This window comes from Pongo abelii, chromosome 20 (assembly GCF_028885655.2).
Source record: "Pongo abelii isolate AG06213 chromosome 20, NHGRI_mPonAbe1-v2.0_pri, whole genome shotgun sequence".
NCBI lineage: Eukaryota > Metazoa > Chordata > Mammalia > Primates > Hominidae > Pongo > Pongo abelii.
Genome location: NC_072005.2, coordinates 20,789,207 through 21,076,313, shown reverse-complemented (window position 1 = coordinate 21,076,313; position 287,107 = coordinate 20,789,207). Strand labels below are relative to the sequence as shown.

The window sequence follows — 287,107 nt, the reverse complement described above, 5'->3', positions numbered from 1 at the left end:
GAGAGCAGTGGTTCTCCCAGCACGCAGCTGGAGATCTGAGAATGGGCTGACTGCCTCCTTAAGTGGGTCCCTGACCCCTGACCCCCGAGCAGCCTAACTGGGAGGCACCCCCCAGCAGGGGCAGACTGACACCTCACATGGCCGGCCAGGTACTCCAACGGACCTGCAGCTGAGGGTCCTGTCTGTTAGAAGGAAAACTAACAGAAAGGACATCCACACCAAAAACCCATCTGTACATCACCATCATCAAAGACCAAACGTAGATAAAACCACAAAGATGGGGAAAAAACAGAGCAGAAAAACTGGAAACTCTAAAAACCAGAGTACCTCTCCTCCTCCAAAGGAACGCAGTTCCTCACCAGCAACGGAACAAAGCTGGACAGAGAATGACTTTGATGAGCTGAGAGAAGAAGGCTTCAGACGATCAAATTACTCCGAGCTACAGGAGGATATTCAAACCAAAGGCAAAGAAGTTGAAAACTTTGAAAAAAATTTAGAAGAATGTATAACTAGAATAACCAATACAGAGAAGTGCTTAAAGGAGCTGATGGAGCTGAAAACCAAGGCTCGAGAATTACGTGAAGAATGCAGAAGCCTCAGGAGTCGATGCAATCAAATGGAAGAAAGCGTATCAGCCCTGGAAGATGAAATGAATGAAATGAAGCGAGAAGGGAAGTTTAGAGAAAAAAGAATAAAAAGAAGCAAGCAAAGCCTCCAAGAAATGTGGGACTATGTGAAAAGACCAAATCTACGTCTGATTGGTGTACCTGAAAGTGACGGGGAGAATGGAAACAAGTTGGAAAACACTCTGCAGGATATTATCCAGGAGAACTTCTCCAATCTAGCAAGGCAGGCCAACATTCAGATTCAGGAAATACAGAGAACGCCACAAAGATACTCCTCGAGAAGAGCAACTCCAAGACACATAATTGTCAGATTCACCAAAGTTGAAATGAAGGAAAAAATGTTAAGGGCAGCCAGAGAGAAAGGTCGGGTTACCATCAAAGGGAAGCCCATCAGACTAACAACGGATCTCTCGGCAGAAACCCTACAAGCCAGAAGAGAGTGGGGGCCAATATTCAACATTCTTAAAGAAAAGAATTTTCAACCCAGAATTGCATATCCTGCCAAACTAAGCTTCATAAGTGAAGGAGAAATAAAATACTTTATAGACAAGCAAATGCTGAGAGATTTTGTCACCACCAGGCCCACCCTAAAAGAGCTCCTGAAGGAAGGACTAAACATGGAAAGGCACAACCGGTACCAGCCACTGCAAAATCATACCAAAATGTAAAGACCATCGAGACAAGGAAGAGACTGCATCAACTAACGAGCAAAATAACCAGCTAACATCATAATGACAGGATCAGATTCACATATAACAATATTAACTTTAAATGTAAATGGACTAAATACTCCAATTAAAAGACACAGACTGGCAAATTGGATAAAGAGTCAAGACCCATCAGTGTGCTGTATTCAGGAAACCCATCTCACGTGCAGAGACACACATAGGCTCAGAATAAAAGGATGGAGGAAGATCCACCAAGCAAATGGAAAACAAAAAAAGGCAGAGGTTGCAATCCTAGTCTCTGATAAAACAGACTTTAAACCAACAAAGATCAAAAGAGACAAAGAAGGCCATTACATAATGGTAAAGGGATTAATTCAACAAGAAGAGCTAACTATCCTAAATATATATGCACCCAATACAGGAGCACCCAGATTCATAAAGCAAGTCCTGAGTGACCTACAAAGAGACTTAGACTCCTACACATTAATAATGGGAGACTTTAACACCCCACTGTCAACATTAGACAGATCAACGAGACAGAAAGTCAACAAGGATACCCAGGAATTGAACTCAGCTCTGCACCAAGTGGACCTAATAGACATCTACAGAACTCTCCACCCCAAATCAACAGAATATACATTTTTTTCAGCACCACACCACACCTATTCCAAAATTGACCACATACTTGGAAGTAAAGCTCTCCTCAATAAATGTAAAAGAACAGAAATTATAACAAACTATCTCTCAGATCACAGTGCAATCAAGCTAGAACTCAGGATTAAGAATCTCACTCAAAACTGCTCAACTATGTGGAAACTGAACAACCTGCTCCTGAATGACTACTGGGTACATAACAAAATGAAGGCAGAAATAAAGATGTTCTTTGAAACCAACGAGAACCAAGACATAACATACCAGAATCTCTGGGATGCATTCAAAGCAGTGTGTAGAGGGAAATTTATAGCACTAAATGCCCACAAGAGAAAGCAGGAAAGATCCAAAATTGACACCCTAACATCACAATTAAAAGAACTAGAAAAGCAAGAGCAAACACATTCAAAAGCTAGCAGAAGGCAAGAAATAACTAAAATCAGAACAGAACTGAAGGAAATAGAGACACAAAAAACCCTTCAAAAAATTAATGAATCCAGGAGCTGGTTTTTTGAAAGGATCAACAAAATTGATAGACTGCTAGCAAGATTAATAAAGAAAAAAAGAGAGAAGAATCAAATAGATGCAATAAAAAATGATAAAGGGGATATCACCACCGATCCCACAGAAATACAAACTACCATCAGAGAATATTACAAACACCTCTACGCAAATAAACTAGAAAATCTAGAAGAAATGGATAAATTCCTCAACACATACACCCTCCCAAGACTAAACCAGGAAGAAGTTGAATCTCTGAATAGACCAATAACAGGAGCTGAAATTGTGGCAATAATCAATAACTTACCAACCAAAAAAAGTCCAGGACCAGATGGGTTCACAGCTGAATTCTACCAGAGGTACAAGGAGGAGCTGGTACCATTCCTTCTGAAACTATTCCAATCAATAGAAAAAGAGGGAATCCTCCCTAACTCATTTTATGAGGCCAGCATCATCCTGATACCAAAGCCTGGCAGAGACACAACAAAAAAAGAGAATTTTAGACCAATATCCTTGAGGAACATTGATGCAAAAATCCTCAATAAAATACTGGCAAACAGAATCCAGCAGCACATCAAAAAGCTTATCCACCATGTTCAAGTGGGCTTCATCCCTGGGATGCAAGCCTGGTTCAATATGCACAAATCAATAAATGTAATCCAGCATATAAACAGAACCAAAGACAAAAACCACATGATTATCTCAATAGATGCAGTAAAGGCCTTTGACAAAATTCAACAACCCTTCATGCTAAAAACTCTCAATAAATTAGGTATTGATGGGACGTATCTCAAAATAATAAGAGCTATTTATGACAAACCCACAGCCAATATCATACTGAATGGGCAGAAACTGGAAGCATTCCCTTTGAAAACTGGCACAAGACAGGGATGCCCTCTCTCACCACTTCTATTCAACATAGTGTTGGAAGTTCTGGCCAGGGCAATTAGGCAAGAGAAGGAAATCAAGGGTATTCAATTAGGAAAAGAGGAAGTCAAATTGTCCCTGTTTGCAGATGACATGATTGTATATCTAGAAAACTCCATTGTCTCAGCCCAAAATCTTCTTAAGCTGATAAGCAACTTCAGCAAAGTCTCAGGATACAAAATCAATGTACAAAAATCACAAGCATTCTTATACATCAATAACAGACAAACAGAGAGCCAAATCATGAGTGAACTCCCATTCACAATTGCTTCAAAGAGAATAAAATACCTAGGAATCCAACTTACAAGGGATGTGAAAGACCTCTTCAAGGAGAACTACAAACCACTGCTCAAGGAAATAAAAGAGGATACAAACAAATGGAAGAGCATTCCATGCTCATGAGTAGGAAGAATCAATATCATGAAAATGGCCATCCTTCCCAAGGTAATTTACAGATTCAATGCCATCCCCATCAAGTTACCAATGACTTTCTTCACAGAATTGGAAAAAACTACTTTAAAGTTCATATGGAACCAAAAAAGAGCCCGCATTGCCAAGTCAATCCTAAGCCAAAAGAACAAAGCTGGAGGCATCACACTACCTGACTTCAAACTATACTACAAGGCTACAGTAACCAAAACAGCATGGTACTGGTACCAAAACAGAGATATAGATCAATGGAACAGAACAGAGCCCTCAGAAATAATGCCACATATCTACAACCATCTGATCTTTGACAAACCTGACAAAAACAAGAAATGGGGAAAGGATTCCCTATTTAATAAATGGTGCTGGGAAAACTGGCTAGCCATATGTAGAAAGCTGAAACTGGATCCCTTCCTTACACCTTATACAAAAATCAATTCAAGATGGATTAAAGACTTAAATGTTAGACCTAAAACCATAAAAACCCTAGAAGAAAACCTAGGCATTACCATTCAGGACATAGGCATGGGCAAGGACTTCATGTCTAAAACACCAAAAGCAATGGCAACAAAAGCCGAAATTGACAAATGGGATCTAATTAAACTAAAGAGCTTCTGCACAGCAAAGGAAACTACCATCAGAGTGAACAGGCAACCTACAAAATGGGAGAAAATTTTTGCAACCTACTCATCTGACAAAGCGCTAATATCCAGAATCTACAATGAACTCCAACAAATTTACAAGAAAAAAACAAACAACCCCATCAAAAAGTGGGCGAAGGACATGAACAGACACTTCTCAAAAGAAAACATTTATGCAGCCAAAAAACACATGAAAAAATGCTCACCATCACTGGCCATCAGAGAAATGCAAATCAAAACCACAATGAGATACCATCCCACACCAGTTAGAATGGCAATCATTAAAAAGTCAGGAAACAACAGGTGCTGGAGAGGATGTGGAGAAATAGGAACACTTTTACACTGTTGGTGGGACTGTAAACTAGTTCAACCCTTGTGGAAGTCAGTGTGGCGATTCCTCAGGGATCTAGAACTAGAAATTCCATTTGACCCAGCCATCCCATTACTGGGTATATACCCAAAGGACTATAAATCATGCTGCTATAAAGACACATGCACACGTATGTTTATTGCAGCATTATTCACAATAGCAAAGACTTGGAACCAACCCAAATGTCCAACAACGATAGACTGGATTAAGAAAATGTGGCACATATACACCATGGAATACTATGCAGCCATAAAAAATGATGAGTTCATGTCCTTTGTAGGGACATGGATGAAATTGGAAATCATCATTCTCAGTAAACTATCGCAAGAACAAAAAACCAAACACCACATATTCTCACTCATAGGTGGGAATTGAACAATGAGAACACATGGACACAGGAAGGGGAACATCACACTTCAGGGACTGTTGTGGTGTGGGGGGAGGGGTTGGGATAGCATTGGGAGATATACCTAATGATAGATGACGAGTTGGTGGGTGCAGCGCACCAGCATGGCACATGTATACATATGTAACTTACCTGCACGTTGCGCACATGTACCATAGAGCCTAAAGTATAATAATAATAATAATAATAATAATAATAATAAAGAAAAAAAAATGTGAAAAAAAAAAAAAAGAAGAAGTTTTTAAGAGCCAGATGCTTGAACCTGTGGGCATCTGTTTGGGAAAAGTCAGTCAGAGTAAAGTTATCTTGAGACATTAACTCTTTTACTTCCCAAGGCCATCCGTCTCCCATGTTAGTCCCTCCACAAACATAACATAAGGAAACGCCTAGACTGCTGGCAATGTTTTCAGCCAGCTGAGCAAATAGGTTTTTGCCTAAAGGAGGAGGCTCTGGTAACTTCTGGTTTATATGCTCAAAGAATGACTTAAAGACTCAGAATTGCTGCTGGGCTGACTGCTTGGTTTGAGTCCTCTTTAGAATATACAAAGTTATTTTAGCTTTTTGACCATAGCTTTGTAATGCAATGGAGTAACCTGTAGTCCATATAGGTAGATCTGGCTTTAAGATAGTAAGGCTTACAGGATTGCAAGTGCTTGTCTTACGATCCAGTTTTGCTGGTACTTTGATGAGCAATATTGGCTTTGACCTCGGTGATGATCAGTCAGTGATCATCAGTCAGTGCATTGTACAGTTCCAGCAAGCTATTGCTAGGGCCTTGGAAGGACAAAGAGAGGGTGCACACACAATTTTATACTGGCAGTTTGTATAGTACTCTGTAGGACCAGAGATTGTGAGATAGTTTGGGTTCATAGATGTTAACTGACAAATATCAAAGTATATGCATATAGCTCCAGGAAGAGAGGCTTGGGTTTGACCTATAAGACTTCTTTCCTTTGACTCAGTATGAATCTCCAACCAAGTCCCAGGTAAAGAATTAGGGTCATAGCATATATAAGGCTGACCATTTCTTGGATCACAAATTGAATAGGTGGTCTGATTATAAGTACAATTTCCTAAGCAAGTCCCTGTACACTCATTAGTATGGTACAATAGGGTTCTAGTTATACTGTTCCCTAATCAAGTAGTATGTGTACAGTGGAGACACCCTTCTATAGGTGTTTCTTCTAGAATGGTTAAGAGGAGTAACAACAACAAAACAATGTACAGCATATTCATATCCAGCAAGGGCAAAAGATGTCCTCACCTGGGAAAAAGGTTGAGCACAGGGACAGAAAAACAGTAAAACAGTTAGTATACAGGAAAACTACTAGTCCTAAGATTTCTAACTGCATTTACTTGCTTGATGAGTCCTCAAGCTTTGGCCGTGCATAGACTAGTCAGCTTCCGGTGTGTGACTAGAGCAGGGCTTGTTGTTTCCTTAAGCTTCAGCCATGCATAAACTGGTCAGCCTCCAGAGTGACCAGAGCAGGGCTGTCGTCCTCAGCAGCAGCTTGGTCTCGCCTCAGGATCAGCCACGTTGGATGATCTGGGTCCTGCTGGCTGGTTCACTTGTCCTGAGCTGCCGGTTTTAGCCGACTGTGGTGGATACAAGACTCAACACCTGAAACTTTAACAGCGGTGGGAGTGGAGAAGATTACAGTAGGGGGCCCATCCTATATGAGTCCTAGAGAAATTAGATTCTACTTTTTAACCTAAACAGGGTCACCAGATTTAAAGTGGCATCAGGCTTATAGGCATTTTCATGTACCTAATTATAAACACTTTGTATGGCTATTCCTAAAACCTGCATTTCTTCTTAAGGTTAATTCCCCTAGTTACTGGAGGGCACCTTTAATTTGACCTACGATTTGGAGGTAGCCGACTGAACACAATCTTATTGGGCAAATACCCAATTTGTTTAGTGGGAGTGCACCTGACTCGGAGGAGGATCATATGCAAACACCTGATTCTATCTCAAATGAATTTCCTGGCAATATTTCTTCAGTAGCTATTTGAGTGTCTGGTTCATGTGTTCCACCTTTTCCTGAAATTTGCAGCTAATAGGCTGTATGTAACTTACATTTTATTTTTAACAGTCTTGTTAAATCTTGCACCATTTCAGCTAGAAATGCCAGTCCATTGTCTGACTTCAAAGTTAGAGACAGTCCAAACCTGGGGATAATGCCTTTAACTTCTAATGTGACTATGGGCTCCTGGAAGCCTAGTGAGAAGGTGCCCGATCTGTCTTAGTCTTTACATCCTTCAGCTCCTGGCAGCCCAATCAGATCAGTATTTGGTTCCTCGAAGGTGCGGCAGGCCTTGACCGATGGCCTCTTTGTCTCGCTGCCTTGGCCATTTCCCTCATTGCCTTCTGAACATTAATCTTTCCAGGGTCCTTTCTTTTTGCATCTCACACATTAATCACTTTCTAGCCTTGTCCGACTCTTGAATTTCTGCCTAACTTGCCTTCTTCCATGTCTGCGTCCACGTCCAAGTCCTCTCACATTACTAATCTCTCTTTCCATAAGATGTGTTGCCAACAGATTGGCCTTTTTCTTAAGCTTTCAATTTACTTTTCTTTTTCCTTCCTGAGTTCTCCTGCTCCTGCGGCCAGCGGTGGGTCTGGGCAAGAGTACGGGCCCTACCGACATGCTCTGCTGTCTGTCTCTCCTGTTTCTTTCTGATTTCCCTTTTACTTTCTTCTTTCCCTTCTCACATTCTTTCTCCTTACCTTCTCCTTTGCTCTTCTCCCAGTGCCAGTCCCCACCCTCCTCTCTTTACAAATAGAGCCAGGCTGGGGAGAGGGACTTAACCCTTGGAATGCCTAGCTGCCACACTTGTTGCTTTTGCATATTGTTCCCTGGTCACAGTTAACATACACCTTGCCCACTTTTATAGATTGGGTGGTATTCATGCGTGCAGCTTCCACTTGCTGTCACCCTGGGCTTGCCTTACAAATGCTGTGTTCACCATAGGCTGATTTGCAGCAACCTCAGTGTTAAATGAGGTGTAAAGGCAGAATGCTTCACACAGTCTCTTATAAAACTAACTTGGGCTCTTGTCAGCTCCTTGAAGCACTTCTGAAATCTTTCTTATATTAATTGCTTTTCTTCCACCAGCTCTTAGCCCCTGCAGAAGTGCCTCTCAGTGCCTCTGCAAACGCTGAAGCTGAGTTGCATCCTCCGTGTCCCAGTTGGGGTCTTGGTCTGGGAACTGACCCTGAGCACATGCCTGAGCATTCACTACATCTGTTGTTGCATGGGCTTCTAGCCAGCGGAGAGCCAGCTATGTCATCCTCTGGCACTCTTTAATGTTAAACAACATTAGGAAAAGCTGCCTGCAATCTGGCCAGGTTGTAATGTGTGTCAGAAAGAGGGATTGCATCAGATCTATAAGAACTTGAGGCTTCTCCATGTTGGACAGTGTGTGGTGTTTTCAGTTTAGCAGATCATTAATTGAAAAGGGCTGATAGATGTAAGTTCATTGCCCCCCTGTGGATGTGGCCCTGGTCATCATAACAGATAGGTCCTATCTTCTCCCTGAGAGGCAATTGCACAGCTTGAGCATGGCCAGATCTGAAATGGCCCACTTGACTGTCTTGACTTCCTTCCCTAGCATCTAGAGGGCCTGATCCTCCCCTTTGAGGTAAGACCTGGGGCATGTTAGCTCCTGAATCTTGTTCCTGGGGAGCTGTTGGCCTCGGTAAAGGGGGGTAGGCTGGGACATAGGGAGGAAGAATTTCTGTTTCCTGCAAAAATGGCTTCTCTTGCTTTCACTGGGACTCCCCGTTTAATGCTGTATCTGCCAGTGAAGCTGCTCTTACTTTCACTTTTGGCTTTTTTTGCAATAAGCCATTAAACAGGGCTGGATCTATGCTGGTTTTGTCTATATTATATTTAACCACGAGTCAATATAAAAGAATTTCATCTGGGTACACTGGCAGTCCTCCAACCCCTGTCACCACCCTAAATACATGGCCAATTGTTCCCTGTCTATAGTTCCTTTGGTCCATCATCCAACACCAAAAGAGGGCCATTCTAATTCACAGAAAGTTCTCAAACTCTGAGGGGGTTAACTTAACTCTATAATCTATAATCTTAACTCTGTAATCTTAATCTTAACTCTATAACCCCTACAAAACCTTTCTTAAGGTTCCATAACATGCACGCCAAGTTTTGATGTTTTGATGAATTTCCTCCTATTCCTCCCTTTACGACGCAGCACATTCACTCTTGCACACTCACTCTTGCACACTCACTCTTCCTCTCATTTTAGCCGACTACACTGTTTCTTACTACAGGAGTTTTCAGAGGCTGCTTGGCTTTGGAGAAGTCTTTATTCCCACTATAACTCTGAGCTGTAGGGCAGCTTCTATTAGCTGTATGCAGATTGCCACTAGTCTTAGTCAACCCCACACTTGCTTGGAGCACACAGTCCACGCTGAGATCTGTGACTCCCCCCTTCACAACTGATGAGCCTAATTAGTCCCCTCCATTCACACACTTTCACACATTTTCAGTTCCCATGTTCATAACTGGGGTGGTGAGCCACTCCCACCCCCTCTAGTTTCACAGTTGGTGTGGTGAACCAATCTTGCTGCCCCTAGTTCCCAGTTGGTGTGGTGAGCCTCTTTCACCACCTCCAGTTTCCTAGCCAACTTAGCGAGCCACTTTCGTGTCCTGTGTCAGCGGGGTGTGAGTTTCATCCGAATCGATGAGGCACTCCCATTGCCCTGAGCCCCTCTGGGTCTGATTATTTGGCACACCCCAGGAGGTGATCAGGCTCCCCTTCTGTCCAAGGGACAGGTCCTGCCTTGGGCCCCCAAAACCTTACCATGCTTCCTGAAGCACGCTGTTTCTGAAATTGTCCTGTAGCTCCTCTTTAGGTTCTATTGCACTGCTGGGTAGGGGGCACTGGGTAACAAGAGAGCTGATCTCCCCTCCGGGCTGAAGTTCTCCCAGTGGCACCTGGGGTCACAGGTTTCCCAAGGCCCACGCTCCAGTCCCCAGAGGCAAAGGAGATAGTAAGCCTGCCCTGTCTGGTCCCTTCATGGTCACCAAAAATGTTGTGGTAAATTGAGGAATGAAGAAACCAATACGGAGTACAGAACGGCTTGTTTATTTTAGTTATGCACTGGCTCAGAGGATTCACATCCAAAAGCTGAGCATTGAACAAAGACAGAGTGGGGTTTTTAGAAGCAGCATTACAGAAGCAAAAGAATAGCAGTTAATCATACAGTGACAGGTCACGTAATCTATAGCATAATATAACTTGTGACCTAGCCGGTGGCCTTGTAGCTGCATTAGAAGAAAAACAAGAACTGGCTAAATACAGACATCTGTAAAGCATAATCTTGCTTAAGAAGCCTGGGAAAAGGGTAACAGTAAAAGAACCTATCTTTCTCTTTATTTTTTCCTTCAACCTTGCTCTGGAAGGGAGGTGGATGTCTGGAGCCCGTTCCTTTGGCCTTGGCTATTCAGACAGTGTTATCTTCTAATTGTCCTTGAAGTGAGCTGCTAGGCAGAGGCAAACTTGTTCTTTTCTTTTTAACTCTTGCCTTGCCACATTCTAGGCCTTAGCTTTTACTTTTCTTGGGGTGAATAAATTGCAGTACTTATTATTTTTAAACTTCTGCCTCACTTTAAGCCAAATAACAGTGTTTGATACGTGAGCTGCACCCAAACAAGTGCTCTTCATGATCATTGTTAAAGCAGCAATAGCAACACGTGCTTTCCTGGGACCCGCTGGCCTGTTTTCCACTGATATAAAGTGGAGAAGGGATTGAAAGAGCAAAGGAGGGTGATATAAATTGAATATCTATATGAAATACAATTTTAAATGAAAAATAGCATTTGATGTTGTACAACTATAAGTGAGACTATTAGTGTGAGATCATATTTTTACTTGTATTGACAAAATAACCATTCACAGTATTCTTATTTAGAATAATATTCCATTTCTCCTGTATATTTGCTAGTGTTTGATCAAATATTTTGGGAACTCAATAGAAATTAACAAAATGAATCTTTATTTTACCACAAGAGTTATTGATGCATATGCTTGTTTTTCTTAAAATCATTAGCTTTTTATGAAAGATTTATACTTTATTTTCAGTATGTTGTTTATTGCTTAGAAGTGGCTGCCTGCCAGAAAACTGCTATTCTCAGCTATACCCACATTGACTAATAGTGAGTGGAAGTGAAGTGGGTAAAAAGCAAATGTGTCTTCTCTGTATCTTTTTTCACCCTTTGGCTGGAGAACAGAGGGATGCAGAAGATGAAAGAATTGAAGAAGCTCCCTTAACCAGACCAAAAACCCAGTAGGGGGATTTTTTTTTCTCTTATTATTGTATTCTCTGCTTCTATGAGTTTAAATTTTTTTTCTTTTTTTGGAGATGGAGTCTCACTCTGTTGACCAGGCTGGAGTGCAGTGGCCTGATCTTGGCTCACTGTTACCTCCAACTCCTGGGTTCAAGCAATTCTCTTGCCTCAGCCTCCTGAGTAGCTCGGATTACAGGTGCATACCACCACACCTGGCTAATTTTTGTATTTTTAGTAGAGACAGGGTTTCACCATGTTGGTCAGGCTGGTCTCAAACACCTGACCTTGTGATTTGCCCACTTTGGCCTCCCAAAGTGCTGAGATTACATGCGTGAGCCACTGTGCCTGGCGACTTTAAATTTTTTTCACACTTTACATAGATGTTGGATTATGTGGGACGGGCACAGTGGCTCATGCCTGTAATCCCACTAGTTTGGGGGGCTGAAGTGGGTGGACCACTTGAGGTCAGGAGTTTGAGATCAGCTTGGCCAATATGGCAAAACCCTGTCTCTACTAAAAGTATAAAAATTAACTGGGCATGGTGGTGGGCACCTGTAATCACAGGTACTGGGGAGGCTGAGGCAGGAAAATCGCTTGAACCCAGGTGACGGAGGTTGCAGTGAGCCAAGATGGTGCCTCTGTACCATTTCCAGCCTGGGCAACAAGAGGGAAACTCCATCTCTTTTCTGTGTTGGCTTATTTTACTTAGCATATCATTCAGGTTCATGAATGTTGTTGCAAATAACAAGACTTTCTTATTTTTAAGGGCTGAATAAAATTGCATTGTGTATATACACCACATTTTCTTTCTCCATTTACCTATTGATGCACATTTAGGTTGATTCCATACCTTAGCTATTGTGAGTAATCCACTTCCTTCCTTCTCTTTTGTTAATTTTTTTATTTTGTTTTGTTTGAGAAGGAGTCTCATTCTGTCACTCAAGCTGGAGTGCAGTGCAGCGATCTTGGCTCACTGCAACATCTACCTCCCGGGTTCAAGTGATTCTAGTGCCTCAACCTCCCAAGTAGCTGAGATTACAGGTGTGCACCACAACACTTGACTAATTTTTGTATTTTTAGTAGAGGCAGGCTTTCACCATGTTGACCAGGCTGATTTGTTTGTATATTTCTTTCTTCCTTTCCTTTTTTATTTCTAGAAGCATTTTAATTTTAAAATGTAAATTATGAAAGTTAAAAACCTCCATTTCTCTGTCTTTGATTACTATTATGGCTGATGAAAAAATAAGTTTTATTGAAATTTCCTGGATAAACGTTATTACTTCATTATTAACATAGTGAGATAATATAGAAATAAAAATGAACATTTGTTAGTAAAACAGCAATTATCTAGCTCCTGGTAGTCATTTAATCTCTCACCTAGTCTTCAGAACTTCTATCAAGACAAGAACCCTATTTTTTTCCAGTAGTGCGTGATGCAAAATCAGTCTTATCTTTTTGTCTTTGTGGCAGGAGTCGGGTATTTATGGTAATAAAAAAGAAGTCTAGATCTGTTTTTAGTAGACAGATGGTGATGATGGAAGCAAATATAATGGTACATGGTACTTGGCTACATTTCAAATGGGTGATAGTGAACGTTCACTGAAGTGCAATAGGTGGCTCTTATATTCCAGGTCAAATCTTTGTGAGGAAAGCTCAGCCCACTTGTGTCAAGCATTTCTGGCAGTTCCTAGATACATGAAAAAAACCTCACTGTGCTTGTTTAATGAGACCAGAATTAAAAACACCCAGGTGCCAGGTTATTAAAAACATTTTTACACTTATGGAAAAAAATGTGATGTGGCATGTGGCTTGGTTTGAATAAATCTTCACTGAGCTAAGTAGCTGATTGGATTTACCTAACCTGTAGGAAAAGAAAATGGAAATCACCTCTGAACAACTTTATTTTATAGGCTTCTTTCTGTACATAGAGATATAAATTTAAAATATGTGGCTAGATAAACATATACACACAAATTGAGTCACATGGGTATGTCTACATAATGTTTATTTGTGCATAGGTCCTGCAAAAAAAAAGCCTCAGAAATAAAGTAGGTCAGATGACATCTCCATATTCTACCCCTGAAGCCGAGGTAAATTAAATAAGCAAATTAGCAGAACCCGGGTGATTCCAATCAGCCAATTTGCATAGCCCAGGTGATTCCAACCACCCAAGTAGCTCAGCTCAGGGCAAACAAATCCTACAATTATTTGAATAGTGACTGGGCTTTATTAAGACAGGCCCCAAATGGTGGATGTGAACAGAACACGCACACTCTGAGGAGACATGCAGGGCGCTGAAATACTAACCTGGACAGAAGTGTTACATGGCTTTATTTTCAGCTTATTTCTGTGGCCTTGCCCTTAAAGTTAAAGCTTTGTTGATATTTACATAAACAACATTATATGGCTATGTTCCATTCTGACATGTTATTTAGCAAGAGAAAAAAAAGTAATTCTACATCAGCATCTTTAGTGCATGTTAGAAGATTAAAAATGTCTTTTGGGGAACGTGTTTTGTATACATAAATATTTAGATAGAAATATTTATAGAATTCTCTATGTGTTTGTCTTCTTATGTATATTTATATCTAGATGTATCAATCTTTGTATTGATATGCATTACTATGAATAGTAAGATAAAAAGTAACTTCCCCCCAGGCACGGTGGTTCACGCCTATAATCCCAGCATTTTGGGAGGTGGAGGAGGGCAGATCACCTGCGGTCAGGAGATCGAGACCAGCCTGGCCAACATGGTGAAACCTCGTCTCTACTAAAAATACAAAAATTAGCCAGGCAGGGTGGTGGGTGAAGGAACCCCAGTTACTTCGGGGGCTGAGGCAAGAAAATCACTTGTACCTGGGAGGCAGAGGTTGCAGTGAGCTGAGATTGCACCACTGCACTCCAGCCTGGGTGACACAGTGAGACTCCATCTCAAGAAACCAAAACAAAAATGAAACAAAAAAAGTAACTTCCATACATGTATAAGTTTTTCTGCCCTATAAACAATATCACAAATATTATACAAATAAAAATATGTTCTAACATACATCCTGCCGCATTTAACATATATGAAAAAAGCATTTTTTGTTGTTTCTTGCTTCTGGGAGATAATGCACTAAGGGGCCAGGTGCAATGGCTTGCGTCTGTAATCCCAGCACTTTGGGAGGCTAAGGCAGGTGGATCACCTGAAATCAAGAGTTAGAGACCAGCCTGACCACCATGGTGAAACCCCATCTCTATTAAAAATACAAAATTAGCCAGGCATGGTGGCGCATGCCTGTAATCCCAGCTACTCAGGAGGCTGAGACAGGAGAATCACTTGAACCCGGGAGGCGGAGGTTGTGGTGAGCCAAGATCATGTGACTACACTCCAGCCTGGGCCAAACGAGGGAAACTCCATCTCAAAAAAAAAAAAAAAAAAAAATTGCACTAAGGCAATGGAAGTCTTTCATTGCCATGTCAATGTTGATCCTTCTGTTTCTGTTATACATGGGGCCAAAGTTGAACTAGGCTCAGTCCAAAATTTCTCATCAAAATTTGAGAATGTTTATTTTTTCTTATTAAGACTTTCATCAAGACAGGGGCTCTTGTTTATTTCCACGAGTGTGCAGTGTGAAAGTACACTCTTGCCCTTTTGTCTTTGTGGCTAAAATAGGGTCTCTATGATAATGGAGAGAAAGCCTAGGTTTCTTATTAGAAGATAGATTGTTATACTGAAAGCAAATATAATTGTACATGTTACCTGGCTGCATTTAATGATGACACTGCACTGAAGCACCAAAGGTGGTTCTTATTAGTGGTCAGGCCAGAGCTCATTGTGAAAAAAATTGGGCCTACTGGCATGCCTGAAGATTCCTAGCTGGATGGACAGAACCACATGGGCTATTTTGATTAGACTCTGAATTTAAAACACCTTGGTGCCCAGTAATGAGGACATTTTCACATTTAGCACAACGTGATTTGGTGGTGGATTGGATTTGATAAAACTTCACTGAGCTAATGGCTGATTGGATTTACCTGGCCTGAATGGATAATAAAGTAAAAATCACCTCTAACATACTTTTCTTTGGCAGTCTTTTTTATACATATAGATATATATATGATAGGTAGCTAGATAAATATATACACGGAAAATGGGTAACACAGGTATGCCAATGTAATTTCTATTATTGCCTATGTCCTGTAGAGAAGCCTGAGAATAAGCAGGTCAGAGGTCGTTTTCCTTCCCAACTTCTGCAGCCCAGATGAGTTTAATGAGCCACTTAGATCAGCTTAGATGGATATAAGTCAATTAGCTAAATTGGGAAAGTGAAGGCATCCAGGCAGGACCGAAATGGCAATGTATCACATGAGCATACAATGAGAAAGGAAGCAGGGCCCTGAAATGCTAAGCTGGAACTAGAGTCTTAAATGGCTTTACCAAAAACTTACTTCCCAGGCCATGCACCTAAACATGAAGCTTTGTTGATGTTTAAACATAACATTGTATGGCTGTGTTCCAGTCTGAGATGGTATGGATCCATACAGGTGAGAGTAAGTTTATATCTGCATCCTCAGTGTAGGCTGGGGAATTTAAAATGTTTGTTGATTAATATGTTTTGTATACATAAATATCTACATAGGCAAACTCATAGAATTCTATATGTGTGTGTTTATCTGTCTACCCATGTATATCTATATATAGATCTATCACTTTCTCCATATGCATACAGAATAAAGATATAAGAGGTCAAAGGATAAATGGGTGTTTGTACTTACAGCAAGGTAAAGAAAAACTTCAATAAACGCAAAATCTTATTTGCCCTTTAAATTTTATCCGCAAGAGCACACAAATGGTGATATGCTCTGACCTGTATCTTGCTGCATTTAATGCTTTCAAAGAAAGAATTGCTTTTTGTTGCTCACATCTGTTAGCAAAAATGCACTAAGGCCGTGAGATTCATTTATTGTCAAGTCAAAAATGGCATTTTTAATTCTGGTGAACGTGAAAACATGGATAAACTAGCCTCAGCTTGAAGGCCTTAATACAAATTTTCAAATGAGAAAAATTCTTTTTAAAGCTTCCCTCAAATTTAGGGCTTTTATTTTCAAATACATGACATAGAAATAGAATCTTTTTTTGTTTGTTTTCCCAGATGGAGCTGGGTGTGGTGGTGGGTGCCTGTAATCCCAGATACTGGGGAGGCTGACGCAGGAGAATCACTTGAACCTCGGAGGCGGGGGTTGTGGTGAGCAGGGATGGAGCCATTGCACTCCAACCTGGGTGACAGAGTGAGACTCTGTCAAAAAAACAAAACAAAACAAAAAAACTCACAAATGAAAAGTAAATCAGATGTCCCTATTCATGCTCCTCAAGATAGATGAATACAATTTCATCAGGCAAATTTAATAAGCCAATGAGCTCAAGCTAGGTGTTTTCAAATAGCCAATTAGCTGAGCCCAGGTGATTCCCATTAGCCAAATAGCTCAGCCCAAGTGATTCCATTTACCCAATCAGCTCAGCCTAGGCAATTCCAATCAGTAAATTTGCTCAGCCAAGGTGATTACATTTTGCTAATTGACTCAACCCAGGTGATTCCAATCAGTAAATTAGCCCAGGTGATTTCAAACAGCCAGTTAGTTCAGCCTTAACAATTTCAATCAGTCAATGAGCTCAGCACTGGTGAATCTAATTTGCCAATTAACTCAGGCTCGGTGATTCTAAACAGAAAGCTCAGCTCATGTGATTTTAATCAGGAAATCAGCTAGATTCTAGAGAATCCAATCAGCCAGTTAGTTGAACCTTGTGATTCTAATCAGTCAATTAGCTCAGTTCCAAGTATCTAATTAACCAATCAGCTCATGTTAGTTGATTCCAATAAGGCAATTAGTTCTGCCCAGGTGGATCAAATCAGCCAATAATCTAGTGACTGTAGATTCATTAAGTCAGAATGGTGGATGTAAAAAGCACTTTTCTACACTGCGAAGAAAAGCAGGGCCCAGACATACTAATCTGGTCATAAAGCATTACAATGCTGTATTGTCAGCTTATTTCCAAGACCTTGCCTTTGAAAGTGAAGTATTGTTTATGTTTCTGTAAACATCATTGTATATGGCTATGTTCCATTTGGGGTTCCCACTGTGCCATAAAGTAGACTAGTAAGTCTACATCTGCATTCTTAGTATATACTAAAGTTTAAAAATGTAATTTGTGGAACATCTTGTATATTAATAAACATTTACATAATTGTATTTATATAATTCTGTACGTTCATGTTTATCTGTCTACCTATGTCCAGATGTATCCATCTTTGTATCTATATTCATAAAAAATAAAGATGTAGAAGGTGAAAATGTTGATATTATTGACATCAGTAGTAATGTACAAAGATAATTCCATAGAGGTATAAAATTTTCTGCCCTATGAAATATACCTAGAATACTACTCAAATGGATGTATACTATTACCTAAATCCATCGGCAGTTAACTTATATAAAGTAAGCATTGTTATTTTGGTTTTTTGATTATTTTTTAAGATGGAGTCTCACCCTGTAGCCAGGCTGGAGAGCAGTGGCACAAGGATCTCGGCTCATTGCAACCTCTGCCTCCCAGGTTCAAGCAACCCTCCTGCCTCAGCCTCCCGAGTAGCTGGGACTAAAGGCGCCTGCCACTACGCCCGGCTAATTTTTGTACTTTTAGTAGAGACGGGGTATTACCACGTTGACCACACTGGTCTGGAACCCCTGACCTCAGGTGATCAGCCCACCTCGGCCTTCCAAAGTGCTGGGGTTACAAGCGTGAACCACCGCGCCTGGCCGGAAACTTTCTTCTGTAGATTTAGAAACAGATATAAGCCATGTATGTAGGAAAACACATATAAAAACTAAGGATTATATACATAAGTCTAATTAATGTCTATTTGTGAGTATGTCTTGAAAAAAAGCCCCAAAAGAAAAGTATGTAAGAGGTCATTACCTTACTCATTCTCTTCAAGACACAGTCAATGAACTCAGCCCATGTGATTCTAGTCAGCCAGTTAGCTCAGCCCAGGTGATTCCAATCATCCAATTAAATGAGCCCAAGTGATACCAATTAGTCAATTATATCAGTAAAGGTGAATCCAATTAGCCAATTAGATTAGCCCAAGGTGATTCCAATTCACCAATTAAATGAGCACAAGTGATACCAGTTAGCCAATTACATCAGTAAAGATGAATCTAATTAGCCAATTAGATTAGCCCAAGTTGATTCCAATCAGCCAATTTTCATAGCCTAGATAGATCCAGTCAAACCATTATCTAAATAGTGACTACAGGCTTATCAAAGCAGGCCCAAACTAGTGGGTGTGAAGAGCACATACATACATTGAGAAGAAATGCAGGGCCCTGAAGTGCAAACCTGAACAGCATGAATAACATGGCTTTGCTGTCAGCTTATTTCTGAGGCCTACGCTACTGAAGGTGAAGGGTTTTGTTCATGTTTATGAAAACAATATTGTATGGCTATGCTCCATTCTGAAATGCTACTGAGCAAAAGAGATTGAAAGTTATTATATGTCTGTATAATTTGTATACGACAAGTGATTAAAAATGGTCTATTGGGGAACATTTTTTGTATACATAAATATTTTCCTAGACATACTCATATAGTCCTGTATGTAAGTTTTAAAAATCTGTTTACCTGGTCAGCTGCAGTGGCTCATGCCTGTAATCCCAGCACTTTGGGAGGCTGAGGCGGATGGATCATGAGGTCAGGAGTTCGAGACCAGCCTGGCCAATATGGTGAAACCCCGTCTCTACTAAAAATACAAAAATTAGCTGGGCGTAGTGGTGCATCCCTGTAGTCCCAGCAGGAGAATCGCTTGAACCCAGGAGGCAGAGGTTGCAGTGAACTGAGATTGTACCACTGCACTCCAGTGTGGGCAACAGAGCAAGACTCCATCCCCCTCCACCCAAGAAAAGTAACTTCTATATATGTATAAATATATTTGCCCTGTAAACTAGATCTAGAAGAGTACGCTATAGAGGTATGCACTGACACATCCTGCTGCATTTAACATATACGAAGGAAGCATTGGTCTTTATTGCTCACTTCTGGAAAATGAACATGCACTAACCAATGGAAGTCATTCACTGCCATGTCAAGGTTGATCCATCCCTTCATGTTGGACATATGGCCAGAGATCAACCAGCCCCAGTCCTAAGGTTCTCATCTAAATTGTAAAATGTTTATTTTTTTTCTCATCAGGGCTTTCTTGAAGACATGGGATCTAGTTGATTTTTATGAGTATGTAATGTAAAAGTACAATTTGGTATTTTCGTCTTTGTGACTGAAGTAGTGTCTTTATGGTAATGGGAAGAAAGTCTAGCACTCTTTCTCGAAGATAGCCAACCATGCTGAAAGCAAATGTGACTGTACATGGTAGCAGGCTGCATTTCAACCAGATCATAGTGAACATTCACGAAAGTGGCAATGGTGGCTTTTATTGGCCAGTTCAAAACTTCTTCCTGAGTAAGGATAGTCTTAGTGATGTCAGGCATTCCTGCTTTTTCAACTGGATGAACAGAAGCCCACTAGGCTGATTTATTGAGATTCAGAAATAAAAAGACCTGGGGGCCAGGTAAGAAGGACATTTTCACATTTAAGAAGGAAAAAAGTGTGGCAAAGTTTTGGCTTGGATTTTATAAATCTTCACTGTGCTAATCGGCTGATTGGATTTATGTAGCCTGGAAGTAGAGAAAATAGAAATGACCTTTTACCAAGTTTACTTCAGTGCCTTTTTTCCTGTAAATATAAACATGGATATAAGATAGGTTGATAGATAAACATATACACAAAGAATGAGTCACATATGTATGTATAGGTAAAGGTTATTTGTGCATATGTCCCATTTAGGACAAATGTCATCTTCATTTCTACCCCTGCATCCCAGATAAATTAAATAAGCAAATTAGCTCAGCCTGTGTGATTGCAAAAATCCAATTAGGTCAGCTCAGGTAAATATAACCAACTGATTAGCTAAACTGTAAAAGTATAGACATCAAGGCAGGCTCAAAATAATGGAAGTGAGTAACACAGGCATACTCTGAGAAGAAAAGTAAGGACCTAAAATGCTACACTGGACATAATGCCTTACATCCCACTACCAAAATATTTATTCACAGGCCATGCTCATAAACATGAAGTTTGTTCATATTTATACATAACACTTTATAGCTGTGTTCCAGTCTGAGATGGTATAAAGCCATATAGGTGAAAAGTAAGTCTTCATCTATGTCCTCAGGTTAGGCTGGAAAATTAGAAATGTCTATTGATGAATATCTTTTGTACGCATAAATATTTACATATACAAACTAATATAATCCTGTATGTGTGTGTTTATGTACTTACATATATCTATATCCAGATCTATCTATAATTCTGTTAATATTCATACAGAATAAAGATGTAGCAAGTCAAAGTATAAGTGAGCAGTGGCTCATGCCCATAATCCCAGTACTTTGGGAGGCCAAGGTGGGTGGATGGCGAGGTCAAAAGATCAAGACCATCCTAGCCAACATGACGAAATTTCATCTCTACTAAAAACACAAAAATCAGCTGGGCATGGTGGTGCGTGCCTGTACTCTTAGCTACTCAGGAGGCTGAGGCAGGAGAATCACTTGAACGCAGAAGGTGGAGGTTGCAGTGAGCCCAGATTAAGCCATTGCACTCCAGACTGGTGACAGAGCAAGACTCCATCAAAAAAAAAAAAAAAGGAATAAAGGGCATCCAAATTGGTAAAGAGGAAGTCAAACTGTCACTGCTTGTTGATGATATAATTGTATACCTAGAAAACCCTAAAGACTTATTCAAAAAGCTCCTAGATTTGAGAAATAAATTTAATAAAGTTTCAGGATACAAAATCAATGTACACAAATCAATATCACTGCTATACACAAAGTGACAGAACTGAGAATCAAGTCAAGAACTCAAACCCTTTACACCAGCTGCAGAAAAAATACACTTAGGAATATACTTAACCAAAGAGGTGAAAGACCTCTACAAGGAGTACTACAAAACAATGCTGAAAGAAATCAAAGATGATACAAACAAATGGAAACACATCCCATGCTCATGGATTAGTAGAGTCAATATTGTGAAAATGATCATAGTGCCAGAAGCAATCTACAAATTCATGCCATTCTCATCAAAATACCACCATCATTCCTCACAGAATTAGAAAAAACAATCCTAAAATTCATATAGAAAAATAAAAGATCCCGCATAGCCAAAACAAGACTAAGCAAAAAGAACAAATCTGGAGACATCACATTATCTGATTTCAAACTATACTAGAAGACTATAGTTACCAAAGCAGCATGGTACTGGTATAAATATAGGCAAATAGACCAATGGAATAGAATAGTGAATAAAGAAATAAAGCCAAATACTTTCAGCCAACTGATCTTCTACAAACTAAACAAAAACATGAAGTAGGGAAAAGACACCCTATTCAACAAATGCTGCTGAGATAATTAGCAAGCCACATGTAGAAGAATAAAACTGGATCTTCATTGCTCACTTTATACAAAAATCAACCCAAGGTGGATCAAAGACTTAAATGGAAAACTTGAAACTATAGAAGATAACATAGCAAAAACTCTTCTGAATTAAAGGTAGAACTTCCATTTGATCCAGCAATCCCACTACTGGGTATCTACACAGAGAAAAATAAGTCATTGTATGAAAAAGACACTTGCACATGCATGTTTACAACAGCAGAATTTCCCATTGCAAAATTGCTATGAGGATGTATGCTAAGCTATGAGGATGTAAAGGCTTAAGAATTATATAATGGGTGGGGTGGGGTGGCTCACGCCTATAATCCCACCACTTTGGGAGGCTGAGGCAGGTGGATCACCGAGGTCGGGAGTTCGAGACTAGCATGAGCAACATGGAGAAACCCCATCTCTACTAAAAATACAAAGTTAGCCGGGCATGGTGGCACATGCCTGTAATCCCAGCTGCTTGGGAGGCTGAGGCAAGATAATCGCTTGAACCTGGGAAGCGGAGGTTGCAGTGAGGCAAGATCGCACCATTGCACTCCAGCCTGGGCAGCAAGAGCAAGAGCAAAACTGCGTCTCAAAAAAAAAAAAAAAATTATATAATGGACTCTAGAGACTTGGGGGAAAGAACGGTACGGGGAAAAGGGATAAAAGACTACACATTGGTGCCAGGCCCTGTGGCTCACGCCTGTAATCCCAGCACTTTAGGAGGCCGAGGCAGGCAGGTCATGAGGTCAGGAGATCGAGACCATCCTTGCTAACACGATGAAACCCCATCTGTACTAAAAATACAAAAAAAAAAAAAAAAAATTAGCCGGGCGTGGTGGCGCGCACCTGTAGTCCCAGCTACTCAGGAGGCTGAGGCAGGAGAATGGCGTGAACCCTGGAGGCGGAGCTTGCAGTGAGCCAAGATCGCGCCACTGCACTCCAGCCTGGGAGACAGAGCGAGACCCTGTCTCAAAAAATAAAAATAAAAAAAAGACTACACACTGGGTACTGTGTACACTGCTTGGGATATGGGTGCCCTAAAATCTCTGCAATCACCCGTAAAAAACTTTTTCATGCAATCAGACACCACCTGCAGCCACAAAGCTGTTGAGATGATAATAAAAACAAACCGCCTCCCCTGAAGTCCCATAAGATTAAGTTTATATGCTTTGGCATTTAATTTTTTAAAAAGGGTCTCTGTCATCCAGGATGGAGTGAAGTAGCTTCATCACGGCTCATTGCACTCTCGATCTCCTGGGCTCAGGCAATTCTCCTACCTCAGCCTCCTGGGTAGCTGGTACTACAGGTGCAGGTAACGATGCCGAGCTAATTTTGTAGTTTTGTAGACATGGTGTTTTGCCATGTTGCCCAGGCTTGCCTCCAATTCCTGGGCTTAAGCAGTCTTTGTGTTTTGGCCTTTCAAAATGCTGGGATTACAAGTGTCAGCCACTATACCAGACCAGAATCTTATTTTTATATGATAGAGAAAAGCTAACATATTTAGATCTGCTAGTTAACAGAGAATTTGAAAAAACATCGTCTATTAAAAATATAAAATGGTTTTTGTCTACAAATACTGATATCAAACAGTTCAAAATTACTTACGAGAGATTTCACTAAAAATTAGGTTTTAAAGAGTTCATGTAATTAATATATATAATTAAAACTACTGGATCTAAGAAAAACAATTTTGCATAGAGAGTGTGCAAACAAAAGCAAAAATATGCTTTCAATGAAGAAAGTTAAAAATATTTTGTCTAGTTTGAAATTACTTACAGATTGTCTCAAATTGAGAAAATAAAAAGAACGTAGAAAAAATAAAGTGAGAAAATTTAAAAAGTAATTAAAAGAAAGCCGGGCGCGGTGGTTCATGCCTATAATCCCAGTATTTTGGGAGGCCAAGGTGGGCGGATCACCTGAGGTCGGGATCTGGAGACCAGCCTGACTAACATGGAGAAACCCCGTCTCTACTAAAAATACAAAATTAGCCGGACATGGTGGCACATTCCTGTAATCCCAGCTACTCGGGAGGCTGAGGCAGGAGAATATCTTGAACTTGGGAGGCAGAGGTTGCAGTGAGCCAAGATCGCGCCATTGCACTCCAGCCTGGGCAACAAGAGGGAAACTCCCTATCAAAAAAAAAAAAAAGTAATTAAAAGAGATTATAAACTATGTATGGAAATCTAGAGTGGTCAAAATGATATATTTGTTGGATTTATTTATAAAGTTTTGTGAAAATTAGCTTTTAATTTTTTTTATTTTTAAATTTTTGTTTTTATTTTTTGAGATGGAGTCTTGCTGTGTCACCCAGGCTGGAGTGCAGTGGCGCAATCTCGCTTGAACCCGTGAGGCAGAGGTTGCGGTGAGCCAAGATCACGCCATTTCCAGCCCAGGCAACAAGAGAGAAACTCCGTCTCAAAAACAAAACAAAACAAAAAGCAAAAACAAAAACAAATAAAAAAACCTGCGAGCCCAGACAAGATAAAAATTAATTGACTATTACAAAAGTACTCTGCCACATTTTTAAAGTTACATCAGCCAGTACGGAAATGTTTTATATATGCTTTTAAAATAAACTCTGTGGTCCAAGTCAAATTACTTATGATAACCTCTCAGGTGTCAGTGCTGTGCACCTAAATTGGGGAAAGTAACCTAGTATTTAAGAAGACATAAACTTAATGTTAAGTGTGGACTCATGGGGAATATAGGCAGCCACTTGATTTTTCCTGAGTTATTTTTTTTTAATTAAAGTAATTTTTTTTTTTTGAGATAGAGTTTCACTCTTGTCACCCAGGCTGGAGTGCAATGGCATGATCTCAGCTCACTCCAACCTTCACCTCCCAGGTTCAAGCCATTCCCCTGCATCAGCCTCCCAAGTAGCTGGGATGACAGGTGGCCACGACCATGCCAGACTAATTTCTGTAATTTTAGTAGAAATGGGTTTCACCATGTTGGCCAAACTGATCTCGAACTCCTGACCTCATGATGCACCTTCTTTGATCTCCCAAAGTGCTGGGATTACAGGCATGAGCCACCGCATACGGTTCCTATTCCTGAGTTCTTGAAGTTTCCATTATTAAAAACTCCTCATTTCACTACTCATCACAGAAAAGATAAAGTAATCTACATTAAATATAAATTGAATGTGTATGTGCGTGTGTGTGTGTGTGTGTCTGTGTGGTGACTGTTCTAAATTACTATACTAGTTTAAGACTGATTTTTTTTTGTCAAACTTATAATTCTCAGAAGATAATTAAAAGTTTATGTATGTTTCTGCTACCTCATGGGCCATTTAAACATTTACACACAAATTGTCTTTTTTTTTTTTTTTTTTGAGACAGAGTCTCACTCCGTGGCCCAGACTGGAGTGCAGTGGCAAGATCTCAGCTTACTGCAAACTTGGCCTCCCAGGTTCAAGCGATTCTTCTAACTCAGTCTCCCGAGTAGCTGGGACTACAGCACGTGCCATCATGCCCAGCTAATTTTTGTATTTTCAGTAGAGACGGGGTTTCACCATATTGGCCAGGCTGGTCTCGAACTCCTGACCTCATGATCCATCTGCCTCGGCCTCCCAAAGTGCTGGGATTACAGACGTGAGCACGGGACAGAAAATTGCACACCTGGCAATTGTCATTTTTAATGCATGTTTTCTGGTAGTATAAAAGCTTTCTGATGCAAGAAGTTTGATGTTATAACGGTAGCTAAAAGGATACTAAGACTTTTTTTTCCTCATGAAAGCTTTTTGAAAAGGTCTCCAATTACAAAGATACTTATTTCACTAGAAAAATTGTAAAACTGTTAAATAAGATACTACAGATACAATAGTACTGAGCAAAGCTAACTAAATTCACTAGATTACTTTTGTAACTGCAATTGATGATAGATGCACTTAGAGTGGAAAAAATGTGTTGACCTTTATAAAAAGTCATTGGAAGACTTTTTTTTTTATGAAAGTTGTGTTAAATAAAAGAATGTATCTAGTTTACTTACTGAATAAACAGAGAAGTATCTGTGCAGTTGCTAGTGTTTGTAGTTGCACATGGAGAAATACATCGAGTATTACAGAGATTCAGTTGTAGGAAATTAATGAACAGACTGCTTGGTTGAAATGAGTAGACCATTTAACTAGCTAATTATTTGATCCATTGGTTGGTTCATGGGGTCCTTGGTTAAAAAGCATACTTCAGGCCTGGCATGGTGTCTCATGCCTGTAATGCCAGCACTTTGGGAAGCCAAGGCAGGTGGATCAACTGAGGTCATAAATTGGAGACCAGCTTGGCCAACATGGTGAAATATTGTCTCTAAGAAAAACACAAAAATTAGCCAGGTGTGGTGACACATGCCTGTAATCCCAGCTACTTGGGTGGCTGAGGCAGGAGAATCACCTGAACCCAGGAGGCAGAGGTTGCAGTGAGCCAAGACGGCACCATTGCACTCCAGCCTGAGTGACAAGACTGAGACTTCATCTCAAAAAAAAAAAAAAAGCATACTTGTAACTCTTGATATTATTTTCCTGATAGTCAAAATAATAGTCTCCTTACTGCACTCTATTCTCTCAAAAGTTATAACTCTTTTCATGCAGTCATCTCTAGAATGTCACGTGGTCTCTTTTTAACTTGAATGATGAAAACATGAAAATGTATTTGACCATGAGAATACCATAACCTATGAATGACCTCATAAGAACGGAAACCAAAAATAATGGAAACTGAGAGTGATGCTAAGACCCTGAGTTTTGGTGACACTGTGACCCATGTGAAAACTTAATCAAAAGGGGGAAATTTTTTAAATAAAATTATTGGAGGCCATCATTCTAGACTGAGCTTGTTCACTAGGCCCAAACAGACCAAACCAAACCAAAATGCAGTCATTCATGCTAAATGTGACATAGTCAAACGAAAATTTAAAGAAATAGGTAGATTCTGAAACTGGCCAGGTCTTGTTTTCCTTTGGCAAACAGCAGATTTCAAACAAGGAGGTCTCCCCTACTGTAATCCTTTTAAAAAGTAATAACCTGAAGTACTTTTTTTCACTTTACAAAACCCACAGTTCTGCTATTTTACAGCAGAATTTGAGACTAAATAAGTACATTTGTAATGGTGACAAAGTAATATCAATGTCTAAAGTTTTGGTTTATTTCTTGAAATTGAGGCGATAACAAAAAGGGAGATATTGTTAAATTAATTAAAGCCTAAAGCTGACCCCTTTTGTTTAATTTTGGTTAATAGGATTTTCTGTACATAGTAAACTAAAACATAGCTGAATATGTAAATAGATTATAACTTATTCTTGTACCAACTACTACGTTTTTGCCAATAAAAGAACATCAACTGGTCAAACTATATTCAAATAAGGCAAATCCCGAGCTGTAATAAATCTGGCTGTTTCTTTACCTCACTTCTATTTTCTGTATGTCACTTTGCTTTTTCTGTACATAAATCTTTTTTTTCCACGTGGCTGTGCTGGAGTCTCTCTGAGGCTACTCAGGACCACAGGCTGCTTAATTTGCAAATTATTCTTTGCTCAATTAAACTATGTTAAACTTAATTTCTCTGAAGTTTTTTTCTTTTAAAAGTTTTCAAATGTTTTGTATGATAAAAAAATAAGTGATGTGTTTTTGGGCTTTGATTATCTAAAATAAGTTATGTTTCCCAAGTTATTCAATATCAGCTATGTCAGCTATTTTTTCCAAGTTATTCTATGTTCTTTCAAAATGCTTTTGCAATTCCTTTTTTGTTTTTGTTTTGTTTTGCTTGAGACAGAGTCTCACTCTATCACTCAGACTGGAGTGCAGTGGTATAATCAATCATGGCTCAATGCAACCTCCGCCTTCCAGGCTTAAACAATCCTCCCACCCTAGACACCCAAGCATCATCATGCCTTGTTAACTTTTTAAATTTGTTTTATATTGAGACAGGATTTTACTATGTTGCCCAGGCTGCACTTGAACTCCTGAGCTTAAGTGATTCTCCCATCTCAGCCTCGCAAAGTGTTAGGATTACAGATGTGAACCACCATTGTGCTTCAGTAATTTCTTGAGATTATTCCCAACAATAAACAGTACTGTATGGGCACAAATCTAAAAGCAATCTGGCTTCTATTTTTGAAGTGTCACTCTCCAGGATTTTAAGAGTCTAGGACAGCTACTTGAATAGTGTGATCCATGGAGGTACATAGGCTTTGGAGTCAGACAGAGTTGATCCAGAGTCCCAGCCCAGCCACTTAGTAGCTGTGGGTGTTTGGAAAATTTCTTGATGTGGAAGAGTTCTGTGGGCCACATATGCAGAAAAAGCAGAATGGGCTGGGTGCAGTGGCTCACGCCTGTAACCCCAGAACTTTGGGAAGCTGAGGCGGGTGGATCATGAGGTCAAGAGATCGAGACCATCCTGGCCAACATAGTGAAACCCCATCTCTACTAATAATACAAAAATTAGCTGGGTGTGGTGGCACGGGCCTGGAATCCCAGCTATTCAAGAGGCTGAGGCACAAAAATAGCTTGAACCTGGGGGGCGGAGGTTGCAGTGAGCCAAAATAGCCCCACTGCACTCCAGCCTAGTGACACAGCAAGACTCCCTCTCAAAATAAACAAACAAACAAACAACAGCAGAATGATACCGATTGCAAATACAGTAGCAATTTTTCATCCCTCCTGTATTCATGTCCATTGTCAGGTGCTTTTACAGCCATTCCCATCAAGATCCAGAATCTATTTTCCAAACACTTGCTCTGGCAGTCCTTACTTGCTCAGGGCAGTAGAAACCTGGGAACATGACAATGTGTTACTTTGGGGCCAAGGTTCAAACCGTTTTGACTACTTCTGTTTTTCTTTTCTTTTCTGTCTCTGTTTTTTCTCTTTTTTTGAGAAGGAGTCTTTCTCTGTCACCAAGGCTGGAGTGTAGTGGTGTGATCTTGGCTCACTGCAACCTCCATCTCCCAGGTTCAAGCAATTCTCCTGACTCAGCCTCCTGAGTAGCTGGGACTACAGGCATGTGTCACCACACCCAGCTAATTTTTGTATTTTCAGTAGAGACAGGGTTTCACCGGGTTGGCCAGGCTGGTCTCAAATTTCTGACCTAAGGTGATCCGCCTGCCTTGGCCTACTAAAGTTCTGGGATTACAGGCATGAGCCACCATGCTGGGCCTGCTTCTGTTTTTCTTTCAGAATGCTGCTGTCTTCATGAAACAAGCCCATATTAGCCAGCTGGAGGATAAGATACCATGGGGAGGAGAAGCAAGGTGCCCCTGTTGACAGCCCCAGAAGCAGAAGCTCACTCCTAGAAGCACAGCTGCCTTCCTAGTCAATGAGCAGCTCATGATACATGTCTGAAGGAGCTCAGCTGAGAACAGAAGAATGGCCTTACTGAGCCCAGCCTAAATGGCTGAGCAGTTCAATTATGAGCTAATCAGTTTTGGATGGTTTGTTATGCTGCCATAGCTAACTAATATGTGCACCCAGTGCAGATAGAATTCCAAGATTTAATGACAGGTTGATTACTAGTTACCTTCTAACGCTGAGCACTATAAAAGTACTGATATTTTTCCCTATTTAAAGTTATATGTCTTGTAAGATAATGTTGAGAAATGCAGAAGTATTGCTGGGTGTGGTGGCTCATGCCTGTAATCCCAGCACTTTGGGAGGCCGAGGCGGGGTGGATCACCTGAGATCGGGAGTTTGAGAGCAGCCTGACCAACATGGAGAAACCTTATCTCTACTAAAAATACAAAAAAATTATCCGGGCCTGATTTCACATATCTGTAATCCCAGCTACTCCTCAGGAGGCTAAAGTAGGAGAATCTCTTGATCCCAGGAGGCGGAGGTTGCTGTGAGCTGAGATCATGCCATTGCACTCCAGCCTGGGTAACAAGAGCAAAACTCCATCTCAAAAAGTAAATAAATAAATAAATAAATAAATAAATAAAATAAATGCAGAAATACATGTGGACATGTGGACATGTATGCATATGATTGGTGCTTATATTCACTCAGTTTCCCACACCACAGGAGAAAACAGATAACCACAGCCTGACCATTAGGGTCAAGGCCAAATAGCAAAATAAGTTTGCCTTTAATCTATTTTCTTCCTATGTAAATATTAAAGGTCCAGACTGTGAACGGATCTGAAGACATAGAGTTTTCTTTTTCTGTGGCCCCATCATCCCTTGTTCACTGTCTGTTCTCTGAAAGAAACGTGGGCAACAGGTGGTAAGCAGTGGTTTACCTGTGGTTATTTCATTCCTGCTGCCCTCAGGTGTGGTGTTGATTGAGGTCTTCGGCTCACTCTTTATTTTTATTTTTTAGTCAGGTCGTTTGTTTTATTGTTGTTTGAAAATTATTTCTATATTTTGGATAACAATCTTTATCAGATGTATCTTTTGCAAACATTATCTTCCATACTGTGTCTTTCTTTTCATTCTCTTTACAGTGTCTTTCACAGAGCAAAAATGCTTAATTTTGGTAAATTTGACATCAATATTTTGCTTTCAGAAAATGAACTGGTGGTATTTTATCTAAATTATAATTGCTAAATCCAGGGTCATCTAGATTTTCTCCTAATTACATTCTAGGAATTTCATAGTGTTGCATTTTAAATTTAGGTCTGTGATCCATTTGTGTTAGTTTTGGTGAGGATGTAATGTTTGTGATTCATGCTTTTGTATGTGGATGTCCCATTGTTTTAGCATCATTTGTTGAAAGGATTCTCTTGGATGCATTGTATTGCCTTTAGTCTTTTGTCAAAGATTCATTCAGTATATTAATATGGGCTTACCTCTGGGCTCTGCATTCATTCCATCAACTGATTTGTCTGTTCTTTTACCAATATCACACTCTCTTGATTACTGTAGCTTTATATTTAATCTTGAAGCTGAGTAGTGTCTCAATCATCCAATTTTATTATTCTCCTACAATATTGTGTTGGCTATTCTAGGTCTTTTGCCTTTACATATAAACTTATCCTAGGTTTTTGCCTCTACATATAAACTTTAGAATCACTTTGTCAATAGCCCCAAAAGAAGTTCATGGAATTTTGTTTAAGGTTGTAGTGCATCACAGATCAAGCTAGGAAGGACTGACATCTTGATAGTATGTAGTATTTGCATTCATGATCATGGTGTATCTTTCCACTATTTTCTTCTTCTGATTTGTTTTATTAGATAAAAGTATTTCTTTTTTTTTTTTTTTTTTTTTTTTTTTAAGGACAGAGCCTCACTCCATCCCCCAGGCTGGAGTTCAGTGATGCAATCTTGGCTCACTGCAACCTACACCTCCCGGGTTCAAGTGATGCTTCTGCCTCAGCCTCCCAAGAAGCTGGGACTACAGGCATGTGCCACCATGCCAGGCTAATTTTTGTATTTTTAGTAGAGGTGGTATTTCACCATGTTTATTGGTACTTACACCATGTTATTTCTCCTGCCTCAGCCTCCTGAGTGGCTGGGATTACAGCTGAACCCGGGAGGAGGAGGTTGCAGTGAGGTGAGATCACACCACTACACTCCAGCCTGGGTGACAGAGTGAGACTCTGTCTCAAACACAAACAAACAAACAAAAGTTTCAGTGTAGGCACAAAACATCTGTTAATTTACACTATAGCACATCTTCTTAAGATTAGTTTTATTTGTTATAACAAAGAATCTTTATTTCTTTCAAGTTCATTTTTATAAACAAGATCTTTGTCACTCAGGCTGGAGTGCAGCGGTGTGATTATAGCTCACTCTAGCCTCACTTCAGATCTGTTCACAGTCTGGACCTTTAATATTTACATAGGAAGAACTCAGGTGATCTTCCTGCCTTGGCCTGCTGAGTAGGAAGGACTATAGTTGCATGTCAATATGCCCTATTAATTTTTTTTTTTTATAGAGACAAAGTCTCTCTATGTTGCCCAGCCTAATCTCAAACTCCTGGCCTCAAGTGATACTCTTGTCATGGACTCCCAAAGTCCTGGGATTATTGGCATGCCTTGCTTATCTTCTCCAAAAGTTTTTTTCTAAAAAAAAGAAAAAGAAAAAGTATACCATCTTCTGTTTGTTGCATATTAGAATATAGGTTATATGGAGTATCCTACTTTGAAGCAGCCCATTCCAGAGTCTACACAAAGTTGTTCTTCCTGAACTGCTTTAAGACAATTATCTCATGTGGGACAAGGGCATGGGGGAGTCCCCCAGAAAATTTACCAACTGAAAATAACTACTGAAACAATAAGTACCTATTCCCAAACAGAGCAAGAGTGTCTGTTGCAGATGGTCAACTTTTGCAGACAGTAGTAACATCTATGTTCACCAAGAGACATACATAGAACAGGTTACAACTTGTATTGAGTCAGGAGAGACTCATCCATCAGACCATAGCCAAAGACAATCAAATATTAAACCTCTTCCCTGCACACGTGAAAACATCAGATGTGCAAAAATAAAACACTGGGAGACAAGGACTGCACTGCATATTTGGGGGCTTTAGTCTCCAGTGTGACACACTGAGCTCACATCTCCTATTTCACTACTGCTGCATCTGTCATACACTACATTTCATATATATTTCATACTATTTTTGAATTTTATATTCCATTGGTCTCTAAATCTGTTCATGAATCAAAACTACATTATTTAACTTTTAAATTCCTTATAACACATCATAGATGTCACTTCACTTTTCTTTTTTCTTTTTACTTTTTTTTGAGACACACTTTTTGCTCTTTTTGGCCAGGCTGGAGTGCAATGGTGAGATCTCGGCTTACTGCAAACTCCACCTCCCGGGTTCAAGCGATTCTCCTACCTCAGCCTCGCAAGTAGCTGGGATTACAGGCATGCACCACCACACCCGGCTAATGTTTTGTATTTTCAGTAGAGGTGGGATTTCACCACGTTGGTCAGCTGGTATCCAACTCCAGACCATCGGTAATCCACCCACCTCAGCCTCTCAAAGTGCTGGAATTACAGTTGTGAGCCACTGCACCCAGCCCACTTTTCTTTTTATGCTTTTTATGAATATCTTTATTCATGTATTCTTCTTTGCAGCAAAATTTCTATTTTCAGAACACAATAAGATGATGTCTCTGTTGCATTCAAACTCAATTTTTAAACTGATTAAAAGATCATTGATCCAATACTGTTGAATCTTCCTTTTCAAACATGTATTGCCACTACTTTTACTTGTACAAATCTGTTATTCATATTTTTCAGAAATACTTTATGCTAAATCCTTACTAATTTTTTAAAAATACAATTTTCTAGGCCTGGCACAGTTGCTCATGCCTGTAATCCCAGCACTTTAGGAGGCCGAGGTGGGTGGATCACAAGGTCAGGAGTTCGAGACAAACCTGGCCAATATGGTGAAACCCCGTCTCTACTAAACATACAAAAATTAGCTGGGTGTGGTGGCACGCATCTGTAGTCCCAGCTACACAGGAGGCTGAGGCAGAATAATTGCTTGAACCTGGGAGGCAAAGGTTGCAGTGAGCTGAGATTGCACCACTGCACTCCAGCCTGGGCAACAGAGTGAGACTCCATCTCAAAAAAAAAAAAAAAATATATATATATATATATATATATATGTATACACCTATATATATCTTAAGTATAGATATATAAATATATGTATATATCTTAAGTATATATTATATATATATCTTAAGTATATATATAAAAATATATATAAACTTTTCTGTAGAGTTCTGGTAATGTCTTTATTTATATCTGTGGACATGAAACATGACATTCTATTGGTTTCAATTATTTGACTAATTTGTTAGTGGATTTCCAAATGCTAAATCTCACTTCCATTTCTGGCATAAAGTACACTGGATCATAATATAATTATATGTTTTAGTATGCTGACACAATGGCTACTAATATTTAAAATTTTTACATTATATTTATATGTTCTATATGTCTGTAATATTTTATATGTGTCTGTTTAAGCAGAGTTCTCGTATCCCTCTTATGAACACTTACACATTAGCGGGAAGATTGATTGACTACATTAAAACTCTTGAACAGTCTAGATAGCATCAATTTATCAACTATTTAATAAGTAGAACTTATCTCTCAAGTATATAAAGTTGGTGTTTTTCTGTGTGAGAATAACTCTTTGAGATACATCTCTGTAAGTTGCACATATTTGCCCCATTTATGTTTATATGTTTATGTTTATATCAATATTTAAATTCAAAGTTATTTATTTGCACTGTAACCTTTCACATATTCTATTCAAGCTTTTTTTGTTTGTTTGTTTTTGTTTTTGTTTTTTGTTGAGATGGAGTTTCGCTCTTGTTGCTGAGGCTAGAGTGCGCTCACTGTATCTGCCTCCTGGGTTCAAGCGATTCTCCTGCCTCAGCCTCCCAAGTAACTGGGATTACAGGCATCCACCACCACGCCCAGCTAATTGTTTGTGTTTTTCATAGAGATGGGGTTTCTCCATGTTGGTCAGGCTGTTCTCGAACCCCCGACCTCAAGTGATTCGTCTGCCTCGGCCTCCCAAAGTGCTAGGATTACAAGTGTGAGCCACCGTGCCTGGCCTCCAGCTTTTTATATAATCATGTTTCCTGATTAAATATTCAAGAATAGTTTGCTCAGGAATTTGAAGATTCACAAAAAATTTGCTTTTTAGCAGAGGATCATCTTAAGGAAGCACAGAACCCAGAAAGACACACTGACTTCACTGTCTGTTCTTCGTATATCAGACTCAGCATTTTCTGCTCTCTCCATGTGAGCCTCTTTCTTTCTTCAGAAATCATAGAAGAGAAAAGCCTGTTCCAAACTCCTTCATTTCTCTGGGAACACTAGAGAGCTGTAATAGTTTTTCTTGTTTGTTTCTGTTTTGAGATGGAGTCCCACTCTGTCACCCAGGCTGGAGTGCAGTGGCATGATCTCGGCTCATTGCAACCTCCACCTTCCAGGTTCAAGCTATGCTCCTGCCTCTGCCTCCCAAGTAGCTGAGATTACAGGCATGCACCATCACACCTGACTAATTTTTGTGTTTTCAGTAGCGGTGGTGTTTCGCCATGTTGGCCAGGTTGGTCTCAAACTCCTGACCTCAGGTGACCTGCCCACTTCGGTTTCCCAAAGTGTTGAAATTATAGGAGGGTGCCACCACACCTGGCAAAGAGCTGTAATTCTTATTGGTAAATTGTAACTGGAGCAAATTTTTCAAAATACCTCTATTTTTTTTTCAAATTCAACAGCTCATTTTCCTTTATTCAGCTATTAATAATTGAGATCTATTCATACTGACTTAAAACACGTAAATTATTTTTTTTCCACATAAAAACTGGGGAGTTAGGCATACCTGCGCCAGTATGGCAGCTTCAGGAAGGCTTTAGGGATGTCTCTGCTCCATCACCCCTGACATTTGTTTCCCATTCTTCATGGTCCAAGATGAGAGCTGAAGATCCAGAACATCTATTAACATGCATATTTTAGAAAAGCAAGAAAGCTATTTTTTAAATTGTTGTTGTTTTGTATACTCAATTTCTGAATCTTATTTTATTTGTGCTGTTTTCTTCCAACTTCTATTTTAGGATCAAGGGTGCATGTGCAGGTTTGTGAAATGGGTAAATTGCATGTCACTGGGGTTTGGTGTACACATTATTTCATCAGCCAGATAGTGAGCATGGTACTTGATAGGTAGATATAGATATAGATATAGATATATAAATATATGTAGATATATATATAAATATATATAGATATAGATATATAAATATATGTAGATATATATAAATATATAGATATAGATATATAAATATATATAAATAGATATAGATATATAAATATATATATAAATATATATAAATATATATAGATATAGATATATATAGATATAGGTATATATAAATATATAGATATAGATATATAAATATATATAGATATAGATACATACAAATATATAGATATACATATAGATAGATATAAATATGTAGAGAGAGATATATATTCTTTTTTTAGACGGAGTTTTGCTCTTGTTGCCCAGGCTGAGGTGCAGTGGCCTGATCTTGGCTCACTGCAACCTCTGCATCCCAGTTTCAAGCGATTTTCCTGCCATAGCCTCTGGAGTAGCTGGGATTATAAGTGCATGCCACCATGCCTGGCTAATTTTTGTATTTTTAATAGAGACCAGGTTTCACCATATTAACCAGGATTGTCTTGAACTCCTGACATTGTGATCCGCCTGCCTCAGGCTCCCAAAGTACTGGGAATACAGGCGTGAGCCACCACAGCTGGCCCAATTTTTGTATTTTTAGTAGAGACAAGGTTTTTGCATGGTAGCCAGGCTGGTCTTGAACTCCTGACCTCAGATGATCCACCTACCTCAGCCTCCCAAAGTGCTGGGATTACAAGCATGAGCCACAGTGCCCAGCCTCAAGTTCCTTTTCTTAATAGCCATTCCATTATGTCTCCTGCTTGGTTAAGTTGAAAAAATCTTCTGTTTTAATTCCAAGAGGAAACCATTTTTGCATTCGATAAATTCCACTTAAGATGATGCTAAATCAGAACATTAATATTCTTCTTGAATCTTTGAGTCATTATAGATATTTGCCAATAAATTATGCAATCATATTTAAATTTTAAAATTTCATATTGCAACTTTAAATAAATATGTACAAACATTCTTTAAAAAAACTAACAAGAGATACAGAAATGTTTTTAAAATATGTGGATTTAAAAAATATATATATCTGATGTTGAGACAGCATAATAATTAAAAGCATCTTTAACTCCTGAAACTGCCTCCTACAAGGAGGTGATTTTGGAAATGTCATTTATTCTATTTTTGTCTATGCTCTCTTCACCTGTAAAATCAGAATAATAAACCACTTAATAGAGTTGTTGTAAAAATTATATGTAATACACAAATATAGTAGTTTTATAATGCTATATATATAAAGTTATCACACTATATAGTTATAATAATAAAGCAAAGCCAATGGCATCTTTCATATTAAAGGTTTTTGCAAGAAAAGCCAATGGAATCTTTCATATTAAAGTTTCATATTTGATTCAAGTGTATTTCAATGAAATAATATAGACGAAAATTAAATTACTAAAATGGAAAATGCCTGACAACATGTGAGCTAGATGTCAACTACTGGAATTTATTTTAAAAAGCACAGGCTAAATGCAAATAATTTATATATATGTGTGTGTGTGTTTATGAATTTATGTGTGTGTGTGTATATATATGTATATATAGAGATAATAGAAAAAATCTTAGTGAAAGAAAAGTAGAATTTAAAAACAAAATTATAAGTTGAAAACAGTGGTATGTGAACAATAATCCTTTTTAGTTGCCACAGTAAAACAGACCTTATGTGTCTATGCAGAATATTCTCACTCCGAATAAAAATATTAGTAACTGGAAAATAATGAATGGCCTCCAGGAATGTGGAAATAGGAATGATCTTCTTTTCTCAGAAAACAGTTGGATTATTGGGGAATTTATTTTTTTGCCACTTTGTTATACCAGGTGGCTATTAAAATCCACAGATTTGATTCTCAAGCACCTGGCTATAGACAACACCTTGGTCATATTCTCCAAAGCAGCTTCACAGACAATGACTTCTTTTCATTTCAAGCATTTCCTCAGTGATATTGCATGCAAACATGTTTTCTATGTTCACAGAGTGGGCAGAGGTGTGTACATTACCACCACCTGCCTCTAGAGTGTCTTCCAGCCATCATTATCAGCCCCGTGAACTCCAGGTGGGCACAGTTGAAACTACAAGCTCCCAAATACATTGGGTCCTCCAACATCTTGTCCTAGATTGGAAATACACTGATAAATACCATTTTTTATATGCACGTGATTGGCAAATTGGACAGCAAAAACAATACAAAGAAAAAAGTTTTAAGATACTGTTCTTCATTGGATAATAACAGAATTACCAGATTACTATGTACAACATTATCATCATTCCATGGTGTTTGTGTGTTAGACACAGTCATGTTCCCTCTTCAAATAGCTTATCCAGTTTCCCCATTCTCTATTCTATAATTCCAAGTATTCCTTACCTCACCTGTGCCCCAACTTACCTAACTATGCCTAGACATGCGTGAACTTCCTACAACCCCAGTCCCAATCTGCATTCTTTTCCTTATTAGGGAATAGGTTGTTTTCTATTTCCCCACAATGGACCTCCGTTCTCTCTTACCTCCCTTAAGTGATTGCCTTCTCTAAAAAGTTTGAAATATTTAACCAATCAGGACTAGTTTAGACTGTGCGGTCCAAATCTAAGCAATAGGGGAAAGACACAGGTAGAAGCTGCATTAGAGATAATAAAAACTCCTGTTTCCTTTGTTCTATGTGCCCTTGTCATTGCTTAATTTATGAGGTGAGCTCTTCTATAGAAGTAAATTTGCCTTGCTGAGTGCTATTTCTTGTGCAGCACCAAAAATCTATTTCTAACATGTGTTTGAGACTCATAATCTGGACCAGTGGCTCCAAGATTTTTATTCTGTACAAGTGGCCAATGAGCAGATGAAAAGATGCACAACATCTTAATTCATTAGAAAGATACAAGTCAAAACCACAATAATATATCACTTCATACATACTGGTACAGATATATTTCAGAAGACAGATCAGTGTGGGTGAAGATGTGGGGAAATTGAAACCTTCATACAGTGCTGGTGGAATGGCAAAATTAGGCAGCAGTTTTGGAAAACATTTTGGCAGTTCCTCCTAAGGTTAACATAGAGTTACTACATGTCTTAGAAATTCCACTTCTGAGTATATACTCAACTGAAATCAAAATAGCTCCACACAAAAACATGTGTATGTATGTCCATAGAAACATTATTTGTTATGGCCAAAAAGTGAGAGCAGTGCAAATGCCTATCCATGGAGGACTAGATAGACAAATGTGATGTAGTATATGAGGTAATAGTATTCAGCCAGAAAAAGGAATGATGTACTAATATGGGACACAACATGGATACATATTAAAGACACTATGCTTGATGGAAAAAGCTATACAAAAAGGGTCATGTATTTTATGAATCCATTTGTATAAAATTCCCAAAACAGGCAAATCCTTTCAAACAGAAAGTGGATTAATGGTTGCCAGAGGCTGGTGGGGAAAATTGAAAGTGGCTGCTTGATGGGTGTGGGGTTTCTTTTTTGGGTAATCATACTGTTCTAAAATTACCTAGTGCTAATGATTGTAAAGCATTGTGAATACACAAAAAGATACTGAAGTGTAAACCTGAAAATAATTAATATATTGAATTTGATGTTATGTGAATTTTATCTTGATAAACACAATTTTACAAACAAACTTCAAGCCACTGTTGCCAATTGATAAAGACTAGATAATATGCTCTAAATGCAGCAGAAAAACACAGAAACACTAAGTTAACTGAAAGGAAAATTGAAAATAAAATGAAAACAGAGTCCACAAAGTTCTACTGAAGCTTTAGTCACCTAGATATTCAAATAAAAACACCTGGGTTCAACTGTGTAACCCTCTGTCATGGAAGTTTGGATGCTTTTGGTAAATAAATTCATTGGGCATATCAGTGTCACATAAAAAGTGCTTAAAACATAATTTTAAAAAATTATAAATTCGTGACACTCATAAAGATGGGAGCACATATTAAAATATTTATTTAACATCTGAGGAATCAGCCAATATGATAACCAGTACAAAAAAGAGTCAAATGGTCAGGTGCAGTGGCTCACGCCTGTAATCCCAAAATTTTGGGAGGCCAAGGTGGGCAGATCATGAGGTCAGGAGTTCGAGACCACCCTGACCAATATGGTGAAACCTGGTCTTTACTAAAAATACAAAAATTAGCCAGGCGTGGTGGTGGGCACCTGTTCTCCCAGCTACTCAGGAGGCTGAGGCAGAAGAATCACTTGAACCCAGGAGGTGGAGGTTGCAGTGAGCTGAGATCGTGCCACCGTACTCCAACCTGGGTAACAAAGGGAGACTCCATCTCAAAAAAAAAAAAAAAATCAAATGTACAGCAAAAGCAATATAAATTGGAAATAATTAAATAAATATGTTAATGGAGGGAGACTAGTATTATTGTACTGTGAGAAAAGAAACAGTTGACACTCTACTGGACAAGACATTGTGAATGTCTTTCAGTGAGCTAAACCTTACAAAAAGTTGTAAAAGCACTCAAAGAGAGTACTGGCTAGAGTATCTGCAGTGGTGTCCTCTAGACAGGGCAAAATATTCTATTGATGACACATTTTTGTCTACAACAAAAAGTCAACTGAATAGCTACAGTTTCTTTAAAAAGAGGGTTCAGTCATTAGAGTGACCAGATTCTAATCATGGGCATTTCTAGGCCCGGGTTTGATCATGGCCAAGTTGACACCAGTGGCATTTAAAAGTCTTGGTGAGCCGGGTGCAGTGGCTCACGCCTGTATCCCCAGCACTTTGGGAGGCAGGCGAATCACCTGAGGTTGAGGGTCCTAGGCCAGCCTGACCAACATGGTGAAAACTTGTCTCAACTAAAAATACAAAAATTAGCTGAGTGTGGTGGCGCACGCCTGTAATCCCAGCTACCCAGCTACTCAGGAGACTGAGCCAGGAGAATCGCTTGAACCCAGGAGGCAGAGGTTGGAGTGAGCTCAGCTGGTGCCACATCACTCCAGCCTGGGCGACAGAGTGAGATTCTGTCTAAAAAAAAAAAAAGCAGAGCGCGGTGGCTTACGCCTGTAACCTTAGCAGGTTGGGAGGCCGAGGCCGGCAGATCACCTGAGGTTGGGAGTTCAAGACCAGCCTACCCAGCTACTTGGGCGGCTGAGGCAGGAGAATCGCTTGAACCCAGGAGGCGGATGTTGAGGTGAGCCGAGATCGCACCATTGCACTCCAGCCTGGGCAACAAAGAGCGAAACTCGGTCACACACAAAAAAAGAGAATCCAGGTGCAGTGGCTCATGCCTGTAATCCGAACACTTTGGGAGCCCGAGGCAGGCAGATCACCAGGTCAGGATATCGAGACCAGCCTGGCCAACATGGTGAAACCCCGTCTATACTAAAAATACAAAAAAATTAGCTGAGAGTGGCGGCACACACCTGTAGTCCGAGCTACTCGGGAGGCTTAGGCAGGAGAATCGCTAGAACCTGGGAGGTGGAGGTTGCAGTGAGCCAACATAGCGCCACTGCACTCCAGCCTGGGCAACAGAGTGAGACTTCAGAAGGTTCAGTTATAGCCACAGAAAGTTCAGTTATATTACCATCTATATTACATGTGATTATATATGTGTGTATTATATATACATATATTATATATATTATATAAAATGTATATATGTCTTTTTTTATTCAAACAGTAGTTAATGGTTTTTAAATATTCAGAATCAAAATTATTTATAAATATATTTTATTACAAACACAATTATTCATCTTATTCATAACCAAAACACCTGATCTGTCTAATAAGCACATATTTCACAGAGCTATATAGAGTTATCAATGGCTAAATACATTTCATAGGGAAAAGTATACTCTATAGAAATGCTGCCTTAATTGAAGAACTCAAAGCCCCAAGTGTTATAAGCACTTTTATGGCTGCACTAAGTTAAAAATAAGTGTTCCATCAAGTGTTGGGTCAATCTAACTCCTTCCACCTGAGTATCAACATTTGAAGTTTTCACCTATTCACCAAAGGCTCAAGGGGCACCCTCTGGTATCTCTGGCCTTTTCATAGGGAGAGGTAAGAAGCTGCCGAGCTCATTTGAAGTTCAGAGTCAGATGGTTTGTTCTAGAAGTTCCAGGTTACCATGTACCAGCCATGTGATTCTGTATATTCATTTATTATAAGCAGCAGTCTCCGCCTGTTTAAAATCAGGATGATGAGTTTCTCTATCTTTGGGTTATCCCAAATAAGAAGTCAATTTGAGCTTAAGTTTAAGCTTAATGCGATGCTTGGTGCCACAAGGCATGACACAGGATGCTAAATTGGGCACTTGTATTTTACAAAACTATAAAACTTTGAGTTTCTTTCCTCTCCTGCATTTTCCCATGTATTTGGTTTAATCTCTAAATCTGTTGAAGTTGAATAGATGTGTAGACAGGCATTGAGATTAGTAATCTCATTTACAAAAGCATCAAAAAGAATAAAATACATAGAAATAAATTTATTCAAAGAGGTAAAAGATCTATTCCCTAAAAACTCTAAAACATTAATTAAATAAATTGAAGGCACTAAAAAATTGAAAAATACACCATGCTTATGAATGGAAAGAATTAATATTGTGAAAATGTCCATACTACCCAAAGTGATCTACAGATTTAATGCAATCCTTATAAAAATTCCAATTATAGTTTTCTCAGAATTTAAAAAGTAATTATCAAATCTTTATCAATTCATGAAAGACCAAGAATAACCTAAGCAATATTGAAGAAAAACAACAAAGCTATAGGCATCACACTACCTGGTCTCTGAATATATTACAAAGCTACAGTAAGGCCAGGTGCAGTGGCTCACACCTGTGATCCTGGCACTATGGGAGGCCAAGGTGGGTTGCTTGAGCCCAGGAGTTCTAGATCAGCCTGAGCAACATAACAAAACACCATCTCTACAAAAAAATTAAAAAATTAGCAGAGTGTAATGGCACAAACCCAGAGTCTCTGCTACTTGAGATGCTGAGGTGGGAGGATCCTTAGATCCTGTGAGATTGAGGCTGCAGTGAGCCACGATAAAGCCACTGCACTCCACCCTGGGCAACAGAGTGAAATCTGTCTCAAAAGAAAGCTACAGAAAGCAAATAGCATGGTACTGAATAAAAATAAACACACACTAATGAAGCAAAATAGTAAGTCAGAAATAAATGTATCTACTTCATTTCTGGTAATGAAGGAACAACATTTTCACCAGTAGAGTTCACCTTTCAGTGTTCTATCAATAAATATTTATCAGTAGATTTTTTTAATCAAACTTCACGCATTCTGTAGAAGGCCAAATGAGGCCAGTCAGATGAATGTGAACATGAAATTTTTGTGAATTTTTAGTTAGTGAGAATCATTTATTAAATACTTACCTTATATTTCTGTAGTTGAATTTTTTGCAATTGGTCTAGTGGTGAGCACAGGCAATAAGAAACAGATAAATAAATAAATAAATGTATAATGAGAAATTAAATCAGTGGCCTGAAGAAAAAGTAGATTGCTGTTTAAAACAATAAAGAAAGAATGCTCACTGATCTTTTATTTTTAATCTGTTATGAAGAGTCAATCAATATTTCTCTCTCAGAAGGCACCAAAAAAAAAGGTGGCCAGGAGACAGGACTAACTTGTATCTCCCACTTGGATGGACAGAACAGCATGTGGAGACTCTCATCATGAACTTTTGCTCCAAGAACATACCAGGAAAACCAAAAGAATGCACACTCTTTGAAAGAAGTGGCTTGCCACTGCAACCTCTGCAAGACTACTGAAAAATAGCAAGTGCCAAAAGTGTAAGAGATGGAACATTCACCTCTAAACACACATACTCAAAACCTGAAAATCCAGATCACCAGAGAAGGATTTAGCCTTACCTAGGGCTGAAATGAACTTAGAGAATCAAGCAAAATATGAAAGCAGAAGAAGCAGTGGGAATAGCCCAATAGGCACTCTTGGTCCTCAGGGAAGCCATTTCTGACTTTATCACACAGGGGCCTTGGGACAGGCTGCCAGTGGAATTAGGGAAGGGCCACAGGGAGAAGGAAACTTCCAGCTAAATTCTGTAAGAATTTTGACCTAGTGTCAATATTCCTTGGCAAAATCAGCATGGGGACAGTGAATGGGAAGAACAGATATGGGCACAGAAGCCATGGCAGGTGGTGAGGGGGTGGGGCCTGAAAGCCCAAGTTGCTTTCTCAATGGGGAGGCTTATAGCCTGGGGCAAGATCTCAGTACTGCTCACCTCCTGGATATAAACTTGGTGCTGTTGGTGGGGTAGGGTGTGAGTGAAACTGGCCTTTCTGGCTTCATGGGAGCTGAGTGAGGCCTGTCACTGCTGGCTTTCCTTCACTTCCATCCTGACCTGTATCATACAGCAGAGGCAGCCATAATCTCCCTGGAAACATAACTCCATTGGCCTGAGAACCATACTCCCAAACCCACAGCATCTGCAGCAAGCCCCACCCAAGGAGGGTCTGAGCTCAGACATGTCCAACACTGCCCTCACCTGATGGCCTTACTCTACCCACCCAGGTAGCTGAGGACAAAAGACATACTCTCTTGGGAGCTCTATGTTCCCACCCATTGCCTGAGAAACCTGAATACTTATCCAGGTGACCTGATGGCAAGCTTGCATCCCCCCCATACTACGACAGCTGATGCTGTATTGAAAATCCCACCTCCAGGTTGGAGGTCAACCAACTCAAGCCATTACGGCAACTCATCAAAGAACAACCCCAGCCAGGTGGTGTGGCTCACACCTGTAATCCCAGCATTTTGGGAGGCTGAGGCAGGCGGATCACCTGAGGTCAGGACTTCCAGACCCCCCCAACCAACATAGAGAAACTGCATCCAGTTTCTACTAAAAATGCAAAATTAGACAGGCCTGGTCTTGCATGCCTGTAATCTCAGCTTCTTGGGAGGCTGAGGCAGGAGAATCCGTTGAACCTGGGAGGCAGAGGTTGTGGTGAGCCGAGATCACACCATTGCACTCCAGCCTGGGCAACAAGAGCAAAACTCTGTCTCAAAAAACAAACAAACAAACAAAAAATACCCACTCCAATAAAGGAGAAAACAACAGCTAATTCCATCACCTGTAACATCCTGGCTAACCAGAAGTCCTCCTCAGTCTTTCCCTGTAGCAACTTCACTGCTAGAACAACCAGCATTCAAAGAAAAAAAAACAAAACAAAACTGTGCACTAAACAGAACTACAACCAACGACCCTCACAAAGTCCAATTTACTCCCCTGCTGCTTCTACCAGAGCAGGTGGTAGAATCCATGACTGAGAAACCTGAAGACAGATCACATCAGAGGACTCTTTGCAGACACTCCCCAGTACCAGCCCAGAGCCCAGTAGCTCCACTGGGTGGTTAAACCCAGAAGAGCAATAACAATCCCTGCACTCTGGCTCTCAAGTAGCCCCATCCCAAGGGAAAAGGGGAGACCATCACATCAAGGGATCACCCCATGAAACAAAAGAATCTGAACAGCACCCCTTGAGCCTCAGATCTTTCCTCTGACATAGAAAACCCAAACGAGAAGGAACCAAAAAAACAATCTGGTAACATAACAAAGCAAAGATTTTTTAACACCTTTGAAAGACCACATTAGCTCCCTAGCAATGGACGCAAATCAAGAAGAAATCTCTGAATTGCCAGAAAAAGAATTCACAAGGTCCATTATTAAGCCACTTAAAGAGACACCAGAGAAAGATAAATACTAACTGAAAGAAATTTTTTTTTTAAATACAGGATATGGACGAAAACAATTACCAGAGAAATAGATAGCATAAATAAAAAAAAATCACAACTTCTGGAAATGAAAGGCACAATTAGAGAAAGGCAAAACATAGTAGAAAATTACAAAAATAGATACAAACAAGTAAAAGAAAGAACTTCAGAGCTCAAAGACAAGGCTTTTGAATTAACCCAATCTAACAAAGACAAAAAAGAATTTAAAAAATGAACCAAACCTCCAAGAAGCTTGGAATTATGTAAACAACTTAACCTAAGAATAATTGGTGTTCCCAGGGAAGAAGTGAAACCTAAAGGTTTGGAAAACTTATTTGAGGAAGTAATTGAGGAAAACTGTCCTGGCCTTGCTAGAGATCTAGACATCCAAATACAAGAAGTTCAAAGAACACCAAGGAAATTCATCACAAGAAGATCATCACCTAGGCACACAGTCATCAGGTTATCTGAAGTCAATATAAAGGAAAGATTTTTAAGAGCTGTGAGACAAAAGCATCAGATAACCTATAAAGAAAAACATATCAGATTACCAGCAGATTTCTCAACAGAATCCCTTCAAGCTAGAAGGGATTGGCGTCCTATGTTTAGCCTCCTTAAACAAGACAAGTATCAGCCCAAATTTTGTATCCAGTGAAACTAAGCTTCATAAATGAAGGAAAGATACAGTTTTTTCCAGAAGAACAAATACTGAGAGAATTCACCACTACCAAGACACCACTATAAGAACTGATAAAAAGGGTTCTATATCTTGAAACAAAACCTCAAAATACACTGAAATAGAACCTCCTTAAGGCATAAATCTCACAAGGCCTATAAAACAATAATACAATATAAAAGGTATTTGGGAAACTACTGGCACAATGAATAGAATAGTCCTTCACACCTCAATACTAACGTTGAATGTAAATGGCCTAAATGCTCCACTTAAAACATACAGAATGGCAGAATAGATAAGAGTTTACCCACAAAATATCTGCTGTCTTCAGGAGACTCACCCGACACATAAGGACTCACATAAACTTAAAGTGTTGGAAAAAGATATTCCATGCAAATGTACCCCAAAAGCAAGCAGTAGTAGCCATTTTTACATCAGACAAAATAGGCTTTAAAGTAAAAACAGGTAAAAAATTAAGAAAAACACAAAGAGGGACATTATATCATAATAAAAGGACTAGTCAACAGGAAAATGTAACCATCCTAAATATATATGCACCTAACACTGGAGCTCCCAAATTCATAAAGCAGTTACTACGAGACCTAAGAAAGGAGATAAATGGCAACACAATAATAATGGGGAACTTCAATACTCTACTGACAGCACTAGACAAGTCATCAAGACAGAAAGTCAACAACAACAACAACAACAAAAAACACAATGGACTTAAGCTATACCCTAGAACAAATGGACTTGACAAATATTTACAGAACATTCTGCCCAACACCTGCAGAATATACATTTTATTCATCAGCACATGGAACATTCTCCAAGACAGACACATGATAGGCCACAAAACAAGTCACAATACATTTAAGACAATGAAAATTATATCAACTACTCTCTCAGACTGCAGTGGAATAAAATTCAAAATCAACTCTAAATGAACTATCAAAACCATGCAAATATATGAAAATTAAATACATTTTAGAAATTAAATACAAGGAAATTAAACAAAAAGTTAAATTTATGATCAATCTGTTTCTGAATGACCTTTGGATGAAATCAAGATTAAAATTTAAAAATTCTTTCAACTGAACATTAATAATGGCACAACTGATCAAAATGTCTGGGATACAGCAGAAGTGGTGCTGAAAAGAAAGTTCATAGCATCAAATTTCTCTGGGAAAAAGTCTGAAAGAACATAAGTTGACCATGTAAGATAACACCTCAAGGAACTAGAGAAACAAGAAAACCCAAACCCAGCAGAAGAAAAGAAATAACAAAGATCAGAGCAGAGCTAAATGAAACTGAAACAACAACAACAACAAAAAATCCAAAGTATAAATGCAATGAAAAGCTGGCTCTTAGAAAAGATACACAAAATTGATAGACCATTAACAGCATTAACCAAGAAGAGATAAGATCCAAATAAGCTCAGTTAGAAATGAAACAGAAGATACTGCAACTGATGCCACAGAAATACAAAAGATCATTCAGGGCTACTGTGAACACCTTTATGTGCATAAATTAGAAAACCTGAAGGAGATGAATAAATTCCTGAAAAGTACAACCCTCCTAGGTTTAAAAACAACAACTCTGAACAGACTAATAACAAGAAGTGAGATTGAAATAATAATTTCAAAAAATTGCCAACCAAAAAAAAATGTTCAGAACCAGATGGATTCACAGCCGAATTCCATTAGCCTTTGAAAGAAAAATTGGTGGTGGCAGGGCCAAGATGGCTGACTAGAAGCAGCATCCCATAGAAAAGAACCATAATAGTGTGTGAATCCTGCACCATAACCTGAGGTATCCAGGTCCTCTCATCCGAACTGACTAGGTGCCTGGCGTGATCCATGGAGAGGAAGAGCAGTGTGGTGTGGCAGCCCACTTGACACCCACATGGGCCTGAGGAGCCCTCGCCCTATAGCCAAGGGAGGTGGTGAGTGAGCCTGCTACCCATCCTGGGAAACTGTGCTTTTTCCATGGAACTATGCAACCCACGGATTAGAAGATTCCACTCATGAATTCCCGCCACTGGAGCCTAGGGTCCCAACCATTGGAAACAAGAGCTCAGAGTCGCAAAGAAAACAAGGAATTTCTCAGCAAGGCAAGGCAAATTTACTTCTGCAGAAGGGTGCCAGTCATGTCTCTGGCTGTTGTGAAAGCACAGCATACAAGGGAGAAAAGTCCCTAACACAGTCCCTACTTCTGTGTCCTGCCCCCATTGGCTGGAGTCAGACCGCACAATCTAAGTTAACTCGATGGCTATTTTAAATCGAGACTGTCAGGAAGGTTGTTTACAGAGCAGGTAACTAGGAGTGAGGAGGACTTCTTCCAAATAAGGAAGAGATGTGGGTTACAGATTGCAACCGGGGAGAAGAGATGTTTACGGAGCAGGTAGCTAGGAGCGGGAAGGTACAAGGAAGTTGATTTTGAGAACAAAGAACAAGGAAGTTACCCTTTGAAGAGGAACTTATTATGCCTGACACAACCCTGGAGCTGAGCAGATTATGAACAGACTCTCAGCTAGAATCTACTTAAGCCTGCCGAGTTCCCAAGGGAGGGGCGACCAGCACCACAGTTGCAGTTGGCTACTGTCTAAGCTGTTTGAGCTCCTTGAGGGAGGGACAGCAGCCAGCACTGGGACTCGAAACTGCCTAACAGGCTAAGCTCCCTGGATGGGGAAAGGGAAGCAGCCATCTCTATAGCTCCCAGCCACACTTTTCCTCTGCTAGATCCAGGGAAACTGGACAGCTTGGTCTCAAGAGGTGTCCCCCACAGCCCAACACACGGGCTGTGGCAGACTGTGGCCAGAATGTCTCTTCAGGCCTGACCCTGACCCATCCCTCCTCACTGGTCAGGGCCTCCCTCCAGGAATTCCAACATCTCCAGCCAGGGGCTCAGGGATATAACCCTGATCTCCCTGGGCCTGAGCCCCTAGGGGGAGGGGTGGCTGCAGTCTCTGTGGACCAGTAGACTTAGCCTTTCTTCCTGCTAGTTCTGAGGAATTCAAGCAGCCCAGATGAGTGGTTTCCCCCCAGCAAAACACCCCTCTCCACCAAGGAATAGTCAAAGTGCTTCATTAAATGGGTTCTGCTCCCCATGCCACCCAACTGGTGACACTTCAACAGGGGTTGTCAGACACCCTATACAGGAGCGATCCTACTGGCATCAGGTTGCTGCCTCTTGAGGTCAGAGATCACAGAGGAAGGAGCAGACTCTTCTTTGCTCTTCTCCAACCTCCTTCAGTGACGTCTCCAGGCACGGGAGTGAACCGGATGAACAGGGCCTGAAGTGAACCCCCAGAAAACTGCAGCAGCCCTACAGAAGACAGTCCTGACCATTGAAAGAAAAATAAACAGAAAGGAACAACAGCTTCAACAACAAAAAAGTACCCACAAAAACCCCATCCAAGGCCAGGCATGGTGGCTCACACCTGTAAAAAGTTTAACCTGTTTTTGTGATTGGCTATTGTCTCTCAATAACTAACGTATAGGAATAGATTGAAGTAGAAATTTCTCTGAAACAGCGCCGGATAAATGCCTAAAGGGGCTCACATAATCTGTTCTGAGACTTGGTGACCATTGTTTGTGTCCACATTCAATTGAGTTCAAATTTAATATTTAAGTTTTCCACTACATTCGGCTTCAATTGGATACTCAATTGTATTAAAATACCCTTACGGATACATGGGGAAGGCATAGTTGATATAGATTACAGATACAGGGTAAGCACAGGAGAATTAAAAGCACAATTAATAAAAATTAGACCCAACATGGCATTGCAAACAGAGTAATATTGTGAGACTTGCCAGGAATATACTCACAACATTCAGTATGCAGTAAGGTGCAAACCCCTCCTTGGGCTGCGGTAAGCATATCTAATGCCATTTGATTTTGCAACACAACAATATGCAGCTGAGCAAATTCATCTGGTAACAACATAAGTCCACTGTTACTATCATTAAGAGCTTTTTCTACAGGTAAGCTAAGTATTATAACTTGTTGGTGAAGGAGGAATGTACCAGCGGCAGGGGAGAATACTGTGATAGGGTACCACCACCGGGGAGTCCAGCGCATTTGTAACTAGCGATGTTTCTAAGCATCTAGATTACTGGAGAGGGGAACATTATCCCGGATAGTGAATGGAATTAATGTCCACCCCCCAAGTGCATCTCCCCATCCAAAGTGGGGGCATGTATCGCCACCCATAGGATCTGCATACCCAGAGGGCCCCCCAGGGGACAGCAATGGAGCTACTGTAATCATAGTGTACTAATCTCTTATTAAAATAGGAAAGAGATTGTGTTTCATTGGGCATAATGTTGTTGATTTGGAGTATGTGTTGACAAGTGACTGGAGAAACCCCAGAGTAACATTAGAGGAGCCATTTAAGGCCTCCAGACAAAGCAGAGGCTGTATGGAATCCAGCCACCAGCACAGCGGGTTTGTAGTATATACCATTCCAGGAATATTGGGCAGAATACCAAGGCTTTTGATGTAATGTGAGGGAGGAGTTCATCTTTTGTCTGACTTGGCAAAGATAGATTGTTTAGTGTGGTCCAAGGAAGTCCAGGTTGGATTGCAAGTGTTGTTGTAGTGGCCCATTGGTAACAATATAGCCATTCCGAAATGTTGTCACAGACGATTCTCCAAGGTAGCCATTTTTGGCGGCCTCCAGCAACTCGACGTATAGCCAACATTGATTGTGGTTGGCTTCAGTTGCAGCGATGGCTACCCAGTTGATGAATTTATTCTTGGCCTCAGACACAAAGACACAGGTGCTGACCATTAGTAGATAGGTTATTCCCTGTAATAACAAAAACAGAGGGGAAATGATATTGTTTTTCATCTTTAGGAAATTGTACTATGCCTTCATTTTCTGCTTTCATATCTACAAGGTCACCAGCCTTAGGGTCAGGATCTGAGGGATGCTGTACCTATATTTTGACTCCAGGATTTAAGCTACCTGTACCAGGGGATCTGAATCCCCCAGTTCTGTATGTAGACTCTGTTGGACAAAGATTTCCTCAGGGGTTAATTGTTCACAAGGTACCACTAACAATTGAGCAACGAGCATCTGTGGTTTTATAGCAAAAGAATCTGGAGTGTTATTGTATAAAATGACCTTTAACTCTCCCTGGTAATCGCTATCAATTATACCACCATACACTATAATGCCTCTCATTGCAAGGCTTGAACATGTTGTATTCCATTTATCCACATTCAAGATCACAGTTATGGTGGAAATTTTTGCCTGTTGATCTTCCTGCTGATTAAATAGTCTGTCAAGAGAAAGCAGAGATGCATGAACATCAACATGGAAAACAGGGCCAGGTGCAGCGGCTCATGCCTGTAATCCCAGCACTTTGGGAGGCAGAGTTGGGTGGATCATGAGGTCAAGAGATTGAGACCATCCTGGCCAACATGATGAAACCCTGTCTTTACTAAAAATACAAAAATTAGCTGGGCATGGTGGTGCGCACCTGTGGTCCCAGCTACTCGGGAGGCTGAGTCAGGAGAATCACTTGAACCTGGGACATGGACGTTGCAGTGAGCCCAGATCGCGCCACTGCACTCCATTCTAGCAACAGAGTGAGACTAAGTCTAAAAAAAAAAAAAAAAAAAAAAAAAAAAATTAGCTGGACGTGGCGGCCTGTGCCTGTAATCCCAGCTACTTGGTAGGCTGAGGCAGGAGAATGTCATAAACTCGGGCGGCAGAGGTTGCAGTGAGCTGAGATTGCACTGCTGCACTTCAGTTTGGTGACAGGGCTAGGAAAACAACAACAACAACAACAAACAATATGGAACACAGTGGTATGTGTTGTGCACCCGGATTCAGATACCTTACCAGTATTGTTCTCGCCAAACCTCTTTATTCCCAGTTAGCCATTTGCTTCATTGCCACTGGGGCACCCAGGTGGTAAGACCATTTGCTACTGAGCAAGAGTTGGTATACAAGTGACAAATCCCTCTGGTCTCCTCCTGAATAGCTCAGAGGATGGCTACCAGTTCAGCTAACTGAATGCTCCCACTCTTTCCTTCATCAGAAATGCTTATATTTTTAAGAGGATTATAAGCCACAGCCTTCCAGCATTGGGTCCCACCAATGTATTTGGCGGATCCATCAGTAAACCAAGCATGTTTCTGATCCCATTTGATGGGTGGTCAGGGGAGGGGGGTGTTTCCCTCTCTATCTGCAGGACTCGTTCAGTGTTTCCTGAGCTGGCAAGTTTTGTCCATCCTCATGTAAAAGTGATACCCCCTTTAGTTTTGGCTTAGGCTGGTTTTGTATGTGCCATTTCCATTTTATGATGCTACTTTCTTGGGTGTGCCCAATCTGGTGGGTTTTGGGGGAACTCATGTCTCAAGTCATAATAGGAATTTCAGGTCTCATAAAAACATCATGGTTGAAGCAGAGGTGTTCCATTTCCAGCAAAGCCCAATAGCAAGCTAACAATTGCTTCTTGAAAGAGGTATAAGCTTTTCCGGCCTCTGGCAGTTTCTGGGTCCAAATCCTGAAAAGTACCCTCTTCCCATCTTGTTTCTGCCCAAGGCTCCAATTAGCATGTTGATCTGGGACAGTTACTTGCAGTTCTACTGGCCCATCCTGTATGGGCCATAGATCCAGGGCCAGTTGCACTGCTTGTTTAGCTTGTTCAAAGGCCATGCTCTCTTTCTCTCCCCAGTAAAGTCATAGCATTTTCTAGTGGCTGCATGCAGAGGTTGTAAAATGTTACCCAAGTGGGGAATATGATGTCTCCAGAATCCAAACAAGACAATACATTAGTGGTAGGGGTTGCAAAATCTAGTATTTTAGCCTTAGCCTTTGGTAAAATGGACTATTTCTTTGCATTCCATAAAATGCCAAGGAATTTTACACTTTGTGCAGGTCCTTGAATTTTACTAGGGTTAATTTCCCATTTTTGACATAGGAACTGGGTTTTTACCTGCTCCAAGCCCCGTCTGACTAGTTCTTCAGTTTTATCCTGACTGGGCCACCTGGACAGCTGCTTTTTTTCAGCAATAGGCTGATAGCTTTGAGCTTGATCAGTCAAGACATTGACTGGCATTGGGCCAGGGCCAGTCTGGAAGTCAGATTAGCATTTTCCTTTTCCAGCTTATATTTATCTTGTAGCAACCAGCCCCTATCATGATACATTAACTTATAAGCAGTAAGCAAACACCATCCACTTTGGGAGATCCCCTCAGCATCTCCTTTGCTGACTGGAATTCCCTGCAGCCCTTCACGCACAGTCAAAGGTTTAAATTGCACTAATTTATATTCCCAATTCTCACAAAGGCCAGTTCCCCTGGACCATTCAATCACCAAGAGGGAGAACTGGGGGAGTTCCCATCCCAGGATATGGGAAGTCCCTGAGCCCTCCAGCCCTGTCCTTCTGGTCAAAAAGGGGCACACTTTTGTTTCTAAATCCTATTTGTGATGCCAAAAATGTTCTGTGAGGCAAATGTGAGAGGGGAGAAACAAAGACACACACACAATACCATTAAGGGTAAACAACTTTTATCCCACGTAAATGGCAATGCAGACATAATAAAGTAATAATATAATAAGCATATAATATAATAAGCAAATAAATACAATAAGCAGATTGATGTAATAAGCAAATTGCAATAAGAAGAGGAGATGGGAAAAGATATATATATAGATAGATAGATAGATAGATAGATAGATATATATTTTTTTTTTTTACCCTCACCAGACTATGGGGGATTCACCACCAGAGAGGGAAGCAATAGTCACAGCTCCAGAGTCAGCCACCCATCCATGCACAGACAAGGAGAGGTCTCATGAAGCTTCAGGGCAGTCTGGGACCCTAGCTCTTTTGTAAAGAGTTGTTTGGCATAAGGCCCAGTGATGACAGCCCTTCATGACTTGCCTCAAGGGACACAAAAAGGTCAACCTTTTTTTGTGATTGTCTATTGTGTTTCAACAACTAATATATAGGAATAGACTGAAATAGAGATTTCTTCGATACTGCACGGGATGAACACCTCAGGGGCTCACACAACCTGTTCTGGGACTTGGTGACAATTGTTTGTGTCCACATTCAATTGAGTTCAAATTTAATATGTAACTTTTCCTCCACAAATTCCCCTGTTTTGATGAATCGGCTCTGTCTGGGCGAAGGGTAAAATGAACCCCTTGGGCTGTTACACAACCTCCACCTCCTGGCTTCGGTCGATTCCCCTGCCTCAGCCTCCGGTGTAGCTGGGACTACAGATGTGCACCCCCACACCCCGGTAACTTTTTATATTATTAGTTATTATTATTTATATTATTAGTTATTATTAGACATGGGGTTTCACCATGTTGGCTAGGCTTGTCTTGAACTCCTGACCTCAAGTGATCCGCTCACCTTGGCCTCCCAAAGTGTTGTAATTACCAGCGTGAACTATCCATACCTGCCTCTAAATGATTTCTATCTCCTATAGCTGTTGGAAATTACTTAAAGGTTGTTTCAAATTGAAAAAATAAAAAGAATGTGGATAAAAATAAAATATAGTTTTAAAAAATTACAAGATATTACAAAATATATATGTAAATCTGGAGTGGTCAAAAATGACAAATTTGATTTATTTATAAAGTTTTATTAAAATTAGCTTTAATAGATAATACACTATTACCAAAGTAAAAGTTGATTTTCTGTTGAACAAAAAATTTATGTATTATTAATGACAGCAAAATACTTCTGTTCACCTAATACATTCAACAAGAAAGAGAGTAAACAAGAGATAAAATGTTCCCATGCTCTGGGGTGGGCCTGGCTCAGCTCGGGGAGGAAGCACTGTTTGAAAAGCCAGCTGCTTAGGCTGTCACTCTTTGTTCACTCAGCCCGGCATCTGATCATATCTTCTGTCACTCAGGGCCTGAGGAGGCGGGGCTTTAAGCATTATCCAATCAGGGACGTTGGGCTGGAAGCCGTCCAATCAGGCACGCAGCCAGAGTGAAGTGGAAGGCTTCCGTGTTTTGCGGGGCCTTTGTCTCTGACTGCAGCGGGAGCTCCAGATCTTGTCTTCACTGCTCTGTGTCCTCTGCTCCTAGAGGCCCAGCCTCTGTGGCCCTGTGTCCTGCAGGTATTGAGAGATCCACAGCTAAGACGCCCGGGAGCCCTGGAAGCCTAGAAATGGTGAGAGTGCCCGTCCGACATCCCGAGAGAGGGGGATATGCTGGTTGGAACCGGTGGAAAGTGGCTGTGGCGGGACTCAGGCCTCTGCGTAGTCAGCTCCACAATCTGCACCCTGAGTTCTCCTTGCCCAGCTCGGCCTCAGTCCCGTTCAGCCATAAGATGGCGGCTACGCTGACAGCCGGGCCCCCTGGTGTCCTGTGTCTTCCCTGCGTAGTGACTGTGCTCTGGCCTGGAGCGCTCTGTGGGCAGCTCTGCAACCGCAGCCCCCCGTCTCTCCCAGAATGTGCAGGGACCACCAGAGGGTCGTCAGGGGAGAATGCTGACCTGGGGTGCGGGTTCATGAATGGGAAAAGCTTTGGTCCGTGGGGTTCACAGTTTCTGTTTTCTGCTATTAAAAATTTATGGGGCCGGGCGCCGTCGTTCACGCCTGTAAGCCCAGCACTTTGGGAGGCCGAGGCAGGCGGATCACTTGAGGTCAGGACTTCAAGATAAGCCTGGCCCAAATGGGGAAACCCCATGTCTACTAAAAATGCAAAAATTAGCTGGGTGTGATGACAGATGTCTGTAATCCCAGCTTCTCGGGAGGCAGAAGTGAGAGAATCGCTTGAACTCCGGAGGTGGAGGTTGCAGTAAGCTGAGATCTTGCCACTGCACTCCAGCCTGGCGACAGAGGAAAACTCTGTCTTAAGAAAAAAAAAAAAAAAAGTTATGGGAGTCACTGCAAAAATATCAAATAATGTAATCAAAGAGTGAATCCAGAATTGCATAGCACCCAGCTACAGTTTGTAGTTTGTGGTCCATGGGAGTGGCTTGAAGAAAAGACATTTATAAAATGCATGATGAAGAAAACCAAATTCAATAATTGGTTAGTTTTAGTTATGCAGTTTCTTAATTTGTACAATCAAGGTAGAAATTTCCCGGTTATAGCCGGGCGGGGTGGCTCACATCTGTAATCCCAGCACTTTGGGAGGCCAAGGCTGGTGGATCACGAGGTCAGGAGTTCAAGACCAGCCTGGCCAACGGGTTGAAACCGTGTCTCTACTAAAAATACAAAAATGAGCCAGGCATGGTGGCATACGCCTGTAATCCTAGCTACTCGGAGGCCAAGGCAGAGTATTGCTTGAACCCAGGAGGCGGAGGTTACAGTCAGCCGAGATCATGCCACACTGCATGCCAGCCTGGGCGACAGAGTGAGACTCCGTCTCAAAAAAAAAAAAAAATTCCTGGTTATGTAATTACAGTTTAATTGGCAGTTTATAGTTGCTTAAGCCTGAATTTTCTTTCCCCTAATGTAGTAATTTCCCAAAAAATGCACATGAGCTTAGATTTTTTTTTTTTTGAGGTAGGAATCCAGGGACTAGAGCTTCTTCAGTCTAATTGCCTGCCATTTAGTTATTTTCACACCCCACAGCGGACTGATTTTCCCTGGTATTTTCCACGTGTCCCAAGCAAGGCCTCAAGTGTACCCCATGTTCCTCAATTAATTATTATTATTTTATTTTTATTTTTTTTGAGACGGAGTCTCGCTCTGTCCCCAGAGCTGGAGTGCAGTGTCAGATCTCGGCTCACTGCAACCTCCTCCTCTCAGGTTCAAGCATTCTTCTGCTTCAGCCTCTGGAGTAGTTGGGAGTATGGGCACGCGACACCACGCCCAGCTAATTTTTATATTTTTAGTAGAGATGGGGTTTCACTATGTTAGCCAGGAATGCTAGTTACCAAGGAAAAAAATAGGGAAAATCTCTCTTCCATTTTGGCTGTAGACAATGAATATATTTCCACAGGAAAATGTGGTAGATAATTGATGAGTTACATAGATTCGTCAACACATTAGTTCCTCTTTTTGCAGGGGAAATTTGTGACAGTGAATATCTCAGTTCTATATCCTGTTGAGTTCTGAATTAAATGCTAAATTATATGTGATGAAACATGGTACCTTCTAGAAGTGTTCCCATGTGACTAATTTTTTACTACATTATTTTATTTATTTACTTATTTTTTTGAAACAGAGTCTCGCTCTGTCAACAGGTTGGAGTGCAGTGGTGTGATCTCTGCTCACTGCAGCCTCCACCTCCTGGGTTCAAGCAATTCTCCTGCCCCCACCTCCTGAGTAGCTGGGATTACAGGCACCTGCCACCACACCCAGCTAATTTTTTTGTATTTTAAGTAGAGAGGGGGTTTCAACATGTTGGCCAAAATGGTCGTGATCTTCTGACATCGTCACCTACCTGCCTCGGCCTTCCAAAGTGTTGGGATTACAAGCATGATTTGCCGCACCCAGCCTACTTATTTTTAAGATACATAATAAAATAATACATATATTTTCTGAAAGTAGTAGATATATTTGCTTTTCTTACAGAGGTATCAAATGCAAGCACCTTAGCCAGGTGCAGTGGCTCACGCCTGTCATCTTAGCACTTTAGGAGGCTGAGGTGGGTGGATCACTTGAGGTCAGGAGTTTGAGACCAGCCTGCCCAACATGATGAAACCCCATCTCTACTAAAAATACAAAAATTAGCCGGGTGTGGTGGCATATGCCTGTATTCCCAACAACATGGGAGGCTGAGGCACAAGAAGGTCTTGAACCCGGGAGGCAGAGGTTGTGGTGAGCAAAGATCATGCCATTGAACTCCAGCCTGGGCCACAGGGTGACTCTGTCTCAAAAAAAAAAAAAAAAGTAAGCATTTCCTTCTTATGTAAACACTGTGTTTGAGTAATTTCCCTGGATTTTTCTAACACTTAGTTTCAAAAACCAAGTGAATAACTCTGACATGGAAATCAAAGCTTGAACATAGTGACTCCAAGCTAAGGCTGATATTAATCCTGCAACAGGATGTTATTAAAGACTCAGTTTTTTTCTGGGGAGCCTCCCCTGCAGATGTCCCATCCTGCTCACCCCAGCCATAAAAGGAGCCTTTATCCTGAGAGAAGCTACAGAACCCTGGAAAGCTGGGGATCCACAGGCAGATGCAGTTGAGGTTAAGATGAAAGGAAACTTAGAGGGTCTTATGATTAAGTTGTTATGTTTTGTGGCACTTTCTACACTTTGTAGAATAAAAAATATTAATTTATGTTAAAAAAATGAATTCCAAAAACAATTGCAACAGCAGAAAATACCAAGTAAGTATAAGATCTTTGTGGCTTGCAAAGATGTAGGCAGAAAAGGGCTTTCTTTTTTAGTGAGGAGCAAACAAGATTAGAAAGCAGGTGGGAAGGGAATGGCAAATGGAGAGTGAAAAAGTCATATTTTAGATCAGAGGATGTCTTACCCTGAAATCCGCATGTTCTTAGGAGGGACATAAAGTGGGGTTGTATGCTGACTCAGACTGAGGGTAACACAAAGTTCAGGAGCCTGAGGGAGGGAGATAAGCTTAAGAAGAGTTTGATTAAGGGATATTTTATTTTAGGCTAAGTGTGGTGGCTCACGCCTGTAATCCCAGCACTTTGGGAGGCTGAGACAGGCGGATCACCCGAGGTCAGGTGTTCAAGACCAGCCTGTCCAACATGGTGAAATCCTGTCTCTACTAAAATACAAAAATTATTGGGAGGCTGAGGTGGGCAGATCACCTGAGGTCGGGAGTTTGAGACCAGCCTGACCAACATGGAGAAACCCCATCTCTACTACCAAAAAAAAAAAAAAAAAACATCAGGTATGGTGGTGCATGCCTGTAATCCCAGATACTCATGAGGCTGAGGCAGGAGAATGGCTTGAACCTGGGAAATGGCTTGAAAGTTTGTGGTGAGCCAAGATCACACCAGTGCACTCTAGCCTGGGCAACAAGAGTGAAATTCCATTTCAAAAAAAAAAAAAATTAGCCAGGTGTGTTGGTGGGTGCCTATAATCCCAGCTACTTGGGAGGCTGAGGCAGGAGAATTGCTTAAACCTGGGAGGCAGAGGTTGCAGTGAGCTGAGATTGCACCACTGCACTCCAGCCTGGGTGACAAAGTGAAGAAATATTTTATTTTGAGCACTGAAGACAAATTCAGCTGTTTTTTTTAATGAGAAAAAGGAGAAAATGTGCAGTGTGTGTGTCTGCCTGTGTGATAGGTAAGAAAAGAGAGCACTAAGTCATAATGGGAAGAGTGTTTCTTTTCATAAACTGTTCCTGGAACACACAAAAGATGGAGAATTTTATTAATCACAAAGATTTTCCAGGATTATCTATGTGTTTCATCTTTCCCCATCTCTTTTATTATTTGTTCTACGCATTTCTTCCATTTGGCTTTTCCTGGGCTGCATCTTACATATTAAACTGTTAAACATCACTGCAGTGTTTTGCTGAGTTCTGTGAGTAGCTCTACCAAATTATTGAACTTCAGGGAGGTTATGGGACTCCCTAGTTTTTAAACAGTAGCTCAGAAGCATAGATAAGCCCATGGGGTTTGTGATTGGCATCTGCAGTGAGGACAGTGTTGTGGGACCGAGCCCTGAATCAGGGTCTGTGCTGACTGTGGGTGGTGTCAGCATTCAAATGTCAGACATTGAGTTGGTGTTGGAGAATTGTTTAATGTTCAACCAACTCTACAGATTTGGTGCCAGGAAAAAGATATCACAGAAGTCTGGCCTGGAATAAAACTCTAGGTGTTTCAGAATGGGAGCTCTGCTGTCTGGTACACAGGCTGTCACACTGCCCATTGTCCTGTGATTCCAGGTATTCTCCCAGGGTGACAGAGGACTGAAAACTTAAAAGAGTAGGCGCCACCCTCAGGAACTTCACCACAGCATTTTTGATCCTAGTGTTTCTTGCCAAGAACCCACAAGTCTCTACAAGTCTCCTGGCGTATCCCCACCCCCAGACACTAAATCTGCAGCAGCAACCTGTTTTCTCCACCAACCTAGCATTTTGAATCAGCTGTTCATAATCTCGTATGTCTGTATGCACACAGTAATAAATCAGAGTACAGCTGCACCGAGACAACTATCTGTAGCAAAAATCAGTCCTCTCACCTACATTGCAATCTCTCCCACCCAGGGATTTAATTTTTTCTTTTAGCTTTTATTTTTGTTTCGGGGTACATGTGGGTTTGTTTTGGTGCATGGGGGTTTTGCGTGCAGATTATTTTGTCACTGAGGTATTAAGCATAGCACCAAACAGGTATGTTTTCTGATACTCTTAGTCTTCCACCCTCCACCCTCAACTAGGCCACAGCATCTGTTCTCCTCTTTGTGTTTGTGTGTTCTTATTATTTAGCTCTTACTTATAAATAAAAACATGCATTTGGTTTTCTGTTACTGCATTATTTTCTTTTTCTTCCTTTTTTTTTTTTTTTTTGGAAATGGAGTTTCACTTTTGTTGCCCAGGCTGGAGTGCAATGGTATGATCTCGGCTCACTGCAACCTCCGTCTCCCAGTTTCAAGTGATTCTCCTGCCTCAGCCTCTTGAGTAGCTGGGATTACAGATGCATGCCACCATGCGCAGCTAATTCTGTATTTTTAGTAGAGATGGGGTTTCTCCATGTTGGGAAGGCTGTTCTCAAACTCCTGACCTCAAGTGATCAACCCACATTGGCTTCCCAAAGTGGTGGGATTACAGGCATGAGCCACTGTGCCAGACCTCTGCATTTGTTTTCTAAGAATGATGGTCTCCAGCTTCATTGATGTTATTGCAAAGGACATGATTTTTTTTTTAATGGCCACAGAGTATTCCATGATGTTTATGTACCATATTTTATTTTGACTAAATCTTTTATTTTATTTTTGGAGACATGGTCTCCCTTATTGCCCAGGCTAGAGTGCCATGGCATGATATTGGTTTACTTTAGCCTCAACCTCCCAGGCTCAAGCAATTTTCTCCTGCCTCATCCTCCCAAGTAGCTTGGACTACAGGCGGGCATTACCACACCTGACCAGTTTTTCTTTTTGTATTTTCCATGGAGACAGGATTTTGCATTGTTGCCCAGGCTGATCTCAAACTTCTAAGCTCAGGGAGTCCACCTGCCTCAGCCTCCCAAAGTGCTGGGATTACAGACATGAGCCACCGCATCTGACCATACCATATTTTCTTTACCCAGTCTACCATTGACAGGCATTTGGGGCCTGTCCTTGTCTTTGCTATTGTGAATAGTGCTGCAGTGAACATGCATGTGGATGTGTCTTTATAATATAATAATTTATATTTCTTTGGGTATATACCCAATTATGAGATCGCTGGGTCAAATGATAATTCTGTTTTCAGTTCTGTGAGGAATTGCCACACTGCTTTTTACAGTTGTTAAACTAATTTACACTCCCACCAGCAGAGTATAAGCATTCCGTTTTCTCTGCAACCTTGCCAGCATCTGTTATTTCTTGACTTTTTGAAAATAGCCATTCTGACTGGTGTGAAGTGATATCTCATTGTGGTTTTTCTTTTAATTTCTCTAGTGATTAGCGATGAGCATTTTTTTCATGTACTTCTTAGCCACATGTGGTTTTTCTTTTAATTTCTCTAGTGATTAGCGATGAGCATTTTTTTCACGTACTTCTTAGCCACATGTATATTTTCTTTTGAAAAGCATCTGTTCATCTTTTTTGCCTACTTTTTAATGAGGTCGTTTGGTTTTTTCTTTTAAACTTGTTTAAGTTTCTAATAAATTCTGGATATTAAACCTTTGTTAGAGGCAAAGTTTGCAAATATTTTCTTTCATTCTGTAGGTTGTCTTTTCCCTCTGTTAATAGTTTCCTTTGCTGTGAAGAAGCTCTTTAGTTTAAATAGGTCCCATTTGTCAATTTTTGCTTCTGTTGCAGTTGCTTTTGGTAGCTTCATCACGAATTCTTTGCCAGTTTCTGTGTCTAGAATGGTATTTTCTAGGTTTTCGTGCAGTGTTTCTTATAATTTTAAGCTTACATTTAAGTGTTTATCTTCAGTTGATTTTTGTATATGCTGTAATGAAGGGAGCTAGTTTCAATCTTCTACATAGTGCTAGGTAGTTATTCCAGCACCATTTATTAAAGAGAGAATTCTTCCCACATTTCTCTTGTCAGCTTTGTCAAAAATCTGATGGTTATAGGAGGGTGGCATTATTTCTGGGCTCTCTATTCTGTTGCATTGATCTTCAGCCTAAGTCTCTCCAGCCTGGCTTATCATTGGGCCATCAGCCCAGGGTCACTGGAAATCCCTCACAATCACCTAGGTGTCTTTGAGGCATTTGAGGATGTTCAGAGCAGAATTGTGTTAGGCTGACAAGAGTGGTTAATTCTCCTTCTGTCTCAGTGTAAGTGAAATGAGTCATCCTGTGTTTGTTCATCAACTCATACAAGAGGTGTCTTTGGTTGGTACCCAGATGAGAGTTTCTCCAGTTTCCCAGTACTTGGACGGTAAAGAAGGAAAAGATCTGGAGACCCAAATGGATAAACTAGTTGCTTCCATTTTATATGGCCATTAAAAAAAACTATGAAGCAGTCTTGGTTCCTACAATCCAGAAACTTTTAGTCTAGACTAGCAACTGGATAAATAATTGAATTATGCATCATATGGTTGGTACAATAAATAGATGTGTCCAAAATCCTGGGCTTTATTTAGGCCACTTTCTTTATATTTTTGAGACTTCTGATGTCTACATCTGAAGGCATATTTATGAACAGAAGAATTGTTATTATAGGTTTTTTTTTCTTTTTTTGAGACGGAGTCTCTGTTACCTAGGCTGGAGTGCAGTGGTATGATCTTGGCTCACTGCAACCTCTGCTGTCCTGGTTCAAGTGATTCTCCTGCTTCAGCCTCCTGAGTAGCTGGGATTACAGGTGCCAGCCATCACGCCCAGCTAATTTTTTTATATATATATATTCTTTTAATTTTTGTATATTTAGTAGAGATGGGGTTTCACCATCTGGTCAAGCTGGTCTCGAAATCCTGAGGTTGTGATCCACCCACATCATCCTCCCAAAGTGCTGGGATTATGGGCATCAGCCACCACTCCTGGCTGTATAATTTCTATTTCTTTTACCTTGCTACATGTACATATTTATTTTCTAATAAAATTACCCTAGAAAATCTGGGTGTGGTTACTCATGCCTGTAATCCCAGCACTTTGTGGGGCCGAGGCAGGTGGATCACAAGGTCAGGAGTTTGGGACCAGCCTGGCTAATATGGTGAAATGCCATCTCTACTAATAATACAAAAATTAGCCTGGCGTGGTGGCATGCACTTGTAGTTCCAGCTACTCAGGAGGCTGAGAGAGAAGAATCACTTGAGCCCTGGAGGCAGAGGCTGTAGTGAGTGGAGATGGCACCACTGCACACCAGCCTGTGTGACAGAGCAAGACTACATCTCAAAAAAAAAAAATTACCCTAGAAAACCTTAAAGGATTTGTTTAAATTGCGCATTAAAATGTAGTACAAAGTTGACAGGGCAGTGGCTAGAAAATATTAAAATTACAGAAACTCTGGGATTTAAGTTTTTTTTTTTTTTTTTTTTAGGTAAGCTTAGAAAAAACAAAACTGGTAGTACTGCAGTGACATAGAGAGCAGAATTTTACATACGATCCTCACCCTGACCCAGACCTGTTCAGATTCACCATTTTTGGAGGCCTTATTTAGGTCTGACCCTATCTTGTAGTCTTGCTTCAGGTAACTGATTAGAAGAGATCAGAATTTTGGCTGGTGAATCCTGCTGCCTTTCTAGAGCTGGTGCTCACAATTTCCTGAAACCACAAAGCAGATAAATGGGATAAATAAAGTATGTATTTTAGGGTCCTAGTTTTTAAATGTTCTATTAAAACCAGTGCTTGTGGAGACATTTATTTAGAAACTTGTTTTCTATTCCTGCAGATCCAGTAGTTGCTCCGTAAGTCACAATAAAGTAAATATAAACAGAATGAAATTTTGTCTAAACTACATTAACCTCTTTCTATATCTTTCATCTGTCTATATTTAGCTTTTATTCTGTACAATTTTAAAAAATTGATGACAGAGAAACAGAAGAAGAAATAAAAATGCTGGGCCCTTTATCTAAATCTTGAAAACTATTAAACCCTTAGTACCAGCTTCCAGGGTGTTATGAGAATTAAATCACATAATGTGTTATGCCCAGCACAGTGCTCTGTATCATATTCTTGAGCACATAGTACCTGTTTAACAGAGCATTAGTACATGTGTACATGTTGCTTTTTAAAAACAGACTTATTCAGACATCGCTGCCTTATTTCCTCTGTAAACTTTAAAGAGCCATCAAATAATATAAAACTTTAGGATGAAGATGGGTTGTCCTTGTTTGTACGAGAAGTATTTGGTTGTGACAAAAGTGCTAAGTGTAAGGGACCATGTGCTGTGCCTGCTTCTCTGACTAATGGTAATAATGAGCCAATGGGGAGCGACATCAGCATTGACAGGGGACTTGTTTTTGAAACACCCATTCATGGACCCTTTTCAAACCTGCAGAATCACATTACATAAAGTGGAGCTAAAATTACCAAGTGAATTATAAGCTCGTTAAAGCTTGAGAGGCAATGCTTAGCTTAGTGGTTATCAGCCCAGGCTTCTCATTAGGATCACATGGCCAATATGCAGAAATGTCTTGTGCCCTCCCCACAGCTTCTGTTTCTTGTCCTGGGTGGAAGCATCCATGTTGTTTTAATGAAGGGCCTCATGTGACTCTAAGGTGAGGCCAGAATCAGGCATGAAGGCTGCAAAATACATTCATGAGCGTTAAGTTCCACCTTTGCACAAAAGGGTGGCCACAGGGTCTGTTCTGTTTGGGTTTGGTAGGGACAGGTCAGTGTGGTGCATATTTCCATTACTGTAGCAGAAATGGATGGTGTCTGTGGTAGGGGAGGGCACCTGAGGACAGGAAATGAGAAACTTATATTTTCATCTTTATGGAGCAGCTCATTGTTCCTGAACCTCTTCTGTTTTAAAGGACAGAAATGGGTGTTCTTTTTCTGCCAGTTGATGTCAATGCTAGCAGGTATGCTTGTGGTATTGACACCTTTAAAGGCATATTCTCAAGATTCAGGTGTAATTTGTCCAGAGAATCTCATCTGAGAAGGAATTCCAGTGAAGGAGGAGATAGGAGAAAAAAAAAAAAAGGCTTTTCTTTAGGTAAACATGCCTCAGCTGAAAAGCTGTGTCCACTCTGCCTTCTGGAATGCCATGCATTTAGTACTTGCAAACCTTTACTTCTCTACTTGTGTTTCTCCTCCCTAAGGAGTTTGGTTTAAGTACTTCTTAAAATTCTTATAATAGTCAAAGGTGTCTGAAAAATGTTTCTTTGCTGTATCCCAGAGCCTTCTGTTCACTCTCTACATCATAAATTCTCATATTCTATTAGGGAAAACTGTGGTCCTTAGTAAAGATGGAGAACATGTAATGTTGAGGCTCCATTAGTGTGTTCCATTAGCTGTATGCCCAACAGGATTAAGAAATTGCTTATTGGCCGGGTGCAGTGGCTCACGCCTGTAATCCCAGCACTTTGGGAGGCTGAAGCAGGCAGATCCCAAGGTCAGGAGATTGAGACCATCCTGGCTAACACGGTGAAACCCCGTCTCTACTAAAAATGCAAAAACTTAGCCAGGCGTGGCAGTGGGCACCTGCACTCCCAGCTCCTCAGGAGGCTGAGGCAGCAGAATATCTTGAACCTGGGAAGCAGAGGTTGCAGTGAGCCGAGGTTGTGCCACTGCACTCCAGCCTGGGCAACAGAGTGATTTTCCATATCAAAAAAAGAAAAGAAAAGAAAAGAAATTCCTTATTTAGGTCGGGCACGATGGCTCATGCCTGTAATTCCAGCACCTTGGAAGGTCGAGGTGGGCAGATCACCTGAGGTCAGGAGATCGTGACCAGCCTGGCCAACATGGTGGAATGCTGTCTCTACTAAAAATACAAAAACTAGCCGGGCGTGGTGGCAGGCTCCTGTAATCCCAGCTACTTGGGAGGCTGAGGCAGGAGACCCACTTGAACTCGGGAAGCGGAGGTTGCAATGAGCCAAGATCATGCCATTGCACTCCAGCCTAGGGAACAAGAGTGAGACTTTGCCTCAAAAAAAAAAAAAATGCTTATTTAAATGGGATGCCATTTATTACCCAGAAAGTTCTGAAAAAACTTATTAGGACATACCTGCTCTTTAGGGTGCTAAATGAAGTCTTTAAAATTACTACTAAAAATTACAGAACATAGGAGTTATCTGTATTTTGAGGTTTGCATAAAACTAATGGTTCTTTATGATTGGATCAGATTTTTTTACTTTTTTAAAAGAGGAATATTTCAACAGTGATGCTGTGTTCTTCTATGTGCATTAGCACAACATAAAAATTTCTTCTAGTGAAGTTAATGGTTAATGATTCACTTGCTTAAATAGCTCTCTGACAGATATTTTTCACTATGTAGTTGATTATTTTTCTCTTCATTATTAAGCATCTTTATGCAGCTGATGTGAATAAACCACCACATTTAATCTGGCAGTTGTGTTAGAAATTCAAAAAAATCAGAGTTTATTCCAGATCTTCTGTAAAAAAACCCTGCATAACAAGGTCTTCAACTTATTGTATATATTTAAATTTTAAAGGTGCCTTCTAACTCAACATGTCTTTTTCATCTGAAAAATATTCACAACTCATTCCATATGATGTAAACATAGCACTCAAAAATGTACATGTTTGTGTTCATACCCTTAATTTTACACTTTACTATCTAGAAAAATACATGAACTGATGTTGTGGATCTTATGCTGTTCTTTTTTCTCAGAGAATACTTTAGAGAATATTTCTGTGTTGAAAATTATTTTATTGGATAATTTTAGTCAGTCCTATAAGTCAGAACCATTTGTCTTTACTCTCTCATTTGACCTTAAGTCAAATTAAAAATTCTGCCCATGGCCACTTGGTAAAAACGTATGTGTGTTTGTGTGTTTCAGGGGCCATTGCAATTTAGAGACGTGGCTATAGAATTCTCTCTGGAGGAGTGGCAATGCCTGGACACTGCACAGCGGAATTTATATAGGGATGTGATGTTAGAGAACTACAGACACCTGGTCTTCCTTGGTGAGAAAAACTTTAATACATAATTCATAATATACACAAAAGGTTTTATTTCTCTCTTTTGTAGAATTTTTTTAGTAATTTATTCTTTTATAAAAGAATTTCAGATCCACTTTTTCAAGAAAATCTTCAGAATTTGTTCATTTAGAAAATAATTTCTTCGGTGCCTCATGCCTGTAATCCCAGCACTTTGGGAGGCTGAGGTGGGGGGATTACCTGAGGCCAGGAGTTCAAGACCAGCCTGGCCAACATTGTGAAACCCCATTTTTACTAAAAGTACAAGAAATTAGCCGGGCATGGTGGCACATGCCTGTAATCCCAGCTAATTGGGAAGGTGAGGCAGGAGAATAGCTTGAACCCAGGAGGTGGAGGTTGCAGTGAGTCAAAATCATGCCATTGCACTCCAGCCCAGGCAACAGAGCAAGATTTTGTCTCGAGGGGGAAAAAAAAGAAAAGAAAAAAATTTCTTCAAGATGTTTCATCTTAATCCAAACTTTCCATATTTCTGAGGTGAGCTGTAATCTTCACTCCAAATTAGTGGTAATTCCAGAAATTTACTGACATAAACTATTGTAGCTACCACCTGAAAATCTAATTGCCACCAATTTTTGATTCAGTAGTACCAGGAAGGAAAATTAAGAAACCTACAAATTGAAAGTATTTTCTTTCTTTCTTTCTTTGTTTTTTTTTTTTTTTTTTGAGACAGAGTCTCACTCTGTCACCCAGGCTGGAGTGCAGTGGTTTGATCTCAGCTTACTGAAACATCCACCTCCCAGGTTCAAGCAATTCTTCTGCCTCAGCCTCCTGAGTATCTGGAACTACAGGGGCAAGTCACCATGTTTGGCTAATTTTTGTATTTTTAGTAGAGATGGGGTTTCTCCATGCTGGCCAGGCTGGTCTCTAACTCATGACCTCATGATTCACTCATCTTGGCCTCCCAAAGTGCTGGGATTACAGGCATGAGCAACTGCACCTGGCAAATTTAAAGTATTTTCTAAATATTTAGAAATTTCTGTTATAAATTTGTATTTTGGTATTAATTTACTATAATATTTTATTACATTGTCTTTGCTGAGCACATTACTAGCTTGTAATTGGAGAATATGAGCAAGATTCATGTTATTTATTTTTAATAAAACAGGTATTGTTGTCTCTAAGCCAGACCTAATCACCTGTCTGGAGCAAGGAAAAAAACCTTTGATCATGAAGAAACATGAGATGGTAGCCAACCCTTCAGGTAGGTGTGAGTGAAAATGAATACAGCAGATGACACAGATAACGGGTCCCAAAGTCAAAGAGAAAGCCAGTCCTTAAAGTGTGATTTGGGAAGCTGTGTTCCAAAGGAAATAGTTCCTGAGCAGCTATTTTTTTTTTCTTTTTTAAATTTTGCTATTATAAAGGGGTATCTAATGCTTATGCTTTTAAATTCTGTAAAAATTCTACTTTTCTTTCAGTGAGCTCCCTTCAAGTTCACGGTGAGAGCCAGAGTCCTCTTCATGGCATATAAAAGACTGCACAATATGGCTGCTTTTTCATGGTTTTGGGGACACACAAATATCTGCATGATTTTGAGAATTATTTCTCTTTTTGCATCAGGTCTGACATGTGTGAGAGTAGTAGTTTCTGTTGAATTTTTTTGTTTATTTTTCTATTTAGTCCTTTCTATTTTTATTACTATATAGTCTTAAAATATACTTTGAAATTATAAGTGTGATATCCTTCTGCTTTGTTCTTTTTTTTTTTCAAGATTGCTTTGGCTATTCAGAGTTTATTTTATTTTCATGTAAATTTTTGAATTGTATTTTCCATTTCTGTAAAAAAAAAAAAACACTGCAATTTTGACATGACGTTTATGAAATCTATAGATCACTTTGGATAATATGAAACTTTAATAATATTTATTATTTCAATCCCTAGACATAAAATATTTTAAAATTTATTTGGATCTTCTAATTTTTTCATTTTTTTATTGTAAACATTTTCTTACCTTCTTGGTTAATTTTTTTCTCAGAAATCTATTATTTAATGCTATATTAAATAAGATTTTTTCTTCCTCTATTTTATCAGATAGTTTGTTTTAAGCGTATGAAACCATACATGTACTTGTGTGTTAATTTTATATTTTGCTAATTTACTCAGTGTATTCATTAGTTTAGACAGGTTTTAATGTACTGTTTATGGTTTTTAAAATATAAGATGTATGATCAACAAACAGCAACTTTTATTTATTTTTCTTCAATTGCAATGGATTTTTTTCTTTCTTTCTTTCTTTTTTTGTTTTTTTGAGATGGGGTTTCACTCTTGTTGCCCAGGCTAAAGTGCAATGGCATGACTTCAGCTCACTGCAACCTTCGCCTCCTGGGTTCAAATGGTTCTCTTGCCTTAGCCTGCTGGGTAACTGGGATTACTGGTGCCCGCCACAACACCTAGCTAATTTTTTGTATTTTTTTGGTAGAGACTGGGTTTCACCATGTTGGCAAGGCTGGTCTCAAACTCCTGACCTCAGATGATCTGCCTGCCTCAGCCTCCCAAAGTACTGGAATTACAGGCATGAGGCAGCCCACCTGGCCCAATTGTGTGGGTTTCTATGTAGGCAGAACTGACCATAAACTGTGGCTCAGGTAACCGAAACTGAGTCATTGAACCACTTCAGGGACCCCAGTAAAGGCCAAAGTCTGCAAGCCTGCCTACATTACTATAAATGGGTGCCTTCCTCCAGGTCTCTGGAATGGCAGGACCTCTGCCAGACTGTGGCTGGGAGTTTGGGCTGGTTACAGAGTAAATTCAGAATTCTCTGTGGGACCAACTTGGGTGAAACCTATCCTGGTCTGTAGCCATGAACAGGGGTACTGTAGTTTCCCACCTGAATGAGAGCCTGCCTTCTGAATAGAACACTTCTCAACCTTAAGCTTTAACAGCATTCCACAACTCCCTCCCTGGCTCTCAAATCTCCCTTAGAGGCACTTATTTTGGAGATGGCATCTTGCTACATCTTTGATCTGGTCTTTGAGACCCAGGCTGGTCTCAAAATCCTGGCCTGAAGCAGTTTTCCAACCTTAATGTTCCATGGCGCTGTCATAACAGGTGTGAGTCATAATCCTGGTTCTCTCATAAAGGTATTTTTGTCAGGGATGGCTGACATTGTTTTGCTGTAAGGGAATATGAAAATAGGGCACTTTTAATCTTTTCATTTTACTGATGTCACTCTCCCTATATATTTTTACTTTCTATGTTCTCTTTCAGATTTGTTTGTAATTTTAGATTCAGATATTGAAGACAATATGCTAGAATTTGCATGCTGTGCCTGAAGTAAATTACATAATTAGTAGGCACCCATAGTTACTAAAGTAGTTATTTATGAATTTAAGTTTGCTGCAGGCAAAAAGGAATTATAGGATGTTCATCTACTTTTTTCAGCCTATATCTCCATAATAAAATAGTTTATTTCTTAATATTTGTTTTACATATCAGAGGGTCTAACCCCATTCTGCAAAATATATATTTCTTTATTTAACAATGTAAGGGTACTCTTTGCTTCCAGTGTTTGATTACAGCAGTTTCATTTTGTGTAAGAATACCATATATTTAAGACATTAAAAGTAACTAGTTTCTTTTAAATGCTAATTTATTTTCTTATTAGAACCTTCTATTTATAATTATACTGCATAATCTCTGAAATTCTACTGCCACACAGTGCATGCTAATGATTCAGAATACTTGCATTTCCTGAGTACACACTAACAGTTAAATATTGCAGTTATCTAGAATTTTTTTTTTTTTTTTTTTTTGAAATGGAGTCATACTCTGTCACCCAGGCTGAAGTGTAGTGGTATGATCTTGGCTCACTGCAACCTCCACTTCCTGGGTTCAGGCTATTCTAATACCTCAGTCTCCCAAGTAACTGGGATTACAGGCGTGTGTCACCATCCCCAGCTAATTTTTGTATTTTTAGTAGAGATGGGGTTTCACCACTTTGGCCAGGCTGGTCTTGAACTCCTGACCTCAGGTGATCTGCTCATCTAGGCCTCCTAAAGTGTTGAGATAACAGTCGTGAGCCACTCTGCCCAGCCTGACAATTTTTTTTTAATTATACTTCAGTGTTGCATACAAGATTTTATGAGTAAACATTTCTCTTATTGTTGTTTTGAAGTTTTGAACCCCTCCGAGGTTCAACTGATTCTTCTGCCTTGACCTCCCGAGTATCTGGGACTACAGGCATGAGCCACCACGCTCAGCTAATTTTTGTATTTTTAGCAGAGATGGGGTTTCACCATATTGGCCAATCTGGTCTGGAACTGCTGACCTCGGGATTTGCATGCTTTGGTCTCCCACAGTGCTGGGATTACAGATGTGACCCACTGCGTCTGGCCTCAGTGTAGGTTTCTTAACAGTAGTTTATTGGGTGTTTTGGTTTTACTTATGTATTATAATTTTAGACAATTTGCAATTCTTTTTGTACACTTTAAGTCAATTTAAGGTTTAATTAAGAGATAAATTATGCATGTCTATCATAATCAGATTACATATGTATGTGCATTTATCTATAAATATGACCTCAACTTTAGTTATGGCTTATATTCTTTCTTAGCTGATTTTTGATGGTAGTTTTATCTTGTCTAAGTGAGTACTTATGGAGATAGTCTTATTATCACCATGTGTTTAATGGTGAGTATATATTTGCTTTTGTGAGAGAAACACTTCTACGATTTGAAAGTAATTTTCAAAAAGATATATAATTCTGTTTTTTTTTTCAGTTTTTCTTTTAAAAAAATTGTCTTAAAAACACGTAATATAAAATTTACCACCTTAAATCTATTGAAGTGTGCATTTCAGGGCCAGGCTTGGTGGAGGCTCTTATTTGTAATCCCAGGATTTTGGGAGGCCAAGACTGGAGGATCCATGGAGCCCAACAGTTTGAGACCAGCCAGGACAACATACGGTGACACCTCTCTATAAAAAAAATCATAATAATAGCCAGGCATAGTGATGTGCAGTTGTGGCCCTAGCTACCTGGGAGATTGAAGGGAAGTCAAAATTGTACCACTACACTCCAGCTTGGGTGACAGAGTGAGACCATGTCTCAAAAAAAAAGCTGTTCATTTCAGTCATGTTAAGTATATTCACATTGTTATGCAAAAGACTTCTAGAAACTTTACATCTTGTAAAACTAAAAGTCACTGACCATTAAGTAACAACTGCTCATTTTACCCTCTTTCCAGCCCTTGACAGACAAACCTTCCACTTTCTGATTTTATGATTTTGACTACTTAAGATTTATCTCATATATGTGGAATCATACAGTATCCATAATTTTGTCACTGGATTAGTTCAGGTGACATAATATTCTCAAAGTTCATCTTAAAATTGACAAGATTGTTTTTTCTAAGGTGGAATAATACTTCATCATATGTATATGTTTTTTTTTATATGTTTATAAATCAAGAGACATCTGCATTGCTTCAGCCTTTTGGCTTTTGTGAATACTGGTACATTTTCAATTATATCTTCCAGGTCCTGTGTTGCATATTTTTTTGTTGTTGGTGTTTTCCTTTTTTTTGAGATGGAGTCTCACTCTGTTGCCCAGGCTAAAGTACAGTGGTGTGATTTTGGCTCACTGCAACCTCTGCCTTCTGGGTTTAAGCGATTCTCCTATCGCAGCCTCCCAAGTAGCTGGGATTACAGGTACACGTCACATCACCAAGCTAATCTTTTATTTTTAGTAGAAATGGTGTGTTGGCCAGGCTGGTCTCAAACACCTGACCTCAGGTTATCTGCCCACCTCAGCCTCCCAAACTGCTAGGATTACAGGCTTGAGCCACTGCACCTGGCCTGTGTTACATATTTTGGATAGAGATTTATAAATGAGGAACATTTACAACATTTTAAAATAATGGCTGTGTCTTTGTTTTCCACCAGAAATCAACATGGGTTTTATTTTTATTGCACCTAATGGGTGTAAGGTGATTTTGTCATTGTGTGTGTTTTTTTTCATTTCTCTACAAATTAATGATTTTGTGTGTTCTTCCAAATGCTTTTCCTCACTTGTATATTTTTATGTTTAAGCATTTTATTTAAAATATATTATTGTATCATTCAGGGAAATAAACAACTTTATCAGTGTTGATATTCAGTTTTCAACATCATTTTTTGAAGAGATTATTTCTATTTTGTATGCATGGCAACTTTGTGGAAGATCATATACAGAAGGGTTCATTTCTGAGTTCTCTATTCTGTTCTTTCATTTGTTTATCTTTGTGTCAGTGTCACATTGTTTATGTTACTGTAGGTTTTTTTTTTTTTTTTGAGACAGAGTCTCGCTGTGTCACCCTGGCTGCAGTGCAGTGATGCAATCTCAGCTTACTGCAAGTTCCACCTCCCAGGTTCATGCCATTCTCCTGCCTCAGCCTCTGAAGTAGCTGGGACTAAAAGCGCCTGCTATCATGCCTGGCTAATTTTTTGTATTTTTAGTAGAGATGGCGTTTCACCATGTTAGCCAGGATGGTCTACATCTCCTGACCTTGTGATCCACCCACTTCGGCCTCCAAAAGTGCTGGGATTACAGGCATGAGCCACCACACCTGGGCATGTTACTGTAGGTTTTAACTGTAGGTTGTATTGACAACTTTGAAAAATAAAATTTTTTGCACCCTGAGCAAGAATATGTTGTAGAGTGTTTCATATTCACATATTTTTGAATTTGCCAGTTTCACTTTTGCTTTTAATTCCTAGTTTCATTCAGTTTTTGTTAGAAAACACACAGTGTGTAATTTTAGTATTTTAAAAATGATTGATTGTTGTTGTTTTGAGACAAGATCTTACTGTCACCCAGGCTGCAGTGCAGTGGCATAATTGTGGCTCATTGTAGCCTCAGCCTCCTGGACTCAAGTGGTCCTTTCTCCTCAGTTTTTTGAGTATCTAGGACTGTAGATATGCACTACCATGTCTGGCTAATTGTTTGCTTGTTTGTAGTGTTAGGATCTCACTATGTTGCCCAGGCTGGTCTCAAACTTTTGGCCCCAATGGATCTCCCAAAGTGTTAGGATTATAGCCAAGAGACACAGCACACAGTCAGTATTTTTAACTTAATAAAACTTCATATGTGTCCTAACAGAATACACCAGATGCAAATAGGAATACTGTGTATTATCTTGGTTTTCACTGGAGAGTTTTGTGTGTGTCTGTGAATCCTAGGTGGTCTATAATATGGTTTGGATGCCCATGTTCTTCAAACCTCATGCTGCAATATAAATTCTCACTGTTAGATGTGGGACCTGGTGGGATATGTTTGGGTCATGGGGGTGAATTTCTCATGATCCACCCATGTGTCACTTTCCCAGAGTTCTGGGATTACAGGCATGAGCCACTGCATCTGACTGGAAATTTACTTTTAAAGGCACAATGTTATACTGGAGAGCAGGAAGAGCTCTGTTGGGTATAAGTAACAGAATTTTCTTTTTATTCTATGTGGGTCTTTGCATTGTGCTCACCTGGGGCCCTTCATACACTTAACTCACTTATAAATTTTTTACAAATGTATTTTGGGCAGTCCGCTTTTGTTACATTTATATGTCCAGGAAGAAATTACAGCTTATGATATTTTGCTATGTCATCTTGCTTATGCAGTTTGTATAATTCTATAGGTTAGATTTGTAAAGTATATTTATCTGTGTCTACCAATTGAAGTGATGTGCTTTTATTGTTTCTTTCAGTTATGTGTTCTCATTTTGCCCAAGATCTTTGGCCAGAGCAGAGCCTAAAAGATTCTTTCCAAAAAGTGACACTGAGAAGATATGAAAAATATGGACATGATAATTTACAGTTTAAAAAGGGCTGTGAAAGTGTGGATGAGTGTAAGGTGCACAAAAGAGGTTATAATGGACTTAACCAATATTTGACAACTACTCAAAGCAAAATATTTCAGTGTGATAAATATGTGAAAGTCATTCATAAATTTTCAAATTCAAACAGACATAAGATAAGACATACTGGAAAAAAACCTTTCAAATGTATAGAATGTGGCAAAGCTTTTAACCAGTCTTCAACCCTTACTACACATAAGAAAATTCATACTGGGGAGAAACCCTTCAAATGTGAAGAATGTGGCAAAGCCTTCAACTGGTCCTCACACCTTACTACACATAAGATAATTCATACTGGAGAGAAACGGTACAAATGTGAAGACTGTGGCAAAGCCTTTAGCCGGTTTTCATACCTTACTGCACATAAGATAATTCATAGCGGAGAGAAACCCTATGAATGTGAAGACTGTGGCAAAGCCTTTAAGCGCTCCTCTAACCTTACTACACATAAGATAATTCATACTGAAGAGAAACCCTACAAATGTGAAGAATGTGGCAAGGCCTTTAAGCGCTCCTCTATCCTTACAGCACATAAGATAATTCATAGTGGAGAGAAACCCTACAAATGTGAAGAATGTGGCAAAGCCTTTAAGCACCCCTCTGTCCTTACTACACATAAAAGAATTCATACTGGAGAGAAACCTTACAAATGTGAAGAATGTGGCAAAGCCTTTAAGTACTTCTCATCCCTTACTACACATAAGATAATTCATAGTGGAGAGAAACCCTACAAATGTGAAGAATGTGGCAAAGCCTTCAACTGGTCCTCACACCTTACTACACATAAGAGAATTCATACTGGAGAGAAACCCTACAAATGTGAAGAATGTGGTGAAGCCTTTAAGTACTCCTCTTCCCTTACTACACATAAGATAATTCATACTGGACAGCAACCCTTCAAATGTGAAGAATGTGGCAAGGCCTTTAAGTGCTTCTCTATCCTTACTACACATAAGAGAATTCATACTGGAGAGAAACCCTACAAATGTGAAGAATGTGGCAAAGCCTTCAACTCGTCCTCACACCTTACTGCACATAAGAGAATTCATACTGGGGAGAAACCCTACAAATGTGAACGATGTGGCAAGGCTTTTAAGCGCTCCTTTATCCTTAATAGACATAAGAGAATTCATACTGGAGAGAAACCCTACAAATGTGAAGAATGTGGCAAAGGCTTTAAGTGCTCCTCTACCCTTACTACACATAAGGTAATTCATACTGGAGAGAAACTATAAATGTGAAGAATGTGGCAAAGCTTTAAACTATCCCACTATCCTTTTTTCACATAAGAAAATTCATATTGGAGGGAAACCATACAAGTGTGATAAATGTGGCAAAGCCTTTATTTCATCCTCAAACCTTAGTAGACGTTAGATAATTCATGCAGGAAAGAAACCCAACAAATAAGAAAATGCAGCAAAGCCTTTAAGGACACCTCTGCCCTTACCAGACATAAGATAATTCATACTGGAGAGAAACCCTGTGAGTTTGATGAATGTGGGAAAGTCTTTAACCAGCTATCAACTTTTACTAAATATGAGAATTTATATGGAACATAAACCCTACAAATATAAAGAATGTGACAAATCTTTTAGGAAGTTCTGAACCCTTCTTACACATAATTCATGCTGGACAAAATTCCTACAAGTTTGAGGAATGTGGCAAAGCCTATAACAAGTTTTCAATTTTTTTTTTTCTTTTTGAGATGAAGTATCATGCTTGCCACCCAAGCTGGAGTACAATGCCATGATCTTGGCTCACTGCAACCTCTGCCTCCTGGGTTTAAGCCGTTCTCCTACCTCAGCTTCCTGAGTAGCTGGGATTACAGGTGTCCTCCAACATGCCCAGCTAATTTTATTATTTTTAGTAGAGATACGACTTCGCCATGTTTGCCAGGCTGGTCTTGAACTCCTGACCTTAGGTGATCCACCCATCTTGGCCTCTTAAAGTGCTGGGATTACAGGCATGAGCCACAACACCCGGCCACAAGTTCTCAATTCTTAAGAGACATGGTGATAATTCATGCTGAAGAGGAAATCCACAAAGCTAAAAAATGTGACATTGCTTTTACGAACATCTCCAACTTCTCTGTACATAACAATAATTATACTAGTGTGAAACCCTAGAAATATATAAAATGTGACAAAGCCTTTATATGGTTGCCACACTTAATTGTAGGTAGGATAATTCATAATGGCAAAACTACAAGTGTGAAGAATGTGGCAAAACTTTTAATCAGTTCTTATACCTTATTTCACAGGAAAGCTAGTATCTTTGAGAAAAATTGTACAAATAGAAGGAATATGGAAAACCCATTAATTCCTACTCACATCTAACTCAACATAAAAATCTTCCTTTTAATAGAAGCATTAAAATTGCAATTGCTGTCAAAAAAAACTTTCAGAAAGTATAAGCCTTTAAAGTGAAGAAGAGTATATATTGTGAAGATAAGCATTACAAATATAAAGGGAGTTATATAGTACATTTACTAGTGTCACAGATCTTATTGCACACATTTTGTACTGGAGGAAAATCCTCAAGCAGTTGCTCAAGCTTTGTTCAACATCAGGGAATTTATATTGGAGATGAGTCCTACAAACGTATTAAGTTTAGAAACACTTTTTTTTTTTCCAGAAACTATAGCTTAGAAAACGCCAGAGAGTTTATGCTAAAATACAATTTTGCAGATGCAGTAAATATGAAAAAATATTTAATTCAAAATAGATGATTGTATATAAATATCAGAGAAATTACAGTAGAATAACTAAGGCCCTGACACTTCAGACATTACACTAAATCAGAATATTGAGTATAAAAACTAATCCACAATTGCAGTTTTTAAGTAAATGATTTCTTTGTAACTTTAAAAGGAGTAGATTTTTGGAAGCATTGTAATTATGTTGAAAGTATACTTGTTTCCTTGAATAAAATTTTTTGAAAGCTGAATAATGATGTAATACAGCTTTCAAATTATGCTGTTATTTTACTTCTATTCACATGTGAGAAAGCATGTGATCAGTTGCTTCTGCATCAGAGATATTCTATTTTTTTTACATTATTTGGACATTATGACTTTTTCTATAAAATAGAATTAAAATGTAAGATGCATAATGAAAACACAAGTGGAGAGGCTCTTTGTAGTAAAATTCTATTAAGTAATGTATAAGGTAAATGTTCAGAGCAATACTTTATTATAGTGACACAAAGAAATAACAAAGTATATTAAAATAAATGAGTATATTACTTTACTACTTGTACTTTTATGTAATAAAATGCAGTACATTTTAAAACTGCTAGGGCCGGGCTTGATGGCTCATGCCTGTAATTTCAGCACTTTGGGAGGCCAAGGCGGGCAGATCACCTGAGGTCAGGAGTTTGAGACCAGCCTGACCAACATGGAGAAACCTAGTCTCTACTAAAAATACAAAAAAATTAACCAGGCATGGTGGTGCATGCCTGTAATCCCAGATACTCAGGAGGCTGAGGCAGGAGAATCACTTGAATCTGGGAGGCAGAGGTTGCAGTGAGGCGACATTGTACCATTGCACTCCAGTCTGGACAACAAGAACAAAGCTCTGTCTCAAAAAAAAAAATTGTTAGATTATTTGTGAACTTAATTTTATTTTATTTTTACCATGGTAAGACTATTGTGTGTTTAATGAACCATTATTGTGCCACTAACTGTATCCCACTTTACTCAAGGGTATAGGTACAATATTGTAGGAATATACTATTTCATACATTGTAAAATATGTAAATATATAAAATATGTAAAATATGAATACATTGTAATCACTGTCAGTGGCTTTAAACTGCAAATGAGTTAAAGAATATTGTTCCCATAGATTAAATTTTGACTCTTTATTCTTATTGAAATTTTTTATTTGTATTTGTGGGTATATAATATGTGTATATATTTACGCCTTATTGACATCTTTTGACTCAGGCCTACAATATGTAGTAATTACATTATGGTAAATAAAGTATCCATCACCTCTAGCATTTATCTTTTGTATTACCAATAGTGTAATTATATGCTTTTATTCATTTTAAAATGTACAATTGAATTGTTATTGACTACAGGATTATTTTTATGGTCATAATAATTGTACAAAAATGTAAATAAAATACGGCCAGGCACAGTGGCTCACATCTGTAATTCCAGCACTTTGGGAGGCCGAGGCAGGTGGAATGCTTGAGGTTAGGAGTTCAAGGCCAGCCTGGCCAACGTGGTGAAACCTGGTCTCTACTAAAAACACAAAAATTAGACAGGCATGGTGGCGCATGCCAGGAGGCTGAGGCAGGAGAATCGTTTGAGCCCAGGAGGCGGAGGTTGCAGTGAGCTGAGATCACACCACTGCACTCCAGCCTGGCTGACAGAGTGAGTCTCCATCTCAAAAAAAAAAAAAAAGAAAGAAAAGAAATAAAAATAAAATCCATACATTTCTGAGTCCTGAAAAATTATAAATATTTGTAATATAGTTTTCCTTGAACATGTGGTCTCTGCCTGCAAACATATAGACTTTTAGTTTTAATTTACATAGTTAAATATACACATATTACTCTGAAGATAAACCTGAGGTGTAAGAAAATTATGAATTGAGTGTTTTTGTGTGAGTATAGGTTTGTACATATTTTCAGAATAAAAGAACAATTATTGCAACAAAACAAATTATGTTAATTAGGTGATTAACAAAACTAAACACTTTTAAAATGGTGAAAGCAAATCTATACTTTCTGCTTTGTATTGAATTTATTAATATAAAATGTTCTGGCCTGTGATTCGGATTCTCCCCAGAGTCTGCCTATTAAAGCACAGGCAACTTTGTCTCCAGAAACAACTCTTTTGAGTACAATAATAAAAGCCCTCTTAAAACAGGAAAAAAAAAATCATTTTTAACACTTATTTGAATGAACATTCAAAAAAAATTGAATAATTGGATATATTTTTATTGTTCTATGTGTGTGAATGTATAAATGGTGCATAAAAAAATAATTTAAGCCAGAAAAATGGTGTTATTTGTAATGAATAAAACTAAAAAGTAATTATTATATCCAGTTAATATCTTTGTTTATGTAGATAACAAAAGCAGCAGAAAGACTTTTTTTTTTTCACAATGGAGTCTTGCTCTGTCTCCCAGGCTGCAGAGCAGTGGCATGAAAGCTCATGGCAACCTCCACCTCCTGGGTTCAAGCAATTCTCCTGCCTCAGCCTCCTAAGTAGCTGGGATTACAGGCGTGCACCACCACATCTGACTAATTTTTTATTTTTAGTAAAGAAAGGGTTTCATCATGTTGGCCAGGCTGGTTCCAAACTCCTGACCTCATGATCTGCCTGCTTCAGCCTCCCACGGTGCTGGTATTAGAAGCATGAGCCACCGTGCCCAGCGAAAGATGATTTTAAAAGTTTATTTAGGTGGGTAGGCAACATTCTAAGATAATACCCTGGATTACCAGTCTGTTGCACACCTGCTGTGTAATACTTTACTCTTGAGTGTAAAAAAATATGTATGACTGTGGTGGGAAATCACTTATGAAATTAGGTTACTCATCTGTAGACTTTGTGTTTATCAAAATGGAGATTACCCTGATTGTGCTAAACTTAATCAGAGGTGCTCTTAAGAGAAAGAGACATATCATAGAAAAACACCCCTGCTGGCCTGAAAGTAAGTGATTTCTAGATAGAACATGTTGTAAGCTGCTTATGGTGGCCACATGGCAGGAAAAATGTTTGTATATTGTCATCATTTCTGCCTCCTGCATGTTGCTTCCAGTAAGGAACATAAGAGGATCCTATGGCAGAGGGAAAAAAAAGGGAATCTCATTCATTCAAGAAATAATCACCTCTCATGCGGGATAGCTTAAGAGAAACAGGACACCGCAACAGGACCACATTAATGGGAGGCAAAGGGAAACCTGAGTGAAAGTGCTCTCTAGCATTATGGAGTAGTATTTAGTAAGCTGTACTGAATGATCAGCCTCTAGGGTACCAATAGTCTACCAACAAGGATGAACTCATTCTATTTGAATCAGCATGTCTGCACCATTCTGGTGACACAGGTTTACACTATTTATTATAGAAATGCCATGAAGACTAGTGGGTAATGTCCTAGAATTGAACTTACTTCAAAAAGTATACCTAATTGTCTGTTTTCAAATTTGAAAAACCTTAAAAACAATGAATTTATAAATAATTAACTTCTAATTATAGAGGATTCTACTATACTGTAATACAAGATTAAACTGTAAACACCTTAATATGAATAGCTTTTGAATGCATGATTAGTTATGTAGATAGTTTCTTTTAGATTCACATGACCAAAGTAACAATTAGAGAAAACATTTGAAATGGAATAAAATTAACCAAAACCACATTTTGTCAATGGCTTTGCATAATTGCCATACTTACGGAAATGGCCAGATGACTAACAAGAAACAAAGACAAGATTTAGGCTTTACTCAATGATTGTTTTTGATCTTTTGAAATCTGAAATCCTGGCTAAAGTATTCAAAGGGAGTATTTTATAGGGGCTTCCCAGGGTTTCCAAGTAAATGAAGAAAGAATTTTTTTTTTTTTAGAAGGATTCTCACTCTGTCACTCACGCTGCACTGCAATGGCACGTTCTCAGCTCACTGCAACCTCCGCCTCCCTGGTTCAAGTGATTCTTCCGCCTCAGCCTCCTGAGTAGCTGGGATAACAGGCACCCGCCATTATGCACGGATAATTTTTGTAGTTTTAGTAGACATGGGATTTCATGTTAGCCAGGCCCGTCTTGAACTCCTGACCTCAGATGATCCACCCGCCTCAGCCTCCCAGAGTGCTGGGATTACAGGCATGAGCCACTTTGCTCAGCCAGAAGAATTTTGATATGCAGGAAAATGCACATTATGTACACACATTGCTCTTCTCTGATTTGCTTCAACACTGAAAAACTGAAGATTGTAAATGTAGTCTCAATTTAGAGTTAACAAAAGATTTGTTTTTCAAAAAAGCAAATGTATAAAATTAATGGGTAACAGATGCCATTAGTTGCTAAAAAACAGTATGACTAAAGTTGGTAATTATCTAGCTATGCAAATAACAGCCCAATTAAATTAAGACTCTAATGGGTGCATGTGGAAAGCATTGATGTGCAGTGTGGTGCACCTCCACTCAGCATTTCCTTACTGTCTCTTTACAGAGATGCCAATTCCCCCTGAATTACTCAGGGTCCATACTGGTTTTAGAAATGTTTGTTCTCTGCTGCTGTAAAGAAATAGCACTTGCACATAAATTTAATTTTTCATAGCAAGGCCATTTTTACTTTTTGCAGAAAGGGTACACTTGCCAGCAGTTTTGCCACGAGTACACTGAATGAAGGAGACAGAGTCATTTATAACTTGACGTGTCCACCCTACTGCTGTGTCCGGTTTTCATTGGCTGGAATGGGACCTCACATTCTCTATTTGTCCCAATTGTTTAGCAACTTAGAACTTTTTAAAAGAGGCAAAGGCAGAGGAGAACAAAAGAAGGAGGAAGTAACTTGTGGAATGCTGAGAAAGGTAAAAACACCTTCAAATAAGGAGGAGGAACAGGCTATGACCTAATGCTTGCTTGGATTAGTATAAGCATGCCAGGGCAAATATTTAGGCTAAATTGTGGGAGCTAAGAACATAAAGTACATTGATTTTTTAATTGTGCTTAGCAGATATTTAAGAATGTTAGCACAGGTCTTTGAATAAACTTTGCTTCTAAGAGAAGTTACTATTTATTCATAATTAGACAGGTAGAAAAGTCTTTGAAGAGGAACCTCTACTTTACTTTTTATACTGGAAACTGAGAATGCTGTGTTCAGAGTGATTACTGAAAACATAGTTAATACACTTCTTCCATATGATAATAAAATGTTATAAATCTTACTCTGCCTCAGAAAAGCTTTTACTAAAAGATTATGTATAGTACTTGATTTGAGTTTATGAAAAATTTTAATATTCCAGATAATTCAGACATCAATGAAATCTCATAAAACATTTGAATAAGATAATGTCTTCTTAGTGAAGAATTTTATATTACCAGTAAATTTAGAAAAAAAAATAGAAAACCAGGCTGAATGCGGTGGCTCGTGCCTGTAATGTCAGCATTTTGGGAGGCCAAGGCGGGTGGATCACCTGAGGTCTGGAGTTCGAGACCAGCCTGACCAACATGGTGAAACCCCATCTCTACTAAAAGTACAAGAAATTAGCCAGGCATGGTGGCAGGTGCCTGTAATCCCAGCTACTGGGGAGGCTGAGGCAGAAGAGTTGTGTGAACCTTGAGGGCAGAGGTTGCAGTGAGATGAGATTGTGCCATTGTACTCCAGCCTGGGCAACAAGAGCAAAACCCCATCTCAAAAAAGAAAAAAGAAAAAAAAAAAAAACCCTAGTACCTTAAGCAAAATAACAGTGTTTGACACCTGTGTAGCAATCAAAAAAGTGCTATTCATGATCAGTTTTTGTTTTTGTTTTGTTTTTTGAGACAGAGTCTTGCTGTGTCACCCAGGCTAGAGTGCAGTGTTGTGATCTCAGATCACTGCAACCTCTGGCTTTCGGGTTTAAGCGATTCTCCTGCCTCAGCCTTCCTAGTAGCTGGGACTCCAGGTGCCCACCACCAAGCCCAGCTGATTTTGTTGTTTTGAGAGGAGTCTTACTTTGTTGCCTAGGGTGGAGTACAGTGGCATGATCCTGGTTTGTTGACTGCAACCTTGGCCTCACAGGTTCAAGAGATTCTCCTGCCTCAGCCTCCTGAGTAGCTGGGATTACAGGCACCCACCACCACACACAGCTAATTTTTTGTGTTTTTAGTAGAGATGGGGTTTCACCATGTTGCCCAGGCTGGTCTTGAACTGCTGACCTCAAGCAATCCACCAGCCTCGGCCTCCCAAAGTGCTGGGATTACAGGTGTGAGCCACCACACCCAGGAATTTTTGTATTTTTAGTAGAGACGGTGTTTCACCGTATTGGCCAGGCTGGTCGCGAACTCCTGACCTTGTGATCTACCCACCTCGGCCTCTCAAAGTGCTGGATTACAGACATGAGCCACCATGCTTGACCTGATCATTGTTAAAGTAGCAATAGCATGACATGCTTTCCTAGGACCTGCTGGCCTGTTTTTCACTGATATAAAGTGAAGAAGGCATTGAAATAGCAAAGGCAGGTGATATAAATTGAATACTTATATGAAATAAATTTTAAATAAAAATTAGCATTTGATGTTGTACAACTATAGGTGAGACTATTAGTGTGAGGTCATATTTTTACTTATATTGACAAAATAACCATTCACAATATTCTTATTTAGAACAATTTTCCTTTTCTACTGTGTTTTTGCTAGCTTTTGATCAAATATTACAGGAACTCAATAGAAATCAACAAAATTAATCTTTATTTTACTAGAAGGGTTATTGATGCATATGCTAATTTTTTTTCAGTTTTTTGTTTATTGCAGAGAAGTGGATGTCCTACCAGAAAACTGCTACTCTCATCTATATTCACATTGACTAATAGTGAATGGAAGTGAAGTGGATAAAAGGTAAATGTGTCTTCTATCTTTTTTCATCCATTGGCTGAAGAACAGGAAAATGTGGAAAATAAAAGAAAATATAACCCCTGAAAGATCATGAAGAAGCTCTCTTAACCAGACAAAAAACCTTATAGGGGATTTTTTTGTTTGTTTTATTATTGTACCGTCTGCTTCTATGAGTTTTTTTTTTTTTTTTTTTTTTACACTTTACATAGAAATAGGATTATGTGGGCTGGGCACAGGGGCTGATGCCTGTAATCTCAACACTTTGAGGGGCTGAGGTGGGTGGATCAATTGAGGTCAGGAGTTTGAGACTAGCCTGGCCAACATGAGGAAATCCCACCTCTACTAAAAACATAAAAATTTGCTGGGTGTGGTGGTACATGCCTGTAATTCCAGGTCCTGAGGAGGCTGAGGCAGGAGAATCTCTTGAACCTGGGAGGTGGAGGTTGCAGTGAGTGGAGATGGTGCCACTGCACTCCAGCTTGGGTGACAAAAGCAAAACTCCATCTCAAAAAAAAACCAGGATTTTGTTTTTTTTCTGTGCTGACTTATTTTACTTAGCATAATATCTTTCAGGTTCATGAATGTTGTTGCAAATAACAAGACTTTCTTATTTTTAAGGGCTGAATAGCATTTCATTGTGTATATATACCATATTTTCTTTCTCCACTCACCTATTGATGGACACTTAGGTTGATTTCATACCTTACCTATTGTGAGCAATCAACTTCCTTCCTTCTCTTTTATTTTGTTGTTGTTTTGTTTTGTTTTGTTTGAGATGGAGTCTCATTCTGTTACCCAAGCTGGAGTGCAGTAGTGCAATCTCAGCTCACTGCAAACTCTGCCTATCAGGTTCAAGTGATTCTCATGCCTAAGCCTCCTGAGTAGCTTAGATTACAAGTGTGCGCCACCACACCAGGCTAATTTTTGTATTTTTGGTAGAGGAAGGCTTTCACCATGTTGACCAGGCTGCTTTTCATTTGTTTATATATTTCTTTCTTCCTTTCTTTCATTTCTAGAAGTATTTTAATTTTAATATATAAATTATGACTTGTAAAAACCTTCATTTCTCTGTCTTTGCTTACTGTTATGGCTGATTAAAAAATAGGTTTTCAAAATTTCCTGGATAAAGGTTATTACTTTATTGTTAACATAACTTGAGACAATATAGAAATGAAAATAAACATTTATTAGTAAAACAGAAATTATCTAGCTACTGGTAGTCATTTGAATTAATAGAGTGTAAACTTTTTGGTTACCAAGAGGATGTACCATGCCATTCATGAGAAATTTACCCCCATGACACAAACATGTCCCAGCAGGTCCCACATCCAACATTGAGGATTTATTTTGCAGCATGAGGTCTGGAGAACATGGACATCCAAACCATATTATATACCAACTTGGCTTCACAGACACGCACAAAACTCTCCAGTCAAAACCAAGATAATACACAATATTCCCATTTGCATCTGGTGTATTCTGTTAGGACATATACCAAGTTTTATTAAATTTAAAAGTACTGACTGGGTACAGTGGCTCTCACCTATAATCCTAACACTTTGGGAAACCAAGGTAAGAGGATCCATTGGTGCCAAAAGTATGAGACCAGCCTGGGCAACATAGTGAGATCCTAACACTACAAACAAGCAAACAATTAGCCAGACATGGTAGTGCATGACTGTAGTCATAGCCACTCAGAAAAGTGAGGTGAAAGCATCACTCGAGCCCAGGAGGCTGAGGCTATAGTGAGCCAAAATTATGCCACAGCACTGCAGCCTGGTGACAGATCTTCTCTCAAAACAACAACAACAAATCACTTTAAAAACACTAAAATTATACACTGTGTGTTTTCCAACAAAAACTGAATGAAGCTAGGAATTAAAAGCAAAAGTCAAACTGGCAAATTCAAAACCATGTGAATATGAAACATACTCTTCAACATATTCTTGCTCAGGAATCAAAAAATATAATTTTTCAAAGATGTCAATACAACCTACAGTTAAAAGCTAGAGAATATAAACAATGTGATACAGAAACAAAGATAAACAGATGAAAGAACTGAATGGAGAGCTCAGAAATTAACCCTTCTGTACATGATCAAATGATCTTCTACGAAGTTGCCAGGAGCAAAAAATAGAGAGAAATAATCTCTTCAAAAAAATGATGTTGAAAACTGAATATCAGCACTGATAAAATAAAGTTGGATTATTTCCTAGAATGATACAAAAATATATTTTAAATAAAATACTTAGACATAAAAAAACTAACAAATATTTTAGAAAAACTACAGGAAAAAGACATGACATTGGTCTTGGCACCATTTTCTTAGATACAAAATTAAATACTTGAGCAGCAAATGAAATAACAGAGAAGTTTAACTACAATAGCCTTCAAAATTTCTCCATATCAAAAAACAATTCAAGAGTAATGACATCCCTTAGAAAGTAGGTGAAAACATTTGCAAATTAAATGTGAAAGAAGTTAATATTCAAAATATATAAACAACTCTTAAAACCAAACAATAAAGTTGAATAACTTGATTTAGAAATGGACAAACAAAATTTTCATTAGAAAAGTACACAAATGAGAAAAAGCATTTGAAAGGACAGACAAAATTACTAATTTGTAAAGAAATGAAAAAAAAAACCACGACAAACAAAATCACCTCATACCCATTAATATGGCCATGATAAATTTTTTTAAAAACACCAAATCTGTTGATACAACAAAAATGAAATCCATGTTGAATGTTGGTGGAAAACAAAGATGCAGCCATTATTTTTAAAAGTTATAAATGTTCCTCATTTATAAATCTATATCCAAAATATGTAACAAAGGCCAGGCACAATGGCTCAAGCCTATAATCCTAGTAATTTAGGAAGCTGAGGGGGCAGAACTCTTGAGGTCAGGAGTTTGAGACCAGCCTGGCCCCATCTCCACTAAAAATACAAAAAATTAGCTGGGTGTGGTGGTGGGTGTCTATAACCCCAGCTACTCAAAAGGCTGAAGCAGGAGAATCAGTTGAACCCAGGAGGCAGAAGTTGCAGTTAGCTGAGATCACACCACTGCACTCCAGCCTAGATGACAAAGCAACACTCCGTCTGAGGGAAAAAAAAAAAAAAAAATGCAACGCTGGACCTGGGAGGCATATTTGAAAATTCATCTTTATTATACCAGTATTCACAAAAGCCAAAAGGCTGAAGCAACCTAGATGTTCCTTGATTTATAAACATATCAAAAAATGTAACATATACATACAATGGAATATTATTCCACCTTGAACAATCTTGTTACATTTTAAGATGAACATTGAGAATATTATGTCAGTTGAATTAATCCAGTAACAAAATTATGGATACTGTTTGATTCCACTTATATGAGATATCTTAAGTAGTCAAAATCATAAAAACAAAAAAATGGAAGTTTTGTCTGTCAAAAGCTGGAGAGAGGGTAAAATGAGATATTGTTACTTAATGTTTACTGAGTTTTAGTTTTGCAATATGTAAAGTTTCTAGAAATCTTTTGCACAACAATGTGAATATACTTAACATGCCTGAAGTGAACAGCATTTTTTTTTTTTTTTTGAGACAGCGTCTCACTCTGTTACACAAGCTGGAGTGTAGTGGCACAATTTTGACTCCCCCTCTATCCCCCATGTAGCTGGGACCACAGCTGCACACCACCATACCTGGCTATTATTAAGTTTTTTTTTATAGAGAGGGGTCTCCATATATTCCCCAGGCTGGTCTCAAACTTTTCAGCTCCAGATATCCTCCTGTCTTGACCTCCCAAAATTCTGGGATTACAGATGAGAGCCACAACCACAGCTGGCCGTGAAATATACACTTCAATAAATTTAAGATGGTAAATTTTATGTTATGTGTTTTTAAAACAATGTTTTCAAGGAAAAACTGACAAAAATACAGAATTGTAAATCTTTTTAAAAATTAACTTCAAATCACAAAAGTGTTTCACAAAAAGAAAATATATATTCATCATTAAACACATCGTGAAAATAAGACTATCTCCATGACTACTCACTTAGACAAGATAAAACTACCATCAAAAATCAGCTAACAAAGAACATGAGATAAGCCATAAGTAAAATTGGGGTCATATTTATAGATAAACATGCATGTCAGGCCTCTGAGCCCAAGCTAAGCGATCATATCCCCTGTCACCTGCACATATACACCCAGATGGCCTGAAGTAACTGAAGAATCACAAAAGAAGTGAAAATGGCCTGTTCCTGCCTTAACTGATGACATTACCTTGTGAAATTCCTTCTCCTGGCTCAGAAGCTCCCCCACTGAGCACCTTGTGACCCCTGCCCCTGCCCACCAGAGAACAACCCCCTTTGACGGTAATTTTCCATTACCTACCCAAATCTTATAAAACGGCCCTACCCCTATCTCCCTTCGCTCTCTTTTCGGACTCAGCCTGCCTGCATCCAGGTAATTAAAAAGCTTTATTGTTCACACAAAGCCCATTTGGTGGTCTCTTCACATGGACACGCATGACATTTGGTGCCGAAGACCCGGGACAGGGGGACTCCTTCGGGAGGCCTGTCCCCACCCTCACTCCATGAGGAAATCCACCTACGACCTCGAGTCCTCAGACCAACCAGTCCAAGGAACGTCTCACCAATTTCAAATCGGGTAAGCAGTCTTTTCACTCTCTTCTCCAGCCTCTCTTGCTACCCTTTAATCTCCCTCTCTTGCTACCCTTCAATCTCCCTGACCTTCCAACTCCAGTTATTTTTCCTCTCTGGTATAGACAAAGGAGACACATTTTATCCGTGGACCCAAAACTCCGGAGCCAGTCTTGGACTCGGGAAGACAGTTTTCCCTCGGTGTTTAATCACTGTGGGGACACCTGCCTGATTATTCACCTGCATTTCATTGGTGTCTGATCACCACGGGGACATCTGCCTTGGTCATTCACCCACATTGCCTTGGTGGCAAGTTAATTGTGGGGATGCCTGCTTTGGATGCTCACCCACATTGCAGCCCAGGGCTGCTCACCACCCTCTTCTCCATGTCTCTACCTTTCTCTTTAAACTTACCTCTTTCACTGTGGGCAATATTCTGCACTCCATTCCTGCATCTTCTCCCTTAGCCTGTGTTCTTAAAAACTTAAAACGTCTTCAACTCTCACCTGACAAAACCAAAGCATATTATTTTCTTCTGCAACACCGCTTGGCCCCAATACAAACTCTATAATGGTTCTAAATAGCCAGAAAATGGCACTTTTGATTTCTCTATTTTACAAGACCTGGATGATTTTTGTCAAAAAAGACAAATGGTGTGAGGTGCCTGACGTCCAGGCATTCTTTTACACATTGGTCCCTCCCTACTCTCTGTTCCCAATGTGACTCATTCCAAATCCTCCTTCTTTCCCTCCCACCTGTCCCTTCAGCCCCAACCCCAAGCATCACTGAGTCCTTTGAATCTTCCTTTTCTACAGACCCATCTGTCCTCTCCTCCTCAGGCTGCTCCTTGCCAGGCCAAGCCAGGTCCCAATTCTTCATCAGCCTCCGTTCCGCCACCCTATAATCCTTTTATCACCTCCCCTCCTCACACCCGGTCTGGCTTATAGTTTCATTCCATGACTAGCCCTCCCCCACCTGCCCAACAATTTCCTCTTAAAAAGGTGGCTGGAGCTGAAGCCATAGCCAAGGCTAATACTCCTTTTTCTTTATTTGACCTTTCCCAAATCAGTTAGCATTTAGGCTTTTTCATCAAATATAGAAACTCAACCCAGTTCATGGCCCATTTGGCAACAACCCTTAGATGGTTTACCACCCTAGACCCAGAAAGGCCAGAAGGCTGTCTTATTCTCAATATGTGTTTTATTACCCAACCCACTCCCGATGTTAGAAAAAGCTCCAAAAATTAGATTCTTGCCCTCAAACACCACAACATTACTTAACCTTGCCTTCAAGGTGTACAATAATAGAGAAGACTTAAAATTACTTGCCTCTGCTGTGAGACAAAACCCAGCCACACCTCCAGCACATAAGAACTTCAAAATGCCTGAGCCACAGTGGTCAGGCCTTCCTACTGGACCACCTCCCTCACGATCTTGCTTCAAGTGCCAGAAATCTGGCCACTGGGCCAAGGAATGCCTGCAGTCTGGGATTCCTCCTAAGCCATGTCTCCTCTGTGCGGGACCCCACTGGGAATCAGACTGTCCAGCTCACCTGACAGCCACTCCTAGAGCCCCTGGAACTCTAGCCCAAGACTCTCTGACTGACTCCTTCCCAGATATTCTTGGCTTAGCGGCTGAACACTGACACTGTGCAATCACCTCAGAAGCCTCCTGGACCATCACAGATGCTTTAGGTAACTCTTACAGTGGAAAGTAAGTCCATCCCCTTCTTAATCAATACGGAGGCTACCCACCCCACATTACCTTCTTTTCAAGGGCGTGGTTCTCTTGCCTCCATAACTGTTGTGGATATTGATGGCCAGGCTTCTAAACCTCTTAAAACTCCCCAACTCTGATGCCAGCTTGGACAACATTCTTTTATGCACTCCTTTTTAGTTATCCCCACCTGCCCAGCTCCCTTATTAGGTTGAGACATTTTAACTAAATTATCTGCTTCCCTGACTATTCCTAGTCTACAGCCACACCTCATTTCCACCCTTTTCCCCAGTTCAAAGCCTCCTTCACATCCTCCCCTTTTATCTCCCCACCTTAATCCACAAGTATAGGACACCTCTACTCCCTCCTTAGTGACTGATCATGCACCCCTTACCATCCCATTAAAACCTAATCACTCTTACCCCAAAGGATTAAAGCCCATTATCACTTGCCTGTTACAGCATGGCCTTTTAAGCCTCTAAACTCTCCTTACAATTCCCCCATTTTACCTGTCCAAAACCCAGACAAGACTTACAGGTTATTTCAGGATCTGTACCTATCAACCAATTGTCTTGCCTATCCACCCTGTGGTGCCCAAACTGTATACTCTCCTAACCTCAATACCTCCCTCCACAACCCCTCCATAACCCATTATACTGTTCTGAATCTCAAACATGCTTTCTTTACTATTTCTTTGCACCCTTCATCCCAGCCTCTCTTCCCTTTCACTTGGACTGATGCTGACACCCATTAGGCTCAGCAAATTACCTGGGCTGTACTGCTACAAGGCTTCACAGACAGCTCCCATTACCTCAGTCAAGCCCAAATTTCTTCCTCATCCATTACCTATCTCGGCATAATTCTTCATGAAAACACATGTGCTGTCCCTACCAATTGTGTCCAGCTAATCTCCCAAACCCCAACCCCTTCTACGAAACAACTCCTTTCCTTCCTAGGCATGGTTAGGTACTTCCGCCTTTGGATATCTAGTTTTACCATCCTGACTAAACCATTAAATAAACTCACAAAAGCAAACCTAGCTGACCCCACAGATCCTAAATCCTTTCACCACTCCTCTTTCCATTCCTTAAAAGCAGCCCTAGAAGCTACTCCCACAGTAGCTCTCCTTAACTCATCGTAACCCTTTTCATTACATGCAGCCAAAGTACAGGGCTTTGTGGTCAAAATTCTTACACAAGAGCTGGGACTGCATTGTGTAGCCTTTCTATCCAAACAACTTGACTTTACTGTTTTAGGCCGGCCCCTACATTATTCCTGATACCACAACTGGCCCACATGACTGTATCACTCTGATCCACCTGACATTCACACCATTTCCTCATATTTCCTTCTTTCCTATTCCTCACCCTGATCACACTTGGTTTATTGATGGCAGTTCCACCAGGCCTAATTGCCACTCACCAGCAAAGGCAGGATATGGTATAGTATCTTCCATATCTATCATTGAGGCTACCACTCTGCCCCTTTGTGCTACCTCTCAGCAAGCCAAACCCATTGCCTTAACTCAGGCCGTCAATCTTGCAAAGGGACTATGCATCAATATTTATACTGACTCTAAATATGCCTTCCATATCCTGCACCACCATGCTGTTATATAGGCTGAAAAATGTTTCCTCACTATACAAGTGTCATCCATTATTAATTCCTCTTTAATAAAAACTCTTCTGAAGGCCACCTTACTTCCAAAGGAAGCTGGAGTCATTCACTGCAAGGGCCACCAAAAGGCATCAGATCCCATCGCTTAAGACAATGCTTATGCTGATAAGGTAGCTAAAAAACCAGCCATCAAAAGGCATCAGATCCCATCACTTAGGACAACGCTTAGGCTGATAAGGTAGCTAAAAACAGCTAGCATTCCGATTTCTATCCCTCATGGCAGTTTTTCTCCTTCTCATCTGGTCACTCCCACCTACTCCCCCACTGAAACTTTACCTGTCAATCTCTTCCCACACAAGGCAAATGATTCTTGGACCAAGGAAAATATCTTATTCCAGCCTCATTCCATTCCATTCCATTCTGTCATCGTTTCATAACCTCTTCCATGTAGGTTACAAGCCGCTATCCTGCCTCTTAGAACCTCTCATTTCCTTTCCATCATGGTAATCTATCCCCAAGGAAATCACTTCTCAGTGTTCCATCTACTATTCTACTACTCCTCAGGGATTATTCAAGTCCCTTCCCTTCCCTACACATCAAGCTGGGGGATTTACCCCTGCCCAGGACTGGCAAAGTGACTTTACTCACATGCCCTGAGTCAGGAAATGAAAACACCCCTTGGGCTGGGTAGACACTTTCACTGGATGGGTAGAGGCCTTCCCGACAGGGTCTGAGAAGGCTACCTTTGTTATTTCTTCCCTTCTGTCAGACATAATTCCTCAGTTTGGCCTTCCCACCTCTATACAGTCTGATAATGGACCAGCCTTTACTAGTCAAATCACCCAAGCAGTTTCTCAGGCTCTTGGTATTCATTGAAACCTCATACCCCTTACTGTCCTCAATCTTCAGGAAAGGTAAAATGGATTAATGGTCTTTTAAGAACACACCTCAGCAAGCTCAGCCTCCAACTTAACAAAAAGGACTCTGTCAAGAATAGAGCCCCGGCTTTGCCTCTGGAGACCCTTAATGCCTCTGGGACCAAACTACAATTTACCTGTAATTCTGTAGGCCCTCCCCCATCCACCACAGCTCCTCACCCTCCTGTCATTTTGGTCCCTCAACCAGTCACTTTGCCATCCACTCAGCCTACTTCTCTGTACCCTTCTTCATGCAAGGATGCCCCTGCCACTCTGGTTGCACAGGACTGGGACAATAATCACCAGTGTGCTTCTGCCTCTTCTGCTCCCCCAATGCCCCTTTCTCACACTCTCATACCAGTCTGACCTCCTCAACCTCAGTTTCCCTTATCTACACATACTTTTCCTGTCACTTCTATGCCAACTCCGTCTCATGTGACTGTTCTTGAAACTTCCATGCAACGCTTGTTATGCCAGAACAAAGAAACAAGTGGATTAGAGGTGTAGGCTTATCTGGTCGTGCTGGAACCTTCTGATGCCCAAGGGGTACAAGTGCTTCGATATGCACTGCTCAATCTTACCTTTTTAAAAGAATTCAAGGATGCCTGTATTCAGTATGGCCCTACTTCTCCATATGTTAAAATGGTATTACAGACTCTTTGTACTGAGGTCATTTTGCTTCCTTTAGACTGGGACTTTTTGACAAAAGCTGTTCTAACTGCATCTCAACATTTACAATTCTGTACCTGGTGGTCAGAGGAGGCCTGTCTGCAGGCTCAACTAAATTGGACTGATAGCATTCTAATTACTCAGGCTCAGCTCACAGGCTCCAATAATTACTCTGAAACTAGCGCTCAATTAGGCTTTGATGCTCTCACCATGGAACAAGTAACAAAGTTGTGTATGAGAGCTTGGGATAAATTATGCACCCCAGGCCAAGCTCCTGTTTCATTTACTAGTGTTAAACTGGGTCAGAATTATATCCTCTTTTTTTTGGCTAAATTACAAGATGCTGTTGAAAAATCTGTCTCTCATGAGTGTGCTCAAGGTATTCTCCTTCATATGTTAGCTTTTGAGAATCTGAACCATGAATGTAAAATTGCCATGCGTTCCATCCAACAACAAAATTTACCTGATCATGAGGTGTTGCCTGCATATGTTAAAGCTTGGGAAGGCATTGGATTGGACACCCACAAAGCTATTCTGTGGGCACAGGCCATGAAGGATGGCAATCAAACTGGCTCAACTTACTCTTTTCTTGGAGCCTGTTAAAAACTTAAAAGCAGCCAAGCCAGCTGAACAAACACAGTCAAATTCTCCTGCTACTGTTTGCCCACATTGTCATAAAGGTAAACATTGGGCAAGTACTTCTCCCTCTAAGTCTGATATAGATGGAAATCCCTTGCCACAGAACCAGGGAAATGGGAACTGGGGCCAGTCCCAGACCACAATATCAAATGCGACACCTCAGACTCAGACCAATGTGCATTTCCACTTCAAGCAGTCCCAACATAGCCTCTGGTACAAACAAATTTACCTACAGCCAACCCAGATGGGTCCCAGCCTCTTCTTCTGTCTCAGTACAATGCTTGTCTACCTCCACAGTACGGGGTGGGGTGGTCGATCTCTGTATTACCATTCCTCTAAATTTACTACCTAATTCTTTGCCTTTAATTGTCCCCACAGGGGTCACTGGCCCTTTATCTCAAGGTTCAGTGGGTCTGGTGTTATGTAGGGTATCCACCTCTGCTAAAGGTGTCATAGTTCATACTGGTCTCATTAATTCTGATTCCTCTGATGAGATTAAACTTATGGTGTCTGCCAAGGTTCCTGTTTCCATTCTGGCCAGTGAGTCAATTGCTCAATTACTTTCACTACCTAATATTGTTTAAACAAAGGAGATAAGACATGGGGCTCTGGGATGGGCTCTGGCAGTGAAAAAGCCACTTTTTGGATTAACATAACTTCTAAACAATGACCCACCTGCACCATACACCTTCAAGGAAAAAAGTTTGAAGGCCTAGTAGATAATGGGGCTGATGTTTCTATTATTTCCTCTAATTTATGGCCTTCCTCTTGACTTAAACATCCCACTAACGTGGGACTAGTAGGTGTTGGAAAAGCTGATGAAGTTCACCAGAGCACATTTATCTTGCCTTGCACTGGCCCTGATGGTCAAAAGGGTACAATTCAGCCTTATATCATGCCAGTCCCCATTAATCTTTGGGGTAGAGATTTGCTGGCACAAGGGGGAGCTGAAATTAATATTCAACATAACTCTTATAATGCTCCCAGTCAACATATAATGGAAAACTTAGGGTTTGTTCCCAGACTCAGTATCAGTCCAGAACATGAAGGAATTGCTAAACCTCTTCAAGTTACTGTAAAAGAAGACAGGGCTGGTTTAGGTTCTCCTTTTTAATGGCAGCCACTGCCATGCCTCCTAATCCTATTCCTTTACAATGAAAATCAAAAACACCTGTTTGGATTGATCAGTGGCCACTCTCTAAAAAAAAACTGAAGGCTTTAACTCAATTGGTTTCTGAACAGTTACAACTTGGAAATGTGGAATCTTTTCTTTCCCCCTGGAATTCTCCTGTGTTTCTAGTAAAAAAGAAACCAGGCAAGTGGTGGATGGTAACTGATTTAGGGTCCATTAATGCTGTAATTAAACCTATGGGAGCCATCCAACCCAGCATGCTTGCCCCTGCTTTAATACCTAAGAATTGCCTCTCATAGTTATTGATCTTAAAGTATTTTTATTGCTTTACCTAAATTGGATTGTGAAAAATTTGCCTTTACTGTACATCTATCAATAATCAGGAGCCTGTGCTCATTATCAATGGAGAGTACTTCCTCAAGGAATGCTGAATAGCCATACTATCTGCCAGCTTTATGTTGGACAGGTGCTTTCACCAGTTTGAACTCAATTTCCCCAGGCCTATATTCTTCATTATATTGATGATATATTAATTGCTGCCCCCACTGATAAAGAATTAATTGACTGTTATCAATTTTTGAGCCACCATGTCACTGAGGCTGGATTACACATCACTCAAGATAAAATTCAAGAGACCACTCCTGTTCAATATTTAGGAATGGTGGTCGATAAAGAATATATTCAACCTCAAAAAGTTCAGGTTAGGAGAGATTCTTTGAAAACCTTAAATGATTTCCAAAAACTTTTGGGTAACATTAATTATTTAAGATCTACTTTAGGCATTCCAACATATGCACTGTCTAACTTGTTTTCTACACTGTGTGGAGATGACAATCTCCACAGTCTCAGGACTTTGACCCCTGAGGCTTCACTGGAACTGTAATTCATGGAAGAAAGAATCCAAACTGCCCTGTTGTCTAGGGTACAGCCATCTCATCCTTTTCAGCTTCTGGTTTTTGCTTCATTGCACTCCCCTACTGGGCTAATTTTTCAACATAATGATTTAGTGGAGTGGTGTTTTCTTCCTCATTCTGTGTCAAAAACCTTGTCTGTTTATCTGGACCAAATAGCCAACCTAATTGGACAAGCTCGGTGTAGAACACTTAAAATTTCTGGATTTGATCCAAATTTAATTGTTGTTCCTTTAAATCAGCTCAAAGTTCAGGCTGCTTTTCAACATTCCATACTGTGGCAAATTCACTTGACTGATTTTATCTGTGTTATTGTCAATCATTATCCAAAAAACAAATTGTTTGATTTTATAAAAATGATTTATTGGGTGGTCCCTCAATTGACCAAACATCAGCCCATTCCTGAGGCCATTACAGTGTTCACTGATGGCTCCAGTAACGGAAATGCTGGTTATGTGTGTCATACAGACAAGCTTATTTCTACCCTTTACACCTCTGCTCAAAAGGCAGAATTAATTGCTGTAATTATTGCCTTACAGGATTTCCCCAAACTGTTAAATATTGTCTCTGATACTGCTTATGTTGTACATGTCACAAAAAATATAGAAATCGCTACTATCAAACATATTGATATTTCTGAATTGGCTTTTTTTTATTTTCCAGCTTACAACAGGTGGTTCTCTGATGTAGACACCCTTTCTATACTACACATATCAGATCTCATACCACTTTACTGGGACCCATGCCTGCTGGTAATCAAAATGTTGACTGGTCTCTTTTGCAAACCAAGAAGCTCAGAGTTCCAAATCTCACTCACGTCAATGCTGCTGGATTAAAAGATAAATTTGCTCTCACCTGGAAAGAGGCTTAGTTTATTATCCACTGCTGCCCTCAGTGCCAAGTTTTTGTATTTCCAAATCAGGAATCTGGCATTAATCCCAGAGGCCTAACTCCTAATGATTTATGGCAAATGCATGTGACTCATGTTAGCTCCTTTGGCAGACTTTCATATCTAATGTTTCTGTAGACACCTTTTCAGGCTTTATCTGGGCTACTTGCCAAACAGGGGAAGGCACAACCCATGTTAAAAGACATAAGTATTCTTACTTTGCAGTTACGGGGCTTCCATATCAGGTAAAAACAGACAATACCCCTGGATATGTTAGTAAGGCTTTTGATTTATTTATGCAACAATGGATAATTTCCCATATTACTGGAATCCCTTACAATCCTCAGGGACAAATTGTGGTGGAACAGGCCAATTGCACTTTAAAAACTCAATTGTCCAAACAGTCTGAGCAACAAAAGTATAATTTAACCACACCGCACTCCCAATTACATTTAGCATTGTTTACTTTAAACTTTCTAAATGTTCCTAAAGACAACTCTGACTGCAGCTGAATGCCATTATACAGGCAAAAAAATTCTCCCTAAATGAAGGCAAGCCAGTGTTATGGAAAAACTCCCAAACCAATACCTGGGACACTGGAACATTTATAACGTGGGGAAGAGGGTATGCTTGTGTTTCACCAGGAGATCATCCATCCCGTCTGGATGCCCACTAAGAGACTCAAACTTCGTGTGAATAGTGACAAAGAAAACCACAGGGAAAAGACGTCCACGTCAGAGACCGCCCTCATACCTGGTGAGATCTGTGCCAACTCCTCAAAAACTGGCATGCCAAATCAAAATTGGTCTAGTTCAATCCTCCCTAATGGCAATGGAGACCCCTCTAATTAATCCCAATTCTCCTAAACCTAAAAATCTCACCATTTCTATTAGCCTGAAAATAACATCCCTCTGTTCTTCTCTTCCTCCTTCAGCACTGGATCTTGCTTACAATAGGTTTTATTTAATAATTCTCCTCCTTATATTTTCTGTCTCATCAGTTTCCCCTAACACTGATTTACCTGCTACACAAAATTATTCTTATTGGGCTTATGTACCTTTTCTTCCACTTATTTGACCTCTTACCTGGATGGATGCTCCTGCAGAAATCTATACTAACGATAGATAGTGTGTGGATACATGGAGCTACAGATGACCATTGCCCTGCTCAACTAGGAGAAGAAAGCACTGCATTTAATGTTACTATGGGTTAAAAATACCCTCCTCTGTGCCTCGGACATGCACATGTAGATGGTTGTATCCATCTACAAACTCAAATCTGGGCTGCTTATCTTCCAGAGGGATTAGCTACAAGAGAATGGGGACATTTGGTCTCCGGCCTCTCTAATTCTCCTTGAAGACAAATGAAAGGGGGAGTAATAGGAGATACCCCAAGCTTTCAATATAAACCTGTAGGAAAACCATTCCCTAAAAATTTTGAGGGCCCATCTAAAATTTTAATTTGGGAAGATTGTGTTAACTCACATGCAGTAGTATTAAAAAATGGTGCATATGGTTTAGTAATAGGCTGGGCACCAAAGGGCTATTTAAAAAACAATTGCTCCTCCGGTGGAAGGAAATGCCTAGAGGCTATTTATTTTCTTATTGGGAGGATGAGGATCATCATTCTACTTTACATAGGAGGTTCAGCTCATTCTTTCCCTTAAAATGGGAAGATAAGGGCATTACCCCTCCGAGGCCTCATATGATATTCCCCATGCTGAGCCTAGAACACGCAGAACTTTGGAAATTGGCCATTGCCATGTTTGGACTGTGAGTATCGGAAGTGGAAACCTTTCTGTCTGTTATCCCCACTACTGACCCTTGCATCCATGACTCTGAACCCCATGATAAATCCCCTTTGAACCCTTTTCCTCTTTTTGATGCCAGTCCTCCTTTATGGGACTCCAATTGGCATTATGATAATTCTTCTTGACCCAGGCATGCCCCTCTACTTCCTCAGCATCCCTGGGCACCTCGGATTGCTTCTTTATGGCAGAGAACATTGGGTGTTGCCACTGCCTTTCCTCTCCTTCAGTTTCAATGTTCTGCTTTGTTTACCTCCAGCCTGACTATTCCTATACAAAGTTGTGTTAAGCCTCCTTACATGCTGTTAGTGGGAAATATCAAAATTTGGACAAACAATCAAACTGTCCAATGCATTAATTGACATTTATACACTTGTGTTCACTCCCATTTTGACTCCAGGAGAAGTGTAATATTGCTACGAGCTCTAGAAGGAATCTGGATTTGGCAACTTTACCCAAAACTTGGGAATCTTCCCTCTCAGTACATTTAATGAATGACGTGTTACAAAGAATTCTCAAAAAATCTAAAAGATTTGTTTTCACTTTAATCCCTGTGATCATGGGCCTATTTATAGTCACTGCACTGGCCACCACTGCCAGAGTGGTATTACACCAATCTATTTGAACGGCTCATTTTGATAATGTTTGGCAAGCCAATTCCACCCAAATGTGGAATTCTCAACAAGGCACTGATGAAAAATTAGCTAATCAAGTTAATGATTTAAGACAATCTGTTATTTAGCTTGGAGATCAGCTAGTGACTCTTGAACATTGCATGCAAATGCAGTGCAATAACAAATTTTTAAAACCACTCAAGCTCATTTATCCATTGTGCCTGAATCTGAGGCATTAGGTCACATGGCAGAAAGTCTTTCTGGACTAAACTCCACTACTTGGATTAAGTCTATTGGGACTCCACTGTAGTAAATTTTGGAATTAGGTTTCTCTGTTTAATTGGCTTGTTTTTAGTGTGCCAGACCAGTCTAAGAATCCTGCATGAAAACTGAGAGAATAAACAAGCCTTCATCACTTTTTACATAAATGTTACATTTATATAAAAAGAAAGGGAGAGATGTTGTGGGAAGTCAGGGACGCTGAACAGAGGGACCAGCTGGAGCCACAGCAGAGGAACATAAATTGTGAAGATTGCATTTTAATATGGACATTTATCACTTCCCAAATAATACTTTCATAATTTCTTATGCCTGTCTTTATTTTAATCTCTTAATCCTGTTATCTTCATAAGCTGAGGATGTATATCACCTCAGGACCAGTATGATAATTGTGTTAACTGTACAAACTGATTGTAAAATGTGTGTTTGAACAATATGCAATCAGTGCACCTTGAAAAATAACAGAATAACAGCAATTTTTAGGGAACAAGGGAAGACAACCATAAGGTCTGACTGCCTGTGGGGTTGGGCAAAAATAGCCATATTTTTCTTCTTGCAGAGAGCCTATAAAGGGGTGTGCAAGTAGGGAAAATATCACTAAATTCTTTTCTTAGCAAGGAATACTGATATTAATACTCTGGGAAAGGAATTCATTCCTGGGGGGAGGTCTATGAATGGCCACTCTGGGAATGTCTGTTCTATGCGGTTGAGATAAGGACTGAGATATGCCCTGGTCTCCTGCAGTACCCTCAGGATTACTAGGATTGGGAAACTACACCCTGGTAAATTTTTGGTCAGATGGGTTCTCTGCTCTAGAACCCTGTTTTCTGTTAAGATGTTTATCAAGACAATATGTGCACTGCTGAACGTAGACCCTTATTAGGAGTTCTGATTTTGCTCTGGTCCTGTTTCCTTAGAAGCATGTGATCTTTGTTCTGCTTTTTGCCCCTTGAAGTATGTGACCTACTCACTTTTCACACACTCCCTCCCCTTTTAAAATCCTTAACAAAAACTTGCTGATTTTAAGGTTCAGGTGGGCATCATGGTCCTACCGATATATGATGTCACCACTGGTAGCCCAGTTGTAAAATTCCTCTCTTTGTACTCTTTCTCTTTATTTCTCAGCCAGCTGACACTTATGGAAAATAGAAAGAACATACATTGAAATGTTGGGGACAGGTTCCCCTAATACATAGAACTTCAAAACAATAATAAGAGAAATATTTACTAATAAAATCTGGTATGCCACATTGATGTATCATTAAAAAAAATTAGGCAGGTGCAATGGCTCATGCCTGTAATCTCAACACTTTGGGAGGCAGAGGGGGGCAGATCACCTGAGGTCAGGAGTTTAAAAGCAGCCTGGCCAATGTGGTGAAACCCAAAATCTACTAAAGATACAAAAATTAGCCAGGTATAGTGGCACATGCCTGTAATCCCAGCTACTTGGGAGGCTGAGGCATAAGAATTGCTTGAACCCAGGAGGTGAAGGTTGCAGTGAGCCAAGATCACACTATTGCACTCCAGCCTGAGTAAGAGAGGTAACTCCTTCTCAAAAAAAAAAAAAAAAAAAAAAATTGTGTAGGTAACTGCAATATTCAACTGCTACTATGTAATCATCATATACAGGTATTTTGAATCATTGGCATGCACTGTGCAGCACTAAAATTTCAGAAAATATGCAGTATAATTACAAATAGAAGATTCTAATGAGAAACTTTTAATAAATTAGCATTTAAAAGAAACTAGGGTTGCTTTTTGTTTTAAATATATGCTATTCTTACATAAAATGAAACTGCTGTATTCCAACTTTAAAAGGAAATAATAACCTTACATTGTTAAATATAGAAAAAATATATATATATATTTTGCAGAATAGGGTTAGACCCTCTGATATGTAAAACAAATATTAGGAAATGAACTATGTTACTATTTAGATATACACAGAAAAAAGTAGATGAAAATCCTATAATTCCTTTTTGCCTGCAGCAAACTTAAATTTATAAGTAACTATTTTAGTAAACATGGGGTGCCTACTAATATCTTATTTACTTCAGGTATACCATGCAAATCCTAGCATATGTGCTAAATGACTGAATACAAAATTATAGACAAATTTGAAATAGAAAATAAAAAGTAAAAATGTAAAAGGAGAGTGACATCAGTAAGATGAAAAAATTAAAAGTGCCCTATTTTCATATTCCCTTATGGCATAAAAAGTCAGCCACCCCTGACAAAAATGCCTTTATGAGAGAAACAGGATTATCACTTACACCTGTAATGACAGCTACATGGTACATTAAGGTTGGAAAACTGGTTCAGGCCAGGATTTTGAGACCAGCCTGGGTTATCTAGCAAGACACCATCTCCAAAATAAGTGCCTCTAAGAGAGATTTGAGATCCAGGGATGCAGCTGTGAAATGCTGTTGAAGCTTAAGTTTGAGAAATGTTCTATTCAGAAGGCAGGCCCTCATTGACATGGGATTCTACAGGACCCCTGTTTTAGCTACAGACCAGGATAGGGTTCACCCAACTTGGTTCCATTGAGAATTCTAAACTTACTCTGTAACCATCCCAAACTCCTCCCAGCCACAGTCTGGCAGAGGTCCTGCTATTCCAGAGACCTGGAGGAAGGTGTCCATTTACAGTCATGCATCCAGGCATGCAGACCTTGGCCTTTACTGGGGTCACTGAGGCAGTTCAATGACTCAGTTTCAGTTACCTGAGCCACAGTTTATGGTCTTTTCTGCCTATATAGTCACCCACATGGTTACCTGAGGAAATGCTCTCTGGTACTCACTGAAAGCCACACTCATCCACATCCTGATACAAGGCCCACCATATGCAGACTGAATTGCAAAGACATGCCCTAGTGTCTGCCTTATGGAGCAAAGCTCTGAAGGATATTCAGTCTGTCCAAAAATAAAATGGGAATTATAACTACCCAAGCCCCTGTAACAAGCCAACTAAAGGTGGACCCTAATGCAGACCCAGCAGCTTGGTGACCAAGCCACAACGCCTCTTCACTACAAATTCAGATGGCATCTCATCACCCTAAGGGTCCAACAGAAGAAGATATTTACCTTCTGAAATCAGTTTATGAAAACTTGAATACGTCTTTGCTCCATCCAATTCAGACACCAGTACAAAACTATATTGTTCCCATTGTGAATGCTTCTATTTTAGTGTAACACTGGAAGTATGTGGCAGAAGAATTACTCAAAGAAATAAAAAAATCCATTAAAATTTAAGAAAACTAAAAAGTTGTTGCTTGTAGATCATACAATATTATATTTAAAAACCAATAAACAGTACATTAAATCCTATCTACACTAATAAATGCACTCAGTAAATTAGAAAAATATAAAATTAACATATAAGTATATGTACGATTTTATACACTTAAATCAAACTATCTGATAAAAATAAAGGATGAAAAAATCTTATTTATTATAGCATTAAATAATTTCTGAGAAAACGATTAACCAAGGAAGTGAAAAACCTTTACCAAAAAAAATCAGTGAAAGAAATTAGAGAAGTTCCAAATAAATTATAAAATATTTTATGTCTATGGATTGAAAGAATAAATATTATTAGAGTGCCATATTATCTAAAGTTATCTATAGATTCAATAAACTTCCTATTAAAATTGCAGTGGTGTCTTTTTCAGTAACGAAAAATACAATACTAAAATTTACATGAAACTAAAATAAACTTTGAATAGCCAAAGCAATCTTGATGAAAAGAACAGAGGAGAAGGATATCATACTTATACTTTCCAACTATATTTGAAGACTATATAGTAATAAAAACAGAACGGAATGCGCAGAATAATGAAAAAAATTCAACAGAAACTACTACTCTCACACTTTTCAAAATGCAAAAAGAGAACTTTGAGAATTGTTTTAGTTTCTCAAAATCATGCAGATATTTGTGTGTCCCCAAAACAATGTAAAAGCAGCCAGATTGTGCAGTGTCTTATATGCCATGAAGAAGACTTTGGCTTTCACTGTGAACTTGAAGGAAGCTCACTGAAAGAAAAGTAGAATCCTTAGAGAATTTGAAAGCATAAGACAGCAGATGTCCCTTTGTGAGAGAAAAATTATGAAACAATTGCCCAGAAACTATTTCCTTTGGAACACAGCTTCCCAAATCACATTTGAAGTACTGGCTTTCTCTTTCACCTTGGGATCTCTTATCTGTGATGTCTGTTGTATTCATTTTCACTTGCACCCACCTGGGTGTTTAGCAATCATCTCATGTCTCCTTATACTCAAAGGATTTTTCCTTGCTCCAGACAGATGATCAGGTCGGGCTTAGAGACAACAATACCTGTTTTATTAAAAATAAATAACATGAGGCCAGGTGTGGTGGCTTATGCCTGTAATCCCAGCACTTTGGGAGGCCAAGGTGGGTGGATCACGAGGTCAGGAGATCGAGACCATCCTGGCTAAAATGGTGAAACCTCGTCTCTAATAAAAAATAAAAAAAAAATAGCCACATGTGGTGGCAGGCACCTCTTGTCCCAGCTACTCGGGAGGCTGAGGCAGGAGAATAGCATGAATCTGGGAGGCAGAGATTGCAGTAAGCCCAGATCGCACCACTGCTCTCTACCTGGGTGACAGAGTGAGACTCCGTCTCAAAAAAATAAATAAATCAATAAATAAATAATATGAATCTTGCTCATATTCTCCAATTACAAGCTAGTAATGTGCTCAGCTGAGAGGGTGTGATAAAATATTCTAGTAAATTAATACCAAAATACTAAGTTAAAACAGAAATTTCTAAATATTTAGAAAACACTTTTTTTTTATTATTCTTATACTATGAGTTTTAGGGTACATGTACACAATGTACAGGTTTGTTACATATGTATACATGTGCCATGTTGGTGTGCCGAACCCATTAACTTGTCATTTAGCATTAGGTATATCTCCTAATGTTATCCCTCCCCCCTCCCCCCACCCCACAACAGTCCCTGGAGTGTCATGTTCCCCTTCCTGTGTCCATGTGTTCTCATTGTTCAATTCATACCTATGAGTTAGAACATGCAGTGCTTGGTTTTTTGTTCTTGTGATACTTTGCTAAGAATCATGGTTTCCAGCTTCATCCATGTAACTACAAAGGACATGAACTCATCATTTTTTATGGCTGCATAGTATTCCATGGTGTATATGTGCCACATTTTCTTAATCCAGTCCATCATTGTTGGACACTTGGGTTGGTTCCAAGTCTTTGCTATTGTGAATAGTGCCACAATAAATACATGTGTGCATATGTCTTTATAGCAGCATGATTTATAATCCTTTGGGTATATACCCAGTAATGGGATGGCTGGGTCAAATGGTATTTCTAGTTCTAGATCCCTGAGGAATTGCAAAACTGACTTCCAAAATGGTTGAACTAATTTACAGTCCCACCAACAGTGTAAAAGTGTTCCTATTTCTCCACATCCTCTCCAGCACCTGTTTTTTCCTTACTTTTTAATGATCGCCATTCTAACTGGTGTGAGATGGTATTGCATTGTGGTTTTGATTTGCATTTCTCTGATGCCCAGTGACGATAAGCATTTTTTCATGTGTTTTTTGGCTGCATAAATGTCTTCTTTTGAGAAGTGTCTGTTCATATCCTTTGCCCACTTGTTGATGGGGTTGTTTGTTTTTTCTTATAAATTTGTTTGAGTTCATTGTAGATTCTGGATATTAGCCCTTTGTCAGATGAGTAGGTTGCAAAAATTTTCTCCCATTCTGTAGGTTGCCTCCTCACTCTGATGGTGGTTTCTTTTGCTGTGCAGAAGCTCTTTAGTTTAATTAGATCCCGTTTGTCAATTTTGGCTTTTGTTGCCATTGCTTTTGGTGTTTTAGACATGAAGTCCTTGCCCATGCCTATGTCCTGAATGGTATTGCCTAGGTTTTCTTCTAGGGTTTTATGGTTTTAGGTCTAACATTTAAGTCTTTAATCCATCTTAAATAGATTTTTCTATAAGGTGTAAGGAAGGGATCCAGTTTCAGCTTTCTACATATGGCTAGCCAGTTTTCCCAGCACCATTTATTAAATAGGGAATCCTTTCCCCATTGCTTCTTTTTGACAGGTTTGTCAAAGATCAGATAGTTGTAGATATGCAGCATTATTTCTGAGGCCTCTGTTCTGTTCCATTGATCTATATCTCTGTTTTGATACCAGTACCGTGCTGTTTTGATTACTGTAACCTTGTAGTATAGTTTGAAGTCAGGCAGTATGATTTTTTTTGGCTTAGGATTGACTTGGCAATGCGGGCTCTTTTTTGGTTCCATATGAACTTTAAAGTAGTTTTTTCCAATTCTGTGAAGAAAGTCATTAGTAGTTTGATGGAGATGGCATTGAATCTATAAATTACCTTGGGCAGTATGGCCATTTTCATGATATTGATTCTTCCTACCCATGAGCATGGAATGTTCTTCCATTTGTTTGTATCCTCTTTTATTTAATTGATCAGTGGTTTGTAGTTCTCCTTGTAGAGGTCCTTCACATCCCTTGTAAGGTGGATTCCTAGGTATTTTATTCTCTTTGAAGCAATTGTGAATGGCAGTTCTCTCATGATTTGGCTGTTTGTCTGTTACCAGTGTATAAGAATGCTTCTGATTTTTACACATTAATTTTGTATCCTGAGACTTTGCTGAAGTTGCTTATCAGCTTAAGGAGATTTTGGGCTGAGACGATGGGGTTTTCTAGATATACAATCATGTCATCTGCATACAGGGACCATTGACTTCCTCTTTTCCAAATGGAATGCCCTTTATTTCCTTCTCCTGCCTGATTGCCCTGGCCAGAACATCCAACACTATGTTGAATACGAGTGGTGAGAGAGGGCATCCCTGTCTTGTGCCACTTTTCAAAGGGAATGCTTCCAGTTTTTGTCCATTCAGTAAGATATTGGTTGTGGGTTTGTCATAGATAGCTCTTATTATTTTGAGATCTGTCCCATCAATACCTAATTTATTGAGAGCTTTTGGCATGAAGCGTTTTTGAATTTTGTCAAAGGCCTTTTCTGTTTCAATTGAGATAATCATGTGGTTTTTGTCTTTGGTTCTGTCTATATGCTGGATTACGTTTATTGATTTTCGTATGTTGAACCAGACTTGCATCCCAGGGATGAAGCCAACTTGATCATGGTGGATAAGCTTTTTGATGTGTTGCTGGATTCAGTTTGCCAGTATTTTATTGAGGATTTTTGCATCAATGTTCATCAAGGATTTTGGTCTAAAATTCTCTTTTTTTGTTGTGTCTCTGCCAGGCTTTGGTATCAGGATGATGCTGGCCTCATAAAATGAGTTAGGGAGGATTCCCTCTTTTTCTATTGATTGGAATACTTTCAGAAGGAATAGTACCAGCTCCTCCTTGTACCTCTGGTAGAATTCGGCTGTGAACCCATCTGGTCCTGGACTTTTTTTGGTTGGCAAGCTATTAATTATTGCCTCAACTTCACAGCCTGTTATTGGTCTATTCAGAGATTCAACTTCTTTCTGGTTTAGTCTTGGGAGAGAGTATGTGTCGAGGAATTTATCCATTTCTTCTAGATTTTCTAGTTTATTTGAGTAGAGGTGTTTATAGTATTCTCTGATGATAGTTTGTATTTCTGTGGGATTGGTGGTGATATCCTCTTTGTCATTTTTTATTGTGTCTATTTGATTCTTCTCTTTTTTCTCTTTATTAGTCTTGCTAGTGGTCTATCAATTTTGTTGATCTTTTCAAAAAACCGGCTCCTGGATTCATTGATTTTTTGAAGGGTTTTTTTGTGTCTCTATTTCCTTCAGTTCTGCTCTGATCTTAGTTATTTCTTGCCTTCCGCTAGCTTTTGAATGTGTTTGCTCTTGCTTCTCTAGTTCTTTTAATTGTGATGTTAGGGTGTCAATTTTAGATCTTTTCTGCTTTCTCTTGTAGACATTTAGTGCTATAAATTTCCCTCATACACTGCTTTGAATGTGTCCCAGAGATTCTGGTATGTTGTGTCTTTGTTCTCATTGATTTCAAAGAACATCTTTATTTCTGCCTTCATTTCGTTATGTACCCAGTAGTCATTCAGGAGCAAGTTGTTCAGTTTCCATGTAGTTGAGCAGTTTTGAGTGAGTTTCTTAATCCTGAATTCTAGTTTGGTTGCACTGTGGTCTGAGAGACAATTTGTTACAATTTCTGTTCTTTTCCATTTGCTGAGGAGTGCTTTACTTCCAACTATGTGGTCAATTTTGGAATAGGTGTGGTGTGGTGCTAAAAAGAATGTATATTCTGTTGATTTGGGGTGGAGAGTTATGTAGATGTCTATTAGGTCCACTTGGTGCAGAGCTGAGTTCAATTCCTGGATATCCTTCTTAACTTTCTGTCTTGTTGATCTGTCTAATGTTGACAGTGGGGTGTTAAAGTCTCCCATTATTATTGTGTGGGAGTCTAAGTCTCTTTGTAGGTCACTAAGGACTTGTTTTATGAATCTGGGTGCTCCTGTATTGGGTGCATATATATTTAGGATAGTTAGCTCTTCTTGTTGAATTGATCCCTTTACCATTATGTAATGGCCTTGTCTCTTTTGATCTTTGTTGGTTTAAAGTCTGTTTTATCCGAGACTAGGATTGCAACTCCTGCCTTTTTTTGTTTTCCAATTGCTTGGTAGATCTTCCTCCATCCCTTTATTTTGAGCCTATCAGTGTCTCTGCATGTGAGATGGGTGTCCTGAATACAGCACACTGATGGATCTTGACTCTTTATCCAGTTTGCCAGTCTGTGCCTTTTAATTGGAGCATTTAGCCCATTTACATTTAAGTTATTGTTATATGTGAATTTGATCCTGTCATTATGATGTTAGCTGGTTATTTTGCTCATTAGCTGATGCAGTTTCTTCCTATCCTTGATGTTCTTTACAATTTGGTATGTTTTTGCAGTGGCTGGTACCAGTTGTTCCTTTCCATGTTTAGTGCTTCCTTCAGGAGCTCTTTTAGGACAAGCCTGGTGATGACAAAATCTGCAGCATTTGCTTACCTGTAATGTATTTTATTTCTCCTTCACTTATGAAGCTTAGTTTGGCTGGATATGAAATTCTGGGTTGAAAATTCTTTTCTTTAAGAATGTTGAATATTGGCCCCCACTCTCTTCTGGCTTGTAGAGTTTCTGCCAAGAGATCAGCTGTTAGTCTGCTGGGCTTCCCTTTGTGGGTAACCCGACCTTTCTCTCTGGCTGCCCTTAACATTTTTTCCTTCATTTCAACTTTGGTGAATCTGACAATTATGTGTCTTGGAGTTGCTCTTCTCGAGGAGTATCTTTGTGGTATTCTCTGTAATTTTCTGAATTTGAATGTTGGCCTGCCTTGCTAGATTCAGGAAGTTCTCCCTGGATAATATCCTGCAGAGTGTTTTCCATCTTGGTTCCATTCTCCCCATCACTTTCAGGTACACCAATTAGATGTAGATTTGGTCTTTTCACATAGTTTCATATTTCTTGGAGGCTTTGTATGTTTCTTTTTATTCTTTTTTCTCTAAAGTTCCCTTCACACTTCATTTCATTCATTTCATCTTCCATCACTGATACCCTTTCTTCCAGTTGATTGCATCAGTTACTGAGGCTTGTGCATTCATCACATACTTCTTGTGCTGTGGTTTTCAGCTTCATCAGGTCCTTTAAGGACTTCTCTGCATTGGTTATTCTAGTTATCCATTTGTCTAATTTTTTTTCAAAGTTTTTAACTTCTTTGCCATTTGTTCAAACTTCCTTCTTTAACTCGAAGTAGTTTGATCTTCTGAAGCTTTCCTCTGTCAACTCATCAAAGTCATTCTCCGCCTAGCTTTGTTCCATTGCTGGTGAGGGGCTGCATTCCTTTGGAGAAGGAGAGGTGCTCTGATTTTTAGAGTTTCCGGGTTTTCTGCTCTGTTTTTTCCCCATCTTCGTGGTTTTATCCACCTTTGGTCTTTGATGATGGTGATGTACAGATGGGTTTTTGGTGTGGACGTCCTTTCTGTTTGTTAGTTTTCCTTCTAATAGCCAGGACCCTCAGCTGCAGGTCTGTTGGAGTTTACTGGAGGTCCACTCCAGACCCTGTTTTCCTGGGTATCAGCAGTGGTGGCTGCAGAAGAGCAGATATTGGTGAACTGCAAATGCTGCTGCCTGATCCTTCCTCTGGAAGTTTTGTCTCAGAGGAGTACCCGGCCGTGTGAGGTGTCAGTCCATCCCTACTGGGGGACCCACTTGAAGAGGCAGTCTGCCCATTCTCAGATCTCAAGCTGCGTGCTGGGAGAACCACTATTCTCTTCAAAGCTGTCAGACAGGGACATTTAAGTCTGCAGAGGTTATTGCTGTCTTTTGTTTGTCTGTGCCCTGCCCCCAGAGGTGGAGCCTACAGAGGCTCCTTGAGCTGTGGTGGGCTCCACCCAGTTCGAGCTTCCCAGCCACTTTGTTTACCTACTGAAGCCTCAGCAATGGTTGGTGCCCATCCCCCAGCCTCGCTGCCACCTTGCAGTTTGATCTCAGACTGCTGTGCTAGCAATGAGTGAGGCCCCATGGGCACAGGACCCTCTGAGCCAAGTGCAGGATATAATCTCCTGGTGTTCCGTTTGTTAAGCCCATTGGAAGAGCACAGTATTAGGGTGGGAGTGACCTGATTTTCCAGGTGCCCTCTGTCACCCCTTTCTTTGACTAGGAAATGGAATTCCCTGACCCCCTGTGCTTCCCAGGTGAGGTGATGCCTCGCCCTGCTTTGGCTCAGACACGGTGCACTGCACTCACTGTCCTGCACTCACTGTCAGGCACTCCCCAGTGAGATGAACAGGGTACCTCAGTTGGAAATGCAAAAATCACCCATCTGCTGCATCACTCATGCTGGGAGCTGTAGACTGGAACTGCTCCTATTCGGCCATCTTGGCTCCACCTGTTATGTTCGAGACTATGTTTAGAATCTTCAAATTTTCAGTGTTGTAGCAAATCAGAGTAGAACAATGAGTGTGCATAATGTGCATTTTCCTGCCTATCAAAATCCTTCCAGCTGGGCATGGTGGCTCACACCTCTAATCCCAGCACTCTGGGAGGCTGAGGTGGGTGGATCTCCTGAGGTCAGGAGTTCAAGACGGGCCTGGCTAACATGGTGAAACCCCATCTCTACTAAAAATAAAAAAATTATCTGGGCATAATGGCAGGTGCCTGTTATCCCAGCTACTCAGGAGGCTGTGGTGGAAGAATTGCTTGAATCAGGGAGGTGGAGGCTGCAGTGAGCCAAGAATGCACCATTGCACTACAGCCTGGGTGACAGAGAGAAAATCTATCCTTCATTTACTTGGAAACCCTCTGAAGCCACCTATACAATATTTCCTTCGAATACTTTAGCCAGGATTTTAGATTTCAAAAGATCAAAAACTATCATCAAGCAAAGCCAAAATCTTTTTGTTTCTTGTTAGTCATCTGGCCATTTCCATAAATATGGCAATTAAGCCAAGCCATTGAAAAGATGTGGTTTTGGTTAATTTTATCCCGTTTCAAATATTTTCCCTAATTGTTAGTTTGGTCATGCAACTCTAAAAGAAACTATCTACAAAACTAATCATGCATTCAAAAAATTTTCATATTAAGGTGTTTACAGTTGAATCTTGTATGACAGTATAGTAGAATCCTCTATAATTAGAAGTTAAATTCATTGCTTTTAAGGTTTTCAAATGTGAAAACAATTAGGTATGCTTTTTGAAGTGAGTTCAATTCTAGGATATTACCCACTGTTCTTCATGGTATTTCTGTAATGAATAGTGTAAAACTGGGTCACCAGAAGGGTGCAGATATGCTGACTGAATTGGAATGAGTTCAGCCTTGTTGGTAGATTATCAGTATCCCAGAGGCTGATCATTCACTACAGCTTACTAAATATTGTTCCATAATGGCAGTGAGCACTTTTACACAGGTTGCCTTTTTTCTCCCATTAATGTGGTCCTGTTGTGGTCTCATTTCTCTTAAGCTATCCCATGTGAGAGTTGACTATTTCTTGCATGAATGAGAGTCCCTTTTCTTCCCTCTGTCATAAGATCTTCTTATTCTCCTTACTGGAAGCAATGTGCAGGAGGCAGGAATGATGACAATATACAAACATGTTTCCTGCCATGTAAGCTGCCACCATAAGCAGCTTACTACATGTTCCACCTAGAAGTCACCTACTTTCAGGCCAGCAGGGGTGTTTTTCTATGATGTGTCTCTTTCTCTTAAAAGCACCTCTAATTAACTGTAGCACAATCAGAATAACCTCCATTTTTATAAACACGAAGTCAACACATGAGTAACCTAATTTCATGAGTAATTTTCCACCACACTCACACATGTTTTTATACTCAAGAGGAAGGTATTACACAGCAGGTGTGAAACAGACTGGGAATCCAGAGTACTATCTTAGAACGTGGTCTACCCACCTAAATAAACTTTTAAAATTGTCTTTCACCCCATCACAGTGGCTCAGCCTGTAATACCAGCACTGTGGGAGGCTGAGGCAGACAGATCATGAGGTGAGGAGTTTGAGACCAGCCTGGCCAACATAAAGAAACCCTGTCTCTACTAAAAATACAAAAATTTGTCACACATGGTGGAGCACACCTGTAATCCCAGCTACTAAGGAAGCTGAGGCAGGAGAATTGCTTGAACCCAGGAGGTGGATGTTGCAGTGAGATGAGATCATACCACTGCACTCCAGCCTGGGTGACAGAGCAAGACTCCATCTTAAAAAAAAATGGTACTGATGCTTTTGTTATTTACATAAACAAAGATATCATCTGGACATAATAATTAACTACTATCTGGTTTTATTCAGTACAAATATTAACATCTTTTTTCTGGATTAAGTTATTTTTCCTTTATGCACCATTTTATGTATTCACACACACATAGAACAATAAAAATATATCCAGTTATTCAATTTTGGTAGAATGTTCATTAAAATAAGTGTTAAAAATGTTTTTTTTTTCTCTGTTTGAAGAGGGCTTTTATTGTTGTACTCAAGAGTGTTGTTTCTGGAGACAAAGTTGCCTTTTTGGAGGCAACTTTCTGGAGACAAAGGCAGATTTTGGGGAGCATCCAAATCACAAGCCATAATATTTTACATTAATAAATTGAATACAAATCAGAAAGTATAGATTTTCTTTCAGCATTTTCAAGGTGTTTAGTTTTGTTAGTCACCTAATTAATTTGTTTTGTTGCAATGATTGCTCTTTTCTTCTGAAAATATGTACAAACTCAAATTCCCACAAAAAAACTCACTTCATAATCTTCCTACACTTACGGTTTATCTTCAGAGTAATATGAGTATATTTAACTCTATGTAAATTAAAACTAAAAGTCTATATGCTTGCAGGCAGAGAGACCACATGTTCAAAGAAAACTATATAACAAATATTTATTAACAATTTTTCAGGACTCAGAAATGTATGGATTTTATTCCTATTTCTTTTTTCTTTTTTTTTTTTTTTTTTGAGATAGTCTCACTGTGTCACCCAGGCTGCAGTGCAGTGGTGTGATCTCGGCTTACTGCAACCTCCATCTCCCGGGTTTAAACAATTCTCCTGCCTCAGCCTCCAGGTGTGTGCCACCAGGCCTGGCTAATTTTTGTATTTTTTGTAGAGAAAGGGTTTCACCATGTTGGCCAGGCTGGCCTTGAACTCCTAACCTCAAGCATTCCACCTGCCTTGGCTTCCCTAACTGCTGGAATGACAGGCATGAGCCACCATACCTGGCCATATTGTATTTATATTTTTGTATATTTATTATGAGCATAAAAATAATCCTGTAGTGAATAACAATTTAATTGTACATTTTAAAATAAATAAAAGCATATAATTACACTGTTGGTAATACAAAGGTTAAATGCTAGTGATGGATACCTTATTTACCCTAATGTATTTACTACATATTGTAGGCCTGAGTCAAAATATGCCATATAAGGCATAAATATATACATATACTATACACCCACAAATACAAATAACAAATTTCAATAAGAAAAAACAGTAAAAATTTAATCTATGGGAACAATATTCTTTACCTCATTTGCAGTTTAAAGCCACTGGCAAAGTGATTACTAGAGATGTTATTCCACTATGTACCAAATAGTATATTGCTACTGTCTTGTAGTTACGCCGTTGAGTAAGGTGGGATAGCTTAAAGGTAGAGGCATAGTAATGCTTCATTAAATTCATAATAGTCTTACCATGTTAACAACAAATTAAATTACATTAAGTTCACACATAATCTACCTTTTTTTTTTTTTTTCAGATAGAGTCTCATTCTTGTTCCCCAGGCTGGAGTGCAATGGCACGATCTCGGCTCACCACAACCTCCATTTCCCTGGTTAAAGCAATTCTCCTGCCTCAGCCTCCTGAGTAGCTGAAATTACAGGCATGCACCAACATGATTGGCTAATTTTTTGTATTTTTAGTAGAGACAGGGTTTCTCCATGTCGATCAGGCTGGTCTTGAACTCCCAACTTCAGGTGATCCGCCTGTCTCGGCCTCCCAAAGTGCTGGGATTACAGGCATGAGCCATTGAGCCTCGCCCTAACAATTTTTAAATGTACTGCATTTTATTACATGAATCAGTAAAATAATATATTAATTTATTTTAACAGTTTTAACTATAATTATTTCTGTATGTCACTATTATGTAGAAAAGTATTGCTCTGAACATTTACCTTATTCATTACTTAATAGAGGTTTACTACAAAGAAACTCTCCATTTTTATTTTCATTATGCATGTTACATTTTAATATCCTTACGCTTTTATAGAAAAGGTCACCATGTCCAAATAATTTTTAAAAATATCTAATATCTCTGATGCAGAAGCAATTGATCACATGCTTTCACATGTGAATACAATACAGACAAAAAACAGCATAAAGTAATTTGAAATCTGTATTATATCATTATTCGGCTTTCAAAAAATTTTATTCAGGGAAACAAGTATACTTTCAGTGTAATTACAATGCTTCCAAAAATCTACCCCTTTTAAAGTTACATACAAATCATTTATCTAAAAACTGTAGTTGTGGATTAGTTTTTATACTCAACACTGTGATTTAGTGTAATGTCTGAAGTGTCAGTTCCTTAGTTATTCTACCATAAATTCTCTAATATTTATATACAATCTATTTTGAATTAAATATGTTTTTATATTTGCTGCATCTGCAAAATTGTGTTTTAGTATAAACCTCTGGTGTTTTCTAAGCTGTAGTTTCTGAAAAAAAAGTGTTTCTAAACTTATTACATTTGCAGACTCATCTCCAATATAAATTCAACATCAAGCATATGAAAAAAATGCTTATCACTAATCATTAGATAAATTAAAAGAAAAACCACAATGAGATACCACCTCACACCAGTCAGAATGGCTATTTTTAAAAAGTCAAAAAATAACAGATGCTGGCAAGGTTGCAGAGAAAAGGGAATGCTTATACTTTGCTGGTGGGAGGGTAATTAGTTTAACAACTGTAAAAAGCAGTGTGGTGATTTCTCACAGAACTAAAAACAGAATTATCATTTGACCCAGGAATCTCATAATTGGGTATATACCCAAAGAAATATATATTATTATATTATAAAGACACATCCACATGCATGTTCACTGCAGCACTATTCACAATAGCAAAGACAAGGACAGGCCCTAAATGCCTATCAATGGTAGACTGGATAAAGAAAATATGGAAAGGTCAGATGCTGTGGCTCATGCCTGTAATCCCAGCACTTTGGGAGGCCAAGGCATGTAGACTTCCTGAGCTTAGAAGTTTGAGACCAGCCTGGGCAACATGGCAAAATCCTGTCTCCACAAGAAAATTCAGAAAGAATTGGCCAGGTTGTGGTAACACGGGCTCGTAGTCCCAGCTTCTTGGGAGGATGGGGCAGAAGAGAATTGCTTGAGCCTGGAAGGTTGAGGTTAAGGTAAGCCAATATCATGCCATGGCACTCTAGCCTGGGCAATGAGTGAGACCTTGTCTCCAAAAATGAAATAAAATAGAAGATTCAGTCGAAACAAAATATGGTACATAAACATCATGGAATACACTGTGGCCATTAAAAAAAAAAATGATGTCCTTTGCAATAACATCAATGAAGCTGCAGACCATTATTTTTAGAAAACAAATTCAGATGCCTGGCACAGTGGCTCACACCTGTAATCCCAGCACTTTGGGAGGCCGAGGCAGTTTGATCACTTGAGGTCAGGAGTTCGAGACCAGCCTTCCCAACATGGAGAAATCCTGTCTGTACTAAAAATACAAAATTAGCTAGGTGTGGTGTCACAAGCCTATAATCCCAGCTACTAGGGAGGCTGAGACAGGAGAATCACTTGAAACCTGGAGGCAGAGGTTGCAGTGAGCTGAGATCACACCATTGCACTCCAGCCTGGGCAACAAGAGTGAAACTCAGCCTCCAAAAAAAAGAAAAAGTCAATAATGCAGAAACAGAAAACCAAAGGCATGTTATTATGTATAAGTAAGAGCTAAATAATAAGAACACATGAACACAAGGAGAGCAACAGACACTGAGGCCTAGTTGAGGGTAGAAGTTGGGAGGACTCAGAGGATCAGAAAACATAACTGTTTGGTGCTGTGCTTAGTAGCTCAGTGACAAAATAATCTGCACACCAAGCCCCCATGACATAATTTTACCTATAAAACAAATCCGCATGTGTACCTCGAACCAAAAATAAAAGCTAAAAGAAAAAATTAAATCCCTGGGCAGGAGAGAGTGCAATGTAGGTGAGAGGACTGATTTTTGCTACAGATAGTGGTCCCACTGCAGCTGTACCCTGATTTATTACTGTGTGCCTGCAGACATATGAGATTAAGAACAGCTGGTCCAAAATGGTCCAAAATGCTAGGCTGGTGGAGAAAACAGGTTGCTGCTGCAGATGTAGGGTCTGCGGATAGGGATATGCCAGAAGACTTGTAGATACTGTGGGTTCTTGGCAGGCAACACTAGGATCAAAAATGCCATGGCAAAGTTCCTGAGGGTGGTGCCTACTTCTGGGAGGAGGGTGGACATGTCAACGTCCAGTGTGTGTGTTTGTGAGTGGGCGGGAATCCTGTGGTGGTAGCTGTGGGAAAAGGGGGTCTGTCATCAGAACTCTCTTCTTCTAAGTTTTCCATCCTGTCACCCTAGGAGAAGACCTAGAATCACAGGACAATGGGCAGTGTGACAGCCTGTGTATGGGAAAGCAGGGCTCTCATTCCCAAACACCTAGAGTTTTATTCCAGGCCAGGCCTCTGTGATACTTTTTCTGGCACCAAATCTGTAGAGTTTGCTGAACATCAAACAATTCTCCAACACCAACTTATTGTCTAACATTTGAATTCAGACGCCACTCAGAATCAACACAGACCCTAATTCAGGGCTCGGTCCCACAACAACACTTACTGCAGATGCCAATCACAAACCCCATGTGCTTATCCATGCTTCTGAGCTACTGTTTAAAAACTGGGGAGTCCCATAGCCTCCCTGAAGTTCAATAATTTGGTAGAGCTACTCACAGAACTCAGAAAAACACTGTAGTTATGTTTACCTGTTTAATATATAAGATGCAGCCCAGGAAAAGCCAAACGGAACAAATGCATAGAACAAAGAAGAGACGGGGAAAGTTGAAACATAGATAATCCTAGAAAATATTTGTGATTAATAAAATTCTCCATCCTTTGTGTGCTCCAGGAACAGTTTATGGAAAGAAACACTTTTCCCATTATGACTTAGATAGTGCTCTCTTTTCTTACATATCACAGAGGCAGACTCACACACTGCACATTTTCTCCTGTTTGTCATCAATAAAATCAGCCGAATTTGTCTTCAGTGCTCAAAATAAAATAATTCTTCACTTTGTCACCCAGGCTAGAGTGCAGTGGTGTGATCTCACCTAACTGCAATGCCTGCCTCCCAGGTTCAAGCAATTTTTCTGCCTCAGCATTTCAAGTAGCTGGGATTACAGGTGCCCACCACCACACCTGGCTAATTTTTTTTTTTTTTTTGAGATGGAGTTTCACTCTTGTTGCCCAGGCTGGAGTGCACTGGAGTCATCTTGGCTCACCACAACCTTTACCTCTTGGATTGAATTGATTCTCCTGCCTCAGCCTCCCAAGTAGCTGGGGTTACAGGAATGTTCCACCATATCTGATGAATTTTTTTTTGTTTGTTTGTTTGTTTTTTTTAGTAGAGATGGGGTTTCTCCACGTTGGTCAGGCTGGTCTTGAATTCCTGACCTCAGGTGATCCGCCCGTCTCAGCCTCCCAATAATTTTTGTATTTTAGTAGAGACAAAATTTCACCATGTTGGCCAGGCTGGTCTTGAACACCTGACCTCAGGTGATCCAGCTGTCTCGGTCTCCCAAAGTGCTGGGATTACAGGTGTCAACTATGGGGACTGGCCTAAAATATTTCTTAATCAAACTTTACTAAAGTTTATCTCTCTCCCTCAGGCTCCTGAACTTTGAGCTACCCTCAGTCTGAGTCAACATACAACCCCACTTTATGTCCCTCCTAAAAACATGCTGATTTCAGGGTAAGACATTCTCTGAAAAAATCTGACTTTTTTACTTTTCATTTGTCATTCCCTTCCCACCTCCTTTCTAATCTTGTTTGCTCCTCCATAAAAAAAAATGCCCTTTACTTCTACATCTTTGAAAGCCATAAATATCTTATACTTAGTTGGTACTTTCTCCTGTTGCAATAATTTTTTTGATTTTTTTTTTTTTACAGAAATCTAATGTTATTTTATAAAGTGTGGAAAATGCCGCTGAACATAACAACTTTATTATCAGTAAGTCCCTTTCAGCTTTCTTTCATCTTAACCTCAACTGCATCTTCCTGTGGATCCTGAGCTTTTCAGGGCTCTGTAGCTTCTCTCAGAATAAAGGCTCCTTCTATAGCTGGGGTGAGCAGGCTGGGACATCTGTAGGGAAGGCTTCTCAGAAAAAACTAACTGGGTCTTTAATAACTTGTTGCAGACTTACTGTAAGCCTTAGCTTGAGTCACTAAGTTCAGGCTTTAATTTCCATGTCAGAATTATTCACTTGGTTTTTGAAACTAAGTATTTGAAAAATCCAGGTATATTACTCAAACACAGTGTTTACATAAGAGAAGGAAATTTTAAGGTGCTTACTTTTTTTTTTGTTTTTGTTTTTTTTGAGACGGAGTCTCACTCTGTGGCCCAGGCTGGAGTTCAATGGCATGATCTCGGCTTACCGCAACCTCTGCCTCCTGGATTCAAGACATTCTCATGCCTTAGCCTCCAAGTTGCTGGGAATACAAGCACATGCCACCACACCTGGCTAATTTTTGTATTTTTACTAAAGAAGGGGTTTCACCGTGTTGGACAGGCTGGTCTCAAACTCCTGACCTCAAGTGATCAACCCACCTCGGCCTCCCAAAGTGCTGGGATTACAGGTGTGAGCCACTGCACCTGGCTAAGGTGCTAGCATTTGCTACCTCCATAAGAAAAGCAAATATATCTACTTCTTTCAGACAATATGTGTATTATTTTATTTATCTTAAAAATAATGAAGTAGGCCGGGCGCAGTGGCTCACACCTGTAGTACCAACACTTTGGAAGGCTGAGGCGGGTAGATCACGAGGTCAGGAGATCGAGATCATTTTGGCCAGCATGTTGAAACCCCCTCTCTACTAAAAATACAAAAAAAATTAGCTGGCAGTGGTGGTGTGCGCCTGTAATCCCAGCTACTCGGGAGGCTGAGGCAGGAGAATTGCTTGAACCCAGGAGGTGGAGGTTGCAGTGAGCCGAGATCTGACACTGCACTCCAGCCTGGCGACAGAGCAAGACTCTGTCTCAAAAGAAAAAAACAAGGCTGGGCACGGTGTCTCACGTCTGTAATCCCAGCACTTGGGGAGGCCGAGGTGGGCACGATCACAAGGTCAGGGGATGGAGACCATCCTGGCTAACACGGTGAAACCCCGTCGCTACTAAAACTACAAAAAAATTAGCCGGGCATGGTGGCGGGCACCTGTAGTCCCAGCTACTCGGGAGGCTGAGGCAGGAGAATGGCGTGAACCCAGGAGGCGGAGCTTGCAGTGAGGCGAGATCACGCCACTGCACTCCAGCCTGGGCGACAGAGCGAGACTCCGTCTCAAATAATAATAATAATAATAATAATAATAATAAATTAATTGAGTAACACGGAGTACACTTGAGGCCCTGCTGGGGACACATGTGAAAAATGCCAGGAAAAATCAGTTCCCTGTGGGGTATGAAAATAATTAAGTGGCAGGCAATTAGACTGAAGAGGCTCTAGTCTCTGAATTTCTACTTCTAAAAAACAAAAATCTAAGCTCACGTGCATTTTTTGGTAAATTACTACACCAGGGGAAACAAAATTCAGGCTTAAGCAACTATAAACTGCCAATTAAGCTCTAATTACATAACCAGGAAATTTCCACCTTGATTTTACAAATTAAGAAACTACATACCTATACCTAACGAATTACTGAATTTGGTTTTCTTCATCATACATTTTATAAATGTCTTTTCTTCAAGCCCCTCCCATGAACCACAAACTACAAACTGTAGCTGGGTGCTCTACAATTCTTGAGTCACTCTTTGATTAAATTATTTGATATTTTTGCAGTGACTCCCTTTTTTTTTTTAGACAGTCTTGCTCTGTCGCCCAGGCTGGAGTGCAGTGGCAGGATCTCAGCTCACTGCAACATCCACCTCCCGGGTTCAAGAGATTCTTTCACTTCTGCCTCCCAAGAAGCTGAGACTGCAGACATTCGCCATCACATACAGCTAATTTTTGTATTTTCAGTACAGATGGGGTTTCCCCATTTTGGCCAGGTTTATCTTGAACTCCTGACCTCAAGTGCTACACCAGCCTGGGCCTCCCGAAGTGCTGAGATTGAAAGCGTGAACGACCGTGCCTGGCCCCATAAATTTTTAATAGCAGAAAACAGAAACTGTGAACCCCACAGAACAAAGCTCTTTCCATTCAAGAACCCACACCCTGAGTCAGGATTCTCTCCTGACTGACCCTCCGGTGGTCCCTGCACAATCTGGGAGAGGCGGTGCTGCGGGTGCAGAGATGCCCACAGAGCGCTCCAGGCCAGAGCACGGTCACTACGCAGGGAAGACACAGGACGCCTGGGGACCCGGCTGTCAGCCTAGCCGCCATCTTATGGCTGAACGGGACTGAGGTCGAGCTAGGCAAGGAGAATTCGGGGTGCAGATTGTGGAGCTGACTGTGTGGAGGCCTGAGTCCCGCCACAGCCACTTCCCACCGATTCCACCCAGCTCCTCCCCGTCTCTCGGGATGTCGGACCGGCATTCTTACCATTTCTAGGCTTCCAGGGGGTCCTGGCGTCTTAGCTGTGGATCTCCCAATACCTGCAGGACACAGGGCCACAGAGCCTGGGCCTCTAGGAGCAGAGGACACAGAGCAGTGAAGAAGAGACCTGGAACTCTGGCTGCTGCAAGAGACAAAGGTCCCGCCAAACACGGAAGCCCGTTCTGTTCACTCCAGCTGCGTGCCTGATTGGACGGTTTCCAGCCCGCTGTCCCTGATTGGATAATACTTAAGGCCCCGCCCCCTCAGGCCCTGAGTGACAGAAGATGTGATCAAATGCTGGGCTGAGTGAAGAGAGACAGCCTAAGCAGCAGCCTTTCCAAACAGGGCTTCCTCCCTGAGCTATGCCCACCCCAGAGCATGGGAAAATTTTATCTCCTTTTTACACTCTTTCTTGTTGAATGTATTCAAAAGGTCAACAGAAGAATTTTACTGTCATATGAATAATACATAAAATTTTTGTTCAAGAGAAAATCAACTTTTACTTTGGTAAAAGTGTATTATCTATTAAAGCTAATTTTAATAATGCCTTATAAATAAATCAAATTTGTCATTTTTGACACTCCAAATTTACATATATATTTTGTAATCCCTTGTAATTTTTTAACCATTTATATTTTATTTTTATCCACATTCTTTTTATTTTTTCAAATTTGAAATTATTTTAAGTAATTTCAAACAGTTATAGCAGATAGAACGAAATCATTTAGGGGCAGGCACAGGTGGCTCACGCTGGTAATCCCAACATTTTAAGAGGCCAAGGTGAGCGGATAACTTGAGGTCAGGAGTTCAAGCCTAGCCTGGCGATCATGGTGAAACCCCATCTCTACTAAGGGTACTTTTTGGGTTTCGGACCCAGAAACTTCCAGAGGCCGGAAAAGCTTATACCCATTTTGAGAAGTAATTGTTAGCTTCCTATTGGCTTTGCTGGAAATGGAACACCTCTGCTTCAACCATGATATCTTTATGAGGCCTGAAATTTCTATTATGACTTGGGTCATGAGTTCCCCTGAAGCCCACCAGTTACTGCACACCCAAGAAAGTAGCATCATAAAATGGAAATGGTACATACAAGACCAGGCTAAGCCAAAACCAAAGGGAGTATCGCTTTTACATGAGGATGGACAAAACTTGCCAGCTCAGGAAACCAACCAGTCCTGCAGAGGGAAGGAAACACCTCCTCCCACCCCCCCTTCCCTGCTAAATGGGGCAAATCCTTTAAAGAACTAAGCCCAGAGGATCAGAAACATGCTTGGTTTACTGATGGATCCACCAAATACACTGGTGGGACCCAGTGGTGGAAGACCGTGGCTTATAATTCTGTTAAAAACATGAGCACTTCTGATGAAGGAAGGGGTGGGAGCAGCCAGTTAGCTGAACTAGTAGCCATCTTCTGAGATATTCAGGAGGAGGCCAGAGGGATTTGTCACTTGTATACCAACTCTTGGTCAGTAGCAAATGGTCTTACCACCTGGATGCCCCAATGGCAACAAAACAAATGATTAATTGGGAATAAAGAGGTTTGGGGAAAACAATACTTGTAAGGTATCTGAATCCTGGTGCACACTACCATCATCACTGTGTTCCATGTTTTTTTTTGTTGTTTTTTGCTTTTTTTGCTTTGTATTGTTTTGTTTTTTTCTTTTTTTGAGACGGAATCTAGCCCTGTCACCAAACTGAAGTGCAATGGTGCAATCTCAGCTCACTGTAACCTCTGCCTCCCAGGTTTAAGTAATTCTCCTGCCTCAGCCTCCCAAGTAGCTGGGATTACAGGCACAGGCAGCCACACCCAGCTAATTTTGTATTTTTGCTTGTTTGTTTGTTTTTTCATAGGCAGTCTCACTCTGCCACTAGGCTGAAGTGAAGTGGCGCGATCTGGGCTCACCGCAACCTCCATGTCCTGGGTTCAAGTGATTGTTCTAACTCAGCGTCCTGAGTAGCTGGGACTACAGGTGCACACCACCATGCCCAGCTAATTATTGTATTTTTAGTACAGACGGGATTTCATCATATTGGCCAGGATGGTCTCGATCTCTTGACCTCCTGATCCATCCATCTCAGCCTCCCAAAGTGCTGAGATTACAGGCATGAGCCACTGAACCCGGCCCTGTTTTCCATGTTGACACTCATGCATCTCTGCTTTCTCTTGACAGACTATTTAGTCAGCAAGAAGATCAACAGGCAAAAATTGCCACCATAACTGCAAACTTGAATGCAAGTAAATGCATTACAACAAATTCAAGCCTTACAATGAGAGGCATTACAGTGTATGGTGGAATAATTGATAGCGATTACCAGGGAGAGTTAAAGGTCATTTTATACAATAACACTCCAGATTCTTTTGCTATAAAGCCACAGATTCTGGTTGCTCAATTGTTAGTGGTACCTTGTCAACAATTAACCCCTGAGGAAATCTCTGCCCCAACAGAGTCTACATACAGAACTGGGAAATTCAGATCCCCTAGTACAGCTAGCTTAAATCCTGGAGCCAAAATATGGGTACAGTATCCATCAGATCCCGACCCTAAGGCTGGTGACCTTGTAGCTATGAAAGCAGAAAATGAAGACATAGTACAATTTCCTAAAAATGAAAAACAATATCATTTCCCCTCTGTTTTTGTTATTACAGGGAATAATCTATCTACTAAGAGTCAGCACCTGTGTCTTTGTGTCTGAGGCCAAGAATAAATTCATCAACTGGGTAGCCGCTGCCGCGACAGAAGCGAACCGCAATCAATGAGGGCTATAAGTCGAGTTGCCAGAGGCCACCAGAAATGGTCAGACTTGCAGAATCATCCCTGACAATATTTCTGAATGGCTATGTCGTTACCAATGTGGCCACAACAACAACAACACATGCCATCCAACCTGGACTTCCTTTAATCACACTAAGCAATCTATCTTTGCCAAGTCAGACAAAAGATGAACTCCACCCTCATCTTGCATCAAAAACCTTGGTACCCTGTGCAATATTCCTGGAATGGTATATATTGAAAACCTGCTGTGCTGGTGGCTGGATTCCATACAGCCTCTGCTTTGTCTGGAGGCCTTAAATGGCTCTTCTAATGTTACTCTGGGGTTTCTCCAGACAATTGTCAACACATACTCCAAATCAACAATGTTGCACCCAATGAAACACAATCTCTTTCTTATTTTAATAAGAGATTAGTACACTATGATTATGGTAGCTCCAGTGCTGTCTCCTGGGGGCCCCTCTGGGTATGCAGATCCTATGGGTGGCAATACCTGCCCCGGCATTAGATGGGGAGATGTACTTGGCGGTGGCCATTAATTCCATTCACCATCCAGGATATTTCCCTCCCCAGTAATCTAGATGCCTACAAACATCGCTGGTTACAAATGCACTGGACTCCCTGGTGGTGGGACCCTATCACAGTATTCTCCCCTGCTGCTGGTACAATCCTGCTTAACCAACTAATTAAAAACGTACATGCCACAAAAGCTCATAATGTTAGTAGCACTGAACTTATGTTGTTATCAGATGAATATGCTCAGCTGTATACTGTTGTGTTGCAAAATCAAATGACATTAGATAAGCTTACCCGAGCCCAAAATGGGTTTGCACCTTACTGCATACTGAAATGTTTTGTGTATATCCTTGGAAATTCTCAAAATATTACTCTGCTTGCAATGACATGTTGGGTTTCATTTTTGTTAGTTGTGCTTTTAATTCTCCAGTGCTTACCCTGTGTCTGTAATCTATATCAACTATGTGTTCTCCATATGTCTGTGAGGGTATTTTAATACAATTGAGGACAAATGTAGTGGAAAAGTTAAATATTAAATTTGAACTCAATTGAACGTGGACACAAACAATGGTCACCAAGTCTCAGAACAGGTTTGTGAGCCCATTTAGGCATTCATCCAGCGCTGTCTCAGAGAAATTTATATTTCAATCTGTTTCTATATGTTAGTTATTGAAAAACAATAGCCAATCACAAAAACAAGTTAACTTTTCACAAGTGTGAGCCACCATGGCCAGCCTTGGATCGGATTTTTCTTTGTACTGTTTTGTTTTTGATGCTGTTGTTTCTTCCTGTTTGCTTGTTTTTCTTTCAATAGTCAGGTCCCTCTTCTCTAGGGCTGATGCAGTTTGCTGGGGGTTCACTTCAGGCCCTATTCATCTGGTTCACTCCTGTGCCTGGATATGTCACTCAAGAAAGTTGGAGAACAGCAGAGTGTCTGCTCCTTCCTCTTTGATCTCTGACCTCAAGAGGCAGCAACCTGATGCCAGTAGGATCACTCCTGTATAGTGTGTCTGACAACCCCTGTTGAAGGGTCACCAGTTGGGTGGCATGGGGAACAGAACCCATTTAATGAAGCACTTTGACTGTTCTTTGGTGGGGGGGGGTGTTTTGCTGAGGAGAAACTCACTCATCTGGGCTGCTCAAATTCCTCAGAACTAGCAGGAGGAAAGGCTGTCTGCTGGTCCACAGAGACTGCAGACATCCCTCCCCTCCCCCTAGGGGCTCAGGCCCAGGGAGATCAGAGTTATGTCCCTGAGCCCCTGGCTGGAGATGTTGGAGTTCCTGCAGGGAAGCCCTGGCCAGTGAGGAAGGATGGGTCAGGCTCGGGCCTAAAGAGACATTTTGGCCACAGTCTGCCACAGCCAGTGTGTTGGGCTGTGGGGGACACCTCTTGAGACCAAGCTGTCCAGTTTCCCTGGATCTAGCAGAGGAAAAGTGTGGCCAGGAGCTATAGAGATGGCTGCTTCCCTTTCCCTGCCCAGGGAGCTTAGCTTGTTAGGCAGCTTCAAGTCCCAGTGCTGGCTGCTGTGCCTCCCTCAAGGAGCTCAAACAGCTTGGACAGCAGCCAGCTGCAAATGTGGTGCTGGTTGCCCCTCCCGTGGGAACTCAGTAGGCTTAAGTAGATTCTAGCTGACAGGCTGTTCATAATCTGCTCAGCTCCAGGGTTGTGTCAGGCACAATAAGTTCCTCTTCAAAGGGTAACTTCCTTGTTGTTTGTTCTCAAAATCAACTTCTTTGTACCTTCCCACTCCTAGCTACCTGCTCTGTAAACATCTCTGCCCATTAGTCCCAATCTGTAGCCCACATCACTTCCTTATTTGGAAGAAGTCCTCCTAACTCCTAGTTACCTGCTCTATAAACAACCATCCTGCCAGTCTCTATTTAAAATAGCCATTGCATTGGCTTAGATTGTGTGGTCTCACTCCAGCCAATGGGGGCAGGACACAGAAGTAGGCACTGTGTCAGGGATAAAAGCATTTCCCTCTCTTGGACGCTGTGCTCTCACAACACCCAGAGACATGAGCAGCACCTTTCTGCAGAAGTACATTTGCCTTGCCTTGCTGAGAAATTCCTTGTGTCAGTGCTCATTTTCTTTGTGACTCTGAGCTCTTGTTTCCAACAGTTGGGACATTAGGCTCCAGTGGCATGGGTTCATGAGTGGAATCTTCTAATGCGTGGGTTGCACAGTTCCATGAAGAAATCACAGTTTCTCAGGATGGGTAGCACGCTCACCCACTGCCTCACTTGGCTGGGGGGTGGAGGCTCATCAGGCCCATGTGGGTGTCAGGTGGGCTGCGGCAACACACTGCTCTTCCTTCCTTTCCATGGGTCATGTCAGCCACTTAGTCAGTCCTGATGAGAGAACCTGGATACCTCAGGTTGTGGTGCAGTATTCACAGGCTATTATGGTTCTTTTCTATGGGATGCTGCTTCTAGTGAGCCATCTTGGCCCCACCCTCACCAATTTTTCTTCAAATGTCTAATAGAATTCAGCTGTGAATCCATCTGGTTCTGAACTTTTTTTTTTTCGGTTGGCAATTTGTTTAAATCATTATTTCAATCTTGCTTCTTATTATTAGTCTGTTCAGAGTTGTTGTTTTTTAATCTAGGAGGGTTGTACATTTCCAGGAATTTATTCATCTCCTTTAGGTTTTCTAAGTTGTACATGTAAAGGTGTTCATAGTAGCCCTGAACGATCTTTTGTATTTCTGTGGCATCAGTTGCAATATCTTCTGTTTCATTTCGAATTGAGCTTATTGGGATCTTCTCTCTTCTTGGTTAATTCTGTTAATGATCTATCAATTTTGTTTATCTTTCCTAAGAGCCAGATTTTCATTTCATTTATCTTTTGGATTTTTTGGTTGTTGTTGTTTCAATTTCATATAGTTCTGCTCTGATCTTTGTTATTTATTTTCTTCTGCTGGGTTTGGTTTTGGCTAGTTCTTGTTTCTCTAGTTCCTTGAGGTGTTATCTTACTTTGTCCACTTATGTTCTTTCAGACTTTTTGATGGAGGCAATTGATGCTATAAACTTTCCTTTTAAAACCACTTCTGCTGTATCCCAGATGTTTGATCGGTTGTGTCATCATTATTGTTCTGTTAATCTTGATTTCATCCTATGATCATTCAGAAACAGGTTGATCTTAAATTTAACTTTTCATTTCATTTCCATGCATTTATTTAATTTCTAAAATTTATTTAATTTCCATGTATTTGCATGGTTTCAATGGTTCATTTGGAGTTGATTTTCAATTTTATTCCACTGTAGTCTGAGACAGTAGTTGATACAATTTTGATTGTCTAAAATTTATTGAGACTTGTTTTGTAGCTTATCATATGTCTGTCTTGGAGAATGTTCCATGTGCTGATGAATAAAATGTATATTCTGCAGGTGTTGGGTAGAATATTCTGTAAATATTTGTCAAGTCCGTTTGTTCTAGGTTATAGTTTAAGTCCATTGTGTTTTTTTGTTGTTATTGTTGACTTTCTGTCTTGATGACTTGTCTAGTGCTATCAGTAGAGTATTGAATTTCCCCAGTATTATTGTGTTGCCATTTATCTCATTTCTTAGGTCTAGTAGTAATTGTTTTATGAATTTGGGAACTCCAGTGTTAGGTGCATATATATTTAGGATTGTGATATTTTCCTGTTGGACTAGTCCTTTTATCATTATATAATGTCCCTCTTTGTGTTTTTTACTTTTTAACTGTTTTTGCTTTAAAGTCTGTTTTGTCTGATGTAAGAATGGCTACTACTGCTTGCTTTTGGGGTGTACTTGTATGGACTACCTTTTTCCAGCCCTTTACCTTAAGTTTATGTGAGTCCTTTTATATTGGGTGAGTTTCTTGAAGACAGCAGATATTTTGTTGGTAAACTCTTATCCATTCTGCCATTCTGTATGTTTTAAGTGGAGCATTTAGGCCATTTACATTCAACATTAGTATTGAGGTGTGAAGGACTATTTTATTCTTTGTGCTAGTAGTTTCCTGAATACCTTTTATATTGTGTTATTGTTGTATAGGCCTTGTGAGATTTATGCCTTAAGGATTTTCTATTTCACTGTATTTTGAGGTTTTTGTTTCAAGATTTAGAACTCTTCTTAGCAGTTCTTATACTGGCGGCTTGGCATTGGTGAATTCTCTCAGCGTTTGTTTGTCTGAAAAAGACTATATCCTTCCTTCATTTATGAAGCTTCGTTTCAGTGGATACAAAATTTTGGCTAATATTTGTTTTGTTTAAGAAGGCTAAACATAGGACCAGAATCCCTTCTAGCTTTTAGGGTTTCTGTTGAGAAATCTGCTGGTAATCTGAAATTTTTTTTATAGGTTACCTGATGCTTTTTTCTCACAGCTCTTAAAAATCTTTCCTTTATATTGACTTCAGATAACCTGATGACTATATACCTAGGTGATGATCTTCTTGTGATGAGTTTCCTTGGTGTTCTTTGAGCTTCTTGTATTTGGATGTCTAGATCTCTATCAAGGCCAGGACATTTTTTCTCAATTATTCCCTCAAATATGTTTTCCAAACTTTTCAATTTCACTTCTCTGGGAATGTAGCCGGACAAGCTGCAGACAAAACCCCTCAGACACTGAGTTAAAGAAGGAAGGGCTTTATTCTGCTGGGAGCATCAGCAAAAGTCACATCTCAAAAACTGAGCTCCCTGAGTGGGCAACGCCTGTCCCTTTTAAGGGCTTACAACTCTAAGGGGGTCCGTGTGAGAGGGTTGTGATTGATTGAGCAAGCAGGGGTACATGACTGGGGGCTGCATGCACCGGTAATCAAAACGGAAGAGAACAGGGCAGGAATTTTCATGATGCTTTTCCAGACAATGTCTGAAATCTGCATATAACATAACCGGTTTAGGTCAGGGGTCGATCTTTAACCAGGCCCAGGGCACGGTGAAGACTGTCTGCTTGTGGATTTCATTTCTGCCTTTTAGTTTTTACTTGTTTCTTTGGAGGCAGAAATTGGGCATAAGACAATATAAGGGGTGGTCTCCTCACTTAGGAACACCAATTATTCTTAGTTTTGGCAGATTAACATAATTCCAAGCTTCTTGGAGGCCTGGTTTATTTTTTAAATTCTTTTTTATTTGTCTTTGTTAGATTGGGTTACTTCAAAGCCTTGTCTTTGAGCTCTGAAGTTCTTTCTTTTACTTGTTTGGTTCTATTATTGTAATTTTCAACTATGTTTTGCATTTCTCTAAATGTGCCTTTCATTTCCAGAAGTTGTGATTGTTTTTTATTTATGCTATCTATTTCTCTGGAGATTTTTTTAATCCATATCCTGTATTTTTAAAAAATTTATTTCAGTTAGTATTCATTTTCTGTGGTGCCTCTTTAAGTGGCTTAATAATGGACCTTATGAATTCTTTTTCTGGCAATTCAGAGATTTCTTCTTGGTTTGGATCTATTGCTATGGAGTTAGTGTAGTCTTTCAAAGGTGTTAAAAAATCCTTGCTTTTTTATGTTACCAGAATTTTTTTTTGGTTCCTTCTCATTTGGGTTGTCTATGTCAGAGGAAAGATCTGAGGCTAAAGAGCTGCTGTTCAGATTATTTTGCTTCATGGGGTGATCCTTTGATGTGATGCTCTCCCCTTTTCCCTTCAGATGGGGCTACTTGGGAGCCAGACTGCAGTGATTGTCATTGCTTCTTTGAAATGCTTGTTACCCGGTGCCATAAAGAAATAGCACTGGAACATAAATTTAATTTATTTAGTAAAGCCATTAATAATTCCTGCACAAAGAGTACACTCACTGAAGGTTTTGCCATGAGAGTACGCAGAACAGAGACAGGGTCATTTATAATGTGACATGTCCACTCTAGTGCTGTGTCCGGTTTCCATTGGCTGGAAAGGGACCTCACATTCTGTATTTGTCCTCATTGGCTAGCAACTTAGAACTTTTTAAAAGAGGCAAAGGTAGAGGGGAACAAAGGAAGGAGGAAGTAAATTGTGGAATGCTGATAAAATAAAAGCACTTTTAAATAAGGAAGAGGAACAGGCTATGAACTAATGCTTGCTTTGACCAGTATAAGCATGCCAGGGCAAATATTTAGGTTAAATTGTGGGAGCTAAGAACATAAAGTACATTGGGTTCTTTATTATGACTAGCAGATATTTAAGAATATTAGCACAGGTCTTTGAATAAGTTTTGCTTTAAATAGAAGTTACTATTTATTCCTAATTAGACAGAGAGGAAAGTCTTTGAAGAGGAAACTCTATTTTACTTTTTACAATATTTTCCCACTTTTTATTTCATAATTCCTCTTCAAACTTGTTTAATATGTTTTGACTTAATTGCTTTGTTTGTCTTTCTAAGATAAGTAATTTTTTTTTAATAGGATGGAGGATAGTTAGGAGTTAACTCTGTAAAAGTGGCAGAGACAAGTTTTTGTATAAAACTTTGAAGACAGAGAATAATATAACAGCCTATAAGAATAAATACAAATTAATTTTTTATAGTTACCTACTAGAACAATGGGAATTTGAATCTTGCATCTATATGATTTTGTGGTTTAAATGTATTTGACACTTCTCACAGGACTTTAATATCATTTATGTAAACCTGAAGATTAAAGGACTTATAATGAGTTTTCCTTGGCCTGTAGTGTTTTGTTTTTACCCCTTTAGATGGATGAAATGCCAGGGTGAAGGGGATAGCCAATTGAATTAGAACACAAGTACTGCTGCAATTATTTGGCAGAGTGTCCAGTAAAGGTCTTTCACAGTACCACCATACGTTTGCTTGGGGATGGTAAGTACGGACTGATGGGTAAGCTCTTCAAAAGACTTGAGCTCTTTGTATCCTTTTATGCTTCTAAGAACACCAAATTTTCCCCCCCATTGTGAGAGGCATGGAGTAAACTTGGCATTTAGAGGTGGAAGCTGGGTTGCTCTCAGGGGCTAATCCACAGGGTGTGGAATTTCTGGAAATAGCAAAGAAAGCTCAGTATGAAGAACTATTCCAAACCATGAGATTTTGAAAAAGAGCCACCATCCAATCCGTATCTTGTCGACAAGGAGACCATCTGAGTGGAAAGAAGTTAATCTGGGCCTCTGGCTTACTGTGCATACAAGCGTAATAATCGCTTTTATTTAAACTGCCAATGAATTATTTAATCCATTTCAGGCAGGGTTTATTCCTGAGCTCTCTATTCTGTTCTTTCGTATGTTTATCTTTGTGTCAGTGTCACATTGTTTATGTTGTGTAGCTTTTAACTGTGAGTTCTACTGACATCTTTGAAAAATGAAATTTTTTGACACCAGAGAAAGAATACGTTGAACAGTGTTTTTCATATTCACATAGTTTGAATTTGCCAGTTTGACTTTTGTTTTTAATTCCTAGTTTCATTCGGTTTTTGTTAGAAAACACACAGTGAATAATTGTAGTGTTTTTAAAGTGATTTGTTGTTGTTGTTTTCAGACCGGATCTGACTGTTACCAGACTGCAGTGCCATGGCATAATCTCACTGTAGCCTCAGCCTCCTGGGCTCAAGTTATCCCTTCACCTCACTTTTCTGAGTAGCTAGGACTACAGTCATGTGCTACCATGTCTAGCTAATTGTTTGCTTGTTTTTAGTGTTAGGATCTCACTATTCTGCACAGGCTGTTCTCATACTTTTGGCACCAATGGATCCTCTTACCTTGGTCTCCCAAAGTGTTAGGATAATAGGCAAGAGCCGCTGCACCCAGTCAGTATTTTTAAATTTAATAAAACTTGCTATGTGTCCTAACAGAATACAACAGATTCAAATAGGAATAGTATATTATCTTGGTTTTGACTGGAGAGTTTTGTATGTGTCTGTGAAGCCTAGTTGGTCTATAATATGCTTTGGATATCCATGTTGTGCAAACCTCATGCTGCAATATAAATCCTCAAAGTTGGATGTACAACATGGTGGGACATGTTTGGGACATGGTGGGACATGTTTGGATCATGGGGGCAAATTTCTCATGAATGGCTTGGTACATCCTTTTGGTAACCAAAAAGTATACATTATATTAATTCAAATGAGAGCTGGTTCATTAAAAGAACCTGGCTCCTTCACCTCACACTTTCTTTTTTAACATATAAGATGTCCAGTTACTCTTTACCCCATGATTTTAGGCTTCTTGAAATCCTCACCAGAAGCAGATGCTGGCACACACTTCTTATACAGTCTGCCAAACTGTGAGCCACCTAAACCTTTATATTTATAAATTATGCACTCTCAAGTGTTCTTCTATATGCAAAATAATTAATATAGTCCATAATGTTGTCTCAGTTTTGTTTCTTATTTGTTGTCTGAATTTTCTATTTATTACTGCAAATGGGGTCTTGATGTCTGCAATCATTATGTTGCTATGTATGTCTTGCTTCACTTTTGTCGATATTTGCTTTATATATTTTAAAGCCCTGATGTTATATACACATATACATATAGATAGAAAAATATTATAGATTCCTGCTAAATCAACTCACTTTATCATAATATAATATTAATCATTGTCTCATGGCAGTAGTTGACTTAAATCATATTGTGTCTAATATAATTATGACCACCTCACTCAATTGTGGTTACTATTTTCATGGAGTATACTTTTTTTATTCTGTTACTATCAGCCTATTTGACTCAATGCTAAAATGAGTCTCTTGTAGGCAGCATACTGAACTCTTTATAAAAATACCATTCAGGCATTCTACATCTTTTTTTTATATAATTTTATATAAGAGATTCACTCTTGTTGCCTAGACTGGAGTACAATGGTGTGATCTCAGTTCACTGCAACATCTGCCTCTTGGGTTCAAGTGATTTTTCTGCCTCAGCCTCCCGAGTAGCTGGCAGTACAGGTGCCTGCTACCTTGCCTGGCTAATTTTTTCTATTTTTAGTAAAGACGGGGTTTGACCATGATGGTCAGACTGGTCTTGACCTCCTGATCTCAGGTAGCCTGCCTGCCTCGACATCTCAAATTGCAGGGATTACAGGCATGAGCCAACACACCTGACCCTGTGTGTTTTGGAGATAGTGTCTCACTCTGCCAACCAGGCCAATTTGCTTGGTTCCCTGCTGCCCACATCTCCCAAACTCAGCTGATCCTCTCATTTCAGCCTCTCAAGTAGTTGGGTTACAAGTATGTGACATCACACCCAGCTACCTTTCTTGTATTCTTTGTCGAGACAGTATTTTCATGTTACCAATTCTGGTCTTGAACTCCTAGGATCAAGTTATCAGCCTACATTGGCCTTCCAAATCCTAAGATTACATTTCATTTTATTAAGTAGCTTAATTAGTTTATATTTAAAATGATTGCTTAAGGAAATGAAGTTGTTATTGCCAGTTATATTGTCCAAGTTTTATATGTTTCTGTAGTACATTTTTCCCATTTCCTTTTATACTCTCTTAAATTTCATTTAATTTTGTACTGGCATGCATTGATTTTTTTATTTTCTTTTGCATACTTTCTATAAATATTAACTTTATAACCATCTTGAAAACTGTAGTGGCTGGGTGCTGTGGCTCACACCTATAATCCCAGCACTTTGGGAGGTCGAGTGGGCAGATCACAAGGTCAGAAGATTGAGACCATCCTGGCTAATACGGTGAACTCCATCTCTACTAAAAATACAAAAAATTAGCCGGGCGAGGTGGCGGGTGCCTGTAGTCCCAGCTACTCAGGAGGCTGAGACAGGAGAATGGTGTGAACCCGGGAGGCAGAGCTTGCAGTGAGCTGAGGTCATGCCACTGCACTCCAGCCTGTGTGACAGAGCGAGACTGTCTCAAAAAAAAAGAAAAGAAAGAAAACTGCAGATTACATATATCTTAAGATTAAAGTCATATATTTTCATCTCATGACAACTTCAATTGAATACAAAACTATGTCTCTATATTTCCCAGTTTGTTATTGATATTAAAATTATTTTATACTGTGTATCTATTAACATATTTATGTGGATTTGCATATTGTTTTTTATATTCTATAAAACTGCCTTAAAGGTTTTACGTACCATCATTTTGTTTGTTTGTTTGGTTTTGTTTTGTTTTTGAGATTGAATCTTGCTGTATTGCTTAGGATGGAGTATATGGATGTGATCTTGGCTCACTGAAACCTCCACCTCCTAGGTTCAACAATTCTTCTGCCTCCACCTCCATAGTAGGTGGGATTACAGATGCCTGTCACCAAGCCTGGCTAATTTCTTGTATTTTTTAGTAGAGATAGGGTTTCACAATGTTGGCCAGACTGGTCTTGAACTCCTGACCTCAGGTGATCCACCTGCCTCAGCCTCTCAAAATGCTGGGCTTACAGGTGTGAGCCACAGCACCTGGCCGGTTACTTTTTATCTCACTATTCATAGTGTTTCATGTCAATACAAAGATTGACACATCTATATATAAATATACAAAGGAAGAAAAACAGTCACATAGATAATTATATAAATATTTCTATCTAAATGTTTAGGTATACAGAACACATTCCCAAAAAGAAATTTTTAATTTTTTAGCATGCACTAAAGATGCTGATGTAGAATTTGTTCTTTTTTCTTTTGCTAAATAACATGTCAGAATGGAACATAGTTATACAATGTTGTTCATGTAAATATCAACAAAGCTCTATCTTCAAGGGCAAGGCCACAGAAATAAGCTGAAAAGAAAGTCATGTAACACATCTGTCCAGGATAGTATTTCAGCATTCTTCATGTCTCCTCAGTGTGTGTATGTTCTGTTCACATCCACCATTTGGGGCCTGTCTTGACAAAGCAACAGTCATCATTTAGATAATGGATGATTGTATCCACCTGGGCTGAGCTACTTGGCTGGTTGGAATCACCTGGGCTGTGCAAATTGGCTGATTGCAATCATGCAGTTTCTGCTAATTTGCATTTTCAATTTATCTCAGCTTCAGTGGTAGAGTACGGAGATGTCATCTGACCTACTTTATTTCTGAGGTTTTTTTTAAGGGTTGTATGCAGAAATAAACATTTCATAGACATACCCATGTGACTCACTTTGTATGTATATGTTTATCTAGCCACCTATTTTATATCTATATGTACAGAAAGAAGCTTATAAAATAAACTTGATCAGAGGTTAATTCCATTTTCTTTACCTACAGATTAGCTAAATCAATCAGCTGCTGAGCTCTGAAGATTTAGTCAAACCAAGCCACACACCACATTACATTTTTTTCATAAATGTAAAAATGTCTTTAAGAACCTGGAACCTGAGTATTTTTAATTCTGGTCTCATTAAACCAGCCCAGTGAAGTTCGTTCATCTACCTAGGAACTGCCAGAAATGCTTGATGCCAGTGGACTGAGGCTTTCTCACAAAGAAGATTTGACCTGGCAAATAACAGCCACCTGTGGCACGTCAGTGAATGTTTGGTACCGCCCATTAGAAATGTGGCCAGGTACCATGTACCATTATATTTGCTTCCATCATCACCAACTGTCTTCTAAAAAGAGACCTAGAATTCCTTTTCATTACCATAAATACCCGACTTCTGCCACAAAGACAAAAAGACAAGAGTGTGATTTTACATCACACACTCTTGGAAATAAATACAGTTCTTGTCTTGATGAAAGTTCTAAAGAGAAAAAATAAGTATTCTCATATTTAGGTTAGGACCTTTGGACTGGGGCTGGTTCATCTCTCACCCTACATGCAACAATGAAAGTCAACCCTGACACGGTAGTAAATAACTCCAATGGCCTTAGTAAGTATTGATCTTCCAGAAGTGCACAACAAAGCCTAGTGCTTTCTTTGAATATATTAAGTGCAGCAGAATGTATATCAGAGCATTCCTCTATTTCTTTACTATTCTAGATATAGTATTCTATAGGGAAAATATTTTATACACGTATGAAAGGTTTTTTATTACTGTTTGTAGCAATAGCTATCAATACTTCTACATTCAACATCTTTATACTGTTTAAATATAAATACAAAGATTGTTGCAGCTTTCTACGTTTATTTATATATACTTAGATATACATATGAATATATATACACATGGTAGCTACATAAACACAAACTTATATGAATGCGTCTACATAAATATTAATGTATACATACAATATTTTCCCACTTTTGAAGTTATAGAGCATATACTAAGGACACAGATGTAGAATTAATTGCCTTCTGTTTTGCTCAATAGCATTTCAGAATAAAACATAGCCATACAATGTTCCTTATATAAACATAAAGCTTCAGCTTCAGGTTTCAGGCCTTGTAAATAAGCTCACAGTAGAGCTGTGTGATATATACTGTCCAGGTTAACATATAGGGCCCTGCATTTCTTCTTAGTGTGCATGGGCTATTTACGTTTTCCATTTTGGGCATGCCTTAATGAATCTGTAGCTGCCATTTAGATAATTGGCTGATTGGGATCACCTGGACTGAGCTAATTGGCTAATTGAATTCACCTGGACTGATCAATTGGCTGATTGGAATCACCTGGGCTAATTCACTATTTAAATCACCAGGTTGAGCTAATTCACTTATTGAAATCACCTGGGCTGAGTTAATCAGTGGTTTAAAATCACCTGTGCTAAACTAATTGGCTTATAAGATTCACATCAGCCAAGCTAACTGGCTGATTAGTATCACCTGGAATAAGCTAGCTGGCTGTTAGAAATCACCTGGGCTAATCAGCTGGGCTAAATTAATTTGCTGATTGGATTCTCCTGGGTTGTGCTAATTGGCTGCTTGGACTCTCCTGAGGTAAGCTAATTAGCTGATTTAAATGATCTGTGTTAAGTTAATTGATTCAGAAAAGTTGAACACTCAGCCGGGCCAGTGGCTCATGCTTGTAATCCCAGCACTTTGGGAGGCTGAGGCAGGTGCATCACTTGATGTCAGAAGTTCAAGACCAGCCTGGTCACCGTGGTGAAACCCCATCTCTACTAAAAATACAAAAATTATCCAAGCTTGGTTGTGGGCACCTGTAATACCAGGTACTGGGGAGGCTTAGGCAGCAGAATTGCTTGAGCCTGGGAGGTGGAGGTCGCAGTGAGCCAAGATCATGCCATTGCACTCCAGCCTGGGCAAGAGTGAAACTCTGTCTCAAAAAAAGAAAAAAAAAAAATATATATATATATATACATATATTATATATATACTGTAAGTGGATAACTTGAAGTATTTTAGAGATGTTAAGAATCTAAAATTATTTTTATTTTTAGTTTTTATAAATGTTTCTTAAGTATTTTTAATTTCTAAAAACCTTTTAAATAAATGTTGTCAGTTTAATTTTTCTGAAGAATTTAAATAGAGTCAAATTATACATATCAAAAAATCTACTTTTCTGGAAGTAGATCAGCTTAATTTTCAAAATAAATGTGTTAAACTTCACAAAACTTTATGTTGACCAATTTGATCAGTAGCCTCTCTCATACAACTGGCAGGGATGACATAAAGATGTAGCATTCATGTTGGGTGAGAGATTAAAAGACTACCAGTAGCTAGATAATTTCTGTTTTACTAACAAATGTTGATTTTCATTTCTATATTGCCTCAAGTTATGTTAATAATGAAGGAATAACCTTTATCCAGGAAATTTCAAAAACCTTATTTTATTTTTTATTTTTATTTTTTGAGACAGAGTCTTGATCTGTCGCCCAGGCTGGAGTGCAGTGGCACTATCTCAGCTCACTGCAAGCTCCGACTCATGGGTTCATGCCATTCCCCTGACTCAGCCTCCCAAATAGCTGGGACTACATGCACCCACCACCATACCCGGCTAATTTTTTGTATTTTTAGTAGAGATGGGGTTTCACCGTGTTAGCCAGGATAGTCTCAATCTCCTGTCCTCATGATCCACCTACCTCAGCCTCCCATAGTGCTGGGATTACAGATGTGAGCCACCACACCTGGCCAAAAACTTATTTTTTAATCAGCCATAGTAGTAAGCAAAGACAGAGAAATGAAAGTTTTTACCGGTCATAATTTATATTTTAAAATTAAAATACTTCTACAAATAAAGAAGAAAAGGAAGAAAGAAATATACAAGCAAATAAATGGCAGCCTGGTCAACATGGTGAAAACCTGCCTTTACTAAAAATACAAAAATTAGCCTGGTGTGGTGGTGCACACCTGTAATCTCAGCTACTTGGGAGGCTGAGGCTTTAGAATCACTTGAACCTGAGAGGCAGAGTTTGTGGTGAGCTGAGATCACTCAACTGCTCTCCAGCCTGGGTGACAGAATGAGACTCCATCTCAAACAAAACAAAACAAAACAAAACAAAAAGAGAAGGAAGGAAGTTGATTACTCACAATAGCTAAGGTATGAAATCAACCTACGTGTCCATCAATAGGTGAATGGCAAAACAAAAAAACAAAAAAACAAAAAAAACCATGGTATATGTACACAGTGAAATGCTATTCATCCCTTAAAAATAAAGTCTTGTTATTTGCAACAACATTCATGAAACTGAAAGATATTACGCTAAGTAAAATAAGTCAGCACAGAAAAAAATGAGAAAACATAACCCTGTTTTGTTTTGTTTTGTTTTGAGATGGAGTTTTGCTCTTGTCACCCAGGCTAGAGTGCAGTGGCACCATCTCCATTCACTGCAACCTCCACCTCCCAGGTTCAAGTGATTCTCCTGCCTAAGTCTTCTCAGTACCTGGGATTACAGACATGTGCCACAACGCACAGCAAATTTTTATAATTTTACTAAAGATGGGGTTTCCCCATGTTGGCCAAGGTAGTCTCAAAACTCCTGACCCCAACTGATCCACCCACCTCGGCCTCTCAAAGTTTTGAGATTACAGGCATGAGCCACTGTGTCTGGCCCACATAATTCTATTTCTATGTAAAGTGTAAAAAATAAAAATTAAACTCATAGAAGCAGACAGTACAATAATGAAACAAAAAAAAAATCCCATATTTTACCACTTCATTTCCATGCACTATTAGTCAATGTGAGTAGATATGAGAATAGGAGTTTTCTGGCAGAACAGCCACCTCTCTGCAATAAACAACAAACTGAAAAAAAAGGAGTAGCATGTGCATCAATAATGCTTCTAGTAAAATAAAGATTCATTTTGTTGATTTCTATTGAGTGCCTGTAACATTTGATCAAAAGCTAGCAAATACACAGCAGAAAAGGAAAATTGTTTAAACAAGAATATTATGAATGGTTATGTTGTCAATATGAGTAAAAATATGGCTGCACACTAATAATCTCACCTATAGTTGTACAACATCAAACGCTAATTTTTATTTAAAATTTTATTTCATACAAGTATTCAAATTATATCACCTGCCTTTGCTATTTCAATGCCTTCTTCACTTTATATCCATGAAACACAGGCCAGCAGGTCCTAGGAAAGCACCTGGTGCTATTGTTACTTTAACTATGATCAGGTCAAGCATGGTGGCTCATGCCTGTAATCCCAGCATTTTGGGAGGCCAAGGCCAGTGGGTTGCTTGAGGTCAGCAGTTCAAGACCAGCCTGGGCAACATGGTGTAACCCGGACTCTACTAAAAACACAAAAAAGTAGCTGGATGTGATGATGGGTGCCTGTAATTCCAACTACACAGGAGGCTGAGGGAGGAGAATTGCTTCAATCTGGGAGGCCAAGGTTGCAGTGAACCCGGATCATGCCACTGCACTCCAGCTTAGGCAACAGAGTGAGACTCCTCTCAAAACAAAACAAAAAAATTAGCTGAACATGGTGACAAGTGCCTGTAGTCCCAGCTACTAGGGAGGCTGAGGCAAATGAATCACTTAAACCCAAAACCCAGAGGTTTCAGTGAGCCAAGGTCACACCACTTAACTCCAGCCTGGGCGACACAGTGAGACTCTGTCTCAAAACAAACAAACAAACAAAAACAAAAAAACAAAAAGAAAGTGATCATGAATAGGATTTGTTTTGTTGCTATTCATGTGTCAGACACCGTTATTTGGCTTAAAGTACTGGTTTTTAATGTTTTTCTTTTTCTTTTTTTTGAGACAGAGTTTTGCTCTTGTTACCCAGGCTGGAGTGCAATGGCATGGTCTCAACTCACTGTAACCTTTGCTCCCAAGATTCATGCAACTCTTCTGCATCAGCCTAGCCAGTAACTGGGATTACAGGTGCCTGCCACCACGCCCAGCTAATTTTTTGTATTTTTAGTAGAGATGATGTTTCACCATGTTGGCCAGGCAGGTCCTGAACCCCAGACCTCAGGTGATCCACCTGCCTCAGCCTCTCAAAGTGGTGCAATTACAGGTGTGAGCCACTGCATTCAGCCTGGTTTTCCTTTTTCTCTAAATTTACCAATAACAAAATTCTTCACTAAGAAGACTTTATCTTATTAAAATATTTTATAGGATTTTATTGACATTTTATGGTCTGAATTATCTGGAATATTGAAATTTTCCATGAACTCAAATTTAGTACTATAGATAATATTTTAGTAAAACCTTTTCTGAGGCAGAGTAAGATTTATAACATTTTATTATCACATGGAAGAAGTATATTAACCATGTTTTCAGTAATCACTCTGAACACAGCATTCTCAGTTTCCAGTGTAAGAAGTAAAGTAGAGGTTCCTCTTCAAAGACTTTCCTGTCTCATTAGAAATAAATAGTAACTTCTCTTACAAGCAAAGTTTATTCAAAGACCTGTACTAACATTCTTAAATATCTGCTAGCCATCATAAAAAAAAAATCAATGTATTTTATGTTCTTAGCTCCCACAATTTAGCCTAAATATTTGCCCTGGCATGCTTATAATAATCCAAGCAAGCATTAGGTCATAGCCTGTTCCTCCTCCTTATTGGAAGGTATTTTTACCTTTCTCTGCATCCCACAAGTTACTTCCTCCTTCCTTTGTTCTCCTCTTCTTTTGCCTCTTTTAAAAAATTCTAAGTTGCTAAACAATCAGGACAAATATAGAATGTGAGGTCCCATTCCAGCCAATGACAACTGGACACAGCTGGACACAGCCAAATCATGAGTGAACTCCCATTCACAACTCCCATTCACAATTGCTTCAAAGAGAATAAAATACCTAGGAATCCAACTTACAAGGGATGTGAAGGACCTCTTCAAGGAGAACTACAAACCACTGCTCAAGGAAATAAAAGAGGATACAAACAAATGGAAGAACATTCCATGCTCATGGGTAGGAAGAATCAATATCATGAAAATGGCCATCCTTCCCAAGGTAATTTACAGATTCAATGCCATCCCCATCAAGTTACCAATGACTTTCTTCACAGAATTGGAAAAAACTACTTTAAAGTTCATATGGAACCAAAAAAGAGCCCGCATCGCCAAGTCAATCCTAAGCCAAAAGAACAAAGCTGGAGGCATCACGCTACCTGACTTCAAACTATACTACAAGGCTACAGTAACCAAAACAGCATGGTACTGGTACCAAAACAGAGATATAGATCAATGGAACAGAACAGAGCCCTCAGAAATAACGCCACATATCTACAACTATCTGATCTTTGACAAACCTGACAAAAACAAGAAATGGGGAAAGGATTCCCTATTTAATAAATGGTGCTGGGAAAACTGGCTAGCCATATGTAGAAAGCTGAAACTGGATCCCTTCCTTACACCTTATACAAAAATTAATTCAAGATGGATTAAAGACTTAAATGTTAGACCTAAAACCATAAAAACCCTAGAAGAAAACCTAGGCAATACCATTCAGGACATAGGCATGGGCAAGGACTTCATGTCTAAAACTCCAAAAGCAATGGCAACAAAAGCCAAAATTGACAAACGGGATCTAATTAAACTAAAGAGCTTCTGCACAGCAAAGGAAACTACCATCAGAGTGAACAGGCAACCTACAAAATGGGAGAAAATTTTTGCAACCTACTCATCTGACAAAGGGCTAATATCCAGAATCTACAATGAACTCCAACAAATTTACAAGAAAAAAACAAACAACCCCATCAAAAAGTGGGCAAAGGACATGAACAGACACTTCTCAAAAGAAGACATTTATGCAGCCAAAAAACACATGAAAAAATGCTCACCATCACTGGCCATCAGAGAAATGCAAATCAAAACCACAATGAGATACCATCTCACACCAGTTAGAATGGCAATCATTAAAAAGTCAGGAAACAACGGGTGCTGGAGAGGATGTGGAGAAATAGGAACACTTTTACACTGTTGGTGGGACTGTAAACTAGTTCAACCCTTGTGGAAGTCAGTGTGGCGATTCCTCAGGGATCTAGAACTAGAAATTCCATTCGACCCAGCCATCCCATTACTGGGTATATACCCAAAGGACTATAAATCATGCTGCTATAAAGACACATGCACACGTATGTTTATTGCCGCATTATTCACAATAGCAAAGACTTGGAACCAACCCAAATGTCCAACAATGATAGACTGGATTAAGAAAATGTGGCACATATACACCATGGAATACTATGCAGCCATAAAAAATGATGAGTTCACGTCCTTTGTAGGGACATGGATGAAATTGGAAATCATCATTCTCAGTAAAGTATCGCAAGAACAAAAAACCAAACACCGCATATTCTCACTCATAGGTGGGAATTGAACAATGAGAACACATGGACACAGGAAGGGGAACATCACACTTCGGGGACTGTTGTGGGGTGGGGGGAGGGGGGAGGGATAGCATTGGGAGATATACCTAATGCTAGATGACGAGTTGGTGGGTGCAGCGCACCAGCATGGCACATGTATACATATGTAACTTACCTGCACGTTGCGCACATGTACCATAGAGCCTAAAGTATAATAATAATAATAATAATAATAATAATAATAATAATAATAAAAAGAAAAAAATCAAAAAAAAAAAAAAGAAAGCATAAAAAAAAAAGAAAATTCTAAAGTGCTATATTAATGTTATTCTTTGCATGAGAAAATTCAAGATATTACTATTACTATTAGCCACAGTGTATCACAGGCCAGTTGTGCAATCCACTCTTAATCAATGTTAAAATGTTTGAAGATGTTCACAGGGGTATCTACAAGGTTTATTTGTAATGTTAATTATAGAAATCTGCTTGTTATTGCTAGAGAATAACTAGATGTCAATTGTAGTATATTATTATTTGGAAATTGGTAAACCTTAAAATTTTCCAGGAATATAAATTTCAAAGGTAAAAAAAAAAAAAAAAAAAAAATTGTAGAGTTAATTACTTCTGCTACTGCTACAGCTTATATACATATCTATAATTGTACTAATCACACTGCATTGTAATTATTTGTGTATCTCATTTATGACCTATGCTTGACAGGAAAGCCTGAAGATAGGATCTATGTTTTATTCATGTGTGCATTTGTGTAATAAAGTCAACAAATTTAAAAAAAAAAAAAAAATTCTAAGTTGCTAAACAATCAGGACAAATATAGAATGTGAGGTCCCATTCCAGCCAATGACAACTGGACACAGCTGTAGGCTGGACACATCAAGTTATAAATGGCTCCATCTCCTTTGTTCGGTGTACTCTCATGGCAAAACTGCTGGTGAGTGTACCCTTTCTACAAAAAGTAAAAATGGCCTTGCTAAGAAAAATTAAATTTATGTTCCAGTGCTATTTCTTTACAGCACCAGAGAACAAGCATTTCTAAAACCAGTATGGACCCTGAGTGATTTAGGGGGAATTTGTACCTCTGTACAGAAGCAGAAGAAAATGCAGAGTGGAGGTGCACCACACTGCATGTCAATGCTCTTCACTTGCACCTATTAGGGTCTTAATCTAATTGGGCTGTTACTTGCATAGCTACTTACTAAACTTGGTCATACCATTTCTTAGCAGCTAATGGCATCTGTTACCCATTAATTTTATACATTAGCTTTTTTGAAAAACAAATATTTTGTTAATTCACTCTAAATTGAGACTACATTTACAACCTTCAGTTTTTCAGTGCTGAAGCAAATCAGAGAAGAGCATGTGTGTACATAATGTGCATTTTCCTGCTTACCAATTCTTCTGGCTGGGCAAAGTGGCTCACACCTGTAAACCCAGCACTCTGGGAGGCTGAGGTGGGTGGATCACTGGAGGTCAGGAGTTCAAGACAAGCCTGGCTAACATGGGGAAACCCCATCTCTAGTAAAAATACAAAAATTATCCGGGCATAGTGGCAACTGCCTGTTATTCCAGCTACTCGGGAGGCTAAGATGGAAGAATCATTTGAACCAAGGAGGCAGAGGATGCAGTGAGCTGAGAACGTGCCATTGCAAGGCAGCCTGGGTGAGAGTGAAAATCCATCTCAAAATAAATAAATAAATAAATAAAATTCTTTCTTCATTTACTTAGAACCCTGGGAAGCCCCTATAAAATACTCCCTTTGAATACTTTAGCCAGGATTTCAGATTTCCAAAGTTCAAAAACAATCATTAAGCAAAACCAAAATCTGGTTTTTTTTCTTGTTAGTCATCTGGCCATTTCCATAAGTATAGCAATTATGCCAAGCCATTGAAAAGATGTGGTTTTGGTTAATTTTATCCCATTTCGAATGTTTTCTCTAATTGTTACTTACATCATATGAATCTAAAAGAAACTACATAACTAATCATACATTCAAAAACTATTCATATTTAAGGTGTTTACTGTTTAATCTTGTATTACAGTACAGTAGAATCCTCTATAATTAGAAGTTAATTATTTATAAATTGTTTTTGAGGTTTTTCAAATTTGGAAACAGACAATTAGGTAGGCTTTTTGAAGTAAGTTCAACCCTAGGACATTACCCTCTGGTCTTCATGGTATTTCTGTAATGAATAGTGTAAATCTGGGTCACCAGAATGGTGCAGACATGCTGATTGAATTTTGCTGGGTTCAGACTTGTTGGTAGACTATCAGTATCCCAGAGGCTGATCATTCACTATAGCATACTAAATGTTGTTCCGTAATGCCAGAGAGCACTTTTACCCACGCTACCCTTTTCTTCCCTTTAATGTGGTCCTGTTGTGGTCTCCTGTTTCTCTTAAGCTATCCCAGATGAGAGGTGATAATTTCTTGCATTAATGAGATTCCCTTTTTTTCCCTCTGCCATAGGATCCTCTTATTGTCCTTACTGGAAGCAACATGCAAAAGGCAGGAATGATGATAATATACAAAAATGTTTCCTGCCATGTGGCCACCATAAGCAGCTTACAACATGTTCCACCCTGAAGTAACTTACTTTCAGGCAAGTAGGGATGTTTTTCTATGTGTCTCTTTCTCTTAAGAGCATAGCACAATCAGGATAATCTCCATTTTGATGAACACAAAGTCATCAGATGAGTAACCTAATTTCATGAGTGATTCCCCACCACACTCACATGTTTTTACACTCAAGAGGAAAGTATTAGACAGCAGGTGTGCAACAGACTGGATATCCTGGGGATTATCTTAGAATGTTGCCTACCTACCTAAATAAATGTTTAAAATCATCTTTCACCGGGCACAGTGGCTCATGCCTGTAACCAGCACTGTGGGAGGCTGAGGTAGGCAGATCATGAGGGCAGGAGTTTGAGAGCAGCCTGGCCAACATGATGAAACCACTACTCTACTAAAAATTAAAAAATTAGTCAGATGTGGTGGTGCATGCTTGTAATCCAGCTACTAAGGTGGCTGAGGCAGGAGAATTGTTTGAACCCAGGAGGCAGAGGTTGCAGTGAGCTGAGATCATGCCACTGCACTCCAGCCTGGGTGACAGAGTGAGACTCTACTTCAAAAAAAAAAATAAAAGTCTTTCTGCTGCTTTTGTCATCTACATAAACAAATATATCAACTGGATATGATAATTAACTACTTTTCAGTTTTATTCATTGCAAACATTAACTAACACCTTTTCTTTCCTCTGGCTTAAATTATTTTCCCTTTATGCACCACTTATACATTCACACCCACATAGAACAATAAAAATATATCCAATTATTCAATTTTGGTTGAATGTTCATTAAAATAAGGGTTAAAAATGGTTTCTTTTTTCTGTTTGAAGAGGGCTTTTTTTGTTGTACTCAAGACTGTTGTTTCTCAAGACAAAGTTGCCTGTGCTTTAATAGGCAGATTCTGGGGAGAATGTGAATCACAAGCCAGAACATTTTATTTTAATAAATTCAACACAAGTGTACTTTCAATGTAATTACAATGCTTCCAAAAATCTACTCCTTTTAAAGTTACATACAAATCATTTATCTGAAAACTGTAGTAGTTAATTAGTTTTTATATTCAACACTCTGATTTAGTGTAATGTCTGAAGTGTTAGTGCCTTAGTTATTCTAGTGTAAAATCTTTGATATTTATACACAAACAATTTTGAATTAATTTTTTTTATATTTACTGCATCTGCAAAATTATATTTTAGTATAAACTCTCTGGTGTTTTCTAAGCTGGAGTTTCTGAAAAATAAAATAAGTGAAACTCTATCTCTACTAAAAATACAAAAATTAGCTGGGCATGTTGGAAGACACCTGTAATCCCAGCTACTCAGGAAGCTGAGGCAGGAGAATGGCTTGAACCCAGGGGGTGGTGGTTACAGTGAGCTGAGATCATGGCATTGTACTCCAGCTTGGGTGACAAGCATGAAACTTCATCTCAGAAAGAAAAAAAAATTGAAAACTTGTTATAGGCTTTGCCACATTCTTCAAACTTTTAGGATTTTTGTCCAGTGGGAATTATGTGTAAGAAGGGTTCAAAACTTCCTAAAAGCTTTGTCACATTCTTTATATTTGTAGGGTTTATGTTACATATGAACTCTCACATTTAGTAAAAGTTGATAGCTGGTTAAAAACTTTCCCACATTCATCAAACTTATAATGTTTCTCTCCAATATGAATTATCTTATGTCTAGTAAGGGTAGAGGAGTGTGTAAAGGCTTTGACATGTTTTCTTATTTGTGGGGTCTCTCTCCCACCTGACTTATCTCATGTCTACTAAGGTTTGAGGATGAAATAAAGGCTTTGCCACATTTGTCACACTTGTATGGTTTCCCTCCAATACAAATTTTCTTATGTGGAAAAGGGGTTGCAGGATGGTTAAAAGCTTTGTCACATTCATCACATTTATAGGGTTTCTCTCCAGTATGAATTACCTTATGTGTAGTAAGCATAGACAGGCACTTAAGGCCTTTCCCACATTCTTCATATTTGTAGGGTTTCTCTCCAGTATGGATTATTTTATGTCTAGTAAGGTTTGAGAACCAACTGAAGGCTTTCCACATTCTTCACATTTTTAGGGTTTCTCTCCAGTATGAATTATCTTATGCTTAGTAAAGGGAAAGAAGTGCTTAAACACTTTGCCACATTCTTCACATTTCTAGGGTTTCTCTCCAGTATGAATTACCTTATGTGTAGTAAGGATAGAGGAGCACTTAAAGGCCTTGCCACATTCTTCACATTTGAAGGGTTGCTCTCCAGTGTGAATTCCCTTATGCATAGTAAGGGAAGAGCAGAACTTAAAGGCTTTGCCACATTCTTCACATTTGTAGGGTTTCTCTCCAGTATGAATTTTCTTATGTGTAGTAAGGGTTGAGGACTGGTTAAAAGCTTTGCCATGTTCTATATAGTTGAAAGGTTTTTTTCTAGTATCTCTTATCTTATGTCTGTTTGAATTTGAAAATTTATGAAAGACTTTCACATATTTATCACATTGAAATATTTTGCTTTGAGTAGTTGTCAAATATTGATAAAGTCCATTATAACCTCTTTTGTACAGCATACACTCATCCACACTTTCACAGCCTTTTTTAAACTGTAAATTGTCATGTCCACATTTTTCATATCTTCTCAGTATCACTTTTTGGAAAGAATCTTTTATGTTCTGCTCTGGCCAAAGGTCTTGGGCAAAATGAGAACACATAACTGAAAGAAACAATAAAAACACATTACTTCAATTGCTAGACTCAGATAAATGCAATTTACAAACCTAACCTATAACATTATACAAATTACATAAGCAAGATGACATAGCAAAATATCACAAGCTGTAATTTCTTTCTGGACACATAAATGTAACAAAAACATACTGCCCAAAATACATTTGTAAAAAAATTTATAAATGAGTTAGGTATGTGAAGGGTCCTAGGTGAGCACAATGCAAAGAGCCACATAGAAGAAAAAGAAAAGTCTGTTATTTATACCCAACAGAGTTCTTCCTGTTCTCCAGTATAACATTGTGCCTTCAAATGTAAATTCCCAGCTGTGCACAGTGGCTCACGCCTGTAATCCCAGCACTTTGGGAGGCTGACATGGGTGGATCATGAGAAATTTGCCCCCATGACCCAAACAGGTCCCCCAAGTTTCTACATCCAACATTGAGGGTTTATATTGCTGCATGTGGTTTGGAGAACATGGTCATCCAAACTGTAATACAGACCATCTAGGCTTCATAGATACACACAAACCTCTCCAGTCAAAACCAAGATAATACACAATATTCTTATTTGCATCTGGTGTATTCTGTTAGGACACATACCAAGTTTTATTCAATTAAAAATACTGACTGTGTGCAGTGGCTCTTGCCTATAATCCTAACACTTTGGGAGACCAAGGTAAGTGGATCCATTGGGACCAAACTTCCTATCAAAATTGCAGTGATTTTTTTTATGGTAATGGAAAATACAATTCTAAAATTTACATGAAACTGAAATAAACTTTGAATAGCCAATGCAATCTTCAGGAAAAAGAACAAAGCAGGAGGATGTCATACTTATAATTTCAAACTATATTTCAAGACTCTATAGTAATAAAAATAGAATGGACTATGCAGAAAAATCAACAAAAAATTACAGTGGAAACTACTACTCACACATTTGAGACCTGATGCAAAAAGAGAAATAATTCTCAAAATCATGAAGACATTTGTGTGTCCCCAAAACAATGAAAAAGAAACCAGATTGTGCAATCCCTTATATGCCATGAAGAGGACTTTGGCTTTCACTGTGAACTTCAAGGAAGCTCACTGAAAGAAAAGTAGAATTTTTAGAGAATTTAGAAGCATAAGACAGACAATGCACCTTCATAAAAGCAAAATTTTAACAAAGAAAAAAAGAAAAACAGCTGCCCAGGAACTATTTCCTTTCGAACACAGATTCACAAATCACACTTTAAGGACTGGCTTTCTCTTTGACCTTGGGACCTCTTATCTGTGTCATCTGTTGTATTCATTTTCAGTCACACCTACCAGAGGGATTGGCTACCATCTCATGTCTCCTCACAATAAAAGGTCTTTTTTTTGCTCCAGATGAGTGATGAGGTCTGCCTTTGAGACAACAATACCTGTTTTATTAAAAATAAATAGTGAATCTTGCTCATATTCTCCAATTACAAGCTACAAATGTGCTCAGCAAAGACAATGTAATAAAATATTCTAGTAAATTAATACCTAAATACAAATTTATAACAGAAATTTCTAAATATTTAGAAAATACTTTCAATTTGCCTGGTACAGCAGATCATGCCTGTAATTCCAGAACTTTGGGAAGCCAAGGTGGGTGAATCACAAGGTCAGGAGTTTGAGACCAGCCTGGCCAGCAAGGTGAAACACCATCTCTACTAAAAATACAAAAATTAGCCAAGCATGGTGATGTGCACCTGTAGTCCCAGATACTCAGGAATCTGAGGCAGAAGAATTGCTTAAACCTGGGAGGTGGATGTTGCAGTAAGCTGAGATCACACCACTGCACTCCAGCCTGGGTGACAGAGCGAGACTCTGAAAAAAGAAAGAAAGAAAGAAAAAGAAAGAAAGACAGAAAGAAAGAAAGAGAGAGACAGAGAAAGAAAGAAAGAAAGAAAGAAAAAGAAAGAAAGAGAAGGAAAGAAAGAAAGAAAGAAAGAAAAAGAAAGAGAAGGAAAGAAAGAAAGAAAGAAAATACTTTTAATTTGTAGGTTTCTTAATTTTACTGCCTGGTACTACTAAATCAAAAATTGGTGGTGGTAATTAGATTTTCAGGTAGAAGCTACAATATTTTTTGTCAGTAGATTTCTGGAATTACCACTAACTTAGAGTGAAGAATAAACCTCAACTCAGAAATGTGGAAAGTTTGAATTAAGATGAAACATATTGAAGAATTCTTTTTTCTTTCTTTTTTTTTTCCTCGAGACTAAATCTTGCTCTGTCACCCAGGCTGGATTGCAATGGCATATTTTTGACTCACTGCAACCTCTGCCTCCTGGGTTCAAGCGATCCTCCTGCCTCACTCTCCTGAGTAGCTGGGATTACAGGTGTGTGCTAATTTTTTGTACTTTTAGTAAAGACAGGGTTTCATCATGTTGCCCAGCCTGGTCTTGAACTCCTGGCCTCAGGTAATACCCCTGCCTCAGCCTCCCAAATTGCTGTAATTACAGGCATGAGGTACTGCAGTAATTCTTTTCTAAATGAACAAATTCTGAAGATTTTCTTGAAAAAGTGGATCTGAAACTGTTTTATAAAAGAATAAATTACCAAAAACATTCTACAAAAGAGAGAAATAAAATCTTTTGTGTATATTATGAATTATGTATTAAAGTTTTTCTCACCAAGGAAGACCAGGTTTCTGTAGTTCTCTAACATCACATCCCTAAATAAATTCCACTGGGCGGTGTCCAGGCAATGCCACTCCTCCAGAGAGAATTCTATGGCCACATCTCTAAATAGCAATGGCCCCTGAAACACACACACACACACACATTTTTACCAAGTGGCCAGAGGTGGAATTTTTAATTTTACTTATGGTGCAATGAGAGAGTAAGGAGAACTGGTTCTGCCTTATAGGACTGACTTAAACTATCCAATAAACTAATTTTCAACACAGAAATATTCTGTAATGTATTCTCTGAGAAAAAAGAGTAGCATAAGATGCACAATATTACTTCATATATTTTTCTTGATAATAAAGTATAAAATTAAGGGCAGGAACATGAACAAGTACAGTTTTGAGTGCTATATTTACATCATATGGAATGAGTTGTGAATACTTTTCAGATGAAAAAGACATGATGAGTTAGAAGGCACCTCTTGAATTTTAATATTTACAATAAACTTAACACCTTGTTATGCAGGGTTTTTTTTTTTATTTTTCCAGAAGATCTGGAATAAAGTCTGATTTTTTAAATTTCTAATGAGCTCACCAATAATGTCAATGTTTTTGGCCCAACAAGGGTATTTTGTCAAACATCCAGTAAGTGGAACAGCCTGTGTTTTTCCCAGTTTTTCTTGCCTGTGAACAAATGTAAGAGTCTTCATTTTCCCAAGAAAAATATGTAGAAAAAAATCTTAAAAAGGACAGCTGCCAGATTAAACGTGATGGTTTATGCACATCAGCTGCATAAAGATACTTAATAATAAAGAGAAAAATAATCAGCTATATAGTGAAAAAAATTTTTCAGAAAGCTATTCCACCAAGTGAATCATTAACAATTATCTGTGCTAGGACACATTTTTATGATATGCTAATGTGCACAGAAGAACACAGCATCACAGTTGAAATATTCCTCTTTTAAAAAAGCAAATAAAATCTGAATTTAACCATAAAGAAACATCAGTTTTCTGCAAACTTCAAAATACAGATAATTCCTGGCTGGGCATGGTGACTCACACCTGTAATCCCAGCATTTTGGGAGGCTGAGGCAGGCGGATCACCTGAGGTCTGGAGTTTGAGACGAGCCTCATCAACCTGGAGAAACCCTGACTCTACTAAAAAAATATGAAATTAGCCAGGCGTGTTGGCATATGCCTGTAATCCCAGCTACTCGAGAGGCTGAGGCAGGAGAATCACTTGAACCAGGGAGACGGAGGTTGTGGTGAGCCAAGATCACACCATTGTACTCCAGCCTGGGCAGCAAGAGCTAAAATCCATCTTAAAAAGAAAAAATAAATACAGATAACTTCTATGTTCTGTAATTTTTTAGTAGTAATTTTAAGTAGGCTTCATTTAGCACCATAAAGAGCAGGAATCTCCTAATAAGTTTTTTTCAGAACTTTCTGGGTAATAAATGCCATCCATTTAAATAAGCATTTTTTTTTTTTTTTTTGAGACAAAGTCTTGCTCTTCTTCCCCAGGCTGGAGTGCAATGGCATGACCTTGGCTCACTGCAACATCTGCCTCCTGGGTTCAAGCAGTTCTCCTGCCTCAGCCTCCCAAGTAGCTGGGATTAGAGGCAGCTGCCAGCACGCATGGCTAATTTTGTAATTTTAGTAGAGATGGGGTTCCACCATGTTGGCCAGGCTGTCTTGAACTCCTGACCTCAGGTGATCCACCCACCTCGACCTCTCAAAGTGCTGGGATTACAGGCATAAGCCACTGTGCCCGGCCTAAATAAGCATTTTCTTAATCCTGTTCTGCATACAGCTAATGGAACACACGAACGAAGCCTCAACATTCCATTTTCTCCATCTTTACTAATGCCCAGAGCAGCTCGGTCGGGTAGACCCTAACCCAGTGGCGCTAGAGGAATTAAAGACACACACACAGAAATATAGAGGTGTGAAGTGGGAAATCAGGAGTCTCACAGCCTTCAGAGTGAGAGCCCCGAAAAGAGATTTACCCACATATTTATTAACAGCAAACCAGTCATTAGCATTGTTTCTATAGATATTAAATTAACTAAAAGTATTCCTTATGGAAAATGAAGGGATGGGCCATATTAAAGGAATAGGTTGGGCTAGTTAGCTGCAACAGGAGCATGTCCTTAAAGCATAGATGGCTCATGCTATTATTGTATGTGGCTTAAGAATGCCTTTAAGCTGTTTTCTGCCCTGGGTGGGCCGGGTGTTCCTTCCCCTCATTCTGGTAAACCCACAATCTTCCAGTGTGGCTGTTAGGGCCATTATGAACATGTCACAGTGCTAAAGAGATTTTGCTTATGGCCAGTTTTGGGGACAGTTTATGGCCAGATTTTGGGGGGCTTGCTCCCAACAACTAAGGACCACAGTTTTCCCCAATAAAAATCTTGAGTGTCCACATCTTTCCATGTTCAACAGCCATAAAAGGAACATTTTTAATATTGCTGGTAATAAACTTGTTGAGAATTCTGCATGGCATATAAGAAGTTATGATGTAGAGAATGAAGAGAAGGCTCTGGGATACAGGAAAGGAATATTTTTCAGAGACCCTTGACTATCATAAGAATTTAAAGTACTTAGGGAGGAAAAACCCAAGTAGAGAAGTAAAGGTTTGCAAGTACTAAATGCATGGCATTCCAGGAGGCAGAGTGGACACAGGTTTTTAGCTGAGGCATGTTTACTTGAAGAAAAGCTTTTTTTTTCTTTTCCCCTCTCTCCTTCTTCTCTGGAATTCCTTCTCAGATGAGATTCTCTGGACAAATTACACCTGCATCTTGAGAATATGCCTTTAAAGCTGTCAGTACCACATTGCTTATTTGCTAGCATGACATTAACTGAAAAAGACAGAAAAAGTCCACCCATTTCTGTCCTTTAAAACAGAAGAGATTCAGGAACAATGAGCTGCTTCATGAAGATGAAAATATAAGTTTCTCCTTTCCTGTTCTCAGGTGCCCTCCCCTGCCACAGACACCAGCAATTTCTGCTACAGTAATGGAAATATGCACCACACTGTCCTGTCCCTACCAAACCCAAACAGAACAGCCTGTATGACTACCCTTTAGTGCAAAGGTGAAACTTAACTATCATCAATGCATTTTAAATCCCTCATACCTGATTCTGGCCTCACCTTAGGGTCACATAAGATCCTTCATTAAAACAACATGGATGCTTCCACCCAGAACAATAAACGGAAGCTGTGGAGAGGGTACAAGAAATTTCTGCAAATTGGCCATGTGATCCTAATGAGAAGCCTGGGCTGATAATCTCTAAGTAAGCACTGCCTCTCAAGCTTTAATAAGCTTATAAATCACTTGATAATTTTGCCCCACTTTATGTAATGTGATTGCATGTTTGAAAAGGGTCCATGAATGAGTGTTTTAAACAAGTCCCCTGTCAATGTTGATGTTGCTCCCCATTGGCCCATTATTACCATTAGTTAGAGAAGCAGGCACAGCACAGGGTCCCTTACACTTAGCACTCTTGTCACAACCAAATACTTCTGGTACAAAAAAGGACAACCCATCTCCACTCTAAAGTTTTATATTCTTTGCAGGCTCTTTAAAGTTAATAGAGGAAACTGAAGGGAGCAATGTACAAATAAGTCTGGATTTAAAAAACAACATGTACCCATGTACTAATGCAATGTTTATTAAGCAGGTACTATATGCATAATAGTACGATACAGAGCACTGTGCTGGGCATAACCCATTATGTGATTTAATTCTCATAACACCCTGGGAGCTGGTACTAAGGGTTTAATAATTTCTAGGATTTAGATAAAGGGCCCAGAATTTTTATTTCTTCTTCTGTTTCTCTGTTATCAAATTTTTTAAAAAGTTTTACAGAATAGAAGCTAAACATAGACAGATGAAAGAAATATAGAAAGGAAGAGGTTAATGTAGTTGAGACAAAATTTTATTCTGTTTATATTTACTTGTTTGTGACAATGGAGTAACTACTGGATCTGCAGGAAAAGAAAACAAGTTTCTAAATAGAATGTCTTTGCAAGCACTGGTTTTAATAGAACATTTAAAAACTAAGACCCTAAAATACATACTTTACTTATCCCATTTATCTGCTTTGCATTTTCAGGAAATTGTGAGCACCAGCTCTAGAAAGGCTGCAGGATTCACCAGCCAAAACTCTCATCTCTTCCAATCAGTTCTATAAGGCAAGACTCCAAGGTAGGGTTACACCTAAATAAGGACTGCAAAAAGTGAATCTGAACAGATCTGGGGCAGGGTGAGGACCCTCTGTAGAATTCTCTTCTCTATGATACTGTGGTAGTACCAGTTTTGTTTTTTCTAAGTTTACCTTAAAAAACTTAAATCCCAGAGTTTCTGTAATTTTAATATTTTGTAGCCACTGCCTTGTCAATTTTATACTGTATACTAATGCTCAATTTAAACAAATCCTTTAAGGTTTTCTATGGTAATTTTTTTTTGAGATGGAGTCTTGCTCTGTTGCCAAGCTGCAGTGCAATGCTGCCATCTCGGCTCGCTACAACCTCTGTCTCCTGGGTTCAAGTGATTCTTCTGCCTCAGCTTCCAGAGTAGCTGGAACTATAGGTGGGCGGCACCATGCCTGGCTAATTTTTGTATTATTAGGAGAAACGTCTTTTCAGCATATTGGCCAGGCTGCTCTCAAACTCCTGACCTTGTGATCCACCTACCTCAGCTCCTCAAAGTGCTGGGATTACAGGCATGGGCAACCATGTCCAGCCTTTCTAGGGTAATTTTATTAGAAAATAAATAGGTACACTGAGCAACGTAAAAGAAATAGAAATTATACGGCTGGATGTGGTGGCTCAAGCCTTTAATCCCAGTACTTTGGTAGAATGAAGCAGGTGGATCACAACATCAGGAGTTTGAGGCCAGCCTGACCAAGATGGTGAAACCCCGTCTCTATTAAAAGAAACCCAAAAATTAGCCGGGCATGTTGGCTGGCACCTGTATTTCCAGCTACCCAGGAGGCTGAAGCAGAAGAATTGCTTGAACCAAGGTGGCAGAGGTTGCAGTGAGCTGAGATCACACCACTGCACTCTAGCCTGGGTGACAGACTCCATCTCAAAAAAAAAAGAAAAAGAAGGTATAATAACAATTCTTCTGTTTATAAATATGCCTTCAGATGTAGATATCAGACATCACAAAAATATAAAGAACGTAGTCTAAATAAAGCCCAAGATTTTAGACATATCTATTTATTGTACCTACCATATGAGGCATAATTCAATTATTTATCCAGTTGCTAGTCTAGACTAAAAGTTGCTCGATTGTAGGAACCATGACTGCTTCATTTTGTTTGTTTGTTTATATGGCCATATGAAATGGAAGAAATGAGTTTATCTATTTGGGTCTCCAGATCACCTCTTTCTTTATCATCCAAGTACCAGAAAACTGGAGAAATTCTCATCTGGGTGCCAACCAAAGACACCTCCTGTATGAGGGGATGAACAAACACAGATGACTCATTTTTCTTACAATGAGACAGAAGCAGAATTAACAACTCTTGTCAGCCTAACACAATTCTGACATCCTCAAATGCCTTAAAGACACCTAGATGATTCTGAAGGAATTATCAGTGACCCTGGGCTGATGGCCCAATAATAAGGCAGGCTGGAGAGACTCAGGCTGATTCTAAATAGAAAATGGAATAGCCCTGGTGGAACCCAGAATCTGTATCACCCATTCTGATTGGCTTGCTCTTGGGTAAGAGAAAGAACAAAAATACTCTACTCCAGTATCACATTTTACAGGTAAATATAGTTGCAGTCATAGTTCTGGATACTTTGTGGCCTTGATCTCTCACTCCTAAGATGCTTTTTTACACTTACAGATTCTGCCATCAGATTCTATTTCCTCCTGGAGCCTCTCACATCACTGTAGCAGGTCAATGAAAAATATGTGAAAAATCTCAAAGAGACACACTCCCAAATGGGGGCTGTAAGATACCTAGGTTGACATCTCACAATGTACAAAATGCCTTTGTTAGTTTTCTGTACCTTCTCTATCCAAAGTCTGGCATTTTTTGTAAATCCAGGCAGAAGCCAGACCTTTACTGCACATTCTAGATAGGATCAACCTGGCTCTGCATCTTCTAGGTTACAGCAAGTGGAGTACAATAAACATAGAGATCCCCTCATAAAGGCTGCTCTAGCACATTCTAAATAATAAATCTACATGAAACAAACAAAATAAAAGTGACACAACATGAATATAAGTAGACAGTTTATTTGGGTCAAACTTAAGGATTATAACCTGGGAGCAAAGACTCAAGTTGACTGAAATATACACTTTAATTAGCAGCAGTTACAAAAGGATTAGTAAAGACAATAAGACAGGGACAGAGAGTGGGCTGATACAAAGTTGTTTTTCAGAAATTTTTATTCACAGAAATAACATTGATAATTGATTAGATATATATCATTATGGTTTAGGGTATGAAATGTAGGGTCGAGGCTGGGCTTGGTGGCTCACGCCTGTAATTCCAGAACTTTGGGAGGCCAAGGCAGGTGGATCACCTGAGGTTGGGAGTTTGAGACCAGCCTGAACAACGTGCAGTAACCCCACCTCTACTTAAAACACAAAATTAGCTGGGCGTGGTGATGCATGCTTGTAATCCCAGCTACTGGGGAGACTGAGACAGGAGAACTGCTTGAGGTTGCAGTGAGCCGAGGTCATGCCATTGCACTCAAGCCTGGGCAACAAGAACAAAACTCTATCTCAAAAACAAACAAACAAAAAGGAATATAGTGTCCAATGTGGCATTATTAGTTTAATTTATAGCAACTTGTACCAAGAGTGAACAGTTTCAAAAGATGAATACATAGTTCAAAGAGGTTCAAAGAGGGAGAAGGATATAACTGCACTTTTATTTTAATGTCTCTCTGAGTTTGACACCAAAAGGACTTGCATTTTTATTTTTTATTTTTTATTTTTTGAGACGGATTCTCACTCTTGTCTCCCAGGCTGGAGTGCAGTGGTGCGATCTTGGCTCACTGCAAGCTCCACCTGCCAGGTTCATGCCATTCTCCTGCCTCAGCCTCCCAAGTAGCTGGGATCACAGGCACCTGCCACCACGCCTGGCTAATTTTTTGTATTTTTAGTAGAGACGGGGTTTCACCGTGTTAGCCAGGATGGTCTCAATCTTCTGACCTCGTGATCTGCCTGCCTCGGCCTCCCAAAGTGCTGGAATTACAGGGATGAGCCACTGCACCTGGGCGCATTTTTCAGATAAAAGTTTGTCATTCCTCAAATCTCAAGACCTGGATTCAAAATTTGGAGCTGAAGATTTACGGCCTGAATGGCTGGAGTAACAGCAGGTGTTACCTGCACATTTGTGCGCATTTTGGCAAGAGGAGGAAGAAAGTGGAGATTCTCATGCCTCTGTGTCTACTTAATGCACACATGTTACTCTCATTAGGTTTTGAGGCTCCATATTCTCTCAATCAGCTTCAAGTCTGAAGACACAAGAGTCAGTTAAACAGGTAAAATAATTGATTGCTGCCCCGTGAAAGTTTGTAGAAATTTGGTCTAGCCTCTCTAGAAGTGACTGTAGAGCACTATAGATACTAAATCACAGAGGCACAATTCTCCCTGCATATTTACAGAACAGCACACACTTTGCTGCACAACCATGAATTGACTGGAAGCCTGAGAAAGAAAGTTCCCTCTACAGTAAATTCTGATTGGCATCTTACATGTTTATATCATGTCTGGTAATTCTAGAAAGTGTTTGGAAACAATAATTTAAAAAAATCTGGCTGAGCATGGTGACTCATGCTTGTAATTCCAGGACTTTTGAAGGCCAAGGCAGGCAGATCATGTGAGGTCAGGAGTTCGAGACCAACTTGGCCAACAGTGAAACCACATCTCTACTAAAAACATGAAAATTTGCCCAGCATGGCAGCCGGTGCCTGTAATCCCAGCTACTCAGGAGACTGAAGCAGGAGAGTCACTTGAACCCGGGAGCCGGAGGTTTTAGCGAGCAGAGGTTGTGTCACTGCACTCCAGCCTGGGTGACAGAATGAATCCTCCATCTAAAAAAAAAAAAGGAAAAAAGAAAGAAAAAACAGACAAAGAAAGAAAGAAAGAAAAACAAAAAGAGAGAAAAGTTTTCTCCAGCCCCAGAGAAAGAAAATGTTTTCTTCAGCCCCAGAGAAAGAAAATGGTTTTATTACACAATTAAACTTCAATGTGACATGCATCATAGTCAATCTGCTTAACAGATTACAAAGACAGAAAGATAGCCACCATAATTAGTCCACAAGTAGAAGAATTTATAGCACCATGTCATACATACTTCATCCTAAATTCACCTGGAGATTGGAGAGGCCATCTGTGTATGCTAATAGCTTATATTCAATGACAAATAAACTTTTCACATCTTCATAACAGGAGGTAGTTTAGCAGCTTGAAGCCAGGTGACTGCTGAAGGTAGGCTTTCACTCTGCTATAAAAATGATTGAATAAGGTTCTAACTTTATGGCTATTTACATTTTAGAGCAGTAGCTCTGTACCCCCTCACAGTGGGCTACAGCATTTCTGCTTGCTTTCTCCTGGTTGCTGGTGTCCTCTCTTGACCTCCACCATCTGCCAGAGGCAGAGCCCAGACTACAGCTCACATTTTATGTGAACCCCATTTGCCACAGCAGCACTCTAGTGCCATATCAGAGAGTGAGGCCTGAGCTGCAGGAGGAGAGCCTGCAGGCCTCCTGGGTAGAATTACACCTTCACAATAATGGAAATGGGAGCGGTGTTTCAGCCTCAGTTTCTACTTTTAATGGCAATGTAGAAAAAATACTGCTGAATTTCTAGCATGAGTCCAGATAGAGATAGCTCCAAAAGTTCTCACTGTGACAGCCCACCTCACTCAGACACCACAAAATACTAATAGGGCTTCTAAAACAGACAAAGCATTGGAGAGAAAAACAGATCTCCATTGGAGCAAGATTATTTTGAGAAAAGAAAATTAAAGAGCTCTTACAAAAAAACTCAGTTAGATATAAGATTGATCCAGTCAGCCAGAAAATATTCTCTGAAAAGAAATTTCTCTTGAAACATTCAAAGTGCACAGCTACTCCTATTCTCAGCATGAGAAACATGAGCATTATGAAGAAAGGGGGCAGATTTTCAGAAGAATTTTATAAAGTTTCTTTTCAATCTCTGCTGCTCTCTCATCTTCTAGACATTGAATGGGGGTTCTATATTTAAATACATCTGACAACTTCCAACAACAGTTTTTTATGAAGAAATAGAGTCTGACTGTGTTCATATAGTCTAATATATTAGAACTTGCAACATAGATAACTGAAGAGGTATTATGGTTTTTGGGGGGCCACATCACCTGTCTTTATTTGTCCTGTAATAGCAGCATACCAATTTAGTGAAATAAAACATACTAAAATTGTGTTGACTTATATTTATTCCTATTGAATAAAGTAATAAACATGTCATACTAGTATCTACTGTAATAATTTTGTAGAAAATTTTCTTTGGATATTAGATATAAATATCTAAGTATGAACAATTTTAATGAACTAGTCATAATGTATGATATAAATATCTAAGTATGAATAATTTTAATGAACTAGTCATAATGTATGTAATGTTTTAAAAAATTGTAACTATACTTTAGTTAAAACACTCTATATTTCAAAAGTATAAGTAACAATATTAAAATAACAATTTAAGTGATTCATTCAAAGTAAGTAGTGCAGCTTTATATTCATACTATTGTAGAAAATACTGTTTATAGCTCACACCTGTAATCCCAGCACTTTGGGAGGCTGATGTGGGTGGATTACCTGAGGTCAAAAGTTCAAGATCAAGCTGAACAACATGGTGACACCCCATCTCTATTATAAATACAAAACCTTAGCCAGGCACAGTGATGCATGCTGGTAATTTCAGCTGCATGGGAGGCTGAGGCAGAGGAATCATTTGAAGCCAGGAGGCAGCAGTTGCAGTGACACGAGATCACACTGCTGCATTCCAGCCTGGGCAACACAGTGAGACTCTGTGTCTCAAAAAAAAATTTTAAAAAAAGAAAATATTGTTTAATTTATATGAATGCAGGTTGTCTACAAACATTACACATAACTATGCTAATTGTTCTGAAGTAATAAATAGAAAGCAAGATACAACTACAGACTCCACAGTAAAGTTTATGCCCTGAGTTGTTCTTGCTTTTGCAGTGTAAGTACTTCAGCCTGCAAATATTAGATAATTTCTTTGGATAATCAGCTTTCGGTCAAAGAAACTTAGTATCTTTTAGTGTATATCATTCTCTATTGCTAGATTTAATCCTATCTTTGTCCTAAGCTCTGTGTGCTCTTAAAATAAGCTTTTATCTAAACAAATCTGTGTCTACTTTAAGGGACTAAAAAACATAAATAAATAAACATTTCAGAAGCAAAAACAAAGCAATAAATCTGAAGAACCAGATAAAGGTAATCTGGAGTCAGAAAAAATTCCCAAAAGTTTTATTTACCTGTTAATATGATTTGCCTATATTTCAAAACAGCATAGAAAAATATCTACACATAATTAAGATTCCTTAAGAAAAGAGGCAATAGCAAAATTTTTTTTGGAACTTTTTAAACAGTTTTGAACTCTTGGACATCTGATTTTTTACACTGTATGCACATGAAAGAATGCTTATGGGGGAAAACCCAGAAGATAGAAATATGTTGGCCAGGTGCAGTGGCTCATGCCTGTAATCCCAGCATTTTGAGAGGCTGAGGCAGGTGGATCACTTGAGGTCAGGAGTTCACAACCAGCCTAGCCAACATGATGAAACCCCATCTCTAGTAAAATATACAAAAATTAGCCAGGCATGGTGACAGGCGACTTAATCACAGCTACTTGAGAGGCAGAGGCAGGAGAGTAGTTTGAACCTGGGAGGCAGAGGTTGCACTGAGCTGAGATGAAGCCATTGTGCTCAAATCTGGAGGATAAAAGTGACTCTTCTCTCAAAAAAACAAAAAGAGAGTGAAAGAGAAAAAGATGTTATATAAAATCCATGAGTGCACAAGACCAATGCAACAGAATTGAGAGCCCAGAAATAATGCCACCCTCCTACCATCATCAGATTTCTGACAAAGCTGACAAGAGGAACATGGGAAGAATTCTCTCTTTAATAAATGGTGCTGGAATAACTAACTAGCATTATGTAGAAGACTGAAACTGCACCCCTTCATTATACCGTATAAAAAATCAACTCAAAATAAATTAAACACTTAATTGTAAAACTTAAAATTATAAGAAACTCTGCAGGATGACCTAGGAAATACCATTCTAGATACAGAAACTGGCAAAGACTTCATGACAAAGTAACAAAAAGCAACTGCAAAGACAGCCAAAATTGACAAATAGGACCTATTTGAACTTAAGAGCTTCTTCACAGCAAAGGAGACTATCAACAGAGTAAACAGACAACCTATCGAATAAAAGAAAATATTGCAAACTTTGCCTCTGACAAACATCTAATTCCAGAATTTCTTAAGAACTTGAACAAGTTTACAAGAAAAAACATACAACCTCATTAAAAAGTAGGCAAAAAATATGAAGAGATGCTTTCCAAAAGAAGACATACATGTGGCTAACAAGCATATAAAAAAATGCTCACCGTTAATGATTAGAGAAATTAAAAGAAAAACCAAAGTGAGATACCACCTGACACCCATCAAAATGGCTATTTTTAAAAAGTCAAAACATAACAGATGCTGGCAAGGTTGCAGAGAAAAGGACATGTTTTTACTCTGCTGGTGGGTGTGTAAATTCATTCCACAATGGTAAAAAGCAATGTGGCAATTCCTCATGGAACTAAAAACAGAATTATCATTTAACCCAGGAACCTCACAATTGGGTATACACCAAAAAATATATAATTTATTATATTATAAAGACATATCCACATGCCTGTTCATTGCAGCACTGTTCACAATAGCCAAGACATGGACAGGCACTAAATGCCAATCAATGGTCGACTGGATAAAGAAAATATGGTATGGTCAGATGTGGTGGCCCATGCCTGTAACCCCAGCATTTTGGGAGGCCGAGGCAGGTGGGTTGCCTGAACTTAGAAGTTTGAGACCAGCCTAAGCAACATGGCAAAATCTTGTCTCCACGGAAAATACAAAAAGAAAAATTGAACAGGCATAGTAATGCACATGTGTAGGTCCAGATACTTGGGAGGATGAGGTAGGAGAGAATTGCTTGAGCCTGAAAGCTTGAAGCAAAAGTACGCCAATATCATGCCAAGGCACACTAGCCTGGGCAATAAGTGAGACCCTGTCTCCAAAAATAAAATAAAATAAAACAAAAGGTTTAGTAAAAACAAATGTGGTACATAGACATCATAGAATGTGGCCATTAAAAAAAATGATGTCCTTTACGATAACATCGATGAAGCTGGAAATCATTCTTAGGAAACTAATGCAGAGCCTGGGCACATTGGCTCATGCCTGTATTCCCAGCACTTTGAGAGGCCGACGAGGGCTAATCACCTGAGGTCAGGAGTTCAAGACCAGCCTGACCAACATGGAGAAACCCCGCCGCTACTAAAAATACAAAATTAGCCAAGCGTGGTGTTGTGTGCCTGTAATACTAGCTACTTGGGAGGCTGAGGCAGGAGAATTGCTTGAACTCAGGAGTTGAAGGTTGTGGTGAGCTGAGATCGCACCATTCCACTCCAGCCTGGGCAACAAGAACAAAACTTCATCTCAAAATCAAAACAAAAAACAGACAAACAAAAAAAGAACACTAATGCAGAAACAGAAAACCAAATGCATGTTATTATTTATAAGCAAGAGCTAAATAATAAGAACACATAAACATAAACAGGAGAACAACAGACACTGAGGTCTAGTTGAGGGTAGAGGGTGTGAGGACTAACAGGATCAGAAAACAGACCTGTCTGGTGCTATAAGTAGTATCTCAGTGACAAAATAATCTGCACACCAAACCTCCATGACATAAATTTTAGCTGTATAACAAACCCGTGTGTACCCTGAACTAAAAATAAAGCTAAAAGAGAAAAAATCCCTGGGTGGGAGACAGTACAATGTAGGTGAGTGGACTGATTTTCACTACAGATAGTGGCCCAGGTGGGGCTGTACTCTGATTTATTTCTGTGTGCATGCAGGCAAATTGGATTATAAACAGGAGGTCCAGAACCTTTGGTTGGTGGAGAAAATAGGTTGCTGCTGCAGATTCAGTATCCGAAGGTGGGGATATGCCAGGAGACTTGTAGAGACTTTTGGGTTCTTAGCAAGAAACACTAGGATCAAAAATGCCAGCCAGGTGCAGTAGCTCATGCCTGTAATCCTCGGGAGGCCGAGGTGGGTGGATCATGAGGTCAAGAGTTTGAGACCAGCCTGGAAAATGTGATAAAACCCCATCTCTACTACAAGTACAAAAATTAGCCAGGCATGGTGACACACACCTGTAATCCCAGCTACTGGGGAGGCTGAGGTGGAAGAATCATCGGTACCTGAAAGGCAGAGGTGGCAGGGAGCTGAGATTTTACCAATGCACCCCAGCCTGGGCAACAGAGCAAGACTCCATCTCAAGAAAAAAAATGCCATGGTGAAGTTCCTGAGGGTGGTACCTAGTCCTGGGAGGAGTGTGGACACATCAATGTCTAGTGTGTGTGTGTTTGTGAGTGGGTGGGAATCCTGTGGTGGCAGCTGTGGGAAAAGGGGTTGTGTCATCAGAGCTCCTTTCCTCTAAGTTTTCAGTCCTCGGTCATCCTGGGAGAAGATGTGGAATCACAGGATAATGGGCAGTGTGGCAGCCTGTGTACAGGAGACCAGAGCCTCATGTGTCTAAACACCCAGAGCTTTGTTCCAGGCCAGGCCTCCATGATATCTTTTTTCTGGCACCAAATCTGCAGAGTTTGCTGAACATCAAACAATTCTCTAACACCAACTCATTGTCTAACATTTGAATTCTGACACCACCCAGAGTCAGCACAGACCCTGATTCAGGGCTCAGTCCCACAACATTGTCCTCACTGCAGATGCCAGTCACAAACCGCATGGGCCCATCTATGCTTCTGAGCTACTGTTTAAAAACTGGGGACTCCCAAACCTCCCTGAAGTTCGATGATTTGGTAGAGCTACGCACAGAACTCAGCAAAACCCTGTACTGATGTTTACCGGTTTAATATATAAGATGCAGCCCAGGAAAAGCCAAATGGAAGAAATGCGTAGAACAAGGAAAAGAGATGGGGAAAGATGAAATGCATAGATAATCCTGGAAAATATTTGTGATTAGTAAAATTATCCATCCTTTGTGTACTCCAGGAGCCCTCCCATTATGACTTAGATGGTGCTCTCTTTACTTATCACACAGCCAGACACACACTCTGGACATTTTCTCCTTTTTGTCAATAAAAAAATCAGCTGAATTTGTCTTCAGTGGTCAAAAAAAAATTGTTTGTTTTTTTTTTTGAGATGAAGTCTCCCAGGCTGGATTGCAGCAGCACCATCTGGGCTCACTGCAACCTCTGCCTCCTGGGTTCAAGAAATTACCCTGCCTCAGCCTCCCGAGTAGCTGGCATTATAGGCACCTGCCATGATGCCCAGCTAATTTTTGTATTATTAGTAGACACAGAGTTTCACCATGTTGGCCAGGCTGGTCTCGAACTCCTGACCTCAGGCGATGATCCTGCCTTGACCTCCCAAAGTGCTGGGACTACATGCATGAGCCACAGCTCCCAGCCTAAAATAAAATATTTCTTAATCAAACTTTACTTAAGTTTTATCCCCCTCCCTCAGGCTCCTGCACTTTGAGTTACCATAAGTTTGAGTCAACTTATAACCGCATTTTATGTCCATCCTAAGAACATGCTGATTTCAGGGTAAGACATCCTCTGATCTAAAATCTGACCTTTTCACCCTCCATTTGCCATTCCCCTCCCACCTCCTTCCTAATCTTGTTTGCTCCTCCTCAGGAAAGAAAGCCCTTTTCTGCCTACATTTTTGCAAGCCATAAAGATCTCAACTTTAGTTGGAACTTCCTCCTGTTGCAATACTTTTTGGAATTCATTTTTTACTTAATGTTTTTATATTACAAAGTCTAAAAAGTGCCTTAAAATAGTAACAACTTCATTACCAGTAAGACAGTCCCAGTTTCCTTTTGTCTTAATCTTAACTGCATCTGCCTGTGGGGCCCCAGCTTTCCAGGGCTCTGTAGCTTCTCTCAGAATAAAGGATCCTTCCATGGCTGGGGTGAGCAGGCTGAGAAATCTGCAAGGGAGGCTCCCTAGAAAAAACTAACTCGGCCTTTAATAACCTCCTATTGGCCGGGTGTGGTGGCTCACTCCTGTAATCCCAGCACTTTGGGAGGCCAAGGCAGGTGGATCACCTAAGGTTGGGAGTTCGAGACCAGCCTGACCAACATGGAAAAACCCTGTCTCTACTAAACACCAAAATTAGCCGTGAGTGATGGTGCATGCCTGTAATCCCAGCTACTCGAGAGGCTGAGGTAGGATAATCATTTGAATCAAGGAGGCAGAGGTTGCAGTAAGCTGAGCTCGCACCATTGCACACCAGCCTGGGCAACAAGAGTGAAACTGAGTCTCAAAAAACAAAAACAAAACAAAACAGAATGCCTGTTGCTGGCTTAACATTAGCCTTAGCTTGGAGTCAACAGTGTGAGATATGATGAGGTTTCTTCTCAAATAATCTGATCAATCTTTTATTATTTCATAGTCCCCCCCTCCTTTTTTTCTTTTTCTCTTTTTTTTCCTTTCTGCGTTTGTTAGATGCCCAGGCACGCCACAGTACCAGGCATTATCAGTACCAGCTCACCTTCCTTTCCTTATTTGGAAAGAGGACTAACTTTCTAGCTCATTACAGACATCCCTTACCCTGTCCTCTCCACTTTCTTTTACGTGCCCATCTTATCTAAAAAAATCAAATATTTAGCCAACCGGGATTAGTTTAGATTGTACGACCCTACCCCAGCCAATGGGGAAAGGGTTTAGGGGTAGGACTTGCATTACGAATAAAGGCTTTCCAGACCCTTTGTTCAGGTGTACTCTCACGTGACTGGCCAAGGAGGCACCCCTCTGTGCAGAAGTAACATTGCTTTGCTAAGAATCCTTTGTTCCAGTGTTTAATTTTCTTAGGATTTTGAGCGTTATTCCTAACAACTGAGTTCAAGCTTTAATTCTCACATCAGAGTTATTCACTTGGTTTTTGAAACTAAGTGTTTGAAAAATCCTGTGAAATTACTCAAACACAGTGTTTACATAAACAAAGGAAATTTTTTTTTTTTTTTTTTTTTTTTTTTGAGCAGGAGTCTCGCTCTGTCACGCAGGCTAAAGTGCGATGACTCGATCTCAGCTCACTGTAACTTCTGCCTCCGGGGTTCAAACAATTCTCGTGCCTCAGCCTCCCAAGTAGCTGGGATTACAGACACGTGCCACCATGCTGGCTAATTTTTGTGTTTTCAGTACAGATGGGGTTTCACCATGTTGGCCAGGCTGGCCTAGAATTCCTGAGCACGTGATCCGCCTGGCTGGGCCTCTCAAAGGGCTGAGATTGCAGGCCTTAGCCACTGCGCCCCACCAGAAAGGGGTTTTTAACCCTAACGCAGTTTCTGTTTTTGTGTCTGTCCTCTATTGGCTGGGGTTAGACCGCACAATCTAAGCTGATCCCTTTGGCTTAGACCCAGACTTTTGCCAAATAAGGTACACGTGCGATTTGCGAGAAAAGGAGAAAGGTGACTAACAGGTAGGGTTGATTTATAGCTTTTACAGCTTATGACCAGGAAGTTAAGTTTTTGAAGAGGAACTTAGTTGTCCTAACACCTCTTTACGTCACGTGATCCGCCCACCTCCGCCTCCCAAATTGCTGGGATTAAAGGCCTAAGCCACCGCTCCCGGCCCCATAAATATTTAATAGGAGAAAAGAGAAACTGTGAACCCCACGAATCAAAGCTCTCCCCATTCATGAACCCGCACCCCGAGTCAGGATTCTCCCCTGATGACCCTCCCCTGGTCACTGCACAATCTGGGAGAGAGGCCACGCTGCAGGTGCAGAGCGGCCCAGAGACGGATCCAGGCCAGGACACAGACACTGCGCAGGGAAGAGACAGTACGCCCCAGGGCCCGGCTTTCAGTGCAGTCACCATCTTATGGCTGAATGCGACTGAGGTCGAGCAGGGCAAGGACAATTCGAGGCGCAGATTGTGGAGCTGACTACGGGGAGGCCTGTGTCCCGCCATAGCCACTTCCCACTGGTTCCAACCAGTCCCTCCTCTCTGGGATGTCGGACTGGCACTCTCACTATTTTTGGCTTCAAGGGGGTCCCGGCATCTTAGTTGTGGATCTCCCAATACCTGCAGGTCACAGGGCCACAGAGGCTGGGCCTCTAGAAGCAGAGGACACAGAGCAGTGGAGACGAGATCTGGAAGTCGGCTGCAGGGAGAGACAAAGGACCCGCCAAACCCGAAAGCCGTCCTCTTCGCTCCAGCTGCATGCCTGATTGGACGGTTTCCAGCCCAGCATCCCTGATTGGATAATGCTTAAGGTCCCGCCCCCTCGGGCCCTGAGTGACAGAAGATGTGATCAGACGCGGAGCTGAGTGAAGAAAGAGTGACAGCCTAAGCTTCAGCCTTTTCAGGCAAGGAATCCTCCCTGAACTGAGCCAGGCCCACCCCAGAGCATGGGAAAATTCTTTTTACTCTCTCTTTTTGAAAGTATTCAAAAGGTGAACGGAAGAATTATGCTGTCATATTAATAATAAATAAAAATTGTGTTCAAGAGAAAATCAACTTTTACTTTGGTAATAGTGTATTATCAATACTAAAGCTAATTTTAATACAAACTTATAAGTAAATCAAATTTTCATTTTTGACCTCTCGAGATTTACATATATATTTTGTAATCTAATGTAATTTTTTATAGCTTTTTATATTTTATTTTTATCTACATTCTTTTTATTTTTTCAATTTGAAACAATCTTTAAGTAATTTCAAACTGTTATAGGAGATAAAAAGAAATCATTTAGGGCCAGGCACGGTGGCACATGCCTGTAATCCCAGGATTTTGGGAGGCCAAAGTGGGCAGGTGACCTGAGGTCAGGAATTCAAAACCAGCCTGGTCAACATGGTGAAACCCCTTCTCTACTTAAAATACAAAAAATTAGCCAGGCATGGTGGTACACACCTGTAGTCTCAGCTACTCCAGAGGCCGAAACAGGAGAATCGCTTGAACCCAGGAGGCGGAGGTTGTGTAAGGCCCAAGTGGTTCACCTTGCCCTTTGCCTGGACAGAACCAAATCATCAAGACAGGGGAATTTGTGGAGGAAAAGTTAAATATTAAATATGAACTCAATTGAACATGGACACAACCAATGATCACCAAGTCCCAGAACAGGTTGTGTGAGTCCCTTCACGTGTTCCTTCAGCGCTCTTTTGAAGAAATCTCTATTTCAATCTATACCTATACGTTAGTAATTGAAAAACAATAGACAACTGCAAAAAAAACAAGCTGACCTTTTTGTGTTCCTTGAGCCCAGTCGCAAAGGGCCCTCGTGACTGGACGTCATGCCAAACAACTTGTTACAGAAAGAGCTAGGGCCCCAGACTGCACCAAAGCTTCAAGAGACCTCTCCTTGTCTTTGCACAGATAGGCAGCCGACGCTGGAGCCCAGGCTATTGCTTCCCAGTGTGGTGATGAATCCTCTATAGTCTGGTGAGTATATATATATATATATATATGAGTATATATATACGTATATATGAGTGTATATATATATACTCACCAGACTATAAAGGATGATTTCTATATGAGTATATATATACTCATATATATACATATATATACTCATATATACTCATATATACACATATATATGCTCATATATATACGTATATACTCATATATATGTATATATACTCATATATACACATATATACTCCTATATACACATATATACTCATATATACATATATACTCATATATATACATATATACTCATATATACATATATACTCATATATAAACATATATACATATATACTCATATATAAACATGTATACATATATACTCATATATAAACATATATACTCATATATACTCATATATATCATATATAAACTCATATATACACATATATACTCATATATACATATATACTCATATACTCATATATACATATATACTCATATACTCATATATATACATATATACTCATATATATCCATATATATACTCATATATATATCCATATATATACTCATATATATCCATATATATACTCATATATACATCCATATATATACTCATATATACATCCATATATATATACTCATATATAGATCCATATATATATACTCATATATAGATCCATATATATATACTCATATATAGATCCATATATATATACTCATATATAGATCCATATATATACTCATATATAGATCCATATATATATACTCATATATAGATCCATATATATATACTCATATATAGATCCATATATATATACTCATATATATCCATATATATATACTCATATATATATCCATATATATACTGATATATATCCATATATATACTCATATATATTCATATATATATACTCATATATAATCTTTTCCCTTCTCCCCTTCCCATTTCAATTTTCTTATTATATCAATTTGCTTATTATATCTGCATTGTCATTTACATGGGTTAAAAGTTGTTTACCCTTAAAGGTATTGTGTGTGAGTCTTGTCTTCTCCCCTTATGCATTTCCTGCACAGAACACCATATTTCTCAAAGGCTTTGTTTTTTCCTTTTTATTATTTTTTCTTTAATCATGTCTGAATGCCTTATTTTGGCAAGGTGGTCTTCAAACTCTGATATCCTTTCTTCTGCTTGGTCAATTCGGCTATTGATACTTTTGTATGCTTCATGAAGTTCTCGTGCTGTGTTTTTCAGCTCCATCAGGTCATTTATGTTCCTCTCTAAACTGGTTATTCTAGTTAGCCACTCCTCTAACCTTTTAGGAAGGTTCTTAGCTTATTTGCATTGGGTGAGAAAATATTCCTTTAGCTCAGTAGAGTTCATTATTACACATCTTCTGAAGCCTGCTTTTGTCAATTCATGCATCTCATCCTCTGTCCAGTTCTGCACTCTTGCTGAAGAGACATTTTGATCATTTGGAGGAGAAGCGGCACTCTGGTTTTTCAGCAGTTTTTTTTTTATTATTATTCTTTCTCATCTTCATGAGTTTGTCTAGTTTCGATCTTTGAGGCTGCTGACCCTTGGATTTTTTTTTTCAGTTTTTTTGTTTTGTTTGTTTGTTTGTTTTGAGACAGTCTCACTCTGTCACCAAGGCTGGAGTGCAGTGGCATGATCTCAGCTCACTGCAACTTCTGCCTCCCAGGTTCAACTGATTCTCATGTCTTAGACTACCAAGTAGCTGGGACTACAGGCATGCACCACCAAGCCTGGCTAACTTTTGTATTTTTTAGTAGATACAACGTTTTGCCATGTTGGCCAGGCTTGTCTTGAACTCCTGACCTCCAGTGATCTCCCTTCCTCGGCCTCCCAAAGTATTGGGATTACAGGTATGAGTCATCATGCCCGGCCTTGGATGGGGTTTTTGTTGGTACTTTTTTGTTGTTGATGCTGTTGTTACTGCTTTCTGTTTGTTTTTCTTTCAGTAGTCAGGTACCTCTTCTGTAGGGCTGCTGCAGCTTGCTGGGTGTTCACTTCAGGCCTTGTTCATCTGATTCACTCCTGTGCCTGGAGATGTCACTCAAGGAGGTTGGAGAAGAGCAAAGAAGAGTGTCTGTGCCTTCCTCTGTGATCTCTGACCTCAAGAGGCACCAAACTGATGCCAGTAGGATCGCTCCTGTATAGTGTGCCTGACAACCGCTGTTGAAGGGTCTCACGCAGTTGGGTGGCACGGGGCACAGAACTCATTTAATGAAGAACTTTGACTGTTCTTTGGTGGAAGGAGCGTGTTTTGCTGGGGGGAAACCCACTCATTTGGGCTGCCTGAATTCCTCAGAACTAGCGGGAGGAAAGGCTAAGTTGGCTGTTCCACAGACTGCAGCCACCCCTCCTCCTAGGGGCTCGGGCCCAAGGATATCAGAGTTCTGTCCCTGAGCCCCTGGCTGGAGTTGTTGGAGGTTCTGCTGGGAGGCCCTGCCTAGTGAGGAGAGATGGGTCAGAGTCAGACCTGGAGAGACACTCGGGCCGCAGTCTGCCACAGCCGGTGTGTTGGGCTGCAGGGGACACCTCTCCAGACCAAGCTGTCCAACCTCCCTGGCTCCAGCAGGCGAAAAGTGCCGCCGGGAGGAAAAAAGATGGCTGCTGCCCTTCCCGCACCCAGGAAGCTTACCATGTTAGGCAGTTGGGAGTCTCAGTGCTGGCTGCTGTCCCTCCCCCAAGGAGCGCAAAAGGCTTAGACAGCAGCCAGCCACAGCCGTGGTGCGGTCGCCCCTCCCCCGGGAACTCGGCAGGCTTAAGCAGATTCTAGCTAACAGGCTGTTGAGAATCTGCTGAGTTCTGGGGTTGGGATCTTAGTCTCCAGTGGCGTGGGTTCACAGTGGAATCTTCTGAACTGTGGGTTGCACAGATCCATGGAAAAAGCACTGTTTTCCAGGCTAGGTAGCCCGCTCAGGCACAGCCTCCCTTGGTGGGGAAATGGCTGTGGCAGGACTCAGGCCTCCCCGCAGTCAGCTCCACAATCTGCTCCCCAAGTTCTCCTTGCCCAGCTTGGCGTCACTTCCCTTCAGCCATAAGATGGCGGCTCCACTGACAGCCGGTCCCCCGGCCGTCCTTTCTCTTCCCTGCGCAGTGACTGTGCCCTGGCCTGGAGCCCTTGCCAGGCAGCTCAGCACCCACAGCACGGTGTCTCTCCCAGATTGTGCAGGGATGAGGGGAGGACGAGGCGGGCGGATCACTGGAGGTCAGGAGTTAAAGACCAGCCTGGCCAAAATGGGGAAACCACATCTGTACTGAAAATACAAAAATTAGCTAGGTGTGATGGTGAATGTCTGTAGTCCTAGGTACTTCGGATGCAGAGGTTGCAGTCAGCTGAGATCGCGCCAGTGCACTCCAGCCTGGGAGACAGAGTAAGTCTCTGTAAAAAAAAAAAAAAAAAAAAATTATGAGAGTTACCGTAAAAATATCCAATAATTTAATCAAAGAGTGATTCAAGAATTGTAAGCACCTAGCTATAGTTTGTAGTATGAGGTCCATGGGAGGGGCTTGAAGAAAAGACATTTATAAGGTGCATGATGAAGAAAACCAAATTCAATAGTTGGTTAGATATAGTTAGGTAGTTTCCTAATTTGTACAATCAAAGTGGAAATTTCCTGGATATTTAATCACACCTTACGTGGCAGTTTATAGTTGTTTAAGCTTGAGTTTTGTTTCCCCTAATGCAGTAATTTACCAGAAAATGCACTTGAGTTTATATTTTTTTCTTAGAAGTAGGAATCCGGGGACTAGAGCCTCCTCAGTCTAATTGCCTTCCACTTAATTATTTTCACACACCATAAGGGACTGATTTTCCCTGGCATTTTTCACATGTGTCCCAAGCAGGACCTCAAGTGTACCCCATGTTCCTCAATTAATCATTTTATAAAAATCATGTCATAACAGTATTGAAGAGATTTGTTTTCTGTTTGTAAATACTTCCCCTGAGAAGAAAGCACAGAATAATCCGCTGACACTGTATTGCAAAAAAAAAAATCTGTGCCTCCTTTTCTTTGATTTTTTCGGAGAACTCACCAGAATGTTTTCAGGTCAAGATTACCCTTTGGAAACTTTATAGGGTGACGTGTCCTCAGCTAACCTTCAGTTTTTTTCTGGGCCTGGGTTTTAGTACTTTCTGGGGATAAACCAACATACCAACTATGGCTATGTCTCCTGGAGTGTCTAGTGAACATTAGCTCTTGGGTCATTTTCTCCCATAGACCACCTGAAGTATGGCGCGTAGCCTCTCAAGGGAGCAGGTGGCAGCCTTGGGGCTGAAAGGCATCTCCTAGTGCTTTTTATTTTTTTTTTTAGCTAACCCCTTGAGACATGAAGATTGTCTTCACTCAGCCTAGCTTCCATTTCTTGGAGACACATTGCTGGGCAGCCAATCAGATGCTGGTATTGAGGGGAAAAAAATAATTTCTGCCCCCTGGATTCTCTTGGGTAGGGCAGAAAAAGAGTGAAATAAAAATAGTGAAAAATTGGTAAGAAAAAAAAAAACTCCAAAAGACAAAAAACAGACCCCAGTGAGATGGCGTAAAACCTTAAAAACTAAAACGCACCTGGGGCACTCACTGGGGCATAGTGCTGTGTCTCCTTGGAGGGTGGCTATTGAGCATGTAAGTGAACAGGATAGGGTGGGTGATTGGATCTGTACCTTGAAAAGATTTGTTCACTTATTTTGACCTCAGGTTTTTTATTTATTTATTTATTTATTTATTTTTGAGACAGTCTCACTCTGTTGCACAAGCTGGAATGCAGTCACTCGATCTCTGCTCACTGCAACCTCCACCTCCTGGGTTCAAGTGATTGATTCTCATGCCTCAGCCTTCTGAGTAGATAGGACTACAGGTGCGCACCACTGCGCCCATCTACCTTCTGTATTTTTAGTCGAGATGGACCAGGCTGGTCTCAAGCTTCTGGTGTTAAGTGATCCACCTGCCTTGGCCTCCCACAATGCTGGATTACAGGTGTGAGTCACTGCATCCAGCTGCATGAGTTTTTTTTACTGTAATTTACATTTTGTTAGTAGGGCTTGAAAGGTAAGAAAATATTTACAAAGGACATAAAAGAGATGAATTTCAAAAAATTAGTATTTAATCATATATTCCATTTGTTAATAATTATCAGGCTGGGCTTGATGGCTCATGCCTGTAATCCCAGCACTTTGGGAAGCCAAGGTGGGTGAATCACCTGAGGTCAGGAGTTCAAGACCTACATGGCCAACATGGCGAAACTGCATCTCTACTAAAAATACAAAAATTACCCGAGTGTCCAGTTACTTTTTATCTTCTACCATGATTTTAAGCTTCCTGAAATCCTCACCAGAAGCAGATGCTGGCACACACTTCTTATACAGTCTGCCAAACTGTGAACCAAATAAAACTTTTATCTTTATAAATTATGCACTCTCAAATATTCCTCTATATGCAAAATAATTAATATCATCTATAATGTTGTCTAAGTTTTCTCTTTCTTGTTTTTATCTAAATTTTATATTTATTATTGCAAATGGAGTTTTGGTGTTTACAATTATTATGTTGCTCTTTGTGTCTTGCTTCACTTTTGTGAGTATTTGCTTTATATATTTTGGAGCCCTGATGTTATATACACATATACTTATAGATAGATAAATATTATAGTTATAGATTCCTGGTAAATCAATTCACTTTACCATAATATAATATCAATCTTTGTCTAGTGGTACTAGTTGACTTAAACCATATTATGTCTAATATAATTATGACCACCTCACTCAATTGTGGTTACTATTTTCATGGAATATACAGTTTTTTCATTCAGTTACTTTCAGTCTATTTGACTCAATGCTTAAATGAATCTGTTGTAGGCAACATAGTGTATGCTTTTTGAAAATTCACTCAGGCATTCTATTGCTTTTTCTTTATATAATCTTATATATATGTATATTTATTTATTTATTTTTGTTGTTGTTGTTGAGACGAAGTCTCACTCTGTCACCCAGGCTGCAGTGCAGTGGCACAATCTCAGCTCACTGCAACCTCCACCTCCCAGGTTCAACTGATTCTCCTGCTTCAGCCTCCTGAATAGCTAAGATTACAGGCACATGCCACCACGCCCAGCCAATTTTTGTATTTTTAGCAGAGATGGGGTTTCACCATGTTGGCCAGGATGGGCTCGATCTCTTGACCTCATGATCTACCCACCTCAGCCTCTCAAAGAGCAGGGATTGCAGGTGAGAGACAATGTGCCCAGCCTATATATTTATTTATTTATTTTGCGATGGAGTTTTACTCTTGTTGCCCAGTCCGGAGTGCAATGGTGTGATCTCAGCTCACTGCAACCTCCACCTCCCAGGTACAAGTGATTCTCCTGCCTCAACCTCCCAAGTAACTGAAATTACAGGTGCCTGCCACCATGCCCAGCTAAATTTTTGTATTTTTAGTGGAGACAGGGTTTCACCATGATGTCAAGGCTGGTCTTTAACTCCTGACTTCAGGTGATCTGCCCACCTCGGCCTCCCAAAGTGCTGGGACTGCAGGAGTGAGCCACCATGCCCAGCCTCATTTATTTTTCAGAATGGACCTCACTGTGTCAACCGGGCTGATTTGCACATTTCACTGCTGCCTGAACCTCCCAAACTCAGATGATCATCTCATTTCAGACTCTCAAGTAGCTGGGTTACAAGTATGTGCCATCACACCCAGCTAGCTGTTTTGTATTTTTTTGTAGAGACAGACTTTTGCCATGCTGCCTAGGTCTGTCTTGAACTCCTTGGATCAAGTGATCAGCCTACCAAAATCCTAAGATTACATTTCATTTTATTAAGTAGTTTAATTAATTTATGTTTAAAATAATTGCTTAAACAAATGAAATTGTTAGCTGGGCACTGTGGCTCATGACCATAATCCCAGCACATTGGGAAGCCGAGGCAGGTGGATCACCTGAGGTCAGGAGTTCGAGATCAGCCTGACAAATAAGATGTCCTACTAAAAATACAAAATTTTACTCTTCCCTATGTCTCTACCAAAAATACAAAAATTAGTCGGGCTTGGTGGCATGCGACTGTAGCCCAAGCTACTGGGGAGCCTGAGACAAAAGAATTGCTTGAACCCGGAAGATGGAGGTTGCAGTGAGCCGAGTTGTATCATTACATTCCAGCCTGGGCAACAAGAGTGAAACTCTGTCTAAAACCAAAAAAAAAAAAAAAGAAGTGAAATTGTTATTACCAGTTATACTGTTATTCTTTTATGTGTTTGTAGTATTTATATTTTTCTCACCTCCTGTTTGACTTTCTTAATTTTCATTTAACTTTGTACTGGCATGCTTGGAAATGTGGCCAAGTACCATGTACCATTATATTTGCTTCCATCATCACCATCTTTCTTCTAAAAAGAGACCTAGAGTTCTTTTTCATTGCCATAAATACCCAACTTCTTCCACAAAGACAAAAAGATAACAGTGTCATTTAATATCACATGCTCTTGGAAAAAAATAGAATTCTTGTCTTGATAGAAGTTCTAAAGAGTGAGTGAGAGATTAAATGACTACCAGGAGCTACATAACTGCTGTTTTACTATCAAATATTCACTTTCATTTCTATGATGTCTCAAGTTATGTTAATAAAGAAGTAATAACTTTTATCCAGGAAATTTCAAAAATTTCTTATTTTTAAATCAGCTGTAATAGTAATCAAAGACAGAGAAATGAAGGTTTTTAACATTCATAATTTATATTTTAAAATTAACATGCTTCTAGAAATAGAAAAGGAAGAAAAATATATACAAACAAATGAAAGGTAGTCTGGTCAACATGGTGAAAGCCTGCCTCTACTAAAAATACAAAAATTAGTCAAGTGTGGTGGTGCACACCTGTAACCTCAGCTACTCAAGAGGCTGAAGCACTAGAATCACTTGAACTTGGGAGGCATAGGTTGCAGTGAGCTGAGACCGTGCCACTGCACTTTAGCTTGGGCAACAGAATGAGACTCCATCTCAAACAAAACAAAACAAAACACAAAACAAAACAGAGGGAAGGAAGTGGATTACTCACAATAGCTAAGGTATGGAATCATCCTAAGTGTCCATCAATAGTTGAATAGAAAAAGAAAATGTGGTATATGTACACAATGAAATACTACTCCGCACTTAAAAAGAAGAAAGTCTTGTTATTTGCAACAATATTCATGAACCTGAAAAATATTATGCCAAGTAAAGTAAGCCAGCACAGAAAAACACACAAAACAATCAGGCCAGCAGGTTGTTTTTCTATGTGTCTCTTTCTCTTAGAAGCACCTGTGATTAAGTTTTTAGCACAATCAGAATAACCTCCGTTTTGATAAACAAAAAGTCAACAGATGAGTAACCTAATTTCATGAGTGATTTCCCACACAGTCACACATTGTTTTTTCACTCAAGAGGAAAGTATGACACAGCAGGTGTGCAACAGACTGGTAATCCAGGGTATTATCTTAGAATGTTGCCTACCCACCTAAATAAACTTTTAAAATAGTCTTTCTGCTCCTTTTGTTATCTACATAAACAAAGATATTATCTGCAAATAATAATTAACTACTCTCCAGTTTCATTCATTACAAATATTAACTTACATCTTTTTTCTTGTTTAAATTATTTTTCCTGTATGTACCATTTTATACATTCACACACACATAAAACAATAAAAATACATCCAATTACTCAATGTTGGTCAAATTTTCATTAAAATAAGTGTTAAAAATGATTATTTTTTTCTGTTTGAAGAGGGCTTTTATTGTTCTACTCAAGAGTGTTATTTCTGAAGACAAAGATGCCTGTGCTTTAATAGGCAGGTTCTAGGGAGAATCCAAACAATACACCATAACATTTTACATTAATAAATTCAAGACACGCTGAATGTGGCAGCTCACACCTGTAATCCCAGCACTTCGGGAGGCCGAGGTGGATGGATCATTTGAGATCAAGAATGCAAGACCAGCCTGGCCAACATGGTAAAACCCAGTCTCCACTAAAAATACAAAAAAAAAAAAAATTAACTGGGCATGGTGGCACATGCCTGTAGTCCCAGCTACTGGGAGGCTGAGGCAGGAGAATCACTTGAACCCAAAAGTTGGAGGTTGCAGTGAGCCGAGATCGTGCCATTGTACTCCAGCTTGGGCAACAGGAGTGAAACTCTGTCTCTAGAAAATAAAAGAAAATAAAAAAAAAATTAATAAAAGAATTCAAGACAAAGCAAAAAGTATAGATTTACTTTCAGCATTTTTGAGGTGTTTAGTTTTCTATTAGCCACCTTATTTATTTGTTTTGTTGCAATTATTGCTCTTTTCTTCTGAAAATATGTACAAACTCATACTCACACAAACACACTCACTTAATACTTTTCTTACACCTAAGGTTTATCTTCAGAGTAATATGTGTATATTTAACTCTATGGAAATTTGAAGGGCTGGGTTGCCCCTCCACACCTGTTGGTGTTTCTTGTTAGGTGGAATGAGAGACTTGGAAAAGAAAGAGACAGAGAGACAAAGTATAGAGAAAGAATTATAGAGAAAGAAAAATGGGCCCAGGGGACCAGCGTTCAGCATAAGGGAGACCCACGCCGTCTGTGGCCTCTGAGTTCCCTTAGTATTTATAGATCATTATCGGGTGTTTCCCAGAGAGGGGGATGTGGCAAGACAATAGGGTAATAGTGGAGAGAAGGTCAGTAAGAAAACACATGAACAAAGGTCTCTGCATCATAAACACAGTAAAGAAAAAAGTGCTGTGCTTTTGATGTGCATATACATAAACATCTCAATGCATTAAAGAGCAGTATTGCTGCCAGCATGTCCCACCTCCAGCCCTAAGGTGGTTTTCCCCTATCTCAGTAGATGGAATATACAATTGGGCTTTACACCGAGACATTCCATTGCCCATGGATGAGCAGGAGACAGATGCCTTCCTCTTATCTCAACTGCAAAGAGGTCTTCCTCTTTCACTAATCCTCCCCAGCACAGACCCTTTATGGGTGTCAGGCTGGGGGATGGTCAGGTCTTTCCCTTCCCATGAGGCCATATCTCAGGCTATCACATGGGGGGAAACCTTGGACAATACCTGGCTTTCCTAGGCAGAGTTCCCTGTGGCCTTCCTCAGTGTTTTGCATCTCTGGGTACTTGAGATTAGGGAGTGGTGATGACCATTGACAAGTATGCTGCCTTCAATAATTTGTTTGCACATCTTGAACAGATGTTAATCCATTTAACCCCAAGTTGACAGAGCACATGTCTCAGGGAGCACAGGGTTGGGGATAGGGTTACAGATTAACAGCATCTCAAGGCAGAAGAATTTTTCTTAGTACAGAACAAAATGGAGTCTCTTATGTCTACTTTCCACACAGACACAGTAACAATCTGATCTCTCTCACTTTTCCCCAAATAAATTAAAATTAAAAGTCTATATGTTTGCAGGCAGAGAGACCAAATGTTAAAAGAAAACTATATAACAAATATTTATAAATAATTTTTCAGGACTCAGAAGTGTAAGGATTTTATTTATACTTCTTTCTCTTTTTTTGAGATGAAATCTCGCTCTGTCAACCAAGCTGGAGTGCAGTGGCATGATCTTGCCTTACTGCAACCTCCACCTCTGGAGTTAAAGTGATTTCCCTGACTCAGCCTCCAGGTGTGTGCCACCATGCTCGACTAAATTTTTTATGTTTAGTACAGATGCGATTTCACCATGTTGGGCAAAATGTTCTTGAAATCCTGACACCAGGGAATCCACCTCACTAAATTATACACTAAAAATGTATAATTACAGTTTGTAATAAAAGGATAAATGCTACAAGTGATGGATACTTTTTTTTTTTTAACAGAGTCTCACTCTGTCACCAGGCTGAAGTGAAGTGGTGCGTTCTGAGCTCACTGCAATTTCCACCTCCCAAGTTCAAGTGATTCTCCTGCCTTAGCTTCCCAAGTAGCTGGGACTCCAGGTTAGAGATGCACACCACCGTGCCTGGCTAATATTTTTATTTTTAATAGAGATGGGGTTTCACCATGTTGGCCAGGATGGTCTCGATCTCGTGACCTCATGATCCGTTCACCTCGGCCTCCCAAAGTGCTGGGATTACAGGCATGAGCCACCACACCCAGCCAATCGATATCTTATTTACCCTAATGTAATTACTATCTATTGTATGCCTAAATCAAAATATGCCATATAAGGCATAATTATATACACATACTACATACTCACAAATACTAATAATAAATTTCAATAAGAAAAAAGAATAAAAATTTGACCTATGGGAACAATATTCTTCAATACATTTACAGTTTAAAGCCATTGGCAAAGTGATTACTAGAGATGTTATTCCACTATGTACAAATAGTATATTTCTACCATCTTTTATTTACACCCTTGAGTAAGGTGAAATAGTTTAAAGTTAGTGGCATAATAATGCTTCATTAAAAAAATAATGCTTCATTAAATGCACAATAGGCTTAACATGGTAAAAAAAATTAAATTAAGTTCACACATAATCTAACAATTTTTAAATGTAATGCATTTTATTACTTAAAAGTACAATTAGTAAAATACTAATTTATTTTATTTTATTTTTATTTATTTATTTATTTATTTTTTTGAGATGGAGTCATGCTGTGTCCCCCAGGCTGGAGTGCAGTGGCATGATCTCGGCTCACTGCAACCTCCACCTCCCAGGTTCACCCCATTCTCCTGCCTCAGCTTCCAGTGTAGCTGGGACTACAGGCGCCTGCCACCACGCCCAGATAATTTTTTTGTATTTTTAGTAAAGACGGGGTTTCACCATGTTAGCCAGGATGGTCTTGATCTCCTGACCTCGTGATCCACCCACCTAGGCCTCCCAAAGTGCTAGGATTACAGGCATGAGCCACAGCTCCCAGTCTGAAATGCTAATTTAATACCTTTAACTATAATTAATAATTTATTTCTCTCACTATAATGTAGAAAAGTATGACTCTGAACCTTCAGCTTATTTTTTACCTTTGTTTATTTATAAAGTAATTCATTATGATTTTTGAAAAAAAGTTTTAAAATGTTCTGTGTATATGTTAATGTAGGTTAGGCCATCCAAAAGACAAAGCAAAATGTCAACATTAAGTCATAGGCTAGGATTATACAAATGAGAACATGAACCACCACCTTATACATTACTTAATAGAGGTTTACTACAAAGAGCCTCTCCACTTACATTTTCATCATGCATCTTACATTTTAATGTTATTACTCTTTTATAGAAAAGGTCATAAATAATGCCCAACTAATAAAAAACAATCTCTAGTATCTCTGATACAGCAACAATTGATCACCTGCTTTCATGTGTGAATACTATAGGAATAAAATAACAGCATAAAGTAACTTGAAAGCTGTATTACATCATTATTCACTTTTCAAAAAATTTTTTTCAAGCAAATAATATACTTTCTTATATACTTTCTTTTTTTTTTTTTTTAGACAGAGTCTTGCTCTGTTGCCCAGGCTGGAGTGCAGTGGTGTGATCTTGGCTCACTGTAAGCTCCACCTCCAGGGTTCATGCCATTCTCCTGCCTCAGCCTCCCGAGTAGCTGGGACTACAGCTGTGTGCCACCACACCTGGCTAATTTTTTTGTATTTTTAGTAGAGACAGGGTTTCACCATGTTAGCCAGGATGGTCTTGATCTCCTGACCTCATGATCCACCTGCCTCAGTCTCCCAAAGTGCTGGGATTACAGGTGTGAGCCACTGCATCCAGCTGCAAATAAGTGTACTTTCAATAGAATTACCATGCTTCAAAAATCTACTCCTTTTAAAGTTACATACAAGTAATTTATCTAACAGCTGTAGCTGTAGATTAGTTTTTATACTCAACCCTGATTTACTGTAATGTCTGAAGTGTCAGTGCCTTAGTTATTCTACCGTAAATCCTCTGATATTTACATAAAATCAATTTTAAATTAAATTTTTTTATATTTACTGCATCTGCAAAAATATATTTTAGTATAAACTCTCTGGTGTTTTCTAAGCTGTAGTTTTTGAAATATAAGTGTTTTTAAATTCACTATATTTTCAGGACTCTTCTCCAATATAAATTCCAATGTTGAACAAAGCTTGAGCAACTGCTTCAGGGTTTTCCTCTAGTACAAAATGTGTGCAATAAGATCTGTGATGCAAGTAAAGGCACTACAACCCCCTTTATATTTGTAATGGCTGTCTTTAGAAGAAATATTCTTCTTCACTTCTTCCTGCTCTCCAGTATAACATTGTGCCTTTAAATGTAAATTCCTGGCCAGGCAGGATGGCTCAAGTCTGTAATCCCAGCACTTTGGGAGGCTGAGGTCGGTGAATCACAAGGGTAAGTAAGTGTTCAAGACCAGCCTGGCCAAGGTGGTAAAAACCCGTCTCTACTAAAAATAAAAAACATTAGCCAGGCATGGTAACAGGTACATGTAATCCAGCTACTTGGGAGGCTGAGGCAGGAGAATTGCTTGAACTCTGGAGGCAGAGACTGTTGTTAGCCAAGATAATGCCACTGCACTCCAGCCTATGTAACAGAGTAAGACTCTGTCTCACACACACACAAATGTAAATTGCCAACTCCTGGTTTCTTTTTAAAAAAAAAAAAAAAAATTGGCACATACATCTTTATTTCTGGCTTCTAGGGACTTTTTTAGACACTGGTTAATGTCTCCCACAACATAAAATGCTGAAAGAAATGGTGATATGTGTTGGAATGACAGTTTGAGTCTGCCGAGTCTTAAGGTAAATGTTACAAAAGCAGAGAAACTGCAGTACCCCAAACAGGGAATGGCTGTAGCAAGTGATTACTGATTATTAAGAAGAAATATTAATAAACTGATTTAACTAAACAATAAACACAAAATTTTAGACAAGACACTTCCTAAAAACGGGTTTGAGAAATTCCCAGAATCTCTAGCCAAGACAATTGATTTCAGACTATGCCAGGACAGAGCTATATTATAAAGATTGTAACAGGTAGCTTTTTGTTAATGTCCAAATATCGATCAAAGATTACAATGTATACAAAATATTAAGGCAACATTGCCCCATCAAAAAAATTATAAAATTTTCTTTCTTTCTTTCTTTCTTTTTTTTGAGACGGAGTCTCCTTTTGTCGCCCAGGCTGGAGTGCAGTGGCGTGATCTCCGCTCACTGCAAGCTCCGCCTCCCGGGTTCGTGCCATTCTCCTGCCTCAGCCTCCTGAGTAGCTGGGACTATAGGTGCCACCACCACGCCCGGCTAATTTTGTGTATTTTTTAGTAGATACGGGGTTTCACCATGTTAGCCAGGATGGTCTTGATCTCCTGACCTCGTGATCTGCCCGCCTCGGTCTCCTAAAGTCCTGACCTCGTGATCTGCCCGCCTCGGTCTCCTAAAGTGCTGGGATTACAGGCGTGCGCCACCGCGCCCGGCCAAAAAATTATAAAATTTTCAAAAGCAATCATTAAAAGTGTATAAAGTAATTTTAAAAATTCAAAATAGATTGAACAGACCACATTTGGAGGCTCGTTCCTGTAATCCCAACACACGGGGAGGCCAAGATGGGAGAATCACAGGTGGTCAGGAGTTGGAGACCAGCCTGGCCAACATGGTAAAACCCTGTATGTACTAAAAATACAAAAATTAGTGGGCCTGGTGATATCTGACTGTAATCCTAGCTACGTGGGATGCTGACACATGAGAATTGCTTGAATCCAGGAAGGGAAGTTTGCAGTGAGTGGATATTGTGCCACAGCACTAAAGCTTGGGCAACAGAGCAAGACTCTGTCTCAAAAATAAAATAAAATAGGCCAGGCATGGTGGCTCACACCTGTAATCCCAACACATTGAGAGGCAGAGATGGGCAGTTCATTTGAGGTCAGGAGTTCAAGATCAGCCTGGTCAACATGGGGAAAACCCACCTCATTTAAAAACACAAAAAATTAGCCAGGCATACTGGCAGGTGCCTGTAATCCCAGCTCCTCAGGAGGCTGAGGCAGGAGAATTGCATGAATCCAGGAGGCAGAGGTTGCAGTGAGCTGAGATCACATGACTGCACTCCAGCTTGGGTAACAGGGCGAGACTCCATCTCAGAAAAAAAAAAAAAAATGAATAATAAATAAATAAAATAAAATAAATTGAATAATATCCAGGAAGTTATTAACAACAAAAAATATTAAAATAGCAGAAAACAAAAATTGTGGATGTAAAAAATAACTGAAAAATTTCTTAAAAGTAAGAAAAAATGGGGTAAACATGAAAAAGCTGAACAAACTAGGTAACACTCAAACATATATTTATAACAAACACATATATAAGCAGCATTTCAAAAATCACAGATAAGAAGAGAATTTTGGGAGCTGCAAGATAAAAATAATAATCATTCATAAGATAGTCTCATGAGATAACCATTGAATTTATCAAAAAATTTTTGCAGAAGGAAACTGTGATATTGTTAAAATTATAATTTCAAAATAAGTTGTCAAGTGCGAATAATACCATAAGAGCAAAATTGTACTACCAAATAGAAAGAAGTCCTTCCAAAATAACCAAATCTTGAGAATTATATTGGCACTGCATATGTCCTACATATCAAGGATGGTGAAAGGAGTTTCTTCTACAGAAAATAACATAATGCAAGAAAACAACACATAATCATATGAAAATACATAAATTTCTGGGAAAGATATGCACACACATAAAAATAGAATTTCTTAACATTATCATAATGGTACAGAAAACATTTTTAATTATTCTCTAAAATTGAAAAGATAAATGTGTAGAAATTATAAGCATCTGTTCATGAATATACAACAGAAAACATAATTAGTAAAGTCAATAACAAAGTTTAAGGCAGACGTAATAAGAATTTTTGTATGCAACTGAAGCTAATTTTTTACCACATTAAAATATATTGTTGAATCTTTTAGAGGTTTTAGGTAATTCCCTAAAGTACCACTAAAAAAAAATCCATATAGATACACAAAAAACAATAAGAAAAAACTGAAAACATGTCAATATAAAAATCAAAACAACACAAAAAGACAGAAAGAGAAAATGACACACAAGGATACAATAATCAAATAAAACAATTAAAATACCTAAGTTTTTCTCTTTCAGAAAACTATTTAAATATATATAATTATATTTCCATTCAAGAGACATAGTTTCAATAAAAAGTTTCTTTAAAAAGTTTTAAAAATCTGATTCAACTTACCTTTTTAAAGAGTCAGTTGAGATCTAATGACAAGAAAAGACTGAAAGTTGCTAGACGAAAGTAGAAATTTTATATAAATATTAACCAAATTACAGCAGAAGAGGTCAAAATAATATCACACAAGCTACATCTTAAGTAAAAAAACTGTTATATTTTATAAAATGTACTTTAAGTCAAAACTTGAAAAAGACAAAGAAGGACATTAAACAATACATAGATTCATTCACTGGGAACCTATGACAAATTTGTTTATACACGTGCATTTGTCTGTGTGTGTCTCAAATTAGGGTTTCATTACATCAAGCAAATACTAACAAAATTGAATACAGAGAGAGCAATATAATTATAGTAGGATATTTCAATACCCCACTTTCTGTAATAATAATAAAACAAGACATAATATTAGTAACGGAACAGAGGACTAGAAGGCAGTCAAAAACAATAATTTCTAATGAAGGTATAGAGAACACTCCTCAACAACATCAGGATACACAGCCTTCTCGATAGCTCATACAACATTCTTCTTTATAGACCACATGTTAGGCCAAAAACAAAGTCTTAACACATTATTTACAACTGAAATTTCATAGATTATTTTCCATGACAAAAATGGAATTAGAGTGCAAAACAATAATATAAATAATTGATAAATTTACAGCTATATAGAAACGATACAATGCACTCTTGAGCATGCACTTGTTGAAATAACTGGACTGTGTGTGGTGGCTCATGCCTGTAATCCTAGCACTTTGGGAGGCTGAGGTGGGTGAATTTAACTCCATCTCAAAAACAAACAATGAAAAAAGAAATAATTAATATTGTGAAGATGTCTATACTGCTCAATTTAATCTAGAGATTTAATACAATCTTTCTCAAATTTCTCATTGCATTTTTGAAGAAACAAAAACACCAATTCCAAAAGTATGTGGAAACTAAAGAGATAATAAAGTACCCAACAATCTTGAGAAAAAGGAACAATGTTGGAGGCATTACAATTTCTGATTTCAAACACATCAAAAAAGGTATAGAATTACAACAATTTGGTATGATTATAAAGGTGAAAATGTAGACTAATAAAACAGCATGCAGCACATATATTATATTAACTTTCACATAACTATTGTAACATTGTTACTGGAAGCCAGTAGGTAAAAGCAATGCAAATTTCTGTCACCAAAACATTCAGTAGATATAAAAATACTGGAATATCACTCAGATCTCAAAAAGAAGAAAATATTCTAACAACTATTAAGATAAATATTGATGACATTATGCAAAATAAAATGAGCCATCCACAAAGAGACAGAGACTGTATGAGATATACAAAGCAATTATACTCTTAGAAACAGAAAACAGAGTGGTGTTTGAAAAGTGCTACAAAATGAGAAGAATTGGTAGTTGTTTGTTTGTTTATTTATTTATATATATTTTTTGAATCCGAGTTTCGATCTTGTTGCCCAGGCTGGAGTGCAATGGTGCGATCTTGGCTCACTGCAACCTCCACCTCCCAGGTTCAAGCGATTCTCCTGCATCAGGCTCCCAAGTAGCTGAGATTACAGGCATGTGCCACCATGCCTCGCTAATTTTTTTGTATTTTTATTAGAGACGGGGTTTCTCCATGTTGGTCAGGCTGGTCTCAAACTCCTGACCTCAGCTGATTTGCCTGCTTCAGCCTCCCAAAGTAATGGGATTACAGGCGTGAGCTACCGCGCCCATCCCTAGAATTGGTAGTTGTTTAATGACTATTGAGAATTAGCTTTGCAAGATGAAAATATTCCAGTGATATGTTGCGTAACAATGTCAACATAATTAATATGACCAAACTGAATATTTAGAAACATATATATATATTTATATACATATACATATACATTTTTTTCTTTTAAAATGAAGTCTCACCCTGTCTCCCGGGCTGGAGTGCAGTGGCACAACTTCGGCTCAGTGCAACCTCCACCTCCTGTGTTCAAGCAATTCCCCTGCATCACCCTCCTGAGTAGCTGGGATTACAGGCCCGCACCACCTAAGCCCAGCCAATTTTTTGTATTTTTGTAGAGACGGGGTTGCACCATGTTGGCCAGGATGGTCTCAATCTCCTGACCTCCTGATCCGCCCACCTCAGCCTCCCACAGTTCTGCGATTACAGGCGTGAGCCACTGTGCCCAGCCTAGAAATATTTTATTGTAAATTTTGTTATGTGTTTTTGACACATAACACATTTCTTTCTGTGTTTCTCCCCCACAGAAAAAATATAGATTCACAAATGAATAAATGCTGAAATTAGGAGAATTTTTATGACTACTCACCTAGACAGGATTAAAAAACTGTTACAGACCGGGAATGGTGGCTCACACCTATAATTACAGCACACTGGGAGGCTGAGGCAGGCAGATCACCTGAGGTCAGGAGTTCGAGGCCAGCCTGACCAACATGGAGAAATCCCGTCTCTACTAAAAATACAAAATTCGCTGGGCATGGTGATGCATGCCTGTAATCCCAGCTACTCAGGAGGCAGAGGCAGGAGAATCACTTGAACCCAAGAGGTGGAGGTTGCAGTGAGCTGAGGTCACACCATTGTACTCCAGCATGAGCAAAAAGAGCAAAACCCTCTTCCAAAAAAAAAAAAACTGTTACAGCAAACCTACACAATAAATATACAAGTGACACAAAAATACAAAGATAATATTTATCCAGGCAAACAAACATATAAATAATTATATTGGCAATAGACATATGGCTTATTCATATTTAATTTTGCTCCATAGTGTCTTAAATTGTACAGAGTTAAAAATTGTCATACCCAATTATAATATAAACTAAAAAATTAAAACACAATTAACTGGTGTGACGTGACATACCCAAAAACATATAACACAAAAATATAAAATTCTGAAACAAAATTAAAACCTGGAATATAAAACTTATTGGATACCATCAAGTAGATGAATGTATTCATGACACAAATCTTAGAATATAGGGAAAAAGTAATATAGAGGTTACATGAAGATTAAAAAAAATCTGAAAACTTCCCAAATTTTGATGTAACAAAAAAAAATTTCTAACCAGTAATACTCAATTCAAAATTACTTTACTTCAAAAAGAAGATAAAAATAAAGACTTTCCAAAATAAAAGGTGAGAGTATTCATCACAACTATCACTGTCTCTCATAATATAATACTTGGGGCAGGTGCACTGGCTCATGCCAGCACTTTGGGAGGTCAAGGTGGGTGGATTGCCTGAGGTCAGGAGTTCAAGATCAGCCTGACCAACATGGTGAAACCCCATTTCTACTAAAAATGCAAAAATTACCCAGGTGTGGTGGCACACACCTGTAGTCCCAGCTACTCAGGAGGCTGAGGCAGGAGAATTGCTTGAATCCAGGAGGTGGAAGTTGCAGTGAGCCAAAATCATGCCATTGCACTCCAGCCTGGGAGACAGAGCGAGACTCACTCTTAAAAAAATTTTTAAAAATAAAGCCGGGCACGGTTTCTCAAGCCTGTAATCCCAGCAATTTGGAAGGCCAAAGCGGGTAGATCACTTGAGGTCAGGAGTTTGAGATCAGCATGGCCAACATGGTGAAACCTCATCCTCATCTCTACTAAAACTACAAAAAAAAAAAGAAAAATTAACTGGGCATTGTGGCATGCTCCTGTAACCCCAGCTCCTTGGAAGGGAGGCTTAGGCAAGAGAATCGCTTGAGCCTGGGAGGCGAAAACTGCAGTGAGCCAAGATCGTGCCACTGCACTTTAGCCTGGGCTAGGAGAGAGAGACTCCATCTCAAAAAAAAAAAAAGTAAAAAAAATACTACACCAGGCTCAGGCACAATCATTCATGTGTGTAATCCTACATCTTTCGGAGGCCAAAGTAGTCATATCACTGGAGACCAAAAGTTCAACATCAGCCTGAGCAACATAATGAGATTCTATGTATAAAAATACAGAAATGTTAAAATGTGTCCATTATGTTGAAACACAAATTGATCCTGGACAGCATCATAAAAACATATATAAATATAAAGCTATACCCTAATGTAAATATATGGACACATATAGAATTCTTTACTATCAAAATGATGGTACAGGCTGGACATCGTGGCTCACACCTGGAATCCCAGCACTTTGGGAGTCTGAGGCGGGCAGATAACTTGAGGTCCGGAGTTCTAGACCAGCCTGGCCAACATGGTGAAACTCCATCTATACTAAAAATACAAAAAATTAGCAGGGCGTGGTGGCAGACACCTGTAATCCCAGCTACTCAGGAGGCTGAGGAAGGAGAATTGCTTGAACCCGAGAGGCGGAGGTTGCAGTGAGCCAAGATCACACCACCGCACTCCATCCTGGGAAATGGAGCAAGGCTCAGTCTGAAAAAAAAATCCAACACAAAACAAAACAAAACAAAAAAACCAAAATGATGGTACATAAAACCTTTAAAGTGCTTTTATAGAATATAAAAAACAATATGTAAATCCATATAAATCTGTTAATAGATACACCATATAAACTAGGTGAGGCGTTCAAGACTAGCCTGGTCAAGATGGTGAAACCCCGTCTCTACTAAAAACAAACAAACAAAAATAGCTGGGCATGGTGGCAGGTGCTTATAATCCCAGCTACTCAGAAGGCTGAGGCAGAGAATCCCTTGAACCAGGGCGACGGAAGTTGTAGTGAGCCGAGATCGCACCACTGCACTACAGCCTGGGCAACAGAGGGAGACTCCATCTCAAAAAAATAATAATAATAATTTTAATATTAATAACAAACTGGAAAATACAGAAGCATAGTTTTTGTATTCAATGGAGGTTGTTATAAGATTAAAATATATTGTTTTTTAACTTTAAGATGTATGTAATCTTCAGTTTTCAAGATGATTACAAAGATAATATTTATAGAAACTATGCAAAAGAAAACAAAATATAATCAAAGCATGCCAGTACAAGATTAAATGAAAATTAAGAAAGTAAAACAGAAAATGAGAAAAATGTAACTACTAGAAACACATAAAACAATAACAACTGGTAATAACAACTTCATTTTTTAAGCAATTATTTTAAATATAAATTAATTAAACTACTTAATAAAATGAAATGTAATCTTAGGACTTTGGAAGGCCAAGGTGGGTGGATCACTTGATCTCAGTAGTTCAACAGCAGCCTGGGCAACATTGCAAAACTCTGTCTCTACAAAAAATACAAAAAAGCTAGCTGGGTGTGATGGCAAAAACGTGTAACCCAGCTATTTGAGAAGCTGAAGTGAGAGGAACATCTGAGTTTGGGAGGTTTGGGCAGCAGTGAGCCCTGCAAATCAGCCTGGTTAACCAAGTGAGACCCTATTTGAAACATAAATGAGGCTTGGCATGGGGGTTCACGCCTGTAATCCCAGCACTTTGAGAGGCCGAGGCAGGTGAATCACAAGGTCAGGAGTTCAAGACAAGCCTGGCGATTAAGGTTAAACCCTGTCTCGATGAAAAATACAAAAATCAGCCAGACGTTGTGGCACGCGCCTGTAGTCCCAGCAGTTTGGGAGGCTGTGGCAGAAGAATTGCTTGAACCTGGGAGGCAGAGGTTGCAGTGAGCTGAGATCATGCCACTGCACTCCAGCCTGGGCAGCAGAGCGAGACTCCATCCCCCCAGAAAAAACAGAAACCTTCACTAAAGAAACACTAATGTGAAACTTCAAAACAAAAATAAGATAAGAGTTTACTCATAAAACCTGGTATGCAACATTGAGGTATCGTTAAAAAAATTTTGTCAGGCTAGATGCATTGGCTCACACTGTGGGAGGCTGAGGCAGGCAGATCACCTGAGGTCAGGAGTTTAAGACCACCTTTGCCAATGTGGTAAAACCTCATCTCACACAAAAATACAAAAATTAGCCAGGTGTGGTGACACATGCCTGTAATTCCAGCTACTTGGGAGGCTGAGGCATGAAAACTGCTTGAACCCAGGATGTGGAGTTTTCTGTGAGCCAAGATTACAGCACTGCTCTCCAGCCTGGGTGACAGGCTGTGGCTCCATCTCAAAAAAAATTTTTTTTAAATTTGTCTGGATAACTGCAATATTTAGCTGTTACTGTGTACTCATTAAATGCAGATATTTTGAATCATTGGCATGCACTGTGTGGCAGTAAAATTTCAGAAAATATTCAGTATAATCATAAATAGAAGATTCTAATGAGAAACTTCTAATAAATAAGCATTTTTAAAAACTACAGTTACTTTTTATGTTTTAAATATATGTTATTCTTACACAAAATGAAACTTTCGTAATCTAACTTTAGAAGCAAAGAATAGCCTTATATTGTTAAAGATAGAAAATATACATGTATATATTGCAGAATAGAGTTAGACCCTCTGATATGTAAAGCAAATATTGGGAAATAAACTATGTTATTATTTAGATATAGGCCGAAGAAAGTAGATGAAAATCCTATAATTCTTTTTTGCCTGCAGCAAACTTAAATTTATAAGTAACTCTTTTAGTAAATATGGAGTGCCTACTAATTTTCTAACTACATCAGGCATACCATGCAAATTCTAGCATATTGTCCTAAATATCTGAATCTAAAATTACAGAAAATTTTGAAATAGAAAATGGAAAGTAAAAATGTATAGGGAGAGTGACATCAGTAAAATGAAAAGATTAAAAGTCCCCTATATTCATATCCCCTCACAGCAAAATAATGTCAGCCATCCCTGACAAAAATGCCTTTATGAGAGAACTAAGCATTATGGCTCACACCTGTAATGACAGCTACATCATACATTAAGGTGGAAAAACTGCTTCAGGCCAGAATTTTGATAGCAGCCTGGGTTATGTAGCAAGACCCCATCTCCAAAATAAGTGCCTGTAAGACAGATTTGAGATCCAGGGAAGGAGTGGTGAAACTCTGTTAAAGCTTAAGATTGAAAAATGTTCTACTCAGAAGGCAGACCCTCAATTAGGTGGGAAAGTACAGGATTCCTGTTTATGGCTACAGACCAGGATAGAGTTCACCCAACTTGGTCCCAAACTGAGATTCTGAGAATTCTGAACTTATTATATAACCATCCCAAACTCCTCCCGGCTGCTGTCTGGGAGAGGTCCTGCCATTCCAGAGACTCAGAGGAAGGCATCTATTTACAGCCATGCAGGCAGGCCTGCAGACCTTGGCCTTTACTCTGGTCCCTGAAGTGGTTCAATGACTCAGTTTCAGTTACCTGAGCCACAGTTTATGGTCAGTTCTTCCTACATAGAAATCCACACAGTTACCTGAGGGAATACTCCCTCATACTCATGAAAGCCACACTCATCCACATCCTGATTTAAGGCCCAGCATATGCAGACCTGACTGCAAAAACATGCCGTAGTGCCTGCCCTACTGGGCAAAGTCCTGAAGGATATTTAGTCTGTCCAAAAATAAAATGGGAATTACAACAACCCAAGCCCCTGTAACAAGCCAACTAAAGGTGGACCCTAGTGCAGATCCAGCAGCCTTGTGACCAAGCTACAATCCTTCTTCACTACAAATTCAGATGGCATCTCATCACCCTAAGGATAAAAGAAAATCTTTACAATCTAAAATTAGTTTATGAAAACTTGAAGAGGTGTTTGCTCCATCAAATTCGGACACCAATACAAAACTATATTGTGCCCATTGTCAATTCTTCTATTTTAATGTAGCACTGGAAGTATGTAGCAGAAGAATCAGTCAAAGAAATTTTTTTAAAAAACCATTGAAATTGAAAAATGAGTAAAAAGTTGCTGTTTGTAAGTCATACAATCTTATATTTAAAAAACCATAAACAGTACATTAAAACCTATCTAAACAAATAAATACACTCAGTAAATCAGCAAAATATAAAATTAACATACAAGTGTATGTGTGGTTTCATGCACTTAAACTATCTGATAAAATAAAGAAAAAATTTTATTTACTAGAGCATTAATTAGTAAATTTCTGAGGAAAAAATTAACCAAAGAGGCAAGACATTTTTACAATAAAAAAATAAATTAGAGAAGATCCAAATAAATTTTAAAATATTTTGTCTATGGCTTGAAAGAATGAATATTATTGTAGTGCCATATTATCCAAAGTAATCTATAGAGTCAATAAAATTCCTATCAAAATTGCTGTGGTATTTATTTCACAGCAACAGAAAATACAATTCTAAAATTTACATGAAACTAAAATAAACTTTGAATAGCCAAAGCAATTATGAGGAAAAAGAACAAAGCAGAAGGATATCATACTTATAATTTCAAACTATATTTCAAGGCTATATAGTAATAAAAACAGAATGGACTGTGGCAGAAAAATGAACAAAAAAAGCAACAGAAACTACTACTTTCACACATTTCAAACCTGATGAAAAAAGAGAACTTAAAACATAGTTTTAGTTTCTCATAATCATCCAGATATTTGTGTGTCCTCAAAATAGTAGAAAAGCAGTCAGACTGTGCAGTCTCTTCTATGCCATGCAGAGGACATTGGCTCCCACTGTGAACTTGAAGGAAGCTCACTGAAAGAAAAGCAGACTCCTTAGAGAATTTAAAAGCATAAGACAGAAGATTCCCCTTTGTGAGAGCAAAAAAAACCACCTACCTGGGTGTTTGGCAATCATCTCCTGTCTCTTCATAGTCAAAGTTTCTTTTCCTTGCTCTCAACAGGTGATCAGGTCTGGGTTAGAGACAACAATACCTGTTTTATTAAAACTAAATACATAAATTTTTCTCATATTCTCCAATTATGAGCTAGTAATGTGCTCAGCAGAGAGAATGTGATAAAATATTCTAGTAAATTAATAGCAAAATAGGAAGTTATAACAGAAATTTCTAAATATTTAGAAAATACTTTCAATTTGTAGGTTTCTTAATTTTACTACCTGGTACTGCTGAATCAAAAATTGGTGGTGGCAATTAGATTTTCAGGTGGGGACAAAAATATTTTAGGCCACAAAATTTCTGGAACTACCACTAATTTAGAGTGAAGAATACAGCTCAACTCAGGAATGTGGAAAATTTGGAGTAAGATGAAACATCTTCAAGAAATTCTTTACTAAATGAACAAATTTTGAAGATTTTCTGGAAAAAGTGGATCTGGAAGTTTTTTATGCAAAGAATAAATGACTAAAAACATTTTACAAAAAAGATAAATAGGCTGAGCACGGTGACTTATACCTGTAATTCCAGCACTTTGGGAGGCCAAGGCGGGCAGATCACCTGAAGTCAGGAGTTCGAGACCAGAAAGGCCAACATGGTGAAACCCCATCTCTACTAAAAATACAAAAATTAGCCAGGCGTGGTGGCAGTCACCTGTAATCCCAGCTACTCGGGGGGCTAAGGCAGGAGAATCACTGAACCTAGGAAGCTGAGGTTGCAGTGAGCAGAGATTGCACCATTGCACCCCAGACTGGGCAACAGAGTGAGACTCCATCTTGAAAAATAAAAATAAAAAGAGAAATAAAACCTTTAGGATATATTATGAATTATGTACTCAAGTTATCCTCACCAAGGAAGACCATATTTCTGTAGTTCTTTAACATCACATCCCTGTAATAATTTCACTGTGCAGTGTCCACGCAATGCCACTCCTCCAAGGAGAATTCTATGGCCACATCTCTAAATTGCAGTGGTCACTGTAAAGCACACACACACACACACACACAGTTTTACTAAGTTGCCATGGGTAGAATTTTTAATTTGACTTAAGGTGAAATGAGAGAGTAAAGAGCACAGGTTCTGACTTACAGGACTGACCAAAATTATCCAATAAAATAATTTTCAACACAGAAATATTTTCTAATGTATTCTCTAACTCTGAGAAAAAAGAGCAGTATAAGATCCACCACATCAGTTCATATAGTGATCTTTACCTAGATAATAAACTATAAAATTAAGGGCATGAACACAAGCATGTATATTTTTGAGTGCTATATTTACATCATACAAAATGACTTGTGAATATTTTTCAGATGAAAAAGACATGTTGAGTTAGAAGGCACCTCTCAAATTTTGATGTGTAGAATAAGCTGAAGACCTTGTTATGCAGGGTTTTGTTTTTTTTTTTCCAGAAGATCTGGTATAAAGTCTGATTTTTAAATTTATTTATTTATTTATTTATTTATTTATTTATTTTGAGACGGAGTTTCACTCTTGTTGCTGAGACTGGAGTGCAATGGTGCAATCTGTCTCACGGCAACCTCCACCTCCTGGATTCAGGCAACTATCCTGCTTTAGTCTCCCAAGTAGATGGGATTACAGGCATGCATGACTATGCCCGGCTAATTTTTTTTTTTTTTGTATTTTTAGTAGAGATGGGGTTTCTACATGTTGTTCAGGTTGGTCTCAAACTCACAACTTCAGGTGATCCACCCACTTCAGCCTCCCAAACTGTTGGGATTACAGGCATGAGCCACCATGCTCTGCCAATTTTTTGAATTTCTAACAAGCTCACCAGTAATGCCCATGTTTTTGGCCCAAGAAGGATATTTTGTCAAACATTCAGTAGTGCAAGAGTCCGTGTTTTTCCCAGTTTTTCAAGGCTGTAAACAAAACTAAGAGCCTTCATTTACCAAAGAAAAATATGTAGGAAAAAAATAAGAAGAAAAGACAGCTGCCAGATTAAATGTGATCATTTATGCACATCAGCTGCATAAAGATACTTAATAATAAAGAGAAAACTAATTAACTCCATAATAAAAAAATTCTGTCAGGGAGCAATTTCACTAAGTGATTCATTAATCATTAACTGCACAAGGACAAATTTTTGTGATGTGCTAATGCACACAGGAGAACACAGCATCACTGTTGAAATATTCTTCCCCCAAAAAAGTAAATAGAATCTGAATTTAACCATAAAGAAACATCAGTTTTATGGAAACTTCAAAATACAAATAACTCCTATGTTTTGTAATTGTTAGTAGTAATTTTAAGGAGGCTTCATTTACCACCCTAGAGAGCGGTATCTCCTAATTTTTTTTCAGAACTTTCTGAGTAATAAATGCCATCCCAGTTAAATAAGGATTTTCTTAATCCTTTTCTGCATAGAGCTAATGGAACACATAGATGGAGCCTTAACATTACATGTTCTCCATCTATAATAAGTACCACAGTTTTCTCCAGTAGAAATCTTGACTATCCACATCTTTTCATGTTCAATAGCCACAAAGGGAATATTTTTAATATTGCTGATCGTAAATTCTTGCTGAGAATCCTGCATGGCATATAAGAAGCTATGATGTAGAGAATGTATGGAGGGCTCTGGGATATAGGAAAAAAATATTTTTCAGAGACCTTTGACTATCATAAGAATTTTAAGAAGTAGTTAAATCAAAGTCATTAGGGAGGAAAAACACAAGTGGAGAAGTAAAGGTTTGTGGGTACTAAATACATGGCAGTCCAGGAGGCAGAGTGGACACAGCTCTTCATCTGACACATGTTTACCTGAAGAAAAGCCATTTTTTTTCTTTCTCCTCCTTCTCTGGAGTTTCTTCTCAGATGAGACTCTCTGAACAAATTACACCTGCATCTTGAGAACATGTCTTTAGAGGTGTCAGTACCACATGTTTACCTCCTAGCATGGCATCAACTGGCAGAAAAAGACAGAAATAGTCCACCCATTTCTGTCCTTTAAAACAGAAGAAGTTCAGGAACAATGAGCTGCTCCATGAAGATAAAAATATAAGTTTCTCCTTTTCTGTCTTCAGGTGCCCTCCCCTGCCACAGACACCAGCAGTTTCTGCTACAGTAATGCAAATATGTGCCACACTGACCTGTCCCTACCAAATCCAAACAGCACCACCCCTGTGACTGCTCTTTAGGGCAAAGGTGGAACTTAATGCTCATGAATGTATTTTGAAACCCTCATACTTGATTCTGGCCTCACCTTAGAGTCACATGAGGCCCTTCATTAAAACAACATGGATCCTTCCACCCACCACAATAAACAGAAGCTGTGGGGAAGGCACAAGACATTTCTGCAAATTAGCCATTTGATCCTAATGAGAAGCCTGGGCTGATAACCACTAAGCTAAGCATTGCCTCTCAGGCTTTAACGAGCTTATAAATGAATTGATAATTTTGGCCCCACTTTATATAATGTGATTCTGCAGGTTTGAAAAGAGTCCATGAATAGGCGTTTTAAACAAGTCCCCTGTCAGTGCTGACGTTGCTTCCCCTTGTCACATTATTAGCATTAGTTAGAGAAAGCAGGCACAGCCCATGGTCTCTCACACTCAGCACTCTTGTCACAACCAAACACTTTTGGGTACAAATGTGGACAACCCATCTCCATCCTAAAGTTTTATATTCTTTGCTGGCTATTTAAAGTTTACAGAGGAAACAGAAGGCAGTAATGTCTGAATAAGTCTGGATTTAAAAAACAGCAGGTACACATGTACTAATACAATGCTTATTAAACAGGTACTATGTGCTCAAAAGCAGGATACAGAGGACTATACTGGGCATAACATATTATGTGATTTAATTCTCATAATGCCCTGAAATCTGGTACTCAGTGTTTTTTGTTTGTTTGTTTGTTTGAGACGGAGTCTTGCTCTGTCGCCCAGGCTGGAGTGCCATGGCGCAATCTCGGCTCACTGCAAGCTCCACCTCCCGGGTTGATGCCATTCTCCTATCTCAGCCTCCTGAGTAGCTGAGACTACAGGCGCCCACCACACCACCCAGCTAATTTTTTGTATTTTTAGTAGAGATGGGGTTTCACCGTGGTCTCGATCTCCTGACCTCGTGATTCGCCCACCTCAGCCTCCCAAAGTGCTGGGATTACAGGCATGAGCCACCGCACCTGGCCAGTACTCAGTGTTTAATAATTTCCAGGATTTAGATAAAGGGCCCAGCATTTTTATTTCTTCTTCTGTTTCTCTGTTATCAAATTTTTAATAAAATTGTACAGAATAAAAGCTAAATGCAGACAGGTGAAAGAGATATAAAAAAGGAAGAGTTTAATGTAGTTTAGAGAAAATTTTATACTCTTTATATTTACTTTTTTTGTGACTTGTGGAGCAACTACTAGATCTGCAGGAAAAAAAAAACCAGTTGCTAATAGAATGTCTCTCCAAGCACTGGTTTTAATAGAGCATTTAAAAACTAAGACCCTAAAATACAAGCTTTATTTTTCCCATTTATCTGCTTTTGGGTTTCAGGAAATTGTGAACACCAGATCTAGAAAGGCAGCAGGATTCACCAGCCAAAACTCTGATTTCTTCTACTCAGTTCTGTGAGGCAAGACTCCAAGGTACGGTCAGACCTAAATAAGGCCTCCAAAAAGGATAAATCTGAACAGGTCTGAGACACTGCAGTGAGGACCCTATGTTGAGTTCTGTTCTCTATGCCACTGAAGTACTACCAGTTTTGTTTTTTCTAAGCTTACCTAAAAGAAACTAAATCCCAGAGATTGTGTAATTTTAATCTTTTCTAGCCACTGCCTTGTCAACTTTATACTATGTACTAACATGCAATTTAAACAAATCCCTTAAGGTTTTCTAGGGTAATTATGTATTTATTTATTTATTTATTTGAGAGGGAGTTTCACTCTGTTGCCCAGGCTGGAGTGCAGTGTTGCCATCTCAGTTCACTGCAACTCCCATCTCCTGGGTTCAAGTGATTCTTCTGCCTCACCATCCCAAGTAGGTGGAACTACAGGTGTGCACCACAATGCCCAGCTAATTTTTGTATTAATAGTAGAGACGGCATTTCATCATATTGGCCAGGATGGTCTCAGACTCCTGACCTGGTGATCCACCTGTCTATGCCCCCTCAAAGTGCTTGGATTACAGGTTTCAGCCACCATGCCTGGCCTTTCAAGGGAAATTTTATTAGAAAATAAATACGTACACTTAGCAAGGTAAAAGAAATAGAAATTATAAGGCTGGGCACAGTGGCTCACACATGTAATCCCAGCAATTTGGGAGGCCAAGGCCAGTGGATCATGAGATCAGGAGTTTAAGACCAGACTGACCAATATGGAGAAACCCCATCTCTACTTAAAATACAAAAATTAGCTCAGTGAGGTGGCAGGCATCTGTAATCCCAGCTACTCAGGAGGCTGAAGCAGGAGAATCGCTTGAACCAGGGCAGCAGAGGTTGCAGTGAGCTGAGATCACACCACTGCACTGCAGCCTGGGCATCAGACTCTGTCTCAAAAAAAAAAGAAATTATAATAACAATTCTGTTCATAAATATGCCTTCAGATGTAGGCATCAGAAGTCACAACAATATAAAGAAAGTGACCTAAATAAAGTCCAAGATTTTTGACACATCTATTTATTGGACCAAGCATATGATGCATAATTCAATTTTTTATCCAGTTGCTAGTCTAGACTAAAAGTTTCTGGATTGTAGGAACCATGACTGCTTCATGTATTTTTTTTAACAGCCATATAAAATGGAAGCAACTAGTTTATCTATTTGGGCCTCCAGATCTCCTCCTTGTTTATCATCCAAATACCAGGAAACTGGAGAAATTCTCATCTGGGTACCAACCAAAGACACCTCTTGTATGAGGGGAGGAACAAACACAGGATGATTCATTTCTCTTACACTAAGACAGAAGCAGAATTAGCCACTCTTTTCACCCTGACACAATTCTGCTCTGGACATCCTCAAATGCCTCAAAGACATCTAGGTGATTTTGAAGGAATTCCCAGTGACCCTGGGCTGATGGCCCAATGATAAGCCAGTAGAGAGAGACTCAGGCTGATTCTAAATAGAAAATGAAACGGCCTTGGTGGAGCTCCAGAACCTGGATAACCTGTCCTGATTTGCTAGCTCTTGGATAAAAGAAAGAACAAAAATACTCATTTTACAGGTAAAATACAAAAATCACATTTTACATGTAAACGTAGTTGTGGTTATAGCTCTGGATATTTTGTGGCCTTGAACTCTCACTCCTAAGATGCTTATTTACACTTACAGATTCTACCATCAGATTCTATTTCCTTCTGGAGCCTCTGACATCACTGTAGCAGGTCAATGAACAAGATGTGAAAAATCTCACAGAGCCACACTCCCAAATGGAGGCTGTAAGATATCTATGTTGACAACTCACAATGCAGAAAATGCTTTTTGTTAGTTTTCTGTACATTTTCTATCCAAAGTTTAGCCCTTTTTTGTAAACCCCAGGCAGTAGCCAGATCTTATCTGCAGATTCTAGGTGAAATCAACTTGTCTCTGCATCCTTTGGTGTCACAGCAAGTGGAGTACAATCAAAGGAGAGATGCCCTCATAGAGGCCCCTCTAGCACATTCTAAATGATAAATCTACATTAAAAAAAAAAAAAGCAGCCGGGTGCTGTAGCTCACACCTGTAATCCAAGCACTTTGGGAGGCCAAGGTGAGTGGATTGCCTGAGGTCAGGAGTTCGAGACCAGCATGACCAACACGGTGAAACCACTTCTCTACTAAAAATACAAAATTTAGCCGGGTGTGGTGGCAGGCACCTGTAATCCCAGCTACTCGGGAGGCTGAGGCAGGAGAATCGCTTGAACCCGGGAGGCAGAGGCTGCAATGAGGTGAGACAGGGTCTTGGCACTCCATCCAGCCCAGGTAACAAGAGCAAAACTCCATCTCAAAGAAAAAAAAAAAGCTGACACAACATCAATATAAGTAGACAGTTTATTTGGGTCAACTTAAGGACAGTAATCTGGGAGCAAAGATTCAAGTTGCCTGGAATCTGCACTTTGATTAGTAGCAGTTACAAGGGGATTTCTACAGACAAGAGAGAGACAGGGACTGGGATGATACAAAGTTGTTTTTCAGAAATTTTTATTTACAGAAATAACATTGATTAGCTACTTGTTCCAATAGTGAACAGTTTCAAGAGATGAACGCATAGTTCAAAGGGGGGAGAAATACATAAATGCACTTTCATTTTAATATCTGAGTTTGATAACCAAAAGACTTGCATTTTTCAGGTAAAATGGAACTTCAGATAAAATCTCAAGACCTTGATTAAAAATTTGGAGGTGCAGATTTAACGTCTGAATTGCTGGAGTAGCAGCAGGTTTTACCTGCACATTTGTGGGCATTTTAGCATGAGGAGGAAGGGGAAAGTGGAGATTCTCATGTGTATGTGTCTACTCAATGCACACATTACTCTGATTAAGTTTCTGGGCTTCGTAGTATCTGAATCAGTATCAGGTCTGAACATACAAGAATCAGTGAAAGAGGTAAAGTGATTGATTGCTGCCCTGTGAAGTTTGTAGAAATGTGGTCTAGCCTCTCTAGAAGTGACTGCAGAGGACTATAGATACCAAATAGGCAGAGACACAATTCTGCCTGCATATTTAGGGGACAGCATGCACTTTTCTGCATAAGTATGAGTTGATTGGAAGCCTGAGAAGGAAAGTCCCCTCTAGAGTAAATTCTGGTTGGCATTTTATGTGTGTATTTCATGTCTGGTAATTCTAGACAGTGTTTGGAAACAATAGTTAACAGAAAAATTGGGCTGGGTGCGGTGGCTCACACCAGTGCCACTGCACTCCAGCCTGGGCAACAGAGCGAGACTTCTGTCTCAAAAAAAAATAATAATAAAAAAGAAAAGAAAAAATAAACAGGAAAAAAATTCTCCAACCCCAGAGAAACTTCACACTAATAGAACAGAAAGAAAACGGTTTTATTACACAACTAAGCTTGAATGTAACATGCATCATAGTCAATCTGTTTAACAGTTCACAAAGACAGAAAGATAGTCACCATAATTAGTCCACAATTAGAAGAATTTTCAGCACCATGTCATACATAGTTCATCCTAAATTCACCTGGAGAATGAAGAGGCCATCTGTGTATGCTAATTATTTATATTCAATGACAAATAAACTTTTCACATCTTCATAACAGGATATAGTTTAGCAGCTTGAAGCCAGGTGCCTGCTGAAGGTAGGATTTCACTAGGCTACAAAAATCGTTGAATAGTGTTCTATCTTTTTGGCTATTTACATTTTAGAGCAGTGGCTCTGTACTCCCTGGCACTGGGCTACAGCATTCCTGCTTGCTTTCTCCTGGTTGCTAGTGTCCTCTCTTCACCTCTATCATCTGCCACTGAGGCACAGCCCAGAGCATAGCCAACATTTTATGTGAATCCCATTTGCCACAGCAGCACTCTTGTGTCACATCAGAGAGCTAAGCCTGAGCTGCAGGAGGAGAGCCTACAGGCTCCTGGATAGAATTGAACCTTCACAATAATGGAAATGGGAGCAGTGTTTCAGGCTTAGTTTCTACTTTTAATGGTGACATGAAAAAAATACTGCCGAATTTCCAGCATGTCTCTAGATAGTGATAGCTCCAAAAGTTCTCACTGTGACAGCCCACTTTATTCAGACACCACGGGATACTAATAGGGCTTCAGAAACAGAAAAAGCATTGGAGAGAAAAACAGATCTCCATCTGAGCAAGATTATTTTGAGAGAAGAAAGTGAAAAAGATCCTAAGAAAAAGCTCTGACAAGATGTAAGTTTAATCAAGTCAGTCAGAAAATAGTCCCTTAAATTTCTCTGTAAACACCGAAAGCACACAGCTACTCTCAGCATGAGAAACATGAGCAATATGAAGAAAGGGAGCAGAATTTCAGAGAATTTTATAAAGTTTCTTTTCCATCTCTTCTGCTCTCTCATCTCCTAGCAATTGAATGGGGGTTCTATCTCTTTTTTACTCTCTCTGTTCTTGAATGTATTCAACAATTTTTACTTCAGTAATAGTGTATTGTCAATACTAAAGCTAATTTTAATAAAACCTCATAAATAAATCAAATTTGTCATTTTTGAACACTCCAGGTTTACATACATATTTTGTAATTTCTTGTAATATTTTTCATTCTACAATTTATTTCTATTCACATTCTTTTTATTTTTTCTACTTGAAACAAACTTAAAGTAATTTCAAACTGTTATAGGAGACAGAAAGAAATCATTTTTGGGAGGCTGAGGTGGGTGGATCACCTGACATCAGGAGCTTGAGACCAGCCTGTCCAACATGGTGAAACCCCATCTCTACTAAAAATACAAAAAAAAAAAAAGAAAGAAATTATTTAGGGCACACTGGAGCATGCCTGTAATCACAACATTTTAGGAGGCCAAGGTGGGCAGATCACTTGAGGTCAGGAGTTCAAGACCAGCCTGGCCAACATGGTGAAACCCCATTTCTAATAAAAATACAAAAAATTAGCTGGATGTGGTGCATACCTGTAGTCCCAGCTACTCGAAAGGCTGAGGCAGGAGAATCGCTTGAACCCAAAAGGCAGGGTTGTATAACTGTCCAAGGGGTTCACCTTGCTCATTGCCTAGACACAGCTGATTTATCAAGATAGGGGAATTTGTGGAGGAAAAGTTAAATATTAAATTTGAACTTATTTGAACGTGGACACAATCAATGATCAATAAGTCCTAGAACAGGTTGTGTGAGCCCCTTGGGGCATTAATCCAGCGCTCTTTTGGAGAAATCTCTATTTCAATCTATTCCTATATATTAGTTGTTCAAAAACAATAGACAATTGCAAAAACAAGTTGACTTTTTTATGTTGCTTGAGCCCAGTCATGAACAGCCCTCGTGACTGAACCTTATGCCAAACAAATCGTTACAAAAGATCTAGGGTCCCAAACTGTGCTGAAGCTTCATGAGACCTCTCCTCATCTGCGCACAGACTAGTGGCCAACTCTGAAGCCCAGGCTGTTTCTTCTCTGTCTGCTGTGAATCCTCCACAGTCTGGTGGGTACGGTGTCTGACTCTGGAGCCCAGACTGTTGCATCCCAGTCTGGTGGTGAATCCTCCATAGTCTGGTGGGCATTATGTATATATATGTGTGTGTGTATATATATATGTGTGTGTGTGTGTATATATATGTGTGTATATATATATATATATATATATCTTTTCCCTTCTCCTCTTCCCATTGCAATTTGCTTATTATATAAATCTGCTTATTACATTGATTTGCTTCTTATATCATTTGCTTATTATATCTGCATTCCCATTCACATACGATAAAACTTGTTGACCCTTAAAGGTATTGTGTGTGTGTCTTTTCTTCTCCCCTTGCGTGTTTCCCACACAGAACATTTTTGGCATCATAAACAGAATTCGAAAACCAAAGTGTGCCTCTTTTTGGCCAGAAGGACAGGGATGGAAACTTGAGGAATTCCCATATCCAGGGATGGGAACTCCCCCGGTTTTCCCCTTTGGCGATTGAATGGTCCAGGGGAACTGGCCTTTGTGAGAATTGGGAATCTAAATTAATGCAATTTAAACTTTTGACTGTTCATGAAGTGCTGCAGGAGATTCCAGTCAGCAAAGGAGATGCTGAAGGGATTTCCCAGAGTAGATGGTGCTTGCTTACAGCTTATAAGTTAATGTATCAAGATAGGGGATGGTTGCTACAAGAGAAACGTAAGACGGAAAAGGAAAATGCTAATCTGACTTCCAGACTGGCCCTGGCCCAATGTCAGGCCTATGTCTTGACTGATCAGCCTCAAAAAATATCAGCCTATTGATGAAAAAAGCAGCTGCCCCAGTGGCCCTGTCAGGATAAAACTGAAGAACTAGTCAACCGGGGCTTGGAGCAGGTAAAAACCCAGCTCCTATCTCAAGGATGGAAAATTAAACTTAGTAAAACTCAAGGACCAGCACAAACTGTAAAATTCCTTGGCATCCTATGGAATGCAGGGAAATCATCCATTTTACCAGAGGCTAAGGCTAAAATACTAGAATTTGCAACCCCTACCACTAAAAAGGAGGCCCAGAAATTTATTGGCTTGTTTGGATTCTGGAGACATGATATTCCCCACTTGGGTAACATTTTACAACCTCTGCATGCAGTCACTAGAAAACACGATGACTTTCACTGGAGAAAGAAAGAGAGCATGGCTTCTGAACAAGCTAAACAAGCAAGTCAACTGGCCCTGGATCCATGGCCCATATGGGATAAGCCAGTAGAACTGCAAGTAACTATCCTAAATCAACATGCTAATTGGAGCCTTAGGCAGAAACAAGATGGGAAGAGGGTACCTTCCGGGTTTTGGACCCAGAAACTGCCAGAGGCTGGAAAACCTTATACTCCTTTCAAGAAGAAATTGTCAGCCTGCTATTGGGCTTTGCTGGAAACAGAACACCTCTGCTTCAACCATGATGTCTTTATGAGACCTGAAATTCCTACTATGACTTCGGTCATGTGTTCCCCAAAATCTCATCAGATAGGGCATGCCCAAGAAAGTAGCATCATAAAATGGAAATGATACATACAAGACCAGGCTAAGCCAAAACCAAACGGGTTATCACTTTTACCTGAGGTTGTAAAAAACTTGCCAGCTCAGTAAACCACCGAGGAAGTCATGCAGATAGGCAAGGAAACCTCCCTTGTCCAGCGGGGCAACTCCTTTAAAGAACTAAGCCCAGAGGATCACAAGCATGCTTGGTTTGCTGATGCATCCACCAGATACATTGGTGGGACCTGATGCTGGAAGGCCGTGACCTATAATCTTGTTAAAAACATAAGCATTTCTGATGAAGAAAGGGGTGGGAGCAGCCAGTTAGCTGAACTAGTAGCTGTCTTTTGAGCTATTCAGGAGGAAGTCAGAAACATTTGTCATTTGTATACCAACACTTGGTCAGTAACAAATGGTCTTACTACCTGGATGCTCCAATGGTAATGAAAAAAATGGTTAATTGGGAATGAAGAGGTTTGGGGTAAACAATACTGAGAAGATATCTGAATCCTCTTGTACACTACCATTATCGCTGTTTTCCATGTTGATGTTTATGTATCTCTGCTTTCTTTTGACAGACTGTTTAATCACCAGGAAGATCAACAGGCCAAAATTTTTATTATAACTGCAAACTTGAATGTGGATGAATGGATTACAACATGTTCCAAACCTTGCAATGACAGGCATTATAATGTATGGTGCCATAATTGATAGTGATTAGTGGCCTTAATGCTCCTCTTAAAAGATACAGAATAGCAGAATGGATAAGAATTTAATAACCAACGCCGGGCACGGTGGCTCACACCTGTAATCCCAGCACTTTGGGAGGCTAAGGTGGGTGGATCATGAGGTCAGGAGTTCAAGACCAGCCTGGCCAACATGGTGAAACCCCGTCTCTACTAAAAATCCAAAAAAAAAAAAAAAAGAATTTAATAACCAAAAATCTGCTGTCTTCCAGAGACTCACCCAACACATAAAGACACACATGAAGTTAAGGTAAAGGGTTGGGAAAAGATAGTCCATGCAAATGTACCCCAAATGCAAGCAGCAGTAGCCATTCTTACATCAGACAAAACAGACTTTAAAGCAAAAACAGTTAAAAAAAGAAAAAGACAAAGTGGGACATTATATAATGATAAAAGGACTAGTCCAACAGGAAAATATCACAATTCTAAATATATATGCCCCTAACACTGGAGCTCCCAATTTATTAAAAAATTACTGCTAGACCTAAGAAATGAGACAAATGGCAACACAATAATAATGGGGAACTTCAATACTCTACTGACAGCACTAGACAAGTCATCAAGACAGAAAGTCAATGACAACAACAACAAAAAAATGGACTTAAACTATAACCTAGAGCAAACGGTCTTGACAAATATTTACAGAACATTCTACCCAACAACTGCAGAATATACATTTTATTCATCAGCACATGAAACATTCTCTAAGACAGACATATGATAGGCCACAAAACAAGTCTCAATAAATTTAAAACAATCAACATTATATCAACTACTCTCTCAGACTACAGTGGAATAAAAGTGAAAATCAACTCCAAATGAACCCTCAAACCATGCAAATACATGGAAATTAAATAAATACATGGAAAGTAAATAAAAAATAAAATCTAGGATCAACCTGTTTTTGAATGATTGCTGTATGAAATCAAGATGGAAATTTAAAAATTCTTTGAGCTGAACACTAATAATGGACACAATCTAACAAAATGTCTGGGATACAGCAATAGTGGTGTCAAAAGGAAAGTTCATAGCATCAAGTGCCTACTAAAAATTCTGAAAGAGTATAAGTAGACAATCTAAGATAACACCTCCAGGAAATAGAGCAACAAGAACAAGCCAAACCCAAACCTAGCAGAAAAAAAGAAATAACAAAGATCAGAGCAGAACCCTAGCGGGAGGGGTGGCTGCAGTCTCTGTGGACCACCAGACATAGCCTTTCCTCCTGCTAGTTTTGAGGAATTTAAGCAGCCTAGATGAGTGGATTTTCCCCCAGCAAAACACCTCCCTCCACCAAAGGACAGTCAAAGTGCTTCATTAAATGGGTTCTGCTCCCCATCTGCTCCCCATTCCACCTTCAATAGGAATTGTCAGACACCCTATACAGGAGTGATTCTACTGGTATCAGGTTTGTGTCTCTTGAGGTCAGAGATGACAGAGGAAGGAGCAGACATTCTTCTTTGCTGTTCTCCAACCTCCTCGAGCAACAACACTAGGCATGGGAGTGAACCAGATGAATAGGGCCTGAAGTGAACCCTAGCAAACTGCAGCAACCCTACAGAAGATGGACCTGACCATTGAAAGAAAAACAAACAGAAAACAACAACAACAGCATCAACAACAGAAAAAAAGTACCCACAAAAACCTCATCCAGGGCTGCACATGGTGGCTTACACCTGTAATCCCAACACTTTGGCCAAAATGGTAAAACCTCCTCTCTACCAAAAAATACAAAAATTAGCCAGGCATGGTGGTGCATGCCTTTATTCCCAGCTACTCAGTAGTCTGAAACATGAGAATGACTTGAACCTTGGAGGCAGAATTTGCAGTGAGCTGATATGTTACCACTGCAGTCCAGCATGGGTGAGAGACTCTGTCAAAAAAAAAAAAAAAAACCATCCAAGGGTCAGCACCCTCAAAAGATCGAAACTAGACAAACTCAAGAAGATGAGAAAGAATCAACTAAAAATGGCTGAAAGGTCAGAGTGCCTCTTTTCCAAATGATCAAAATGTCTCTTGAGCAAGGATGCAGAACTGGACAGAGAATGAGATGCATGAATTGACAGAAGTAGGTTTCAGATGATGGTTAATAGCAAACTCTGCTGAGCTAAAGAAACATGTTCTAACCCAATGCAAAGAAGCTAAGAACCTTGATAAAAGGTTAAAGGAACTGCTAACTAGAATAACGAGTTTGGAGAGGAACATAAATGACTTGATGGAGTTGAAAAACACAGCATGAGAACTTCATGAAGCATACAAAAGTATCAATAGCTGAACTGACCAAGCAGAAGAAAGGATATCAGAGTTTGAAGACCACTTTGCCAAAATAAGGCTTGCAGACACGATTAAAGAAAAAATAATAAAAAGGAACCAACAAATCCTCTGAGAACTATGGTGTTCTTTGCAGGAAATGTGTGAGTGGAGAAGAAAAGACATACACACAAAATACCTTTAAGGATAAACAAGCTTTATCCCGCGTAAATGGCAATGCAGATATAATAAGTAAATTGATATAATAAGAAAATTGCAATGGGAAGGGGAGAAGGGAATATATATACACACACATATATACATATATATAAATATATATATATATATTTACACTCACCAGACTATGGAGGATTTATCACCAGACCAGGAAGCAACAGTCTGGGCTCCAGCATCAGAATCAGCCAACGGTCCTTGCACAGACTAGGAGAGGTCTGAAGCTTTAGTGTGGTCTGGGACCCTAGCTCTTGCAACAAGTTGTTTGGCATGAGGCCCAGTCACAAAGGGACCTTGTGACTGGACTCAAGAAACACAAAAAGGTCAACTTCTTATTGTGATTGGCTATTGTTTTACAATAACTAACATATAGGAATAGATGGAAATAGAGACTTCTCTGAAAAAGCACTGGATGAATGCCTCAAAGGGGCTCACACAACCTGTGCTGAGACTTGGTGATCTTTATTTGTGTCCACGTTCAATTGAGTTCAAATTTAATATTTAACTTTTTGTCAACATTCGGCCTCAATTCGGTACTCAATTGTATTAAAATACCCTTACAGATACATGGGAAATGCATAGTTGACATAGATTACAGATACAGGGTAAGCATAGGAGAATTAAAAGCACAATTTAAAAAAAAACCATACTCACGGCTTTGCAAGGAGACTAATATTGTGAGAATTGCCAGGGATATACACACAACATTCAGTATGCAGCAAGGCGCAAACCCCTCCTTGGGCTGCGGTAAGCATATCTAATGCCATTTGATTCTGCAACACAACAGAACGCAGCTGAGCAAATTCATCTGATAACAACATAAGTCCAGTGCTACTATCATTCAGAGCTTTTTCTACATATAAGCTTAATATTTTAATTTGTTTGTGAAGCAGGATTGTTCCAGTGGCAGAGAATACTGTGATAAAATATCGCCACCAGGGAGGCCGGCACATTCATAACCAGCGATGTTTGTAAGCATCCAGATTACTTGGGAGGGGAATATTATCCCGGATGGTGAATGGAATTAATGGCCACCCCCAAGTGCATCTCCCCATCCAATGCAGGGACAGATTTCACCACCCACAGGATCTGCACACCCAGAGGGGCCCCCAGGGGACAGCAATGGAGCTACTGTAATCATACTGTACTAATGTGTTATTAAAATAGGAAAGAGATTGTGGTTCATTGGGGGCACTGTTGTTGATTTGGAGTATGTGTTGACAATTTTCTGGAGAAACCCCAGAGTAACATTAGAGGAGCCATTTAAGGCCTCCAGATGAAGCAGGGGCTATGTGGAATCCAGCCACCAGCACAGTAGGTTTCCAATATATACCATTCCAGGAATATTGGGCAAAATACCAAGGCTTTTGATGGAAGATGAGGGTGGAGTTCACCTTTTGTCTGACCTGGGCAAAGACAGATTGCTTAGTGTGGTCAAAGGAAGTCCAGGTTGGATTACAAGTGTTGTTGTTGTGGCCCCATTGGTAACAACATAACCATTCAGAAATATTGTCAGGGACGATTCTTCAAGGTAGCCCATTCCTGGCAGCCTCTGGCAACTGGATGTACAGCCAACATTCTCTGTGATTCGCTTTTGTTGCAGCAGTGGCTACCTAGTAAATGAATTTATTCTTGGCTTTAGACACAAAGACACAGGTGCTGACCATTAGTAGATAGGTTATTCCTTGTAATAACAAAAACGGAGGGGAACATATTGTTTTTCATCTTTAGGAAATTGTACTATGCCTTTATTTTCTGCTTTCATAGCTACAAGGTCACCAGCCTTAGGGGCAGGATCTGATGGAGGCTGTATCCATATATTGGCTCCAGGATTTAAGCTACCTGTAGCAGTGGATCTGAATCCCCCAATTCTGCATGTAGCCTCTGTTGGGGCAGAGATTTCCTCACAGGATAATTGTTGACAAGGTACCACAAATAATTGAGCAACACGCATCTGCGGTCCTTTAGCAAAAAAATAGGGAGTGTTATTGTATAAAATGACCTTTAACTCTCCCCAGTAATCACTATCAATTATAACACCATACATTATAATGCCTCTCATTGCAAGGCTTGAACACGTTGTATTCCATAAATATGCATTCAAGTTTACAGTTATGGTGGAAATTTTGGCCTGTTGATCTTCCTGCTAATTAAACGGTCTGTGAAGAGAAAGCAGAGACGCATGAGCATCAACATGGAAAAAGGGCCAGGAACAATGGCTCATGCCTGTAATCCCAGCAGTTTGGGAGGCTGGGGTGGGCAGATCACAATGTCAGGAGATAGAGATCATCCTGGCCAACATGGTGAAAACCTGTCTCTACCAAAAATACAAAAATTAGCTGGGGGTGGCAGCGTGTGCCTGTAATCCCAGCTACTTGGGAGGCTGAGGCAGGAGAATCGCTTGAACTGGGAGGCGGAGGTGGCAGTGAGCCTAGATTGTGCCACTGCTCTCCAGCCTCGTGACAGAGCTAGACTCCATGTTAAAGAAAAAAAAAAAAAGGAAAACAGTGACAATGGTAGTCTGTGCCAGGATTGAGATATCTTTCCAGTATTGTTTTCCCCAAACCCCTTTATTCCCAATTAGCCATTTGTTTTGTTGTCATTGGGGCATACAGGGAGTAAGACCATTTGCTGCTCACCAACAGTCGGTATACAAGTGACAAATCTCTCTGGCCTCCTCCTGAAGAGATCAGAATATGGATACTAGTTCATCTAACTGGCTGCTCCCACCCCTTCCTTCATCAGGAATGCTTATGTTTTTGTTTGTTTGTTTGTCTGTTTTTTGAGATTGAGTCTCAGTCTGTTGCACAGGCTGGAGTGCAGTGGTGTGATTTTGGTTCATTGCAAGCTCTGATTCCTGGGATTCCAGTGATTTTCCTGCCTCAGCCCCCCGAGTAGCTGGGATTACAGGTACGCGCCACCACGCCTGGCTAATTTCTGTAATTTTTAGTAGAAATGGGGTTTCACCATGTTGGCCAGGCTGGTCTCGAACCCCTGACCTCGTGATCTGCCCACCTCAGCCTTCCAAAGTGCTGGGATTGCAGGCATGAGCCACCGCGCCTGGCCAGTAATGCTTATGTTTTAACAGGATTAACAGAAGCCACAGCCTTCCAGCATCGGGTCCCACCAATGTATTTGGTGGATCCATCCATAAATTAAGCATGCTTCTGATCATTTGGGCTTAGTTATTTAAAAGATTGGCCCCTTTCGGTGGAGTGTGGGGGGAGGGGGCTTTCTTTCCTATCTGCAGGATAGTTCGGTGGTTTTTTGAGCGGACAAGTTTCGTACATCCAGGCCGTGTGCGGTGGCTCACGTCTGTAATCCCAGCACTTTGGGAGGCCGAGACGGGAGGATCATGAGGTCAGGAGATCAAGACCATCCTAGCTAACACGGTGAAACCCTGTCTCTACTAAAAATATGAAAAATTAGCCGTGCGCGGTGGCGGGCGCCTGTAGTCCCAGCTACTCGGGAGGCTGAGGCAGGAGAATGGCGTGAACCCGGGAGGTGGAGCTTGCAGTGAGCCGAGATAGCGCCACTGCAGTCCGGCCTGGGTGAAAGAGAGAGACTTCGTCTCAAAAAAAAAAAAAACTTTTGTACATCCTCATGTAAAAGTGATAACCCCTTTGGTTTTGGCTTAGCCTGGTCTTGTATGTACCATGTCCATTTTATGATGCTACTTTCTTGAGCATGCCCTATCTGGTGGGTTTTGGGGAATTCATGACCCAAGTCATAATAGGAATTTCAGGCCTCATAAAGACATCAAGGTTGAAGCAGAGGTGTTCTCTTTTCAGCAAAGCCCAATCACAAGCTAACAACTGCTTCTACAAAGGGGTATAAGCTTTGCCAGCCTCTGCCAGTTTCTGGGTCCCAAACCCGAAAGGTTTCTGCCTAGGGCTCAAATTAGCAGGTTGATCTGGGACAGTTACTTGCAGTTCTACTGGCCCATCCCATACGGGCCACAGATCCAGGACCAGTTGCACCGCCTTGTTTAGCTTGTTAAGAGCCATGCTCTCTTTCTCTCCCCAGTGAAAGTCATAGCGTTTTTTAGTGACTACATGGAGAGGCTGTAAAATGTTACCCAAGTGGGGAATATCATGTCTCCAGAATCCAAACAAGCCAATAAATTTCTGATCCTCCTTTTTAGTGCTAGGGGTTGCAAATTCTGGTATTTTAGCCTTAGCCTTTAGTACAATGGGCTATTTCTCTGCATACCATAGGATGTCAAGGAATGTTACACTTTGTTCAGGTCCTTGAATTTTACTAAGGTTAATTTCCCATCCTTGAGACAGGAGCTGGGTTTTGCTTATTTTGTTTGTTTGTTTGTTTGTTTTGAGATGGAGTCTCACTCTGTCACCCACGGTGGAGTGCAGTGGTGCAATCTAAGCTCACTGCAAGCTCTGCCTCCCTGGTTCATGCCATTCTCCTGTCTCAGCCTCCCAAGTTGCTGGGACTACAGGCAGCCACCACCATGCCTGGCTAATTTTTTGTATTTTTTAGTAGAGACTGGGTTTCACCGTGTTTGCCAGGATTGTCTCAATCTCCTGACCTTGTGATCCACCCACCTCGGCCTCCAAAAGTGCTAAGATTACAGGCATGGGCCACTGCCCTTGGCCAGAAGCTGGGTTTTTACCTGCTCCAAGCCTAGCTAACCAGTTCTTCAGTTTTACTGTGATGGGGCCATTTGGACAGCTGCTTTTTTAACCAATAGGCGGATAGCTTTGAGCCTGGTCAGTCAAGACATAGGCCTGGCATTGGGCCAGGGACAGTCTGGAAGTCAGACTAGCATTTTTCTTTTCCAGCTCACATTTCTCTTGTAGCAACCATCCCCTATCTTGATACATTGACTTATAAGCAGTAAGCAAACACCATCCACTCTGGGAGATCGACTCAGCATCTCCTTTGCTGACTGGAATCCCCTGCAGCACTTCATGCACAGGCAAAGGTTTAAATTGCACTAATTAAGATTCCCAGTTCTCACAAAGGTCAGTTCCCCTGGACCATTCAATCACCAAGGGGGAGAACTGCGGGAGTTCTCATCCCAGGTTATGGAAGTCCCGGAGCCATCAGCCCTGTCCTTCTGGCCAAGAAGCAGCACACTTTTGTTTTCGATTTCTGTTTGTAATGAGAAAAATGTTCTGTGCAGGAAACACACAAGGGGAAAAGAAAAGACACACACACAATACCTTTAAGGGTAAACAAACTTTATCCCACGTAAATGGCAATTCAGATAAAATAAGCAAATGATATAATAAGCAAATCAATGTAATAAGCAGATCGATATGAGCAAATTGCAATGGGAATAGGAGAAGGAAAAAGACATGTATATATATATTTACACTCACCAGACTATGAAGGATTCACCACCAGAATGGAAAGCAACAGCCTGGGCTCCAGAGTCTGCCACCCATCTGTGCACAGTTGAGGAGATGTCTCACAAAACTTTGGCCCCTCTGGTGAGGGAAGAGAGAGACCCTCTCATATTGTTTTATTGTTTTATACTCAGTACCTGTTTTAAGAAAAAAACAAGGAAGTGAAATCAAAGACAGGCAGCCTAGCACCAGGCCCAAAACTGGCCCTGGGCCTGCCTGGCCTAAACCTAGTAGTTAAAAATCAACTCATAACTTAAAAACCAATGTTATTCATAGATTCCAGACATTGTATAGAAGAACACTGTGAAACTCCCTGCCCTGTTCTGTTTCTCTCTGACCACCGGTGCATTCAGCCCCTGTCATGTACCCCTTGCTTGCTCAAATCAATCACGACCCTTTCATGTGAAATCTTTAGTGTTGTGAGCCTTTAAAAAGGACAGAAATTGTGCATTTGGAAAGCTCAAATTTTAAAGCAGTAGCTTGCTGATTCTCTCAGCTGAATAAAGCCCTTCCTTCTATGACTCAGTGTCTGAGAGGTTTTGTCTGTGGATTGTGCAGCTACATTTCTTGGTTCCCTGACTGGGAAAAGAGGTAACTGATGGACAGCTGAGGCAGCCCCTTAGGTGGCTTAAGCCTGCCCCGTGGAGCATCTCTGCAGGGGACTCCAGCCAGCCTGAGTTACATGATCCAAAGAATACTCCCAGGTAGGAAATTGCCCCGGTGGAACACCTTGCCAGAGCAGCACGTAGCAGGTCCCCACAGAGGATTAACACAGTGGCTGAACACCCGGAAGGAACTGGCACTTGGAGTCTGGACATCTGTAACTTGGTAAGACTAGTCTTTGGAACTTGCCCCACTCCATCTGAGTGGAAGCGTGGCCTGATCACCCACGGTGTGCCTGTATTGGCACTTTTGTTCTGGTTTTGACTTGGCTTGACTTGGTAAGATTAGTCTTTGGAACTTGCTCCACTCCATCTGAGTGGAAGAGTGGCCTGATCACCCACAGCACACCTGCATTGGCACTTTTGTTCTGGTTTTGACTTGACTTAGATTGCATGATACTTTAGTTTTGGTTTTGACCTGGCTTAGATTTCTGGATACTCTGATTTTGGTTTTGATTTTAGTTTGGTGTAAACTGCAAAAGTGTGTGTGTGCCCTTTTTACCTGTTTTTTCTGTTTTGTGGTGTGCATGTGGTGTAAGTGTAGTGTTTTGTCTCAAAGAAGCATAGGTCAGACACAAGTAAGCTCACCCCATTAGGAACTATGTTAAAAAAATTTCAAGAAAAGATTTAATAGAGATTACAGTGTTACTATGACACCAAGAAAACTTAGAACTTTGTGTGAAATAGACTGGCCAGCATTAGAGGTGGGTTGACCATCAGAAGGAAGCCTGGAGAGGTCCCTTGTTTCAAAAGTATGACACAACGTAATCTGTAAGCCAAGGCACCCAGACCAGTTTCCATACATAGACAGTTACAGCTGGTTTTAGACCCCCTTCTCCCCTACAGTAATTAAGAGAACAGCAGCATAAGTGGCTGGCAGAGGCAAGGAAAGACTGGCAGAGAGAAAAAAAGGCCATCTATACCAATTCTAAGTTAATTTAAACTAAACAAGGTATTATTAATAGCAAAGGATAAATGAAATCCCAAACTTACAAAGTTTTCAACAAAAGTGAAGTTTGCTAAAAGTTAACAGTGTAATATGTATTATGGTAACTTCCAATCTTGTGGCCTTAGACAGTCTAGTCCAAAGACATAAAGAAAGTTCGCTTTAAAAAAAGGAATGGTTATCTTCAAAAAAAAAATGTAGGAGGCAGAATTTATGTAAAAAGAGTGTTATATGGTAAATTCTTGTGCTGAAATAAATTAACTAGTTGTTTAAAGAAAGAAAAATGTTTGTAATAAGTCAAAAAGTTGAGACACATTGAAGAATTGTTGGCGAAAGTCATGAAAGAAAAAGTGTTATAAAAAATTTATGCAAAAAAAGTTATATAATTTAAAAGTAATAAAGTCTCCTAGTAGTACTATTAAAAAAAAAACAGTTTTTGTGCAAAGTGTATAAGAAGAGTAAAATATACCTTTAGTAAAAAGATTACAAAAAGGCATAAGAATGTAGATTTTTACCAACATTAAAAGGTTAAAAAAATTATTGTCTTAAAAGTTTAAGCAAGTTTTAAAATGTTAATTATAAAGAAAATTCCGTGTGTAAACATATTAGCTAAAGTTAGAAAAATATCATCCAGTTTTTCTGTTAACTGGACATTAAAGTGAAAATGCAACAGGTTTTTCTTAAAGCGTCAACCTGCTCCTTAACAAAAACTATAAAGGGTTAAAAATAGTCTATAAAATCTTACCTTATGGTCAAACATGAAAAATTAGATAAATATGTCTACAAGGTTATGTTAAAATTATGTTTAATATTAATAACACACTAATATAAAGGTAAAATTTAGCTTATCTGATATAAAAATCATACAGGAAACATTATTAAATATAAAATGGTGTTTAGTGTTCTTTAGTCTAAAAACTAATAAAAATTGGTGCTAAAGGAGATGTTCATTTTACTAGAGGATCATAAAAGTTAAAGAGTTAAAACAAAGTTTGGCAATTAAGACAGCTTATCAAGATGCAAATTCCTGGATGAAATAGATCAAATATTCCATCTGCACATTAAACAAAAGCAATTGTTATGCTTGTGCACATGGCAGGCCAGAGGCCCTGATTGTCCCCCTTCCACTAATGCGGTCCTCCAGTTGACCAGGCATAGGCTGCATGATAGTTCCTTTCCAGGATTCTACAGTCTAGAGTAATAAGTCATGCCAAGCTCTCTCTGCTATATCCTGAAATCCCTGCAGGTCAGTCCCCGAAGGCTATCCAGGTTCCATCTCCCAACACTAAGTTCACTTCATGTCTTCACAGCAAGCAGGAGACTTAGCATTCCTTAGAGACCTGAAAGGATGCAGTGAGCTTAAGAATTTTCAAGAGCTTATCAATCAGTCAGCCCCTGTTAATCCTCGAGCGGATGTGTGGTGGTATTGTGGTAGATCTTCACTGGACACTCTGCCAAATAACTAGAGTGGCACTTGTGTTTTAGTCCATTTGGCTATCCCTTTCACACTGGCATTTCATCAACCAAATAAATAAATAAATAATAAGACATCATAAAGCGAGAGAAGCCCCTTATAGGTCTTTCAACTCTCACATCTATTTAGATGCAATTAGAGCCCTGCAAGGAATACCAGATCAATTTAAAGCTTGAAATCAAATAGTTACAGGATTTAAGTCAATATTTTAGTAGATGACAGTCAATAAAAATGTAGATTAGATAAACTACATCTATTACAACCAATAGTCATGAGCTTTTCATGAGTTAAAAAAAAAATAAACTCTTGCCAGCCCCAGCCCTGAGGCTACCTGACCTGACAAAACTCTTTACACTCTATGTGTCAGAAAGAAAAAAAATGGCAGTTAGTTAGAGTTTTAACCCAGACTGTGAGGCCCTAGCCAAGGCCAGTGGCCAATCTCTCAAAACAACTAGTTTGGGTTTCCAAAGTCTAGCCCCCATGTCCAAAGGCCCTAGAAGCAATGGCCCTGTTACCACAAGAAGCAGATAAGCTATCTCTTAGACAAAACCTAAACATAAAGTCCCCCTATGCTGTGGTGATTTTAATAAATATCAAAGGACACCATTAGCTAATGAATGCTAGACTAACTAGATACCAAAGCTTGCTCTGTGAAAATCCCCGCATAACCATTGAAGATTGCAACACCCTAACCCCTCCACCTTACTCCTAGTATCAGAGAGACCAGTTAAACATAAACTGTGTAGAAGTATTAGACTCATTTTATTCTAGTGGGCCCAACCTCCGAGACTACCCTTAAAAATCAGTAGACTAGGAGCTGCACGTAGATAGGAGCAGCTTCGCCAACCCCTGCAAAGTGACTCTGAAGAAGACCACAAGCCCTGCTCCAGTCACACCCAGAAGCTGACTGGTCCATGCACAGCTGAAGCATGAAGAAACTCATTGCAGCACTCATTTTCCTTAAAATTTGGACTTGTACAGTAAAGACTTCAACTGACCTTCCTCAGACTGAGAACTGTTTCCAGTATATACATCAAGTCACTGAAGTAAGACAAAAGATTGCTACAGTCCTATTATTTTATAATTATTGTAAGTGTACCAGGACTCTAAAAGAAACTTGTTTGTATAATGCTATTCTATCCAAGGTATGTAGCCCAAGAAATAACCAACCTGATGCATGTTATGGCCCATTTTAAGCCTCCCATGATCACAGTTTTTAAAATAAAATTAAGGACTGGTCCTTTTCTAAGTGACACAAGTAAAGTAATAGCTAGAACAGAAGAAAGAGGGGTCCCCAAAAATGTAACCTTAAAATTTAATGCTTGTGCACTATTGATAGTAAGCAGCATGGAATAAGATGTAGTTCTCTAAATTAGAAAAAAAAAAGTTACACAGTTAAAAAAAATGTATATCTGTCAAGAATCATATTTATCTAAGATGTGTCAATACTAGACTTGTGTCATTTAGACTATTTGAAAAAAAGATAAAAAAGATCCTGTTTATCTCCAAAAAGGAAAATTCAGCCCCTCCTGCACAAGTAGGAGCTGCAACCTTTTAAAATTGATCATCACAAACCCCTCAGACCCAAAGTAGAATAAAAATGTAATGTAACATTAGGCATTGATGGAAAAGGACTAGATCCTAGTATAAGCATGCTAATAAAAGGAGAGGTTCAAAAACACTCTCCAGAACCAGTATTTCAGACTTTCTATGATGAACTAAATTTGCCCGTGCCTGAGACTCCAGGAAAAACTAAAAATTTGTTTTTGCAATTAGCCGAGCATGTAGCCCAATCTCTAAATATCACTTCATGTTATGTTTGTAAAGAAACTGTAATAAAAGATCAATGGCCATAAGAAGCCCAAGAATTAGTGCCTACAGACCCAGTTCCTGATGAATTCCTGGCCCAAAAGAATCACCCTGATCATTTCTAGGTTCTAAATGTCTCAATTATTGGACAATATTGCATATCTACAAAAAGAAAAAAATTCACTCATTCTGTAAGATGACTTAGTTGCCTAGGACAAAAGCTGTGTAATAATACCACAAAAACAGTTACATGGTGAAGTTCCAACTACACAGAAAGAAATCCATTCAGTAAATTTCCAAAGTTGCAGCCTGTTTAGGTCCACCCAGAATTCCACTGGGACTGGACAGCCCCACCAAGTTATACTGGATCTATAGACACAGAGCTTATGCTAAGCTGCCTGATCAGTAGACAGGTAGCTGTGTAACTGGCACCATTAAGCTGTCTTTCTTCTTGCTGTCCATAAAAACACGTGAACTTCTAGGCTTCCTAGTCTATGCTTCCCATGAAAAATGAAGCATAGCCATAGGTGATTAGAAAGATAATGAATGGCCTCCTGAAAGAATCATACAATACTATAGACCCACCACTTAGGCACAAGATGGCTCATAAAGATATCGAGCCCCCATCTACATGCTCAACCAAATCATAGGGTTACAAGCTATTTTTTAAAAAGTATTACTAATAAAACTTGTCAAGCCTTGACTGTTCTTTCCCCGTGAGAGACTCTGATGAGAAATGCTATCTATCAAAATAGACTAGCTCTTGACTACTTGCTAGCAGCTGAAGGAGAAGTTTGTAGAAAATTTAACCTTACTAATTTTTCTCTACACACAGATGATCAGGGGCAAGTAGTTGAAGATATAGTTAAAGATATAACAAAACTAGCACATGTACCCGTGCAAGTGTGGCACAGACTCAATCTGAGAGCCATGTTAAAAATTAGTTCCAGAAATAGGAAGATTTAAAACTCTTATAATAAGAGTAATAATAGTAACAGGAACCTGCTTACTGCTCCCTTGTCTGACACCTGTATTTCTCCAAATGATAAAAAACTTCGTCGCTACCTTAGTTCACCAAAATACTTCAGCACAAGCATACTATATAAATCACTATCAATCTATTACACAAAAAGACATAAGTAGCAAAAATAAGAGTGAGAACCCCCACTAACAAAAAGTGAGAGTCTCAAAGAGAGGAAATGAGGGAAGAGAGAGACCCACTCATATTGTTTTATTGTTTTATACTCAGTACCTGTTTTAAGAAAAAAACAAGGAAGTGAAATCAAAGACAGGCAGCCTTGTTCCAGGCCCAAAACCAGCCCTGGGCCTGCCTGGCCTAAACCTAGTAATAAAAAATCAACTCATAACTTAAAAACTGATTTTATTCATAGATTCCAGACGTTGTATAGAAGAACATTGTGAAACTCCCTGCCCTGTTCTGTTTCTCTGACCACTGGTGCATGCAGCCCCTGTCATGTAACCCTTGATTGCTCAAATCAATCACGACCCTTTCATGTGAAATCTTTAGTGTTGTGAGCCTTTAAAAAGGACAGAAATTGTGCATTCAGAGAGCTTGGATTTTAAAACAGCAGCTTGCTGATGCTCCCAGCTGAATAAAGCCCTTTCTTCTACAACTCGATGTCTGAGAGGTTTTGTCTGTGGCTTGTCCGGCTACACTGGAACCCTAGCTCTTTTTGTAACAAGTTTTTTGGCATAAGGCCCAGTTATGAGGGCCTTTCGAGACTGGGCTCAAGGAACACAAAAACGCCAATTTGTTTTTGTAATTATCTATTGTTTTTCAATAATAAATGTACGGGAATAAATTGAATTACAGATTTCTCCAACACAGCACTGGATAAATGCCTCAAGGGGCTCACACAACCTGTTCTGGGACTTAGTGACCATTGTCTGTGTCCACATTCAATTGAGTTCAAATTTAATATTTAACTTTCCCTCCACAAATTCTCCTGTCTTAATTAATAGGCTCTGTCTAGGCAAAAGGCCTGTCTTGATAAATCAGCTCTGTCTAAACCAAAGGGCAAGGTATACCCCTTGGGCCATTACACAACCTCTACCTCCTGGATTCAAGTGATTCTCCTGCCTCAGCCTCCAGAATAGCTACAACTACAGGTGTGCACCAGAATGCCCAGCTAATTTTTTGTATTTTTAGTAGAAATTGGGTTTCACCATGTTGGCCAGGCTGGTCTTGAACTCCTGACCTAAAGTGATCGGCCCACCTTGGCCTCCCAAAGTGCTGGGATTACAGGCGTGAGCCACTGTGCCTGGCCTTAAATGATTTCTATCTCCTACAATTTGAAATTACTTAAAGGTTGTTTCAAATTGAAAAAATAGAAAGAATGTAGATAAAAATAAAATATAAAAAGTTAAAAAAATTACAAGAGATTAGAAAATATATATGTAAATCTCGAGAGGTTAAAAGTGACAAATTTGATTTATTTATAAGATTTTATTAAAATTAGCTTTAGTATTGATAATACACTATTACCAAAGTAAAAGTTGATTTTCTCTTGAACAAAAATATTATGTATTATTCATATGACAGAAAAATACTCCTGTTCACCTTTTGAATACATTCAAAAACAGAGAGAGTAAAAAAGATACAGAATTGTTCCCTTCTCTGGGGTGGGCCTAGCTCAGCTCAGGGAGGAAGCCCTGTCTGGAAAGGCTGCATCTTAGGCTGTTACTCTTTCTTCACTCAGCCCAGAATCTGATTACATCTTCTGTCACTCAGGGACTGAGGGGGCAGAGCCTTAAGCATTATCCAATCAGGGACACTGGTCTGGAAACCCTCCAATCAGGCAGGCAGCTGGAGCAAAGAGGACGGCTTTCTGGTTTGGCGCGGCCTTTGTCTCTTGCTGCAGCTGGAGCTCCAGATCTCTTCTTCACTGCTCTGTGTTCTCTGCTCATAGAGGCCCAGTGACCTGCAGGTATTGGAAGATCCACAGCCAAGAACCAGGACCCCCTAGAAGCCTAGAAATGGTAAGAGTGCTGGTCCAACATCCCCAGAGAGGGGAGGGACTGGTTGATGGGAAGTGGCTGTGGCGGGACTCAGGCCTCCCCGCAGTCAGCTCCACAATCTGTGCCCAGAGTTCTCCTTGTCCAGCTTGGCCTTAGTCCCCACCATCCATAAGATGGCGGCTGCTGGGCCGGGCGCGGTGGCTCAAGCCTGTAGTCCCAGCACTTTGGGAGGCCAAGGGGCGCGGATCACGAGGTCAGGAGATCGAGACCATCCTGGCTAACACGGTGAAACCCCGTCTCTACTAAAAATACAAAAAAATTAGCCAGGCGTTATGGTGGGCGCCTGTAGTCCCAGCTACTAGGGAGGCTGAGGCAGGAGAATTGCGTGATCCTGGGAGGCAGAGCTTGCAGTGAGCCGAGATCACGCCACTGCACTCCAGCCTGGGAGACGGAGCGAGACTCCGTCTCAAAAAAAAAAAAAAAAAAAGATGGCGGGTGCTCTATAAGCCGGTCCGGGCGTCCTGACTCTTCCCTTCGCAGCGAGTGTGCCCCAGTCTGGAGCCCTCTCTGGGCAGCTCTGCACCCACAGCTCCGGGTATCTCCCAGATTGTGCAGGAACCACGAGAGGGTCGTTAGGGGAGAATCTTGACTCGGGGTGCGGGTTCACGAATGGGAAGAGCTTTGGTCCGTGGGGTTCACAGTTTCTCTTTTCTCGTATTAAAAATTTATGGGGCCAGGCGCGGTGGCTTACGCCTGTAATCCCAGCTCCTTGGGAGGCTGAGGCACGAGAATTGCTTGAACCCGGGAGCCGGAGGTTGCAGTGAGCCGAGATCGCGCGGTCGCATTCCAATATGCGCGACAGAGCGAGACTCCATCTCAAAAAAAAAAAGTAAGGATCTTAAAATTTCCTTCCTTTATGTAAACCGGGAGGCGGAAGTTGCAGTAAGCTGAGATCGAGTCATTGCACTTTAGCCTGCATGACAGAGCGAGACTCTTGTTTAAAAAAATTTTTAAAAGTATCTTAAAATCTCCGCTTATGTAAACACTATGTTTGAGTAATTTCATTGGATTTTTCAAACACTTAGTTTCAAAAACCAGGTGAATAACACTAACATGGAAACTGAAGCTTGAACCTAGTAATTCCAAGCTAAGGCTAATATTAAGACTGCAAAAAGGAGGTGTTTTTATTTTGTTTTTAATTTTTTTTTAATTTTGAGATGGAGTTTAGCTCTTGTTGCCCAGGCTGCAGTGCAATGGCTCGATCTTGGCTTGCCGCAACCTCTACCTCGGGTTCAAGGGATTCTCCTACCACAGGCTCTCGAGTAACTGGGATTACGGGCCTGCGCCATCACGCCCGGCTTATTTTGTGTGGTAGTAGAGACGAGGTTTCTCCATGTTTGTCAGGCTGGACTCCAACTCCCAACCTCAGGTTTTCCGCCCTCGTAGGCATCGCAAATTGCTGGGATTACAGGCTTTAGCCAGCGCACTTGGCCAACAGGAGGTTATTAAAGGCCCAGTTCGTTTTTTGCTGGGGAGACTTCCCTGCAGATGTCCCAGCCTGCTCACCCCAGCCATGGAAAGAGCCTTTATCCTGAGAGAAGCTACAGAGCCCCGGAAAGCTGGAGTCCCACAGGCAGATGCAGTTAAGATTAAGATGAAAGGAAACTGGGAGGGTCTTACTGATAAAGAAGTTTTTGTTTTGAGGCAAGTTTTAGACTTTGTAAGGTAACAACGTTAGATTTATGTAAAACAATGAATTCCAAAAATGTATTGCAATAGGAGAAAGTATCAACCAACTATAAGGTCTTTGTGGCTTGCAAAACTGTAGGCACAAAAGGACTTTCTTTCCTAAGGAGGATTAAACAAGATTAGAAAGGAGGTGGGAGGGGAATGGCAAATGGAGGGTGAAAAGGTCAGATTTTAGATCACAGAATGTCTTACCCTGAAATCAGCATGTTCTTAGGAGGGACGTAAATGGGGTTGTATGTCGACTCAAACGGAGGGTAGCTCAAAGTTCAGGAGCCTGACGGAGGGAGATAAACTTAAGTAAATTTCACTAAGAATTACTTTATTTTAGGCCAGGGGTGGTGACTCGCACCTGTAATCCCAGCACTTTGGGAGGCCGGGGCAGGCGGATTACCTGAGGTCAGGAGTTCAAGACCAGCCTTCCCAACATGGTGAAACCCTGTGTCTACTAAAAATACAAAAATTAGCTGAGCGTTGTGGCGGGCGCCTGTAGTGCCAAATACTGGGGAGGCTGAGGCAGAAGAATTTCTTGAACCTGGGAGGCGAAGGTTTCACTGAGTGGAGATGGCACCACTGCACTCCAGCCTGGGCAGCAGAGCGAGCCTCGATCACACCAAAAAAAAAAAAAAAAATTGACCACTGAAGAAAAAATCAGCTGATTTTTATAACGAGAAATAGGAGAAAATGTGCAGAGTGTGTTTGCCTGTGTGATAGGTAAGAAAAAAGAGCACCATTGAAGTCATAAGGTGAAGGGTGTTTCCATAAACTGTTCCTGGAGTACACAAAGGATGGACAATTTATTTTTTATTTGTTTATTTATTTAGACGGAGTCTCGATCTGTCTCCCGGGCTGGAGTGCAGTGGCGCAATCTCCACTCACTGCAAGCTCTGCCTCCCGGGTTCATGCTATTCTCCTGCCTCAGCCTCCCGAGTAGCTGGGACTACAGGCACCTACCACCACTCCCGGCTAATTTTTTGTATTTTTAGTAGGGATGGGGTTTCACCGTGTTAGCCAGGATGGTCTTGATCTCTGACCTCGTGATCCACCCTCCTCGGCCTCCCAAAGTGGTGGGATTACAGGTGTGAGCCACCGTGCCCGGCCGGAGAATTTTATTAATCACAAACATTTTTCATGATTATCTATGTGTTTTGTCTTTCCCCATCTCTTTTCTTTGTTCTATGCATTTCTTCCATTTGGCTTTTCCTGGGCTGCATCTTATATATTAAACCGGTAAACATCAGTACAGGGTTTTGATGAGTTCTGTGAGTAGCTCTACCCAATTATTGAACTTCAGGGAGGTTTTGGGAGTCCCCGGTTTTCAAACAGTAGCTCAGAAGCATAGATGGGCCCATGGGGTTTGTGACTGGCATCTGCAGTGAGGACAATGTTGTGGAACTGAGCCCTGAATCAGGGTCTGTGCTGACTCTGGGTGGTGTCAGAATTTAAATGTTAGACAATAAGTTGTTGGAGAATTGTTTGATGCTCAGCAAACTCTACAGATGTGGTGCCAGAAAAAAGATATCACAGAGACCTGGACTGGAACAAAGCTCTGGGTGTTTAGAAATGGGAGGCTCTGCTCTCCTGTACACAGGCTGTTACATTGCCCATTGTCCTGTGATTCCAGGTCTTCTCCCAAGGTGACAGAGGACTGAAAACTTAGAAGAAAGAAACTCTTATGACAGACCCCCATTTCTTGCAGCTGCTACTACAGGATTCCCACTCACTCACAAACACACACTAGAAATTGAGGTATCCACACTCCTCACAGGACTCGGCACCACCCTCAAGAACTTCACCATGGCATTTTTGATCCTGGTGTTTCTTGCCAAGAACCCAAAAGTCTCTACAAGTCTCCTGGCATATCCCCACCCTCACATACAAAATCTGCAGCAGCAACTTGTTTTCTCCACCAGCCTATGGTCTGAGCCACCTGTTTATAATCTCATCTGCCTGCATTCACACAGAAATAAATCAGAGTACAGCCCCACCTGGGCCACTATCTGTAGTGAAAAGCAGTCCATGCACCTACATTGCACTCTCCCCCACCTTGGGATTTTTTTTCTTTTAGCTTTTATTTGTGATTTGGTGTACACATGTGGGTTTTTTATACAGCTAAAATTATGTCATGGGGGTTTGGTGTGCAGATTATTTTGTCATTGAGGTCCTACCCATAGGACCAAACAGGTATGTTTTCTGATCCTCTTAGTCCTGCCACCCTCCACCCTCAACTGGGCCTTGGTGTCTGTTGTTCTTCTCTTTGTGTTCATGTATTCTTATTATTTAGCACTTACTTAAATAATAACATGCATTTGGTTTTCTGTTTCTACATTAGTTTTATTTATTTATTTATTTGTTTCATTTTGTTTTGTCTTTTGAGATAGAGTTTTGATCTTATTGCCCAGGCTGGAGTGCAATGGTGCAATCTTGGCTCACGGCAGCTTTTGACTCTCAGGTTCAAGCAATACTCCTGCCTCAGCTCCCCAAGTAGCTAGGATTACAGGTGCGCACAACCATGCCTAGCTAATTTTGTATTTTTAATAGAGGTGGGATTTCTCCATGTTTATTAGGCTGATCTTAAACTCCTGACCTCAGGTGATTAGCCCGCCTCAGCCTTTAAAAGTGCTGGGATTACAGGTGTGAGCCACCGCACCCAGCCTTTGCCTGCTTTTTTTTTTTTTTTTTTTTGAAACAGAGTTTTGCTCTTCTTACCCAGGCTGGATTGCAATGACGTGATCTCAGCTGGCTGCAACCTCTGCCTCCACCTCCTGTGTTCGAGCGATTTTCCTGCCTCAGCCTCCTGAGTAGTTGGGAGTACAGGCACCCGCCACAATGCCCAGCTAATTTTTGGTATTTTTAGTAGAGACAGGTTTTCACCCTGTTGTCCAGGTTGGTCTTGAACTCCTCTCCTCAAGGGATCCACCCTCCTTCCCCCCTCAAAGTGCTGGGATTACAAGCGTGAGCCACCGTACCCGTCCTGTCTGCTTTTTAATGAGTTTGCTTTGTTTTTTCTTGTAAACTTGTTTAAGCTGTTAATAAATTCTGGAAAATAGACCTTTGTCAGAGGCTAATATTTTCCTTTATTCTGTAGGTTGTCTACTCTATTGATGATCTCTTTTGCTGTGAAGAAGTTCTTAAGTTCTTCAAAATTGAAAAATAGGTCCCATTTTTCAATTTTTGCTTTTGTTGCAGTTGCTTTTGGTAGCTTCCTCATGAAGTCTTTGCCAGTTTCTATGTCTAGAATGGTATTTCTAGGTTATCTTGGAGGGTTTCTCATAATTTTAAGTGGTTTTTTTTGTTTGTTTTTTGTTTGGTTTTTCAGACGGAGTCTCACTCGGTTGCCCATGCTGGAGTGCAGTGGCGTAATCTCGGCTCACTGCAAGCTCTGCCTCCCGGGTTCACGCCATTCTGCCTCAGCCTCCTGAGTAGCTGAGACTACAGGTGCCCGCCACCACGCCCGGCTAATTTTTTGTATTTTTAGTAGAGATGGGGTTTCACCGTGTTAACCAGGATGGTCTCGATCTCCTGACCTCGTGATCCACCTGCCTCAGCCTCCCAAAGTGCTGGGATTACAGGCATGAGCCACTGCGCCCCGCCATAATTTTAAGTTTTACACTTAAGTCTTTAATTTATCTTGAGTTGATTTTTGTATATGGTATGATGAAGGGGTCTAGCTTCGGTCTTCTACATAATGCTAGGTAGTTATTCCAGCACTGCTTATTATAACATCTTTCTCTTTTCTGGTTTTTCCTTCATAAACATTCTGTCAAGTGCATACAGTGTACAAATTTCAGATGTCCAGTTGTTCAAAACTCTTCAATAAGTTCCAAAAAAATATTTTGCTATTCTCTCATTGCTTAAGGGATTTAGATTATATGTAGACAATTTTCTTTGCTTTTTTGAAATATATGTAAATCATATTAACAGCTAAATAATACGTTTTGCCATTTTTTCTTTCTCTTTCTTTTTTTTTTTTAAGACAGTCTCGCTCTGTCACCCAGGCTGGAATGCAGTGGGGCAATCTCTGCTCACTGCAACCTCTGCCTCCCGGGTTCATGCCCTTCTCTTGCCTCAGCATCCCAAGCAGCTGGTACTACAGGTGCACGCTGCCACACCTGGCAAATTTTTTGTATTTTTAGTAAAGACGGGGTTTCACCATGTTAGCCAGGATGGTCTTGATCTCCTGAGCTTGTGATCTGCCCACCTCTGCCTCCCAAAGTGCTGGGATTACAGGCGTGAGCCACCGCGCCTAGCCCCTTTTGTCATTTTTCTGACTCCAGATTATCGTTATCTAGTACTTCAGATTTACTTGTTTGTTTTTGGTTCTGAAAACTTTATTTTTTTCATTTTTAGCCCTTTAAAATAGACACAGATTTGTTTAGGTAAAAGCTAATTTTAAGAGCACACAAAAGCTTAGCACAAAGATGGGATTAAATTTAGTAACACAGAATGTTAAACAATAAAAGATACTATGTTTCTTTGACAGAAACCTGATAATCTAAGGAAATTATCCAATATTTGCAAGCTGAAGTACTTGCACTGCAAAAACAAGAACAGTCTAGTGTATAAACTTAACAGTGGAGTCAGTAGTTGTATCTTGCTTTCTATTTATTACTTCAGAATAATTAGCATAGTTACATGTAATGTTTGTAGACAACCTGCATTTATATACATTTAACAGTATTCTCTTTTTTTTTTCTTTTGAGACAGAGCAAGACAGACTCTTGCTCAGGCTGGAGTGCAATGGCATGATCTTGGCTCACTGCAACCACTGCCTCCTGGGTTCAAGTGATTCTTCTGCCTCAGCCTCTCTAGTAGCTGGGATTACAGGTTTGCATCAGCATTCCTGGCTAAGTTTTTGTATTTATAGTAGAGATGGGTGTCACCATGTTCTCCAGTTTGATCTTGAACTTTTGACCTCAGGTGACCCACCCATTTCAGCCTCCCAATGTGCAGACAAGGCATGAGCCATAAACAGTATTTTCTACAGTAACATGAATATAAAGCTGCAATACTTACTTTGAATGAATCACTTACATGGTTATTTTAATTTTGTAATTTATACTTTTGAAATATAAAGTGTTTTAACTGAAGTATAGTTGCAATTTTTAAAACTACATATATTATTAATAGTTTATTAAAATTATTCATACTTAGATATTTGTATCTAATATCTAAAGAAAATTTACTACCGAATTGTCACAGTAAGTAGATATTAGTGTGACATGTTTATTACTTTATTCAATAGGGATAATTATGAGTAAACAAAATTTTAGTATCTTTTATTTCACTAAATTGGTATGCTGCTATTACACAACAAATAAAGACAGGTGATGTGACCACCAAAAACCATAGTAGCTCTTCAGTTAGCTATGTTGCAAGTTATAATATATTCCAATAAATGAACACAGTCAGATTCCATTTCTTCATCAGAAAGTGTTGTGGGAAGTTGTCAGATGTATTTCAATACAGAACCCCAATTCAATGACTAGGAGATGACGGAACAGCAGAGATAGAAAAGAAACTATAAAATTCTGCTGAGACTGCCCCTTTCTTCGTAATGTTCATGTTTCTCATGCAGAGAGTAGCTGTGCACTTTGGGTGTTTAGAGAGAAATTACTTTTAGGGGAATATTTTCTGGCTGATATGATCAATCTTATATCTAATCTGAGCTTTTCTTAAGATAGTTTTAACTTTTTTCTCTCAAAATCTTGCTCAGATGGAGATCTGTTTGTCTCTCCAAAGCTTTGGGTGTCATTTCAGAAACCCTATTAATATCCTATTTTTTTCTGAATGAGGTGGGCTGTCATGGTGAGAAGTTTTTGGGTTATCTCTATCTTGAGTCATGCTGGAAATTCAGCAGTATTTTTTCCTTGTCACCATTATAAGTAGAAACTGAGGCTGAAACACTGCTCTCATTTCCATTATTGTGAATTTGTAATTCTACCGAAGAGGCCTGTAGGCTCTCCTCCTGCAGCTCAGGCTTCACTCTCTGATGTGACACAAGAGTGCTGCTGTGGCAAATGGACTTCACATAAAATGTGAGCTGTGCTCCAGGCTGTGCCTCAGTGGCAGATGGTAGAGGTCAAGAGAGGACACTAGCAACCAGGAGAAAGCAAGCAGGAGTGCTGTAGCCCAGTGCCAGGGAGTACAGAGCCACTGCTCTAAAATGTAAATAGTAAAAAAGAACCCTATTCAAACAATTTTGTAGCAGAGTAAGAGGCTACATTCAGCAGGCACCTGGCTTCAAGGTGCTAAACTATCTCCTGTTATGAAGATATGAAAAGTTTATTTGTCATTGAATATAAGCAATTAGCATACATAGATGGCCTCTTCAATCTCCAGGTGAATTTAGGATGAACTATGTATGACATGGTGCTGGAAATTCTTCTGCTTGTGGACTAATATTGGTGACCATCTTTCTACCTTTGCAGTCTCTTAAGCAGACTGACCATGATGCATGTCACATTCAAGTTCAATTGTGTAATAAAACCATTTTCTTTCAGTTCTATTATTGTGGAGTTTCTCTGGGGCTGGATAAAATCTGTCTTTTAATTATTGTTTCCAAACACTGTCTAGAATTACCAGAGATGATATAAACACAAAGAAGGTGCCAACCAGAACTTATTCTAGAGGGGACTTTTCCTCTCAGGTTTCCAGTCAACTCACACTTGTGCAGCAAAGTGCATGCTGTCCCCTAAATATGCAGGCAGAATTGTGTCTCTGCCTATTTGGTATCTAGAGTCCTCTACAGTCACTTCTAGAGAGGCTAGATCAGATTTTTACAAATTTCACAGGGAAGCAATCAATCATTTTTTCTCTTTCAATGACTCTTCTATTTTCAGACCTTAAACAGATTCAGAGACCGTGGGGCCAACACACCAAACTGGAGTAACATGTGAACTGAGTAGACATGTAGACAAGAAAATCTCCACTATCCCATTTCTACTCTTGCTGAAATGCTCACAAATGTGCAAGTAACAACTGCTGCTACTCCTGCCATTCAGGACCTAAATCTGTAGCTCCATATTTTGAATCCAGATCTTGAGATTTGGGAAATAAAAAACATTTATCTAAAATGTGCAAGCCCTTTTGGTTATCAAACTAAGAGAGAAGTTAAAATGAAAGAGCAGTTACATCTTTCTCTCCCCTTTGAACTGTGTATTCATCTCTTGAAACTGTTCAGTATTGCCACGAGTAGCTATAAAGTAAACTAACAATGCCACATTGGATACTATATCCTATACCCTAAACAATAATGATATATATCTAATCAATAATCAATGGTATTTATGTAAATAAATAAAAACTTCTGACAAACAATTTTGTATCAGACCACTCTATGTCCCTCTCTTGTCTTTACAAATCTTGTAACTGCTGCTAATCAAAGTGTAGATTTCAGGCAACTTGAATCTTTGCTCCCTGGTTATAATCCTTAAGCTTAAACCAAATAAACTGTCTACTTATATTCTTGATATGTCAGCTTTTTTTATTTAGACTTATCACTTAGAATGTGCTAGAGCAGCCTCTATGAGGGTACCCTCCTTTGATTGTACTCCATTTGCTGTGACACCAAAGGATGCAGAGCCAGGTTGATCCTACCTAGAATCTACAGATTAGGTCTGGCCTCTGCCTGGGATTTAAAAAGTGCCACACTTTGGATATGGAATGTACAGAAAATTAACAAGTTATTTTCTGCATTGTAAGTTGTCAAGATAGACATCTTACAGCCCCCATTTCAGAGTGTGGCATTTTGAGTTTTTTTACATCTTTGTCATTGACCTGCTACAGTTATGTGAGAGGCTCCAGAAGGAAATAGAATCTGTAAGTGTAAATAATCATCTTAGGAGTGAGAGATCGAGGTCACAAAATGTCCAGAGCCATGACCACAACTATGTTTACCTGTAAAATGGGATACTGGAGTAGAGTATTTCTGTTCTGTCTTTTACCCAAGTGCTAGCATATCAGGACAGGTGATCCAGGTTCTGGAGCTCCACCAAAGCAGTTTTGTTTTCTATTTAGAATCAGCCTGAGTCTCTCCAGCCTGGCTTATCATTGGGCCATCAGCCCTGGGTCACTGGGAATTCCCTCACAATCACCTGGGTTTCTTTGAGGCATTTGAGGATGTCCACAGCAGAATTGTGTCAGGCTGACAAGAGTGGTTAATTCTGCTTCTGTCTCAGTGTAAAGAAAAATGAGTCATTCTGTGTTTGTTCAACCCCTCAGACAAGAGTTGTTTTGGTTTGTACACGGATAAGAGTTTCTCCAGTTTCCTGGTACTTGGATGATAAACAAGGAGATCTGGAGACCCAAGTAGATAAACTAGTTGCTTCCATTTCTTATGGTCATTAAAAAAAATACATGAAGCAGTCATGGTACCTACCACCTGAAGGGATATTTATGAACAGTAGAATTGTTATAATTTATTTTTCTTTTTTTGAGATTGATTCTTAGTCTGTCACCCAGCCTGGAGTGCCGTGTCATGATCTTGGCTCACTGCAACCTCTGTCACCCGGGTCTAAGAAATTCTCCTGCCTCAGCCTCTCAATTAGCTATGATTACAGGTACCTCCCACCACAGCCAACTAATTTTTGTATTTTTAGTAGAGAAGAGGTTTCACCGTCTTGGTCAGGCTGGTCATGAACTCCTGACTTCATGATCCATCTGCATCAGCCTCCCAAAGTGTTGGTATTATAGGTGTAAGCCACTATGCGCAGCCATATAATTTCTGTTTCTTTTACCTTCGTAAGTGTACACACTGATTTTCTTATAAAATTACCCTAGGAAACCTTAAGGGAATTGTTTAAATTGTGTATTAGTATAGAGTATAAAGTTGACAGAGCAGTGCTAGAAAATGTTAAAATTACAGAAACTCTGGGGTTTAACTTTCTTTTAGGTAAGATTAGAAGAATAGAAAACTGTTAGTACCCCAGTGGCATAGAGAACAGAATTCTATAGGATCCTCACCTTGTCCCAGACCTGTTCAGATTCACCCTTTTTGGAGGCCTTATTTAGGTCTGACCCTGCCCTGGAGTCTTGCCTCACAGAACTGATTAGAAGATATCAGAGTTTTGGCTGGTGAATCCTGCAGCATTTCTAGAGCTGCTGCTCACAATTTCCTGAAACCCAAAAGCAGATAAATGGGAAAAATAAAGTATGCATTGTAGAGTCTTAGTTTTTAAATTTTCTATTAAAACCAGTGTTGGCAGAGACATTCTATTTAGCAACTTGGTATCTATTCCTGCAGATCCAGTAGTTGCTCCACAAGTCACAAAAAAGTAAATATAAACAGAACGAAATTTTCACTAAACTACAATAAACTTTTCTATATCTCTTTCATCTGTATATATTTAGCTTTTATTCTTTACAATTTTTAAAAATTTTGGTAATAGAGAAACAGAAGAAGAGTAAAAATGTTCTGTCCTTTTTCTAAATCCTGGAAACTATTAAACCCTGAGTACTAGCTCCCAGAATGTTACGAGAATTAAATCACATAATATGTTACACCCAGCATAGTGCTCTATATCATACTCTTGAGCACAAGGTACCTGCTTAATAAACATTGCATTTGTACATGTGTACATGCTTTTTAAATACAGACTTATTCAGACATTGCTGCCTTCTGTTTCCTCTGTAAACTTTAAAGACCCAGCAAAGAATATAAAACTTTAGCATAGATGTGTTGTCCTTATTTGTACCAGAAGTATTTGGTTGTGACAAGAGTTCTAAGTGTAAGGGACCCTCTGCTATTCCTGCTTTCTCTAATGCTAATAATGAGCCAAGGAGAAGCAACATCAGCATTGACAGGGGACTTGTTTAAAACACCCATCTATGGACCCTTTTCAAACCTACAGAATCACATTACATAAAGTGGAGTCAAAATTACCAAGTGATTTATAAGCTTCTTAAAGCTTGAGAGGCAATGCTTAGCTTAGTGGTTATCAGCCCAGGCTTCTTATTAGGATCACATGGCCAATTTGCAGAAATGTCTTGTGCCCTCCCCACAGCTTCTGTTTATTGTTGTGGGTGGAAGCATCCACGTTGTTTTAATGAAGGGCCTCATGTGACTCTAAGGGGAGGCCAGAATCAGGTTTGAGGGTTTCAAAATACATTCATGAGAGTTAAGAAGTTCCACCTTTGCACTAAAGGGTGGGCACAGGGCCTGTTCTGTTTGGATTTAGTAGGGACAGGTCAGTGTGGCACATATTTCCATTACTGTGGCAGAAATTGCCGGTGTCTGTGGCAGAAAGGGCACCAGAGGACATGAAAGGAGAAACTTATATTTTTATCTCCATGGAGCATCTCATTGTTCTTGAATCTCTTTGTTGTAAAAAACAGAAATGGGTGGTCTTTTTCTGTCTTTTTCTGCCAGTTGATGTCATGCTAGCAGGTAAACATGTGGTACTGACACCTTTAAAGGCATATTCTCAAGATGCAGGGGTAATTTGGCCAGAGAATCTCATCTGACAAGGAATTCCAGAGGAGGAGGTGAAAAAAAAAAAGGCTTCTCTTCAGGTAAACATGTCTTAGATGAAGAGCTGTGTTCACTCTGCCTCCTGGACTGGCATGCATGTAGCACTCACAAACCTTTACTTCTCTACTTGTCTTTTTTCTCCCTGGGTTTGGTTTAACTACTTAAAATTCTTATGACAGTCAAGTGTCTCTGAAAAAATATTTTTCTTCTATATCCCAGAGCTTTCTCTGCATTCTGTATGTTATAGCTTCTTATATGCCATGCAGGATTCTCAGCAATAAGTTATGATCTGCAATATTAAAAATGTTCCCTTTGTGGCTGTTGAACATGGAAAGGTGTGGCTACTCAAGATTTCTATTGGGGAAAACTTTCATCCTTAGTAAAGATGGAGAACATGTAATGTTGAGGCTCCATCTGTGTGTTCCATTAGTTTATGCAGAACAGGATTAAGAAAATGCTTATTTATATGGAATGGCATTTATTACTCAGAAAGCTCTGAAAAAAATTATTAGGAGATACTTGATCTCTTGGGTGCTAAATGAAGTCTCCTTAAAATTACTACTAAACATTACAGAAGATAGGAATTTTCCATACTTTGAAGTTAGCATAAAACATGTTTCTTTATGGTTAAATTCAGATTTTATTTACTTCCTTGGGAGGAATATTTCAACAATGATGCTGTGTTCTTCTGTGTGCATTAGCATATCAGGAAAATTTGTCCTTGTGCAGTTAATGGTTTATAATTCACTTGGTGAAATAGCTCTCTGACAGATTTTTTTCACTGTAGAGTTGATTATTTTTCTCTTCATTATTAATTATCTTTTTTTTTTATTTTTGAGACCGAGTCTCACTCTGTCGCCCAGGCTGGAGTGCAGTGGTGCAATCTCAGCTCACTGCAAGCTCCGCCTCCTGGGTTCACACCATTCTCCTGCCTCAGCCTCCTGAGTAGCTGGGATTAAGAGCGCCCCCCACCACGCCTGGCTAATTTTTTGTATTTTTAGTACAGACAGGATTTCACCATGTTAGCCAGGATTGTCTTGATCTCCTCACCTCGTGATCTGCCTGCCTCAGCCTCCCAAAATCCTGGGATTACAGGCATGAGCTACTGCTCCCGGCCCCATTATTAATTATCTTTATGCAGCTGATGTGTATAAACCATCACATTAAATCTGGCAGCATTTTTTTTTTTCTACATACTTTTCTTTGGAACATGAAGGCTCTTTGTTTACAGGCCAGGAAAACCGGGAAAAACATATGCTCTTCCACTTACTGCATGTTTGACAGAATATCCTTTTTGGGACAAAAACATTGACATTATTGGTGAGCTTGTTAGAAACTCAAAAAATCAGACTTTATGCCAGATCTTCTGGAAAAAAAAAACAAAACCTGCATAAGGTCTTCAGCTTATTGTACGTATGAAAATGTGAGGCCAGGCACGGTGGTTCATGCCTGTAATCCCAGCACTTTGGGAGGCTGAGGCGGGCGGATCATGAGGTCAGGAGATTGGGACCATCCTGGCTAATACGGTGAAACCCCTCTCTACTAAAAAATATTTAAAAAAATTAGCCGGGCATGATGGCGGGTGCCTGTAGTCCCAGCTACTCTGGAGGCTGAGGCAGGAGAATGGCGTGAACCCGGGAGGCAGAGCTTGCAGTGAGCCGAGATCACGCCACTGCACTCCAGCTTGGGCCACAGAGCGAGACTCCGTCTCAAAAAAAAAAAAAAAAAATGAGAGGTGTCTTCTAACTCAACATGTCTTTTCCATCTGAAAAATATTCGTAATTCCATGTGACATAAATATAGCACTCAAAAATGTACATGTTCATGTTCATGCTGTTAATTTTATACTTTATTATTTAGAAAAATATCATACATGAAATAATGTAGATCTTATGCTGCTCTTCTCAGAGTCAGAGAATATAATAGAGAATATTTCTGTGTTGAAAATCGTTTTATTGGATAATTTTAGTCAGTCCTATAAGTCAGAATCAGTTATCTTTACTCGCTCATTTCACCTTAAGTCAAAAATTCCACCCGTGGCGACTTGGTAAAAATATGTGTGTGTGTGTGTGTGTGTGTGTGTGTTTTTCAGGGACCATTGCAATTTACAGATGTGGCCATAGAATTCTCTCTGGAGGAGTGGCATTGCCTGGACACTGCACAGCGGAATCTATATAGGGATGTGATGTTAGAGAACTACAGACACCTGGTCTTCCTTGGTGAGGACAACTTAAATACATAATTCACAAAAAACCCTAAAAGTTTTATTTCTTTTTTAGTGGAATGTTTTTTAATAATTTATTCTTTGCATAAAGGAGTTTCAGATGGCCTTTTTCCAGAAAATCTTCAGAATTTGTTCATGTAGAAAAGAATTTCTGCAAGATGTTTCACCTTAATCCAAACTTCCGCATTCCTGAGTTGAGCTCTATTCTTCACTCTAAATTAGTGGTAACTCCAGAAATTTAGTGGCATAAAATATTGTTGCCCCCACCTGAAAATCTCATTGACACAAGCCATTTTTGATTCAGTAGTACCAGGTAGTAAAATTTAAAAAACCTATAAGCAGGGCCCAGCGTGGTGGCCAGGTGCCAGCACTTTGGGAGGCTGAGGCAGGCAGATCACCAGAGGTCCGGATTTTGAGACCAGCCTGACCAACGTGAAGAAACTCCATCTCTACTGAAAATACAAAATTAACCAGGCATGGTGGCTCAGGCCTGTAATCCCAGCTACTCCAGAGGCTGAGACAGCAGAATCGCTTGAACCTGGGAGGCTGAAGTTTTGGTGAGCTGTGATTGAGTCATTATACTCTAGCTTGGGCAACAAGAGCAAAACAAAAGAAACCTACAAGTTGAAATTATTTCTTAATATTTAGAAATTTCTGTTATAAATTAGTATTTTGGTCTTAATTTACTAGAATATTTTATTTCATCTTCTCTGCTGAGCACATTACTAGCTTGTAATTAAACAATATAAGCAAGATTCATACTATTTATTTCTAATAAAACAGGTATTGTTGTCTCCAAGCCAGAACTGATCACCTGTCTGGAGCAAGGAAAAAAACCTCTGACCATGAAGAGACATGAGATGATTGCCAAACCCCCAGGTAGGTGCGAGTGAAAATGAATACAACAGATGACACAGATAAGAGGCCACAACATCAAAGAGAAGGCCAGTCCTTAAAATGTGATCTGGGAAGCTGTGTTCTAAAGGAAATAGTTCCTGGGCTGCTGTTTTTTGTTTGTTTGTTTTGTTTTTAATTTTGTTCTCACCAAGGGACATCTTCTGTATCATGCTTTTAAATTCTCTAAGAATTCTTTTGGTGAGCTTCTTTCAAGTTCTCAGTGAGAGCCAAAGTCCTCTTTATGACATATAAGAGTCTGCTCAATCTGGCTGCTTTTCCTTTGTTTGGGGGACACAAAAATATCTGCATGATTTTGAGAAACTAAAACTATTTTTTAAGTACTCTTTTTGCATCAGATCTGAAATGTGTAAGAGTAATAGTTTGTATTGCATTTTTTTGTTCATTTTTCTGCACAGTTCATTCTGTTTTTATTACTATGTAGTCTTGAAATATAGTTTGAAATTATAAGTATGATACCTTTCTGCTTTGTTCTTTTTCCTCAAGATTGCTTTGGCTATCAGAGTTATCTTAGTTTCATGTAACTTTTAGAATCGTATTTTCCACTACTATGAAAAAAATACCACTGAAATTTTGATAGAAAGTTTATTGAGCCTATAGATCACTTTGGATAATATGCCAATTTTTAAATTCATTTAGATCTTCTCTAATTTTTTCTTTTTTTATTGTAAAGATTTTTTACCTTCTTGGTTATTTTTTTCTAAGAAGTATATTATTTAATGCTATAGTAAATAAGATTTTTGTCTTTCTCTATTTTATCAGATAGTTTGTTTTAAATGTATGAGACCATACATATACTTGTATGTTAATCTTACATTTTGCTAATTTACTGAGTGTATTTATCAGTTTAGACAGGTTTTAATGTGCTGTTTATGGTTTTTTAAATATAAGATTATATGATTTACAAACAGCAATTTTTACTTTTTTTCTTTAATTTCAATGGATTTTTTTTGTTTCTTTGACTAATTCTGCCACATGCTTCCAGTGCTACATTAAAATAGAAATATTGACAATGGGCAAAATATGGTTTTGTATTGGTGTCTGAATTTGATGGAGCAAACACTTCATGTTTTCATAAAATGATTTTAGAAGGTAATGATCTTTTGTTGGGCCCTTAGGGTGATGAGACACCCTCTGAATTCGTAGTGAAGAGGGGTTGTATCTTGGTCACAAGGCTGCTGGGTCTGCACTAGGGTTCACCTTTAGTTGGCTTGTTACAGGGGCTTGGGTAGTTGTAATTCCTATTTTATTTTTGGACAGACTGAATATCCTTCAGGACTTTGCTCAGTAGGGCAGACACTATGGCATGTTTTTGCAGTCGAGTCTGCATATGCTCGGCCTTATATCAGGATGTGGATGAGTGTGGCTTTTAGTAAGTACCAGAGAGCATTTCCTCAGGTAACTGTGTGAGTTTCTATATAGGCAGAACTGACCACAAAATTATCTTGTTTAAGTGAGTAGTCATAGACACAGTCTTATTTTCACCATGTGTTTAATGATGAACATATATTTTCTTTTGTGAGAGAAACATTTTTGTGATTTGAAGGTAATTTTCAAAATGATTTATAATTTTGGACATTTTTCAGTTTTTCTTTAAAAAAATTGTTTTAAGAACACATAACATAAAATTTACCATCTTAAATGTATTCAAGTCTATATTTCAGGGCCATGCATGGTTGTGGCTCCCATCTGTATTCCCAGGATTTTGGAAGGCCAACACAGGAGGATCCCTGGGGCCCAAAAGTTTGACATCAGTCTGGGCAACATATGGAGACCCCCCTATATAAAATAAATTTAGTAATAGCTAGGCATGGTGGTGTGCAGCTGTGGTACCTGCTACTTGGGACGTTGAGGAGGAGTCAAAGTTGTGCCACTACACTTTAGCTTCAGTGACAAAGTGAGACCATGTCTCAAAAGAAAAGCTGTTCATTTCAGGGATGTTAAGTATATTCACATTGTTATGCAAAAGACTTCTACAAACTTTACATCTTGTGAAATTTAAACTCAATACCCATTAAGTAACATCTGCTCATTTTACCCTCTCTCCTATCCTTGACAGACAAACCTTCCACTTTGTTTTTATGATTTTGACTACTTAAGGTATCTCATGTGAGTGGAATCATACAGTACCCATAATGTTCTTACTGGATTAATTCAAGTGACATAATATTCTCAATGTTCATCTTAAAATGTGACAAGATTGTTCTTTTTAAGGTGGAATGATATTCCATTGTATGTATATGTTACATTTTTCGATATGTTTTTAAATCGAGAAATTTGGGTTGCTTCAGCCTTTGGGCTTTTGTGAATACTGATGCAATAAACATGGATTTTCTTTCCTTTCTTTCTTTTTTTTTTTTTTTTTTTTTTTGAGATGGAGTCTTGCTCTGTCACCCAGGGTGCAGTGGCACAATCTTGGCTCACTACAACCTCCACCTCCCAGGTTCAAGTGATTCTCCTGCCTCAGCCTCCTGAGTAGCTGGGATTACATGTGCCCACCACCACACCAGCTCATTTTTGTGTTTTTAGTAGAGACAGGGTTTTACCATGTTGGCCAGGCTGGTCTCGAACTTCTGACCTCAGGCGATCTACCCGCCTTGGCCTCCCAAAGTGCTGGGATTACAGGCATGAGCCACCGAGACCAGCCATATATTTTCAAATTTGTCTTCCTGGTCCTCTGTTGCATTTATTTATTTATTTATTCATTCATTCATTCATTCTCTCATTCCTGTGATTTATTTATTTATATATTTATTTTTGTAGAGATGAAGTCTCGCTCTGTCACCTAGACTGAAGTGCAGTGGTGCGATCTCAGCTCACTGCAACCTCTGCCTTTTGGGTTCAAGCAATTCTCCTGCTTCAGCCTCCCTAGTAACTCAGATTACAGGAGCCCCCCAAAATGCTCAGCTAATTTTCTGTATTTTTAGTAAGATAGCGTACATTATGTTGGCCAAGCTGGTCTCAAACTCCTGACCTCAGGTGATTTGCCCACCTTGGCTTCCCAAAGTGCTAGGATTACAGGCTTAAGCCACTGCACCTGGTCTGTGTTACATATTTTGTATGTAGATATATAAATGAGGAACATTAATAACATTTTAAAATAATGGCTACATCTTTGTTCTCCACCAACAACCAACATGGGTTTCATTTTTATTGCATCATCAACAAAGTTGGTGTTTTTTTAAAAATATATAGTGGCCATTCTAATGGGTGTGAAGTGATTTTGCTGTCACTGTGTTTTTTTTTTCATTTCTCTGCAAATGAGTAATTTTGTGCATCCTGTCAAATGTTTCTTCCCATTTGTGTAGTTTTTTGATGAAAATTTTGTTTGTTCATTTATAAATCAAGTTATTGAATTTTATGGTTTAGTTTTTAGAGTTGTTGATATATTTTTAATATTAACTTTTTTGACATGTAATTTGCAAATATATTCACCCATTTTCTAAGTATGTTGTCAATCTCAAATTTTCTTTTGATGTACAGAAATTTTGACATCTACTGTAGTTAATGGTTTCTATTCTTGTATTTGTTGCTCATGCATTTAATGTCATAACTAAGAAAATGGTGCCAGGACAATGTCATGTCTTTTTCCTGTATTTTTTCTAAAAGATGTGTTAGTTTTTTTATGTCTAAGTATTTTATTTAAAATATATTTTTGTATCATTCAAGAAAATAATCCAACTTTATTTTATCGATGTTGATATTCAGTTGTCAACATCATTTTTTGAAGAGATGATTTTTCTCTATTTTGTACTTATGGCAACCTTTTGAAAGATCATTCGATCATATACAGAAGGGTTCATTCCTGAGCTCTCTATTCTGTTCTTTTATCTGTTTATCTTTGTGTCAGTATCACATTGTTTATGTTACTGTAGCTTTTAACTGTAGGTTGTATTGACATCTTTGAAAAATAAAGTTTTTTGACCCCTGAGCAAGAATATGTTGAAGAAGGTGTCTTATATTCACATATTTTTTAATTTGCCTGTTTGGCTTGTGCTTTTAATTCCTAGTTTCATTCAGTTTTTTTAGAAAACAAAAGAGTGTATAATTTTAGCGTTTTTTAATTGATTTGTTATTGTTTTTAAGACAAGATCTTATGGACATTGAGGCTGGAGTGCAGTGGCATAATTTTGGCTCACTGTAGCCTCAGCCTCCTGGGCTCAAGTCATCCTTTCACCTCAATTTTCTGAGTAGCTAGAACTACAGACATGCACTACCATGTCTGGCTAATTGTTTGCTTATTTGTAATGTTAGGATCTCACTATGTTGCCCAGGCTAGTCTCAAACTTTTGGCCCCAGTGGATCCTCTTACCTTGGCCTCCCAAAGTGTTAGGACTATAGGCGAGAGCCACTGCACCCAGTCAGTACTTTTAAATTTAATAAAACTTGGTATATGTCATAACAGAATACACCAGATGCAAATGGGAATATTGTGTATTATCTTGGTTTTGACTGGAGAGTTTTGTGTGTGTCTGTGAAGCCTAGTTGGTCTATAATATGGTTTGGATGTTCATGTTCTCCAGACCTCATGCTGCAAAATAAATCCTCAATGTTGGATGTGGGACCTGGTGGGACATGTTTGTGTCATGGGGGCAAATTTCTCATGAATGGCTTGGTACATCCTCTTGGTAACCAAAAAGTTTACACTCTATTAATTCAAATGAGAGCTGGTTCATTAAAAGGACCTGGCTCCTTCACCTCACACTTGCTCTGTCTCATACCATATAATATGTCCAGTTACTATTTACTTTCTACCATGATTGTAAGTTTTTTGAGACCCTCACCAGAAGCAGATGCTGGCACACACTTCTTATACAGTCTGCCAAACTGTGAGCCACATAATTTTTTTTCTTTATAAATTATAATCTCTGAAGTATTCCTCTGTATGCAAAATAATATAGTCTAATGTTGTCTAAGTTTTCTGTTTTTCATTTTTTTCTCTGAATTTTCTATTATTGCAAATGGGGTCTTGAAGTCTACAATTATTACATTGCTGTGTGTGTTTTGCTTCAGTTTTGTCAATATTTGCTTTATATATTTTGGAACCCTGATGTTATATACACGTATACATATAGGTAGATAAATATTATAGTTATAGATTCCTGGTAAATTAACTCACTTTACTATAATATAATATCAGTCTTCGCCTAATGGTAGTGCTTGACTTAAAGCATGTTATGTCTAATATAATTAAGACCACCTCACTCAAATGTGGTTAAAATTTTAATGAAATACACATTTTTTTCCTTCTGTTACTTTCAGCCTATTTGACTCAATGCTACAATGAATCTTTGGTGGGCAGCATACTGTATGCTTTTTAAGAAACCACTGAGGCATTCTATAGATTTTTCTTTATATATATTTATTTATGTATGTATGTATTTATTTTGAGATAAAGTTTCACTCTTGTTGCCAAGGCTGGAGTGCAATGGCATGATCTCAACTCACTGCAACCTCCACCTCCCAAGTTCAAGTGATTCTACTGCCTCAGCCTCCTGAGTAGCTGGGATTACAGGCACCCACCACCACACCTGGCTAATTGTTTATATTTTTAGTAGAGATGGGATTCCACCATGTTGGGCAGTCTCTTAAACTCCTGACCTCAGGTGATCTGCGTCCCTCAGCCTCCCAAAGTGCTGGAATTACAGGCATAAGCCACCGTGCCCAGCCTCAGTTATTTTTGAGATAGGGTCTCACTCTGTCAACCAGGCTGATCTGCATGGTTCACTGGTGACTGAACCTCCAAACCTCAGATGATCCTCTCATTTTAGCCTCTCAAGTAGCTGGGTTACCAGTAACTGCCATCACACCCAGGCAGCTTTTATTCTGTAGAGACAGAGTTTTGCCATGTTCCCCAGGCTGATCTTGAACTCCTGGGATCAAGTGATCAGCCTACTTTGGCCTTTGAAAGTCCTCAGGTTACATTTCATTTTATTAGGTAGTTTAATTAATTTGTATTTACAATGATTACTTAAAGAAATGAAGTTGTTATTACCAGTTATATTGTTATTGTTTTATGTGTTTCTAGTAGTTATATTTTTCTCATTTGCTGTTTTACTTTCTTAATTTTCATTCAATTTTGTACTGGCATGCTTTGATTATTTTTTATCTTCTTTTCCATACTTTCTACAAATATTACCTTTGTAATCATCTTGAAAACCGGAGATTACATACATCTTAAAGTTAAAACAATATGTTTTAATCTCATAATAACTTCAATTGAATACAAAAACTGTGTCTCTACCTTTTCTAGTTTGTTATTGTTATAAAAATTATTTTCTATGGTGTATCTATTGACAGATTTATGCAAATTTACATATTGTTTTTGTATTTCATAAAAGAATTTTAAAGTTTTTATGTACCATCTTTTTTTTTTTTTGAGACTGATTCTCACTCTATTGCCCAGGATGGAATGCAGTGGTGTGATCTTGGCTCTCTGTAAACTCCACCAGGTGTGGTGGCTCATGCCTGTAATCTCAGCACTTTGGGAGGCTGAGGTGGGTGAATCACAAGGTCAGCAGTTTGAGTCCAGCCTGTTTAACACGGTGAAACCGTGTCTCTACTAACAAATACAAAAAGTAGTCAGGTGTGCTGGTAGGCAACTGTAATCTCAGCTCCTAAGGAGGCTGAGGCAGGAGAATCACTCAAAACTGGAAGGCAGAGGTTGCAGTGAGCTGAGATTACACCACCGTACTCCAGCCTGGGTAACAGAACGAGACTCCATCTCAAAAAATATATATATATATGTTTCTTGATTGGAAAGATAACATATATATTTAAATAGTTTTCTGAAATAGAAAACCTTACTGTTATTTTTATTAATTGTTTTATTTGATTGTTGTGTCTTTGTCTCTCATTTTCTCTTTCTTCCTTTTTTGTGTTTTTTTGATTTTTCTATTGATAGGCTTTCAGTTCCCTCTTATTTACTTTTGTGTAGCTCTACAGATATAATCTTAGTGTTACCAGGGGACTCCATAAAACCTCTAAAATATCCAAAAATGTATTTTAATGTGGTAAAAATTTAACTTCAGTTACATACCAAAATTATTCATCATTACATCTGCCTTCAACTTTGTTATTGATTTTGTTAATTATATTTCTTATGTTGTATATTCATTAACAGATGTTAATAATTTCCATACTTTTATCTTTTAAATTTAGAGAATAATTAAAAATATTTTCTGTACCATTATGATAATGTTAAGTAAGAAATACCATTTTTGTGAATTTGCATGTCTTTTCCAGAAAGTTGTGTATTTTCATATGATTATGTGTTGTTTTCTTACATTATGTTATTTTCAGTGGAAGAAACTCCTTTCAGCATATTTCATATGTAGGGTGTATGCAGTGCCAATATACTTTCTCAGGATTTGGTTATTTTGGAAGGACTTCTTTTTATTTGATAGTACAATTTTTCTGATGGTATTATTCCCATTTGACAGCTTTTTTATTATTATTATAACTTTAACAATATCAGTTTCCTTTTGACATGCAAAAATGTTTTAAATAAATTCACTGGTTATCTCATGAGACTATGCTTATAAATGAAACATCATTTTTATCTTACAGCACCCAAAATTATATTCTTATATGTGATTTTTGAAATTTTGCTTATTTGGGTGTTATAAATATATTTGTGTGTATCTAAGTTTGTTTTTCCAGCTTTTTCATGTTTACATATTTTCTTGTAATAAATTTTTCAGTTATTTTTGTACTTTTTATATTCACAATTTTTGTGTGTGTTTATTTTAGTATTTCTTTTTGTTCTCATTTTTCTGATCTTCAATAGTTGTCTGTGTTTCTGGTTTTTTTTTCGGATAAAGAGTCTTTTTCTGTCACTGAGGCTGGAATGCGGTGGCGCAATCTCGGCTCACTGCAAATTCTGCCTCCTGGTTCAAGCAATTCTCCTGCCTCAGCCTCCTGAGTAGCTGGGATTACAGGTGCCTGCCACCATGCCCAGATAATTTTTTGTGTTTTTAATTCAGACGGGGTTTCCCCATGTTGACCAGGCTGATCTTGAACTGCTGACCTCAAATGATCTACCCACCTCAGCCTCCTAAAGTGCTAGGAATACAGGCATGAACCACTGCACCTGGCCTTTTTTACTTTATTTTGGGACAGTGTTGCTCTGTTGCCGAGCCTGCATTGCAGTGGTACAATCTCCACTCACTGCAAACTTCCCCTCCTGGATTCAAGCAATTATCCTGTGTCAACCTCCCAAGTACCTGGGATTACAGGCACATGCCACCATGCCCAGCTAATTTTTGTATTTTTAGTAGAAACAGGGTTTCATCGTGTTGCTCAGGCTGGTCCCAAACTTCTGACCTTATGTGATTTTCCCACCTTGATCTCCCAGTATGCTGGGATTACAGGAATGAGCCACCAACACTGGGCTGTTCAATCCATTTGGAAATTTAAAAATTACTTTATATATTTTTTATGGTTGATTTTATATATTTTTTATGGTTGATTTTGAAAATTTTATAATTTTTTTGATGGGGCCATGTTGCTGTAATATTTGATATACATTATAACCTTTGATTGAGATTAGGACATTAACAAAAAGCTACCTGTTACAGTCTTTATAATATAGCTCTGTCCTGGCATAGTCTGAAATCAGTTGTCTTGACTCTAGATTCTAAGAATTCCTCAAACATGTTTTTAGGGTGTGTCTTGTTTAAAATTTTATGTTTATTGTTTAGTTAATAGTAAGTAATCATTTGCTACACCCATTCCCTGTTTGGGTTACTGCAGTTTCTCTGCTTCTCTGTAATTTACCTTCAGACTCATCAGACTCAAAGGGTCATTCTAACACATATCACGATCTTTTTGGCATTTTGTGTCATGGGGACATATCAACTAGTGTCTAAAAATGCCCCTAGAAGCCAGAAATAAAGATGTATGTGCCAATATTTTTCTTGTTTTTTAAAAAAGAAACCAGGAGTTGGCAATTTACATTTTTGTGTGTATGTGTGAGACAGAGCCTCACTCTATTAACTAGTCTGGAGTGCGGTGGCATGACCTTGGCTCAGTACAATCTCTGCCTCCAGAGTTCAAGCAATTATCCTGCCTCAGCCTCCCAGGTAGCTAGGAGTACAGGTACCTGTTACCACCCCTGGCTAATGTTCTGTATTTTAGTAGAGATGAGGTTTCACCATGTTGGTCCGGCTGATCACCTCTGATGGTACTCCCATCTTGTTCACCCAAATTGCTGGAATTACAGGCATGAGCCATCATGCCTCGTTGGCAATTAACTTTTTTTTAATTTTTATTTTTTGTGATGGGTTCTCACTCTGTACCCAGGTCTGAGTACAGTGGTGCAATCTCAGCTTACTGCAACCTCCACCCTGGGGTTCCAGCAACTCTCATGCCTCAACCTCCCCAGTAGCTGAGATTACAGGTGCCCATGACCATGCCTGGCTAATTTTTTGTATTTTTAGTAGAGATGGGGTTTCACCATCTTGGCCAGGCTGGTCTTGAACTCCTGACCTCAAGTGATTCACCCACATCCACCTCCCAAAGTGTTGGGTTTACAGACATGAGCCACCACACCAGGCCAGCAATTTACTTTTAAAGGCACAGTGTTATACTGGAGAGATGGAAGAGCTGTGTTGGGTATAAGTAACAGACTTTTCTTTTTCTTCTATGTGGCTTTTTGCATTGTGCTCACCTAGGACCCTTCACACACTTAATTCACTTATACATTTTTTACAAATGTATTTTGGTCAGTATGTTTCTGTTACATTTATATGTCCAGGAAGAAATTACAGCTTGTGGTATTTTGCTATGTCATCTTCCTTAGGTAGTCTGTGAAATTTTATAGGTTAGATTTGTAAAATATGTTTATCTGAGTCTAGCAGTTGAAGTTTTGTGTTTTTATTGTCTCTTTCAGTTATGTGTTCTCATTTTGCCCAAGAACTTTGGCCAGAGCAGAACATAAAAGATTCTTTTCAAAAAGTGATACTGAGAAGATATAAAAAATGTGGACATGGCAATTTACGGTTAAAAAAAGGATGTCAAAGTGTGGATGAGTGTAAGGTGCACAAAAGAGGTTATAATGGGCTTAACCAATGTTTGACAACTACCCATTGCAAAATATTTCAATGTGATAAATATGTGAAAGTCTTTCATCAATTTTCAAATTCAAACAGACAAAAGAGAAGACATACTGTAAAAAAACCTTTGAAACATATAGAATGTGGCAAAGCTTTTAAACAGTCCTCAACCCTTACTACATGTAAGAAAATTCATATTGGAGAGAAACCCTACAAATGTGAAGAATGCGGCAAAGACTTCAACTGGTCCTCAACTCTTTCTACAGATAAGATAACTCATACTAGAGAGAAACCCTACAAATGTGAAGAATGTGGCAAAGCCTTTAAGCACTCCTCTACCCTTACTACACATAAGATAATTCATACTGGAGAGAAATCCCACAATTGTGAGGAGTGTGGCAAAGCCTTTAACTGGTCCTCACAGCTTGCTAGTCATAAGATAACTCATACTGGAGAGCAACCCTACAAATGTAAAGAATGTGGCAAAGCTTTTAACCATCCCACAACCCCTTCTTCACATAAGAAAACTCATACTGGAGAGAAACCATGCAAGTGTGATAAATGTGGCAAAGCCTTTATTTTTTCCTTATCTCTTAGTAAACATGAGAAGATTCATACTGGAGAGAAACCCTACAAATGTGAAGAATGTGGCAAAGCCTTCAGATGGTCTTCACACCTTACTACACATAAGAGAATACATACTGGAGAGAAACCCTACAAATGTGAAGAATGTGGCAAAGCCTTCACCTGTTCCTCACAGCTTACTAGGCATAAGAAAATTCATGCTGGAGAGAAACCATACAAGTGTGATAAATGTGGCAAAGCCTTTATTTTTTCCTCATCCCTTAGTAAACATGAGAAGATTCATACTGGAGAGAAACCCTACAAGTGTGAAGAATGTGGCAAAGCCTTCAGATGGTCATCACACCTTACTACACATAAGAGAATTCATACTGGAGAGAAACCCTACAAATGTGAAGAATGTGGCAAAGCCTTCAGGTGGTCCTCACATCTAACTACACATAAGATAACTCATACTAGAGAGAAACCCTACAAATGTGAAGAATGTGGCAAAGCCTTTAAGTATTCCTCTACCCTTACTAAACATAAGATAATCCATACTGGAGAGAAATCCTACAAATGTGAAGAGTGTGGCAAAGCCTTTAACTGGTCCTCACAGCTTGCTATTCATAAGATAACTCATACTGGAGAGCAACCCTACAAATGTAAAGAATGTGGTAAAGCTTTTAACTGTCCTGCAACCCTTTCTTCACATAGGAAAACTCATACTGGAGAGAAACCATACAAGTGTGATAAATGTGGCAAAGCCTTTATTTCATCCTCAAACCTTAATAAACATGAGAAGATTCATACTGGAGAGAAACCCTACAAATGTGAAGAATGTGGCAAAGCCTTCACCCATTCCTCACACCTTACTAGGCATAAGAAAATTCATGCTGGAGAGAAACCATACAAGTGTTATAAATGTGGCACAGCCTTTATTTTATCCTCAACCCTTAGTGAACATCAGAAGATTCATACTGGAGAGAAATTCTACAAATGTGAAGAATGTGGCAAAGCCTTCAACCATTTTTCACACCTTACTATACACGACAATTCATACTGGAGAGAAATGCTATAAATGTGATGAATGTGGCAAAACCTTTACATGGTCCTCAAGCCTCCATAAACATGGGAGAACTCATGCTGGAGAGAAACCCTACAAATGTGAAGAATGTGGCAAAACTTTTACTGCATCCTCAACTCTAAGTGAATGTAAGGCAATTCATACTGGAGAGAAACCTTACAAATGTGAAGAATGTGGCAAAGCTTTTAACTGGTCCTCAGACTTTAATAAACATAAGAGAATTCATATTGGACAGAAACCAATAATGTAACAAAGCTTTATTTTTTTATTTACTTATTTTTGAGATGGAGTTTCACTCTTGTTGTCCAGGCTGGAGTGCAATGGTGCAATCTTGGTTCACCATCACCTCCATCTCCCAGGTTCAAGCAATTCTGCCACAGTCTTCCTGTGTAGCTAAGATTACAGGCATGTGCCACCACACCTGGCTAATTTTGCATTTTTAGTACAGATGGGGTTTCTCCATGTTGGTTAGGCTGGTCTTCAGCTGCCAACCTCAAGGGATCCACCCACCTTGGCCTCCCAAAGTGCCAGGATTACAGGCATGAGCCACTGCACCAGGCTGACAAACCTTTGTAAGGAAGTCCTCAACACTTATTACACATAATTCATACTGGACAGAAACCCTACAGGTGTGAAGAATTTGGCAAAGCCTATAACAAGTTCTCAATTTTTTTTTCTTTTTTTGAGATGCAGTTTCACTCTTGTGACCCAGGCTGGAGTGCAATGGCATGATCTCAGCTCACTGCAACCTTAGTCTCCTGGGTAGCTGGGATTACAGGTGCCCACCACCACACCCAGCTAATTTTTGTAGTTTTAGTAGAGATGAGGTTTTGCCATGTTTGCCAGGCTCATCTCAAACTCCTGACTTCAGTTGATCCACCCACCTTGGCCTCCTAAAGTGCTGGGATTACAGGCATAAGCCTCCATTCCTAGCCATAAGTTCTCAATTCTTAAGAGACATGACAATAATTCATGCTGAAGAGGAACTCTACAAACCTAAAAGACGTGACAGTGCTGTTCCCAACACCTCCAACTTTTCTATATATAAAAAAATTATACTAGTGTGAAATTGTAGAAATGTATAAAATGTGACAAAGCCTTTATTTGGTTGCCACACTTGATAAATATAAAAAAATAAAAAATTGTTTAAAATTATTTGTATACAGCTTTAAAAGGAGATTTTTGGAAGCATTGTAATTACATTAAAAGTATACTTGTTTTCTTGAAAAAAAGTTTTTTCAAAAGTGAATAATGATGTCATACAGCTTTCAAATTACTTTATGCTGTTATTTTATTCCTATTCACATGTGAAAGCATATGAGCAATTTTTGCTGCATCAGAGATACCAGAGATTCTTTTTTCATTGGGCATTATTTATGACCTTTTCTATAAAAGTAAGGACACTAAAATGTAAGATGCATGATGAAAAGATAAGTGGAGAAGCTCATTGTAGTTAACCTATATTAAGTAATGTATAAGCTAGGTGTTCAGAGTATTTTCTACATTATAGTGAAATTATTAATTATAGTTAAAAGTATATTAAAATAAGTATATTTTATTAATTGTGCTTTTATGTAATGAAATGCAGTATATTTAAAAATCATTAGATTATGTGTGAACTTAATTTTATTTTTTTACCATGTTAAGACTATTGTGCATTTAATGAAGCATTATTCCACTGACTAACCTATCCCACCTTACTCAAGGGTGTAGGTAAAAGATGGTAGCAATATACTATTTGGTACATAGTGAAATAACATCTCTAGTAATCACTTTGCCAGTGGCTTTAAACAGCAAATGAATTTAAGAATATTGTTTCCATAGGTTAGGTTTTTATTCTTTTTTCTTATTGAAATTTATTATTGGTATTTGTGGGTATATAGTATGTATATATATTTATGCCTTATATGGCATATTTTCATTCAGGCCTAAAATATGTAGTAATTACATTAGGGTAAATAAGGTATCCATCACCTCTAACATTTATCCTTAACAGTGTAATTATATACTTTCAGTTATTTTAAAATGTACAATTAAATTGTTATTGACTACAGTGTTATTTTTATGGCCATAATAAAAATTATACTGAAATATAAATAGAATATGACCCAGCCCAGTGGCTCATGTCTGTAATCCCAATACTTTGGGAGGCCAAGGCAGGTGGTTTCCCTGAGGTCAGGAGTTCAAGACCAGCCTGGCCAACATGGTGAAACCTCGTCTCTACTAAAAGTATTAAATATAGCCGGGCATGGTTGCACATGGAGGCTGAGGCAGGAGAATCACTTGAATCCAGGAGGCAGAGGTTGCAGTGAGCTGAGATCCCACAGCTGTGCTCCAGCGTGGGTGACAGAGTGAGACTCGATCTCAGGAAGAAAAGAAATAGAAATCGATACAGAATCCTGAAAAATTATTTTAAAATATTTGTTATATAGTTTTCTTTGAACATGTGGTCTCTGCCTGCAAACATAGACTTTTAGTGTTAATTTGCACAGGGTTAAATATACACATGTCATTCTGAAGATAAACCTTAGGTGTAAGAAAATTATGAAGTGAGTGTTTTTGTGTAAGTATGAGTTTCTGCTTATTTTCAGAAGAAAAGAACAATTATTGGAACAAAACATTATTTTAATTAGGTGACTAATAAAAAACTAAACACCTCGGGAATGCTGAAAGCAAATCTATACTTTCTGCTTTGTCTTGAATTTATTAACATAAAATTTTGTTGCTTATGGTTTAGATTCTCCCAAGAATCTCCCTATTAAGGCACAGCAACTTTGTCTCCAGAAACAACACTCTGGAGTACAACAATAAAAGCCTTCTCAAAACAGAAAACAAATAAACCTTTTTAACACTTATTTTAATGAAATTCAACCAAAATTGAATAATTGGATATACTTTTAATGTTCTATGTGTGTGTGAATGTATAAAATCGTGCATAAAGGATAAGCCAGAAAAATGATGTTAATATTTGTAATGAATAAAACTGGACATTTGTTAATTATTATTTGTAGAGGATATCTTTTTTTATGTAGATAACAAAAGTAACAGAAAGACTTTTTTTCCCAAAACAATAAATAGAAGAATCTAATTAGAAACATTTAATAAGCATTTAAAAGAAACTAGGGTTACTCTTTATGTTTCAAATATATGCTGTTCTTACACAAAATGAAACTGTTCTAATCCAACTTTAGAAGAAAAGAATAGGCTTAAATTGTTAAACATAGAAAAAATTATATACATATGTATTTGGCAGAATAGGGTTAGGCACTGTGATATGTGAAACAAATATTAAGAAATAAACTATTATTCTTTAGATATAGGCTGAAGAATGTAGATGAAAATTCTGTAATTCCTTTTTGCCTGCAACAAACTTGAATCTATAACTAGGTATTTTGGTAAATTTGGAGTGCCTACTACTTATGTAATTTACTTCAGGCATACCATGCAAATTCTAGCATATTGTCCTAAACATCTGAATCTAAAGTTACAGACAAATTTGAAATAGAAAATAGAAAGTAAAAATGTATAGGGAGAGTGACATAAATAAGATTAAAAGAGCCCTATTTTCATATTCCCTTACAGCAAAAGAAATCAGCCATCCCTGATGCCTTTATTGGCTGAGCGCTGTGGCTGATGCCTTTAATCCCAGCACTTTGGGAGGCTGAGGCAGGCAGATCACGGGGTCAGGAATTCAAGACCAGCCTGGCAAACATGGTGAAACCCTATCTCTACTAACAATACAAAACAATTAGGCGGTCATGGTGGCACACACCTGTAATCCTAGCTACTCAGGAGGCTGAGGCAGGAGAATTGCCTGAACCTGGGAGGCGGAGTTTGCAGAGAGTTGAGATGGTGCCACTGCACTCCAGCCTGAATGACAGAGTGAGACGCCATCTCAGCAGAAAAAAAAAATGCCCTTATTAGAGAACCAGTCATTATGGCTTACACCTGTAATGACAGCTATGTGGTACATTAAGGTTGGAGAACTGCTTCAGGCCAGGATTTTGAGGCCAGCCTTGGTTATGTACCAAGACGTCATCTCCAAAATAAGTGCCTCTATGAGAGATTTGAGATCCAGGGAGGGAGTTGTGAAACACTGTTAAAGCTTAAGATTGAGAAGTGTTCTATTCAGAAGGCAGGCCCTCATTCAGGTGGAAAACTACATGACCCCTGTTCTTGGCTACAGACCAGGATAGGGTTCACCCAACTTGATCCCACTGAGAATTCTGAACTTACTCTGTAATTATCCCAACATCCTACCAGCCACAGTCTGGCCAAGGTCCTGCCATTCCAGAGACCTGGAGGAAGGCACCCATTTACAGCCATGTAGGCAGGCCTGCAGACCTTGGCCTTTACCGGGGTCTGTGAAGCAGTTCAATGACTCAGTTTCAGTTACCTGAGCCTCAGTTTATGATCAGTTCTGCCTACATAGAAACCCACACAGTTACCTGAGGAAATGTTCTCTGGTACTCAGTGAAAGCTACACTCATCCACATCCTGATGCGAGGCCCACCATATGCAGACCCGACTGCAAAAACCTGCCCTAGTGTCTGCCCTATGGAGCAAAGTCCTGAAAAACACATGGTCTGTTCACAAATAAAATGGGAATTACAACTATACAAGCCCCTGTAACAAGCCAACTAAACGTGGACCCTAAAGCAGACCCAGCAGCCTTGTGACTGAGCTACAACCCCTCTTCACTACAAATTCAGAGAGCATATCATCACCCTAACGGTCCAACAAAATATTTTTATCTTCTGAAATCAGTTTATGAAAATTTGAAGAGGTGTTTGTTCCATCAAATTCAGACACCAATACAAAACTACATTTTGCCCATTGTCAATGCTTCTATTTTAATCTAGCACTGGATGTATGTGGCAGAAGAATTAGTCAAAAAAAATTTAATCCATTGAAATTAAAGAAAAATAAGTAAAAAGTTGCAGTTTGTAGATCATACAATTTTATATTTAAGAAATCATAAACAGGGCCGAGCGCGGTGGCTCATGACTGCAATCCCAGCACTTTGGGAGGCCGAGGTGGGCGGATCACGAGGTCAGGAGATCAAGACCATCTTGGCTAACACGGTGAAACCCCGTCTCTACTAAAAAAAAATACAAAAAAAAAAAAAAATACAAAAAATTAGCCGGGCACAGCAGCAGACATCTATAGTCCCAGCTACTCTGGAGGCTGAGGCAGGAGAATGGCGTGCACCTGGGAGGTGGAGCTTGAAGTGAGCTGAGATTGTGCCACTGAACCCCAGCCTGGGTGACAAAGTGAGACTCTGTCTCAAAAAGAAACACAAAGAAACCATAAACAGTATATTAAAACCTGTCTAAACTAAATACAGTCAGTAAATTAGCAAAATATAAAATTAACATACAAGTATATGTATGATTTCATACACTTAAAACTATCTGATAAAATACAGGAAGAGGCTGGGCATGGTAGCTCATGTCTGCCATCCCAGCATTTTGGGAAGCCGAGGTGGGTGGATCATCTGAGTTCAGGAGTTCAAGACCAGCCTGGACAACATGATGAAAGTCTATCTGCACTAAAAATATAAAAATTAGCTGGGCATGGTGCTGGGCACCTGCAATCTCTTTTAGTTGGGAGGCTGAGGCAAGAGAATTGCTTGAACCCAGAAGGTGGAGTTTGCAGTAAGCCAAGATCATGCCACTACACTCCAGCCTGGGTGACAGTGCAAGACTCTATCTCTAAAGGAAAAAAAAAGGAAAGAAATCTTATTTGCTATAGTATTAAATAATAAATTTCTGAGAAAAAATTTAACCAAGGAGGTAAAAAAATCTTTCCAATAAAAAATGAAAAAAATTAGAGAAGATCCAAATAAATTTTAAAATATTTTGTCTGTGAATTGAAAATAAATATTACTAATGTGCCATGTTATCCAAAGTGATCTATAGATTCAATATAATTCCAATCAAAATTGCAGTGCTATTTTTTTCACAGTAATGGAAAATATAATTCTAAAATTTACACGAGACTAAAATAAACTTTGAATAGCCAAAGCAATCAAGGAAAAACAACAAAGCAGAAGGATATCATACTTATAATTTCAAACTATATTTCAAGACTAGAATAAAAACAGAAAGGACTGTGCAGAAAAAATGAATTAAAAAATGCAACAGAAACTACTGCTCTCACACATTTCAAATCTGATGCAAAAAAAACTCAAAAAAGAGTTTTAGTTTCTCTAAATCATGCAAATGTTTGTGAGGCCCCCAAACAATAAAAAAGCAGCCAGCTTGTGCAGTCTCTTATATGCCATGAAGAGGAATTTTGCTTTCAGTATAAACCTGAAGGAAGTTCATCGAAGGAAAAGTAGAATCCTTAGAGAATTTAAAAGCATAAAGCAGGGCTGGGTGTGGTGGCTCAAGCCTGTTATTTCAGCACTTTGGGAGGCTGAGGTAGGTAAATCACCTGAGTTTGTGAGTTCGAGAACAGCCTGACCAACATGGAGAAACCCCATCTCTACTAAAAATATAGCATTAGCTGGGCATGGTGGTGCACGCCTGTAATCCCAGCTACTAGAAAAAATGAGTCAGGAGAATCGCTTGAACATGGGAGGTGGAGACTGTGGTGAGAAAACATCACACCATTGCACTCCCGCCTGGGCAATGAGAGCCAAACACCATCTCAAAAAAAAAAAAAAAAAGCAAAAAGGATAACACAAAAGATGCCCCTTTCTGAGAGCAAAATTTAAAAAATAAAATAAAACAAACAAAGAAAAAAAAACCCAGATGCCCAGGAACTATTTCCTTTGGAACTCAGCTTCCCCAATCACATTCTAAGGACTGGCTTTTTCTTTGACCTTGGGACCTCTTATCTGTGTCATCTGTTGTATTCATTTTCGCTCGCACCTACCTGGGGCTATGGCAATCATCTCAGGTCTCTTCAAAGTCAAAGGTTTTTTTCCTTGCTCAGGACAAGTAATCAGGTCTGGCTTAGAGAAAGCAATACCTGTTTTATTAAGAATAAATAACGTGAATCTTGCTCATATTCTTCAACTACAATCTAGTAATGTGCTCAGCAGAGAGGATGTGATAAAATATAATAGTAAATTGATACAAAAATACTAAATTATAAAAGAAATTTCTAAACATTTAGAAAATACTTTCAATTTGTAGGTTTCTTAATTTTAATACCTGGTATTACTGAATCAAAAATTGGTGGTGGCAATTAGATTTTCAGGTGGGGGCAACAATATTTTATGCTGCTAAATTTCTGGAAGTACCACTAATTTAGAGTAAAAAATACAGCTCATCTCAGTACTGTGGAAAGTTTGGATTAAGACAAAACTTATTGAATAAATTCTTTCCTATATTACCAAATTCTGAAGATTTTACAAATAAAGGGGGATCTGAAACTCTTTTTTTTTTTTTGAGATGAAGTCTCACTCTGTTGCTCAGACTGAAGTGCAGTGGCCCGATCTCAGCTCACTGCCTCTGCCTCTCAGGTTCAAGCAATTCTCTGCCTCAGCCTACTGAGTAGCTAGGAATACAGGTGCCCACCACCATGCCTGGATAATTTTTTGTATTTTTAGTAGAGACGGGGTTTCAGCATCTTGTCCAGGCTGGTCTTGAACTCCTGACCTCATGATCCACCTGCCTCAGCCTCTCAAAGTGTTGGGATTACAGGCATGAGCCATCATGCCGAGCGCTGAAACTCTTTTATTCAAAGAATAAACTACTATAATACATTCTATAAAAAAGAGAAATAATATACTCTTCAGAGTATATTATGAATTATATATTAATGCTATCTTCACCAAAAAAAGACCAGGTGTCTAGTTCCATAACATCACATCCCTATATCAATTTCACTGTGCAGTGTATAGGAAATGCCACTCTTCCAGAGAAAATTCTATGGCCACATCTCTAAATTGCAATGGTCCCTGAAAAACACACACACACACATTTTCACCACATGGCCATAGGCAGAATTTTTAATTTGACTTAAGATGAAATGAGAGAGTAAAGAGAACTGGTTCTGACTTATTGGACTGACTAAAGTTATCCAATAAAATAATATCAACACAGAAATATTCTCTAATATATCCTCTAACTCTGAGAAAAAAGAGCGGCATAACATCCACAATATCAGTTCCTACATTTTTCCATATAATAAAGTATAAAATTAAGGCCATAAACACAAACATGTACATTTTTGAGTGCTATATTTACATCACACAGAATGAGTTGTGAATATTTTTCAAATGGAAAAGACATGTTGAGTTAGAAGGCACCTCTCAAATTTTTTGTTTTGTTTTGTATTGTTCTGAGACAGGGTTTTGATCTAGTTGCCCAGGCTGAAGTGCAGTGATGCAATCTTGGCTCACCACAACCTAAGTCTCCCGGGTTCAAGAGATTCTCTGGCCTCAGCCTCCTGAGTAGCTGGGATTACAGGCATGCGCCACCACACCCGGATAATTTTGTATTTTTAGTAGAGACGGGGTTTTCTCTATGTTGGCCAGGCTGGACCCAAAACCCTGACCTCAGGTGATCCACCCACCTCGGCCTCCCAACGTGGTAAGATTGCATGCTTGAGCAACAGCACTTGGCCGATTTTTTGAATTTCTAACAAGCTCACCAGTAATGCCAATGTTTTTGGCCCAAGAAGGATATTTTGTCAAACATCCAGTAAGTGGAAGAGCCCGTGTTTTTCCCAGTTTTTCTAGCCTGTAAGCAAAGATAAAAGCCTTCATTTTCCAAAGAAAATTATGTGGAAAAAATTAGAAAAAAGAACAGTTGCCAGATTAAATGTGATGATTTATGCACATCCGCTGCATAAAGATACTTAATGATAAAGAGAAAAATAATTAACTCTGTAGAGAAAATAATTCATCAGAGAGCTATTCTACCAAGTGAATCGTTAACCACTAACTGCACTAGGACAAATTTTTATGATGTGCTAATTCACATAGAAGAACACAGCATCAGTGTTGAAATATTTCTCCCAAAAGAAGTAAATTATATTCTGAATTTAACCATAAAAAAAATCAGTTGTATGCAAACTTCAAAATCCAGATAACTCCTATGTTGTGTAATTTTAACAGTAATTTTAAATAGGCTTCATTTGGCAACGTAGAAAACAGATATCTCCAAATAATTTTTTTCAGAACTTTCTGGTTAATAAATTCCATTTCATTTAAATAAGCATTTTCTTAATCCTGTTCTGCATAGAGCTAATGGAACACACAGATGGAGCCTCAATATGACATGTTCTCCATGTGTACTATGGACAACAGGTTTCCCCAATAGTGATCTTGAGTATCCACATCTTTTCCTGTTCAACAGCTACAAAGGGAACATTTTTAATACTGTGTATCATAAATTCTTGCTGAGAATTCTTCATGGCATATAAGAAGCTATAACATAGAAACTAGAGAATGCTACTGGATATCGGGAAGAAATATTTCTCAGAGACTCTTGACTATGATAAGAATTTTATGAAGTAGTTAAACCAAACTCATTAAGGAGGAAAAACACAAGTAGAGAAATAAAGTTTTGTAAGTACTAAATTTGTGGCAGTCCAGGAGGCAGAGTGGACACAGCTCTTCATCTGACACCTGTTTACCTGAAGAAAAGCCATTTATTTTTCTTTCTTCTCCTTCTCTGGAATTTCTTCTCAGATGAGATTCTCTGGATAAATTACACCTGCATCTTGAGAATATGCCATTAAAGGTGTCAGTACCACACGTGTACCTGCTAGCATGACATCAACTGGCAGAAAAAGACAGAAAAAGTCCACTCATTTCTGTCCCTTAAAACAGAAGAGATTCAGGAACAATGAGCTGCTCCATGAAGATAAAAATATAAGTTTCTCCTTTTCTGTCCTCAGTTGCCCTCCCCTGCCACAGACACCAGCAATTTCTGCTACAGTAATGCAAATATGTGCCACACTGACCTGTCCCTACCAAACCCAAACAGAACTGCCCCTGTGACCACCCTTTAGGGCAAAGGTGGAACTTAACTCTCATGAATGTATTTTGAAACCCTCATACTTGATTTTGACCTCACCTTAGGGTCACATGAGGCCCTTCATTAAAGCAACATGGAGCCAGATGCGGTGGCTCACACCTGTAGTCCCAGCTCTCAGGGAGGCAGAGACAGGATGATAGATTGAGCCCAGGAGTTCGAGACCTGCCTGGGCAATATAGCAAGACCACATTCTCCACAAAAAGGAAAAAAAAAGGCAAAAAAAAAAACCGTAGATATTTCTACCCACAACAATAAACAGAAGCTGTGGGGGGGACACAAGAGGTTTCTGCAAATTGGCCTTGTGATCCTAATGAGAAGCCTGGGCTGATAACCACTGAGCTAATCATTGCCTCTCAAGCTTTAATGAGCTTATAAATCACTTGGTAATTTTGGCACCACTTTATGTAATGTGATTCTGTAGGTTTGAAAAGCGTCCATGAATGGGTGTTTTAAACAAGTTCCCTGTCAATGCTGATGTTTCTTTCACTGGGCTCATTATTAGCATTAGTTAGAGAAGCAGGCACAGCACAGAGTTCCTTACACTTAGAACTCTTGTCACAACCAAATATTTCTTGTACAAATAGGGACAACCCATCTCCATCCTAAAGTTTTACATTCTTTGCTGGGTCTTTAAAGTTTACAGAGGAAACAAAAGACAGCAATGTCTGAATAAGTCTGTATTTAAAAAACATGTACACATCTACTAATGCAATGTTTATTAAGCATGTACTATGTGCTCAAGAGTATGATATGCAGCACAGTGCCGGGCATAACACATTATGTGATTTAATTGTCATAACACCCTGGGAGCTGGTACTAAGGGTTTAATAATTTCCAAGATTTAGATAAAGGGCCCAGCATTTTTATTTCTTCTTCTTTTCTCTGTTATCAAGTTTTTTAAAAAACTGTAAAGAATAAAAGCTAAATATATACACATGAAAGAGATATAGAAAGGAAGAGTTTAATGTAGTTTAGAGAAAATTGTATTCTGTTTATATTTACTTTTTTGTGACTTGTGGAGCAACTACTGGATCTGCAGGAAAAGAAAACAAGTTGCTAAATAGAATGTCTCTGCAAGCACTGGTTTTAAAAGAAAATTTAAAAACTAAGACCCTACAATACATACTTTATTTTTCCCATTTATCTGCTTTTGGGTTTCAGGAAATTGTGAGCACCAGCTCTAGAAAGGCAGCAGGATTCACCAGCCAAAACTCTGATCTCTACTAATCAGTTCTGAGTGCAAGACTCCAGGTTAGATTCAGATCTAAATAAGGCCTCCAACAAGTGTGAATATGAACAGGTCTGGAACAGGGTAAGAACCCTATAGAATTCTGTTCTCTATGCCACTGGGGTAATACCAGTTTTGTTTTTTCTAAGCTTACCTGAAAGAAACTTAAATCCTAGAATTTCTCTAATTTTAATCTTTTCTAGCAACTGCCCTGTCAACTATATACCGTATACTAATATGCAATTTAAACAAATCCCTTCAGGTTTTCTAGTGTAATTTTATTAGAAAATAAATACCATGCACTTAACAAGGTAATAAAAATAGATATTATATGGCTGGGCATGGTGGCTCATGCCCATAATCCCAGCACTTTGGGTGACCAAGTTGGCTGGAGCTTGAGGTCAGGAGTTTGAGACCAGCCTGACCAAGATGGTCAAACCCCGTCTTTACAAAAAATACAAAAATTAGCCAGGTGCTGTTGCAGGCACCTGTAATCCTAGCTACTCAAGAGGCTGAGGCAGGAGAAGTGCTTGAACCCGGGTGGCAGAGGTTGCAGTAAGTCAAGATTGTGCCACTGCACTGCAGCCTTGGTGACAGAGTAAGACTCCATTTCAAAAATAAAAAAGAAATTATAGCAATTCTTCTGTTCATAAATATCATTCAGGTGTAGACATCAGAAGTCACAACAACATAAAGAAAGTGGCCTAAATAAAGCCCAAGATTTTGGACACATCTGCTTGTTGTACCAACCATATAATGCATAACCTAATTATTTATCCAGTTGCTAGTCTAGACTAAACATTTCTGGATTGTAGGAACCATGACTGCTTCATTTTTTTTTAATGGCCATATGAAATGGAAACAACTAGTTTATCTATTTAGGTCTCAAGATCTCTTGTTTATCATCCAAGTACCAGGAAATTGGATAAACTCTCATCTGGGTACCAACCAATGACACTTCTTGTATGAGGGGATGAACAAACACAGAATGACTCATTTCTCTTATACTGAGAGAGAAGCCGAATTAACCATTCTTGTCAGCCTGACATAATTCTGCTCTGGACATCCTCAAATGCCTCAAAGACACCTAGGTGGTTGTGAGAGAATTCCCAGTGATGCAGGGCTGATGGTCCAATGATAAGCCAGGCTGGAGAGACTCAGGCTGATTGTAAATGGAATAGGGAATTGCCCTGGTGGAGCTCCAGAACCTGGATCACCATCCTGATTTGCTAGCTCTTGGGTAAGAGAAAGAACAAAAATATTCTACACTCTAGTATCACATTTTACAGGTAAACAGAGTTGTGGTCATGGCTCTGGATACTTTGTGGACTTCATCTCTCACTCCTAAGATGCTTATTTACACTTACAGATTCTGGCATCATTTGCTATTTCCTCCTGGAGCCTCTCACATAACTGTAGCAGGTCAATGAACAAGATGTAAAAAAACTCAAAATGCCACACTCCCAAATGGGGGCTGTAAGATGTCTATGTTGATATCTCAAAATGCAGAAAATTTCTTTTGTTTGTTTTCTATACATTCTCAATCCAATATCTGGCCATTTTTGTAAATCCCAGGCAGAGGCCAGATCTTATCTGCAGATTCTAGGTAGGATCCACCTGGCTCTGCATCCTTTGGTGTTACAGCAAGTGGAGTACAATCAAAGAAGAGATCCCCTCATAGAGGCTGCTGTAGCACTTTCTAAATAATATGTCTACATAAAAAAAAAAAACTGACACAACATGAATATAAGTAGGCAGTTTATTTGGGTCAAGCTTAAGGGTTAAAACCTAGGAGCAAAGATTCAATTTGCCTGGAATCTACACTTTGATTCACAGCAGTTACAAGAGGATTTGTAAAGACAACAAGAGAAGGACAGAGAGTGGGCTGATACAAAGTTGTTTGTCAGAAATTTTTATTTATATACAGAAATAGCATTGATTATTGATTAGATATATATTGTTATGGTTTAGGGTATGGGATATACTGTCCAATGTGGCATTATTAGTTTAATTTATAGGTACTTGTGGCAACAGTGAACAGTTTCAGGAGATGAATACATAGTTCCAAGAGGGGAGAAATAACTGCACTTTTATTTTCATGTCTCTCTGAGTTTGATAACCAAAAGGACTTGAATTTTTTAGATAAAAGTTTTTTATTTCCCAAATCTCAAGACCTGGATTCAAAATATGAAGCTACAGATTTAGGGCCTGAATGGCTGGAGTAGCAGCAGGTGTTACCTGCACATTTGTGAGCACTTTAGCAAGAGAAGGAAGGAGAATGTGGAGATTCTCCTGTCTCTGTGTCTACACAGTGCACACATGTTATTCTGATTGGGTTTCTGGGCTACATAGTTTCTATATCAGTGTCAGGTCTGAAGATACACGAGTCATTGAAAGAGGTAAAATGGTTAATTACTCCCCTGTGAAGTTTGTAGAAATGTGGTCTAGCCTCTCTGGAAGTGACTGTAGAGGACTATAGATTCCAAATAGGCAGAGACACAATTCTGCCTGCATATTTAGGGGACAGCATACACTTTGCAACACAAGTGTGAGTTGACTGGAAGCCTGAGAGTAAAAGTCTTCTCTAGAGGAAATCCTGTTGGCACCTTATGTGTTTATATCATGTCTAGTAATTCTAGAGAGTGTTTGGAAACAATAATTAAGAGAAAAATTTTCGACCAGGTGCGGTGGCTCATGTCTGTAATCCCAGCACTTTGGGAGGCTGAGGCAGGTGGATCACGAGGTCAGGAGTTCAAGACCAGCCTGGCCAAGGTAGTAAAACTCTGTCCGTAGTAAAAATACAAAAAATTAGCCAGGCACGGTGGCAGGTGACTGTAATCTTAGCTACTAGGGAGGCTGAGGCAGGAGAATTACCTGAACTCAGAGGGCAGAGGTTGCAGTGAGCCGAGATCATGCCACTGCACTCCAGCCTGAGTGACAAAGTGAGACTCCATCTCAAAAAAAAAAAAAAAGAGAAAGAAAAACAAAAATTTTCTGAAGCCCCAGAGAAACTCTACAATAATAGAACAGAAAGAAAACGGTTTTATTACACAAGGGAATTTGACTTTGACTTGCAACATCATCAATCTGCTTAAGAGACTGCAAAGACAGAAAGATAGTCACCATAATTAGTTCACGAGTAGACTGAAGAGGCCATCTCTGTATGCTAATTCCTTATATTCAATACAAATAAACTTTTCCCATTTAAAAGAAGTGGCTCTGTACTCCTTGGCACTGGTTTTTTTCTCCTGGTTGCTAGTGTCCTCTCTTGACCTCTACCATCTGCCACTGATGCACAACCCAGAGCACAGCTCACAATTTATGTGAACACCATTCACCACAGCAGCACTCTAGTGTCACATCAGAGAGTGAGGCCTCAGCTGCAGGAGGAGAGCCTGCAGGCCTTCTGGGTAGAATTGCACCTTCACAATAATGGGAATGTGAGCAGTGTTTCAGCCTCCATTTCTATTTATAATGGTGACGTGGAAAAAATACTGCTGAATTTCCAACATGAGTCCATATAGAAATGGCTCCAAAAGTTCTCACTGTGACAGCACACCTCATTCAGACACCATGAGGTATGAATAGGGCTTTTGAAACAAACACAAAAGCATTGGAGAGAAAAACAGATCTTCATCTGAGTAAGATTATTTTGAGGAAAAAAAGTTAAAAAGATCTTAAGAAAAAGCTCAGATTAGATGTAAGATTGATCAAGTCAGTCAGAAAATATTCCCCTAAAAGCAATTTCTCTCTAAACATCCAAAGTGCACAGCTACTCTCAGCATGAGAAACATGAGCATTATGAAGAAAGGGGGCAGATTTTCAGAAGAATTTTATTAAGTTTTTGTTCCATCTCTGCTGCTGTCTCATCTCCTAGCCATTGAATGGGGGTTCTATATTGAAATACATATGACAACTTCCAACAATACTTTTTGATGAAATAGAATCTGACTGTGTTCATATAGTGGAATATATTAGAACTTGCAACATAGTTAACTGAAGAGCTATTACGGATTTTGGGTGGCCACATCACCTGTCTTTATTTGTCCTGTAATAGCAGCATACCAATTTAGTGAAATAAAATATACTAAAATTGTGTTTACTCATAATTATCCCTATAGAATAAGGTAATAAACATGTAAGCCTAATATCTACTGTAACAACTTGGTAGTAAATTTTCTTTGGATATTACATATAAATATCTAAGTATGAATAATTTTAATAAACTAGTCATAATGTATGCAGCATTTTAAAAATTGCAGCTATAGCCAGGATTGGTGTCTCATGCCTGTAATCCCAGCACTTTGTGAGGCTGAAGCATGCAGATCACGAGGTCAGGAGTTCAAGACCAACCTGGCCGATATGGTGAATAGCCATCTCTACTAAAAATACAAAAAAAAAAAAAAAACAGGCATGGTGGATTGTGTCTGTCGTCCCAGCTACCCAGGAGGCTGAGACAGAAGAATCACTTGAACCCAGGAGGCAGCAATTGCAGTGAGCTGAGATCAAGCCAGTGCATTCCAGCCTGGGTGAAGGAGTGAGACTCTGTCTCTAAATAACTAAATAGTAACTATACTTCAATTAAAACACTTTATATTTCAAAAGTATAAATAACAATATTAAAATAACAAAGTGATTCATTCGAAGTCAGCATTGCAGCTTTACTTTCATAAAATTTTAGAAAATACTGTTTATGGCTTACACCTATAATCCCAGCACTTTGGAAGAGTGAGTTGGGTGGATTACCTGAGGTCAGGAGTTCAAGATCAAGCTGGCCAACGTGGTGAGACCCCATCTCTGCTAAAAATACAAAAACATAGCCATGCATGGTGGTGCAGGCCTGTAATCCCAGCTACTCAGGAGGCTAAAACAGGATAATCGCTTGAACCAAGGAGGCAGTGGTTGCAGTGAGCTGAGATAATGCCACTGCACTCCAGCCTGGGAAACAGAGTGAGACTCTGTCTCAAAAAAAGAAAATACTTGGGGGGAGGGGGGAGGGAAAGCATTAGGAGATATACCTAGTGTAAATGATGAGTTAATAGGTGCAGCACACCAACCTGGCACATATATACATATGTAACAAACGTGCACGTTGTGAACATGTACCCTAGAACTTAAAGTATAATTAATAAAAGAAAATACTGTTCAATTTATATGAATGCAGGTTGTCTACAAACACTACACATAGCTATGCTAATTGTTCTGAAGTAATAAATAGAAAGCAAGGTATAACTACAGACTCCACCCTTCAGTTTACACACTGAACTGTTCTTCCTTTTGCAGTATAAGTACTTCACCCAGCAAATATTAGATAATTTCCTTGGATCATCAGGTCTCTGTCAAAGAAACTTAGTATCTTTTAGTCTTTATCATTCCGTATTACAAAACTAAATCCTATCTTTGTGCTAAGCTTCCGTGTGCTCTTGAAAAGTGCTTTTATCTAAACAAATCTGTGTCTACTTTAGAGGACTAAAAATGAAAAAACTTAATCCTCAGAACCAAAAGTAAAGCAATAAATCTGAAGTACTAGATAAAGAAAATCTGGAGTCAGAAAAATGACAAAAGATTTATTTAGCTATTAATACAATTTACATATATTTCAGAAAAGCAGAGAAAAACATCTACATGTAATCTAAATACCTAAGAAAAGAGAAAAAGCAAAAATTTTTTTTGAACTTTAAAAATTTTTTGAACTCTGGGACATCTGAAATTTGCACACTATATGCACTTGAAAGAAGGTTTATGGGGGGAAAAAACAGAAGACAGAAAGTTGTTGTAAAAAAATCCATGAGTGCACAAGACCAATGCAACAGAATAGAGAGCCCAGAATTAATGCCACCCTCCTACAACCATCAGATTTTTGCCAAAGCCGACAAGAGAAATGTGGGAAGAATTCTCTATTTCATAAATGGTGCTGGAATAATTACCTAGCACTATATAGAAGACTGAAATTGGACCCCTTCATTACACCATATACAAAAATGAATTCAAGATGAATTAAACACTTAAATGTAAAACTTAAAATTATAAGAAACCCTGCAAGATAACCTAGGTAATACCATTCTAGACATAGAAACTCACAAAGCCTTCATGATGAATCTACCAAAAGCAATTGCCACACAAGCAAAAATTGATAAATGGGACCTATTTAAACTAAAGAGATTCTTCACAGCAAAGGAAACTATCAACAGAGTAAACAGACAACCTACAGAATAAAAATAATTTGCAAACTTTTTCTCTAACAAAGGTCTAATATCCAGAATTTATTAAGAACTTAGGCCAGATGCGGTGGCTCACCCCTGTAATCCCAGCACTTTGGGAGGCCGAGGTGGGCAGATCACCTGAGGTCGGGAGTTTGAGACCAGACTGGCCAACATGGAGAAACACCATCTCTACTAAAAATACAAAATTAGCAGGGCATGGTGGTGCATGCCTGTAATCCCAGCTACTTGGGAGGCTGAGGCAAGAGAATCTCTTGAACCCAGGAGGTGGAGGTTGCGGTGAGCCAAGATTGGGCCATTGCACACCAGCCTAGGCAACAAGAGTGAAACTCCATCTCAAAAACAAAAAACAAAACAAAAAAACACGTAAACAAGTTTACAAAAAAGAAACCAACCTTATTAAAAAGTAACATCACAAAAACATGAAGAGATTCTTTTCAAAAGATGACAAACATGTGGCTAACAATCATGTGAAAAAATGCTCATCACTAATCATTAGAGAAATTAAAAGAAAAACCACAATAAGATACCGCATCACATCCATCAGAATGGCTACTTATAAAATTTCAAAAACATAACAAATGCTGGCAAGGGTTGCAGAGAAAAAAGAATGCTTATACTCTGCTGGTAGGAGTGTAAATTTGTTCAACAACTGTAAAAAGCAGTGTGGTGATTCCTCACAGAACTAAAAACAGAATTAGCATTTGACCCAGGGATCTCATAATTGGGTATATACCCAGAGAAATATAAATTATTATATTATAAAGACACATCCACATGTATGTTCACTGCAGCACTATTCACACTAGCAAAGACATGGACAGGCCCTAAATGCCTATCAATGGTAGACTGGGTAAAGAAAATATGGTAATATGGTACGGTCAGATGTGTTGGCTCATGCCTGTAATCCCAGCACTTTGGGAGGTGGAGGCAGGTGGATTGCCTGAGCTTAGAAGTTTGAGACCAGCCTGGGCAACATGGCAAAATCCTGTCTCCACGGAAAGTGCAAAAAGAAAAATTGGCCAGGCTTGGTAATGCCTTCGTGTAGTCCTAGCTTCTTGGGAGGATGAGGTAGGAGAGAATTGCTTGAGCCTGGGAAGATGAGGCTAAAGTAAGCCAATATCATGCCTTGGCACTCTAGCCTGGGCAATAAGCTTGTCTCCAAAAATAAAATAAAAAATTTAGTAAAAACAAAAATTTACTAAACAAAATTTAGTAAAAACAAAACCATGGAATACTGAGTGGCCACACACACACACACACAAAATGACCATATCCTTTGCAATAACATTGATGAAGGTGAAGACCAACATTCTTAGAAAACTAACGCAGAGGCCAGGCACGATGGCTCAGGCCGGTAATCCCAGCACTTCGAGAGGTCGAGTTGGGCGGATCACCTGAGATCAGGAGTTTGAGACTAGCCTGACCAACATAGAGAAACCCTGTCTCTACTAAAAATACAAAATTAGCTAGGAGTGGTGGCACCCTCCTGTAATATCAGCTACTCTGGAGGCTGAGGCAGGAGAATTGTTGGAACCCAGGAAATGAAGTTTGCAGTGAGTCGAGATGATACCATTGCACTCCAGCCTAAACAGCAAGAGCAAAACTCCTTCTCAAAAAAACAAAACAAAACAAAACAAAAAAAAGAAAACTAATGCAGAAACAGAAAACCAAATGCATGTTATTATTTATAAGTAAGAGCTAAATAATAAGAACATATTAACACAAAGAGAAGAACAGGCCAGACACAGTGGCTCATGTCTGTAATCCCAACACTTTGGGAGGCCAAGGCGGGCGGATCACAAGGTCAAGAGATAGAGACCATCCTGGCTAACACGGTGAAATCCCGTCTCTACTAAAAATACAAAAAATTATCCAGGCATGGTGGAAGGCACCTGTAGTCCCAGCTACCCAGGAGGCTGAGGCAGCAGGAGAATGGTGTGAACCCAGGAGGCGGAGCTTGCAGTGAGCTGAGATGGCACCACTGCACTCCAGCCTGGGCAAGATTGTGAGACTCGGTCTCAAAAAAAAAGAAAAAAAAGAACAACAGACACTGAGGCCTAGTTGAGGTTGGAGTATGGGAGGACTCAGAGGATCAGAAAACATACCTGTTTGGTGCTACAGGTAGTAACTCAGGGACAAAATAATCTGCACACCAAACCCCATGACATAGCTGTGTAACAAACCCACATGTGTACCCCAAACCAAAAATAAGAGCTAAAAGAAAAAGAAATTCCTGGGTCAGGGAGAGTGCAATGTAGGTAAGCGGACTGATTTTTGCTACAGATAGTGGCCCAGGTGGGGCTGTACTCTGATTTATTTCTGTGTGAATGCAGGCAGATGAGATTATGAAAAGCAGGTCTAGAACCTTGGTTGGTGGAGAAAACAGGTTGCTGCTGCAGATTCGGTGTCCAGGGAGGGGGATATGCCAGATTTGTAGAGACTTGTGGGTTCTTGGCAAGAAACACTTGGATCAAAAATGCAGTGGTGAAGTTCCTGAGGGTGGTGCCTAGTCCTGGGAGGAGTGTGGACATGTCAATGTCTAGTGTGTGTGTTTGGGAATGGGTGGGAATCCTGTGGTAAGAGCTGCAAGAAAAGGGGGTCTGTCATCATCGCCCCTTTCCTCTAAGTTTTCAGTTCTCTGTCACCCTGGGAGAAGACCTGGAATCACAGGACAATGGGCAGTGTGACACACTGTGTACAGGAGAGCAGAGCCTCCCATTCCCAAACACCCAGAATTTTATTCCAGGCCAGCCCTCCATGATATCTTTTTTCTGGCACCAAGTCTGTAGTTTCCTGAACATCAAATAATTCTCCAACACCAACTCATTGTCTAACATTTGAATTCTGACACCACCCAGAGTCAGCACAGACCCTGATTCAGGGCTCAGTTCCACAACATTGTCCTCACTGCAGATGCCAGTCACAAACCCCATGGGCCCATCTATGCTTCTGAGCTGCTGCTTAAAAATTGGGGACTCCCATAACCTCCCTGAAGTTCAATAATTGGGTAGAGCTACTCACAGAACTCAGCAAAACACCGTAGTTATGTTTACCAGTTTCATATATAAGATGCAGCCTAGGAAAAGCCAAATGGAAGAAATGCATAGAACAAGAAAAGAGATGGGGAAAGATGAAACACAAAATCATAAAAAAATTTGTGATTAATAAAATTCTCCATCCTTTTTGTGCTCCAGTAACAGTTTGTGGAAAGAAACACTCTTCCCATTATGACTTAGATAGTGCTCTCTTTTCTTACTTATCACAGTGCCAGATACATACTCTGCACATTTTCTCCTTATTCTCACTAAAACAATCAGCTGAATTTGTCTTCAGTGGCCAAAATAAATTACTATTTTTGAGATGGAGTCTCACTCTGTCACCCAGGCTGCAGTGCAGTGGTGCCATCTCGGCTCACTGCAACCTCTGCCTCTCGGATTCAAGCAATTCTCCTGCCTCAGCCTCCTGAGTATCTGGGATTGCAGGCTCCCACCACAACCACCAGCTAATTTTTGTATTTTTAGTAGACACAGTGTTTCACCTTGTTGACCAGACTGGTCTCAAACTGCTGACCCCACCTTATTCAATATTTTTATTATCTTCTTTGCAGCCCCTCTTACTAATCTTCCCAGCAGGCTACTATCCTGCTTCCTCAACATTTCTACTCAGAAGTGGTGGAATGTCATCAGTTAAGGCAGGAACTGGCTATTTTCACTTCTTTTGTGGTTCTTCAGTTGCTTCAGGCCATCTGGATGTATATGTGCAGGACACAGGGGATATGATGGCTTAGCTTGGGCTCAGAGGCCTGATAGTCTTGAACTCCTGACCTCAAGTGATCAACCTGCATTGGCCTCCCAAACTGCTGGGATTACAGGTAAGAGCCAGTGTACCTGGCTAAGGTGCTTGCATTTTATACCTTCATAAGAAAAGCAAATATATGTACTTTTTTCAGACAATATATGTATTATTTTATTATTTCTATTAAAAATTATGCAGTAAAAGATTAGTCACATGGGAACACGTGTAGAAGGTACTGTTATAAAGTTTCAGTGCTGCTAAAGAAATAGCACTCAAATATAACATTTTCTTTTTAATTCTCAGCAAGCTCAGGTACTTCTATAGAAGGATGCACCCTTACCGATGGAGCAATGGTGAGCGCATACCTGGACAAGGGAGGGAAAGGGGTTCTTATCTCTGATGCACGTGGACCCTGTTGCTGTGTCATTCCCCTATTGGCTAAGGTTAGACCAGACAGGCTAAACGAATTCCGATTGGCTAATTTAAAGAGAGTGACGGGGTAAGTGGTTTGGTAGGAAAAAGTGGTTATTCAGGGTGGAGAATGAGTCAGAGCAGAGCAGGTAGCAGGTAATGGGAATGAGTCAGGGTTGAGCAGGTAATTGGAATGAGTCAGGGTGGAGCAAGTAATTGAAAAAGGTTGCTTTATGAGGAAGTTAAGTTTAAAAGTAGAAGGCAAAGAATTGAACATATTGACATATTGATTCTTTGAGAAGAAATTTAGAAGTCATATCTAACTACCCTTCCTCTTGCATTTCCTTACAGCCCTTTCTTTTCAATTTTTTTTAACATGTCTTGGCTTAGATGTTCTGCTTGATTTTCCAAAAGAAGCTTCTATGGATAAGATGGTGGATAATTAAGGGAGGTTTTAGTAAGTGCTGTTTTTATAAGCCTCTGCACCAACTCACGGAGTCACGGTGTGACACAGCACCTGACAAGATTAAGTATACCCATTATGTCTGCAAGGGAAGTAAGAATTTAGGCTATTATTTTTTTCCATTTACTGAACCACTTTTCTAGCCAACTTGTAAAGGGGTCATTTACACTTGAGTTTTTGGCTAACTCATTGGACGGAGCAGTCAGACCTTGCAATGCCTTTGTAGTATTTCCATCAGGGGCGGTATTGTTTGGGATGAAGTTACAACATTGAGTTTTAATCAAGATGCAAACTCCTTCTATTTTTGTTAATATTATGTCTAAGGCTATTCTATTTTTCCCCAGCCGTCTGGCTAGTAGGCACTAATTGCTCAGCTATTCCTTTAACAGCATTTCTAGTGTAGTTAATAAATCGCTGTTGGTTGTAATAGATGTAGTTTATCCAATCTACATTTTTATTAATTGCCACCCACCAAAATATTGACTCAAATCTTGCAGCTATTTGATTTTGGGCTTTTTTTTTTTTTTTTTTTTTTTTCCCCGAGATGGAGTCTCTCTCTGTCGCCCAGGCTGGAATGCAGTGGCATGATCTCGGCTCACTGCAAGCTCCACCTCCTGGGTTCACACCATTCTCCTGCCTCAGCCTCCTGAGTAGCTGGGACTACAGGCACCCAGCACCACGCCCTGCTAATTTTTTGTATTTTTAGTAGAGACGGGGTTTCACTGTGTTAGCCAGGATGGTCTTGATCTCCTGACCTCGTGATCTGCCCACCTCAGCCTCCCAAAGTGCTGGGATTACAGGCATGAGCCACCGTGCGCGGCCTGATTTGGGGCTTTAAATTGATCTGGTACTTCCTGTGGGACTCCAATTGCATTTAAATAGACTTGAGAGTTGAAAGACCCATAAGGAGCTTCTCTCACTTTATGATATCTTATTTTTCCTTCCTCTGGTTGATGAAATGCCAGAGTAAAAGGGATAGCCAATTGAACTAGAGCATAAGTACTGCTCTAATTATTTGGCAAAGTGTCCAGTAAAGGTCCTCCATAATACCACCATACATCCACTCAGGGATGAATAAGAGCAGACTAATGGGTCATCTCTAGGAAATGCCGGACTTCACTCCATCCTGTAAAGTTTCCAAGGAATGCCAAATTTTTTCCCTTGTCATTGGAGGCACGATGTAAAGTTGGTTTTGGAAGATGGAGGCTGGATGAATAAGACCAGACTAATGGGTCAGCTCTAGGAAATGCCGGACTTCACTGCATCCTGTAAAGTTTCCAAGGAATGCCAAATTTTTTCCCTTGTCATTGGAGACACGATGTAAAATTGGTTTTGGAAGATGGAGGCTAGACGGCACTCAGGGGCTGACCCTCAGGGTGTTGGACTTCAGGAAATAGCAGAGAAAGAGCTTGGCATGATTCGTTATTCCAGGCAGTGGAATCTTGAAAAGCAGTGGCCATGCACTCCATGTCCACTTGGTTTGAGGACCATCCCAGTGGAAAGGCCCAACCTGGGCCTCTGGCCTACCATCCGCACAAGCATAACAGTCACTTTTGTTTAAAGCATGAATGGAATATTTAATCCATTTTATCCAGGCATTTGCATCATTATATCCTGTTTCAATGGCTATGGTTTGCCTCAGGTCTCCTATTTCTGCTACTGAGAGCTTGCTTTTGTCATTTGGCATGAGGTGAGGTATAGTTTGGTGTCATAGGTTTGGGAAGAGGGCAGATGTAGGAGGTGGAGGAGGGAGAAAAATGTGCATCTTAAAGAATCCTATAGGATCCTTTCCAGTGACCTCTGCTCCTAAATCATAGAAATGCTCTAAAGTGGGGTTAGATTTGCTAGTGGTAGGAGTAGTAATGAATATAAGCACTGGGTTAGGAAAGGAAAGGAAAGTATCGTTAGACTGAGCTTTTCTTAGCTTTAATTTGGTAGGGCTTGATCCAGGAACAATGGCCCATGATTCTGATGATAATGGCTCTTGCTTGACTCAGGTGTCATGTGTGCATCCCCCTTCTGTGGTATGAACAGGAGTCTCAGTTAGCAGCACAAGGTAGGGTCCTTCCCAGGCTGACTTGAGTTTTCCTTCTTTTCATCCTTTGATGAGAGCGTGATCCCAAGGCTGGTGCTGGTTTACCAGGAATTCTAGGGGTGGTACCTGTGCTAAAAGACTTTTAGTTTTGAGGGAAAGTAAAGTGAAAGATATGCCTAGTATAAGATTTCTAAGAAATCGATCTTTTGTTTTAAATGTGGGGACATCAACAGTGGATTTTATAATCCTTGGTGCCTTCTTGTTGAGAAATTTTCTTTAGCACCTATTTTTATTAGATTTCAGACCAAAGAAAGTCAAACACCATTTTATACTTTAAAATGCTTCCTGTATGATTTTTATATGAGATAAGCTAAATTTAGTGCTATTACTGTTAAACTTAACTTTAATAAAACCTTGTAGACATATTTATCCAACTTTTAATGTCTGACCATAAGGTAAGATTTTTATAGACTCTTTTTAACCTTTTATAATTTTTGTTAAAGAGCAAGTTAGTGCTTTAAGAAAAACCTGTTGTGCTTTTATTTTACTGTCCAGTTCACAGAAAAACTGGATGATACCCCTTTAACTTTAGCTCGTATGTTTACACACAGAATTTTCTTTACAATTAATGTTTCAAAACTTGCTGAGACCTTTAAAATAAATTTTTTTAACCTTTTAATGTAGGTAAAAATCCACATTCTTATGCCTCCTTATAATCCTTTTACCAAAAGTATATTTTACTTTCCTTACACACCTTACAAGTAAACTGTTTCTTCCATAGTTTTACATTCAGGAGGCCTAATTACTTTTAAATTATAAAACATTTCTTGCATAAATTCCCTTTATAACATTTTTCATGGCTTTCAAAGATAATTCTTCACATGCCTCAACTTTCTGACTTGTTGCAAACATCCCTTTCTTTAAACAACCAGTTAATTTTAGAACAAGAATTTACCATATAACGTCCCTTTTTACATAAATTCTCCACCCTTCCTTTTTTTTCTTTCAGAGATGATAACCATTCTTTTCCAATGTGAATTGCCTTCATGTCTTTGAACTAGACTGTCTAAGGTCACAAGATTAGAAGTTAGGATACTACATGTTACACTGTTAACATTCAGCAAAATTTACTTTTGTTGAAAACCTCGTCAATTTGGGATTTCAATTATTATTTGCTATTAATAAGACCTTGTTCAGTCCATATTAACTTAGAATTGGTATAGATGACTCCTTCCTCATTCTTTAAGTACTTTAAGTCTTGGCTGGATGCAAACAGCTTGCATGTTTGAGCAGACCAATTATTAGGCAATTTTCCTAACTCTGCTTCTACAAGAGTTTCCTTATCAGTTACTGAATACCCATTGTGCCTTTTTCCCTCAGTCACCCAGGAGGAGCCATCTATCATCCTGTCCTGAAGGGAGTTCCTCCTAGGTCTGGTTGGACCTTTATATGGTAATTAAGGTTTAGATTCCCTGTTAGGAAACCTGCTGGGTTAAGGGGATTTTCAGTGGTTAATGTTAAATCATTTTTTTTTTAACAGAATAACCTCATACTTTCTTCTGTTAGCATGTTACACCCGAGCAAGGTAGAAAAGCGCCACACTTTGAGACGAATTAAGAGTCCTTTATTTAGCTGGTGGCCAAAGAGATGGCTAACGCTCAAAATTCTCTCGGCCATGAGGTGGGGGCTTGATTTTCTTTTATACTTTGGTTTAGGAAGGGGAGGGGAGCTCAAATGCAACAATTCTACGGAAGTAAAAACATGCAAAAATTAAAAGGTCAAATGGTTACAGAGAAACAGACAATTTAAAAGACAAATGGTTACAGAAAAGCAATGGTACCAGGTGCGGGGGCTCTAAATCCTTCATAAGATGTTAGATATGGGTCCTATGCAGGACACAAACTCAAGGCTTTCTGGTGTTATCTTTTGAGCAAAACCCTGGGAACTTAGTACATTGTTTGTTTCAGTACTTTATCAGTTAATTGGACTCTTTGATAGGTTGAGAATCTGCTTACACAAGTTAACTCCTTGAAGAAGGGGGTGGGTAAGGAGTCCTTAATGTCTTGTAAATCAAGGGGGCCACATGGATTTTGTTCAGCTTTCTCAGCTAAGGGAGAGTTTTATTCGTGTGGAAACAAGGCTAGGTGATTAAGGGAGCAAAAGGGAGAGTCTAAAAACAGGGTTAGTAAAAACAAGGTTGGGCATTACATTCCCCACTTGTGTTTTTTGGGAGTCAAATCGCTGATTCCTCAGTTATTAACAAGAGGGTCACATTGAGTCTTAAGATACATAAGTTTGACAGAAGCTATGCGTTGTTTTATAAAATTAAGAAACCAATTTAATATACAAGGCCCCAAAATTAAACTTAATAGTAGGATGAGGAGAGGTCCAGCTAACCCAGTGATTAAAGTAGTCAGCCATGGGTTCCAGTTAAACATGCTTTGATACCAAGGGATGTTATTTTCTCGTTCTTGTTGGCGCCTATCTAGATTTTCTCGAACTTTTTGGAGTGTATCTTCTATGACTCCAGATTGATTGGCATAGAAGCAACAACTTTCTCCTAGAGCTGCACATAAACCTCCTTGAGAGAGGAATAGCAGATCTAAGCCTTGGCGGTTTTGAAGAACTACTTCAGCCAGAGACTCTACCTGGGAATGTAGTATATCTATGGCAGACTGGAGGTTACTTAAATCAACATCCACCTGTTGAGACAGGGACATTAGTCCAGTTTCTCCTTGAACCAGGGCAGCCATACCGATGGCTGCTGATCCAGCTATGCTAAGATCAGCCAAGAGGGGAACCAGAAGTGGGACAGCTCGGTGCAACCTGGGATGTAACTCAGGGGGAGCAATGAGGAGTTGTGCTTCTGGTCCACTGTAAACATATACCTGGGGAAGTACATGAACTAACACACACAGGAGAGGTCCTGGTTCAGTTCCATTAATGCAGCGAGTGAGACCTGAGGTGCAGGCCAGCCAGGTATTGTCAGGTGCTTGGTAAGAGACGGAGGTGCTTATGGAAGTAAGCAGGGACTGATTACAAGTAGCCTGAAAAGGAGAAGCAGATAAGTTATACCCAGTACTAGTCAGACAGGAAGCGTTTCCAGACACATCTCCTAGTGTGAGAGCACGGGGTCGTGTATAACAAGATAGAGGACCACGTTTAAGTGTGGCTTCTACTCCTAATCCTACATAATAAGGGGGTTTTGCTTTTAAACATAGCCAACAATCTTGGGCTAGTTTAGGCTGGGTGAGGTTAAGGAGATGGTGTACTCCAGCTAGTATAGACATTAGGCTGGGTTGAAGATGTTGTTGTAGCTGGGGTCTAGGAACTAAGAATGGCAGAGGAACAGTTAAATCAACTTTGTCAGGGTGTTTCTGGAACATAGGGTCACCTAGACCAGTTAAAGGCCCAATTGGCTTGGGGGGGCTCCAAGAGACCAGGATTTTCTTTTGGATGGTGAACATAGTCCCAACATCAAATCCTGGGATATAAAGTCTTAATCCCCATGACATGCCATAATACCACTGAGCTGAATTAGGGTCATGGACAGTTATAGTAAGAGGATTACAATTTTTTCTAGTACAGAATTTAGGATGAGGAGCACGACTTATGGAAAGAGTTGAAGATCTAGTTGATCCCCCAGAGTAGGTGGCTAAAGTTACACATGTCCAATCAGGGCAGAAAAACTGATAAGTATCTCTACAGCTAGCATCAGGGTGATTTCCAGGACAGAGGTAAAAGTCAACATTTTGGAGCCCTTTCTCTGCACCTTTGGAGCTTCCACATCCGGTTTGGCTCCCAGAGTGTCCAAACCCTGCTGCAAGGTCAACACTTCCTGCTCCTATGACTGGCAAATTGTGTTGCTCTTCATGGGTACGAGCTGGCTCTGGGAACAGTACACATAAATCAACTGCAAAGGAGACTTCCTTGGAGGTACCGGCCCTCCAAGAAGTGTTTGCAAATACACGTCCTGTTGTGAAAGAGGTGAGGAGAAAGGAGTAGGAAGGCGCAGAGGATGAAACAGGCAAAAGGAAGCAAGAGAGGTATATAAAAAGAATTAATCTAATGGCTTCACCCAACTTAGGTGCAGTTTTAACGGGCCTGACCCAGGCTTGGGGACCCATGTTTCTAGTTGGGCTCTGTTGGCCTTTTTTGTTGTGGGAGTGATGAATCCAAGCAGGAATGCCATCCACCTTCAGAGCCGTTGGTGTCGTGAGGATGATGGTGAGAGGTCCCTTCCAAGCAGAAGTGAGTCCTTCTTTCTGGAACGTTTTAACAAACCCTAGGCCTCCTGGCTGGAACGAATGGCAGGGCCCTGTCTGGTCAGGAACTGGATTGGAATGAGCTCCTCAAACAAGTGGCAAGATGATATCTTGTACCTGTTGGAGAGATTGTAAGTACTGCAATAAATTAGCTTGTGATATTTCTGCCAAATGGGCATCCTTTAGCTTAGAAAAGATAGGCGGCACCCTCCCATACATGATTTCAAAAGGTGAGAACCCAGCCCGATAAGGGGTGCACATTACTCTAAGTAGAGCTAAAGGAAGGAGACTTACCCAATTTTCACCGGTTTCTAAGATTAATTTTGTAAGAGTGTATTTAGGGTTCGGTTCATGTGTTCTACCTGCCCAGAGCTCTGGGGTAGATAGGTACAATGGAGCTTCCATTGAATATTTAACACCTTACTGACCGACTGAGCTATGGACAAGGTGAAAGCTGGTCCATTATCAGACCCTATGGCAGCAGGCAGCCCACATCAAGGGATGATTTCATTGAGTAAAAACTTAAGTACCATGCAGGCAGTTTCTTTTTTTGTAGCAAATGCCTCAGTCCATCCAGAGAAGGTGTCTATTAGTACTAGAAAGTATTTGTACCCAGCCCGGTGTGGTTTTACTTCTGTAAAGTCAATTTCCCACTTTTCTCCTGGTGAGTTTCCTCAGAGATGGTGACCTGGGCTGGGTTTAGGACCTTGCTTGACATTTACCTGGGAGCAGGTTGTGCACTGGAGAGCTGTTTGATCTGCTAGGCTTTGAAGATGAGGGATCTTAAAAAGGCTCTGGAGGAGCTGGGCTAGTTTTTTTCCTCCTAAATGGGTGGTAGAATGTAGGTGGCTGATTAAAGTTTTCCTAAGAGTTCAGGGTATGAAGATTCTAGAGTCAGGAAGAATCCACCAACCTTCCTGATTTTTATTTGCTCCAATATCTGAAGCCAGTTTTTCTTCTTCTGTTGAGTACAAGGGGTTGTCAGGCAGATCTGGCTGAGGAAAAGAAACTGTGGGTAGCAAGTTTAGAGGCATGACTGAAAGTCACGCTGTGTCCCGAGCTGCTGAATCAGCTTTCTGGTTACCACAGGCAATGGCCGTGTTTTCTTTTTGATGTCCTTTGCAGTGGATTACAGCCACCTGCTGAGGGAGCCATATGGCTTCAAGCAGGGCTAGAATTTCTTCTTTGTTTTTGATAGTCTTTCCTGCTGAGGTGAGTAGCCCGCTTTCCTGGTAGATGGCTCCATGTACATGCACTGTAGCAAAGGCATACCTGCTGCCAGTGTAAATGTTAATATGTTTATTAACGTATTGGAGAGCCTGAGTGAGGGTGATCAATTCAGCTTTTTGTGCTGAGGTGTTCGCTGGTAAAGCCTAAGCCCACAACACGTCTGTCTCCATGGTAACAGCTGCACCAGCCTTTCGTACTCCCTTCTCTAGGAAGCTGCTATCATCTGTGAACACAGTGGCATCTGCCTTTTCTAGGGGCACATCTTGAAGATCAGGTCAGCCAGTTTCAGTAGTTTCCAACAGTTCCTGACAGTCATGAACAGGAGTAGTGGAGTCTGGATCAGGGAGTAGTGTAGCTGGATTTAAACACCTTGTGGGAGAGAAAGTCAAATGAGGCTGATCTAACAGTAAACTCTGATACTGCAAGATGCAAGCATTTGACATCCATTTGCCAGGAGCACTTCGTAGTAAAGTCTCTATGGCATGAGAAGCCATAAGGGTTAAATTTTCACCCAGAGTTAACTTATCAGCCTCTTGGACTAGGCTTGGTGTAGCCGCTATGGCTTGCAGACAACTTGGCCATCCAGAGGCCACAGGATCCAGCCTCTTAGACAAATAGGACACTGGGCATCTCCAGGGTCCTAAAGTCTGAGTAAGTACCCCTTTAGCAACTCCCTGGCTTTCATGGACAAACAGGTGAAATGGCTTTGAGATATTTGGGAGGGCTAAATCAGGGGCTTCAGTTAATACCTTTTTCAGGTTTTGAAAAGCCTGATCTTCGGCATCTGTCCAAACCAGTGGGCCATTTCTTCCTGTAGCAGTGTACAGGGGCTTGGCAATCTCTGTGAACCCCAATATCCAGAGGCAACGGTATCCCACGGCCCCCAGGAATTCATATACCTGTCTCTTGGTGGTAGGAGTGGGTATTCATAGGATGGCTTCTTTCCGGGCACTGGTGAGTGCCCTGTTTCCTTGGTTTATCTCGTATCCCAGGTAAGACACTCTGGGAAGACAAAGCTGGGCCTTTTTGGTGGAGACTCAATACCTGAGCTCCCGAAGAAGGTAAAGTAGGTCTCTCATATGTTGCAGGCAACTGTCCATAGTTCCAGTAGCTAATAAAAGATCATCGACGTACTGAAGAAGAGTACAGTTAGGGTGACTAGCTTGGAATGGTATAAGATCTTGCTGGAGAGCCTCCCCAAAAAGGGGGGAGGAGTTTTTAAAAGCCTGAGGTAACCAAGTCAAAGTCAGTTGGGTGTCTCCTGAGCTAGGATCTGTCCATTTAAATGCAAAGATCGGCTGGCTTTGGGGGGCCAGAGGAATCACAAAAAAAGCATCCTTTAGGTCAAGGACATTGTATACTCTATGTTCTGGTGAGAGCAGGCTAAGTAGAGTATAAGGATTAGGGATGGTTGGGTGGACAGTAACAGTCCATTTGTTAACTTCCCTTAAGTCCTGTACCAGCCAGTAATCACTTGTTCCAGGTTTCTGGGCCAGCAATAATGGAGTATTCCAAGCAGACTGACATGGTGTAAGTATGCCAGCTTGTAACAGACATTAAATATGGGGATTAATCCCCTGTCTAGCCCCCTGACTCATGGGGTATTGTTTCACCTGGACTGGCATGGCAGTGGCCAGGAGTTCTACAACTACTGGTGAATGGTGTTTAGCCAGTCCTGGAGGGTTTGACTAGGCCCAAACTCAGGGAAAAAATGTCTGTAAGTCCAATAGAAGAGGATTATTATTCTCCTCTGGTGATTGTGATGGTGAAACTAAAAGGTATTCCTCCAAAGAGGGGTAGTTAGCAGGAGTTGGGCAGTGGAGGGAGCTGTATTTCCTACTGTGAGGTGAGCCTGTTGAGCTGAGAAAGAGATTGAGGCCTGTAACTTATGGAGCCGGTCTCATCCAAGGAGAGGAAAAGGAAAAGGACACTCAGGAACCACAAGAAATGACTGTGTCACACTTTTCTGTCCCAAGCTCAATTCTCATGAGTGTGTGACAGGATATTATTGAATAGCTCCAGTTGCCCCTTGTACAGGCACTCTTTTATTTGAGACACTGCCCAAGGGGGTCTGCAGTACCAAGTGCTCTGCCCTGGTATCTACTAGGAAGCGTACAGGCTGCCCCCCCACTGTAGTGGTTACCAAGGGCTCCTGGGGGCCAACAGCGAGGGAGCCCTGGCCCTGTCAGTCATCAGGCTCTTCCATTATGGATAAGGTGAGGACATGTTTCTTTTCTTATTTTTCTTCTGGCCATAGTGGGCATTCCTTTTTCCACTGCCAGCCTGCCTGCAATAAGCCCAGTGGTCCTTTCCTAGAGGAGCCTGTTCACCTCCTTTACCTTTCTGGTGGGAACCCAAGGTTCCCTGGCCATTTTTCTGTGATGGGGGCCTTTCCTTTTTCCCCTCTTGGATAGCCATCACTAAGATTTTTGCTTATCTTTTGAATGTTTTATCAGCACCTTTTTCAGCTGCCTGTGTTGCTTGTTTTTGTTTTTCAAACTCTCAATTATCAAAAACCTTTTGGGCTGTTTCTAAAAGCTAACTGATATTCACTACAGCAAATCCCTCCAGTTTTTTGAGTTTTCTTTTAACATTTGGGGCTGCCTGAGCCACAAATGCCAAATTAAAAGCAAGGCTATTTTCGGGAGCCACCGGGTCAAAGGGGGTGTAAATCTGATAAGCCTCCTGGAGGCACTCTAAAAATGCTCCTGCTGACTCATCAGGCCCCTGGACAACTTCAGTCATCTTAGACAAGTTTATGGGTTTCCGAATGGCTCCCTTAATACCCGCAAGGAGATACCAGTGGAAATCATACAAAGCTCTCCTTCTACTTGAGGAATTTGGGTCCCAATTAGGCCAGGTAGAGGGAAAGACCTCCTCAAGGAGGTCTCTAGCTTCCTCCTCTGGCCTATTGGCTGATGTGAGGAAGTACTTTTTGGCCTCTTCAGATACCTTCCCTCTCTTCAGAGGTGAAAACAGTTAAAAGGAGCTGTTGGCAATCATCCCAGGTGGGCCGGTGAGTCCGGAGTACGGACTCCATCAGAGAGGTCAAAACCTGGGGCTTTTCAGAGAAGGGAGGATTATAGGTTTTCCAATTAAACAAGTCAGAAGTAGAAAAAGGGACATAAACCAAGAAGGGGGATGAGCGCTCATCACCCAGAGGGACTTGCACCTCTCTCAGCGATAGTAGAGGGGCTACTTCATCCTACCGTGGTCACAATCAAGAGGCAGTAGGTGGCGATCCTACAGGGGAAGTACTTGAGGAGACAAGGGATGATTCTAAGGGAGCAGGCTGGTTGTAAGGTGGTGGGACTTGTTGAGGGAGACTCTCCTCTTCTTCAGAGGGAGGCAGTACAGGGGGAGTTGGACCGGCTGAGGGTTGAGGCAAAAATGCGGTCTGGCTCAGAAGGACCTTGGAGGTAGAATTATGAACGGCACATGAGCCGAGCCATGGAGGGGGGATTCTGACCAAACTCAGCCATTGATCAATGTAGGGAAACTGATTGGGGTGGCTGAGAGTTTCAGTAACAACCTGCCACACAGCTTGAACAATTGCGAGGTTCAGTGACCCTACAGGGGGCCACCCGACTCCAAACTTTGGCCATTCTACTTCACAGAGTGTCCGGAGCTTGCCTTTTTTAAGGCGGACTCCATAATCCTCTCAGAAACGGAGAGAAAAATTCTGCAGCATACATTGGAGAGGGCTCCAACCCTTACAAGGCCAGAGGAGGGGTTTCTCATTTGTTTTTGAAGGCAATTTATTAAGATTTGAGCATAGACATTAAACCCAACACGGACAGAGAAACTCACTCCCTAGGGGGCTGGAGTATCAAAAGAACAAAATCAACATAACCAGAAAGAGCAGAAAAACCACAACAGCTAATACCACTTACCACGTTACTGTAGCTTTAAGATTGAACAGGGGGACTAGAGGCTGCCCCGAGGTCTCCTGGGTCAGTCGGATCTAGGCATTCTCCCTCTTCCTCTGGACCTATACCCTAAATACTGTTGATGTCTCCATGACTCAAAGGCAAATAGCTCAAACTCAGCCTTTTCCTGTAAGGGTTTAAGGAGTGAGAGCAGAGTCAAGTCCTGGAGATGCTGAACTTGCTGTGGCACCAGAAAACGAGATGTACAGGGTAAGGGGCAGGGATGAGACCACTCGGATCATTTTTAAGGTGGGAGAGTAGCCATGGAGGAACACAGTAAGAATCTAAATGAAGTAAAGCAGTACAGGTGTAGGTTTCCCTACACAGCGTCCTATTTAAGGGCATGGGAAAAGTTACAGGATGACAAAAGAGGTGAGCAAGGAAATCTGCAGGGTGGCTATTTTGAACCCACCACCGGTTTAGTCTAGAGGCAGCCCAGTCGCTTGGATTTACAGTATGACAATCTAAATACCAGCAACCTTCATGGTGCCAGAAATCCCAATCAGGTGAATGTTCTCCACACTCGTTCCCCTAACAACACCTGATTTGTTTCTGCCAGAAAAGGCAGGACTGTGGTGGCCAGCCTAAATGATTGATGAGAAATTTAACCTCCTGTGATAAAAAATCAACACTAAGGACCTTGAAGAAGTCTTACCCAGATGTCTTGGGCAATATCAATGACCTGACATACAAAACTTTGACAACCACTAAACAAGACAATAGACACTGAGCAGAACAATGAACATAAACAATTGGCCCTAGGGCATGTAAACAATTATGACAGCTTTTATTAGACAAGGGGAGGGGGTCCCGTGATGGGATCAGTCAGATGCCCACCTGGCCCCTCCCCCTGGGGGGACTTGGGTTCCTCTTAGCACTGGCAGGCTAGTATAAACCCCTGGCTCAGATGGAGCTATGCCCTATGCTACCTTAAGCCTTACGAGGTCCTCACAGAACCACAGGTGAGGGCCCACTCGAACTCCATAGCTTTCACCCTGGAGCTACAAACTGGCCCTTGTCTTCTGCAATCACCCAATCACTCACCATTTACACAGAGTTTATAACAGTTTTTTTTTTTTTTTCCCCCGGAGGTCTCCAAGAAACCTGAACAAGAGAAGGATGAGAGATAGAAAAAGGGAGAGGGAGAGTAAGAAAGAGCAGAGAGTGAGACTAGTCTTTAATGAGAGAGAGAGAAAGAGAGAGAGAGGCTGGCCTGCCAGAAATCAAGACTCAGTCCCCAGCATCCTGGGATGTGGACAGAGTCCAGGGAGTGCCCCCATCAGGGCCGCTTCCCTCCTGGAGAGAGACACAGAGGAACCTAACATAAAACCAGGACTCTACCCTCCAGCGTCCTGGAAAAATGGGCAGAGTCAAAAAGAGGGACGCCCTCATCAGGGACGCTTCCCTCTTACCAAACCAAAGTCAAGCCTGATTTACCCGACCCCAGGGTCAGAAGTTGAGGACTCAGAGGTGGAATTTTGTGGGCACCTACACGGTAGTCAATCCGCTCTCCTCCGCAAGATGGTTGCCTTTAAGGGACCTGGAAAAATTTTTCAGGTGGCACCCCCACTATAAGCCAGCCGTCTGTCCAGGGGAGCCTGGAGCAAGCCCGGCTCTCGCCCGGTGGCGAATATATCTCGCTGGGGCCTCCAAATGTGATACCCGAGCGAGTTAGAAAAATGCCACACTTTGAGATTTAAGAGTCCTTTATTTAGTCGGCGGCCAAAGAGACGGCTAACACTCAAAATCCTTTTGGCTATGAGGAGGGGGCTTGATTTTCTTTTATACTTTGGTTTAGGAAGGGGAGGGGAGCTCAAATGCAACAATTCTACAGAGGTAAAAACATGCAAAAATTAAAAGGACAAATGATTACAGAGAAACAGACAATTTAAAAGACAAATGGTTACAGAAAAGCAACAGTACCAGGTGCAGGGGCTCTAAATCCTTCATAAGATGTTAAATATGGGTCCTATGCCGGACACAAATTCAAAGCTTAACGGTGTTATCTTTTGAGCAAAATCCTGGGAACTTTGTACATTGTTTGTTTCAGTACCTTATCTGTTAATTGGACTCTTTTGATATGTTGAGAATCTGTTTACACAAGTTAACTCCTTGAAGAAGGGGGTGGGTAAGGAGTCCTTAATGTCTTGTAAACCAAGGAGGCCAGATGGAGTTTGTCTGGCTTTCTCAGCTAAGGGAGAGTGTTTGTTTGTTTGTTTGTTTTGAGGCAGAGTCTGGCTGTTACCCAGGCTAGAGTGCAGTGACACGATCTTGGCTCACTGCAAGCTCCACCTCCCGGGTTCAGGCAATTCTCCTGCCTCAGCCTCCCCAGTAGCTGGGACTAGAGGTGCCCACCACCACGCCTGGCTAATTTTTTGTATTTTTAGTAGAGATGGGTTTTCACCATGTTAGCCAGGATGGTCTCAATCTCCTGACCTCGTGATCTGCCCACCTAGGCCTCCCAAAGTGCTGGGATTACAGGTGTGAGCCACCACGCCTGGCCCAGGGAGAGTTTTATTCATGTGGAAACAAGGCTAGGTGATTAAGGGAGAGAAAGAGAGGATATAAAAACAGGGTTAGTAAAAACAAGGTTGGGCATTACAAGCAAAGCAGTTGTCGCTACAGATTGAATGAAATACATTCATCCACAGGATTTTGGGTTAAGGATTTTTGATAGGAAGGCTACAGGTTGTCAGCGACCTCAGTGCTTTTGGGCTACACCCTTGTTTACACTGCAAACAAGGTGGTATTAGAGTGTTATAGAGTCACGGAGAAGACCTTCAATTGTCAATTATAGGCTTTAAATTTGCCCTGGCTTTTAAAGAAATAGGGTACACTGTTTTTTCTTTACTACTTCTCTCTTTCTTTCTCTTTGACTTTCTGTCTCTCTCTCTGACTCCCTCTTTGTCTCTCTGTCTCTTCCTCTCTCTCTCTTCTCTCCCTCTCTCTGTCTCATCTCTCTGCTGGTCTTTCCCTGCCTCTCCCAGATGCTTATGCTGCTGTTCTGTCCTCTCCTCCTTCCCTTAGGGGAGGGACCAGCAGGAGTGGAGCTACTCTTTCTGCCCCCAAGAAAAAAGGAAAGGGGGGGATTGTGTGAGGTTCAATGCTTGAAATTAGCAGAAGCCTCAACCCCTCAAACCAGGGATGTCTCACCTTGCCTGTCCCAGAAGTCTCATCCCCTGTCACCAGAAATGTCTCTCCTTGCCTGTCCCAAAAGGTTAACCTGTTTCCTCCCTTTCCCCCTCTTTCCTTGCACACTTCCCACTCATGTTGTTTTCTCTGGCTGCTCCCCCAAGGGAGAATTAGGCCCCTCTTAGTGTTGGCATGCCAGAATAAATCTCATGGCAAGATCCACCCTCAGTCATATGAGGTAGCTACAGAACCACGGAGAGGACCCACTCACTCCATTCAGCAGTAGGACTTGTCAGCATCCACACAAACAACATTGCAAGCAGGGTTGTTTGTGATCATTCACA

At 39.6% G+C, this 287,107-nt stretch overlaps 2 protein-coding genes, 1 long non-coding RNA gene and 2 pseudogenes across 10 annotated transcripts; 3 read left to right on the top strand and 2 right to left on the bottom strand.

Annotated features, from left to right (window-relative positions):
* Window positions 37,409-37,967, top strand: PONPYGV1R-PS1935 (vomeronasal 1 receptor ponPygV1R-ps1935 pseudogene; annotated as a pseudogene).
* LOC134760702 (uncharacterized) lies at window positions 47,185-122,121 on the bottom strand. Its single transcript, XR_010138589.1, has 3 exons — window positions 121,713-122,121; window positions 111,203-111,296; window positions 47,185-50,883 (listed from the first exon to the last, which is right to left on the bottom strand). It is a non-coding gene; the product is annotated as an uncharacterized LOC134760702 (long non-coding RNA).
* LOC100461269 (zinc finger protein 737) lies at window positions 55,038-87,250 on the top strand. Of its 5 annotated transcripts, none has more exons than XM_063720024.1 (6): window positions 55,044-55,225; window positions 67,045-67,171; window positions 68,310-68,405; window positions 72,680-72,850; window positions 74,878-76,235; window positions 84,491-87,250. In XM_063720024.1, exons 1-6 carry the CDS (start codon window positions 55,223-55,225, stop codon window positions 84,560-84,562), a joined length of 1,827 nt encoding a protein of 608 aa, XP_063576094.1. In that variant the 5' UTR covers window positions 55,044-55,222; the 3' UTR covers window positions 84,563-87,250. The 5 variants fall into 5 exon arrangements, with proteins under 5 accessions (XP_054396025.2, XP_063576094.1, XP_063576096.1 ...); XM_063720026.1 differs by having other exon boundaries at window positions 84,474-87,250; XM_054540047.2 differs by lacking the exon at window positions 72,680-72,850 and having other exon boundaries at window positions 55,045-55,225.
* LOC129051901 (zinc finger protein 486-like) lies at window positions 76,203-256,733 on the top strand. 4 transcript variants are annotated; one of them, XM_063720023.1, is made up of 5 exons: window positions 222,862-223,015; window positions 237,304-237,430; window positions 238,219-238,314; window positions 248,243-249,996; window positions 250,079-256,733. In XM_063720023.1, exons 1-5 carry the CDS (start codon window positions 223,013-223,015, stop codon window positions 250,301-250,303), a joined length of 2,205 nt encoding a protein of 734 aa, XP_063576093.1. In that variant the 5' UTR covers window positions 222,862-223,012; the 3' UTR covers window positions 250,304-256,733. The 4 variants fall into 4 exon arrangements, with proteins under 4 accessions (XP_063576091.1, XP_063576093.1, XP_063576092.1 ...); XM_063720022.1 differs by lacking the exons at window positions 248,243-249,996; window positions 250,079-256,733 and adding an exon at window positions 246,174-248,236; XM_063720021.1 differs by lacking the exons at window positions 222,862-223,015; window positions 237,304-237,430; window positions 238,219-238,314 and adding exons at window positions 76,203-76,235; window positions 84,491-84,574 and having other exon boundaries at window positions 248,243-256,733.
* LOC129051816 (zinc finger protein 486-like) lies at window positions 144,291-195,945 on the bottom strand (annotated as a pseudogene).
* Window positions 256,734-287,107: the final 30,374 nt, after the last annotated feature.

Coding starts and splice junctions, on each gene's coding strand:
- LOC100461269 (XM_063720024.1), top strand. Junction 72,851..74,877: donor CCAAGTAGCTGGGATTACAG/GTACACGTCACA, acceptor TGTTTCTTTCAG/TTATGTGTTCTCATTTTGCC. Junction 76,236..84,490: donor CTACCCTTACTACACATAAG/GTAATTCATACT, acceptor TGTTTATTGCAG/AGAAGTGGATGTCCTACCAG.
- LOC129051901 (XM_063720023.1), top strand. Junction 237,431..238,218: donor CAGACACCTGGTCTTCCTTG/GTGAGGACAACT, acceptor CTAATAAAACAG/GTATTGTTGTCTCCAAGCCA. Junction 249,997..250,078: donor GTGGCAAAGCCTTCAACCAT/TTTTCACACCTT, acceptor ACCTTTACATGG/TCCTCAAGCCTCCATAAACA.